The sequence below is a fragment of the Anser cygnoides genome, chromosome W (assembly GCF_040182565.1).
Source record: "Anser cygnoides isolate HZ-2024a breed goose chromosome W, Taihu_goose_T2T_genome, whole genome shotgun sequence".
NCBI lineage: Eukaryota > Metazoa > Chordata > Aves > Anseriformes > Anatidae > Anser > Anser cygnoides.
Window position 1 is genome coordinate 9,304,778 of NC_089911.1, and position 288,358 is coordinate 9,593,135.

General features: G+C 43.9%; 1 protein-coding gene and 2 long non-coding RNA genes across 3 annotated transcripts; all 3 read left to right on the forward strand.

Annotated features, from left to right (window-relative positions):
• The first annotated feature begins 706 nt into the window (after positions 1-706).
• On the forward strand, positions 707-31,318 carry LOC125181362 (transportin-1-like). The gene is made up of 16 exons (XM_066987505.1): positions 707-775; positions 1,535-1,657; positions 10,177-10,295; positions 12,729-12,789; positions 13,999-14,164; positions 18,768-18,920; positions 21,249-21,474; positions 23,020-23,191; positions 24,721-24,807; positions 25,517-25,624; positions 25,836-25,994; positions 26,089-26,176; positions 26,797-26,895; positions 27,089-27,184; positions 30,386-30,461; positions 31,228-31,318. The coding sequence occupies exons 1-13, from the start codon at positions 749-751 to the stop codon at positions 26,877-26,879; spliced, it is 1,572 nt and encodes a 523-aa protein (XP_066843606.1). The 5' UTR covers positions 707-748; the 3' UTR covers positions 26,880-26,895; positions 27,089-27,184; positions 30,386-30,461; positions 31,228-31,318.
• An 18,123-nt stretch (positions 31,319-49,441) lies between these two features.
• Positions 49,442-73,149, forward strand: LOC136788816 (uncharacterized). The gene is made up of 3 exons (XR_010827389.1): positions 49,442-49,759; positions 58,411-58,552; positions 58,640-73,149. It is a non-coding gene; the product is annotated as an uncharacterized lncRNA (long non-coding RNA).
• A 13,161-nt stretch (positions 73,150-86,310) lies between these two features.
• Positions 86,311-216,491, forward strand: LOC136788706 (uncharacterized). Its single transcript, XR_010827340.1, has 2 exons — positions 86,311-88,197; positions 214,995-216,491. It is a non-coding gene; the product is annotated as an uncharacterized lncRNA (long non-coding RNA).
• Positions 216,492-288,358: the final 71,867 nt, after the last annotated feature.

Here is a 288,358-nt window from a genome sequence, read left to right on the forward strand (position 1 = left end):
GAGACTGGAGCTCCCTGGAACTGGGGGTCTGGGCCTCTCTTTCGATCCCCGGGAGGTCTGTTTGGGTGGAGGCATCTGCCCAGGGAGGTTGCGGCCCCCCCATCTGGGTTTCAGCTGCAGACCAGCAGATTTGGCGGGTGGACACCATTTCTTCTGGCCCTTCCCACAACACAGATATGACTGACCCTGCTCGACCTCCCTGCTCGCCCTGCCTCTGTGAACTGCTGCGCAAACTGCCACACCACGCCTGGGTGACTGACACACCAAGCCCTGTTTGCCCACCCTGTTCACCATGCTCCTGGTGAAGGACATACTGAAATTTCACCATGTTGACTTTTATGGAATTTTGACTATTGAAGAAGATCAATAATCATAATGTACTTAGAAAGAACATATCTACATATTGTTTAGAACAAATGTGCCAGGTATTGACATCCTGCTCTGTTTTTTATTTACCTATTACTTTATTTTTACATAATAATAATTATGTATGTATTATGATGTATGAAAGTATAAGTCTGTACTTTAAAATGTTTTCCTTGTTAATACTCTAGATGGGTAGATTTGTTCCCTCCTGGCTCTTGGTGATTTTTTGTCAATGTGATTTGCTTCCTAATTTTTTGATGTCCACATATAGTTCAGAAAAGATTTTTAAGTCATGAAAAATGCATATTTTAACTCTTCCATTTCTAGGTCTCATGCTGTTGCATGCATCAATCAATTTATCATCAGCAGAACTCAAGCTCTTATGTTGCACATAGATTCTTTTATTGAGGTGGGTGTGCATTCTTGGTTGGGGGGTGGGTTAAGTCAAATTGCATATTTGATTTATCAAGAGCTCTGAATAATGTTTTACAGTCACCACTGCCCCCAGACTCCCTATTTCTGTCTTCCCGTTCTTAGGTTTATATCTACCCTATGGATTGAAGTTCATTGTGTATGCTTGTACTCCAAGTTGATTAGTCTATGCACTCTCCCAGCATAAATAAATAGCATTTTAAAAGATGTTTCCTTTTCATAAGTAGAGGAAACTTGTGTTGCATAAAGGTGTACAAGTAATGATAGTAGTCTATCCCATCTTTGTGATGGAGAATTCTGTATGGAGATCATTACATTATTGAGCCTGTCTGGATGATGGGTGTCTTGAATATTACCACTGAACGTGGACTAGAAAATTGTTATTTGGAATTATCTAGAGTATTTGATTTGTTGCTGTTATGTATTGAAGCAGTTTTCTGGCTTCAGAACTTCCTTTATGTTTAGGGAAAAAAAGAAGTCCAGGAAATAATGTTCTTGTGCCAGTGTCTAATGTCAACCAGTATTTTTTGGTCACATGTGCCATACAAATTGAGAATCTGAAAGTGTTATTTGCTAAACCAGATGCTTGTAGGAAATAATATGGTATTCTGAGGTATGGGGGTTGGAAGGTAACAGAAGTACATTTTTGCATACTGTAGTTTGCCAGTAATGTCAATTTAAATACAAATTGAACTAGATGAATTGAGGCTTTTTAACTGGTATTACTTTCCAACAGAATCTTTTTGCACTGGCTGGTGATGAGGAGCCTGAAGTACGCAAAAATGTTTGCCGTGCTCTTGTAATGTTGCTGGAAGTTCGAATGGATCGCCTTCTTCCTCATATGATTAGTATAGTTGAGGTGAGTCTCCTTTCCCATTATTGAAACCTGTTTGTGGTTGCAGAAATAATAACATAAAAAGCATTCATCAGAACAAGTATGTTTACTCTTGCATTTGCCTACTCTTCATTTTCTTTCAAGATTGAGATTGTGAAACTTTATAGCTAATTGTCAACTTGACATTGTGTTTGACAGACCAACACATATGACAGTTGTTTATTCTTAATTAATTTAATTGATCTTGAAATGGCCACGATCAGCTATACCATGGAGCAGACAGGTATTGTCTGACTACAAATGAGAAGATCACATTCTTGAGGTGATGGGCTCCGGGGCAGATGTGTTCTGCAGCGGAGGGGGGGATCGTAGCATGCAAGGGGTTTCCTGCACCGAGGCAGCAGAGGGAGCCACCAGGACTGTCAGTCCTCACGAGAGCAGCTGATGAGGCTTGGGCAGAGCCAGGAACAACGGCAGGACATTTAAACCCCTCGTAACTCTTTAACAGTCACTTTCCAGGGCAGACACATTCTGCAGCTGAGTGGGGGATCATGGAGTGCAAGGGGTTTCCTGCATCGAGGCATTTTGAGGGAGCTGCCAACCCTCTAGAGAGCAGCTGATGAGGCTTGGGCGGAGTCAGGAGCACACCCTCCCCCCCCCCCCCCCCCCCCCCCCCCACCTGCCCCGTACAAAGGCAGCCCCTAGGAAGCACAATGACCAGGACAGGCAGTCAGGGGATGGTACGGCAGTTTGTGTGAGAGAACCCAGAAGCTTGGCCAGCTTTATCAGGGAGCAAATAGGATCCACCTGGCACAAGGCCTCTAGGAGCTTAGCACCCCCCACAAGTGATGCAGCCTCACAGACAGAGCTCCAGGGGGAACATGCTGCTACTCAGGTGTCAGGCTGCAGAATGTGCCCTACTCTTATGCCTGTTCAAGATGGCAGGAGTGAGCACATCTGTAGGAAGTATGCCCAGGTTGAGGTAATTCTCCACCTAGTGACAGAACTCCAGGAAGAGGTGAATAGGCTGAGGAGTATCAGGGTGTCTGAGAGGGAGGTAGACTACTGGAGTTGCTCCCTACCTTCCCTGAGACAAGCCCAGCAGGCAGAAGGGATGCTTGATAGAGGGGTTTCCCTATCTTTTCTCCACCCAGCTGAAAGCACTGACCTAGGGGATAAGGGGCAATGGCAACAAGTCCCTGCCCAGTGTGGCAGGTGCATCCCCTAAGGGAGTTCCCCACCTTCCCAGGTGCTTGTGCACAATAGGTATGAAGCTTTGCAAGTTGACAATTAAGAGAGACTTCATGGCCTTGGGACAACTAGTTAAGGGATCAGGAGCACAGGTGGTGTTTTCCTTTATCCTTCCAGTTGCAGGGAATGATGAGGCAAAGAACAGGAAGAGGCAGCAAATCAATATCTGGCTCTGAGCCTGGTGTCACTGGCAGAACTTTGGGTTTTTTGATCATGGGTCATTTTACAAGACACCAGGCCTGCTGACAATGGATGGGGTTCACCTGTGTCTAAGGGGGAAAGGGATCTTTGCTCAGGACTTAGCAGGGCTCATAGAAAGGGCTTTAAACTAGATTTGAAGGGGGAAAGGGATAAAACCAGGCTTGACAGAGACAAGCCTTGGGGTGATATAGCAATGGTTAAGGGACAGTGTGGTAGCAAGGTCCATTGGTCTGCCGCCCCTGTTGAGGTAGGGGATGGAGAGTCATGTGGTAGCAAAGGCACATGGGACGTTGATGGGTTAGAAATCACAAAAGTGCCCAGAAATGGTCATGCAGGTTTTAAGGCTTCTCCCCCCAAAAAGGTGACAGGATCACTAGCTCAACCTAAATGCATCTACACCAATGCACGCAGTATGGGCAATAAACAGGAGGAGCTGGAAGCCATTGTGCAGCAGGAAAACTATGACAGTTGCTCCCACTGAAAGATGGTGAGACAGCTCGCATGTTTGGAGTGCTGCAGTGGATGGCTACAAACTCTTCATAAGGGATAGGCTAGGAAGGAGAGGCCATGGAGTAGCCCTGTATGTTAGGGAGTGTTTGGATTGTCTTTAGATTAATAATGGCAATGACAGGGTAGAATGTTTATGGGTAAGAATCAGGGGGAAGGCCAGTGAGGCAGATGTCATGGTGGGCATCTGTTATAGACCACCTAACCAGGCTGAAGAGGCAGACAAAATATTCTACAAGCAACTGGGACAAGTCTTGGAATCACTAGCCTTTGTTCTTGTGGGGGACTTCAAATTACTAGATGTCTGCTGGAGATGCAACACAGCAGAGAGGAAACAGTCTAGGAGGTTTCTAGAGTGTGTGCAAGATAACTTCCTGACACAGATGGTGAGTGAGCCAATTAGGGACGGTGCCCTTCTGGACCTTTTCCTCGGAGAAGCAAAAGCTTAGAGAAGGACTTGGTGATGTGAAGGTTGGAGGCTGTCTGGGAATAATGATCATGAATTAATAGAGTTTTTGATTCTTGGAAAAGTAAGGAGGGGGGTTAGCAGAACTGCCACCCTGGGCTTCCAGGGGGCAAACTTTGGCCTGTTAAAGAGACTGGTTGGCAGAGTCCCTTAGAAGGCAGTCCTGAAGGGCAGAGGTGTCCAAGAAGGCTGGACACTCTTTAAGAAGGAAATCCTAAAGGTGCAGGAGCAGGCCATCCCCATGTGCCAGAAGACGAGACAGCATGGAAGAAGAATGGCCTGGCTGAACAGAGAGCTGTGGCTAGAGCTCAGTAAGAAAAAGAGGGTTTATGAGCTTTGAAAGAAGGGACGGGCCACTCAAGAAGACTATACAAAGAGGCTGTGTTGTGAGGCTGTGCAGGGACAAAATTAGAAGGGCCAAAGCCCAACTGGAGCTCAATCTGGCTATTGCTGTTGAAGACAATTAATTTTTAGGTTTTTTTTATAAATACATAAACAAGAAAAGGGGTGGCTAAGTAGAATCTCTATCCTTTATTGGATGTGGGGGGAAACATAGTGGCAAGAGATGAGGAAAAGGCTGAGGTACTTAAGGCCTTCTTTGCCTTAGTCTTTACTAGAAATACCAGATGTTCTCTGGGTAGCCAGCCTGTTGAGCTGGTAGATAGGGATGGGGAGCTGAATGAAGCCCTTATAATCCAAGGGGAAATGGTTAGCGAGCTGCTAAACCACTTAGATGTGCACAAGTCTATGGGGCCAGAAGGGATCCACCTGAGGGTACTGAGGAAGCTGGCAGGAGTACTCACCAAGATGCTTTCCATCATTTATCAGCAGTCCTGGCTATCAGGGGAGGTCCCAGTCGACTGGTGGCTAATAGATGTGATGCCCATCTACAAGAAGGGCTGGAAGGAGGATCCAGGAAACTACAGGTCTGTCAGTCTGACCTCGGTGCTGGGGAAATTCATGGAGCCGATTATCTTGAGCACCATTACGTGGCACTTACAGGACAACCAGGTGATCAGGACCAGTTAGTATGGGTTTATGAAAGGCAGGTCCTGCTTGACGAACCTGATCTTCCACAACAAGGTGACACGCTCATTGGCGAGGGAAAGGCTGTAGATGTGGTCTACCTAGACTTCAGTAAGGCTTCTGACACTGTTTCCCACAGCATTCTCCTGAAGAAACTGGCTGCTCAAGGCCTGGACGGGTGTACGCTTCATTGGATTAAGAACTGGCTGGGTGGCCGGGCCCAAAGAGTCCTGGTGAATGGAGTTAAATCCAGTTGGAGGCCAGTCACTAGTGGTGTCCCCCAAGGCTCAGTATTGGCAACACTTCTCTTCAGTATCTTTATCAATGATCGGGACAAGGGGATTGAGTGCACACTCAGTAAGTTCGCAGATGACACCAAGTTAGGTGCAAGTGTTGATTTGCTCAAGGCTAGGAAGGCTCTGCAGAGGGATCTAGATAGGTTGGACTGATGGGCCAAGGCCAATTGTATGAAGTTCAACAAGGCTAAGTGCTGGGTGCTGCACTTGCATGTGCAAATGTAATACCTCAGAACTGGGACTATTGTTCAGCATTTAAATGAGTCAGTTTTTTGCCACTTGGAAGCTTGAATGGCTGCAGATGTTGGCTGCTCTGAATAAGTGAAGGAAGTCTTAACAAGAGAGAAACTTGTATTCACATGATGTTCCCTATGCTTATAGAGAATCACTTTTAAAAGGAATTAAGAGTATAAATGATCCAGTAGAGATTCTAAGACAGAAGGTCTTAGAGTATAATGCTTTTGAAGCAAAAAGATTTAGCATTAACTTTCATGCCAAGTTCCTGGAGCAGACAGGAATGGCTAAGTTTTCAGTGGGCTTTTTGAGCATGCACTTAGAATCATAGAATGGTTTGGGTTGGAAGGGACCTTAAAGATCATCTAACTCCAACCCCCCTGCCATAGGCAGAGACACCACCCGCTAGATCAGGTTGCCTGGGGCCTCATCTAACCTGGTCTTGGACACCTCCAGGGATGGGGCATCCACACCCTCTCTGGGCAACCTGTTCCAGTGCCTCACCACCCTCCAAGTGAAGAATTTCCTCCTAACCTCTAATCTAAATCTCCCCTCTTTAGTTTAAAACCATTCCCTCTTGTCCTGTCATTATCTGATTGAGCAAAGAGTGGCTCTCCATCTTTTTTAAAAGTCCCCTTTAAGTACTGAAAAGCTGCAACGAGGTCTCCCTGGAGCCTTTTCTTCTTTAGGCTGAACAGCCCCAGCCCTCATATTCTTTCTTCATAGGAGAGGTGCTCCAGCCCCTTGATCATCTTTGTGGTCCTTCTCTGGACCCGCTCTAACAGATCCACATCCTTCTTGTGCTGGGGGCTCCAGACCTGGACCTATATATAATCTATAATCTAAATCTACTCTCTTTTAGTCTAAAGCCATTATCCCTCATCCTATCACTACACTCCCTGATAAAGAGTCCCTCTCGAGCTTTCCTGTAGGCCCCCTTTAGGTACTGGAAGGCCACTATAAGGTCTTCCTGGAGCCTTCTCTTCTCCAGGCTGAACAACCTCAACTCCTTCAATCTGTCTTCGTAGGAGAGGTGCTCAAGCCCTGTGATCATCTTCATGGCCCTCGTCTGGACTTGTTCTAATACTTCCATGTCCTTCTTGTGCTGGGGGTCCCAGAGCTGAGCACAGTAGTTCGTTGGGGTCTCACGAGTGCAGAGTAAAGGGGGACAATCACCTCCCTCGACCTGCTGGCCACGTTTTTTGATGCAGCCCAGGATACAGTTGGCTTTCTGGGCTGCAAGCACACATCGCCAGCTCATGTTGAGCTTCTCGTCAGCCAACACCCCTAGGTCCTTCTTATTAGGGCTGCTCTCAATCCATTCTCTGCCCAGCCTGTATTTGAGCTTGGGATTGCCCTAACCCAGGTGCAGCACCTTTCACTTGGACTTGTTGAACCTCATGAGGTTCGCACAGGCCCACCTCTCAGGCCTGTCAAGGCCCCTCTGGATGGCATGCCTTCCCTCCAGCGTGTCGACTGTACCACACAGCTTGGTGTCGTTAGAAAGCTTACTGAGGGCGCACTCAATTTCTCTGTCCATGTCACCAACAAAGAAGTTAAACAGCACTGGTCCCAATACCAACCCATGAAGAACACCACTTGTCACTGATCTCCACCAGAACACTGAGCTGTTGATTGCAACTCTTTGAGTGCAATCATCCAGCCAATTCCTTACCCACCAAGTGGTCCATCCATCAAATCCATGTCTCTCCAATTTATAGATGAGGATATCATGGGAGACAGTGTCACATGCTTTGCATAATTCCAGGTAGATGATTGTCAGTTGCTCTTCCACTATCCACCAATACTATCCCTATCCACCAATACTATAACCCTGTTGTAGAAGGCCACCAGATTTGTCAGACACAATCTGCCCTGAGTGAAGCCATGTTGGCTGTCACCAATCACTTTTTTTTTTCATGTGACTTAACACAGCTTCCAGGAGGATCTGCTCCATGATCTTGCCAGGCACGGAGGTGAGACTGACTGGCCTGTAGTTCCCCGGGTCTTCCTTTTTTCCCGTTTTAAAAATGGGGGTTATGTTTCCCCTCTTTTAGTCAGTGCGAACTTCACCAGACACAACTTCTTAGATATGATGGATAGTGGCTTAGCAACTTCATCCACCAGTTTCCTTAGGAACCATGGCCTTGCACACCTTCAGGTTCCTTAGATGGTCTTGAACTTGATCTTCTCCTACACTGGGCAGTTCTCCCAGTCCCTGCCTTTGTGTTCTGGGGTCTGGGCTATGTGGCTGGAGCCCTTGTCAGTGAAGACCAAGGCAAAATAGTCATTAAGTACCTCAGCCTTCTCCATATCCTGCATGACCAGGTCTCCTGTTTCCTTCCGGAGAGGGCCCACAATTTCCCTGGTATTCCTTTTATCACCAATGTACCTATAGAAGCCTTTCTTATTGCCGTTGATGTCCCTGGCCAAATTTAATTCTAAAAGAAACGGCTTTGGCTTTCTTAACCTGATGTCAGGCTGCTCGGACAATGTCTCTGTATCCCTCCCAGGCTATCTGTCCTTGCTTCCACTCTCTGTAGGCTGTCTTTTTCTGTTTAAATTTGGTCAAGAGCTCCTTGTTCATCACTTCCAGGTGGGCAGAAGCAGATGGGTGTTTAGTTGTTTTTGTTGTTGTTTGTTTTTTGTCTGAAAACATGATAATAGGATATGTCAGGAGTAGATCTAACAGATTTCAATTATTAGATTGTACTTGTATGTTCACAGACAACATTTATCTAAATGCATGGCTCCTAAGGTCTTTATCAGTAGAAATCCTGTCTTTTTATTATACGATGCATAATGAGATTTCTTGTAATGAATGGTGTATTGATGATATGAAGTTATAACAGAAACTCAGCTTGTTGCTGAAGTCATAAGATTGTGTGCATCCTGTTGCTTTCTTCAGATAAAGATGTCTGTTATTCCATAAAGTATTTGATTTAATGCTTTGTGTATCTTGCCATTCTTTTCCTGATTTTTTGACTTAATAAGACTAACGCAACACTGTTTGTTATAGAGTATACAAAACTGTACTGAATAATCTTCCTATACTATTTTGTAATTTATGGTTACAAAGCAACTATTTCCATTGCCTGAAGTCAGTAGAACTTTATAGCTTACCATTGGAAGTACTTATTAAAATTTGGCATGATAATATTAAAAAAAAACCTTTAAATACCCTTCCCACATTTTGCTTTGTTACTATGTACACTGTTCTTTCTATGATTTCCAGGCTGTGCATATGGTTATCTTATACCACTGGGTTTAAGTAACCTTTTTAATCTATTAATATCTAACTTCATGGAGCATATGCTATTAATACATATAATGCATAATTAAAGAGGAAATAACAACAGTGAGGAGTGCCTTCAGAAATTACTTTTTGTTACTCTGTTTTTGTCTTCCTGACAAATAACTGGATACAAGAAAATAGTGATTTTTTAAGCCCTCTCAGGGAAAATGCCAAATCTCTTAATTTCAGTTGCATTAATGAAGTCTCGTTTGCAATTGGAAGGTCATTAGAGCATTTTTCAATTTTCCAAGCTGTAATCTGCTAACAACTCAGACTAGAACAGTATTTCTGTTACTGTGTGTTCTTAATCACAATAGCAAACCTTTAGGAAAAGCTTGCAATTTAGTGTAATTCTGTAGGAAGGGGTGTGTTCATGGAAAATCCTGCATCCCTGAAATACATAAGGATAAAAAAGGTCACCCCATTCTATTTAGTTTTAAGAGAAAAATAGTATTCTGAAGCAACTGAAGAAGGTTTTCTTTTGTTGTTTTAAATCCATATATGAGGAAAGGTAGCTGCATGGACTTCCATAAGGCTTCTATACTGAGTAGAACCACCAACTCTTTCAGAAATAAGGGCCAGCATGGAAGAATGTAGAAATTACTATTTTGGTTGTTGCAAGCATCTTCCCTAAATTGTTCTGGTAGTTGTGTGTAAGAAAGTGATGTTGCAATGGTATACTTAGACTTTCTGTTTATGCAGGTATTTGATTATTTTTGGTTTAAGGGGGATTCAATTTTAATAGCAAGCTTAAAGATTTTATACTGAATCTCTGAATTACCATTCATGCTAGAAAAATGTGAGACTGCTTCCTCCCACACGTTATAGGTTCTACTTAATTGATTTGGAAGCTTTTTTATGGTACTGGAAATATAAAGTATTTCCATCTTAATTGTATAGTTGCACCTTTTATTCCAAAGTGAAAAGGTAGGCGAGTGGTTTTAAAAACAAAACAAAAACTTATGCACAGGAAACTGCTGTTTGTTTATCTTGGGTCTCTGTCCATAGTTTCTTGGTAATAATGTTCTCACTTAAACAGTGAAGGACTTTAGAATCTGAATCATCTAGGATTAAGAAAGAAGTCTCTTAGCTTATTCTCACCATAGCCTTAAGTAGTCTCTTAAGTCTCTTTCTTCCCCTTTCCCCAAAGAAAAAAAATTATTATGGTGGCATACTCTGTTTTTGCAAACACAGTTTGCAATGTTGGTAGCTTCTGGGTACTTAAAACTTCTATCTTATACAAGTAATTTCTTTCTATATTGTGTAGTACATGCTTCAAAGGACCCAGGACCAAGATGAAAATGTTACTTTGGAGGCTTGTGAGTTTTGGCTTACTTTGGCTGAACAGCCCATTTGTAAAGATGTATTATGTCGGCATCTTACTAAGTAAGTATTAGTAATTACAACTCTTAGTTATTTTTTTGAAATAGTCATCTTTAAACTTCAATTGACTTGTTCCTAGTTACTCTTATAAAGATTGTATCTAGCTTGCAGCATGTTTAGAAGAAATTTCCTGTAGCTAGTTCTACATAGTAAAAATGGTTGTAGCACAGTTCATTGAAAAGACTTTTGAGAATTTCCTACCCAGCTAGCTCCAGAAGCAACCTAACTGTCACTGTGGTGCTTTACCTCAGGCTTAACAGCCTGTTAAGCATCAAATGGATACAAAGATATAATGTGTGTTTAAGCTCAAACATCTCCACGTGACGTTGCCTATAATATCTGGCATAACACAGTACACATGAACATGTCATCTTGATGACTGCCATTTTGGGGATCCCTGTGCAATGCTTCTGGGTGCATAGTCATGCCCATCTTTATAAAGAACATAACAAAATGATATAAGATCACTTTGATCTAGGAATCAATTTTGTATTAATTGTCACTGCAATTTAGACTTGAACAAAGCATGTATAATGTGTTCCTTTATACTTCTTCAGACCAGATTGCCTATAGTGTTTTGTAAGTTCTAAAAAGTTATTATAAGCCTCAAAATGTAGATCCTAGATTGAATGGGAATGAATATCCATGTTTGAGATTTAAACATCTGCATGTCTGCAGCAGTGTTTGTAGCTTGTTTCAGACTAAAGTCTTTTGTAATAATTAATGGATTCTTCAATGTTCCCAGTAAATGGAGACTGTTTTTTTATGTATGCATGGAAGTTTTTTGAAAATACTAGGGCAGTTCTGTCTATGATTCTGTTCTTACTCTCAAGATGTTGAGAGTAAAGATACTTTCTTTTTGACAGAAATGAGAATTTTAGATGAGAATCAATTTTAAAAATCGACAAAATTTCAGTTTTTATAAGCAATCAGAAAGTAGAGAATTGAGATTAAAACATATTTTTAGCACTGAAAGTAGGGGTTGAAAATGGAAAATAATGTTATGAGAAATGATTTTAAAGTTTTAAAATGATTTTACTTAATTCCTACTCCTGTAGCTCAAAAGACAAAAGAATGATAGTATAATTCTTGATTCTACTCACCCCCCTTCCCACTACACATCATATTTACACTGAGAAGGTGAATAGTATGAAATTTTAACCTCTTCTGACCTGTATAAGCATTGACATTGCAAGAGCTTTATGGTTGATTTTTTTTTTAAAGAAGCTTTTAAATTTCTAGGAAAACAGATTAGTAATGTTACATTTCTCTCATGATCTTTCGATGTTATGTTTGTTGCAAGCAACTTGTTTGTTGATGAGTCCAGTTTGAATAGGGCGCTCTGCAAGTCTGTCAATACTTGATGACAACCTCAAAAAATTTTATATTAAATTAAGGGTGGGACAAGATCTTCTAAAAACCTGTTTATGTGGTATCTAATCTCTTGTTCCATTTTGCTCCTGTAGGCTTTCTTACAAAATACATAGCTTCTGCGTACTTCATGAAGTATGTTGCAGAAATGCCAGCGAATTGGTATTAATCTGAATACTTACTATTCTTTCATTAAAAGTTCAGAAAGTAACATACCATTGAAATGTGTGAATGTTATTGCTGGCCTGATTACTCCTTAGTTTCAGAATGTACAGGGATTGAGTCTGTCACAGGTGCTGGGTCAGTCCATGGTGATTTTATTAGATTGATTTGATTTGTAATACATAATTTTTATTTTTATAGATTTTGTTGTGGTGAATGTATTTTTCATGTAAACTATTTGACTTTTTTCCCCCTAGTACTTTTTCAGTTTTTTACAGTTGGAGTCTCATAGCTATTAACAGTTCAATAACTAAGTGAAGTTCTCATATAGATTAGTCAAGATCTCTATGTTGGGGACTTGCCTTAAGGAGTGATACTTCAAAGTAATCACAGAAGGTGAAAACTTCCATCTTTCAGTAGTGAGATAGGGTCCTCAGCCAAAAATAAAGTGACAAGTACTATTGGAGAGAACCAACTTATTTATCAAGAATATTATGAGAGTTTGAATTCTTACTGAAAAGCTTTAGACAATATCTGAAAGGTGTTTCAGAATAAGTTTCATCTTATGGAAAAATATCCTGTTTTTAAAGTGTAAAACTCAGTTGTGCCACCTGTCTGCCTCTAGTTAGAAAGCTTGTAACTTGAAATTAACACTTCTGCAGATTACAAAGTATTGATGAACTTCATGAAGTGAAACTTAGTTTAGGTACTAGCTTTTGTTATCAGGGTGAAGTTGTGGGTTTTTCTTTTCTTTTGTTGTGTTTTTTAGTTTGTGGTTTGTGTGTTTTGTTTTTTTAATTGGGGGGAGGGAGATGATTACAATCAAAATTATGGCCCAGATAACTGAAAATTAGCTTGCCTTATTTATGTATTATTTTGACATGTATCAATATTTCTTTGCAGGCTGATACCTGTGCTGGTAAATGGTATGAGATATTCAGAGATAGATATTATTTTGCTGAAGGTGAGCATTGATTTCTTTTACTCTGTGGGAATATCTGCTTAGCTTCTGACCTGTTGTTGTGGTTTAAACCCAGCAGGCAGCTAAGCACCACACAGCCTCTTGCTCATGCTAGCTGGACGCGGGGAAGAGAATCAGAAAGGCAAAAGTGAGAAAACTTGTGGGGTTGAGATAAAGACAGTTGGGGGGGGAGGGCAAAAAAACAATAACCCCCCCAACCAAAGGGAAAAACAAAACAAGTAATGCACAATGCATTTGCTCACCACCAGCTCACCAATGACCAGCCAGGCCCCAAACAATGGTAACACCCCGGCTAATTCCCTCCAGTTTTATTGTTGAGCATGATATCGTATGGTAAGGAATAGCCCTTTAGACAGTTTAGATCAGCTGTCCTGGTTGTGTCTCCTCCCAGCTTCTTGTGTACCTCCAGCCTCCTTGCTGGCAGGGTAGCATAAGCAGAAGAGTCCTTGACTCTATGTAAGCACTGCTCAGAAACAACTAAAACATTGGTGTGTATCAGCACTATTTTCATCACAAATCCAAAACTTAACACCATACAAGCCTCTATGAAGAAAAATAACTTGATCCCAGTCAAATGAACACACCTGTAAATCAGAATGATTCAGCTGGTAGGCCAGACCTGGTCTTCGATCTGTTCCATGGAGAATTATCTTTGTGGGGCAAGGTGTGCTGTTCCAACTACTGAATGCTAACTGCTACCATGCTTGTTGGAAAATAATCTATGGCCTTTCCTGCTTTGCCCCGACCCTCTCTCACCCAACTTAGGCAGAGCTGGGATACTTTTACCCAAGAACTATTGTAACAATGCAGCCTAAAAAAAATGTTCAGAATTAGTTCTAATGCCCTTCTAGACTGAACTACACTTTTTCCATCACAGTGTTTTAGGATATGCCTCTGTACCAGAATTTCTCTATCACTTCTTTCCAATTCATTCACATCAAGAGTGATTTCTTAACAAGACAGATACTTTGTGCTTTTATGTGAGCTTACCTCTCTTGCTTTTTTTTTTTCCTGTTATTTTCTGGTAAATACTGTAGCAGAATGCAGGAATAATAACATTTTTAGTTAGCTGGGCAGCACAAGTGGGAGGTGAATTTTTCATGTGGTTATGAAATTTTGAACTGAAATTTATACTGCATTCTTAACTTCCTTAAGCAATATAGTTACACTGATGAAATATTTTGATGACAGGGGGATATTGAAGAAGATGAAGCTATTCCAGATAGTGAACAGGACATAAGACCTCGTTTTCATCGTTCACGGACAATGGCTCAGCAAAATGAAGAAGATGGTATTGAAGATGATGACGATGATGATGAACTTGATGATGATGATACTATTTCTGACTGGAATTTAAGTATGTCAAAGTAATATGTAAAATGTTTTAAAATAGAACTAAAAAAAATCCCACAGTAAAAATGGGACTTTGTATAGGAATACAGAAACTTTGCTTTTGAACAGAAAAACAGAAAAAGAATCATCTCCTGATATAATTGGTGGTTTGGGGGGGGTGTTCTTTCAGATGATATTTGAACTATATAACTGCATTGAGAAAAGCTTGCTATCTGTAAGCTTATTTCTTATTGTGAATATGGCAGATGGAGCTGCAAACATACTGGATGTAATTTAACAGATGCTTTGGACTTAGAATTTTAATTCTACAAGATAATACAAATCATAGATCACCTGTTTAGCTTTACCTTTAAAAAAAAAGTTCTTACACATTGTTCATAGCTGGGGGAAGCTTAAATAATGCTTTCTTTTACTTCAGTCTACACTCTGAAACTGGCTACTGATGAGAAATTTGCTTCTAACCAGAAAATAGTACCTCAGTTATGAAGAGTTGGAGATAGCTGTGAGGAAACCACAGTTTTGATGGTCTGTGTATGTGTCATAGGATCTTCAGGATTTTTTTTTTTATTATTATTATTATTTTAAGTTCAGTGATAGAAGACAGCAAGCAGAATTTTGGCAAATCTGATTTAAATATACTTTGCAAGCAGCCTCATTCTGGAACAGGCAAGGATTTGTCTTCTGACTATCTGCTTCCACATGAGATACATCTGTAGCTGTCACACTGTCTTTTTTGTTGGTTCTGGTGCTGACCACCTCAAAAGGTAGAACAGGTTCTCAAGTGGGTTATCATAGAATATCCCAAGTTGGAAGGGACCCACAAGGATCATCGAGTCCAACTCCTGGGTCCCCAAAGGACCACCCAAAATATCAGACCATGTGTCTGAGAGCACTGTCCAAATGCTTCTTAAATTCCGGCATGCTTGGTGCCGTGACCACTTCCCTGGGGAGCCTGTTCTAATGCCTGACCACCCTCTCAGTGAAGAACTTTTTCCCGATATCCAGCCTGAACCGCTCCTGTCACAGCTTCAAGCCATTCCCTCAGGTCCTGTCACTGGTCACCAGAGAAGAGATCAGCATCTGCCCCTCTGCTCCCCCTCATGAGGAAGCTGTAGACTATAATGAGGTCTCCCCTCAGTCTTCTCTTATTTATCTAGGCTGAACAAACCAAGTGACCTCAGCTGCTCCTCGTACGTCTTCCCCTCTAGACCTTTCACCATCTTTGTAGCCCTCCTCTGGACACTCTCTAACAACTTCATGTCTTTCTTATACTGTGGTGCCCAAAACTGCACACAGTCCTCAAGGTGAGTCTGCGCCAGTGCAGAGTAGAGCAGGACAATCACTTCCCTTGACCGGCTAGCAATGTCGTTCTTGATGCACCCCAGGATAGGGTTGGCCCTCTTGGCCGCCAAGGCACACTGCTGGCTCATGTTCAGCTTGCTGTCAACCAGAACCCCCAGATCCCTTTCTGCAGGGCTGCTCTCCAGCATCTCGTCCCCCAGTCTGTATGTATAACCAGGGTTGTGCCTTCCCAGGTGCAGAATATGGCACTTGCTCTTGTTAAACTTCATATTGTTTCTGAAGGGTTATTTCCAGTCCAAGAGCTGACTTCTCAGTTATGATCCTTTAGATAAAGTGAGGAAGTATGACTGCTTGGGACCATTAGAAATTTGTGTTTGATGTGGATTAACTTGAGAAAATATGTATTCTTTTTGAATCTATAAAGTCTATAATTAGATTTACTTATATAAATAGGAAATCATACTGTAGGGGGTTTTTGACAACTTAATAATGTGATTTTGAACTACTTCATTCAGCCCCTGAGAAGCCATAGAAATGAAATGCCTGATCTTGGTGGCTGCCTCAGTTCTGGTTCAGAAGGTTCTCAACCCTTGTACTTCAACTTGTCCTTGCACTATTGTTTTTTTCTTCTCACTGTATAATGAAATACATATTACAGAAAAGTTTCTTCCCTGAAGAACCCTTTTTTCAGTTTTGAAATTTAGATTATTCATCCACATAATTTTTATTTTTTCTTACAGAGCCTTGAGTTTTCACAACAGATGAATGTACCTTGAAGTTTATGGTTCAAACAATTTTGACACATATCTGAATTTTTAAATTATTTGTGGTGGTTTTACCCTGCTGGGCAGTTGAGCTCCACCACAACTGCTCTCTTGCTCCCCCTCCTAAAAGAAAACAGGGGAGAAAATATGATGGAAAGGGCTCAAAGGTTGAGATAGGGACAGGGAGATCACTCACCAATTATTGTCACAGGCAAAACAGACTCAGCGTAGGAAGATTAATATAATTTATTACCTGTCACTAGCAGACTAGAACAGTGAGAAACTAAAAACACCTTCCCTCCCCCCTCCACCCTCTTTGACCTCCTCCCCCTGAGCAGCACAGGGGAATGGGGGTTGCGGTCAGTCTATAGCACTTCGTCTCTGCCACTCCTTCACGGTCACTCTCTTCCCTTGCTCCAACGTGGGGTTAATCCCACGGGATGCAGTCCTTCCCAAACTGATCCTGCCTGGGCTTCCCACAGGCAGCAGCTCTTCAAGAACTGCTCCAAATATGGATCCGTACCATGGGGTCCATCCATCAGGAGCACGCTGCTCCAACCTGGGTCCCCCACAGGCAGCAGCTCCTGCCAGGTCACCTGCTCATGTGTGGGCTCCCCTCCATGGGCTAGAGGTCTGGCCCGGAGTCTGCTCCATCAGGGGCTCACCATGGGCTGCTGCGTCCTTCAGGTCAGATCCACCTGCTCCACCATGGGCTCCTCCATGGGCTGCAGTGTGGAAATCTGCTCCACCGTGGTACACCATGGGCTGCAGGAGGACAGCCTGCTCCACCATGGTCCTCTCCACAGGCCGCAGTGGAACTTCTGCTCTGGCACCTGGAGCACCTCCTCCCCCTCCTTCTTCTATGACCTTGGTGTCTGCAGGGCTGTTTCTCACAGAGGCCATCTCTACAGCCCCCTGCTACCAAACCCTTGCCATGCAAGAACAATACATTATTATTTTTGAAGAAAATATGGGCATAAATATGCTTATTTTTATGAAGTCTCTTATTAGTTAGTTTTTAGATTCATAACACTGTTTTTGTCACTGTTGTGTGTAGAGATTGCAGAAGTAAATACATATTTCCTGAAAATCATAGTTGAAATTGACAGAGAATGCCCTGTGGTCCAGAGTTTTGATTAAGATGGTGAGGAAGCTAAAGCTGACCGTGAGTGGTAGCCTGAAAGAGAAAGAGCAGAACAGTTGGGGAAATCAGTATTGAAATATGTCATCTGGACTTGAGAGATTTTGGATTATCTGAAATTCAGAATTTTGTGCCTTATTTCTTATCCTCTGTTGTATATTTGCTTTCCAATTTGAACAGAGGAAACATCAGTGCAGCCTAACAGTTAACAGCATTGTTTACTAATGACACCTGGTAATTAATTACGGGAGCCCTCCATTTTTTGCCTCTAGTAGAAAGCTGAAACAGCCTTAGCTGATAACAGCACCTATTGGTCTTTGTTGAGAGTTGGTGATGTTTATTATTTTGTAGTTGAGATGTGCTCTGAGTTGAGGGCTTATGTTTTGTTTCATGCAAACCTGTTGGACTGCATCTAGGAGCAGAGCAGAAAGGTTTATATTTATTATCTATTCTAATAATTCCTACCTCCTGGCTGAAACTTACCTGTGTCATATTTGGGTCTACTAGCTGTTCGGGTCCAGTTTAGGATTTCTGCATGTTACATATGCTGCGTATGTTTTGCCTGATACCTGTCTTGTATGTAATTTTGTTCCAGTTGGATTCTTTCTAAGAGATTAATAAGGAGCTGAGATCTTAATAACCAAAAAATGCAGTATAAATTCTGTAATACAAAGTTTCTTTACAAAACAATCTTAGTTTTGTTTTTCTAGACATGACAACATCACAGCAGAAAAATAGTAAGGATTTCTTAATCATATTTTGAAGTTGTTACTGATTTTTCTTTTATGTGTTTTTATTTGGTAAAAACACAAGATTAAAAGTTTTCAAATTAATTTTGAGGTGTTCTTTGTACTGGTGCATCAGAAAAAAGCAATAATGTATAAGAGCTCAGAACAGAGGTTGATGGATTCCTTTCAGTCTGTAGAGATTGATTTTTATTATTATTATTTATATTAATTTATTTTTACTTTATTTTGAGACATGGATCGTGTTTGAACGTTTTTGTTTGAATCAAATGCTAATTTTTTTTAGGTCATTGCTCCTTAGTTTCTCCAGTATGTTACATTCATGTCACAGACCTTACCTCTTCCTTAGTGTTACACCATCCTGAAATTATGTAGTGTATATAATGTTGCAATATGATTGTGTGGTTCCTGTAAGTGAGTGTTTCAACTTCCCCAGTGTATACGTCTTTTTAGTGGTTATTCTAAATGCTGCAAAACTGGTAGCTGTAGCTTTGCATCAGCACACAGTAGATCACTGTGTATTGTAATGAAATTGAAGTATCCTTCTTTCTAATGCCCTGAGACTTCACTGGCGGCTCAAAGTTAAAATAAGAATTATACTAACTACAACTGGTTGTATAATAAGCAGAGATTGATGCTGTTGATTCCCCTCAGGGAAATGTTCTGCTGCTGCTTTAGATGTCCTGGCCAATGTATTTCATGATGAACTTCTGCCATACATCTTGCCTCTTTTGAAGGAACTGCTCTTCCATCCCGAATGGGTAGTTAAAGAATCTGGTATTCTTGTCCTTGGAGCAATTGCTGAAGGTAAGGCAACAGTGCGTATCAGATTGCTGAATTTTTAATTGGCTCTAAAGTAGCTCTGTGATTCATTCTAGGTGCATTTACTTGTGTAAAGAAGTATATGTCCTTAGCTGATTTGGTTTTGGTGATTAATCTCTATTAGTTGGTGATTACAGTTATTTAATTTTTCATTTTCAAAGCTATGCATGTTTGAGGGGCTAAAAAACTTAAATATTTTCTTTTATTCCTCCCTTTCTTAACTCTGCAGTATGTATTTATTGGTCACTCATGGAGTACTACATTGACTTGATACAAGAAGAATATTTAATAAATTTGAGATTTACATTTCATTCACTGTTTTTAGAAATAGAAAAGACCAGTCTTTGAACTTCAGTGCCCTGAGCTGCTTCTTGTGGGCAATTCTCTGATTTAAGTGTCATAATATAAGTGTCAAAAATTGGCTGATGTAATTGCCAAGCCTCTCTCCATCATATTTGAAAAGTCCTGGCAGTCAGGCAAAGTCCCTGGTGACTGGAAAAAGGGAAGCACCACTCCCATTTTTAAAAGGGTAGAAAGGAGGATCTGGGGAACTACAGATAGGTGAGCCTCACCTCTGTGCCTGGCAAGGTCATGGAAAAGATCCTCCTGGAAGCAATGTTGAGGTACATGCAAGACAAAGAGGTGAACCAAGACAGCCAGCATGGCTTCACCAAGGGCAAATCGTGCCTGACCAATCTGGTGGCCTTCTATGATGGAGTGACTGTATCAGTTGACAAAGGAAGACCGATCAATGTCATCTACCAGGACTTCTGCAAGTCCTTTGACACGGTTCCACATGACATCCTGATCTCCAAATTGGAGAGATATGGATTTGATGGGTGGACCATTCAGTGGATAAGGACTTGGCTTGAAGGTCACACCCAGAGAGTGGTAGTCAAGGGCTCTATGTCCAAGTGGAGGCCAGTTACGAGTGGTGAGAGCAGCCCTGTAGAGAAGGACTTGGGGGTTCTGGTGGACGAAAAGCTTGACATGAGCCAGCAGTGTGCGCCTGCAGCCCAGAAGGCCAACTGCATCCTGGGCTGCATCAACAGAGGAGTGGCCAGCAGGTCAAAGGAGGTGATTGTCCCTCTCTACTCTGCCCTTGTGAGGCCTCACCTGGAGTGCTGCATCCAGGTCTGGAGCCCCCAGCACAAGAAGGCTGTTGATCTGTTAGAGCGGGTCCAGAGTAGGGCCACAAAGATGATCAAGGGGCTGGAGCACCTCTCCTATGAAGAAAAACTGACAGAGCTGGGGCTGTTCAACCTAAAGAAGAGAAGGCTCCGGGGAGACCTCATTGCAACCTTTCAGTACATAAAGGGGGCTTATAAAAAAAATGGAGAGCCACTCTTTGCTCGGGCAGAAAATGACAGGACAAGGGGGAATGGTTTTAAACTAAAAGAGGGGAGATTTAGATTAGAGGTTAGGAGGAAATTCTTCGCTCAGAGGGTGGTAAAGCACTGGAACAGGTTGCCCAGAGAGGGTGTGGATGCCCCATCCCTGGAGGTGTCCAAGACCAGGTTGGATGAGGCCCTGGGCACCCTGATCTAGTGGGTGGCATCCCTGCCTATGGCAGGGGAGTTGGAACTAGATGATCTATGAGGTCCCTTCCAACCCGAGCCATTCTATGATAACTTCTATTTCTTTGTTCTTACTCACAAGCTTGGCCTTTTGTCTGTATTTCCAGCATCTATGTCCATTTTGCAAAATGAAGGAATACATTTGGGTTCATTCCTGGATTATCTTTCTTTTTCACAGTGCCTTTTTCTTTGTTGCTAGAAAACTTTTGTTGATTTTGATTTCAAGACAAGCAAGGTAAAAGTTCTTCTAGCAAGTGTATTACTGCCCTTGTTGACTTGAAAGGTGTAGCTTTTATTGCTGCTCAGTATTTGTGTGATGCTAGGAGAAGACAAGAAAATTAGATTTCTCAATGAATCCTTTTAAATGATGTGATTATTTGTTATAAAGGTCAAATTTTTCTCTACTTGTTTTAGTCACTGAGTTGACTGATGTAGGACATGCAAGTTTTATAAACTCATTTTACTTAGATGTACGTGTTGTACTCCATTTAATAAAACAGAATTTCTAGAGATTGGCAAAACACTGAATTAGAAATATGGTTGAAGTTAATATAAATTTGATTGTAGATTTTATTTATTGTTTATGGTAAGGTTTCTTTTTAGGACTTAGGCTTGCTTTGTATATTGTTAAAATGTATTGCTACATGATAAAGAATGAAAATATGTCCCTTCTAGGAAATTAAAAAAAAATGCTGTTGGTTCTGGTACTGCAATAACTATATTTTTTTCCTTATAGGCTGCATGCAGGGTATGATTACATATCTTCCTGAGCTGATCCCTCACCTTATTCAGTGCCTTTCCAACAAAAAGGCTCTCGTGCACTCCATTACATGCTGGACTCTTAGTCGCTATGCACACTGGGTAGTTAGTCAACCCCCAGACACATACTTGAAGCCATTAATGACTGAGTTGCTAAAGCGTATCCTGGATAGCAACAAGAGAGTACAAGAAGCTGCCTGCAGGTAAGCCGAAGCTTCAAAACCAAAAAGTACTGTTCATGACACTGCTTTTTTATGGAAAGCTATTTTAATGCCTTTATCAATGAATGCATGACTTCATTTCTAGTGTTTAGGTTTTTTTTTTTTTTTTTTTTTTTAAACTTGAGTAGGTTCAGCTGTTTCTTGAGTAGTCACAAATTACTCTTGAGTTGTAATACGTCAAGGGTCCTGGCGGCTCCCTCAGCTGCCTCGAGTGGCCTTGATGCAGGAAAAACAGCCCTGCCCACCTTGATCCCCTGCTCCACTGCAGAATGCATCTGCCCCGGAGCCGATCACCTCGGTGAGTGGCTGCAAAATGTCAAGTCAAAACACACTAGCTTTATAAATAGCAATACAATTTATCAATACTTCTTGGAAAGGAGCAAAAACAACCTGCATCCTTACAGTGAATAGCTGCACGAAGCATTAGTCTACTATATTGAAAATTGGTTGTAGGATACTATATGTTTTCATCACTATCTTCTGTATCATCTCAGATGCCTAACTTTCATTTCTGTGCTACTGAGAAACTGCTCCTTTAGTTGGGGATACCCAAAAAGATATTGAAACATGTTTTCCTGCTCATGTTCTATGCCTTTCTGAAAGAATACTTCAAAATAATATAATAAAAGAATAAATAAAATAATGCTAGTCACTCAAAGCATTCACAGTTGCATTGTTAAGAAAAAGGCATTTGTGTACCTGGTAGAGGGCTAAGTAGGAGCTTGTTCATCTCATATGGTGATGCATGCAGTTTTTTTGTATTGGGACACTAATAATAATCTTGTTTACACAAGCTAGGCCAGTATATCTTCAACAGCTCATATTTTTTCCTTTTATTGTTTCTCTGAAGTGGCATGTATTGGGGATTTTTGTTTGCTTTGTTTTTTGTTTTGTTTTGTTTAATGCTTGTTTAACACTTGACAGAGGAGCTGTAAAGTTTCCATGATGTCATGATATGTGCATTAACCAAGGCTGGCTAAAATTGTTTATCACCTGTCTTTGCTTCTAGTTTTCCATGTCTTTGTGTCTGTTTTTCTATGTAGTTAACTACTGAGAATACAGTCTGATATTGGTGCAGTACTGGCACAACAGCACTGGGGCTTCTAGATGCAGCTACAGCAGCAGACATTAAATATAGTGAGCTGTTTTTAGCTGAAATAAACATTTATTGTTATGGTTCCTACTATTTCAATTAATACATTGTAACTTGTGTATAGTAATGCGGGGGGGGGGGGGGGGGGGCATTGGGGGAGGCTTCCTGTGTACACATAACAGGAATATTTTTGAATTTTCTTGATCACAGTTTAAGAGCCGAATCCTTATGTGTTTGTTCAAAATAGATTGAGATTACCTCAGTAATACCATTTTAAAAACATACCTTGGATGAATTTGAGGACTAAATACAATTTTATGTTTAAACAGAAATGGGTAGTGTGGGGTGGTGTTGTTTTTCAAGGTACTGACTGACTTGTGTTTTTGTGGGTTTTGTTTGTTTGTTTTGTTTGTTTGTTTGTTTTGGTCCCTAAGTGCCTTTGCTACTCTAGAAGAAGAGGCTTGTACAGAGCTTGTTCCTTATCTTGCATATATACTTGATACTTTGGTCTTCGCATTTAGTAAATACCAGCATAAAAATCTGCTGATTCTTTATGATGCTATAGGAACTCTAGCAGATTCTGTAGGACATCATCTAAATAAACCAGTGAGTATACCTTATGTTCTGTAAAAGCACTTGTCATATACTGAAAAACTGGCTCAGTGGTTATTGCAATGTGCTTTACACATTACAAAAGAGAAATGCTGATCTTTCTGTGTAGATTTCTAAATACTAAATATATACATGTAAAATACATAGACTGCCTTGCCTATTACACAATTATTCTACTATTATACAAATTATACAAAATTATTCTACTATTATACAAATACTCTCCATTTTTAATAAATGTCTGTGTATGTGGTGGCTTGTGAAATGTGCTTTTCATCATGATTTTTTTTCCTGTTCTCAGAATTTTTCAGCTCAGAGGAGATACGTATATCAATATAAATGTTAAATAGGACTTCATAGAAATTGGTGCAATGTGTGCTAATTTCTAAGGAGTGGTGGTTGTTTTTTTTTTTGGGGGGGGGGGGGGGGTAACCACTTTCAGTATAGCTAAGCTGTTCTGTGTGTCCCTTTTCCAGTGTAGTGGAGCACATCATCGGTAGAAATTGCTTTATCAGAGAGTACAATAGACATGCAAATTTATGTATAAACACAGAATCCTTTGGACAAAGCACAGATAACACACAACATAGGCAAAAAACATATTTTTTGTCTTTTTTTGTTTTGTAGCATACATTTGTTTGTTAATAGCATATGCATATGTGTTGTGTGCATCTTCTTATGACAGCTATTGAAATTTGTTTTATTTCTATGTAGTGCATCACATGGCACAGGTGCGCTAGAATAAAACAATTTGGGTTGTTGCCATGGTATTTTACTTGCTGTCCAAGATCCCATACTATCAAAGGACCTTTTTCTCAATCTCTCTCTGGCCCTGGCCAGCTTAACATTTGACAGCACCTGAAGGAAGGAAGCTACATGCAAGATCCTGGTGATGGTGGGACTTTCTTCAGTCACTTAGAATAGTGTGTCTTTGAACATAGCATTAGCTGACAACATCTGTTGGCTCTTTTGATACCTTCTGAGAGCAACAGTACTATAGGGATGCCTTGCTCAACATCCTTATGACAGAGCAGTGGCAGGTAAGATTCAACAACTTGATACAGAATGAGTAAGTGCATCCTTCTGGAGGGACAGAAAAATTACTTTCTTCATGAATGGTTAGTTGTTTGAGGAAGAAGCTTCAGGAACATGGGGGGGGGTTGTAGCTTCAGAATAATGGGAAGTGGTTGAGAAAAGCAGGAGGCAGACTGTGTTGCTGGTAAAAACATTTTCCATAGGCCCTGAGGCAATCCCATAACTTTGTAACAACTCAAGCAGCTATTAAAAGTTGCTAGACTGAAATCAAACCTGGTACTTATGTGCCTCAGCAAAAAAATCTTAAAACGTAAGTTACAAACTGTAATATTAAACTACTTCTGCCTATTGCAACGATTGGATTACAATGCACCAGTTTTCTTTTGCTGAAAAAATAGAAGCAGTTCTTAATAAATCAATTTTGTAGCTTTAAAGTAAACTAGTATGCAATGAAGTTTCAGCAGCTGATGCATTTTCATCCTAAACAGGAATATATTCAGATGCTAATGCCTCCGTTAATCCAGAAGTGGAATATGTTGAAGGATGAAAATAAAGATCTCTTCGCTTTGCTAGAGGTAAATATTAAAATTTGGATATCATTTATCAACTTATTTTAGGAATTATACTTTCCTACTAGGAAGTGTAACTATGAAAGTTAACAGTGTTTAGGTATTTCCTATTATGGAGAAAATGTTCTGATTGTAGTGAGAAAAACTTATGACTGAAAAACCTAAAAGATTTCTGCTAAATCTAATGACATTTCTGCCATTCTTGAATGTCATCTTTTTTTTCTTTTAATTTCAAAAAAAAAAAATATCCCAAAGTTCCGTTCTCTTCTCGCTCTCCTCTTATCCTTCCATTAAAAGAACTGTTGGACAAATTGAAGGTATGAACCAGACTGTTTAGTCTATTCTCTATACTTTCTGAATGTGAAGCAGGAAAACACTTCTAGAAAAATAGTTTCATAACTTTTAGGTAATGTTAGGGCTTGTACATGATCAAGTGTTGACTGAATTACAGTAGCTGTCTTTGCATGCACTTAGAGGTGGCCAAGAAATAAGATACTGCTTCTGAGAAATTTTCTCAACTGGCATATTTAAGAGAGAGGAACAAATAGTTGACAGTTGCCTTGGATCAGCTAATTGGTACTGCTTTTCTAGGTTACGTTTACTTAATCAGTTACATGTTGCTATACTGAAAATGCCAGTCTTTTAATTTACCTCTCCCAAGTAAAAAGCACTTGGGGGAGGTGAGGAAAGTTGGTCATCTCTCTCTCTTTTCCAGTGCCTGTCATCAGTTGCTACTGCCTTGCAATCTGGCTTTCTTCCATATTGTGAACCTGTGTACCAGCGTTGTGTAAATCTGGTGCAGAAGACCCTTGCACAAGCTGTGGTATTTTTCTATTGCTATTCCAAGGTTTTCAGAATATCTCCTTAAACCAATGTATTAACTATGTAAAATTACGTGTTTGCAGGGAGATTTGCACTATAACTATTAAGCGTCTAAATGAAGCTGCAGTTCTGAAACTAATTGTTCTAACTTTTATGCATACCCCTGAGAGTATCTAATACTTATTCAGAAAATGCATATTTATTTGTTGCAGTTGCACAATGCTCAGCCAGACCAATATGAGGCTCCAGATAAAGACTTCATGATTGTGGCTCTTGATTTACTCAGTGGTTTAGCTGAAGGACTTAGAGGCAACATTGAACAGTTAGTGGCTTGCAGCAATATCCTGACACTAATGTACCAATGCATGCAGGTGAGATGAGTAACCTGTTTGATCCAAGGATTTTCTTTCTTAAGAGAATCGAAAACACTTCTAGAATTGTCGTCTTCTTTCTCCTTTTCTTTAGGATAAAATGCCTGAGGTACGGCAGAGTTCTTTTGCATTGTTAGGTGATCTGACAAAGGCATGTTTTCAGCATGTTAAGCCTTGCATTGGTATGTTTCTTTCATGTGTTAAGCAATTAACTTTTTTTACAAACTGATAAGAGGCTGTTTTAGCCATTGTTAATCTCCCTTCTCTGTGGCTTGCGTTGTCATGATGTAAGTTTTTGTTTTCCTTTATCAGCAAGGGCCTGTAGTCTTTCCTTCTTCAAACTGTGTTTAAAAGACACATTCTTTTGTAGACAGTGCAAAAGCTCATTTTGCTGCCTGATTTTTATAATGTAACAAGTTGCCTGTTGTGCTGTAATACAGAAAAACAGATGTACTTAAACTTTAATTAAAACAATTGCTTTCTTTGATAAGTTCTTGAATACATAGTGCCCCCCAGAAGGGGAGAAATAAAGGTTTTTAGAGTTACACAAAACCTATTAGAAACATTTTTAAAATGATAGTTTGAAAATATTTGCACTGATCTGCTTAGGTTCTAAAATCCAAGTTAATTTGATATATAGCAGAAATATAGCTCTTGTTAACTCGGGTATAACACATTCTGAGCATTTAATAGGTTTACATGACTTAAAAAAACAAAACACTTATTTGTATGTGATGTTAGAGTACTGGGCAAAGTGATTTTATTGTGTAATGAGATTTTTTTGAAATGTTGTTCTTTCTAGCTGACTTCATGCCCATTTTGGGAACCAACCTAAATCCTGAATTCATTTCTGTGGGTAACAATGCCACCTGGGCAATTGGATAAATCTCCATCCAGATGGGTAAGATTTTTTTTTCTTTGAATCTTTGCACATTTAGCATGGTTTGTATTTTTGTGTGTGTGTGTGCATGATACTTTCATGTTGAGATTTAAATTGAGATTCTTGTCCTTGATATGTTCAATGTGCCAAATCTACTTAGATTATATATATTAATTGTGATTTTCTTCTGCATCTTCATTTTTGGCTGTTTCAGGTATAGAGATGCAGCCTTATATTCCAATGGTGTTGCACCAGCTTGTAGAAATAATTAACAGACCCAGCACACCAAAGACATTGTTAGAGAACACAGGTACCTAAAAACTGAACCATTCATTTGAAGGGAATTATAGATATGTAAATATATTTTTTTTATTGCATTGGGTTACCACACCAGAACTGATTTTATTGCTATGTATTTGGCTTTTATAAGAAAACCAACTCTGTTTTGCAGTAGCTCCTAAAATCTGTCTTGCAGCAAACCATCTATCATATATCTAGATTCTTAAAGTTGTTGCTTTCTCACCTTTATAAGACTTATTATATTTGTCATCTATTTAATTTTTAAGCATTCTTCCAATTTTATTTATGTATTCGTGTTGTGGTTTAACCCGGCTGGCAGCTAAACACCACACAGCCGTTCGCTCACCCTCCCCCCTCCCTCTCTGGGATGGGGGAGAGAAACGGGAAAGTGAAGCCGGTGAGTTGAGATAAAGACAGTTTATTAAGACAGGAATATAATAATAACAATAATAATAATAATAGTGATAATGATAATAGTATTAATAATAATAATGTGTAAGAAAACAAGTGATGCACAATGCAATTGCTCACCACCCGCTGACCGATGCCCAGCCTATCCCCGAGCAGCCGGCCCCCCCACCCCGGCCAGCCACCCCTATATATTGTTTAGCATGACGTCAGATGGTATGGAATACCCCTTTGGCCAGTTTGGGTCAGCTGTCCTGGGTCTGTCCCCTCCCAGCTCCTGCTGCACCCCCAGCCTGCTCGCTGGCAGGACAGAGCGAGAAGCTGAAAAGTCCTTGGCCTGGTGTAAACACTGCTCTGCAACAATTAAAACATCAGCATGTTATCAGCGCTCTTCTCATCCTAATCCAAAACATAGCACCCTACCAGCTACTAGGAGGGAAAATTAACTCTGTCCTAACTGGAACCAGGACAATTCGATATGATAAATATATGCAATAACACTTAAACACTTGGTGGCTTTAATTTATGCTGATTTTATTATGTGCATGTCCTTACGTGTGTGTGGATATATAGTGTTTGAAACAAAATCAATTGGCATATATAAAACAAATAACTCTTTAAATTTACAAAGAAAATACACTTTAATATTAATTTGTGGTATCATGCACAAAAACCTAGATCTGTGATAGCAGTTTTACCACAGCATAACAAAAATTATGTATAACTTCTATTACCTGAAACTTGTTTTTGGAAATTTGTTATAAAGTCATAGCAGCGCAATGCATATTTTATGTTCTGGCCAACAGCTTTGCCTTCCAAATTAGGAACAGTCCCCAAATGCCTTATTGAATCTGAATTTCTGAGGCTTGTTTATTTTGCATTTATAGAAGGCATGTTCTGCTATGAAGAGCACCTTCTATACTTTAGCAAAGCTTTATTAATAATTTGTCAGGTTTCTGTTTTACTGTTTTACTCATTGAGAATCTTTTTTTTTTCCTTGAAAACTAATCCTGTAAGAAAATGATAGTTTAGTCATTATTACCTGACATGATTGAAAATGATACAAGTTCAGTGCTACAGTTGATGCTAAGCATGAGGTAAATTGGAGAGAGATTTTTTTTCAGTGCATATTTTTCTTCCAGTATTCTCTAAACATAAAAGCTGCACTTTCTCTACCCTCTTTTACCCACCCCCAATTTAGTATGGAAGGTGAACTTGAAGGAAAAATTACCTTAGTTGTCTAGCATATTATAGGTACTGCTTTTTGAAAAGATAATTTTGAAGCATCTAGTACTTAAAATTTTGCTTCCTTTACTGTTAGAGAATTTCTGGAAGCATCCAAATACTGACATTTTCTTTATTCGCTTAATAGTTACTTTAAATGTGGATGCATAACTGCAAATAAATGTTGTGTGATGTTCTTATTATAAAGGTTTTTTTGTGGGATATTGTTCTGTGTGTCACTGGTATGTGCAAGAATATTATTTTGTTGTCGATTTAGCTTGCTATGTAATGAGCTATGTAAACACTTCTATGGAAACATATGAGACCACGTTAAGTAAAAGTAGTTGCATAGCAAATGAGTACGTCAAAAACTTCTATTACTATCCCTTGTAGAGACTGTAGCTGTAAGAAATTGCAGATAAAACTTAAGAGTACATTTTCATTTGAAAGTAGTACTTCAGCACTATATAATTTTATAAGTTAGATCTGCTGAAAATTTTAGATGCTGCATATTGAAATTGAGTTAATGTCAGGTAAAACAGTACATTACCATTGAGCTGCAGCTTTCGTTGAATGAGTATGTTTCAAACTGCTAGTATGTCCTACACCAAACTTTTATTGGAGAATGCATCATCTGCTTTATTGCATGTTTCATAAAAACTGTTCACAAATGCCTGTTAATTACTGTTGCATAGTATGTCCCTTAAACATAGTTGTTTTTTTTTTCTGCTTCATATAATTCTGCTGGATTTTAGTATTAATGTATTTTGCTTCAAGTAATCCTGATACTTAATTCCCCACCTTTCTCTAAAGATTAATCATTGTGAGTTGAGCAAACACCGTTAAAACACACTTACATGATGATATCTTCTTCAGTTGGGCCCTCAGAACAAATAACCAAATTGCCGAATCATCTCAAGATGTGATTTTGCTTTTCATGTATTCTTATGCCTCTGTATCAGAAGTTATATTCTCACATGACTTTTATGAGGAAGCCTGTTGTGAACAGGAGAAATTGGGATTAAAGAATTAATTTTCTGCAGTTAGTTGCAGTGATATATTCAATGTAAACTTATTTCTAAATGTATTTTTACTGATAAATAGTAGACCTATTAAAATCTTGAATTCTAAATATAGGAAAAAAATTAGAGTACTTAATGCTAAAACTTAAAATGGATAATTCCTTTTTATCAAGAGTATCCGTAATAGTACATCTGAATAAAAACTTTTTAAATTTACCTACATACACTTTTATGTAGTAGAGAAGTCTGAGGAGGGCAAAATGACTGCTTAAATCAGAAAGAAAAACTTTGGATTTTAAATTGTGATTTTGGTGTTCTCTCATTTAATAATTTAATTTTTCTTTTACCCTGGAGAGTATACCATATATGTTGCTGCCCCTTATTTAGGGGGTGGTGATAATGCACTGGTGAAATCTTATGTTTATCATGCACAGATTCTGTTGATTTCTGTTTCTTAGTTATTTGTTGTTTTTTCTTTATTTTTTTCCTCCTCCCCTTCATTTGCTCATGTCTTGGTTGGCGTTTGGTGGTGTATAACCGTGACTGCGTTACCTTAGCAATAACAATTGGTCATCTTGGTTACGTTTGTCCTCAAGAGGTGGCCCCCGTGCTACAGCAGTTTATAAGACCCTGGTGTGTATTATTCAATCTTCTTTTCTTAAAATTCATGTTTCTTCACTCTTTCCTTCTCTCTATCTCACTTTTAGATATATTTTCAGTTGGTTTCAAAATCTCAATCCTTAATCATTGCCAACCATGTGACTAATCTTGTCCTATCAGGTTTGTGAGTTTTCAGTAGCACCACCATGTATTCTTTATGTTGTGGCTAACAACCAATTTATGCATGGGATAAGATTGTCACATGCTTGTTGTGTTAAAGCTTGACTATGAAAGAGCATTTTAAAATCCACCAGAATGCATGTAAATACTGTAAAATTTAAACCGTGCATTACTTAAAATTCAGTCTGAGACTTGAATTGCTGTAAGGAATGTTATAGACTTTTTATGTATAAAATAGCTTGCTTGCTGCTGTAAAAGTTAAACAAATGTTCTGTAAGTCGTATCTAACATAATTCATACTGTGATAATATATGTTCCACTTCTAATGATGATAGTTCCTGTAATATTTTGGATGCATGTTTCTTTTGTATTTAATGGAATACAGGTCACACTTCCTAATTATATGTAGTGCAACAGGAGAACCAGATTCTAGAGGTGATGCATAATGGGAATATAGTAGTAAACACTGTGCAACAAGTGTTTTTCTAAGTGTTCAAAATAATGTCATCTTAGTGTGACTTACTCCATCAAATACTGTAATCTAATTCTGTCCTGACTGAATGAAAAAGTAGTAGAATTAGTAGTAGAATTAGCTAAGATTTGCTTTCCAATTTATTAGGTGTACATCTCTGCGAAACATAAGGGACAACGAGGAAAAGGATTCAGCATTCCGTGGGATATGTACAGTGATTTCAGTCAACCCCAGTGGAGTAGTCCAAGTAAGATGCATGAATAGATCTTTTCTCTCTTCTGTAGTAAAAGCTATATATGAAATATTAAAATTTTTAGCTCAATGTTGATTCCCTGTAGTACCTGATGTAGCTTTATTTTGAGGTCAAGGAGACCAAAATGTTTATATTGCGATGATACGTATCATGATAGTTCAGGAATCCTTCTTCAGTAATTATCACATATGGGAAGGAGGAGATGAGTAGTAGTGTTACAGTCAACTTTTGTCTTTCACTTGCAGTGAATATGTAAATAATGTAAAATATGAATATGTAAATAATAAACTTTATTTAAAATAACTCTTTAAAATAACTTTATTTAAAATAAAATAATTTTGGCATTTGTCAGGGTTGTTTTTTTGTGTTGAGGATCTGTTTTTCAGAGGCATTCCAGGCTTTTCAAAAACAAACAAAACAAAAACAAACAATAATAATAATAACCACCCCTTCATTTTTAAAACTTGGCTAGGGAAGATTCTGTTTCAGCTTTGGATACATTACTTAAATAGTCAGCATGACAAGGAAGACATTTTTAAAATGTTAAATGTCTAGAATAGAATATGACTTTGCTCTTCAGTCTCCACGGCTCTGAAATAAAGCTACACCAATGTAATATTTTGTGAGAGGAAAATTAAGGTGAATTTCTCTCTCCTTTGCCTGGAATCCTTCTCCCTGAAACACAAGAATTGAGCCTCTATCTTTTTTTGAATTTTTCTGTACATTTCACTTATGCATTATTCTGTATTTATAGAATCATAGAATGGTTTGGGTTGAAAGGGACCCTTAAGGATCATCTAGTTCCAACCACCCTGCCATGAGCAGAGACATCTTCCACTAGACCAGGTTGTTCAAAGCCTCATCCCACCTGGCCTTGAACACTTCCAGGGATGGGGCATCCACAACATCTCTGGGCAACCTCTTCCAGTGCCTCACCACCCTCATAGTAAAGAATTTCTTCCTTATATGTAATTTAAATCTACCTTCTTTTAGTCTAAAGCCATTACTCCTTGTCTTATCACTACACTCTCTGACAAAAGTTCTTCTTTAGCTTTCTTGTAGGCCCCCTTTAGGTACTGGAAGGGTACAATAAGGTCTCCCCCCAGAGCTTTCTCTTCTTCAGGCTGAACAACCTCAACTCCCTCAGCCAGTCTTCATAGGAGAGGTGCTTCCAGCCCCTCGATCATCTTCATGGCCCTCGTCTGGACTTGTTCTAATACTTTCGTATCCTTCTTGTATTGGGGGCCCCAGAGCTGAACACAGCAATCCAGGTGGGGTCTTAGGAGAGCAGAGTAGAGGGGGAGAATCACCTCCCTCAACCTACTGGCCATGCTTCTTATGATGCAACCCAATTATTCCAAACTTATTTTCTTCTTTTTTAATAGTGTTGAAAAGTTCATTTGGGATTTTATTTGAAAGTATAATCATCTTCAAAGAGCTTTTCACAATGCCAGCCTGCTATGTTTTGACTGTATTTGGAAGATTTATTTTTTTTTTTTTCATACCACATAAAGACTTTGGTTTTTTTTTTAGAAAATGAGATCTATATGGTTCAAGACTTTTTTTTTTTTTTTTTGGCCACGAAGATGTCTATGTTATTTTTGAGAAATATCTAGAAAATTGCAAATAAAAATATTTCAATGTTATCGTGATCTGTTAATCTTGCTTTTGCTGAAGCCTTCTTAGATGAACAAATCTTCAAGAAACTAATGTACATTGATACCCAAGAATACATCCATAGACAAAGTGTCAATCAAGTTTAAGCCAAAGAGTTATTTACCTTGTGTAAAATAAGCAGGAAAAAAACAAACAACCAAAAAAAAAAAACTAGGAAGTGATAGACTATGTCTTGGCATTAGTGTCTTTTTAACCTAAAACATCCTTATTTTAGTTTCATGAACAAATGCTGTTACTGTTCAGTAGTATGGCTTTCTTCATATGTTGTAAAGTGAGATATCTCTTTTTAGGAAGGGTGTATGTGAAAAGTTAATGATACTTCTTTTAAAGCTAAAATACGGTATATTTCTTACATGGATTATGGGTCAGCATTGGCACTTTAAGTAATGCCAAGTGTGAACATCAGGACAGAAGCTAGAAATTTTGAATCCCATCTTGAGGAGGAAAGAAATCTCACTGTACTAGTTAGGAGACAGGCTAAGAGGCTTTGAAAAGAACATTAGGTTCAGGAAATGCACAGTTAAGTATTCTAGTGTCGGCAGAAGGAAACAACAAATACTTACAAGATTAAAAGAAAGTCCATGATGCTCTCTGTGGTGATTATCCAAAGCAGTTTCAGTGCATGTTTTTGTACTAGTTCTTCAGCACTGAATGCTTGCTTCAATAATTCAGCTTTTTTTTCTTTTCATATTCTTTCCAACATATTCATATGAGATCTAATGCATTCAAGCTAGATGCAATGTTTTATGGTCACTTGGCATAAGGACATACTTGCTTTTTACAGTGTATAATCTTGTGCTTTTCTCCATGCAATATATATATATATTACTATTAATCTGTGTGGATAGCTATATTATTCTACATGCCATGCTTAACTGAAATATTTTTTTCTTTTAAGAAAGGCATTACTAAATTTCCTTTGTTTAACACTTCATTTGAATTCTCCAATTAAATATTTGACAGATGCACAATCCAGGATCTGTGGCCTACTGCATACATTGCTAGAAAATAATGATCATGTATCTACTGTTTAGTAATTCTTTACCTTCCCCCCATTTGTAGATTCTTCATGGATTTAAAAATCAAGTTGGGGATGAGAATTGGAGGCATTTCTCTGACCAATTTCCTCTTCCCTTAAAAGAGCGCCTTGCAGCTTACTATGGAGTTTAACCTCCGTGCACTGTAGCTGCAGTCCCATAATTAAAGGTAGGCACACAAATCTTCCTTGCTAAACAGAGCTGTATAACAGACTTCCTCCCTATATTGGCATTATATGAAACATAATTGGCTAGATTACAATTTTTCAGATGCACTGGGGCAAATATCTTCCCTTCCTATAAGAAGGGGCAGGGGGAAGATAGTGTGCCTAAATGTTGGTAGCATAGCTGTAGCAAAAGCAGTTGTCTGACTCTGTTACATCTACATTACCAATCTTATCTTGCTACGCTACCATGCATATTATACACTCACTCTTTCCATCTTTCCTTCTGTAAAAAAGTGCTTGATCAGGTTTAGTAAGCAAAGTAATTAATATGATCCTCAAGTCATCATACTAAAGACACAGACTCCCTGTGTGTGTTATGAATAAGTAGATGGCAGATGTGGTCTAAGCAGGAATATTTTTTCTAGGATAGGAAAGCAACTTCGTTAAGACATGTTAGCCATGAGAAATCCAATACATTCCTTATCGCACATTAGATGATCTTTGCACTGAATAAAGGATGTTATGCTAATCTGTAACTCTTCTGACTGTAGAGCTTTATGTTTTGGTTAGGTTGATGTGTTCGTTATTGCAGTGTTCCACTTCAGCAATTCTGAATTGGTGCATACAGTTCTGTCACAGGGAATACTTCAACAAAGAACAGTGATTGTCCATTCTAGAATAGTTATTATTATGCCACCGTGCTTTGTATGTTCTCTGTGCACACTGTATAAAGCAAAGTTCTCATGTTGAAAGTAGTCTGATACTGTGAGGAGGTTATTATACTACCCAAAAAAGAGGGAAAATTAAGTTTATTCATTTAATTGTTATATAATTTTAATATTTGATGTAGAATTTTTGTACTGAAATTATTGGAGTGAATCATGCAATTCTGCTTTATTATTGAATGGACAACTGTTTTAAAGTCAGCCTAAAATTTTTTGGAGTTAGCAATATAAGAAATACTGTTTTAATTACATCTTTGATCTGAACAACACATTAAAAATAAAACAACTTCAAACATTTATGTGTTTATCTATGAGGGCATTGTAGTTTTGACATAAGGTTTGTTTGTTTGTTTTTCCTCCTAATGAGGAAGAATGCAAAATGATAAAATTCTCAGTTTGTATTGAGGGAGATGCCTTGTGGTGTTGTTTGTTTGTTTGTTTGTTTGTTTGTTTTTAATCCACCTAAAGATCAAATCATTAGGTTAATAGAAGGTATGTTTAATATTCTTTTTCAATGTCATAACTACCACATAATTTTGTACTAAATGGGCAAAAGCTTGTTAAAATATATAGGACTGCTTAAATCTTAAGCTTAGCCACAGCAGTGGGACTGAAGGTATAGCTTTAAAGCATGCATTGTTATTTCATGGATAATAATCTTACCTGGTATAAATACAAACTTAAAAACAAATTTTTGCCTAGATTTTCCCTTTGAAGGTTGGTACCTACTGCTTTAAAAAAAGGCAAAAAAACTCTTTGTTTATGCACAGGTCTGTCAGTTAAGATGCGAAGTAAGATTTAACTATACCTCTATCTCTTCTTTTTACAGGTCCTTCAGTCTGGGAGTCTATGAGGGAGTCTCTGCACCCAGGGAAATATTACCCTTTACCGGGGGGGAAGGGTAAACCAGTAGGGAATACAGTACAATCCCAACCGTACTGGGAGGGGCGGGAGGGAAGTTGCTGTCACTGTATTAAGTCAATGTTGGGAAATATTTAAACATCTGGAGCCTTTGTAAGTTGAAATCTATCTCCTATTACAACTCTGCAATGGACATGAAGAAGAAGGAAAAAAATATTCACAAAACAGCACTTCCTGGAATATTGTGGGGAATTGTACCAAAACAAGAAACACATAATTGAACTATAGGGATATGTAAAGAGGAAAACTATTTTGCACACAATAAAGGAAACCTAAGAATGGGGGATCACAAACAGTACAAGGCTTTCTTTTTTTCTTTTAATTTTTTTTTAAAGTAAGGTTTTCCTACATTATTTCATCCTGCTTGATGGGATTCCTAGGTATCTGCATGTTAATGAAGAACTACACAAATGAACCTAGTACAGTTAAAATACAGCTTGTGTCTGTATTAGGAACAGGCACTTGCAGTGTACAATATAGAAACTCCATTGTAAACTAATAAAGGTTAATTTGGACAAAATGAAGCACCCTGCAAGCTGCCAAATGAGTCACCCCTTTCGTTTCTACGTTCTTTTTTAAATTTAAAGTAGTAGATATGATTATGATATGAGTAGATTTGATTATTGTACTTATTTAGGTTTAATTTCTAAAGTAAGGCATTATTCTTAGCATGCAGTTTAAGGTTCAGGCATGCATTCTGGCTCATAGTGATCAGAAGTAATTTAAATTAGTGGGGGAAGTAGCATGCTTTTGCATTGCATGAAGTAAAATTGTTATACATTTACCTATTTTTGCACCAGTTCTGTGTTGTGGTTTACCAATTCAATATAGCCCTGCATTTAAAATTCCTTTTCTAAAATTCTGTGGATTTTATTTTTATTGAGAACATAAAGTACTGTAGCTAACAATTAGGCCTTGAAATATCTTTAGGAGCTGTTAACAATAAGATTGTATTGTGTGTAACCTGCACAATATGGAAAGCTGAAATAGCTGTGCAAAATACTTGCCTCTGCTGTCAATGTGATGTGCTTTCTTCATGGTTATATAGTGATTTTTATCAGAATCTCTAAAAATAAGTTACATGGTAAGAACCGTTAAAGGCTGCATAAATGTTGGTTGGCACATGAAGAAAATTGTGAAGTTGATGACGACTGCTCTATTTGTGTTTATTTCCTCTTAACATATTACCTTCTATGCTTTCCTTTTGTTCAAAGCATGATTTTAGAGATGTTTATGTATGTAATGCAGGGTATCTACACTGTATTGACTGATGCATGTTGGTGGCCTTTTGTGATATAGTTAAATGCACAAGTGTGCAAGTTTAAAACTACAGAGTGAAATTGGTTTGGATCCTCTTCATTTCATTTGTTTAGCTTTTTTTGTAGGTTTTTCTTTTTTTGTTTTTTTTTTCTCTACTTACATGTATTCCTGTAAATAAATCCTTGTTAAGTTAACCCTTTACTTTTCCTTCAATGTGTATTTTCTTATGTACTGTGAATGTGAAATCCTAACTGGTACACTTGATCTTGTGTCCATCTCAAGTCTTTATTAACTTAGAGCATAAAGAATATCCCATGATGATAAAGGAAAATGGAGAGATTTTTTAACTCTCTAGCCTCTGCTGGTCAGAGGTGAAGCCGCACCTTTCCATTTTTCAAGTGCTGCATAATTAATCTGCAAAACAAAATTAATCCATAACAGCCTTTTTATAGATTTAGTTTCTTACCTTTACATTGCAGAATGGATACTGAATAAGTTTTTTTGTGTGTGATTTTTTGTTTGTTTGTTTGTTTTTAAGAACTTGCTCTTCTTTGCATGGTTCTGTTCTTTGAGTGTTAAATGACTTAGTCATTGCACTGAAGTTTGAGCTGTGAGTGTGAACATATGCTGTTTAAAGAGGTTTTTTTAATTTTTTAAATGCATGATAGCATGTGTTTTACATGCTTCCCTCCCCCTTTTTGTTGACTTTGCAAGATTGAATAGAGAGTAGTTCAGACGTACTGAATGAAGTATATTCCCTAATACTTGTACATAGTTTTTACTCAATTTGGTCAATGTGCATAACATTGACAATAGCAATGGCATGTGATAACTTGCTTTCAAATTACATTGCTAGTTCAGAAGGAATTTTGTATTTGCTAATAACTCTGAAGTAAATTGGTAATGGTTTTAGTCACCTCTAAATCAAATTCTGAAAGAAGGAAAAAAAAAGTTTTAAGATTTAGCAAAGTGTGATATTATTTTAGCCCCCAACTTGCTTTAATTTTGAGTATGTTTAAGTATTAGAAAAGAGTTTCAGAGAAATGACATTTAAAATGCAATAATCGTAGATTAGAAAACCTGCCTAATTAACACTAGCATTACAGCTAGAATCTGAGTTTAACTAAACTTTTTAAATTTCAGAAAGCCCTGTTAATCAAATAAGACCACTCCACCTCATGTCAAATTAGTTTAGGATGTAACTTTTGTACATATATATTTTAATTGGTATTTGTAGAGATGTGAACTGATTTGGTATAACAACAAGGAAAGTAATTAAAATAAGGCAAAAATAAACAGTACTGACAAAAAGTAGTCTTTTGTATCAGTAAGTCCTCTCATGGTATATCTTAAAGCAAATAAACCATATTCCTAGTGCATAATATAGTGCAGAAATTCGCAGAAGCATTTAGGGTATAATGTGAGGTAAGAGAAGTTCTGAATCAGCATTAACAATTATAATTAAAATATTGCCTCATGGGATATATTAAAGAGCATCTTAATTCTTGTGGTATAGTCTTGACAATTCTTGAATGTTGATTGAATATTTATATTGGTAGAACTGTGAGGTTTTGTTACATTCTAGTGTTTCTGCCTCTCAGCATGCTAAAAGCACTGCTTACTTCATTTGCTACTTAGGCACTGAATAAAGTTCTGTTAGTGTGCTAAACTACAGAAATAGCTACTGCTAAGTAAATGATGTAGATTTGCTACTTAAATATTTTTGTTGTAGGAACCTCAGGAGGTCGGTGTTTACTAGTGTTACAGTTTTTTTATATATGCCTTTTTCCCGTTTTGAGTTTCCCTTTCTGAAGGATTCTGAGAGCACACAAAAGCTGCTGATCAGCTGCTGAACCTAAGTTGGTAACAGAAAATGTATTTAAAATCAGTATAAATGTATCTCTTTGGCGGTTTTAAATTGCTGTTCAATTAGTGTTAGGTGAAGTACAATCCTATTTCTTTGTTTTCATTACACGTTCAGGAAACAGCTCTTTTCATTTAGGAAAACAAAATTAGAATAGTTCGCTATTTTAACCACTGCAAGCAAAAAAATCAGTTTTGTATTTTTTTCCAAAGCTTATTTTCTAAATCAGTGAATATGTATATTTTTGAAATATAAGGTAATTCTTATGCTTTAGTTTATTGCTCCTCAAAGCTTGTACTTAAAATATCACTTTAGAAGGATGGGTTTAAAATTTAATCATTTTAATTTTTAAATGTTATCAAGTAGCATTAATTTTGTAACTAACAATACTGATACACTTTTATTTTATTTTTATTAGGGTTTTTATGTTAGCATCAATCGGTATTACTTAAACTGCATATATTGTATAATAGTAAAATGTATATTCTAAAACTTGAAGTGGATTTCCTCCAGTGAAACTCATTGCTACTTAGAAATATTCAAATACTAACTTTATCTCAGGTGAATACTCTTGTACCTTTTTTGTTCAGAATAAATACTTATAAAAATGTCTTAATTATTATCAGTTTAAGACAGTGCCTAATATGAAATACATAATCTTACTCTAAATTAACCTTCTAATGTGGGACAATAATGACTTGTGCTTCACCCATTTTATTCATATTGAATGTATTAACAGATAAAGGTGCAAAAACATTCTTCCCTTGAAGAGAATGCATCCGTATTCAAACAACTGAAATATTTCTGGAAAAAATGCTTTAAATGCAACACTGTATTGGAAATCTTTTATTTCAGATTTTGTCAAGGAAAGAAGTTGCAACAATGCTAATTTCCTCGATGCTCTTTCATGTGGATGATAGATGCATAAAGCTTCTATATAGGGTCTAAAGAATAACCTTTTATCTTAAAGGTTAAGCTCTACAATGAAGTGACTCCTGTACATTATAAAACATCCTGCAGTTATCTCAAACATTGATGTTTGTATATGTATGTTATATATTACATAAGTATATCGAGTAACTTTGTCTTGAGTAAATAAAGCTCAATCAGTAGCTGTGTATTTCACTCACCTATGTGTTCTCCAGAATTACTTGCATCCATCGGTCTATCAGAAGTATTCTCCAATAGAAATTTTTTGTCTGCCACTGATGCTTTTTGTCTGCCACTGATGCTCTTTTAACTTAATGGTTGGACTAAGCCAGTTTTAGATTAATTTAAATGGGAAAATCTGAGGTGAGTACTCTTGTTGCTTGCCTTATAGATTATATTCTGCTAAAATAATAAGGATATTTACTCACTTGAATATATTTGTAAGGGAAGTTAAAATGGCTCTATAAAAATGTATCCCTGTGTGGTGTTACAGTATACTGTCACTTTTTATAAGCTGGTTCTATTGTGCTACTCCAGCCATAGGTATCTATTTACTTCGGATAAGCAACAAAATTGAGAAGGTCTGGGTGACTTTTGTGGGGACAGTGATTAGAAAAAATAGATTGGTATAAGCAGATTTATTTGGCTGTTGAAATCTCCAGTATAATAGTAAGGTTTGTATTTTTTTGTTTGTTTTTTAAATGGGAAGAGATAGGTAGATATATTGTACATTGTCTGACTTATACTAAACGCTTCTAAAAATTTTAAATCAGATGCAGTATATAAAATAGTTCTAAATGAAAAATGACTGGATCTTTCTGCTGGCAACTTAGGTTATATAAGTTTTGCTTGAAAGCTTTAAATCTGGTGTTTCTGTATCTGCCACACTGTTGGAATATTTACTTCAAACATATCCTCCTGCAACATCTCAAACCACTAAATTGAGTGATATGTCTTGAAGTCTGCCTATGTGCTAACAGAACTTCATTTTAAATAGAATATGGTTTTAATTTTTGATAAGGTGCTGAATTTTAAAGAGTTTTTGGGGCCACCAAATTTTGGATCATGCAGACTATATATATATATTGTACTGTAGTAATTTTGTGTTTACATTTGTATGATGTGACACAATATGAATGTTAATCACTGCTTGAATATGTTAATAAAGTTGTTTAAATATAGATGTTGCATTCCAGTTTTTAATGAAAGATGAAAATTTCATGTTCAGTTTGTTTTGTCTGACTCAGTAGTGCACTCTTCTGTTTCACACATGGAAGTTCTGGAGTCCATCCTTGAATAAGGAAGAATTTCATTTTATCTGAAAGAAAATGATCTTTGGATATGTTACGGTCAGTTCAGTTTAGATGCTTCATGCTGCTTGGGGGCAGATCAGTGTAGACGTGGGAGGTTTACCTGAACTGAAATTAATGTCTGTTGGGTAATGACTGGTAAGTGCTTTGCTCTTTAGCTGTGGCATCTAATTTTGAGTCTGAGGTTAATTACTATTTGTTTACACAAATGAGATGAGTAGAGTAAGTATTAACATCTTGAATAAGTGAAATGAGTGTTATAAATAAGTTCATAGTCAGATTGCAATGGGGCAAAGGATTGTCTTTACAACATATGTCATGCTATTCCTTTTAAAATATATATGTATTACTTTTGCTTTTAATATAAACATGGACTTGAATAAAAATAAAGCATTTCAATAGGAATATTTTGTACATAAAATAATTTCTTACATGTTAAACGTTCAAAAAAATAAATGTTAGTAGCTTTTGTTATCTCAGAATGACTCAATGAAACATACTGCTTATATAAAGTTGTCCTGGGTTTGGCTAGGATAGAGTTAATTTTCCTCTTAGTATCTGGTATGGTGCTGTGTTTTGGATTTAGGATGAGATTAATGCTGATAACACGCTGATGTTTTAGTTGTTGCAGAGCACTGCTTACACTAAGTCGAGGATTTTTCAGCTTCTCATACCACCCTGCCAGCGAGGAGGCTGGGGGTGTACAAGAAGCTGGGAGGGGACAGAGCCAGGACAGCTGACTCGAACTAGCCAAAGGGATATTCCATACCATCTGACGTCATGCTGAACAGCTAATATGGAGTGGTGGGCTGATGTGGGCGGGGGGGGGGGGGGGGGGGGTCAAGTGGGTGGTGGGGTGGTGAGCAATTGCATTCTGTATCGCTTGCTTTGTGTACGTTCTGTTATTATTATTTTATCATATTTTTTCTGTCCCATTAAACTCTATCTCAGCCCCCAAGCTTTTACTACATCCCACTGTAGGAGGGTGATAATGGTGAGCAAATGGCTGTTTGGTGCTTAGCTGCCTACCGCCTTAAAACACAGCAAAAGTATTAAGGGAAAGTGCATTTCTTTCAGAGGCGTTTACCATTGTTTTGCATAAAATGAACAATATATACCATTGAAACCTCTAAAAAGATACCCAAGTACTAATCTGAATAATGGCAGACTTGAAATATTTTTTTCTCCAATGATCTGTCCACTTTAAGGAAAAGAGGTGGAATTATGATGCACATCTTTATGCCATCACTTACACACACATGCTTTAATAAGGAATTACTTTTGAATCATTCAGGTTTTCAATTTTTTTTACCTCAGTTGGTTTTTTTTTTTTGTTTGTTTTGCCAATTTAAACTATAAAAGTGAAAGTTGAGGTACTCTATTTTCCAATTTCAGATATGAAGTTTTTTCATAGAATCATTAAGGTTGGAAAAGACCTCCAAGATCATCTGGTTCAATCATCCCCCTACCACCACTGTCACCCACTAAACTATGTCCCTAAGTACCACGTCCAACCTTTCCTTAAACACACCTGGGGACAGTGACTCTACCACCTCCCTGGGGAACCCCTTCCACTGCCTAACTACTCTTTCTGAGAAGAAATGTCTCCTAATTTCCAACCTCAACCTCCCCTGGTGCAACCTGAGGCCATTCCCTCTAGTCCTGTCACTGTTTATCTGCGAGAAGAGGCTGACTCCCAGCTTCCTTCCTTTCAGGTAGTTGTAGAGAGCAAATAAGGTCTTCCGTGAGCCTCCTCTTCTCCAGACTAAACAACCCCAGCTCCCTCAGCCACTCCACATAAGACGTGTGTTCCAGACCCTTCACCAACTTCATAGCCCTTCTCTGGACATGGTCCAGGGCCTCAATGTCTTTCTTGAAGTGAGGGGCCCAAAAGTGAACACAGTACTCGAGGGGCGGCCTCACCAGAGCAGAGTACAGGGAGATCGCCTCCCTGGTCCTGCTGGTTACACTATTCCTGATACAAGCTAGGATGTCGTTGGCCTTCTTGGCCACCTGGGCACACTGCTGGCTCATGTTCAGGCAAGCACTGACCAACACCCCCAGATCCTTTTCCTCTGCACAGCTTTCCAGCCACTCTGCCCCGAGCCTGTAGCGTTGCATGGGGTTGTTGTGACCTAAGTTCAGGACCCGGCACTTAGCCATGTTGAACCTCATCCCACTGGCCTCTGCCCTTTGATCCAACTTGCCCATGTCCCTCTGCAGGGCCTTCCTACCCTCCAGCAGACTGACACTTCCCCCCCCTCCCCAGCATGGTGTCATCTGCAAACTTCCTGAGGGTGCACTCAATTCCCTAGTCCAAATCATCAATAAAGATATTAAAGAGGATGGGCCCCAACACCGACCCCTGGGGAACACCACTCATGACTGGTCGCCAGCTGGATTTCACTCTGTTCAACACCACTCTCTGGGCCCAGACATCCAGCCAGTTTTTAATCCAGCAAAGAGTATACCTGTCCAAATTTTTGTGAAATCTAATTTTGCATTTAAAATATCGAAATAAAACATGTCAAGATATTACACTGATAATTTTCTTACCTATTTTTCCTTTTACCCCTTGGCAAAATGGATAGTCATGAATTTTCTCTGTTAAGCATACTTAGTCTTCCCCTGTGTTTACAGCATACAGTTTAATTTGGATGCATAACTTTTTACAAAGTTACTATCACTAATATCAATATTTTAATTTGTTCATTATTTTTCTTTGCTCCCCCAATGCTTAACAAAATTATATGTGGCATTTACATTTCTCTTATAAAGTATTGTACAGAATGAGAAGCAATGTAATTTGTTGGTCCTTTTACTTTGAAATGATTGTCAAGGAATGTCACACGTAGAGGTGTGTGAATTGAAAAGGTTCCATAGTCTGAATACTCAAACATAATGAATGAGAGCATAAAAAGAAAAAAAAGATGAAAAAAAAAAAAAAGACTTTGATTTAAATAAATAAAAAGGAGGTGCTTTTATTCCCAGAACTGCATCTTGACACAGGGCATGTTTCATTGCCTTTCTTTAACTTTATAATATTTGAAAAGAAATTTCAGTCATTTTACATATGTGTAGTCATTGGTTTGCATATATAGTTTTTCATTCTGAAATGTGGTTGCTCAAATAAACATTTTGGAGCCATGTCCAAAATAATCCCAGGCCTGTAACTACATGCATCTTTTCCTTCTAGTGTTGGAAATACTAGAAAGAACAGATGAATGGCATGACAAAATAAGAATTCAAGTGGCCGTTTTCTTATTTATATACCTTAGCATAGGAGAGTAAGATAGTTGCATCACTTTCTCCAGTACTCTTCCATAGCAAGATGTAGCTAACTTTAGTTTTCTTTATCCCCATCTTTCTTAATTCCGAAGGCTTTACACCAAAAATTGTCTTACTTGGGCCAAAAATAGATGGAAGCTACCTCTCACTTGTTGCAAGCATTCACTCAGCTGAATGACTGCTTTATCAGTCCATAAAATGTCAGTGTTTAAAAGGGAGCTGTGGATATATGAAGAAGATAGAAGCAACTGATTGCCCACAGGAACAACTCAGAACTTTGTTTGTCTAATTAAGAATCATTTCTTTTAAAAAATGATCACAGACTATGAGAATTGTAGGGGTTGGAAGGGAATTCACGAGATCATCGGGTCCAACCACCCTGCCAAAGCAGGTTCCCTAAAGCAGGTTGCCCAGGTAGGCGTCCAGACGGGCCTTGAATATCTCCAGAGAAGGAGACTCCACAACCTCCCTGGGCAGCCTGTTCCAGTGCTCCGTCACCCTCACTGTGAAGAAGTTCTTTTGCATGTTGGTGCGGAACTTCCTGTGCTCCATTTTTTGGCCATTGCCCCTTGTCCTATCCCAACAAACCACTGAAAAGAGGTTGGCCAAATCCCACTGTCTCCCACACTTAAGATATTTGTAAACATAGATAAGATCCCTGAAGGGATGAAAAACATGGACTCCTGACGGCTCTTGAACGGGAGACCTTAATTGCCCTTTTTTCTCCACTACTTATACTATACCATATGCTGTCCACGCGCCCGAATTTGTCATACAACTGGTTAGAGACCCTCAGACATGCACCTCAAGCCAGCCAGCAACTGGCCACTGCATAAAGCTCATCTTTAACACTGTAGCCAATTTACTTTATCTCAACCTTGCTCAAGTTTTTGTTTCCTCTTGTTTCCTCATTATCTCTAATTCAGGGATGTGTGAAACAGCGCGAAGCCACCTGCAAATTCCTTTCCCATAATTCCCCCTTTTTTATTTTCAACCAACCAAACGCTTTCTATAGATTTTTCTATCAATCACCGCAGACATTGCAATAAGCAAGGTACAATAAGCAACAGGGTGAAAATCACAAGCAGAATTACGATTGTAAAGTAGCATGCCTACTAGAATCTACATCAGTCAACAAGCCACTAAGCGCTAGGGATGTTGCTTCGCAGCGATGCTGCTTCTCACTCGCACAGCACAATCACACAATCACGCAAAGAGGCCTCTTGCACTTCTCATTCATACCACAAGAAAACATCACTTAAAATAATTTGTCCGCGGCTTCAAGAGGTCCTTGTCTACTCCCGCGGTGAGCGGCTGAGAGTGGAGACCCCTCCGAGGAAAATGCTCGGGGTGCACCTAGGGGCATCTGCTCCACAGTCGATCCTGCAGCCGAGCAGAGTGGCTCCTGGCGCAAGGAATGATACTATTATAGTTTTGTATAACTACACCAAAGAGATGCATTGCAATAAAGAGCAAGAGTGGTGTTGACGATTTGTTTCATGGTTTGTTTTTTGCCCGTGTAATTGAACCTTACACATGCTGTTGCTGTTACACTTCCCAGGATATCTAATTCCTGTGGCTCTAGGGGCGCTTGCCATAAGTAGACAGTCCAGTCTTTGTTATCTGCCGGGATCCCCACCAGACATATCGTAAATGGGTCATTAGCACTAGCCAGGGACAGGCACAGTGCTTCTTGTCCTGTCATGTTGGCGAGGGTGACCCAGATGTTGCGGCGTGGTTGGATGGAGACCCAGGGCTGGCAATAACCAATGACAGCGGCGATTGTGAGGAGGAGGCCAACCATGGCCTTACCCCCCTTGCTGGTACCCATCTTGGTCCGTGACCTCTGGAGACACAAGCATACCCTCGACCCCAAGTTATTAGAGGGTGGGGTCCCTCCCAAAGACCTGTATTTAAATTTTTTTACCATTACTAAGGCCTGCTCTGATTGTGGCACCTGTGACAGCGCGGAATTCATACTTTTGTAATGTTTTACTATGGGCGGTACCTCTTTGTAAGGAAAGGGTAATGATAGGTGATTCATTACGTGAAGTGCCTTTCCCAACCTGTTCTGTGGTGTTTCCTGGGTGTCTCCCCCTTTTTGTTTATTTGGCAGTGTTTTCAAGGTGCGATGTGTGCGCTCAACAATGGCTTGGCCCATGGGGGAATGAGGAATGCCTGTGATGTGTCGGATATCCCAAGTTTGAAAAAAGGTTTGAAGGGAGTGACTAGTATAGGCGGGGCCACTGTCGGTTTTTATTTCCTTTGGGATGCCTAGCGCTGCGAAAGCGACACGGAAGTGAGCCTGGACGTGGCGGCTAGTTTCACCCACCGCAGCTGTCACCCAAATAGCATGAGAGAAAGTATCTACCGATAAGTGAACATTTTTCAAGCGACCAAATTCTGGAATATGCGTTACGCCGGTCTGCCATAACTGTAGGGACCGTAGACCTCTATGGTTTACCATTAAAGACGCGGTCGAAACGTTGTTGACAACTAAGACACATTTGGATAATCAATTTGGCATCAGTGATCGATATAGCAAATTGTTTCGCCAAGACTTTGGCGGATTGATGGAAAAAGGCATGGGATAACTGTGCTTGTTCCAGCACCTTAGGCACCAGGGCAGTCAGGGTCATATTAGTTAGCTGGTCAGCGTGTGTGTTACCCTCTGCAAAAATACCGGGTAACATGGTGTGGCTCCGCATGTGAATAACACAATACAGGTGCACTCACTGCTCTACCAAAAATAACAGCTCTTTAAATTTTAGAAACAAGTTTTCCTTTGGGATATGTCTCAAAAGTGCCCTCTCAATGCGCTGAGCAATGCCTACAGCATACTGCAAGTCCAATACAATATTCAAAGGTACTGTTTTTTTTCTTTTTTTTTTTCCTTTTTTTCTCTTTTTTTTTTGTTTCGTTTTGTTTTCTGTCTGCAAGGAGCCCATGCCCTCGATCACTGCACTGATTTGGCGCAAATCATGCAATAATCTCCATTTCCCACACTTCTTCTTGATGACAAACACTGGTGAATTCTATGGGCTGTTTGTCGGAACAATATGTCCTTGTTGGATTTGTTCTTGAACCAACTCCTGCAGACTACTGCTCCGAAAAGAATCAATTGAGCAATTCTCATTCCCTTTGTTATTGACAGTGGTGGAGACGGTATCCAAGCCATAGCTTGGATTTCTCCATTATAGTTGGCATCAATTATTCCCAGCAAAACAAACAATCCGGTCAAAGTTGCACTTGATCGTCCTAGCAGCAATGCACTACAGTCATTCCCAATTGGTCCTTTGACGTTCAATGGAATTTTATGAACGTGAGTACCCCACAAGGTGGCGTCTGTTACTGTGGAGACATCCACTCCGGCACTCCCTCTGGTTCTTCCTGAGAAGGTGTCCACAGTGGTAACCATGGCAGCTGGGCTGTAGCGCGGAACCCTGCTCCACTGTGGTACTCCATGGGCTGCAGGGGGACAGCCTGCTTCACCATGGTCCTCACCACGGGATGCAGGGGACTTCTGCTCCGGCGCCTGGAGCACCTCTCCCCCTCCTTCACTGACCTTGGCACCTGCAAGGCTGTTCCTCACTCCTCCCACTCTCCCAGCTGCTGTGAAGCGCAGTGTGGTTTGTGGTTTTTTTTGTTTTGTTTTGTTTTGTTTTGTTTTCCCCCCTGTCTTAAATATGCTCTCACAGAGGCGCAACCAACATCACTTATTGGCTCGGCTCTGGTCAGCAGTGGGGCCCTTACCTAACATGGGGCAGCTTCTAGATTCTTCTCACAGAAGCCACCCCTATGGCCCCCTGCTACCAAAACCTTGCCACGTAAACCCACTACATTCCACCCCTCGCCTCTGTGAAAAGCATATTTAAGAATAATCACAATATACTCTTACTTTACAGTCATCACAAGCTTCACAAACTTCACTTACATCAAAAAGAAAAAGAATTCCCCACACCAAAATAAACATAACAGCATCACAACACCGACGAGGTGGACAATTTACACACACACCACCCCTCGTCCCTTACCACACTAATATGAAACATATTCCTCACAATTGCTGCTTTCTTAAATTCTTCACAACTATTACATTCATAAAAAAAAACATCCAGTCCATGTTTTGCCCGTTACTTCTCTCAACTATCATCCTTATCTCAAATTCCTTGAGCCCCATGTTGGGTGAGTAAAAAACAATAAGAAGTTATCACGGATTTGGGGTAGGAGGTTTGAAGAAACCAATCTTCCGGCAGTATCGGACAATAAATGGCACAGAAACTATAGTAATGCTGATTTGTACTGGAGCAAACAATTTGTGAATAGCATATGCCAACACAAATGTGCCTGTACCAGCAGCCCTTTTAGATTGCAGCGATGATTCACTGAAACCAAGTTTGAAGAGAACTGCAGTCATATCCACACCACTTGATACAGCCAGGTAGAAGATTCCTAGAGATACTAATGAAATTCCAGCGTGGAATGAAACCCCTACAGCACCATATTCTTTGAAAACTTTTTTCAGCTGCTGGGATTTATTGAGTTTCTTGTTTTCCCTGCTGAGATCTGTGGCTGCCTGTTCAGGGGATCCACCCACATCCTTGGCCGAACTGCCGGCGGCGGCCCGCAGCGCCAGCAGAGGGGCCGGCGGGCTGAGGGGAGGCCGGCCCGGGGGTGGGGGGTGGCGGGGGGCAGCAGCGGCGGCGGCGGGCGGCGGCGAGCGGGGGCCCGCGGGGCGGCGGGCCCGGACGCAGCAGCAGGCGGAACGTGGCAGCGCCCGGTGCGTGCAGGCGGGCGCTTAAACCTGAGAAACGCAGCAGCCGGCGGCGGGGCGGGGCGGCCGGGGGGGTGCCCGGAGGTGACAGCGGGGCTGCAGGTGGCGCTGGACCCTGCGTTAGCCTTACATTTAGAGCCCTCCCTTGTGGGAGGTTCCTCCTTTGACCGGGAGGCGGGGGTGCTTGTGTCGTCGGGCGGCCCCGCCCCGCGCTCCTCCTCCCCTTTCCCTGCCGCGGTGGCAAAGGCTGCCCTTCCGCGTTGTATTTAGAGCGTCATTGGCTCGCCCAGTGGCGTCCCCTTCCACATCTGGGACACAAAGTGGGCGGAACTGCCCGCGGGCCGCCCCCCCGCCTACGCCGGGGGCATGCGAAGACTAGGTGGCTCGGGTCTCCACACCGATAGCATTTTTTCTGACCCTTGGGGTCCTGGCTGATGGTTAGTGCTGTTGCAAAAGCGGACGCCAGCGATTCGGTATGATGTTCGATAGAACCCCTCGGTTACACGCCTCTGTCATCTGAACTATTGTTGCATTCACGGGCAGAGCCTGTAGCACCTTTTTACAGTTGGTATTTGCGTTTTCTACCGCTAGCCTTTGTAGCAAGGCGTCTTTTGCTTCCTGATTGTCGATCTGCTTATCTAATGCATCGCGAAGCCGATCAATAAACTGCATGTATGGTTCAGACACCCCTTGCTGGACCTTTGTAAAGGGCTGCGCGGGCTTCCCGGTCTCTGGAATTCTTAACATTGCCTGGAGGGCTAGGGTCGCAGTCAGCCGGAGGATGCCTGGATCTAGACGCGCCTGAAGGCGCGGATCTGCTATCGGGTCCGTACCCATCAGTTGAGGTATACCGGCTCCGAAAAGCGGATCCCCCGGCTGCCTTTCTAAATTTTGGAGTGCTGCATGTTCGCACAACTCTTTCCATTTCTGTTCCCATAATAATTTTTGTGTCGGAGTTAATATAATCGCTGCCATTTGTCGTATGTCGAAGGGGGTTAAAAGCTGACCCGTCATGACGTTCTCCAGCAGGAACTGCGTAAACGGGGCCGATAACCCATAAGTGGTCACCGTCTTACGCAGTTCTTTAATAAGGTCCCACTGGAAGGGGTTCCAGTCATTTTGCCCACGATCCTGAACTTGGGCTAGAAAAACGAGCCCTACCCCCCCCCCCCCCCCCCCCCCCCATTGCTTCTCTCTGAAGTTGTTTACAACGATCTGGGGGGTCAAAAGGATTCCCCGCGGGCGGATCCGCTGGCCTTGTGGGCGGTGGCAGCGGCGGTGCTGACGGCCGCTGAGACATTGTCTCCGACTCTGTTCCCAAGTCTGTCAGGTTTACTTCCTCTGGCGGTACGCAGTCACCGCTTTTTTTTTTTCACCCACCTGCGTAGCCTGAGCGGCCGCTGTCCGCTCCCTTTTTTCCGCTTGCCATGATCTCAGTGTCTCAGTTACTAAGTGCCAGGTCGTTATCACCTCAGCAGCTGTTGTATCTCCCCGCGAGACAGCGTCCTATATAGTTGTCCCCGCGTTCTCCCAAGTTTTTACATCAAACGCTGCCGGAGCTGTTATCGGGGCCCCGTTCTTTCGTAAGAACTTTAGCAATCGTTTCACTTTATGCGGGTCATATTTCACTCCCCTTTTTACCAGGAGTTGATTCAGTAGCTTAGCTATCACCTCCTCTTCGGCCGATAAATTAGCTCCCATAGTTAATGCCCCAGCCGCTCACCTGCTTCTTGAGGTGATGTCCCAGGATTAAAGCCGCGGTCCTGCCGCCAGCTTGAGTCGTTTGGCTGGGGTCCCTTCAGACGCTTCTCTCAGCGTTGCTCTCTTCCTGATCACATCGGGGTCACCATTTGAAGGGATGAAAGACATGGACTCCTGATGGCTCTTGAACAGGAGACCTTTATTGCCGTTTTTCTCCACTACATATACTTTCCCCGTAACCCCATGCGCTGTCCACGTACCCGAATCAGTCATACAGTTGGTTAGAAACCCTCAGAACGCACCCCAAGCCAACCAGCAATTGGCCACTGCCCAAAGTCTATCTTTATCACTGCAGCCAAGTTATTTATCTCTACCTTGCTCAAGTTTTTGTTTCTACCGCTTATTTCCTCATTATCTCTAGTTCAGGGACGTGTGAAACAGCGCAAAGCCACCTGCGAATTCCTTCCCCACATCTTCCCTTTCTTATAAACATCTGCTGTGTCACCCCACACAATGATGTCATCGATGTACTGCAGGTGTTCAGTAGATTCCCCCTGTTCCAGTGTAGACTGGATCGGTCCATGGCAAATGGTAAGGCTGTGTTCCCACCCTTGGGGAAGTCAATTCCAGGTGTATTGGATACCCCTCCAAGTAAAAGCAAACTGTGGCCTACACTCTGCTTTTAAACGGATGGAGAAAAATGCAGTAGCAATGTCAGTTGTGGCATACCACTTGGCTCCCTTTGATTCCAGTTCATACTGGAGTTCTAGCATGTCCAGCACTGCAGCACTCAGCGGTGGCGTGACTTTGTTCAGGCCACGATAGTCCACTGTTAGTCTCCACTCACCATTAGACTTTCGCACTGGCCATATGGGACTATTAAAGGGTGAGTGAGTCTTGCTGATCACTCCTTGGCTCTCCAGTTGACGAATTAGCTTATGGATGGGAATCAGGGAGTCTCGGTTGGTGCGATATTGCCGCCGGTGCACAGTTGTGGTAGCGATTGGCACCTGCTGTTCTTCGACACTCAGCAACCCCATAACAGAAGGGTCCTCTGAGAGACCGGGCAAGGTAGACAACTGTTTAATGGCCTCTGTCTCTAAGGCAGCTATGCCAAAAGCCCAGCGGAACCCTTTTGGGTCCTTGAAATATCCTCTCCTGAGGTAGTCTATGCCAAGGATGCATGGAGCTTCTGGGCCAGTCACAATAGGGTGCTTTTGCCACTCATTCCCAGTTAGACTCACTTCAGCCTCCAATACAGTTAACTGCTGGGATCCCCCCATCACACCATAAATACAGATGGGTTCTGGCCCTTTATAGCTTGATGGCATTAGAGTACACTGTGCACCGGTGTCTACTAAAGCCTTATACTTCTGTGCGTCTGAAATGCCAGACCATCGAATCTACACAGTCCAATAAACTCGATTGTCCCTTTCCTCCCCTTGGCTGGAGGCAGGGCCCCTCTAAGCCTGGTCAGAATCTTCATTACTGTGTCTGGAGGACTGCTCGCTGGAAGCTGGAGCAGCAAGTTTCTCAGAGAACCCCTTTTTTCCGATTGTTTTTCCTTGCAACTCACGTACCCGTGCCTCTAGGGTCGAGGTAGATTTCCCATCCCATTTTCTCATGTCCTCGCCATGGTCATGTAGGTAAAACCACAGGGTGTCATGGGGTGTGTACCCCCTATATCTTCTTCCTTGGACAGAAGGACGATTGCCCCTGTTAGCTGAGACACTGTTTTTTATAGGTGGGGAGGAAGATAAATTCTCTTTAAGTTGGTGGACCTCTTTAGAAAGTTTCTCCACAGCCGAGACACAGGCCATTAGGGAAGAGGAGAGACTTTCTTCATACTGCCAGAGTTGTTTAGCCAATTCATCCACTGGGGGTTCCTCATGGTCCTTCCAGGTCATTCCTGCCAATGAGCTGGCATATAATGATGGTGCACTCCATACAAACTTCTGCCACATGGGTCTTGTACACTTGACTTCATCTGGATCTGTGGATATTTGTTCGTTGTCTAGGTCATCATAAATCACCTCCCGTACGGCTAATTCCCTCAGGTACTGGATTCCCTTCTCCATAGTGGTCCACTTGCCTGGTAGACATACAAGTTCTTCCTTGAAGGGATACCTTTCCTTCACAGCTGACAGGAGACACCTCCAGAGGCTGAAGCCTGGTGCTCCTTTCCCAATTGCTTTGTCAATGCCTGCATCTCTAGCAAGGGATCCCAGCCACCTGGCTTCCCTGCCCTCTAATTCCAGACAATTGGCTCCAGTGTCCCAGCACTGGAGCGGCCAGGTGACAAGGTGCTCACCTAGATAACGACTGAAATCTTTTTGCACTTCTCGTAGCTCACGCTACGTATAGGTTCCGGGTAGTTATTGTTGTTTTGCGACATCTTCATCTTCATCCTCCTGTTCCTCTGATGGCCCGGCCTTGTCTTCTCCATACCTAGTCTTAGCAGGAGTTTCTCTGCGTTCTAAACGATCTGAGTCTCTAAACCATGTTTTCATCTTGGTTACGGGTGCAACTGACACTGGTACAGTTTGTTTCCCTGGCTCAGCCTTGGGGCCCGTTGTAGGGCTTAGAGTGGCCACTGGGCCTGTCTCAGGGGTTGAAGTGGCCGCAGGGTCTGTCACTGGGGTTATACTGGCATTGAATGCAGCTCGGTAAGGATAGGCCAAGCCCCAGCACGTTGCAGTGATTTGTGTATGTCTGGTGTTGCCAGAGTGATGACACACCTTTTTCAAGCACTCTACCAATTTTTTAGGATTTTGCATTTGTTCAGGGGTGAATTTCCAAAGCACTGGAGGTGCCCACTGCTCTAGATGCCTTCCCATATCCTCCCACTCTCCCTGCCACTCATAACTATCCTGCCTCAGGACAGATCTCTGGATGACATTCTTAAGTATTTGTTTAACCTTAGACAAAACCTGAAGTGCATTCAGGAGACCTAACAACAAGAGCAGGCTGGTCTGAACATCCCAAGGATATTCAAAGTTTTGTCAAGCTACCATAACTTGCCTGGAGGAGAAGAAAGGGGGAGGGAACAATTGGGAAAAAACAACTTCCCCTGACACCTCCATAGACTGGCTCCCTGAAGAAAAAGCATGAAATGTGTAATTATTATTAGTTTCTGAGGTAGGATTTCCAAAGTACGGAGTTGATGGCAATGCTGAGTACAAATATAGTAATGCGTTATATAACTCAGCTCGGAAAGCAGGCACAGCAGACTTGAGATCACAAAAATCGGCATTGTGATTAGAAACTATTAAACTGATATAATGCTTATAAGGATTTTGTTTTAACACGCTCTAGTCAGATCTGTCATTATCTCAACACTTCATGCCCCACGTTGGGCGCCAAAAAGGACTGTTGTGGTTTAACCCAGCTGGCAGCTAAGCTGCACACACCATTCGCTCACCCACGCCCTCCCTCTCTGGGACGGGGGAGAGAATCAGGAAAATGAAGCCTGTTGGTTGAGATAAAGACAGTTTATTAGGACAGAAAAGACAAGAAAAAAAATAATAGTGCTACTAATAATAATGTGTACAAAACAAGTGATGCACTTGTGATGTAATTGTGATGTAATTGCTCACCACCCACTGACCGATGCCCAGCCTATCCCCGAGCAGCCGGTCCCCCCACCACAGCCAGCCCCGCCATATAATTGTGCAGCATGACGTCAGATGGTATGGAATACCCCTTTGGCCAGTTTGACGCAGGATCAGTTCTGAAAGGACTGTATCCCACGGGAGGGACCCCCACGTTGGAGCAGGGGAAGAGAATGACCGTGAAGGAGCAGCGAAGACCAAGTGTTACGGACTGACCACAGCCCCCATTCCCCCATTCCCCTGCGCTGCTCAGGGGGAGGAGTTGGAAGAGGATGGATGGGGGGGAAAGGTGTTTTTAGTTTTTTTGTTTGTTTCTCACTGCTCTAGCTTGTTAGTAAAATGTAATAAATTTTATTAATCTCCCTATGCCGAGTCCGTTTTTCCCGTGATGATAATTGCTGAGTGATCTCCCTGTCCTGATCTCAACCCTTGAGCCCTTTTCCTTGTATTTTCTTCCCTTTTCCCTTTGAGGAGAGTGGTGGTTTTACTCGGGTGGGCAGCCGAGTTACACCACAGCCGCTCTCTCACTCCCCCTCCTCAAAGAGGAAGGGGGAGAAAATACGATGAAAAGGGCTCAAGGGTTGAGATAAGGACAGGGAGATCACTTAACAATTATAGTGACGGGCAAAACAGACTCAGCATAGGGAGATAGTAAGATTTATTGCCTATTACTAACAAGCAAGTGAGAAACAAAGGAAAGAAACCAAAAATGCCTTCCCCCCATCCACCCTCTTCCACCTCCTCCCCCCGAGCGGCACAGGGGAACGGGGGAATGGGGGTTGTGGTCAGTCTATAGTGCTTCGTCTTTAAGTCTATAGTGCTTCGTTTTAAGGCTTTTGACACCGTTCCCCACAACATTCTCCTCGAGAAACTGGCTGCTCGGGGCTTGGACTGGCGTACGCTTCGCTGGGTTAGAAACTGGCTGGATGGCCGGGCCCAGAGAGTTGTGGTGAATGGAGTCAAATCTGGTTGGAGGCCGGTCACTAGTGGAGTCCCCCAGGGCTCGGTACTGGGGCCGGTCCTCTTTAATATCTTTATTGATGATCTGGATGAGGGCGTCCAGTGCACCCTCAGTAAGTTTGCAGACGACACCAAGCTAAGTGCGTGTGTCGATCTGCTCGAGGGCAGGAAGGCTCTGCAGGAGGATCTGGATAGGCTGGAGCGATGGGCTGAGGTCAACTGCATGAAGTTCAACAAGGCCAAGTGCCGGGTCCTGCACCTGGGCTGCAACAACCCCAAGCAGAGCTACAGGCTGGGAGATGAGTGGCTGGAAAGCTGCCTGGCCGAGAAGGACCTGGGAGTATTGGTGGATAGTCGGCTGAATATGAGCCAGCAGTGTGCTCAGGTGGCCAAGAAGGCCAACGGCATCCTGGCCTGTATAAGAAGCAGTGTGGCCAGCAGGTCGAGGGAAGTGATTGTGCCCCTGTACTCGGCTCTGGTGAGGCCGCACCTCGAGTACTGTGTTCAGTTCTGGGCCCCTCGCTACAGGAAGGACATGGACGTGCTCGAGCGAGTCCAGAGAAGGGCGACCAAGCTTGTGAGGGGTCTGGAGAACAAGTCTTACGAGGAGCGGCTGAGGGAGCTGGGCTTGTTCAGCCTGGAGAAGAGGAGGCTCAGGGGCGACCTCATCGCTCTCTACAGTTACCTGAAAGGAGGCTGTAGAGAGGTGGGGGTTGGTCTATTCTCCCACGTGCCTGGTGACAGGACGAGGGGGAATGGGCTAAAGTTGCGACAGGGGAGTTTTAGGTTGGATGTTAGGAAGTACTTCTTTACCGAAAGGGTTATTAAGCATTGGAACGGGCTGCCCAGGGAGGTGGTGGAGTCACCATCCCTGGAGGTCTTTAAAAGACGTTTAGATGTAGAGCTTAGGGATATGGTTTAGTGGAGTACTTAGTGTTAGGTCGGAGGTTGGACTCGATGATCTTGAGGTCTCTTCCAACCTAGAGAAATCTGTGAATCTGTGTGAATCTGTCTCCACCGCTCCTTCTCGGTCACTCTCGTCCCCTGTGCTGTGGGGTCCCTCCCACGGGATGCAGTCCTTGCTGAACTGATCATGCATGGGCTTCCCACAGGCAGCAGCTCTTCGAGAACTGCTCCACATATGGGTCCGTACCACGGGGTCCATCCCTCAGGAGCGAACTGCTCCAACCTGGATCCCCCACGGGCAGCAGCTCCTGCCAGATCACCTGCTCCTGCGTGGTCTCCCCTCCACGGGCTACAGGTCTGGCCCAGGATCTGCTCCGCCAGGGGTCCTCCACAGGCCGCAGCCTCTGTCGGTGCAGGTCCACCTGTTCCACCATGGTCTCCTCCACGGACTGCAGGGTGGAACCCTGCTCCACCGTGGTACTCCATGGGCTGCAGGGGGATAGCCTGCTTCAATATCGTCCTCACCACAGGCCGCAGGGGAACTTCTGCTCTGGCGCCTGGAGCACCTCTCCCCCTCCTTCTTCACTGACCTTGGCTCCTGCAAGGCTGTTCCTCACTCCTCTCACTCTCCCAGCTGCTGTGTAGCAGCATTTTTTTTTTCCCTCTGTCTTAAATATGCTCTCACAGAGGCGCGAAGAACATCACTTATTGGCTCGGCTCTGGTCAGCAGTGGGGCCCTTACCAAACATGGGGCAGCTTCTAGATTCTTCTCACAGAAGCCAGCCCTATGGCCCCCTGCTACCAAAACCTTGCCACGTAAACCCACTACAGAGGGGGAGTGAGAGAGTAGTTGTGGTGGAGCTCAGCTGCTCAGCTGGGTAAGACCACCACAGGTATACATAATAGAAAGTTACATTCTTTATTGTGCTTTCAAGCCTATAGTATTTATTCTGAGGAAGGAACGTGTGGTCTACAAACATGGCAGTAAATTTATTTCTGTTATTTCTATTTTCTCAGGTGTTATCTCTGTCCTCAGAGATGTTAAGAATGATACTTTTCAATAGATTTAGTCTATACTTTCATTAAAATTTTATACATGATCTAAGTTTTTAAAAATTGAGTGATTAATGGATGCTTTTTCATTAGAAAGATTATGCCAGCAGCTCAGACTTGCTAGATGAGGCTAAAGGTTTATTTATAGTAATTGCAGCTATAAATGTGGAGAGCTTTCATAAGTGGATATTTCGATAACCAGTTGTTGCTGCTCTTGAAAGGTTCTGTATCTGCATGTTAGTGCGAACATCAGTGCTTTAAAGCTTAGACGTGGTATTAATTTTTTTCAGCACCATTGATTAGGAAACTGAGGTAAGAGTGTACCTTTAGAACAGCTGAATAAATCCATTCAGTATAGAAATCTAAGTTTGAGGAATGACCCATCACCTGCTTTCCTTTACCATATGGTTAATCTCTGTTAATCAGTAAATCTCTTCTAGTGGCAGACCATCTTTGCCAATATTTTTCCCCGCATCTTGCAGCTATAATGATGTAAGACAACTGGAAACTTGATTAGCTAAGTCTTTTCTTTGTGCTATTCAAGTATGCACATAAAATATTTATACATGTTAAATTTCTTGAGTTGCTCTTGCATCATCTTTAGGAATATCACTTATCATTCTTATGTGTTGCTGATAGAGAAATGAGAAGAAAAATGCACACACTGAAAAGTTAGGATTCCAAGCACATTTGAAATGTATTTAATAAGAACATCATTTATAGCAGTTGGTGGGTTTCTTGTTTGTTTCAGTATTAGGAACACAGTGGAACTTCTGTAAGCATATCAGTTATGATTTAGCACTATGTAAAAAAAAAAAAAAAAAAAAAAACATAGTTGACTGAAAGGAAAAAATCCAGATGAGCATTAAATATTTTTTTTCCTCTCAATCCAGGACATTTGCACCAGTGTGGGATGTTTTCAAAACCTCAACAGAAAAACTAGCAAGCTGCCACTTGGATCTTGTGCGGAGATTACAAGAACTAATAAAAGAAGTTCACAAGTATGGAGATGAACAAATGAAAGCTTATAAAAAGGTTATTTTTTATTGTATGCGTGTCCAATGACTTCTTAACATGAAAATTAAAATGATTTGGTTTTGACAACGATGTTATATTTGGCAGAATAAAGAAGATGATTCTGGAACATTAGAAGCAGTGCAAAACATTCAAAGTATCACTCAGGCCTTACAGAAGTCAAAGGAAAACTACAATGCAAAGTGTATTGAACAAGTACGTTTGAAAAAAGAAGGAGCAACACAGAGGGAAGTCAATAAGGTAGTTCTGTGACACGTTAAATTCATTGTGTTGTCAATCTGTAATGCGTTCACCTTGTATTAGTAATTGAAATGCTCTAAAAGGACTAAAAGTAGGTAAATAGTGGTTATTTTATAACGTACGTACTTTGAATACCTAGTTATATTTTGTTTACGCTTCATCTGTACTCTCTAACTGCACTGCAGTTCTAATTATTTATTTTGTAATTACCTACATCATATGATAATTTTGTTTAGTGGCTTTTACAGAAATTATGTATAATTGATTCAGCATCTATTATGATTTTGGATAAATTTTCTTAGGTAAATAAACACTCAGTGCCCTTGTTTTTTTAAATTAAGGAGTAGGAAGTCTTGTGCTGTCACTTCAACTGAGACAAAATAGCTAATTATAGGACTATTAGAAATCTGTTCCATTGAGAAGAAAAACAAGTTAATGCTACTTTCGATACTAATTTAAGACATCACAATTACTTGGACCAAAAACTCAAGGGATGAGTATTGATGATGTATTTAGTACTATCCTTGGGTCATGGGAGAGTTTGATTCATTTACAGAACGGTTGAGGTTGGAAGGGACCTCTGGAGGTCATCTTGTCCAACCCCCTGCTCAAGCAGGGCTGCCCAGAACCTGGAGGGAGACTCCACAACCTCTCTGGGCAACCTGTTGTTTTTTGTTTTAAGTTTCCTGATGTTCATAGAATCATAGAATGGTTTGGACTGGAAGGGACCTTAAAGATCATCTAATTCCAGCCCCCCTGCCATGGGCAGAGACACCTTACACTAGATCAGGGCTCAAAGCCCCATCCAACCTGGCCCTCTTCTGGACACGTTCTAGCAGATCCACATCCTTCTTGTGCTGGGGGCCCCAGAGCTGGATGCAATACTCCAAGTGGGGTCTCATGAGAGGAGAATCACCTCCCTCGACCTGCTGGACATGCTTCTTTTGATGCAGCCCAGGATACAGTTTGCTTTCTGGGCTGCAAGCACACATTGCTGGCTCATGTCGAGCTTCTCGTCAACCAACGCCCCCAGGTCCTTCTCCTCAGAGCTGTTCTCAATCCATTCTCCACCCAATCTGTATTTATGCTTGGGATTGCCCCAGCCCAGATGCATGACCTTGAGCTGTTGATTGCAACTGGTTGAATGTGACCATCCAGCCAATTCCTTATCCACCGAATGGTCCACCCATCAAATCCATGTCCCTCCAACTTTGAGACAAGGATTATCATGGGGGACAGTGTCAAATGCTTTGCACAAGTCCAAGTAGATGATGTCACTTGCTCTTTCCCTATCCACCAATGCTGTAACCCCGTCATAGAAGGCCAACACATTTGTTGGGAACCATCTGCCCTTAGTGAAGCCATCCTGACTGTTAACAATTACCTCCTAATTTTCCATGTGCCTTAGCATAGTTTCCAGGAGGATCTGCTCCACGATTTTGCTGGGCACAGAGGTGAGACTGACTGGCCTGTAGTTCCTCGGGTCATCCTTTTTTCCCTTTTTAAAAATGGGGGTTATGTTTCTCCTCTTCCAGGGGAGGGGCCCCTCGTCCCTGCCTTTGCCTTCTGGGACTTGGGCTATGTGGCTAGAGCTCTTGATGGTGGAGAGTGAGGCAAAGAAGTCATTAACTACCTCAGCCTTCTCTTCTGTATCCTGGGTAACCAGGTCTCCTGTTTCCTTCTGGAGAGGGCCCACAATTTCCCTAGTCTTCTTTTTTTTTTTTTTTTTACTGGCATGCCTATGCAAGCCTTTCTTGTTGCCCTTGATGTCCTTGGCCAAATTTAATTCTCGTAGGGCTTTAATTTAATTCTCGTAGGGCTTTAATAGGACTTTTTTTTTTAAGGGTTCAGACAGAACCTCCTATGTTTCCATTTGTGCACATTGTCTCTTGTCCTTTTGCTGGGCACCACTGAAAAGAGCCTGGCTCTGGTTTTGTCCTCTTCATGCCCTCCTTTCAGGTATTTATATATATTGATGAGATTCCCCCCAAGTCTTTTCTTCTCTAGGCTGAAGAGTCCCAGCTCTCTCAGTCTTTCCTCATAGGAGAGATGCTTCAGTTCCTTAATCATCTTTGTGGCCCTTTGTTGGACTCTTTCCAGGAATTCCATATGTGTCTCGTACTGGGGGGCCCAGAACTGGACACTGTTCCAGATGTGGCTTCACCAGTGCTGAGTAGAGGGGAAGGATCACCTGTCAACCTGCTAGCAACACTGAAACTTTTTCTGGTTTTCAGGAAACAAAGTAATAGTAGAGGAAAGTGGTTATGTTTCCCTGTATTATCTTTTTTAAATGTTGATACCTCTGCATATTTCCATTTCATTTATCTGATCTGTGTAGGACTGTTCTTGTTAGAAGAAAAGCAATAAGACCATTCTGTCTTAGTGGAGAAGATAGTTGGTTATTGTCTTGTCACTGATGACAAAAGTGATCCTGTTGACCATGTTCTGATTGTTTTATCTTTAATACAAATCCTTTTTTTTTTTTTTCCTGGTTTCTGTCTCAGATGACAATCACTACTGGTTTCTAGACATGAATCAGAAATGTGTGGGATGGCAGATGTCAGCCCGTTCAAAATATTTTTTGTGATCTCTTGTAAATAGATTTAAACTTTTCAGTAGGAGAAGACTTGATGCAAGGCTTGCTTTTAAGATATAACATTGCAATCTCTTGTCCAGTTGGAAACAAAAAGAAAGTTCAGTCAGTATTGGGATTCTCCTGCATTTCTTTGTCTTCCAGGAATATCAAGCCCACAAAAAGAAAATTTTGGTTTATTAACAACAAATAATTTTTTTTGTTATAAAGCCAAAAAGGACTATTATAAACAAGTCTAATCTGCATGAATCTGGCCCTCAGTATGTTCTGCATTAACTTCACTTTCAAATATCTTCTCTTAATCTTAACATTTATGTTGATGTAGCACCTGTACTTTTGAATGTGTTTTTCCTTATTTTTCTTATTTCACTTCAAATAGAGCTGTGCCTTCTTGTTTTTGTTTCTGTTTTTGTTTTTGTTTTTGTTTTTCACCCTTGACTCTTTTAGAATTGCACTAATAGCTGTTTGTTCTGAATTCCAACCCTGCTGTCTTCATGCTTTTCTGTTGCTGATCTGAATATTTTACATATCAGCTAATTAGTTAACTTCAGCAATGCGTGCTTTCAAATATTGATTTCAGAACATATATTACAAGTTAGTCATCCTTGATAAGGGGAAGGGATTTAAATGACATAATTACTTTGTTACCTTTTTATGTGGTTTATGTTTAGCTTTAAACAGAAATCTCTGTTGGCTTGTTAAAGTTATTTGGTGGTAAAATTTTGTTATGACACTTTACTGTTTTGATATGCCTCTGAATATTTTTATAGGTCATCCTAGGCTTTCTCTTAATAGTGACTTTAAAATCCTTGGATCAGATTGGATGCTTGACCATTTGACGCTTTTTTTGTACTGATCTGTAGGCAGCAGTTAAATTGAAAAAAGCTACAAATACCTATAAACTATATGTGGAGAAATATGCTGTGGTTAAATCTGATTTTGAACAGAAAATGACAGAAACTGCACAGGGGAGTGTTATTTTAAAAGGTAACTCAGTATAGGTTAATATGTTCTATTTTATCTTTCTGAAGATATCTGAAGCTTTTGAAAAATTGCTCCGAGATAGAATGATCTCCTTTCGAATTTATATAAAAATATACTGTCAAAAATAATAGGTTTGAAAGGCAGGCTCTCGACCTGTGATGAAAGTGTTCTTGAATGACACGTTGGAATACTAGCACTCTAGAAAGACTTTCTGAAGAAATTTTTAGGAAGAAAACAAAAAATGAACTTCTGGAAGTATTATATATTATATATATTATATAAATTATAATTATTAAGTATTATATATTCTGGAAGCCTTGTGATTGTGCGGAAAATCCTGTGAATTGTTGGTGAGCCAGAATTCATTCATAGGAGTTATAATACTGGGATCTATCATAGTGTTGTAGTGTGGTGTTGTCTTTTTTTTTTTTTTTTTCCCAGTATCTTGACTAGGTTCTGGTTGGAGGAACTATAACCCCCTATGCTTGTCTTACCAGTTGGAGTTAAATTTGCTCAAGTATGTTATTTTTCTCTCTTTAAAAATGTGACTCTTAAGTGCATTTTTTTGTTGTTGTTTTTTAGTGTAAGACTGGGTGATGACTGCAGTTATTCAGTGGTATAAAAACCACTTGCGTTAAAAAATAAAAAATTCACCAAGAAAATTCATGGTCTAGGTTATAAGGCCTGTTGTCCTTCTCTCTCATCTCTGATGTGTGAAGCTGTTTTCAATATATATTTTAAGTTAGCATTGCTGTCAAAAGCAGCAGTTGTCCTCTTTCCATGCTTCTTCCTTTGTTGTGCGTTTGTGTGAGGATCTTTCTTGTGGAACTAATCCAGACAAAAGCTAATGTATTGATGAAGGTTGGCTTTAACCCAGAAGAGGTCTGGGGTCATCTTTGTTATGAGATCACGCGAGCATTTGTGTTGGCACAAAGGAAGAGGCAATGTGGTACAAAGGGTAGAGACTTGGGTCTTTAAGCCAGCTTAAAGTGTGTGAGATGCTGATCTGGATTTAACTGAATGTGTGTCCACCTTATAGATTTGCATCTGTTGCTTTAGGATTGTGTCTCTCTGTAACTAGAATATTTGTGGTTCATCCCTAGGCAGTTTGATTGGGATTGACATTTGCATGTGTGATTACAATCACTTGTGAATTTCGGGACTGGACAACTTCTTTAAACTTGTATTTTAAAATCAGTTCTTGGAAACAAGTATAATAGTAATAAAAGAATCTTTGCCACTGAAGTGTAACATTACTCCTGGAAATGTTCCACAAATAAGAGTAGGTGAAGGAAAACGTAGGGCTTTCAGCAAGCAAACTATCTGGGCTTTTCATAATGTGCTTAAAAAAAAAAAAAGCCATTTAAACAATCCACTACAACAAAAGAAGAAAAGGATCAATTCTTATCTAGTAACAGAATATGAAGATGCTTTTTTTTTTCCTCCTTATTTGTGTTAATAGGTAGGTATTGGTAGATATTGGGTATTTCAACCTGATTGAGGTATCTGGAGAGAGGAAAAAATATTTTTACTATACCAGATATTACATCTGGGAAAGCCTGACCATACTTCTGGGCTTTTTTCTTTTTTTTCTTCTCCAGTGCACAAATAGTACAAATTTATATCTCATTACAAACCATACTTGTCTAAATGTCCTTAGTTCTTCAACTGTAACAACCCTTTTACTCTAAATTTAAATTTTCACTTATGATAATGGTCAACGTAAAATTCTTACTACCTTCCACAGCTATATATTGGAAGTGAAAATTGGAATTCTGCCAGTATAAGTCCGATCTGTTCAATTTTATTTAAATAGAATGGTGTTGCTGCATCTACAGTTTGGTTGCAGGACAGCTCCTTTACATATGATGGGATAGGAAAAATAACAAAATGTATAAATATGTGAAAGTCCCTTACTAAATCACATATACCCTAGATGATCTTAATTTGTAGTATATTTCACATTAAATATACTAGTTCTGAAAAGAAATTAAATGTGTGAACATTCTCAGCTGTTTCAGTGCAAAATCAGTTGGCTTAACTTAAATCTTTCTTGGACTGTTCAAATAAAGAACACTAGCATCTTGAACTGATGTGGTACAGGTTTTATGTATTTTTTTTTATGTATTTGTCATTTACTATCTTACCTGCATTATCAAAGTGACTTGTGATGCATGATTTTGATAGACTGAATTTTGAAACATGATTTTCATAATCTTGAATTACAAGTTAGTTTTTGCTGCAATAAACATGGAAGATTTTATTGTGATTAAAGTATGAAAATATAGTTTACTTTGCTGTTTAGAAATTGGATTTGACAGAAATTGCTCATGTTGAAAGATTGAGTAAAACTATAGTTGTATTATATGCAGTTGCTAAGAAAACATTATTTGCCAGTTATTCCACCTTGTTAAAGTTTGCTGCCTTTTTTTTTTCTGTATGAGTCCAGTGTTTTCCTTTGACCTCCTCTTGCTGTTAACATACTTGAAAAAGTCTTTTTTGTTGTCTGACGCCACAGTGGCGAGCGTCAACTCAAGTTGAGGTTTAGCTTTTCTTTTTTTCTCCCTGCAGATGCGAATTGCAGATCTGTACTCTCCTTGTGAAGCCAGACCTTGCTTCCAGAGGTCACATATCTTCTTTTTCTGCCCTGTTCAGCCAGGCTGGTCTTCTGCCCCATTCGCTTGACTTACAGCACAGTGGGATTGCCTGCTCCTGAGCTTTTAAGAGGCGGTTCTTGAAAAGCGACCAGCTCATGGACCCCAAAACCCTCTAGAGCTGATTCTCAGGGGAGACTTCTAACTAGCTCCCTGAGAAGCTTAAAGTCTGCTCTCTTAAAGTCCAGGGTGGCAACTCTGCTGACCTTTTTTCTCCTTACACCAAAAATTTTGAACTCAACTATTTCATGATCACTGTGGCCAAGACAGCCACCTCCCATCACCTCTCCCACAAGGCCTTCCCTATTCTCAAACAGGTCTAGGAGGGCTTCTTTCCTATTTTTCTCTCAGAACTTCCAGTCTCAAATAATCTTCAACATGCTCTAGGAATTTCCCAGACTTGCTTTTCACAGCAGTATGGTATTCCCAGTTAAGGTTGAAGTTGGTCTCCCATAAGGACAAGGGCAACCAATCCTGAGATTTCCTGTAATTGCCTATAGAATAGCTCATCCATGCTATCGTCCTGCGTGGGCGTTTGATAGTAGACACCCATGGCAACATTTGCTTTGCTATCCATTCCCTTAAATCCTCACCCAGAGGCTCTCTACCACATCATCCCTAATGGCAAGGGCTGTACAGTCTAATCTTTCCCCTACATACAGTACAACACCTCTACCTCGCCTGCTCTGCCTATCCTTCCTGAACAGCCAATACCCCTCCATCCCTCCATCCCAGCACTCCACTTGTGCCACTCATTCTACTGAGTCTCACTAATACCAATGATATCGTAACTCTGGGAAAGGACCAAAGCTTCGAGTTCATCCTGTTTGTTCCTCATGCTGTGTGCATTGGTATACAAGTATTTCAGTTGTGCTCCTGAACTTGCAGTGCTCCCTGGAGCAGCTTAGATGCTCCCATTAGCCTTGCCACCCTCAGAAGGTGCTGTACCATCCCTTGGCTTAACCTCAGTGTTCCTAATGGTATTCCCCCTTCTCCCATCGATCCTAGTTTAAAGCCCTCTCAGTCAGTCTTGACAGGTTACAGGCTATGAAACATTTCCCCCATTGAGACATCTTGAAGATTCTTCCATGATTATAAAACCCAGAATTCTGTCAGAGGCACCAGTCTTGGAGACAGGCATTGATGACCTGAGCTTGCTTGTTTCTTTCCTTTTCTCTCCCCATTACTGGGAGGATTGAGGAAAACACTGTGCTCCTGAGTCCTTCAACCATCTTCCCAGGGCCCTGAAATGTGTTTTCATTGACTTTGGGCTTCCTGTAACTACATCATTGGTACCCACTTGATAGAGGAGGGGTGGTATGGTGGTTTTACCTTGCTAGGCAGCTGAACTCCATCACAGCCGCTCTCTCACTCCCCTCCTCAGAAGAGGAGGGGAAGAAGAAAAGGAAAAAAACAACTCACAGGTTGAGCTAAGGATAATTTAATTAAAGGAAAAATAATTATTAAGGGAAAATTATTATTAATGAAAAAATGTAACTAAAAGGAAAAGGGGGAAAGGGAAAAAAAAAAGAAAAAAAAACACAAGCAAAGGCCATGTGGAAGTGCAGAGGAAAGAAATTACTCTCTACTTCCCACCAACGAGCGATGCTTGACCACGTCCTTGAAGCAGGGCCTCAACGCGCGTAGATGTTGTTCGGGAAGACAGACATTTTCACAATGAGAGCCCACCCCTCCCCTCTCCTTCCTCTTTCCACCTTTTGTTGCTGAGTGTGATGTCATATGGTGTGGAATATCCCTTTGGTTTGTTTAGGTCAGCTACCCTGGTGATGTTCCCTCCCCACCTCTTGCCCACCCCCAGCCTGCTGGCTCTTGGGGGGTTAGAGGGAGTCCTGATGCTGTGCCAGCACTGCTCAGCAGCAGACACAACACTGGTGTGATACCACTGCTGTTTTAGCTACAAGTGCAGAGCACAGCACTGTATGGGCTGCTGCAGGGAAAGTTAACTCCATCCCAGCCAGACCCAGTACAAGTGGGTAATAGTCTGGAGGCTGTATTATGCTTGAAAGCTTCCTGGTAACATCCCTGATCTGAGCCCTGGGGACGCAGCAAATTTCTCTGGGAAGAGGGTTTGGTCTGCAGATGGGAGCCTTTGTTCCCTTCAGAAGGGGAGTCACCTATGACTACAACTTGCCACTGTTTCTTCACGGCACTGGTTTTGATGCCTCTTCTTCCGTCTTCTCACATCCCTCATCTACCATACCAGAGCCTCATATCTATTCAGTAATGGAAGCTGAGTGGATGGACAGGGGATCCTCTTATGACTTACAACTCCCACAGGTGTGCTTGCTGTTGTCCTCCACCTCAGGGAGTAGCCTCAGGCACACCCTACAGCCTGAGAGGTGGGTGGTTGCATGAACTGCCTGGAGCTCTGTCAGGGTGGTTGCGTTAGTTCTACCAGGTGGCAGAGGAACAGAAGCAGAGGGTGTGGCTTTCTGTCAAGTGGTCACCATGTCTGTGCCTCCTTGCTGCCACACACCTGACAGAATGTTGTTTAATACGTTGCTGTTGGTTGAGGAGGCCATCAGGGCTGCAGCCCAAGCCTGCTGGTGAGCAGAGCAGGCAGCAGCCCTCCTACTGTCAGAATGTGCTGCCCTTCTGCACAAACTGTCACGCCCTCTCTGTCCCTGCTTGCAAACACTGCTTGTGACACTCCCAGTCAGTTCTTGGAAAACCTGTCTTAACTAGAATTGAGTACAGTTGACTGTTTGGATGACTTTGGTGTTGAGCAATCTGCATATAAAGTTCAAGAATGAGGAATAATTCTTTACATTTTTAAATTGAAAGGAAAACGTTTATAAAAAGGAATGATGCTTAAACTGTGTATGCTGTGTATGAATTGAACAGCTAAAGATACTGACAAAGATCTTCGTGTTCTATGCTACAATAAGAATAAAAAAAAATGGCTTGTACTTGGGTCATTAACATTACAGAATTGTTTCAGTACATCTTTTCAAAATAGACTGATCTTTTAAAAGTGCAAATAAACTATTTGGTTAATGATTATATCTGTGGTGTGTATTATAGTGCCTAGATTGCTTTAGTCTTTGATCAGAACCTTTGTTTTATGTACTATAAAAAATTTACTACTTCAAACATTTTAAATACTAAGTATAAAACAATAAGCAAGAAATATTGAAGTGGAATGGGTGGGGGGTGGGTGCACTATCCACTGATATAATAAAAAGATTTGGCCATCTGTTTTGATACGCATTATAGAGAAGAGTTTAAAGGAGAATAATATGTGGCCACGATAGTGATTAAGAGCAGATATTATAGACATGGACCATAGATAGCTTTCAAAGCAAAATAATACAGTATATAAACTGTATATATAAAATCAAGCAATCACTAAAAGTAGTAATATTATAAATAAGCTGCAGAGGATGACTGTATCCTCTTTAATCAAGAAGGAAGGCTGCTGGAGGAAAAATCCTATTTTAATCTGCTTGATTCGTGGCTAGAGAGGCATATAAGTATGGCAAAGTAAAGACTGAGAGTTTAGAAGACAGAGAGATTTGATTTGTCTGTATGGAGTTGTACTTGTGTTTGTGAATCAGAGTACGGGGGCATGTGATACGTAAAGAAGCAAAGGAAATAGATTTAACTTGAGAAAGAGAAAGCATGTGTATATTGTAAGCAGGAAGAGAGGGTGCCGATGCAAAACAGATACAGAAATAGGGTTTCTGGGATTAGATGAAAAAGGAGATGAGACTATTCACTAATGCAGAAAGGAGACTTTTTAAATACTCTCTAACCTTATTTTCACTTGGTAGAAATAGGTCAAATGTTTTGAAAAACAATTATAGGTGAAAGTTTAAAAAACTCAGAAGTTGAATAACGGTTCTAGAAGGATCTATTAAATTTTCATAGATTCATAGAACAGCTTGGGTTGGGAGGGACCTTAAAGATCATCTAGTTCCAATCCCCCTGCCATGGGCAGGGATGCCACCCACTAGAACAGGGTGCCCAGGGCCTCGTCCAATCTGGTCTTGAACACCTCCAGGGAAGGGGCATCCACAACCTCTCTGGCCAACCTGTTCCAGTGCTTGACCACCCTCTGAGTGAAGAATTTCCTCCTAACCTCTAGTCTAAATCTCCCCTCTTTTAAACCATTCCTTCTTGTCCTGTAATTATCTGCCCGAGCAAAAAGTTGCTCTCCATCTTTCTTATAAGCCCCCTTTAAGTATTGAAAAGCCGCAATGAGGTCACCCTAGAGCCTACCCTTCTGTAGGCTGAACATCCCCAGCTCTCTCAGCCCCTCTTCATTGGAGAGGTGCTCCAGCCCTCTGATCAACTTTGTGGCCCTCCTCTGGACCCGCTCTAACAGATCAACAGCCTTCTTGTACTGGGGGCCCCAGACCTGGATGCAGTACTCCCAAGTGGGGCCTCACAAGAGCAGAGTAGAGGGGGGACAATCACCTCCCTCGACCTGCTGGCCATTCCTCTTTTAATGCAGCCCAAGATGCAGTTGGCCTTCTGGGCTGCAAGCATGCACTGCTGGCTCATGTCAAGCTTTTCGTCCACCAGAACCCCCAAGTCCTTCTCTGCAGGGCTGGTCTCAATGAGTTCTTCTCCATGCCTGTACTCATGTCCGGGATTGCCCTGACCCAGGTGCAGCACCTTGCACTTGGACTTGTTGAACCTCATTAAGTTCACATGGGCACACTTGAACCTCAAGCTTGTCCAGGTCCCTTTGGATGGCATCCCATCCTTCTGTTGTATGAACTGCACCTCTCAGCTTGGTGTCATCTGCAAATTTGCTGAGGGTGCACTCGATCCCATTGTCTATGTTGGCGATAAAGATATTAAACAGTACCAGACCCAGGACAGACCCCCAAGGGACACCACCCGTCACCGGCCTCCACCCGGACATAGAGCCATTGACCACCACTTTCTGGGTGAGGCCTTCAAGCCAATTCTTTATCCACCGAATGGTCCATCCTTCAAATCCATCTCTCTCCAATTTGGAGATCAGGATGTCATTTTAAAGTACATTATTTTGTAACTGTGAATTATGCAACTTCCTTTCTTAAACAGTGTAATCGCTGATAAATGTCTGAAAAATATTTTTTTTTCTGTTTAGCATATTTAAGTATTAAAAATTAAGATTTAGTAGTTTAAGAATTATTTTCATTATAATTGCTTATATTGGTTTACAGAAATTTCAAGATATTGAAGAAACGCATCTTCATATGAAAGAGATTATAGAATCATTCTCAAACATCATAAAAGAAATTCATTCACAAATAGGAGAAATAATTTTTATATTATCATTTTTTAATTTTTTTTTTTAATTTGGATTATGGTCCATACTAAATGAAGCATTTCTTACTGTGTTTGTGGTAATTACAAGATCACATCTTTCAAATGACAGTAACTTTTAAAACTGGAATGAGAAAGAGGAGATAAATAGAAATGATCCATAAGATTCAAAAGATTTTCAAGCAGATTTGGTTCTTTTTACCACAAATATCAAACGTTATACAGGTACTGAACTTTTTTATCAGATGTTTGAAGGAGATTTGAATGCTTATTAAATTGTCATTTTGACTTTTTGTGATGTTTGTATATATATGTTCCCTTATTCAAGCCTCTCTAAAAATTTTTATTGAGTAGATCATCCTCTAATTTTGTTCATTGTATTACAAATCTTTTTAATATCTAAATTCAATATAAACCAGAAATTTTACTGCTTCTTGGTGCATTTATACATTCAATATCACAAATTTTACAGAATAAGGCTGAATAATGATTACATTTTGTGTTAACAGAAAATATTTTGACAATTTGAAGAATTATTAGTGTATTTCAAAGTTCTGTTCTTTAGATATTAAATTAGCACTAATTTTACACATAATGGGATACTTGTAATTTTATTTTAACTAAAACTTGAAATTATCAGTCTGAAAAGCTTCCAAATTTTTGATACACTTCAGTTTTTATGAGCAAAAGGCCTTTAGTAACAGTGTTAAAAGAAGCTTTTATAGTATCTTTTATTTAGATTCAAGTTGTTTTTTAGATGCAACTCTTATAAGTATTCCTTAATTTTTGATGTGTTGAAATGTAGTTTTATTTGCGTGCGCTTAATTTGAGTCACTTTTCCTTAGTTTTGAGGTTTTCTGCTAATGAATGATGGTCACAAGGGTCGTGCTATTTATTTCTAAAGCATATACATACTTCCTTGTTGGAAAAACATGTGGTTGTTCCTTTGTGAGACCAAAAACATTACAACAGTAGTGCTTTTATTCAAACAGGTGGGAACTGTGATAATACAGTGGGAACTATTCACACCCTTAACTGGTGTTGGCTTAAGAGGCAGAGTGTCTTCCTGACATTGTAGTGGGACATGTTGACAATTTCAGAAAATGATGTATACGAAAGTGGTTTAGATGGAAGAAATTGAAGTAAATCCCAGACCACTCATCAAGCTGTATTCTTTCATCACTCATTTCTATCTGTATTATACACACACTGGCTAATACTAAAGCAATGAAGGGATTTCCTTGATAAAATGTCTACTGATTTCTGGAAACCCTTTAAATATATTTTTGAAGGAAGTATTTTTGAACAGTAGCTCTAGAGTTAAAAGTAAACACTTCTTAAAGTCAATTATATTCTGTTAATTACTGTTTTTTAAATTCCCTTTGTGTGTGGTAATTTTTTTTGAAGGTACACGAAGAGTTTATTAATAACATGACAAATACTACAGTTGAAAGTTTAATACAGAAATTTGCCGAGTCAAAAGGAACTGGCAAGGAAAGACCCAGTAAGAGATTAAGAATAACAGAGTAGGAAATGTTAATTTTAAAAACTGTAGATTTCCACTCCTATAAAAGGTCAAGCCCTATTTGTTAATGTGTTATAGTTGTAATGTACTTACAATTTCAAAATTTTTGGAATTCATTAGCTTTGATATTAAATTATTCATAGAAATTCAACAACACAATGTATTATATATGTGTAGGACTTGTGTTCATAAAGCATAGCAATTTATAACTCTGAGTCCCTCTGTGTAGACCTTTAAGGAAGCTCTTAAACTATACTGTTCCTTGGTACGTCAGTGAAATTTGTCAAGAAACCTAAATTCCCTGCACAAACTTACCTGTGCTATATGCTTCTGCATAAATATTTCCATACTTTAATTAATATAAATTGATGGATATATTCGGAACAGATGTCTGTAAAGCTGCTTATAGAGCTGTTGAAACAGTTCCATTGATTTATTTGGTCATCTTACAAAATTATGCATTTTAATAGATCATATGTAGATTGTTTCTTTACTAAGTAGCAAATTGAACAGTACTTCCTGAAAGTACTGCTTTTTGGGTGTAGTGTATAAGACTTTCCTGGACAGGCATAAAAAGACAATCTCACAGTACTGTGAATCTAACGTTATGGGAAAAATATGGAGTTTGCTTCAATATTTGGGTGTGAGTACGTGGTTACTAGTTGTGTGAGTACAGGTATTTGGTAGTATCATTTTTCTTTGAGTGTTGGGAGTCCTGGCTAGCATCTCTGCCTTCTAGTACAAAAGCACAAAGTTTTGTTTCAGAACAAGGATGTACATGACAGAGTAGATTTGAGCATTTATATTGAATTGTTAAATCTGTTTACTAAATATCTTACGATGCCTCTGTTAGGTGTTTTTAATATAACATTGTTTCATATTCACTCTGTGATCTGCTAATGCTGACACCTGATTGGGCTGAGGTAAGACTGTATATGGAAGAACTGTTGAATGTTTCCTGTATATTTTGCAATTTTTTCAATAAAGAGTAAGAAAGAAAAAGTATGAAATTCAGTAGATTTATGTTCAGTTGGACTGAAGTCAGGACTGTCTTTACGGGTGAAAATTTTTACCTGTCTTTACAGGTGAAAATTCAGTATTCAGACCTCTTTGGCTAGCTATTGCTGAGGTATCATGGTTAGGGATCTGTCTTGCATTGGATGCTGACTCCCTGGAATACAAAGACCATTGCTAATGTATCCTAGAGCACTATGCACTTCAGGTCATCTACTGTATTATTGTGGTTTTTTTGCTACATAGTAACGATAAGAAAAGTAACACTTCACTTTTGAATTTAGTGGAAGAAGTTGCACACACCATATACTTATTTGCTGCTTTATAGAGTTTATCAAATCCCATTTGTATTTCTTTGAGGCCAAATAAAAGCTTTTGCCATGGCAAATTTCATTTCTTCAATCCTACAACTATTTTAACAGCAAAATATTTTAAGGAAAGATTATGTTTTTAATGTGGAAATGCATTCACCTTGAATTTCTATACAGAGTGAAATTATTGTATTTATATCAACTTTGTAAAGTGGTCATGGTGCAGAGGGAAAGCGTAGGCAAATTCAGCAGCAAAAGAATACAATTTTGCAAGAAATTATGAAATGTCAAATATAGGAGACTGGAAACAGACCACTTGTGATGTTAATTACACTTTCTGCTTCTATTATATAAAATCATATAGCTTTGACAATTACAAAGATTTGGAAGGCAAATTGAGGTATCAGTCCTCTAAGAATGAAATGGAAACATCCAGTCTGGGAGGGACTGCTTTTTCTTGATTCAAAACCAAACAAACAAACAAACAAACAAACAAACCCACAACTTTTCCAAAATTCAGAACTGTTCTTAATAGAAAAATATTTAAACTCATGGAGCAAAAGCTAGAAGTCTTTCTGTGAAGTGAACTTAGTAATTACACTGGATAAGGAGATGACTTCTGCGATAAATCTAAGTATTCAATGTATAAAAATTATACCGACTTGCAATATTAAAAAAGTAGGAAATATGTTTTATGGCTGTCACTGTTACTTAAGAATCTAGTCTTGAATCTATTTGAAAGTAATTCTTTAAAAATCCTTTGGACTGTGTAAGCCTTTTCCCTCCCATATTATTTGTGGGCTAATATACTGAATCGGTTGGTGGGTTGCATTCTGAATTACTGCATACTGAATTTTGAGAACAAAATGAACTAAAAGGATAATGCATAACAAAGTATTTTAATTTATTTCAGTATATTTTAGCTATAGTACTTTACAGCGCAGTTCACATTCCCATTTTTACAGTAATAAAAATAGGAATAGAATAAAAATAGGAATCTAAAAGAAAGTACTATAGGAGGGATGTTTTATTGTGTAGAATATAAACAATTTACAATAAAGGTTTCTCGATATAGGCAACTATTTTATTAATCTCTCATCTGCATATCTAATTTCTTTGTACAATGATGTCCCATACACCAGATCATATGGTCTCCCTCTAGTGGCTAATTTCTGTCACCTGAAGTCTTAATATACAGGGGCTTTTAGAGTTTAACACAGTTTTTCTAGTACAAATAAGATTTCTTTCAAGCAGTAATGCTTTGTGAGTTCTTTAACTTCATTTATGGACTTCCTTACAAGGGCTCTTTTTTAACTGCTACCTAAATAACTTATCTAGTCATCTTTATCACCTAATTCTTACTGAATTAGCTTTAAATATTTTTAGATAGTTTTTAAATTTTAGTATTTAGTATACAGTATTTGAAGAAGTTGTATTCATTATTTGTTTTCTTACTTCCATTCAGCATTAAAAAAGGCCACATACATCTAGTTGCAAATCTTTTAATTTTAACTGAAAAAAATCACTTAAATGTTAAAGCATTGAAAAACAGAGGTGGCAGGACCTGCAATAACCAATCAAGTTTCAGGTCAAATTTTAATATGTTATCTGAATAGTTTTCTCAGGTTTATATGTTCCTGCTCTTAGGTCTAACAGCAGGTTTAATACCATCAGTTGGAAGATGCCTCTGTTACCTTATGATCCTGCAGTGTTGATGAAAAATGTTGTTGGGCACTTCAGATGAATCAGTTTTCTGTTTGTGATAGGCTGCTGCTCCATGTTCCTTGTAAAATTCATTTATGGCATGGCAGAAAATGTGAGAAACAATCTGTAGCAAATAACACAAGCTAAGGCGATGATCTCGGTGAAGTAGCATTTTTATTCACAATTGCAATGGTGGGTGTCCAGCAAGCAGCAGCGCACAGCAAAAATATATCATAACCTTATATTCCCTATTACCCGACGCTTGATTCCTCCCGTTTCCTCATTGGCTGAGTACTACAGGTTCACAACCTACTCGACACTTATTACAATACCATATATGTACAATTTAATTTGACCAACCTTTAATATCTCCTTTTCCTTTTTTTTCCTTCTCTCATGACTAGAGGGCCCGTGATTTTTTTTTGTTTGTTTTTACTGATTTCGTAGTGCTCATCCTGTTTTTCTTAGCTATCCTCCTTATTTTGGGACAGTGGGACCTTCCCCTTATCTGCCTAACACATTCCCCAATGTTATGCAACTGTTATGCCTTCACAACCACTTTTGAATATGCAAGCTTAGTGGAATTTTCCACTGCAAAAACACAACTTTAATTCTCACAATTCCCCCCTCTTCTTTTCTCAGTCCTATTGTTGTTTTTGCACCTCTTCACATCCCCCAGTCTTGAGTTTTTCCAACATTAGGGTGCAATATTTTTCTTCGGATGTCACGGGGGATGACAGATACGAATGCCATTATTACTAGAATACTAACAAACAGTTGCTTGAGCCAATCCCATCCAGGCAACCACAAGGTCAATTTTTCCCAAATGTCTCTAAATCCCCAGGAAGTGTCATCTTGGGCAACCTCATGTAAGATCTCGGTTTTCTCCCAAATACTTTTGAGATCAGTCTCAATTCGCCCCGTTTGGTCTACATACATACAGCAACTGTCATTAATTATAGTGTGAAACCCTCCTTGCAAGGCCAGTAATAAATTCAGTACCATTAGATTCTGGAATACTATCTTTGACAGACTTGTTACCTCCTCTTGCAGTGCCCGGATCACATTTAGAGTGTTATTTTCTAATTCTTCAGCCATGGCTGAGATATTCACAATAGCTTTTTCTAATTCACTCACCCCTAACCAAGGGATAAACCACCTTGCCAAACTGTGAAATGCCGTTCCTCTCTCCACTAGAGGATTAATTGAAGTCCTCTTAATTCTGCGTAGGTGGGTACCAAGGAGGCCTATGCTTTGATTTTGCATATCCTCAGTAACGGTTATGTTCAGAATTATTGCCTGCAGGGTGCAAGCTCCCTTCCATCCTAGGGGCAACACTTTCCTGGCCCTATTATCACATAGCCAATATCACCCTTTGCCATTCGGGATGGGCCATCCGGTTACCGAACGATTCTTGCGCTGTGTTTGGTGTGCATTATATATATTAGCACTCCCATAATCCAATTCTTTTTCCCCAGTTACACATGGTATTCATTATTTTTTCCTGAGGAGAAGTTAAAGGTTAGTTTACAACTACGATTCACACCTCCTCCTAATTTTTAATTTTAAAGATTCTCCTATAGGAACAGTCTCCCAGGTCTCAGGGTCAACTGATGCCTTCACCCAGGTGTAGTGAGTCCACCCTTTCTCAGCCGTTCTTACTGCTGTCTCAGTAGTCAGGAGTACCTGGAACGGCCCATCCCGCTCAGGTTGCAGCTTTGATTCCCTCCATGTTCGTATCAGAACCCAATCTCCTGCTCGGAATGGATGGATTGGGGCTTCCAAGGGTGGGGTCTGAGCTAACAGTCCATGGGTCCTGAGAGATGACAAAGAGGACGACAGCCCGAGTATATAGTTTTTAAGGAAAGTATCTTTTGTCTCGAATTGATGTAATTCATCCCCTTTGCCCAGGTACAGCAATCCAAATAATATTTCATATGGTGAAACTCCCACAACTTTTCTTAGCGTCGTTTAAATTTGGAGAAGTGCCAAAGGTAAGCACTTCATTCACATTAGCCCTTGCAATATTTGTGACGTAAAGTGCCTTCCTTGATCAGAGTCAATATTTTCAACAATTCCATACCTGGGAATTGTCTGTTCTAGAATTACCTTTTGTGAGAAAAATCTCAATAATTTTCTTCAGACAGGGCCTTCTGTGAAGCTATTTTATTTGCGATTGCACTGGCGGGCATCCTGCAAGCAGGAGAACACAATAAAAGTTTATCATAACCTTATATTCCCTATTACCCGACGCTTGATTCCTCCCGTTTCCTCATTAGCTGAGTACTACAGGTTCATAACCTACTCGACGCACTTCTATACCATATATGTACAATTTAATTTGACCAACCATTAATTTCTCCTTTTCCTTTTTTTTTTTTTCTTCTCTCGTGACTAGAGGACCTGTGATTTTTGTTTTTACTGATTTCGTAGTGCTCATCCTGTTTTTCTTAGCTATCCTCCTTATTTTGGGACACTGGGACCTTCCCTTTATCTGCTTAACATACTCCCCACTGCTATGCTGCACAATCACTTTTGAATATGCAAGGTCAGTGGAATTTTCCACTGCAAAAACACCTTCTATTGCAAAAACACAACTTTGTTTCTCACAATTCCCCCCTCTTCTTTTCTTACTCCTATTGTTGTTTTTGCACCTCTTCACATACCCCACCCTTGAGTTTTTAAGGCGCAATATTCTTCTTCGGATGTCACGGGGGATGACAGATATAAAATGCCATTATTATTATAATACCAACAAACAGTTGTTTGATCCAATTCCATTCAGGTAACCACGAAGTTAGTTTCTCCCAAATGTTTTTAAATCCCCAGGAAGTGTCATCTTGAGCCACTCTATGTAGGATCTTGTTTTTGTTTTGTTTTGTTTTGGTTTTGGTTTTTTTTTGTTTTTGTTTTTCCCAAATATTTTTGAGATCAGCCAAATTCGTCCCATTTGATCTACATATATACAGCAACTAGCATTAATTACAGTGCATGCTCCTCCTTGTGAGCTCAGTAATAAATCTAATACCATTCGATTCTGGAGTACTATTTTTGCAAATGTATCTCCTTTTTCTTGCATCCAGAGTGTTATTTTCTAGTTCTTCAATTATAGCTGAGATATTTAAAATAGCCTTTTCTAATTCACTCACCCCTAACCAAGGTAAAAACCACCTTGCCAAACTGTGAAATGCCCTGTTTCTTTTTACTAGAGGATTATCTGGAGTCCACTTAATTCTGCATGTGGTCTCAAGGGGGCTTTGGCTTTGTGGGTCTTCAATAATAGTTACATTTGGAATTATTGCCCCCAGGGTCTGAGAGCACCCCATTAATAACACCGTTATTCCAGTCTAACAATTTACTATTTGAATGATCAATTTCATCATCAAATCCCTTCCCAACAAGTTAGTCCCTGCATCGAGTATATACAGTAATTGCCCAGTGATCATTTTATCCCCTAGTCTCAGCTTGGTGTTCCCAAAAAGTAGCACCGTTATCCCAGTCCCTTCTACCCCCGTCACCTTTAGGGTTTCATTAGTTAATTTAAGCCCTGATACTTCACAGGCTAGCAATGACCTAGCTTACCCAGTGTATTGGGTTTACGTCTTTAAGGTTCTGGTAATGGGGGGGCTGCAAGGTTGGCCTCTCTGAGAAGAATCCAGAAGCTGCCCCATGTTAGATAAGGGCCAGTTTCAGCTGGCTTCAAAGGGACCTGCCACTGCCCAGAGCCGAGCCAATAAATGTTGTTTGTGCCTCTGTGAGAGCACACCCAAGAAAAGGGAGAATAATAATAATAATTAAAAAGAAAAAAAACTGCTGCACAACAGTATCTGGGAGAGTGAGGAGTGAGAAACAGCCCTGCAGACACCAAGGTCAGTGCAGAAGGAGGGGGAGGAGGTGCTCCAAGCGCTGGAGCTGCAGTTCCCCTGCAGCCTGTGGAAAGAGGCCCATGGTGGAGCACACTATCCCCCCCCCCCCCCGCCATGCAGCCTATGGTGTTCCACGGCGGAGCAGATCTCCACGCTGCAACCCATGGAGAGGAGCCCACGGTGGAGCAGGTGATCTGGGGGAAGCTGCCGCCCCTGGGGGTCCCAAGCCGGAGCAGCCCGCTCCCAATGGATGGACTCCGTGTCACAGACCCACACCTGGAGCAGCTCCCAAAGAGCCTCTGCCCACACAGAAACCCACACAGGACCAGCCCAGGAAGGATGGCACCCCGCGGGAGGGACCTCATGCCAGAGAAGGGGAGAGTGACCATGAAGGAGCGGTGGAAACGAAGAACCACAGACCGACCGCAGCCCCCACTCCTGGCCTCCCCGCGCCACTCAGGGCAGGGAAGAGGTGGAAGAGAGTGGATGGGGGAAGGTGCCCCCAGCTTGTTTCTTTGTTTCTCACTGCTCCAGCCCATCAGTGATAGGTAATAAATTTTATTAATCTTCCTATGCTACGTCTGTTTTGCCCGCGACAATAATTGTAGAGTGATCTCTCTGTCCTTATTTCAACCCTTGAGCCCTTTTCATTTATCAGGGGCTCTCAGTGGGACTAGCTTTCTGAGAAGCCCTGACTCCCCTATTCTGAATTTATAACAGCAAACCATCTCTCCTCCTTCTTCCACTCTGTATACTCCTATTTGAAGTGGCCGACCCGGCCACACTTAAACATCTTCTCAAAGCCTGTCCCTGCTAGGCTTTAGGTTGCAGCACAGGTAGCTTTCCTTGCCTGCCATTCCTTCATTTCTCTTCCTCTCCCTTCCATCCTGGGCCCGACTCCCTCTGAAAGTTTTCTTCCTCTATCTCCAACACTCTGCCTCACTACCTGGTCCACTGTGGAGACCATTAGTTTCGCTCTCTGCTTTTCCTTCTCATCTCCCCTCCTGACATACACCTTCTAGGCCTCCCGCAGGAGAGTCTCCAGTGACCGTTCACTCCATCCTCCCACCTTCTGGAGCTTTTTTTGTATATCTGGCCAGGCTTTAATCACAAAATGAACTTTCAAGAGCCTTTGGGCTACTGAGTCCTCAGGATTCATCCCCGACTACTTTCTCATTCTGACCCTAAGTCTTTCATATGATTTCTGTGTTGTGGGTTGTTATTATCCTTGTTGGATAAGTGGATATTTCTGCTCAGAATCAGAATTGCTCCCGGTCCAGGGGGGTTGGTTCTTTCCCATTCTTGTATAGCTGCCACTTAATCATTCCCCTCATGAACATTCTTCTCCAGGGAATAACATACTCAAGACTGACATCATCCCCCCCTTCCCCCAGAGTGCAAATTAGGACCTAGAAACTGATCTAACTTAGAAACTGATCTAACTGTTCCACTAGTTCTATAGGTTCCTCAGTTAAAGACTTCATTTCCTTCTTAGAACTCCTAACCTCTCTGCTGGTAAGGGGAGGGAGTTCACATAACCTATTTGTCCTTGCCTCACTGGGACCTCCCTAAGAGGATACATAGGAGTGTTAGTACTGCTAGTATCAGGGAAGGGGAAATTCTCAGTATCTCTTCTACATTGTTCTAATTCTTGCCAGAGCCTAGAGTGCACTCCTCTTGGTACAGCATCAATTGCAGTCCCTGGCTGTCTTCCTGGAGCGGCTGCTGCTGCCACCAGTGCAATATTAGGATTATAGGGAGGGGGGTAAATTATCCAAGGGTTCCCATCGACCCGTCCTTCTCTCTGACTCCTCTTTCTCCTGGTCCTGACCCTTTTTCAGAAAAAAAATGACTTACCCCTGCACCCAGCAAGCAGCATAACTTGACTCCTCCTCTGAAAAAGGAGGCGGAAGAGTATATATTCATATTATATGCATAGTACACAAACTATATGCATATTGTCTGCATATAAATTTAAAGTCTGAATTTTCATCAGACACGTGTTTTGGCCAAAATGCTGCTGTTCCCTCAATTGGCTCCTTTGTCCAGATTAATACGCAGTATTTAATCATTTTCTTTTTATCATTTCCTCTAATTTGGGGATTATTTTTCCAATTTCTTATCATTCTTCCTGAAGGACTATCGGTAGGCACTGCCCCAGGGATATCTCCCTGTCCCCTGGAACCTTTATTTCCCATTTTTCCTAGCCCTTGTCAGTGTACTGCTACAGAAATTTTTCCTCCTGCAGGGTATTGTGAGAAATACTCTGTAGCCAATAACTTAGGCTCAGGCGAGGATCTCAGTGAAGTAGTAATTTATTCGTGATTGCAATGGCGGGTGTCCCACAAGTAGGACCGCACCTTCTAGTCACATAGTACAGGTTATATACTTTCTTTCTCGACGACCGGGACCCTCCCCTGTTTCCCCATTGACTGGGTAATCCAGGTTCACAACCTATCCGATACTTCACAGACAATACATGGCCTTCAGTTGCCGGCCTGTTAAATTTCAGATTTCTTTTGACTTTTTTACTGTTTGAAGTGGTAATGTTTCCTCACTTATCTGATTTGACTTGACACCGTGATTTTCACCTAATTGCTCTAAGGAGTCCGGCTGTCTGCATTTTACAAGGTTTTCTGTTAAGCTTTCTTATCACTGTAAGCATATCTCAATACCACATTCCTTCCTTCTATACAATGTAACACTGCAAAAACAACATTTCCATTCCCACAATTCCCCCCTTTTCTCTTTTTATAATTTGTTGATTTTTGCAAAATTTTTCTCTAAGGTGTAATTTGGTAGATGTCTTCCTCTTCTTCACTTTCTTTGCTTTCCATTTCCTCTAATATCATCATCTTATCTGAGTAGGGTGGTGGATCCATGGTCATTTGTTTCGAAAGTGCAGTTTCAATTAACCACTGTACTAGTCCTCTTACACAGGGGATAATGCAACAACCAATGGCTGTCAAAACTCCTGCTACTACAATCAAGGATGTAAATATGGACACTACCATTCCTTTCCATTTACCAAACCAAGATTCCAACCATCCTGTGATGGAAGTGTCTGTTCCTGAGTTTTCTGCCAATTCATTGGCAAGGGTGGTAAGCCCTTGCAATGCTCTAGTTACTGTGCCATCCGGGGCAGTATTGTTAGGGATAAAAGTACAACAACGGTTGCCCAGCATCACGCACTCAACTCCTTTCTCCGCAAGAATCATATCTAATGCTATTCTGTTTTCCCAAGCCATTTTGCTGGTGGCATCTAGTTGTTCAGCAATTCCTCTTATCGCATCTCTTGTATAATTTATGAATCTCTGCTGATTATAATAGATATAATTAATCCAATCCACATTTTTATTAATTGTTACCCACCAGAACAGTGACTCAAACCCTGCAGCAATTTGATTCCTGGCTTTATGTTCATCAGGAACTCCTCTAGGCACCCCTATAGAATCTATGTACGCTCTATCATCAAATGATATTCCTAAGCCTCTTTTTACTTCTTCTGGGTATTTGTGCTGTTTCTCTTTCAAATGCCAGGGTGAAGGGTATAGCTAATTGAACAAGTGCACAAGTGCCTCCCCAGTTAGATGGTAGGGTGGACCGTAAGATCTTCCCTCCACAGTACCACCAGAGATCTGCCCTGGGGATCTCAAGTCTTGAATAGTTTCCCATCAAGTCCTCGGTAGCATTCAAGGTCCTCGTGCACAAGGCAAATCCTCCCAGATGCCGGGTAGCACTCACACCCTGCCATGAGAGGCAAGCTGTATGGTTACCTATAGCTGTAGAGAATGCAGGGGGAACCCTGATATTGCTATCATGCGAGGAAGGGAATAGCAAAGAGAGAGACTTACAGGCCTCATTTCCCTGGGCAGTCTTTTCTTGGTACAATGCAATCATACATCGCATTCCCTGGGAATCCTTGGTCCACCCCAATGGGCAGGGCACTATCTGGGCAATCAGTCATCCCGAGGCACAAGCATAGCAATTGCTATGGTTGAGACTCTGGACAGTATATTTGACCCATTCTATCCAGGCATTCACATCCCCATACCCTGTTTCAATCTCCAATGGTTGAACTGCCGCATTTCAAAGAGGGCCTCCTGTTTTCTCCCCTGTCTTCTCCTTGAGTTTCTCCCTTTCTCTGATGGCAATAGAGGATCGTTTCCATACAGCTATTCTCAATCTGGCTGTTGGGTCTCTACCAGTTATTTGTTCTCTCTGCTCAATTGTCGTTGGGCATTTAAATCTCCACAAGCTAACACCTCACAAGCATCAAACATGACAGATTGTGGTACATAACCCTCTGTCACATTCACCCATATTTTTATGGGGTATCCCATCTTACTATTATCTGGTCATGCCTTTTCCAAGTTGCCAATTGACCAAGACTTTCTCTGAGGCCTACAATCACTAAAAACAAAATTAATAATTGATTTTTCCCTGTCATTATTTTTAAACCTTAGGTTTCCAAATAATTATCAATACAAAGAATAAGATATACACTACTACCATAACAAACCCCCCTTGGGAACACTTCAATTCACTATAGGCCAGTCCTTTCTCTCAATCACAAGTCATACTCATTAGTTACCTGTGAAAATAAAAGGTTAGTTTACAATTGCAAGCTCTTATCCCGCTCAGAGTCCACTATGAGATTTTTCTCTTCGATTTCAGCTTCCAACAAGTCTTCTGTAGGAACAGCTTCCCAGGTACTAGGGTCGATGGATGCCTTCACTCGAGTATAGTGAGTCCAACCTTTTTCCTCAGTTCCTATGGCTGTTTCAGTGGTTAGTAGTACTTGGAAGTGTCCTTCCCATTCGGGCCGGAGTTGATCCTTTCCAGGTCTGAATCAGGACCCAATTTCCCACGGGTCCTGAGAAATGACAAAGAAGAGGACAACCCCAGAATACAGTTCTTAAGAAAACTCTCTTGTTTCTAATTGCGGTATCTCATCCCTTCTGCCCAGATAGGGTAATCCGAACAGCATCTCATATGGTGAAATTCCTATATCGTTTCTCGGTGCTGTTTGAACCTGGAGGAGTGCTAAAAGTAAACATTTTACCCAAGGAAGTTGGGTTTTTAACACTAATTTAGTTAATTGCTTCTTTAATGTCTGGTTCATTCATTTTACCTTCCCAGAAGAGGAGGGGTGCCAGGGGGTGTGAAAAGCCCACTCAATCTCTAAGGCCTGCATTAACCCTTGCAGTACTTGTGAAGTGAAATGTCTTCCTTGATCTGAATCAATGTTTTCAGCTATCCCATATCTAGGGACTATTTGCTCCGGTGATACCTTAGCCACCATGTTTGCAGTGGCAGATACAGAGGGGAAAGCTTACACCCATCCAGTCACGTGGTCAATTAGGACAAACAAGTACTTAAATCTCCCTCCTTTACGTAACTCAGTAAAGTCTACCTGTATACTTTGTAAAGGTCGAATCCCTGGCTCCCGTCCCCCTCTAGGTTAGTTACAAATGACCTTTTTATTTGCCTTTTGACATATGGTACATCCTCTGCATATTTGCTTCACTGAAGTGTATATTCCTACACAGACATACTTTCTTAGCACAACATCACACATTGCTTGCATCTCCCAATGACTCTCTTGATGTAAAACATCATATTTGCCTCATTGGTGCTTTATTCAGCATTTCTCTCCCATCAGGGAGTATCCATTTTCCCTCAGGCTTCGTGGCTCCTGATTCCTAAAAGAAATCTCTCTTAAAAACATTTTAGTTCTTTCTTAGTTTTCAACAATTCCCTGAATCCTCTCTGGATTTATTCTCAGTTTTCCCTCAGACATTAGATGCCTTAAATACCTGACTTCTCTTTCTACGTATTGTAATTTATTTTTCAATACTCCCAAGCCCTGCTTTCCCAGAAAGTTGAATAGCTTGTTAGTAGCTTCCTTCACAACTGTTTTCTCCTGTCCTGACAATAAACGATCATACACATACTTGTAACAGTAACACCTCCTTGGGAGGTTGGAATTGCTCCAAAATCTGTTCTAGAACTTTGCCCAAATTAATCGGAGGCCCTGTAAACCCCTGAGGTAAAACTGTCCATATGTATTGTTGCTTCCGCCCCCACTTCAGAGTCTTTCCAGTCAGAGGTGAATATATCTTTGCTCTCAGGGCCTGAGAGCACTCCATTAATACCACTGTTATTCCAGTCTAACAATTTACTATTTGAATGCCCAATTTCATCATCAAATCCCTTCCCAACAAGTTAGTCCCTGCCTTGGGTACATACAATAATTGCCCAGAGATCATTTTATCCCCTAGTCTCAGCTTGGTATCCCCCAAAGGTGGCACTGTTATCCCAGCCCCTTCTACCCCCATCACTTGTTAGGGTTTCATTAGTTAATTTAATCCCTGATACTTTACAGGCCAGTAATGACCTAGCTGCCCCTGTGTATTGTGTTTGATGGCAAGGTTCGGGAGGGGGCTGCAGTGGCAGCCCCCACGAGGAGAATCCAGAAACCACCCCGTGGCAGATAAGGGACAATTTCATCCGGCCCCAGAGGGGCCCACCGCTGCCCAGAGCCAAGCCATGAGCAACACAGTCCGTGCCTCTGTGAGAGCACATCCACGAAAACGAACAAACAAAAACCTGCTGCTCAACAGCAGCTGGGAGAGCGAGGAGTGAGAAACCTCCCTGCAGACACCAGAGTCAGCACAGAAGGAGGGGGTGGAGGCGCTCCAGGCGCCGGAGCCGAAGCCCCCTGTGGCCTGTGGAGAGGCCCCTGGTGGAGCAGGCTGCCCCCCCCTGCCCCCCCCTTCTCAATACTTGGGAAACTGACCAAACACCACAGCAAATATACCAAAACTTCTAGACTGTTACTTAGATAATGCCTACATCCTCCTTCCCTGCTCATTCAACTTTCCCAACTCATTCAAAAAAACAGCTCTGTCAAACATTACATACCACACCTTTAACACCATCAATAACCCTTTTTAACATTTCTTCTTATCTTTCTCCAGCCTGTACTTTCACCAAAGTCTCAGTCATTAGCCAACTTAATTCCATACCTTTCTCCCTCATCCCATTTTCCTTCTCTCCTCCTTCTTCCACTCCGGATATTCCTACCTGAAGTGGCCAGCCTGCCCACACTTAAAACATCCCATCAAAGCCTGTCCCTGCTAAGATTCAGGCCGCAACACGGGTAGCTTTCCTTGCCTGCCATTCCTTCATCTCTCTTCCTCTCTTTTCCATCCTGGCCCTGACTCCCCCTGAAGATTTTCTTCCTCTTTCTCCAACCCTCTGCCTCACTACCTGCTACACTGTCAATACCATTAGTTTCACTCTCTGCTTTTCCTTCTCATCTCCCCTCTTGACACACACGTTCAGGGCCTCCCACAGGAGGGCCCCCCAGTGACTGTTCACTACATCCCCCCCACTTTCTGGAGCATCTTCTGTGCATCTTGCCAGGCTTCAATCACAAAATGAACTTTCAAGAGCCCTTGGGATACCGGGTCCTCAGGATTCATCCCCAAGTACTTTCTCATTCTGACCCCAAGTCTCTCATATGATTTCTGTGTTGCACACTATTATTCTTCCAGCCAGGATCGGCAAGCGGTTATTTCTGCCCTGCCGGTATTACCCCTGGTCCTGGAGGATGAGTTCTTTCCCATTTTTGTATAGCAGCTCTCCTCCTGATCATTCCCATTTCTTTCCCTGTAAACGACATATTTATATACATAATTCCCCCTCCCCAAGAGTATAAGTTAGGTCCTAGGAAACTCCTAACCTCTCTGCTGGTAAGGAGGGGGGGAAGTTCACTTAAGAGGATACACAGTTAGTGCTAGTACTGTTAGTATCAGGGAAGGCAAAATTCTCAGTACCTCTTCTACCTTGTTCTAATTCTTGCCAGAGCCTAGAGTACGCTCTTCTCTAGGGACAGTGTTAATTGCAGTCCCTGTCTCCTTTCCTGGAGCGACTGCTGCTGCCACCGGTGCAATATTAGGATTATAGGGAGCATAACTTGGCTCCTCCTCCAAAAAAAAAGGAATCTTATTGTTTACACATAAATTTCAAGCCTGAATTTTCATCAGGCCCGTATTTTGGCTAAAATACTGCTGTTTCCTTAATTGGTTCTTTTGTCCAGACTAATACACAATATTTAACCATATTTATTTATTTATTTATTTTACCATCTCCTCCAATTTTGAGATTATTTTTCCAATTTCTTATAATTCTTCAGGAAGAACTTTCGGTAGGCACTCCCCCAGGGATATCTCCCTGTCCCCTGGAACTCATATTTCCCATTTTTCCTATCCTGGAAAATGGGGGTGTACTGCCAAGCACTTCCCCGTGCAAGGGCTACCGCACACCTATGAGTTTACCAGATTCCCTGGTGTACTTCCGAGCACTACCCCGTGCAAGGATTACCGCACACCAAATTTCCCTGGTGTACTGCCAAGCACTTCCCCGTGCAAGGCTTACCGCACACCAAATTTCCCTGGTGTACTTCCGAGCACTACCCCGTGCAAGGATTACCGTACACCAAATTTCCCTGGTGTATTGCCAAGCACTTCCCTGTGCAAGGGCTTACCATACACCAAATTTCCCGAGACTCTTCCTTTCTCTCCCTTATCTCACGCTTCGTCCATCTCCGGCCGCGCCCCTCGCGGAGTTACGGAACCGTGGATCAGGACTCCACACTCGCTTCGTACAAAAGTACGTCTCAATCACACATCACACATCACACAGAGCCTCACCCGACCCCCAAGGCAATACTTAATATTTCTTACCTTGGTCTGTGCACAGAGTTACCGGATCAATTCTTAAAACCCGGAGTGCCTACCTTCTTCCTTTCCCCACTACTTCACGGATCCTGCCTCTTTAATCAGTCTCGGGCCCTCTGTCAGCTCTCCGCAGAACCGCCACCGTCGATGCACAGGACCGCTGAAATCAGCGGGGCATGCCTTCCTGCTGCTGCGGCGGTGGGGCTCCCCAGTAGGTGACTGGATCCCGGACGAGCCCCCAGATTGTGAGAAACACTCTGTAGCCAATAACTTAGGCTCAGGCGAGGATCTCAGTGAAGTAGTAATTTATTCGCGATTGCAATGGCGGGCGTCCCACAAGCAGGAGCGCACCTTCTAGTCACATAGTACAGGTTATATACTTTCTTTCTCGACGACCGGGACCCTCCCCTGTTTCCCCATTGACTGGGTAATCCAGGTTCACAACCTATCCGATACTTCACAGACAATACATGGCCTTCAGTTGCTGGCCTGTTAAATTTCAAATTTCTTTTGACTTTTTTTACTGTTTGAAGTGGTAATGTTTCCTCACTTATCTGATTTGACTTGACACCGTGATTTTCACCTAATTGCTCTAAGGAGTCCGGCTGTCTGCATTTTACAAGGTTTTCTGTTAAGCTTTCTTATCACTGTAAGCATATCTCAATACCACATTCCTTCCTTCTATACAATGTAACACTGCAAAAACAACATTTCCATTCCCACAGTACCACACACTAACGTTAAAGTTCTAGTAAATGGGGGTGTATTTCCAAGCACTTTACCGTGCATGGGGTACTGTACACCTATGGGTTAAACAGATTCCCTGGCGTACTGCCATGCACTGTACCGTGCAAGGGAGTACCGTACACCAGATTTCCCCAAGACTCTTCCTTTCTCCCTTCTACTTTCACTTTGTCCGTTTCTGGTCGTGCCCCTCGCAGAGCTACGGAACCGCAGATTGGGACTCCACACTCGCTTCGTACAAAAGTACGTCTCAATTACACTTCACACAAGAGTGTTACCTGACCTCCAAGGCAATACTTAATATTTCTTACCTTGGCCCATGCACAGAGTTACCGGGTTAGTTCTCGACTCGCCGAGGTGATCGACTCAGTGGCAGACGCGTTCTGCAGCAGAGCTGGGGATTGAAGCAGTCAGAGGGTTTACTGTGTCAAGGCCACTTGAGGCAGCAAAGGAAGCCCTCCAGGACCCGGCAGCCCTCATGAGAGTGGCTGATGAGGCGTGGGTGGAGCCAGAAGCGCCCCCCTCCCTGCCATACAAAGGCAGCCCTTAGTGAGCTCAAGTGACCAGGAGCTCGGAGAACAGGTTGGGCAAACAGGGCAAGGTGCATCAGTCAGGTGCAGTATGGCAGTTTACATGGCAGTTCGAGCAAGGAGGGTGAGCAGGGTCAGTCATATCTGTGTTCTGGGAAGGACCTTCTACTGAAGAAATGGTGTCCACTCACTGAGCCTGCCAGTCTGAGGCTGAAACCCAGATGGGGGGGACGCAGCCTCCCTGGGCAGATGCCTCTACTCAAATAGACCTCCCGGGGATCAAAAGAGAGGCCCAGACCCCCAGTTCTGGGGAGCTCCAGTCTCTGGAGGTTCCCCTAGGGTCTGAAGGCAGTGTCATGGGTGCAAATGTGCCCAGCTGGATGAGCTCTTCAAACAGGTGGCTCAGTTGCGAGAGGAGCTCACCAGGCAGCATAGCATTCAGGAATCTGAGGAGGAGATTGACAAATGGTATTATATGCTGACATGGGCCGAGCAGCAGCCCTGCCTTAAGTCCAGGCAAGGGGTAAGGAAACAAGCGTGCAGCCCAAAACAAGCACATTTGAAAAACTCACAGGACAAGGGAGAGTGGACCCTTGTCTCTGATCAGAGCTGGAGGAGGAGTCTCTCCCCTGCCCCTGAAGTGCCCCTGCACAATAGATACAAGGTTCTAAGGCAGGAGAGAGGAGACTCCGGGAGAACTGGTAAAGACCTCAGAAAGACCAACCACAGGGAACTCAGAAAGGCCAAGCACACAAAGTTGGCTCAGTCTCCCAACTGCATCAAAACCAGTGCCACAAAGAAGGCACGAAGGGTGTTAGTCATTGGAGATTCCTCTCTGAGAGGCACCGAGGCTCCCATTTGCCGTCCGGACAACCTCTCCAGAGAGGTTTGCTGCCTGCCTGGGGCCCGTATTTGTGATATATTTTATATATATTTGATTCTGTGATAATAATAATAAAAAAGTCGTATTTTCAATGCTCTTAAAGTGAGCACTGCTCTTGAAGCTGCTGGCCATTAAAACATGCTTATTACCCCGGTGAGATGATGGTGTTTTGGGAAGTGAACTGAACAGTTGGCGTGAAGCTCAGGCCCTGGAAAGTCAGCTGTGGCTGGCTGTAATGGGGTCGGTGTCACCTGCAGACCCTTTTTTAAAGGGTTTGGACTCTGTGTGAAGGGGACAGAAGGTGCTTTCCTTCACATAGCTGGAGATACAGGTGTGTGACTGTATGAGTTGCCACTGCCCAGAGGCAGAGACTTGGGGTAATTAAGCAGGAGCACAGACACCTAAAGAGAGAATTAACAATAACTAGACACACAAACTTAAAACAAACTGGTGATTCTAGTTTCGGGTAGTGACTCTACTGGTTTCGCATGGCAGAGGGTGTACGCAGGGAGTGCTATGTTACAGTGCCAGCAATAGCTTTCCAAGCACCACTCAGACAGCCACAATTGATTGATTTTGCTCCTCTAATTTTGACTTCTTTTGATCAGTGGGAAAAAGAGATTCCTCTAGGCCAAGGGACCAAACCCCACTATCTCACAGTCGCGGCTAAAGCCTGCTTCTCCCCAAACTGCATTGCGCACTGTTGTATCATGTGAGACTCATGGCCTAATTAAACAGTCTTAAAGAACATGATCCCGATGGTAGCTGTGTTCTTACGCAGTGTATCCTAGTGTTTTCTGTCTCTTGGAAAGTCAGAGAAGTGGTGTTAAATCATCAGCCTTCCTGACATCAGATTGCCAAAAGCTAAGCGATATCTACCATGAGCGTGCACAAGTGGGCTGTCCTACGAGCGTGCTGGCCAGCTGCTGAGCACGGCCGCCTCGCAAGCGGAGACTTCTCGGCCTTATCAACAAGTACCCAGAGCTAAGTGTTAATTGGGCCCTTGCTGCTTAGATGTGCATGTGTGTGAGAGTCTACGAGGAAAAACATGCACGGAAAGTAAAGCTTTCAATTCTCAGCGCGAGTATAGCAGAGGAAGGAAGCAGCAAAATGTATTTAGTGCAGGAGAATAAAGCACGGAGGCTCAACCCTGCCTTCTCTGTGAACAATTACAAAAAAAAAAACCAACAACAAACTGTACTTGGCTCTGGTGAGGCCGCACCTCGAGTACTGTGTTCAGTTTTGGGCCCCTCACTACAGGAAGGACATTGAGGTGCTCGAGAGAGTCCAGAGAAGGGCAACGAAGCTGGTGAGGGGTCTGGAGAACAAGTCTTACGAGGAGTGGCTGAGGGAGCTGGGGTTGTTTAGCCTGGAGAAGAGGAGGCTCAGGGGAGACCTCATCACTCTCTATAGGTACCTTAAAGGAGGCTGTAGAGAGGTGGGGGTTGGTCTATTCTCCCATGTGCCTGGTGACAGGACGAGGGGGAATGGGCTAAAGTTGCGCCAGGGGAGGTTTAGGTTGGATATTAGGAAGAACTTCTTTACGGAAGGGGTTGTTAGGCATTGGAATGGGCTGCCCAGGGAAGTGGTTGAGTCGCCATCCCTGGAGGTCTTTAAGAGACATTTAGATGTAGCCTTTAGTGATATGGTTTAGTGGAGGTCTTGTTAGTGTTAGGGCTGAGGTTGGACTAGATGATCTTGGAGGTCTCTTCCAACCTAGACAATTCTGTGATTCTGTGATATCATGAAGAGGCTACCAAGTCTGGTGGGTCCCAATGACTACCACCCCTTCCTACTTTTTCAAGTAGGACCAAATGAAGCTGTAACAAGGAAATTCCAAAATATCAAAAAGGATTTTATGTCCCTTGGAAAGATGTTGAAGGGATTAGGAGCGCAAGTAGTGTTCTCCTCTGTCCTCCCAGTTGGTGGCTGGGACCCAGGAAGAAGGAGACGAACGAGCCAAGTGAATGATTGGCTGAGAGGTTAGTGCCGTGCCCAAGGTTTTGGGTTCTATGACCCTGGACGTGCTTTTGAGGGACCGGGCATGCTGACACCGGATGGGGCGCAGCTGTCCAGGTGGGGCAAGAGTGTTCTGGGCAGTAAGCTGGCTGGGTTTATGAGGAGAGCTTTAAAGTAGGTGTGGTGGGAAAAGGGGATGCACCTCTGAGTGAAGTAAGTATACCCGAGAACACTATTACTCTATGTAACGGCAGGGAAATACTTGTGAACTGTCCCAATGCAATCAGGAAGGGCTCTAGAAACGCAATACGACTGATAGCCCAGCTGAAATGCCTCTATACCCACGCACGCAGCATGGGAAACAAGCAAGAGGAATTGGAAACCATGGTGCAATTAGACAAATATGACCTGATTGCTATCACGGAAACGTGGTGGGATGGATCACATAACTGGAATATTGGAATAGAGGGCTACAATCTCTTCAGAAGGGATAGACAGGTGTTGTGGTTTAACCCGGCTGGCAGCTAAACACCACACAGCCGTTCGCTCACCCTCCCCCCTCCCTCTCTGGGATGGGGGAGAGAAACGGGAAAGTGAAGCCGGTGAGTTGAGATAAAGACAGTTTATTAAGACAGGAATATAATAATAACAATAATAATAATAGTGATAATGATAATAGTATTAATAATAATAATGTGTAAGAAACAAGTGATGCACAATGCAATTGCTCACCACCCGCTGACCGATGCACAGCCTATCCCTGAGCAGCCGGTGCCCCCCCCCGACCAGCCACCCCTATATATTGTTTAGCATGACGTCAGATGGTATGGAATACCCTTTGGCCAGTTTGGGTCAGCTGTCCTGGGTCTGTCCCCTCCCAGCTCCTGCTGCACCCCTAGCCTGCTCGCTGGCAGGACAGAGTGAGAAGCTGAAAAGTCCCTGGCTTGGTGTAAGCACTGCTCTGCAACAATTAAAACATCAGCATGTTATCAGCGCTCTTCTCATCCTAATCCAAAACATAGCACCCTACCAGCTACTAGGAGGAAAATTAACTCTGTCGTAACTGAAACCAGGACAACAGGTGTCCTGGTTTCAGCTAGGATAGAGTTAATTTTCCGCCTAGTAGCAGGTAGGGTGCTGTGTTTTGGATTTAGGATGAGAAGAATGTTGCTAACACACTCATGTTTTAGTTGGGCCCATGAGAACCTAATGAGGTTCAACAAGGCCAAGTGAAAGGCATTGCACTTGGGCTGGGGCAATCCCAGGTATTTATATAGACTGGGAGAAGAAGAACTTGAGAGCAGTCTGCGGAGGACTTGGGGGTCCTGATGGACGAGAAGCTGGACATGAGCCAGCAGTGTGCGCTTGCAGCCCGGAAGGCCAACTATGTCCTGGGCTGCATTAAAAAAGGGGTGGCCAGCAGGGAGAGGGAGGTGATTGTCCCCCTCTACTCTGCTCTTGTGAGACCCCACCTGGAATACTGCGTGCAGGCCTGGGGCCCCCAGCACAAGAAGGATGTGGAGCTCTTGGAACGGGTCCAGAGGAGGACCACTAAGATGATCAGAGGGCTGGAGCACCTCTCCTATGCAGAAAGGTTGAGGGAACTGGGCTTGTTTAGCTTGGAGAATAGAAGGCTCCGGGGAGACCTCATTGCGGCCGTCCAGTACTTGAAGGGAGCGTATAAACAGGAGGGGGAACTCCTGTTTACATGTGTTGATAGTGATAGGACAAGGGGGAATGGTTTTAAACTAAGACGGGAGATTTAGGTTAGAGATTAGGAGAAAGGTTTTCACTCAGAGGGTGGTGAGGCACTGGAACAGGTTGCCCAGGGAGGTTGTGGATGCCCCATCCCTGGAGGCATTCAAGGCCAGGCTGGATGTGGCTCTGGGCAGGCTGCTCTAGCGGTTGGCAACCCTGCCCAGAGCAGGGGGGTTGAAACTAGATGATCTTTAAGGTCCCTTTCAACCCAGGCCATTCTATGATTCTATGATTCTATGATTCTATGACTTGAAGCAGACATTTATTTATTTCAGTATTTAAGGGTCCTGTGTTGTAGAGCTCTGTTTTCAGAGAGGAGGTGCAAGCTCAAGAGCTGTACAAATGTACCTTAGTTCCTGACCTAGCTCTCTATTTGATTTTACCTGCAAATATTGGGTCCATTCATAGAAAAAAAACCTGCCAAAGCTGATGTGGACTTTAGGAAGCCTTGTTTGCCAGAAAAGATTTTTAATAATTACATATACCTAAGTTGCAATCTTGTTTTAGTTGAAAGAGAATAAAAGGTTTCTTTATTTTTAATGGTCTGGAGAATTATAACTGTATGGGTTTTGTTCCAAAAGTCTCTTAATGCATGTGGAAGACTGGTAGCATTGCACTGAGTATGCCAAACAACTGGGAATTTAACATTATTTGGCAGGCTGGACTGCAAACGTGATACTCTGAGGAAGCCAATTAAAGTTTTCCTTTTTAGCATGACTGTTTTAAGCATATCATTGTTTAACTCAGTAGACAGCCAAGCACCACACAGCTGCTTGCTCACTCCCCATCAGTGGGAGGGGGGAGAGAGTGAGAGAGTCGGAGAGGTAAAAGTGCAAGAACTCATGGGTTTAAGATAAAGACAAGTTTACTAGGTAAAGCAAAAGCTGCGTGCAAAACAAGTATTTCATCTGCCTGCTGATGGGAAGTAGTGAATGTTCGTCCACTTCAGTAAAGCAGAGCTCATCATGCATAATGTTTTTTTGGGAAGACAAATGCCATCACTCTGAACATATGCCCCTCTTCCTCTTTTCCCCCCAGCTTTTATTGCTGAGCATGATGTCATATGGTATGGAATATCTCTTTGGTCAGTTTGGGTCAGCTGTCCTGGTTGTGTCCATTCCCAAGTCCTTGTGCACCCCCTTAGCCTCCTCATTAGCAGGGCAGCATGAGAAGCCAAAAAGTCCTTCACAGAATCAGAGACTGATTAAGGTTGGAAGCAACCTCTGGAGGTCATCTGGTCCAACTCTCCTGCTCAAGCAGGGACACCTGGAGCAGGTTGCCCAGGACCACATCCAGGTGGCTTTTGGAGACCTCCAAGGAGGGACAGTGCACAACCTCTCTGAGCAACCTATACCAGTGCTCAGTCACCTGCACAGTAGAGAAGGGCTTTCTGATGTTCAGATGGAACCTCTTGTGTTCCAGTTTGTGCCTATTGCCTCTTGCCCTGGTACCGGCCACCAATGAAAAGAGTCTGTCTCCATCTTCACTGCACTTTCCCTTCAGGTATTTATAGACATTGGTAAGATCCCCCCTGAGCCTTCTCCAGGCTGAAGATTCCCAACTCTCTCAGCCTTTCCTCATAGGAGAGATGCTTCAGTCCCTTAACCATCTTGGTGGCCCTCCATTGGACTCTTTCTGGTATTTCCATGTCTCTCTTGTACTGGGGGGGTGGTGGTGGGGTGGAGTGTAGAACTGGACATTAGGACTCCAGGTGCAGCCTCACCAGCTCTGAGTAGAGGGGAAGGATCACCTGCCTCAACCTGCTGGTGATACTTTGCCTAAAGCAGCCAAGAATACTGTTAACCTTCTTAGCGGCAAGGGCACATTGCTGGCTTGTGTTCAACTTGGTGTCCTCCATGACCGTCAGGTCCTTTTCTGCAGAGTTGCTTTCCAGCTAGATAGCCCCTAGCTTGTGAATATGGGGTCATCCTTCCCTAGGTGCAGGATTTTGCACTTCATGTTGAATTTCATGAGGTTCCTGCAAGCCCATTTCTCCAGCCTGTTAAGGTCCCTCTGGATGTCTGCACAGCCCTTTGGTGAGTCAGCCACTCCCCCTGGTTTCATGTTATCTGCGAATTTACTGAGGGTGCACTCTACCCCATTGTCCAGATCCTTAATGAAGATATTGAACAAGACTGGTCCCAGTATTGACCCCTAGAGTATTCTGCTAGTTACTGGCCTCCAACTAGATTTTGCACCACTGACTGCTACCTTCTGGGTCCAGCAATTCAGCCAGTTTTCCATCTACCTCACTGTCTGCTTGTCCAGCTCATACTTGAACAGCTTCTCTATGAGGATCTTATTGGGGACAGTGTCAAAAGCCTTCCTGAAGTCCAGGAAGACAATATCCACTGCTCCCCCTTCATCTATCAGGCTGTTTCATCATAGAAGCTTATCAGGTTGGCCAGGTATGACTTCCCTTTGGTGAACCCATGCTGACTCTGCATGATGATTTTCTTCTCCTTCATGTGCCTGGAAATGGTTCCCAGGATTCACTGTTCTATCACCTTCCCAGGGATCCATCTGAGGCTGACCAGCCTGTAGTTCCCTGGGTCACAGTATCACAGATTTCTAGGTTGGAAGAGACCTCAAGATCATCGAGTCCAACCTCCGACCTAACACTAAGTACTCCACTAAACCATATCCCTAAGCTCTACATCTAAACGTCTTTTAAAGACCTCCAGGGATGGTGACTCCACCACCTCCCTGGGCAGCCCGTTCCAATGCTTAATAACCCTTTCGGTAAAGAAGTACTTCCTAACATCCAACCTAAAACTCCCCTGTCGCAACTTTCGCCCATTCCCCCTCGTCCTGTCACCAGGCACGTAGGAGAACAGACCAACCCCCACCTCTTTACAGCCTCCTTTAAGGTAACTGTAGAGAGCGATAAGGTCGCCCCTGAGCCTCCTCTTCTCCAGGCTGAACAAGCCCAGCTCCCTCAGCCGCTCCTCATAAGACTTGTTCTCCAGACCCCTCACCAGCTTGGTCGCCCTTCTCTGGACTCGCTCGAGCACGTCCATGTCCTTCCTGTAGCGAGGGGCCCAGAACTGAACACAGTACTCGAGGTGCGGCCTCACCAGAGCCGAGTACAGGGGCACAATCACTTCCCTAGACCTGCTGGCCACACTGCTTCTTATGCAGGCCAGGATGCTGTTGGCCTTCTTGGCCACCTGGGCACACTGCTGGCTCATATTCAGCCGACTATCAACCAATACTCCCAGGTCCCTCTCGGCCAGGCAGCTTTCCAGCCACTCATCTCCCAGCCTGTAGCTCTGCTTGGGGTTGTTGCGCCCCAGATGCAGGACCCGGCACTTGGCCTTGTTGAACTTCATGCAGTTGACCTCAGCCCATCGCTCCAGCCTATCCAGATCCTCCTGCAGAGCCTTCCTTCCCTCGAGCAGATCGACACATGCACCTAACTTGGTGTCATCTGCAAACTTGCTGACGGTGCACTCGATCCCCTCATCCAGATCATCGATAAAGATATTAAAGAGAACTGGCCCCAGTACCGAGCCCTGGGGGACACCACTAGTGACCGGCCTCCAACCAGATTTGACTCCATTCACCACAACTCTCTGGGCCCGGCTATCCAGCCAGTTTCTAACCCAGCGAAGCGTACGCCAGTCCAAGCCCCGAGCAGCCAGTTTCTTGAGGAGAATGTTGTGGGGAACTGTGTCAAAAGCCTTACTGAGGTCAAGGTAAACCACATCCACAGCCTTTCCCTCATCCACCAAGCGCGTCACTTGGTCATAGAAGGAGATCAGGTTCGTCAAGCAGGACCTGCCTTTCATAAACCCATGCTGACTGGGCCTGATCGCCTGCTTGCCCTGCAAGTGCCGCGTGATGACCCTCAAGATAATCTGCTCCATGAGCTTTCCTGGCACTGAGGTCAAACTGACAGGCCTATAGTTCCCCGGGTCTGCCCTCCGGCCCTTCTTATAGATGGGCGTCACATTGGCTAGCCGCCAGTCAACTGGGACCTCCCCCGATAGCCAGGACTGCCGATAAATGATGGAAAGCGGCTCGGCCAGCTCCTCCGCCAGTTCTTTCAGTACCCTCGGGTGCATCCCATCCGGCCCCATCGACTTGCGCACATCCAAGCTCCGTAGCAGGTCGCCAACCATTTCCTCATGGATAGCGAAGGCCACATCCTGCTCCCCATCCCCTTCCACCAGCTCAAGGCACTGGGTATCCAGAGAACAACCGGTATTGCCGCTAAAGACTGAGGCAAAGGCGGCATTAAGCACCTCAGCCTTTTCCTCATCCTTAGTAACTAGGTTTCCCCTCGCATCCAGTAAAGGATGGAGATTCTCCTTAGTCCTCCGTTTCGCGTTGATATATTTGTAAAAGGATTTTTTGTTGTCTTTAACGGCAGTAGCCAGGTTGAGCTCCAGATGAGCTTTGGCCTTTCTAATTTTCTCCCTGCACAGCCTCGCTACATCCTTGTAGTCCTCCTCAGTGGCCCGCCCTTTTTTCCAAAGATTATAAACCCTCTTTTTTCTGCTAAGCACAAGCCGCAACTCTCTGTTGAGCCAGGCCGGTCTTCTTCCACGCCGGCTCGTCTTTGGACACGTGGGGACGGACCGCTCCTGTGCCATCACGATTTCCTTCTTGAGGAGCGCCCAGCCTTCCTGGACTCCTCTGCCCTTCAGAACCACCTCCCAAGGGACTCGGCCAACCAGCGTCCTGAGCAGCTCAAAGTCAGCCCTCCGGAAGTCCAATACAGCAGTTTTACTGGTCCCCTTCCTGGCCTCGCCAAGAATAGAGAACTCTACCATTTCGTGGTCACTCTGCCCAAGACAGTTTCCGACCACCACATCTCCCACCAGTCCTTCTCTGTTTGTGAAGAGAAGGTCTAGCGGGGCACCACCCCTGGTAGGTTCGCTGACCAGCTGCGCCAGGAAGCTATCTCCCACGCTCTCCAGAAACCTCCTAGACTGCTTTCTCTGTGCCGTGTTGTGTTTCCAGGATATGTCCGGGAAGTTGAAGTCCCCCACGAGGACAAGCGCCGACGATTTTGCAACTTCTGTCAGTTGCCTATAAAACTCCTCATCCGTCTCCTCATCCTGGTTCGGCGGCCTATAACAGACCCCGACCAGGAAGTTAGCCTTGCCGGCCTTCCCGCGGATCCTAACCCACAGGGATTCAACCTTATCATTCCCAGCCTGGAGTTCCACAACATCAACATCAAAAGATTCTCTAATGTAGAGAGCCACGCCACCACCCCCTCTGTGCTGCCTGTCCCTCCTGAAGAGCCGATAGCCAGGCATTGCAGCACTCCAGTCGTGGGAGCAGTCCCACCACGTCTCCGTGATGGCAACCAAGTCGTAGCCTGCCTGCTGCACAATGGCTTCCAGCTCCTCCTGTTTGTTACCCATGCTGCGTGCATTAGTGTAGATGCACTTCAGCTGGGCCATCGCCTTCTTCCCCGGCCTAGCCATTGTTTCCCCCGGCACAGCTCCAACAAGCCTTGTTTGAGCCCTGTCCCCCTTCTTACCTAGTTTAAAGCGCTCTCTATGAGTCCCGCCAGCTCCTGGCCTAGGATCCGTTTTCCCCTTGGAGATAGGGACCCGTCTGGGGCCATCAGGCCGGGTGCCGAGTAAAGCTCCTCATGGTGAAAAAACCCAAAATTTCTGTGCTGGCACCAGCCTCTGAGCCACCTATTAACCACATGAGCTTTCCATGTCCTCTCCGTGCCTCTCCCTTCCCCCATAGGGATGGACGAAAACACCACCTGCACTCCCGCTCCCTCCACCAATCGTCCCAGCCCCCTATAGTCCTGTTTGATAGCCTTGAGGCTTCTCTTTTCAACATCATCGCTGCCAGCATGGACTATCAAAAGCGGGTAATAGTCAGAGGGGCGAACCAGGTTTGGAAGCTTCCTGGTAACGTCTCTGACCCTGGCCCCAGGGAGGCAGCAGACTTCCCTACGTGTGGGGTCAGGCCGACAAATAGGGCCCTCCGTTCCCCTGAGGAGGGAGTCGCCCACAACAATCACCCTTCTTTCTTTCTTGGTGGAGGCAGTCCTGAGCCGTGGAGTCAACTTCCTCACTTCAGACATCCTCCTGGGTAGGCTTCCTACCTCATCCTCACCCGCCGGTCCCTCCAGCTCCAGGGCCTCAAACCTATTGTTCAAGGGCACCTGGGAAGGCGGCACCAGAAGGGGAGGGCATCTCCTGCGAGGTCGAGCAGGGACCTGTCTCCATTCCTCCTCAACTCACAGGTCCCCTCCCTCTGCCCGATGGCGACAGGGCAGGGGGTCCACCCCCCTTTGGAGCGTCTCACCCTGGTCCCTCTCCCTCCGGTCCTGCAGGGAGTCGCTCCACCAGTCTATCTCCCGCTCGCACTCCCTGATATCCCTCAGCCTCTGCACCTCCTCCTTGAGCTCCGCCACCATGCGGACCAGGTCGTCCACCTGCTCGCACCTCACGCAAGCAGTCTCTCTGCCTCCCGCCGATGGCAGCAAGAGGCTCAGACACTCCCCGCATCCGGAGACCTGAACTGCCGCATGTTTGGACGGGCAGTCGGTCTGGGTGTGTACTGACTTCCTAGAGAAAGCACCGTGCCTGGTGGAGACCATCGCAGCCCAGCTGACGGGAGAGTGCCGTTGGAGGAGTTGTCCCTATGGGCGGGTGTGAGCGCTCCGCCCTTCCTGCCTGCGCTCACTGCCTCGCTAACTGCCGCGTCACTCCCCCCGTGTCACTCCCTGTTTGCCGGCCCTGGTCGCTTGCGCTCCCTAAGGGCTGCCTTTGAACGGCCGGGGGGAGGAGCTGTCGCTGACGCTGCTGACGCTGCTGGCTCCGCCTACGCCTCGTCAGCCTCCCTCACTAGGGCTGCCGGTGCTGGCGGCTCCCTCACGTAGGCTCGATGCCCGAAAAATAGCCCTGCCTGTCCCGATCCCGCGCTCCGTTGCAGCACGCGTCTGCCCCGGAGCCGGTCGCCTCGGCAAGTGGCTCTGAAATGGCGGTGGTGCCCGATTTAAAAGGCCCGCCGCTGACGCTGTCGCTGACGCTGCTGGCTCCGCCTACGCCTCGTCAGCCTCCCTCACGCGTCTGCCCCGGAGCCGGTCGCCTCGGCAAGTGGCGTGGGTCCTCCTTGCCCTTCTTGAAGATAGTAGTGACATTTGCTTTCCTACAATCTTTGGGCACTTCTTTCAGTCACCATGATCGAGCAAATATTAAAGAGAGTGGCTTGTGACTGCTCAGCAACAACTAAAGCATCGGTGTGTTATCAACATTATTCTCATCCTAAATCCAAAACAACACCATACCAGCTACTAGGAAGAAAATTAACTCTATCTCAGCCAAAACCAGGACAATCTCCATCCCCTTTTCCATACCATATGCATCCAACCTAAACCTCCTCTGGCGCAACTTAAGGCCATTTCCTCTTGTCTTATCACTTGGCGTTTGGGAGAAAAGACTGATTCCCCGACTCGCTATAGCCTCCTTTAATTGACCAATACCCCATGAACCGCCACCTGTCGTTTCATACACGAATAGCATTCCCGTAGTCTATGGGCCATGCTTGTGAAATGTCCACTGAACTCTTTTAGTCCATGAGTTAGGTTCCATTTGTTATGGTGGTTGCTAAGGACAGGAGAGGTGATGTGTTGTGTGGAGTTATTGGACTCCAAAGTCAGCTTATGTTTGGGTCACTGCTGCGCTTGCACTGCTTCTTGTGAGGCTCATCCTCTGTCACTTTGAGTGGTTCCTGCTAGAGGACTTCCTATAACATGTTACTCAGATCATGGGTTGCAGCGGTTCAAGGGCATATCAATTACAATTTCCACCCCTTGTTCTTTTGGGCCAGGCCACAGCATTTAACATTGCAGTGAACTCCTCCCCTCACTCCTGCTCCAGCCTGGGCTTGTCCTTTGGCCACAGTCCCTGTCTACCTACTGTGTTGTGGACTTATCCACAGCCACAGATGCTTTGAGGTGTACTTTATGTGGTGTGGCATTTTTAATGGACTGCAGTCTCTTCAGAGGTGTACATGTTGTGGCATGGACTTATCTACAGCCACAGTCACTTCAAGGTGTACCTGTTCTGGTGTGGCCTTATCTATTGGCCACAGTCTATTCATACGTCTCTTCAGACACCTGCTGTGTCTTGGTCTCATCCACAGCCACAGATGCTTCTAGGTATTCTAGCATGGCCTTATCCACAGCCACTGCAATGTGTACCTGCTATGGCACGGACTTCTCCATGGCTACAGACACTTTGGGTTGTATGTGCTACCACATGGAATCATCCACAAGTCACAGTCCCTCTGACTTGAGTTCACTCTGGAGTTCCAGTGTTAGGGGATCCTGTTGTTTCCCCTAGCAGAATGGGTCTCCCCAGGCATCCAGAATTCACTCAGTCGACTCTAAGGAAGAACCCTGCTCAAAACCTGGTAGATTTTCTCCACTCAGTTGCTTTCCTGGTGGTCTGTTCAATTGCTGGGTGGGTGGGGGCTTGGGCACTCCTGCTGCAAATGTCCCATATTCCCGTAGTCGTAGCATTTTCTACTTTCTCCCCTGTCCTGGTTTCAGCTAGGATAGAGTTAATTTTTCTGCTAGTAGCTGGTAGGGTGCTGTGTTTTGGATTTAGGATGAGGATAATGCTGATAACACACTGATGTTTTAATTGTTGCAGAGCAGTGCTTACACCAAGCCAAGGACTTTTCAGCTTCTCGCTCTGTCCTGCCAGTGGGCAGGCTGGGGGTGAAGCAGGAGCTGGGAGGGGACAGACCCAGGACAGCTGACCCAAAGTGGCCAAAGGGGTATTCCATACCATCTGACGTCATGCTGAACAGTTAATATGGGAGGCTGGCCGGGATCGGGGGACCGGCTGCTCAGGGACAGGCTGGGCATCGGTCAGCGGGTGGTGAGCAATTGCATTGTGCATCACTTGTTTTGTACACATTATGAGTAGTAGTACTATTATCATTATTATTATTGTTTTCCTTTCTTTTCTGTCCTAATAAACTGTCTCTATCTCAACCCACAGGCTTCATTTTCCTGATTCTCTCCCCCATCCCAGCGAGGGAGGGGGAAGGGTGAGCAAATGGCTGTGTAGTGCTTAGCTGCTGGCTGGGTTAAACCACAACATCCCCTATTATTACTCTCCCTATATCCAGTCTCCCTTCCTTGACCCAATCCAGGGCCTAACTTTCCCCTTCCTTGGACTGCAAATTCCTCGCGAGCACTGCTGCCAATAAATCACTCTCCCGTTCCTTGGTTCTCTTTTGTTCTTTCATCATTTCCATGTTTTGTTTTTCCTCTCGCCTGTTATAACTAAATATCACTATGCTCAAATTCTTCATCAACATTTCCCCTTGCCAGCCCGGCACGTGTTTCTTAAAATATTTACAAATGTCTGGGGCAGCCTGATCTACAAAAGCAGTTATGGCTAGGGCATCATTAAAATTCTGGGGAGTCATCCCCCCATGTTTGAGCAATGCTTGTTGTAATCACCTCCGGAAATCACTTGGAAGTTCATTTATTCTTTATCTGCGCTCTTGTACCTTGGCCCAATTCACCCTTATTTCTCCATGCTCTTGAACGGCCTCAACCACATTTTTCAGAGTTGTTTGACATGCTGCCCCATCCCCCAGATGATTATAGTCCTAATTGTGGTCATTCAGGGGCCAAGGATTCCTATTTTCCTCCTACTTGTTGCTCTAGTTCCACATCTTTAGCCAAAATTTTATCTTTCTCATCAGACTCTAAACAGCACTCTCAAGAGAATTTGTGTCCTGCCAATTTGGATTATAACCAGTGCAAATATTAGAGAATAGCTGGGCACGTCTTTCAGCGTCCTCTCATAATCTAGGTATCTTACTTCCCCAGAGTGCTCAGTCCCCAGGATTCCATGGTCTACTAGCCCATACCTGTATCCCAGGAGGAATCTGTTGCCCTTCTCCCTTGTCCACCTCCCATTGCTGCAGGGTTTGGGATAGCATGGGGTACCATAGGACACATTCCTACTGGCTCTGGGGAGAGAGCCAGTAGGGTGGAGCCATTGAAGGGGTTAAAGCAGATCCTAATCCTACTGTCCTTTCCTCTTTTACCTTATCACTGTGTCTCCAACCTCCCTCTGGGTAGGGTGTTTTCTCACCCAACTCCTCTCATACATACCAGTAGTCCATTCGATAAGGATGTTGATCTTCCAGGTGATACCAAAGGAAGGTTAATTTCTGATGACTGAAGGTCCCATTCGGTGGCCACTGCAGTTGTGAGTCACCATCCCAAGTGTAGAAAGGCCACTCTTCTTTACATAGGGTCATAGCCTGCTTCTTTGATAGTCCAATGGTCCTATCTATTTATTTTTTTCCCCAATTTTCTAACACTTTTGCTAAAGGGGTCCCTTTCTCTAATCCTGGGACATTCCCGATATTTTCTGAGTACCTGAAGCTCTGTTTGCATGGTACCCTGATCAGGTTGTGCAAGTCTCCCTGCAGATCTTGCTTTCTCTCTTTCTTTTCTCTAACCCCTTTGCTAAAGGAACCGCATTTGCCTCACCAGTCACAGAGTCTCACTCACACTACCCGAGACTTTATCTACTAGGACTTTGCAGCCCCTTTGTGGAGGGCAATTCCAGAAAGCCGACAGGTGCCCCGTTTAGACTCCAATATGCACACATGCACACAGACACAGTTCCTTTCACTCTACATTTCTTGCTGCTGCAGCAAGGGAGGGACTTGAAACTACCTTGACATGAGGGGAGACTTGAACCTGCCCTGGTATGAGGTGGGACTCGAACCTGCCCTGGTTTCTGGATATTATCAATCACAGAATCACAGAATGGACAAGGTTGGAAGCTGTGGGAAAGGAATTTGCAGGTGGCTTCGCGCTGTTTCACACGTCCCTGAATTAGAGATAATGAGGAAACAAGTGGTAGAACCAAAAACTTGAGCAAGGTTGAGATAAAGTAAATTGTCTACAGTGTTAAAGATGAGCTTTGGGCACTGGCCAATTGCTGGCTGGCTCGAGGCGTGTCTGAGGGTCTCTAACCAATTGTATGACAGATTCGGGCGCGTGGACAGCACGTGGGGCTACGGGGAAAGTATATGTAGTGGTGAAAAAAGGCAATAAAGGTCTCCTGTTCAAGAGCCATCAGGAGTCTGTGTCTTGCATTCCTTCAAATGATGACCCCGACGTAATAGGAGCAGCGCTGCATGAGTGTCCGAAGGGAACCCAGCTGAACAAGTCAAGCTCGCAGCTGGACTGCAGCTTCAACCCCAGGACATCACCTGAAGGACAGGTGAACGGCTGGGCATTAATCATAGGAGCTAGCCTTTCGGCAGAGGAAGAGGCTATAGTGAAACTACTAATGCAGCTCCTAATAGAAAGGGGAGTAAAAAATGATCCGTTTAAGATAAAGCTATTATTGAAATTTTTGCAAAAACAAGGGTTCCCCTCAATGGCTTCCACAGTATTTGATGTAAAAACTTGGGACCAAGCAGGGGAAAAAATATGGGAAGCAGCGTCCAGTGGGGATACTAATGCTGCTGAGGTGATGACTACGTGGTGGCTGGTGACAGAGACTTTAAGATCGTGGCAGGCAGAAAAGGAAGTACAGAATGCCGCTGCCCAGGCAATAACAGCAGCTGAACCGAGATCAGAGCCTGCAAGGTCACCAGAGCACTGCAATTTGATAGACCTGGGGGATGACAAGGAAGAGGGCCGCGGACCGCCGCCGCAGAGCCCCTCCCCGCTGCCGCCGCAGAACCCCTCTCCGCTGACCCCCTCGGCTCCCGCCTTGCCTACCCCCGATAATGCCTCCCTGGGGGCCCGAGCTTTCGACCCGCGGGAACGATGGGAGCTGGTGCACCGGGAAGCGCTAAAGGACGGGGACCCGGTAGGAATGGCTTTCCCGGTGCAGGTGCGACCCAACGGTCCAAATGAATATAATGCCTTCCAATGGGACCTAATTAAGGAATTAAGAAAGACTGTGATTATGCTAACGCAGGGTCCAGCGCCAACTGCACCCCCGCTGTCACCTCCAGGCACCCACCCGCCCGCCCCGCCGCCGGCTGCTGCGTTTCTCAGGTTTGAGCGCCCGCCCGCACGGACCGGGCGCTGCCATGTTCCGCCTGCTGCTGCGCCCGGGCCCACTGCCCCGCGGGCCCCCGCTCGCCGCCGCCCGCCGCCGCCGCCGCTGCCTCCCCCGCCGACCGCCCCGGGTCGGCACCCCCTCAGCCCGCCGGCCCCTCTGCTGGCGCTGCGAGCCGCCGGCAGCTCGGCCAAGGATGTGGGTGGATCCCCTGAAAAGGCAGCCACAGATCTCAGCAGTGAACGCAAACTCAATAAATCCCAGCAGCTGAAAAAAGTTTTCAAAGAATATGGTGCTGTAGGGGTTTCATTCTACGCTGGAATTTCATTAGTATCTCTAGGAATCTTCTACCTGGCTGTATCAAGTGGTGTGGATATGACTGCAGTTCTCTTCAAACTTGATTTCCGTGAATCATCGCTGGAATCTAAAAGGGCTGCTGGTACAGGCACATTTCTGTTGGCATATGCTATTCACAAATTGTTTGCTCCAATACGAATAATTTGTGTGCCAGTGATACGGATGGCAATGTTTAACAACAGGAAAACATTGCATTGTTCCTTATCCAGCTAAATTAGACGGCTAAGTACCTAAACATGCATCCTCACAAACCACCATGTCCCCTGCTCACCACCTTTGGGTTTTTCCAACTAAAACAAGAGTTGCTGTTGTAACATCACAATTTGCGTGAATAACAATCTGTGTGGCTCAAAAGATTACACTGTTTCTCTCTCTTGGGATAGAATATTTGCATTGTGCCAAATGCTAGTAGATATTTTCATATATTTTCTATGCTCTGTCATACCTTAATATATGCAGATTTCCAGACTTATGTCCTCTTGTGTTAGAGATAAAAACCATACATGATGGAGAAATTACATTGTAAATGTGTCTTAGGCTGTTAAATATTTGTTGTTCAGATTTTTTTTAAATGTATGTATTTAAGTAAATTTGTTAGCATATTTTTGAAAATTTCTGTTCATAAATGTTTTGAAGTAATTGTTTAAGGGAAAGTATCTGTGCTGTACTCTCAATAAAAATGTGTTAAATAAAAAAAGGGAAAAAAAAGAAAGAAAAAAAGAAAAAAGAAGGAAAAAAAAGAAAAAAGGGAATAAAAAGAAAAACCTAGTACCTTTGAATATTGTATTGCACTCGCAATACGCTGTAAGTGTCGCTCAGTGCATTGAGAGGGCACTTTTGAGACATATCCCAAAGGAAAACTTGTTTCTAAAATTTAAAGAGCTGTTATTTTTGGTAGAGCAGCGAGTGCACCCATATTGTATTATTCATATGCAGAGCCACGCCATGTTACCCGGTATTTTTGCAGAGGGTAACACACACGCTGACCAGCTAACTAATATGACCCTGACTGCCCTGGTGCCTAAGGTGCTGGAGCAAGCACAGTTATCCCATGCCTTTTTCCATCAATCCGCCAAAGTCTTGGCGAAACAATTTGCTATATCGATCACTGATGCCAAATTGATTATCCAAATGTGTCTTGACTGTCAACAACATTTCGACCCCGTCTTTAATGGTAAACCATAGAGGTCTACGGTCCCTACAGTTATGGCAGACCGACGTAACGCATATTCCAGAATTTGGTCGCTTGAAAAATGTTCACTTATCGGTAGATACTTTCTCTCATGCTATTTGGGTGACAGCTGCGGTGGGTGAAACTAGCCGCCACGTCCAGGCTCACTTCCGTGTCGCTTTCGCAGCGCTAGGCATCCCAAAGGAAATAAAAACCGACAGTGGCCCCGCCTATACTAGTCACTCCCTTCAAACCTTTTTTCAAACTTGGGATATCCGACACATCACAGGCATTCCTCATTCCCCCATGGGCCAAGCCATTGTTGAGCGCACACATCGCACCTTGAAAACACTGCCAAATAAACAAAAAGGGGGAGACACCCAGGAAACACCACAGAACAGGTTGGGAAAGGCACTTCACGTAATGAATCACCTATCATTACCCTTTCCTCACGAAGAGGTACCGCCCATAGTAAAACATTACAAAAGTATGAATTCCGCGCTGTCACAGGTGCCACAATCAGAGCAGGCCTTAGTAATGGCAAAAAAAAAATAAATACAGGTCTTTGGGAGGGACCCCACCCTCTAATAACTTGGGGTCGAGGGTATGCTTGTGTCTCCAGAGGTCACGGACCAAGATGGGTACCAGCAAGGGGGGTAAGGCCATGGTTGGCCTCCTCCTCACAATCGCCACTGTCATTGGTTATTGCCAGCCCTGGGTCTCCATCCAACCACGCCGCAACATCTGGGTCACCCTCGCCAACATGACAGGACAAGAAGCACTGTGCCTGTCCCTGGCTAGTGCTAATGACCCATTTACGACATGTCTGGTGGGGATCCCGGCAGATAACAAAGACTGGACTGTCTACTCGCTGCAAGCACCCCTAGAGCCACAGGAATTAGATTGTAACAGCAACAGCATGTGTAAGGTTCAATGCTCGGGCAAAAAATCCAATCATGAAACAAATCGTCAACACCACTCTTGCTCTTTATTGCAATGCATCTCTTTGGTGTAGTTATACAAAACTATAATAGCATCATTCCTTGCGCCAGGAGCCACTCTGCTCGGCTGCAGGATCGACTGTGGAGCAGATGCCCCTAGGTGCACCCCGAGCATTTTCCTCGGAGGGGTCTCCACTCTCAGCCGCTCACCGCGGGAGTAGACAAGGACCTCCTGAAGCCGCGGACAAATTATTTTAAGTGATATTTTCTTGTGGTATGAATGAGAAGTGCAAGAGGCCTCTTTGCATGATTGTGTGATTGTGCTGTGCGAGTGAGAAGCAGCATCGCTGCGAAGCAACATCCCTAGCGCTTAGTGGCTTGTTGACTGATGTAGATTCTAGTAGGCATGCTACTTTACAATCGTAATTCTGCTTGTGATTTTCTCCCTGTTGCTTATTGTACCTTGCTTATTGCAATGTCTGCGGTGATTGATAGAAAAATCTATAGAAAGCGTTTGGTTGGTTGAAAATAAAAAAGGGGGAATTGTGGGAAAGGAATTTGCAGGTGGCTTCGCGCTGTTTCACACATCCCTGAATTAAAGATAATGAGGAAACAAGTGGTAGAACCAAAAACTTGAGCAAGGTCGAGATAAAGTAAATTGGCTACAGTGTTAAAGATGAGCTTTGGGTAGTGGCCAATTGCTGGCTGGCTTGAGGCGCATGTCTGAGGGTCTCTAACCAGTTGTATGACAGATTCGGGTGCATGGACAGTGTGTGGGGCTACAGGGAAAGTATATGTAGTAGTGAAAAATTTCAATAAAGGTCTCCTGTTCAAGAGCCATCAGGAGTCCGTGTCTTGCATCCCTTCAGGAAGGGACCTCTGAAGATCATCTAGTCCAACTCCCTTGCCGAGCAGGATCACCTAGAGCACATTGTGCAGGATGGCATCCAGGTGGGTTTTGAATATCTCCAGAGAAGGAGTTTCCACAACCTCTCTGGGCAACCTGTTCCAGTGCTCTGTTACTCGCACAGTAAAGAAGTGCCCTCTCATATTCAGCCAGAACTCACTGTGCTTCAGTTTGTGCCTGTTGCCTCTTGTCCTGTTGCCAAAAGAGTCTCGCCCCATCCTCTTGACACACCCTCCCTTCAGATATTTGTATATGTTGATAAGATCCCCTCTCAGTCTTCTCTTCTCTAAGCTAAACAGGCCCAGCTCTCTCAGCCTCTTCTCGTATGAGAGATGCTCCACTCCCCTTATCATTTTCGTAGCCCTCCGCTGCACTCACTCCAAGAGCTCCATGCCCCTCTTGTACTGGGGAACCCAGAACTGGACATAGTACTCCAGGTGAGGCCTCACCAGGGCTGAGTAGAGGGGAAGGATCACCTCCCTCAACCTGCTGGCAACACTCTTCCGAATGCACCCAGGATACCATTGGCATTCTTAGACACAAGGGCACATTGTTGGCTCATGGTTAACCTGCTGTCCACCAGGACTCCCAGGTCCTTCTCTGCAGAGCTGCTTTCCAGCAGATGAGCCCCCAGCCTGTACTGGTACATGGGGTTATTCCTCCCCAGGTGCAGGACCCTGCACTTGCCTTTGTTGAACTTCATGAGGTTCCTCACCACCCAGTGCTCCAGCACATCCAGGTGTCTCTGAATGGCAGCACAGCCCTCTGGTGTACATCCACCAATCAGTTCCTCTGTGTTTTGTTAACAGCACCAGGTATGGTCTTTTCCACTTTTCAGCTAGGGGTCTTCCCTCCAGGTTTGCCAGTAAACTTGATCTCCAGGAGGAATCACCCTTAATAGTACATATCTGTGGATAAGACTCAAAGTTTTTGCTAAAGAGAAAAAATAACATGTAAGGGCTTGATTCCCAGTTACATTCGTCTGACTGGATTTTCCAGTTAAATTTACTGCATATGATTTTCCATATAGTATTTCAAACGGGCTTACTTTTTCCCAAGCCCTTGGAGTTATCCAAATTCTTAGCAATGCTATTGGAAATACCTTGGTCCATATTAACTGCGTTTCTTGGCACAATTTTCTTGTAGTCCCAAAGCTGGGAAAAAACAAGAAAACCTTGAAGAAAATAGGGAGGCCTGTAGCTTGTGTAGTCTTTCTATAGCTCGTGTAGCCTTTTAGCTGAGAAAATAAGGGAAGAAAGAGACAGGTAGCCTTGAGCTAGCAGAAGCAAGGAAGATAAGGGATAAAAGGTAAAAAACAAGAAGGAGAAAAACAGCTCCAGGCTGACCTGTAGTAACCTTTTGCTCATTAATGGCCATTAACATATTAAAAATCACACCTATCAAAACGCTAATGTATGCAAATGTGGGATTTGGTCATGTGTCATCCATCCCCCCTGCACACACACTGTTCCTCTGTAATGCGCAAACTCGGTAGAGATAAGTTAGGTGAGCTGTAATAGCCAATCAAAAGTAGCCAAAGAGATAGTTTTCACAAGTTTGCTGTGTATAAGTTATGGTGATTCAAGTCAGAGGTGTGCTTGCTTTGCGAAAGATCGCCAAGCACCTGACTCTGCAGAGTTATATAACTAATTATTTAATTAAAAGACCTTCGTGTGGATTCCAACTCTGTGCGCTTATTGGCGCGGCGCACCGGGCACAAACCTACAGACAACATCCTTATTTGTCCCTTCAGCATTTGGTTCATTCTATCTACGTGGCCACTAGATTGTGGCCTCCATGGGGTGGTATTTAAGTGCCATTTTGTATTCAATATTCTAGCCATTTCTTTAATAACCATTGTCACAAAATGTGGTCCCCTATCAGAAGACATTCCCTCCGGCACTCCAAATCTCTGTGTTGTGGTTTAACCTGGCCGGCAGCCAAACACCACACAGCCGTTCGCTTACCCTCCCCCCTCCCTCTCTGGGATGGGGAAGAGAATCAAGAAAATGAAGCCTGTGGGTTGAGATAAAGACAGTTTATTAGGGCAGAAAAGAAAGGAAAACAATAATAATAATGATAATAGTACTACTAATAGTAATGTGTACAAAACAAGTGATGCACAATGCAATTGCTCACCACCCGCTGACCGATGCCCAGCCTATCCCCGAGCAGCCGGCCCCCCCACCCCGGCTAGCCCCCCCATATTAATTGTTCAGCATGACGTCAGATGGTATGGAATACCCCTTTGGCCACTTTGGGTCAGCTGTCCTGGGTCTGTCCCCTCCCAGCTCCTGCTGCACCCCTAGCCTGCCCGCTGGCAGGACAGAGCGAGAAGCTGAAAAGTCCTTGTCTTGGTGTAAGCACTGCTCTGCAACAATTAAAACATCAGTGTGTCATCAACATTATTCTCATCCTAAATCCCAAACACAGCACCCTACCAGCTACTAGCAGAAAAATTAACTCTATTCTAGCTGAAACTAGGATGCGACACTTGGGATTATTTCTTTCAACAGACATTTCTCTACTTCCCTAGCCTGATTGCTTCAACACAGGGAACCTTCTGACCAACCAGAAAAGGGATCCACAAACACAAGTAAATACTTATATTGATTACACCTAGGTAATTCAGAAAAATTGACTTGCCAGCACTTACGTGGATTGATTCCATTTTTTTTACCTCTCCAGGAGGAGGTTTTACCTTTATTTTAGGATTGTTTTTAAGGCACAGCTCACACTTTTGAGTTATACTTTTTACAGTCAATACCATCTTAGCTCCAATAGAATATCTTTTGACACTCTTTACCAGAGCCTCAGCTCCCATATGGGTTTCTCGATGGACCTGGGTCATCAGTTGTCTTATCATTAATGGTGTAACAATGCATTGTCCATGGGCAGTTATCCACCATCCATTTGAGTCTTTCACACATTTTAATAGCTCAGCCAGCTTTACTTCTTTTCTCTATAGTCAGGAATTGTTATCAGTATTTCTCTAGTTGGTAATAGGAGATTTATAGTTCGCCTGATGTCTGCTTGTTTGGCAACTTCATCTGCCTTTTGGTTTCCCTTAATAATAGCGGAGTTGCCACTTTGATAAGCTTTGTAGTGTATTACCGCCACCTCTTTAGTTTTCTGAACTGTCTCGAGTAGTTTCAGGATTTCACTTCCATGTTTAATTGGAGTACCTTTTGATGGCAGTAGTCCCCTTTCCTTCCATATAGCGCCATGAGCATGTATGTACATCCAAATGCATATTTTGAATGTGTATTCAAACATTATAAACATGTATACATATTAACTCACTTTCCTTCAGCTAGCTCCAGGGCTCTTGTTAGTGCTATTAATTCCGCTTTCTGTGCTGAGGCGTTAGATGGTAATACTCCTACCTGCTTTTCTTTGTTTAATGTCATCTGGGTTTTCAGGAAGCATGTCCTTTAGATCTGGTCGGCTGGCATACACTTGCTCAATAGCCTGTGTGCAGTTATGGTTAATTTCTTCTCCTTGATCAAGGCACTACTCATTTTTAACTGAACATCATCTTGTTCCATTAGCAAGGCATGGTATTGTACCAGGCGGCAGGGTGATAACCAGTGGTGTCCTTTTTGTTCTAATACTGCCGCTGCCACATGCGGTATATATACTGTTATTTTTGTCTCATTGTCAACTTCCAAGATTCCTGTATCAACAAAACCGTTGCAGCTACTGCTCTTAAACATCCAGGCCACCCCGAGCTCACTTTATCCAGCTGTTTTGAGAAATAAGCTACAAGTCTTCTCCAGTCTCCTAAATATTGTGTTAGTACTCCCAATGCTACATGCGCCTTTTCAAGGATAAACAGTTCAAATGGTTTGGTTAGGTTAGGAATTCCCAAGGCAGGGGCTTCCATTAAAGCTCTTTTGATGATATCAAATCCTTGTCTGCATTCCGAGGTCCATTCTAACAGTTCCTCTAGAGCTTTAACAGCTTCATATAGGGGTCTAGCCATCAACCCATAATTCGGAATCCACAACCCAGAATTCCCCCAAACCCCCTTAGTGTCTTGAAAATTGGGATATTATATTCAGACTGGCATTCTTTTAATAATCCATATTGTAAGAAGTTATCGATCACTGGCTCCAATCTTTTTTCCTTCTTACGGGTCTTGTTCCCATTTGGAGTTGTACCTTCACCGGTTCTGCTGATCTCACTTGCCCAGGTTTCTCCGTTGCCCACACAAACAGCACTACCACATACTTGATTTCAGATGGTACTTGACTCAATCCTTCTCCCGGAGCATGTTCGAAATTCCCCTATAACAAATATACTTGTGCCTGACAGGCATTATTTTCAGGAATATGTACTTGGATTTTTCCTTTATGAAGGTTATCTGAGCACAGTTTATTTAATAGGTCTCATTCTAACGGAGGCAAAGGACATTCCGGCAAGTATAAAAATTCATGAGTCGATACTCATTTCCCAATTTCACATTTAATTAGTTGCAAAAAGGGTTCAGTCTCTTGCTTTCCTGTGGCCCCAATCAATGGATAATACATAATGCTAATTCTACATTCTTACAATCCAGATTATGGAACAGTGACTAGACCTAATGATAGTTGCCCTAGTCCCATTTGTGGATTTGTTAGTGCAGCCGCTAGCATCTTAAACTTCTGAGATTACACGGGATGAAGGGCCCTAAAGAAATTTGAATTAAACAAAAAAAGTTAGGATTAAAAAAAAATGCTTTAGAATTTTAAATGTTTCACATAATTTGTTGTAAGATAATGCTGTTTTCATGACTGGTGTTTCCCTTTATTGCAGTAAAGCAAGGGGGGGAGACAGCATGTGGGGAGAAGGGACTTCTATATTAACTGCCCATTTTGGGAAAGCGTAAAATAATCTAGTAGGTGTGATTAAGAAGAAAATATATTTAAAATCTCCAAGTTAACTTCATAGATCTCAGTGAAAAGTGGGACCTGCTTGCTGAAATTTGCTGCACAACTTCCATCTCTTTATTGGCTTGAAGGTCACACTCAAAGAGTGGTGGTCAATGGCTCTATGTCCAGGTGGAGGCTAGTGATGAGTGGTGACCCTCAAGGGTCTGTCCTGGGACTGGTACTGTTTAATATCTTTATCAGCGATATAGACAGTGGGATCAACTGTACCCTCAGCATGTTGGCAGATGACACCAAGCTGAGTGGTTCAGTTAATAGAACAGAAGGATGGGATGCCATCCAAAAGGACCTGGACAAGCTTGAGAAGTGGGCCCACATGAACCTAATGAGGTTCAACAAGTCCAAGTGCAAGGTGCTGCACCTGGGCCGGGGCAACTCCGGACAAGAGTACAGACATGGAGAAGAACTCATTGAGAGCAGCCCTGCAGAGAAGGACTTGGGGGTTCTGGTGGACGAAAAGCTTGACATGAGCCAGCAGTGCATGCTTGCAGCCCAGAAGGCCAACTGCATCTTGGGCTGCATTAAAAGAGGAATGGCCAGCAGGTCGAGGGAGGTGATTGTCCCCCCTCTACTCTGCCCTCGTGAGGCCCCACTTGGGAGTACTGCATCCAGGTCTGGGGCCCCCAGTACAAGAAGGCTGTTGATCTGTTAGAGCGGGTCCAGAGGAGGGCCACAAAGTTGATCAGAGGGCTGGAGCACCTCTCCTATGAAGAAAGGCCGAGAGAGAGGGGGATGTTCAGCCTGAAGAAGGGAAGGCTCTGGGGTGACCTTACTGCAGCCTTTCAAAACTTAAAGGGGTCTTATAAAAAGGATGGAGAAGGACTCTTTACTCAGGTAGAAAATGATAGGATAGGAGCGAATGGTTTTAAACTAAAAGAGGGGAGTTTTAGACTAGAGGTTAGGAGGAAATTCTTCACTCAGAGGGTGGTGAGGAACTGCAACAGGTTGCCCAGAGAAACTGGGGATGCCCCATCCCTGGAGGTGTTCGAGACCAGGTTGGACGAAGCCTTGGCCAACCTGGTATAGTGGGTGGCATCTCTGCCCATGGCAGGGGAGTTGGAACTGGATGATCTTTAAGGTCCCTTCCAACCCAAACTGTTCTATGATGATGATTCTCTCTGGCAATTCTTAAGTAACCTAGAGTTTATCAGACTGTGTTTTACAGTCTTCCCTATCAGAGAAGAACACATTGTTGAAACAGTGAGGTGAATTTTGGGGGCGGGGGGGTAGCTGGCCTCTGTTAAAATGAAAATGTTAATCTGATCTTCATATCGGTGTGCGTTTTGGTACTAAGCATGAGTGTCTCTTGAAATAAATTTCTTTTCCAAAAAAAAACCAAAAAAAAACTTCAAAGACAAATGTTAGGCAAGAGTAATGGACAAAATATAAATACTTTGATGTGTTGTTAAAGAAAAATCTTTGCTTTCTGCTTGTGTTAGAAGTGAAAGTTAAAGATATTGACCTGAAGTAAGTATGAGTTTTACCTGATCCTTGAATATTTATATATTTTAATCATTAATGTAAGTCTTAAAAATCTTTGGATCACTCTTAGTAGCTGGGAAGGATAAAGAAAAAAGATGGAATTCTGAAAAAGCTTTAGTATTGTTTTTCTCTAAAACTACGTTTGTCTGTTTTTTAAAAGTTTTCTTTCCTCTGTTTTTCTTTTGGCGATGAGTGTTTGTGGTTGGTTTGGCTTGTATTTTTTTCCTGGCCAAATGGCAATATGTATAGAAGGAAGAAACAGAAGTAGTTGCTTGAAACCTTAGCAAACTCATGAAAAATGTATTGTCATAAGTGTAGTGTTGAATAAGTAATAGATTTATTCTTCAGCTTCTATGTTTTATGGTATTTTTCTGAATTTCTTGCTCAATATATTTCAACAGTAGCATTTAAATACCTAAAATAAAATGTTAATGAAATCACTGTAGGGATGTGGACATTCTCTGACTCAGTTTTTCTGGGTTTTGGTGGTGGTGTTTTTTGTTCTGTGAGTGTGGTGGTTTAACAACTGATGGGTAGCTAAGCGCCACCATGCCACTCTCTCACTCCTCCCCCTCAGAAGGACGGGGGAGAAAATATGATTAAAAGAAGGAAAAGCTTGTGGGTTGAGATAAGGAGCAGTTTAATGAAAACAAACAAACAAAAAACGCAAAGGCCATGTAGAAGCAAAAGGAGGAAAATTATTCTCTATTTCCTATTAGCAAGTGGTGTTCATCCACTTCTTGCGAAACAGGACCTCAATATGCATAGCTGTTGCTTGGGAAGACAAACACTTTCATAGTGAGAGTCCCCCCCCCATTCTTCTATTGTTGAGCATGACGTCATATGGTATGGAATATCCCTTTGGTCAGTTTATGTCAGCTGATTTGTCCCCTCCCCACCTCTTGCCCACCCCCAACCTACTGGCCTTTGTGGGATGGGCAGGGGAGTTGGAGAGACAGCCTTGATGCTGTGCCAGCACTGCTCTGCAATACCCAAAACATCAGTGCCATATCAACTAGCTACAAGTGCAAAGCACAGCACTATATGGGCTGCTGTGGGGAAAGTTAACTCTATCCTAGTGTGGGAATAGAAATGTTGTTTTTGCAGTGTTACATTGTATAGAAGGAAGGAATGTGGTATTGAGATATGCTTACGGTGATAAGAAAGCTCAGCAGGTGACCTCCTAAAATGCAGACAACCAGACTCCTTAGAGCAATCAGGTGAAAATCACTATGTTAAGTCAAGCCAGATAAGGGGAGAAAACATTACCATCTCAAAAACAGGCCGGCAACTGAAGGCCAGGCATTGTCTGTGAAGCATCAGATAGATTGTGAACCTGGATTACCCACTCCAGTGGGGAAACAGGGGAGGGTCCTGTCATCAAAAAGTATATAAACTGTGTTTTGGAACTAGTAGGTGCGCTCTCCTGCTTGTGGGGCGCCCGCCATTGCAATCGCGAATAAATTACTACTTCACTGAGATCCTCGCCTGAGCCTAAGTTATTGGCTACGGAGTGTTTCTCACACTAGCCAGATCCAGTACAGTGAGATACCTGTATTTTCTGATTTGTGGAGCACACTGAAACAAAACCTGAAGCGCATTCAGGAGACATAACAACAAGAGCAGGCTGGTCTGAGTATCCCAAGGATATTCAACATCTCGGAGAACCACCGTAACTAGCTCGGGGGATAAGAGGGCGGTGAAGGAGAAAGGGAGAGTGAACAGGTAGGGAAACATGTCTTCCCCTGTCCCCTTCACAGATTGGCTCCCTAAAGAAAACAGGCAATAGGTGTAATTGCTAATAGTTTCCGAGATATGGTTTCCAAAGTACAGAGTCGACGTCAGTGCTGAGTACAAATACCAGGTTAGAGTCGTGACCAGATATTTCATCATTTCATAAGCCACTGTTACACCGCACAGTACCATAACAATCTTATACCAGGGCCCGGAAAGGATAAACAGTGCAACAGGGAGCACATACAGAAGGTAACGTGCTATAAAACTCGATTTGGAAAACAGGCACAGCAGACTGGAGATTAAGGCAATCAACATCGTGACTAGCAACTATTAAGCAGGTCCAATACTTATACCAATTTTAGTTGAACACACTCTGGTCAATTTTGTCGATATCTCAACCCTTCGAGCCCCACGTTGGGCGCCAAAAGGACCGTTGTGGTTTAACCCGGCTGGCAGCTAAACACCACACAGCCGTTCGCTCACCCTCCCCCCTCCCTCTCTGGGATGGGGGAGAGAAACGGGAAAGTGAAGCCGGTGAGTTGAGAGAAAGACAGTTTATTAAGACAGGAATATAATAATAACAATAATAATAATAATAGTGATAATGATAATAGTATTAATAATAATAATGTGTAAGAAAACAAGTGATGCACAATGCAATTGCTCACCACCCGCTGACCAATGCCCAGCCTATCCCCGAGCAGCCGGCCCCCCACCCCGGCCAGCCACCCCTATATATTGTTTAGCATGACGTCAGATGGTATGGAATACCCCTTTGGCCAGTTTGGGTCAGCTGTCCTGGGTCTGTCCCCTCCCAGCTCCTGCTGCACCCCCAGCCTGCCCGCTGGCAGGACAGAGCGAGAAGCTGAAAAGTCCTTGGCCTGGTGTAAACACTGCTCTGCAACAATTAAAACATCAGCATGTTATCAGCGCTCTTCTCATCCTAATCCAAAACATAGCACCCTACCAGCTACTATGAGGAAAAATTAACTCTGTCCTAACTGGAACCAGGACACTTTGTTTTATTGCGAATTTAATGGAGAGCAAAGGAGAAGGGATTGAAGAGCAGCTTAAATTGTCCATGTATTTATAATATATTTCAGAATGAGAGTTGTTCAGAATTTGTATTTTGCCTTGTCATATTGAATAATTTGAAGTTATTTAATAATTTAAATTTAAAGGGCAGTTAAGACTGCCATTTGAAATTGGCCTTTTAATATTCTGTTCTGAAAAGCTTCACTTGTGTAAGAAATGGTCCAGCAATTCGTGCCACTAAGGGGTTTTGAAGGGTTAACATTGAGGCCTGGGTTTAGGCGAGAAAAGAACAAAGGGATTTCTTCGGAGAAAAACTGCTGACTTTGCACGGATGTGCAGTAACTTCTGATAGCCGGCCAAGAGACCACTAGATAAGGAGGAAGAATAAGAGCCTCCCTGTCTCCCTGTTCGAGCGGCCCCTGAGAAAGTAACAGAGACTGATAAGCAGGCGACATCGGATTTGGGAAACCAATTATAATAACCCTGCCTCTTCTAGAAGTAGTAATGAATATGTATTAGCCTAGGAGTATAAAAACCAGCTGCCTTACGTAACAGGTGTGCGTCCCGGTGGAGCAGAGACTCCCGGCGCACCCAGCGCTGTTTGCTTGCCTCTATTCGTTTAATAAATTGTAAACTCTGATTGTAATCCTATTTGGGACTCAGTCATTTATAACAATTGGGGGCTCGTCCGGGAGGGTCTTGGTTCCTGAATTCTGACTTGATCTAGGAGGGGCGCCCCCACCATTTGGTGGCTCCTGTTCGAGTCAGGTCGGGGCTAATGCCATCTTGAACCTGAATAAGGGCAAGCAAAGATTTAGATTTTTTTATGAGCTCCCTTTGCCGGCTGCAGCACTATATTTTGCCCGTAATTCTGCGCGAAAGATCCGAACGAAGACGACGGAGTCGTAAGTATTTAATGTGTATACCGTTCGGTTGGGTGGGATTCGGTTGCCTGTGTGTGTGAGAGTGTGATTGAGACGGAACGTAGTTCCGAAGCGATTGTGGAGGTCTTCTAACCGCGGTTCCAATCTCCCGCGAGGGACTTGGCCGGTGAAGGACCGAAGCGATTCCTATAGGATTCGTGGGTGGGTGATAGGTCCTAAACCCCCTGCAAGACACTCTCACTAAGGCAACCAAGGGCTGTAGGAATTGCCACAGTAAAATTCCTAGATGGGTCAGATTAAATCGAAGACCCGGGACCAGAGAAAAGGGAGCAAATTACCAGACATACCACCAGAAAGTCCATTAGGGATAATGATTAGAAATTGGAACGATAGGGGCCCCAGAAAAGGAAAAAGCAAAGTAAAAATGATTCAGTATTGTATGATAGAATGGCCAAAGGAGCCTTTAAGACCACATGTCTTTTGGCCTATTTTCGGATCTTTTGAAGACTGGGTTTGCCAGGCTTTAAATCTACATGTTAACTCAAAGGAACCTTTTAGCCAGGAGGAAAGTGATTATGCAGGATTATGGATCAGGATCTCACGTCCTTTTCCAGCCTCAATATTTACACTAAAAGCAGACGAGAAGTTTGACGAAGAAGAGAACAAAAAAATAAAAAATAAAAAAAAAAAAAGGAAAAAGAAAAAGATGATGAATGGGAGTCATTGGATAACCTACCACCTCTATATCCTAACAATCCACCCCCGGTGGTGCATCTTGTAATCCTGTTTTGTTCTTAAATGTTTTGACTGTGTCAAGGAGGAAGGTGGGAGCATTATCTAAGTAACAGTTTAGAAGTTTGGGTATATTCGCGGTGGTGTTCGGTCAGTTTCCCAAGTATCGGGGGAGGGGGGCTGACTGATTATCAAAGTGGTAGAACGGAGAGTCACTTCTTTGGTGGTTCGGGCCTGAGCCCTGGGAATTTGGTAAAAAGGGGGAGAGCGAATTTATTTAGGCCTCAATACCTTTTTAAACCCCCATCTTGACGGATACACAGGAGTGATTCCTTGTTTTGTGTAGGCTTACTAACAAAGTGCATGAGAAAAATTACCATTTGGCTTGAAATTCGGTCTTATTGAAATGTAAATTTTGTGGAAAAGGTGTTATTGTTTGTCCAGAAGACAGAAGGCTGAGTGCTTCTGGTGTTTTTCCGAAGTCCTGCGGATTTATGATTGGAACGGGGCTCATTAATAATCTGAAATAGTAAAGTTTGTATGTGGAAAGAAGAGTTTAATCCCAGAGGACTGGGACATTTGGGAAGAAGATTAGGAAAAGATAGTAAAAACCTGCAATAAAAAGGTTTGCGTGGAAATTGAAACAAGGGACAGTAACTAATATAAATAAATAAAAGGGAATGGGAAATCAAGGAAAAGGGGAAAATCCAAAAAAAAAAAAAAAGAAGTCCTAAAAAAAAAAAAAAAAAAGCCTCCTTGGGTGCATATTGGCACATTGGAAGGATATTGTTAGAAATGGGGGCACAGAAAGCAAGAGGACTTCCACTAAGTATTGCAATCAATGGTGGCCACTATATAAACTAAATGGCCACTTTATGGATCAATCGACTATAACAGTGTCTTGCAATTAATGTTTTTGAGAAGAGAAGGAAAATAGGATGAAATGTTGTATAGTGATATGTTGTTTCAGCATCTTGGAGGGAAAAGGTTTGGAATTAAGTTGGCCCCTGACTGAGCCTTTGGTGTTGGCATTAGAAAAGTACAGGCTGGAGAAAGATAAAGGAAGTGTTGAAAGGATTGTTGAAGGTGTTAAAGGTTGTGTGGCATGTAGTATTTAACAGAGCTGTTTGAAGTTGAATGAGCAGGGAAAGAGGATGTAGGAATGTTAATAGTTCCGTCTCAACCCGAGGCTGAGGTCTCTAAATCGCGGTGTGAGCCCTCTGGGGCAGGGGGACCGTGATGGGTCCGAGAGAGTTGTCGTGGAAACAGAAAAGCAGCTAACTCTTAAAACAACCTGAGTTCATGTGTGAGCTCAGATTGCCAATGGGACCGCTCAGGGAACTGTCAACGATTGCATTCCCCTGACCGACCCCCTCACTGAGACCCTAATCACCCCGGAAATTATGTAAATACCAAAATCTGGTTAAATTGGCTATTGGGAATTGAGAATCTGTTCCAACAAGGTCCAAAAGAAACCCCTATGGAATTTATGGAATTTTTGAATTTCTGGACCAACTTTGAAATGCAATGAAAAAAAAAAAAAATGGACCTGGCTTAAAAAAAAAAAAAAAAAAAAAAAAAAAAAAAGAAAAAGAGAGAGAGAGAGAGGCAACTGGCTAACCTCTTTCCAGGGCAATCAGCCCCTGATATCAGAAAGAAATTGTCTTAGGCTGCAGGACAAACAACAGTCAGGAATGATGGGGACCTGGGGCATCTACCCTAGCAGGTCCGCTAGTTGAAATAAAGCTAGGAAACGAAGACAGGCTTGAATTTTTTGTTGGTTATGGGAGCTTCTTTCTCTGTGTTAATTAGGCTGTAAATGTAATAGGAGCAACATATTCAGTGTTAAATAGTTTAAAAGGACGATTAGGAACTAAGACAACTACAATAATTGGAGCCACAGGGAAAGAGGAAGAATGGTCATTCTTACGACCCCTTGATTTGCGTTTTGGGGGTGAGGAACTAACCCATAAATTTTAGTATGTACCAGAATGCCCGATGCCACTCTTGGGACGGGATCTATTAGCCAAATTAGATGCAACAATAACCTTTGAGGATGGAGAATTAATAATGAAGGTACCTGAGTCCAAAGTAGGCCAAATCCTAATGATCAAAGATAAACCCTTTGTTAATATTCCAAGAGAAGTAGAAAATGCAGTTATAGCAACAGTACGGGAAACAGATGTACCAGGGAAGTCGAAACTGGCACAACTGGTAAAGGTGGAATTAAAGGAAGGAGCCAAACCTGTTTGAATCAAACAATATCCACTTAAGATAGAAGCTAGGCACGGGAATAGTGAAAATTATTGACAAATTTCTCAAATATCAGATTCTGGAAGAATGTAAATCGGAATACAATACTCCAATTTTTCCAGTAAAGAAGCCGAATGGCGAGTATAGATCTGTACAAGATCTTAGAGCAGTAAATGAAATAACAAAGGATATTCACCCGGTAGTAGCTAATCCTTACACATTGTTAACATCTGTGAAAGAGAAATATAAATGGTTTACCGTGATAGATTTAAAGGATGCCTTCTTTTGCATACCTCTTGATAAAGATAGTAGAAAATTATTTGCCTTCAAATGGGAAAACGTATTGAAGTTTTTGGACCACATATGGTAACAACCGTTTTGGAACAAAGGGGGGGGGCACTGGTTATCACCCAGCCGGATGATGAAATATCAGGCAATCCTAACTGAACAAGATGACATAACCTTGAAAACGACTAACCTGTTATATCCAGCAGTATTTCTAGGAACCGTTCCAGAAGAAGGACCGTTGGAACACAATTGTGTGGAAATAATCGAACATAAGCCAGCCACAAAGATTTGAAGGATGTACCCCTTGAAAGGTATTCAGTGGGAATACCACACTCCGTGGCACCCACAAAGCTCAGGGAAAGTAGAAAGGATGAATCAAACAATAAAACAACAATTGGCTAAGTTAATGATCGAGACACAGCTGCCCTGGACGAAATGCTTACCATTGGCACTTTTAAACATAAGAACTAAACCACACAGTGAGACTGGATTATCATCATATGAAATGTTATATGGTATGCCTTATTCTCAAGGGATGCCCCTAGGGAACAATGTAGTTGAGGATCATAGTATCCAGAAATACATAATTACCATTGGAAGGAGATTACAGGAGATAAGATAAATTGGGATGATGACTCAGACACCACCTTTAGGATTTGCTATTCATAAAATACAACCAGGAGACAAGGTCTTAATAAAAACCTGGAGAGAAGAATCATTGAACCCCCGATGGGAGGGACTGTACCTTGTTTTACTTACTACTGAAACAGCTGTGAGAACAGCAAGAAGGGGTTGGACCCACGCATCCAGAATAAAAGGACCAATAACTACCGAAGCCTGGAGGGTTGAGTCCACTCCTGGGGAACTGAAACTGAGACTAAAGAGGAACTGATATCCCAGCAATGAGGTTCTGCATGAATTAAGGGCACTGGATAAAGAGGACAAGGCTGAAGGAAGGAAAGGGAGAAGGCAAGACCGGGGTAGGACCCTCCACTGCGGCGTGTATGGTCTACCGAGGGAGGCAACCCCTATGGGTATTGACCGCCGAGTGAGAGTGCCTCGACCGGACTTCTCCTACACCAAGATCAGTTTGTCCTGAGAAAAATAACATGAGAACCTTTTAAACCCATAATAAAATTGTGATTAGTTTTTCCAGGAGCTGGATCACCCTGAAGGGCTGAATGGTAACACAAGCTCTGAAAGCGGGCCCAACCCCATGATTGAAGGCGCTTCCCACACTCTCAAGATTGGACGGCGAAAAAGGCTTATAATATGACAGGTCGCCAAAGAGAACTGAATTGTGACTGTAAGTGGAAACCCAACGTGGGAGCTTGGAAGCGTGCATATACGAGTACAAACGGGGCAGACATTGTAACAGGACCACTCGGTAACAAGGACACTCTGTATTATCACGCCCCAAAGGGTAAAGATGGATGGGATGGTCATTTTCCAAACGGGACGTGGGCCCTAAAGGGACATTATTGGGTGTGTGGCAAACATGCTTACAAGAGGCTACCTGAAAATTGGTCGGGAATATGCTATGTGGGGTACATAAGACCCTTGTTCTTTTTATTGTCACAAACACAAGGAGATCATTTAGGAATAAGATTATATGATGACCTGAACAGAGTGAAACGATCTATAGATACTTCCTTAACCGGGGGTAGTGCCCAAAAATGGGGAAAGGATGAATGGCCTCCTGAAAGAATCATACAGCATTATGGGCCAGCCACCTGGAACCCAAATGAGTTGATATCAGGAGCCCGAGAACCTATTTATAATTTGAACCGAATAATTAGGTTGCAAGCTATCCTCGAGGTTGTAACAAATCAAACAGCGACAGCCTTGGATCTTTTGGCTGACCAATCCACTCAAATGAGAAATGCTATATTCCAACATAGAATGGTCTTAGACTATTTACTAGCAGAAGAAGGGGGAGTATGTGGAAAACTGAACGATTCTAATTGTTGTCTACAGATTGATGATAATGGAAAAGTGGTCAAGCAGATAACAAAGGAAATTAGAAAGTTAGCCCACGTCCCAGTACAAACTTGGAAGGGTATGGATTGGGATTTCTTTTCATGGTTGCCTGGTGAACCATGGGTTAAAAGGATGCTGTTTTTATTTTTATGTGGTGTAATGACATTATTGTTTATACCTTGTATGATACCTTGCTTTACGTTGTTGATACGGCGAGTAATAAATAGCACCCAATTTGTGATGACTTCAGTGGAGAGAAAAGGTGACGTGTCGATAATGATGCTTAAGAAGTGGACACCCCGAGAACTGACTGATGAAATCCAATTGTTACTGACAAAGGTTGAAGGAGAGACACGAATTGATGATTAAAAAAAAAAAAAAGGGAGGAATTGTAAGAAATGGTCCAGCAATTCGTGCCACTAAGGGGTTTTGAAGGGTTAACATTGAGGCCTGGGTTTAGGCGAGAAAAGAACAAAGGGATTTCTTCGGAGAAAAACTGCTGACTTTGCACGGATGTGCAGTAACTTCTGATAGCCGGCCAAGAGACCACTAGATAAGGAGGAAGAATAAGAGCCTTCCTGTCTCCCTGTCTCCCTGGACCACTAGATAAGGAGGAAAATATGAGCCTCCCTGTCTCCCTGTTCGAGCGGCCCCTGAGAAAGTAACAGAGACTGATAAGCAGGCGACATCGGATTTGGGAAACCAATTATAATAACCCTGCCTCTTCTAGAAGTAGTAATGAATATGTATTAGCCTAGGAGTATAAAAACCAGCTGCCTTACGTAACAGGTGTGCGTCCCGGTGGAGCAGAGACTCCCGGCGCACCCAGCGCTGTTTGCTTGCCTCTATTCGTTTAATAAATTGTAAACTCTGATTGTAATCCTATTTGGGACTCAGTCATTTATAACACTTGGAAGCCAAATAATTACATTATGATAAATGGGATATTAATGGGTTCTAGACCTAGATTTTCATCCTGCTGTTGGTTTTACAAGCACCCGTTTTGTTTGTTTGTTTGTTTTATTTTACCAGAAGGGAAAATTTTGCAGATGTGGTCTTAATTACAATAAATACAAGTCATTATTTTGAGCAAATCTTTTTAAAAAAACAAAACATTAGAGGCCAGCAAGATTTAAAAAAAATATCTGGTAGATTTTATCTACTATGTCTAAAATAATTCAATTCGCTTGACATCAATTAGTATGGAGTTGCAACATCACTTTCTCAATTGCCTTATTGTTTGATGTAAGCATAACTTTTCATTTGCAGTTTTGAGAAATGCTATCAAAATGTAGTTTATACTGAGTTGAATGCCATTTTACACTGCAAGAGTTAAATATACATTGTAGAGGTTACATTGCACATATAACCATTTGAGGTACTTAACTGCATAAATCAATTACAAATTAATTCCATTTGGGTAATTCACAATGCTAATTCACAGCCGAATTATTTTTTACTTTCATTGTGGCATCTCTAATTGCAGCACAATGATTTGCTATGTTGTACTATATAAAAACAAACTGAAGCTTGTTGTCTCCATGTTTCTTGTATCTAAGTTCTGTTTGTATCAGATACTTACTTTAAGACTATGAGTATGACATTCATTTTGAAAAGAGTACAAGTGAAAACACTGGAAAATGCTTACTTGTACACTTTTTATTTGATGAAAAAACACCCTTGCACAGCTCTTGCTTTTATGGTGGATGTTCAAGAACAAACATAATTTCATAATAAAGATAAATCAGAGTATGTACTAGCACATGTTTTGGGGCAATAGTGGAAGTAGTTTCTGCATTTGAAGTTTCCACAGTCACTTTACTTCCAGTCGTTTAACTGAAATTTTCCAAGATTTCAATCTTTCACTTGAAGTAGTTGCATAACTCCAGTGAGAGGGGAGGGGTGAAAAAGTTTGGCTGTCTTACAGAATTGGGAACAGTTTTTTTTCCCCTCCCCCTATCTTATCTGTAATGTGTGCATGCATGAACTTGTGTGTATTCCCTCAAAATGATTACATAGAGATGAGTGACAGCGTGTGACAGCGTTAACATGCTAAACATGTTTACTTTTGTGGATACAGTTGCAAGCTACTGTTTTAAACATGGGTCAAGTGTTACCGTAAAAGCCGGTCGAAGAAACTCTCCAAGACTCAATTTGGAGTTTCATAAAGCAGGCAGTCTTTATTGCGGCACCGGGCACACAGGGGATCACTCCACCTAGTGTGTATGCCGAATTGGTCAAGCTACAAGGGTTATATGCAATCAAAATATACATATGAATCAGATTTTCAAGAAATAATTAACATATTCATACTATTTCCCGGAGCTCATTAAATATGTAAACGTCACTGACATTTAATGTGTAAATGTCCCTGACATTAAATATGCACATGTCCCTGCGCATTTGTTTCTACTGGTGGTCTTTCCGGGTCTTCTGGTGGTCGTAGATAGTCTTCCTCACTGTGCTTGCTGTTTGAACCCAGTTCTTCCACATGCTCAGACCATCTCATTCTTTCTTCTCTTATTATTTCAGTTTAGGCATGCATACTAAGCTTAGTCGTTTACACATCGAAAGACATGCATACCATGAGTTCCTCACCTAATATCCCCTCCCCCCTCAAACATCTTATCCTCGCTTTGAGATACAAGTCTGTATTTTCTTAAAAATAAGCTGGCTAATTATTAACCTAAGGTAACAAAGGGGCCAATTCTTAGTTGGGGCTGAAAGTAATGGCACCTTTCTGCGTGTTCTCTCTGCTTTCATGGAGTCATAGAATCAGAGAATGGCTTGGGTTGGAAGGGACATTAAAGATCATCTAACTCCAACCCCCCCCGCCATAGGCAGGGATGCCACCCACTAGATCAGGGTGCCCAGGGCCTCATCCAACCTGGTCTTTTACACCTCCAGGGATGGGGCATCCACAACTTCCCTGGGCAAAAGTCCTCACCTAATCTTTCTTTGCACTTGCACAAATGCTGGTGTGATTCTGCCATTTTTAACTCCCTGCACAAGATCTTATGGAAAACCACTGTTTTGGTTTTTTTGTGTTGTTTTTTTTTTTTCCCTGCAAGTTTAGCTCCCTAAAATGGATCATAGTGTGGGGTTAAACAAATTCTAGACCTAGCCAGATTGAAGGAATTAAAGTTAGGACTGCCCTTTGCAATGACAACTGACTGTTACCTTGTGTCAACTATAATAGGAAGCCATAATAATGAATTTATTTACATACTGCACTTAAACAATGCTGTTTGCTTTTTTTGTCTTGTTTAGTCTTAATGAGCTTTTTAAAGTTCTTTTATCTTCTTTGTTGTTCTATGTTCTGCATCTCACTTTTAACTGCCTAGGTTATTGGCTATGAAGAGAAAACAGAGGAACTAACAATACAGTTAGCGAAAGTGTGAAGCTATGCTTTTTTCATTTTAAATTTTTCTTTACATAGCTCTTTCAAGAAAATAAGATAAATCTAAATCTTTGCACTGATGTATGCAATTTTAAATGAGAAGAGGAAACAAAGTAGAAATGCTTCATGTAGTTGTAATGATTTGTGAAAATCAGACTCTATAACGTCGAGATAGTTATAAAGCAGGTATGTTTATTCGGCGCTGCGCACCCACGCCAGGCGCAAGGGGGATAGATCGACCTAACTTGCGCACCAAGGGTTACTGGCAGTGTGCTTATATTAGTGGGACAAATACATATTCATTTCATTTAATTTCCCGTAAGTCTCTTGTATATTCATCAGGTCTCCAAAGAATCATTAACGTAGGTTCCCGTCTCTATTCATATGCGTACTGGAGTCCTTGGGTGGTCACCCAGGGTGCTCTGTTGGTCTTTTGCTGAAGGCCAGAAGTCTTCCCTGCTGCTAATCTTCTGGCCTTTCCTGTCTTGGACAGACTTCAGCAGTCAAGCCAGTTCTTGCTGGTACCATTATCTATGCATAGTCTTTTATTCTCTTATCTTTGGGTCGTTAACAGACAACTGTGCTAGCTAAGACCTAGGAATCAACATCCTTTATCATGTTCCCTGTCTCAGTAATAACAGGCAATTAAATTGTATTTGGAGAGTGTGCACTAGTATTTTACGTTTTCAGTATGAAAGTGAAAATATTTAATGATTTGCTGTACACATGAGTTTGCAATCTGTTTGACCATTGACAGGGCAATCGTTTTCAGTTACCACCAACATTTTAAATTAGATTATCTAGTATTTTCAGGAAATATTAATAGTGGTTAAAATATCTTAGGGTTTGACCTTCATTTGAGATTAAATTTAACATAATATTTAACCTAATAACTTCACTGTCGTTTCTTTAAGGCTTTATTGAATTTGAAGAATGTAAAACATCCAGCGCACTTGAAGGTGAGTTGTTGTAGCATAGTTATTTACAGAACAGCATAGTGGATAGGACCTGAAACTGAGCAGTGAAGTGTATTCAGCATGTAAATTTGTAAAACTTGAAAGTATTCCAATAGACTAAAATGCAGTTGTTCTTTTGAGAAACAAACTTCTACAAAAATAAGACCTACAGTGATTTATAAGCCTAATGCACAACTGCCAGGGAATTTTAATGATTCTTATAATTATACTTTGGCTAAGCCTCTGAATTTGCGATGGTTTGGGTTTGGTTCACTAATGACTGTGTAACTTAAATGACAAATGTCAAAATATGGCTCAGGCTTTTCCCATTTTTGCCATACTACTTAAACCAATTCTAATGCAGTATTGCGGTCACAAAGGCTTCCTATGTTGTTGTAATTTATTTTGTTTAGGGGATTGTTTTAAGTGTTTTTTTTGTTGTTTGTTTGTTTTTGTGAGAAACACTCCGTAGCCAATAACTTAGGCTCAGGCGAGGATCTCAGTGAAGTAGTAATTTATTCGCGATTGCAATGGCGGGCGTCCCACAAGCAGGAGCGCACCTACTGGTTCCAAAACACAGTTTATATACTTTTTGATGACAGGACCCTCCCCTGTTTCCCCACTGAGTGGGTAATCCAGGTTCACAATCTATCTGATGCTTCACAGACAATGCATGGCCTTCAGTTGCCGGCCTGTTAAATTTCAGATTTCTTTTGACTTTTTTACTGTTTGAAGTGGTAATGTTTCTTCACTTATCTGACTTGACTTAACACCGTGATTTTCACCTAATTGTTCTAAGGAGTCTGGTTGTCTGCATTTTACAAGGTCACCTGCTAAGTTTTCTTATCGCTGCAAGCATATCTCAATACCCCATTCCTTACCTTTAAACAATGTAACTCTGCAAAAACATTTTTATTCCCACCATTCCCCCCTTTTCTTTTTTTTTGTTGTCCTGGTTCCAGTTAGGACAGAGTTAAGTAGCTCATAGTAGCTGGTAGGGTGCTATGTTTTGGATTAGGATGAGAAGAGCGCTGATAACATGCTGATGTTTTAATTGTTGCAGAGCAGTGTTTACACCAGGCCAAGGACTTTTCGGCTTCTCGCTCTGTCCTGCCAGCGAGCAGGCTGGGGGTGCAGCAGGAGCTGGGAGGGGACAGACCCAGGACAGCTGACCCAAACTGGCCAAAGGGGTATTCCATACCATCTGACGTCATGCTAAACAATATATAGGGGTGGCTGGCCGGGGTGGGGGGGCCGGCTGCTCGGGAATAGGCTGGGCATCGGTCAGCGGGTGGTGAGCAATTGCATTGTGCATCACTTGTTTTCTTACACATTATTATTGTTAATACTATTACCATTATCACTATTATTATTATTATTGTTATTATTATTTTCCTGTCTTAATAAACTGTCGTTATCTCAACTCACAGGCTTCACTTTCCCGTTTCTCTCCCCCATCCCAGAGAGGGAGGGGGGAGGGTGAGCGAACGGCTGTGTGGTGTTTAGCTGCCAGCCGGGTTAAACCACAACAGTCCTCTTGGCGCCCAACGTGGGGCCCGAAGGGTTGAGATATCGACAAATCTGACCAGAGTGTGTTAAACTAAAATTGGTATAAGTATTGGACCTGCTTAATAGTTGCTAGTCACGATGTTGATTGCCTTAATCTCCAGTCTGCTGTACCTGTATTCCAAATTGAGTTTTATGGTGCGTTACTTTCTGTATGTGCTCCCTGTTGGACTGTTTATCCTTTCCGGGCCCTGGTTTAAGATTGTTATGGTACTGTGCGGTGTAGCAATGGCTTATGAAATGATGAAATATCTGGTCACGACTTTAACCTGGTATTTGTACTCAGCACTGACGTCGACTCTATACTTTGGAACCCATATCTCGGAAACTATTAGCAATTACACCTATTGCCTGTTTTCGTTCGGGAGCCAATCTGTGAAGGGGACAGGGGAAGACATGTTTCCCTACCTGTTCACTCTCCCTTTCTCCTTCACCACCACCCTCTTATCCCCCGAGTTAGTTACGGTGGTTCTCCGAGATGTTGAATATCCTTGGGATACTCAGACCAGCCTGCTCTTGTTGTTATGTCTCCTGAATGCGCTTCAGATTTTGTGGAGGGTTAAACAACTACTTAGGAATCTCATCCGGAGATCTGTCTTGAGGCGGGATAGTTGCGAGTGGCAGGGAGTGTGGGAGGATATGGGCAGGTTTCTAGAGCAGTGGTCACCTCCAGTGTTTTGGACATTCACCCCTGAACAACTGCAAAATCCTAAAAAGCTGGCAGAATGCTTGAAAAAAAGGTGTCATGACTCTGGCAGTTCCAAAGTGACACAAATCACTGTAGCGTGCTGGGGTCTGGCTTGTGCCTATCGAGCTGCAATTGATGCTACTAGCAACCTAGCTCCAGCTCCTGCAGCCGTTCCAGCTCCAGCTCCTGCAGCCACTCCAGCTGCAGCTCCTGCAGCCGCTCCAGCTCCAGCTCCTGCAGCCGCTCCAGCTCCTGCAGCCGCTCCAGTTCCAGCTCCTGCAGCTACTCCAGCTCCAGCTCCTGCAGCCGCTCCAGCTCCTGCAGCCGTTCCGGCTCCTGCAGCCGCTCCAGCTCCAGCCCCTGCAGCCACTCCAGCTCCAGCTCCTGCAGCCGCTCCAGCTCCTGCAGCTACTCCAGCTCCAGCTCCTGCAGCCGTTCCGGCTCCTGCAGCCGTTCCGGCTCCAGCTCCTGCAGCCGCTCCAGCTCCAGCTCCTGCAGCCGTTCCGACTCCTGCAGCCGCTCCAGCTCCAGCTCCTGCAGCCGCTCCAGCTCCAGCCCCTGCAGCTGCTCCAGCTCCTGCAGCTGCCCCAGCTCGTGCAGCTGCTCCCACTCCTGTGGCTGGGTCAGAGAAACGAGCTGTAGCAGTGCAAGTTGACCCCGCAGAGGGTATTCCAACCCCTGTGGCAGACCCTGTGTCTGGGTCAGAGAAACGAGCTGTACCAGTGCAAGTTGACCCTGTAGACAAGGTGAAAAAATGGTATAGAGGCTCAGGTCGTTTAAAACGCAGACAGTCTTCTGCTAAGTCTGGGCGTAGTGAAGACGAGGCTGGGCCATCAAAGGTGCAGGAGACTGAAGATGAGGATGAGGATGGCGAAAAATCAACAGTAACTACCCGGACTCCATACCAGCCATCAAAGGTGCAGGAGACTGAAGATGAGGATGAGGATGTCGGAAAATCAACAGTAACTACCCGGACTCTACACCGGCCATCAAAGGTGCAGAAGACTGAAGATGAGGATGAGGATGTCGAAAAATCAACAGTAATTACCCGGACTCCCGGATTCTGACCAGGACTAGAGGGGCCCTGCCTCCAGCCAGGGGGAGGAAAGGGACAATCGAGTTTATTGGACTGTGTGGATTCGATGGCCTGGCACGTCAGACGCACAGAAGTATAAGGCTTTGGTAGACACCGGTGCACAATGTACTCTAATGCCATCAAGCTATAAAGGGCCAGAGCCCATCTGTATTTATGGTGTGACGGGGGGATCCCAGCAGTTAACTGTATTGGAGGCTGAAGTGAGTCTAACCGGTAATGAGTGGCAAAAGCACCGTATTGTGACTGGCCCAGATGCTCCGTGCATCCTTGGCATAGACTATCTTAGAAGAGGATATTTCAAGGACCCAAAAGGGTTCCGCTGGGCTTTCGGCATAGCTGCTTTGGAGACAGAGGACATTAAACAGTTGTCTACCTTGCCTGGTCTCTCAGAGGACCCTTCTGTTGTGGGGTTGCTGAGGGTTGAAGAACAGCAAGTGCCGATCGCTACCACAACTGTGCACCGGCGGCAATATCGCACCAACCGAGACTCCCTGATTCCCATCCATAAGCTAATTCGTCAACTGGAGAGCCAAGGAGTGATCAGCAAGACTCATTCACCTTTTAATAGTCCCATATGGCCAGTGCGAAAGTCTAATGGTGAGTGGAGACTAACAGTGGACTATCGTGGCCTGAACGAAGCCACGCCACCACTGAGTGCTGCAGTGCCGGACATGCTAGAACTCCAGTATGAACTGGAATCAAAGGCAGCCAAGTGGTATGCCACAATTGATATCGCTAATGCATTTTTCTCCATCCCTCTAGCAGCACAGTGCAGGCCACAGTTTGCTTTCACTTGGAGGGGAGTCCAATATACTTGGAATCGGCTGCCCCAGGGGTGGAAACACAGCCCTACCATTTGCCATGGACTGATCCAGTCTGCGCTGGAGCAGGGGGAAGCTCCTGAACACCTGCAGTACATCGATGACATCATTGTGTGGGGTGACACTGCAGAAGAAGTTTTCGAGAAAGGGAAGAAAATAGTCCAAATCCTTCTGAAGGCCGGTTTTGCCATAAAACAGAATAAAGTTAAAGGACCTGCACGAGAGATCCAGTTTTTAGGAATTAAATGGCAAGATGGACGTCGTCAAATCCCAATGGATGTGATCAACAAGATAACAGCTATGTCTCCACCAACTAGCAAAAAAGAAACACAAACTTTCCTAGGTGTCGTGGGGTTTTGGAGAATGCATATTCCAAATTACAGTCTGATTGTAAACCCGCTCTACCAAGTAAATCGTAAGAAGAATGCTTTTGAATGGGGCCCTGAGCAACGACAAGCCTTTGAACAAATTAAGCAGGAAATAGTTCATGCAGTAGCCCTCGGGCCAGTCCGAACAGGACCAGATGTAAAGAATGTGCTCTACACCGCAGCCGGGGAGAATGGTCCCACCTGGAGCCTCTGGCAGAAAGAACCTGGGGAAACTCGAGGTCGACCCCTGGGGTTTTGGAGTCGGGGATACAGAGGATCTGAAGCCCGCTATACTCCAACTGAAAAGGAGATATTGGCAGCATATGAAGGAGTTCGATCTGCTTCGGAAGTGGTCGGTACTGAAGCGCAGCTCCTCCTGGCACCCCGACTGCCGGTACTAGGCTGGATGTTCAAAGGAAGGGTCCCCTCTACGCATCATGCAACTGATGCTACATGGAGCAAGTGGGTTGCACTGATTACTGAGCGGGCTCGAATAGGAAACCCGAATCGCCCAGGAATCTTGGAAGTGATTATGGACTGGCCAGAAGGCAAATACTTTGGGATATCATCAGAGGAGGAGGTGGTCCGTGCTGAAGAAGCCCCACTGTACAACAAGCTACCAGAAAATGAGAAGAAATATGCCTTGTTCACTGATGGGTCCTGTCGTATTGTGGGAAAGCATCGGAGATGGAAAGCTGTTGTATGGAGTCCTACACGACGAGTTGCAGAAGCTGCTGAGGGAGAAGGTGAATCGAGTCAGTTTGCAGAAGTGAAAGCCATTCAGCTTGCTCTAGATATTGCTGAACGAGAAAAGTGGCCAGTTCTCTATCTCTATACTGATTCATGGATGGTAGCAAATGCCCTGTGGGGGTGGTTACAGCAATGGAAGCAGAACAACTGGCAGCGCAGGGGCAAGCCCATCTGGGCTGCGGCACTGTGGCAAGATATTGCTGCCCGGGTAGAGAACCTGGTTGTAAAGGTACGCCATGTAGATGCTCATGTGCCCAAGAATCGGGCTACTGAAGAACACCAAAACAACCAGCAGGTGGATCAGGCTGCTAAGATTGAAGTGGCTCAGGTGGACCTGGACTGGCAACATAAAGGTGAATTATTTATAGCCCGATGGGCCCATGACACCTCAGGCCATCAAGGTAGAGATGCAACATACAGATGGGCTCGTGATCGAGGGGTGGACCTGACCATGGACACTATAGCACAGGTTATTCATGACTGTGAAACATGTGCTGCAATCAAGCAAGCCAAACGGTCAAAACCTCTTTGGTATGGAGGACGATGGCTGAAATATAAATATGGAGAGGCCTGCCAGATTGATTACATCACACTCCCTCAAACCCGCAACGGCAAGCGCCACGTACTTACAATGGTGGAAGCAACCACCGGATGGCTGGAAACATATCCTGTGCCCCATGCCACCGCCCGGAACACTATCCTGGGCCTTGAAAAGCAAGTCTTATGGCGACATGGCACCCCAGAGAGAATTGAGTCAGACAACGGGACTCATTTCCGAAACAACCTTATAGACACTTGGGCCAAAGAACATGGTATTGAGTGGGTGTATCACATCCCCTATCATGCACCAGCCTCTGGAAAAGTTGAACGATACAATGGACTGTTGAAGACTACACTGAAAGCAATGGGTGCTGGGACATTCAAAAATTGGGATACACATTTGGCAAAGGCCACCTGGTTAGTCAATACCAGGGGATCTGCCAACCGAGCTGGACCTGCCCAATCAAACCTGTTACGCACTGTAGAAGGGGATAAAGTTCCTGTAGTGCACGTAAGAAACATGCTGGGTAAAACAGTCTGGGCTACTCCTGCCTCAGGAAAAGGCAAACCCATTCGTGGAATTGCTTTTGCTCAGGGACCTGGATGCACTTGGTGGGTAATGCAAAAGAATGGGGAGGTCCGGTGTGTACCTCAAGGGGATTTGATACTGGGTGAGAATAGCCCATGAGTTGAATTGTAGTATGTTAATTATTATATAATAATGTATGTCATCACTACCATGATTGCTATATATCATAGATGAAAATGGTGATTAATTAGAATGTATTGGACAGAGTGTAACCTGAGCATGACATAAATGGTATGGAATAAGGGGTGGATATCTGTCCTGGTTCCAGTTAGGACAGAGTTAAGTAGCTCCTAGTAGCTGGTAGGGTGCTATGTTTTGGATTAGGATGAGAAGAGCGCTGATAACATGCTGATGTTTTAATTGTTGCAGAGCAGTGTTTACACCAGGCCAAGGACTTTTCGGCTTCTCGCTCTGTCCTGCCAGCGAGCAGGCTGGGGGTGCAGCAGGAGCTGGGAGGGGACAGACCCAGGACAGCTGACCCAAACTGGCCAAAGGGGTATTCCATACCATCTGACGTCATGCTAAACAATATATAGGGGTGGCTGGCCGGGGTGGGGGGGCCGGCTGCTCGGGAATAGGCTGGGCATCGGTCAGCGGGTGGTGAGCAATTGCATTGTGCATCACTTGTTTTCTTACACATTATTATTGTTAATACTATTACCATTATCACTATTATTATTATTATTGTTATTATTATTTTCCTGTCTTAATAAACTGTCGTTATCTCAACTCACAGGCTTCACTTTCCCGTTTCTCTCCCCCATCCCAGAGAGGGAGGGGGGAGGGTGAGCGAACGGCTGTGTGGTGTTTAGCTGCCAGCCGGGTTAAACCACAACATTTGTAAATTGTTGATTTTTGCAAAACTTTTCTCTAAGGTATAATTTGGTAGATATCTTCCTCTTCTTCACCTTCTTTGCTTTCCATCTCCTCTAATATCATCATCTTATCTGAGTAAGGTGGTGGCTCCATGGTCATTTGTTTCAATAGTTCAGTTTCAATTAACCACTGTACTAGTCCTCTTACACAGGGGATAATGCAACAACCAACGGCTGTCAAAACTCCTGCTACTACGATCAAGAATGTAAATATGCCTGATTTTTCTGCCAATTCACTGGCAAGGGTGGTAAACCCTTGCAATGCTCTAGTTACTATGCCATCCGGGGCAGTATTGTTGGGTATAAAAGTGCAACAATGGTTGCTCAGTATCACACACACACACCTCCTTTCTCCGCAAACATCATATCTAATGCTATTCTGTTTTCCTTAGCCATTTTGCTGGTGGCATCTAGTTGTTCAGCGATTCCTCTTATCGCATCCCTTGTATAATTTATGAATCTCTGCTGATTCTAATAAATATAATTAATCCAATCCACATTCTTATTGATTGTTACCCACCAGAACAGTGACTCAAACCCTGCAGCAATTTGATTCCTGGCTTCCTGTTCATCGGGAACTCCTCTAGGCACCCCTATAGAATCTATGTACGCTCTATCATCAAATGATCCTCCTAAGCTTCTTTTACTTCTTCTGGGTATTTGTGATGTTTCTCTTTCAAATGCCAGGGTGAAGGGTATAGCTAATTGAACAAGTGCACAAGTGCCTCCCCAGTTAGATGGTAGGGTGGACCGTAAGATCCTCCCTCCACAGTACCACCAGAGATCTGCCCTGGGGATCTCAACTCTTGAGCAGTTTCCCATCAAGTGCCTGGTAGCATTCAAGGTCCTCGTGTGCAAGGCAAATTCTCCCAGATGCCGGGTAGCACTCACACCCTGCCGTGAGAGGCAAGCTGTATGGTTACCTATAGCTGTAGAGAATGCAGGGGGAACCCTGGTATTGCTATCATGCAAGGAAGGGAACAGCAAAGAGAGAGACTTATAGGCCTCATTTCCCTGGGCAGTCTTTTCTTGGTACAATGCAATCATACATCGCATCCCCTGGGAATCCTTGGTCCACCCCAATGGGCAGGGCACTATCTGGGCAATCGGTCGTCCCGAGGCACAAGCATAGCAATTGCTATGGTTGACTCTGGACAGTATATTTGACCCATTCTATCCTGGCATTCTCATCCCCATACCCTGTTTCAATCTCCAATGTTTGAACTGCCGCATTTCAAAGAGGGCCTCCTGTTTTCTCTCCTGTTTTCTCCTTGAGTTTCTCCCTTTCTCTGATGGCAATAGAGGATCGTTTCCATTTAGCTATTCTTAATCTGGATGTTGGGTCTCTCCCAGTTATTTGTTCTCTCTGCTCAAGTGTCCTTGGGCATTTAAATCTCCACAAGCTAACACCTCACAAGCATCAAACATGACAGATTGTGGTAAATAACCCTCTGTCACATTCACCCATATTTTGACGGGGCATCCCATCTTACTATTATCTGGTCATGCCTTTTCCAAGTTGCCAATTGACCAAGGCTTTCTCTGAGGCCTACAATCACTAAAAACAAAATTAATAATTGATTTTTCCCTGTCATTATTTTTAAACCTTAGGTTTCCAAATAATTATCAATACAAAGAATAAGATGTACACTACTACTATAAGAAACCCCCCTTGGGAGCACTTCAATTCACTATAGGTCTGTCCTTTCTCTCAATCACAAGTCATACTCATTACCTGTGAAAATAAAAGGTTAGTTTACAATTGTGTCCTGGTTCCAGTTAGGACAGAGTTAATTTTCCTCCTAGTAGCTGGTAGGGTGCTATGTTTTGGATTAGGGTGAGAAGAGCGCTGATAACATGCTGATGTTTTAATTGTTGCAGAGCAGTGTTTACACCAGGCCAAGGACTTTTCGGCTTCTCGCTCTGTCCTGCCAGCGAGCAGGCTGGGGGTGCAGCAGGAGCTGGGAGGGGACAGACCCAGGACAGCTGACCCAAACTGGCCAAAGGGGTATTCCATACCATCTGACGTCATGCTAAACAATATATAGGGGTGATTGGCCGGGGTGGGGGGCCGGCTGCTCGGGGATAGGCTGGGCATCGGTCAGCGGGTGGTGAGCAATTGCATTGTGCATCACTTGTTTCATACACATTATTATTATTAATACTATTATCATTATCACTATTATTATTATTATTATTATTATTTTCCTGTCTTAATAAACTGTCTTTATCTCAACTCGCCGGCTTCACTTTCCCGTTTCTCTCCCCCATCCCAGAGAGGGAGGGGGGAGGGTGAGCGAACGGCTGTGTGGTGTTTAGCTGCCGGACAGGTTAAACCACAACGGTCCTTTTGGCGCCCAACGTGGGGCTCGAAGGGTTGAGATATCGACAAAATTGACCAGAGTGTGTTCAACTAAAATTGGTATAAGTATTGGACCTGCTTAATAGTTGCTAGTCACGATGTTGATTGCCTTAATCTCCAGTCTGCTGTGCCTGTTTTCCAAATTGAGTTTTATAGCGCGTTACTTTCTGTATGTGCTCCCTGTCGCACTGTTAATCCTTTCCGGGCCCTGGTTTAAGATTGTTATGGTACTGTGCGGTGTAACAGTGGCTTATGAAATGATGAGATTTCTGGTCACGACTTTAACCTGGTATTTGTACTCAGCACTGACGTCGACTCTGTACTTTGGAAACCATATCTCGGAAACTATTAGCAATTACACCTATTGCCTTTTTCCATCAGGGAGCCAATCTGTGGAGGGGACAGGGGAAGATATTTTTCCCTACCTGTTCACTCTCCCTTTCTCCTTCACCACCCTCTTATCCCCCGAGCTAGTTACGGTGGTTCTCCGAGATGTTGAATATCCTTGGGATACTCAGACCAGCCTGCTCTTGTTGTTATGTCTCCTGAATGCGCTTCAGGTTTTAAGGTTAAACAACTACTTAGGAATCTCATCCGGAGATCTGTCTTGAGGCGGGATAGTTGCGAGTGGCAGGGAGTGTGGGAGGATATGGGCAGGCATCTAGAGCAATGGGCACCTCCAGTGTTTTGGACATTCACCCCTGAACAACTGCAAAATCCTAAAAAGCTGGCAGAATGCTTGAAAAAAAGGTGTCGTGACTCTGGCAGTTCCAAAGTGACATGAATCACTGTAGCGTGCTGGGGTCTGGCTTGTGCCTATCGAGCTGCAATTGATGCTACTATCAACCTAGTGACAAACCTTGCAGCCGCTCCAGTTCCAGCTCCTGCAGCTGTTCCAGTTCCAGCTCCTGCAGCCACTCCAGCTCCTGCAGCCGTTCCAGTTCCAGCTCCTGCAGCCGCTCCAGCCCCTGCAGCCGCTCCAGCTCCTGCAGCTGCTCCCACTCCTGTGGCTGGGTCAGAGAAACGAGCTGTAGCAGTGCAAGTTGCCCCTGCAGAGGGTATTCCAACCCCTGTGGCAGACCCTGTGGCTGGGTCAGAGAAACGAGCTGTAGCAGTGCAAGTTGACCCCGCAGAGGGTATTCCAACCCCTGTGGCAGACCCTGTGGCTGGGTTAGAGAAACGAGCTGTAGCAGTGCAAGTTGCCCCTGTAGACAAGGTGAAAAAATGGTATAGAGACTCAGGTCATTTAGAACGCAGACAGTCTTCTGCTAGGTCTGGGAATAGAGAAGACGAGGCTGGGCCATCAAAGGTGCAGGAGGATGAAGATGAGGATGAGGATGTCGAAAAATCAACAGTAACTACCCGAACCCTATACCAGCGTGAGCTACGAGATGTGCGAAAAGATTTTGGTCGCTGCATAGGTGAGCAGCTTGTCACCTGGCTGCTCCAGTGCTGGGACACCAGAGCCAATTGTGTGGAATTAGAGGGCAGGGAAGCCAGGCGGCTGGGATCCCTTGCTAGGGACGCATGTATTGACAAAGCAATTGGAGATGGAGCACGATCTCGCAGCCTCTGGAGGTGTCTCCTATCAGCTGTGCAGGAAAGGTATCCCTTCAAGGAAGAACTTGTATGTCTACCAGGCAAGTGGACCACCATGGAGAAGGGAATTCAGTACCTGAGGGAATTGGCCGTACGGGAAGTAATTGATAAGGACCTAGACGACGCACAAACATCCGCAGATCCAGATGCAGTCCGGTGTACACGACCCATGTGGTGGAAGTTTGTACGGAGTGCACCATCATCATATGCCAGCTCATTGGAAATACTAACCTGGAAAGAGGAGGAGAATCCCACTGTGAATGAAGTGACTAAAATACTCCGGCAGTACGAAGGAAATCTCTCCTCTTCCCTACAGGCCTGTGTCTCAGCTGTGGAGAAACTCTCTGAAGAGGTCCACCAACTTAAAGAGAATTTATCTTCCCCTCCACCTGAAGGAACCAGTGTCCACCAGATAAAAGAGAATACTTTGGAGAAACTTTTTGGAGAGGTCCACCAACTTAAAGAGAGTTTATTTTCCTCCCCACCTGTACAAACCAGTGTCTCAGCTATTAGGGGTAAACGTTCATCTGTGCAAGGAAGACAATATGGTGGGCACACACACCGCGCCAACCTGTGGTTTTACCTACGTGACCATGGAGAGGACATGAGAAAATGGGATGGAAAATCTACCTCGACCCTAGAGGCACGGGTACATGAGTTGCAAAAGAAAACAATTGGGAAAAAGGGGTTCTCTGAAAAGTTTGCTGCTCCAACTTCCAGCAGGCAGTCCTTTAAACACAGAAACGAAGATTCTGACCAGGACTAGAGGGGCCCTGCCTCCAGCCAGGGGGAGGAAAGGGACAATCGAGTTTATTGGACTGTGTGGATTCGATGGCCTGGCACGTCAGATGCACAGAAGTATAAGGCTTTGGTAGACACCGGTGCACAATGTACTCTAATGCCATCAAGCTATAAAGGGCCAGAGCCCATCTGTATTTATGGTGTGACGGGGGGATCCCAGCAGTTAACTGTATTGGAGGCTGAAGTGAGTCTAACCGGTAATGAGTGGCAAAAGCACCGTATTGTGACTGGCCCGGATGCTCCGTGCATCCTTGGCATAGACTACCTCAGGAGAGGATATTTCAAGGACCCAAAAGGGTTCCGCTGGGCTTTTGGTATAGCTGCCTTAGAGACAGAGGACATTAAACAGTTGTCTACCTTGCCCGGTCTCTCGGAGGGCCCTTCTGTTGTGGGGTTGCTGAGGGTTGAAGAACAGCAAGTGCCGATCGCTACCACAACTGTGCACCGGCGGCAATATCGCACCAACCGAGACTCCCTGATTCCCATCCATAAGCTAATTCGTCAACTGGAGAGCCAAGGAGTGATCAGCAAGACTCATTCACCTTTTAATAGTCCCATATGGCCAGTGCGAAAGTCTAATGGTGAGTGGAGACTAACAGTGGACTATCGTGGCCTGAACGAAGTCACGCCACCACTGAGTGCTGCAGTGCCGGACATGCTAGAACTCCAGTATGAACTGGAATCAAAGGCAGCCAAGTGGTATGCCACAATTGATATCGCTAACGCATTTTTCTCCATCCCTCTAGCAGCACAGTACAGGCCACAGTTTGCTTTCACTTGGAGGGGAGTCCAATATACTTGGAATCGGCTGCCCCAGGGGTGGAAACAGAGCCCTACCATTTGCCATGGACTGATCCAGTCTGCGCTGGAGCAGGGGGAAGCTCCTGAACACCTGCAGTACATCGATGACATCATTGTGTGGGGTGACACAGCAGAGGACGTTTTCGAGAAAGGGAAGAAAATAGTCCAAATCCTTCTGAAGGCTGGTTTTGCCATAAAACAGAATAAAGTTAAAGGACCTGCACGAGAGATCCAGTTTTTAGGAATAAAATGGCAAGATGGACGTCGTCAAATCCCAATGGATGTGATCAACAAAATAACAGCTATGTCTCCATCAACTAGCAAAAAAGAAACACAAACTTTCCTAGGTGTCGTGGGGTTTTGGAGAATGCATATTCCAAATTACAATCTGATTGTAAACCCGCTCTACCAAGTAAATCGTAAGAAGAATGCTTTTGAATGGGGCCCTGAGCAACGACAAGCCTTTGAACAAATTAAGCAGGAAATAGTTCATGCAGTAGCCCTCGGGCCAGTCCGAACAGGACCAGATGTAAAGAATGTGCTCTACACCGCAGCCGGGGAGAAAGGCCCCACCTGAAGCCTCTGGCAGAAAGAGCCTGGGGAAACTCGAGGTCGACCCCTGGGGTTTTGGAGTCGGGGATACAGAGGATCTGAGGCCCGCTATACTCCAACTGAAAAGGAGATATTGGCAGCATATGAGGGAGTTCGATCTGCTTCGGAAGTAGTCGGTACTGAAGCACAGCTCCTCCTGGCACCCCGACTGCCGGTACTAGGCTGGATGTTCAAAGGAAGGGTCCCCTCTACACATCATGCAACTGATGCTACATGGAGCAAGTGGGTTGCACTGATTACTCAGCGGGCTCGAATAGGAAACCCGAATCGCCCAGGAATCTTGGAAGTGATTATGGACTGGCCAGAAGGCAAATACTTTGGGATATCATCAGAGGAGGAGGTGGTCCGTGCTGAAGAAGCCCCACTGTACAACAAGCTACCAGAAAATGAGAAGAAATATGCCTTGTTCACTGATGGGTCCTGTCGTATTGTGGGAAAGCATCGGAGATGGAAAGCTGTTGTATGGAGTCCTACACGACGAGTTGCAGAAGCTGCTGAGGGAGAAGGTGAATCGAGTCAGTTTGCAGAAGTGAAAGCCATTCAGCTTGCTCTAGATATTGCTGAACGAGAAAAGTGGCCAGTTCTCTATCTCTATACTGATTCATGGATGGTAGCAAATGCCCTGTGGGGGTGGTTACAGCAATGGAAGCAGAACAACTGGCAGCGCAGGGGCAAGCCCATCTGGGCTGCGGCACTGTGGCAAGATATTGCTGCCCGGGTAGAGAACCTGGTTGTAAAGGTACGCCATGTAGATGCTCATGTGCCCAAGAATCGGGCTACTGAAGAACACCAAAACAACCAGCAGGTGGATCAGGCTGCTAAGATTGAAGTGGCTCAGGTGGACCTGGACTGGCAACATAAAGGTGAATTATTTATAGCCCGATGGGCCCATGACACCTCAGGCCATCAAGGTAGAGATGCAACATACAGGTGGGCTCGTGATCGAGGGGTGGACCTGACCATGGACACTATAGCACAGGTTATTCATGATTGTGAAACATGTGCTGCAATCAAGCAAGCCAAACGGTCAAAACCTCTTTGGTATGGAGGACGATGGCTGAAATATAAATATGGGGAGGCCTGCCAGATTGATTACATCACACTCCCTCAAACCCGCAACGGCAAGCACCACGTACTTACAATGGTGGAAGCAACCACCGGATGGCTGGAAACATATCCTGTGCCCCATGCCACTGCCCGGAACACTATCCTGGGCCTTGAAAAGCAAGTCTTGTGACGACATGACACCCCAGAGAGAATTGAGTCAGACAATGGGACTCATTTCCGAAACAACCTTATAGACACTTGGGCCAAAGAACATGGTATTGAGTGGGTGTATCACATCCCCTATCATGCACCAGCCTCTGGAAAAAAACAATACAATGGACTGTTAAAGACTACACTGAAAGCAATGGGTGCTGGGACATTCAAAAATTGGGATACACATTTGGCAAAGGCCACCTGGTTAGTCAGCACTAGGGGATCTGCCAACCGAGCTGGACCTGCCCAATCAAACCTGTTACGCACTGTAGAAGGGGATAAAGTTCCTGTAGTGCACGTAAGAAACATGCTGGGTAAAACAGTCTGGGCTACTCCTGCCTCAGGAAAAGGCAAACCCATTCGTGGAACTGCTTTTGCTCAGGGACCTGGATGCACTTGGTGGGTAATGCAAAAGAATGGGGAGGTCCGGTGTGTACCTCAAGGGGATTTGATACTGGGTGAGAATAGCCCATGAGTTGAATTGTAGTATGTTAATTATTATATAATACTGCATGTCACCACTACCATGATTGGTATGTATCATAGATGAAAATAGTGATTAATTACAAGGTATTGGAAAGAGTGTAACCTGAGCATGACATAAATGGTATGGAATAAGGGGTGGATATCTGTCCTGGTTCCAGTTAGGACAGAGTTAATTTTCCTCCTAGTAGCTGGTAGGGTGCTATGTTTTGGATTAGGATGAGAAAAGGGCTGATAACATGCTGATGTTTTAATTGTTGCAGAGCAGTGTTTACACCAGGCCAAGGACTTTTCGGCTTCTCGCTCTGTCCTGCCAGCGAGCAGGCTGGGGGTGCAGCAGGAGCTGGGAGGGGACAGACCCAGGACAGCTGACCCAAACTGGCCAAAGGGGTATTCCATACCATCTGACGTCATGCTAAACAATATATAGGGGTGGCTGGCCGGGGTGGGGGCGCCGGCTGCTCGGGGATAGGCTGGGCATCGGTCAGCGGGTGGTGAGCAATTGCATTGTGCATCACTTGTTTCATACACATTATTATTATTAATACTATTATCATTATCACTATTATTATTATTGTTATTATTATTTTCCTGTCTTAATAAACTGTCTTTATCTCAACTCACAGGCTTCACTTTCTCTCCCCGATCCCAGAGAGGGAGGGGGGAGGGTGAGCGAACGGCTGTGTGGTGTTTAGTTGCCAGCCGGGTTAAACCACAACAAATTGTAAGCTTTTATCCCGCTCAGCGGCCACTATGAGATTTTTCTCTTCGATTTCAGTTTCCAGCAAGTCTTCTGTAGGAACAGCTTCCCAGGTACTAGGGTCGACAGATGCCTTCACTCGAGTATAGCGAGTCCAACCTTTTTCCGCAGTTCCTATGGCTGTTTCAGTGGTTAGTAGTACTTGGAAGTGTCCTTCCCATTCAGGCCGGAGTTGATCCTTTCCAGGTCTGAATCAGGACCCAATTTCCCACGGGTCCTGAGAGATGACAAAGAAGAGGACAACCCCAGAATAGAGTTCTTAAGAATACTCTCATTTCGAATTGCGGTATCTCATCCCTTCTGCCCAGATAGGGTAATCCAAACAGCATCTCATACGGTGAAATTCCTATATAGTTTCTTGGTGCTGTTTGAACCTGTAGGAGTGCTAAAAGTAAACATTTTACCCAAGGAAGTTGGGTTTTTAACACTAATTTAGTTAATTGCTTCTTTAATGTCTGGTTCATTCATTTTACCTTCCCAGAAGAGGAGGGGTGCCAGGGGGTGTAAAAATCCCACTCAATCTCTAAGGCCTGCATTAACCCTTGCAGTACTTGTGAAGTGAAATGTCTTCCTTGATCTGAATCAATGTTTTCAGCTATCCCATATCTAGGGACTATTTGCTCCGGTGATACCTTAGCCACCATGTTTGCAGTGGCAGATACAGAGGGGAAAGCTTACACCCATCCAGTCACGTGGTCAATTAGGACAAACAAGTACTTAAATCTCCCTCCTTTACGTAACTCAGTAAAGTCTACCTGTATACTTTGTAAAGGTCGAATCCCTGGCTCCCGTCCCCCTCTAGGTTAGTTACAAATGACCTTTTTATTTGCCTTTTGACATATGGTACATCCTCTGCATATTTGCTTCACTGAAGTGTATATTCCTACACAGACATACTTTCTTAGCACAACATCACACATTGCTTGCATCTCCCAATGACTCTCTTGATGTAAAACATCATATTTGCCTCATTGGTGCTTTATTCAGCATTTCTCTCCCATCAGGGAGTATCCATTTTCCCTCAGGCTTCGTGGCTCCTGATTCCTTAAAGAAATCTCTCTTAAAAACTTTTTAGTTCTTTCTTAGTTTTCAACAATTCCCTGAATCCTCTCTGGATTTATTCTCAGTTTTCCCTCAGACATTAGATGCCTTAAATACCTGACTTCTCTTTCTACGTATTGTAATTTATTTTTCAATACTCCCAAGCCCTGCTTTCCCAGAAAGTTGAATAGCTTGTTAGTAGCTTCCTTCACAACTGTTTTCTCCTGTCCTGACAATAAACGATCATACACATTTTGTAACAGAAATTCCTCCTTGGGAGGTTGGAATTGCTCCAAAATCTGTTCTAGAACTTTGCCCAAATTAATCAGAGGCCCTGTAAACCCCTGAGGTAAAACTGTCCATATGTATTGTTGCTTCCGCCCCCACTTCAGAGTCTTTCCAGTCAGAGGTGAATATATCTTTGCTCTCAGGGCCTGAGAGCACTCCATTAATACCACTGTTATTCCAGTCTAACAATTTACTATTTGAATGCCCAATTTCATCATCAAATCCCTTCCCAACAAGTTAGTCCCTGCCTTGGGTACATACAATAATTGCCCAGAGATCATTTTATCCCCTAGTCTCAGCTTGGTATCCCCCAAAGGTGGCACTGTTATCCCAGCCCCTTCTACCCCCATCACTTGTTAGGGTTTCATTAGTTAATTTAATCCCTGATACTTTACAGGCCAGTAATGACCTAGCTGCCCCTGTGTATTGTGTTTGATGGCAAGGTTCGGGAGGGGGCTGCAGTGGCAGCCCCCACGAGGAGAATCCAGAAACCACCCCGTGGCAGATAAGGGACAATTTCATCCGGCCCCAGAGGGGCCCACCGCTGCCCAGAGCCAAGCCATGAGCAACACAGTCCGTGCCTCTGTGAGAGCACATCCACGAAAACAAACAAACGAACAAACAAAAACCTGCTACTCAACAGCAGCTGGGAGAGCGAGGAGTGAGAAACCTCCCCGCAGACACCAAAGTCAGCACAGAAGGAGGGGGTGGAGGCGCTCCAGGCGCCGGAGCCAAAGCCCCCTGTGGCCTGTGGAGAGGCCCCTGGTGGAGCAGGCTGCCCCCCCCTGCCCCCCCCCCTTCTCCATACTTGGGAAACTGACCAAACACCACAGCAAATATACCAAAACTTCTAGACTGTTACTTAGATAATGCCTACATCCTCTTTCCCTGCTCATTCAACTTTCCCAACTCATTCAAAAAAACAGCTCTGTCAAACATTACATACCACACCTTTAACACCTTCAATAACCCTTTTTAACACTTCTTTTTATCTTTCTCCAGCCTGTACTTTCACCAAAGGCTCAGTCATTGGCCAACTTAATTCCATACCTTTCTCCCTCCTGGATGCTGAAACAACATATCAGTATAACATATTTCATTCCATTTTCCTTCTCTCCTCCTTCTTCCACTCTGGATATTCCTACCTGAAGTGGCCAGCCTGGCCACACTTAAAACATCCTATCAAAGCCTGTCCCTGCTAAGATTCAGGCCACAACACGGGTAGCTTTCCTTGCCTGCCATTCCTTCATCTCTCTTCCTCTCCATCCTGGCCCTGACTCCCCCTGAAGATTTTCTTCCTCTTTCTCCAACCCTCTGCCTGACTACCTGCTACACTGTCAATACCATTAGTTTCACTCTCTGCTTTTCCTTCTCATCTCCCCTCCTGACACACGCCTTCAGGGCCTCCCACAGGAGGGCCCCCCAGTGACTGTTCACTACATCCCCCCACCTTCTGGAGCATTTTCTGTGTATTTTGCCAGGCTTTAATCACAAAATGAACTTTCAAGAGCCCTTGGGATACCAGGTCCTCAGGATTCATCCCCAAGTACTTTCTCATTCTGACCCCAAGTCTCTCATATGATTTCTGTGTTGCACACTATTATTCTTCCAGCCAGGATCGGCAAGTGGTTATTTCTGCCCTGCCGGTATTACCCCTGGTCCTGGAGGATGAGCTCTTTCCCATTTTTCTATAGCAGCTCTCCTCCTGATCATTCCCATTTCTTTCCCTGTAAACAGCATATTTATATACATAATTCCCCCCCCCCAAGAGTATAAGTTAAGTCCTAGGAACTGGTCTAATAGTTAAGCTAGCCTGTTGGGGTCCTCAATTAAAGACTTCATCTCCTTAAAACTCCTAACCTCTCTGCTGGTAAGGAGGGGGGGAAGTTCACTTAAGAGGATACACAGTTAGTGTTAGTACTGTTAGTATCAGGGAAGGCAAAATTCTCAGTACCTCTTCTACCTTGTTCTAATTCTTGCCAGAGCCTAGAGTACGCTCTTCTCTAGGGACAGTGTTAATTGCAGTCCCTGTCTCCCTTCCTGGAGCGACTGCTGCTGCCACCGGTGCAATATTAGGATTATAGGGAGCATAACTTGGCTCTTCCTCCGAAAAAAAAAGGAATCTTACTGTTTACACATAAATTTAAAGCCTGAATTTTCATCAGACCCGTATTTTGGCCAAAATACTGCTGTTTCCTTAATTGGTTCTTTTATCCAGACTGATACACAATATTTAACCATTTTTTTTCTTTTATCATCTCCTCTAATTTTGAGATTATTTTTCCAATTTCTTATAATTCTTCAGGAAGAACTTTCGGTAGGCACTCCCCCAGGGATATTTCCCTGTCCCCTGGAACTCATAGTTCCCATTTTTCCTAGCCCTTGTCAGTGTGCTGCTACAGAAATTTCCCTCCTGCAGGGTACCACACACTAATGTTCCGATTCTGGAAAATGGGGGTGTACTACCAAGCACTTCCCCATGCAAGGGCTACCGCAGACCTATGAGTTTACCAGACTCCCTGGTGTACTTCCAAGCACTTCCCCGTGCAAGGATTACTGTACACCAAATTTCCCTGGTGTACTGCCAAGCACTTCCCCGTGCAAGGATTAGTGTACACCAAATTTCCCTGGTGTACTGCCAAGCACTTCCCAGTGCAAGGGCTTACCATGCACCAAATTTCCCGAGACTCTTCCTTTCTCTCCCTTATCTCACGCTTCGTCCGTCTCCGGCCGCGCCCCTCGCGGAGCTACGGAACCGCGGATCAGGACTCCACACTCGCTTCGTACAAATGTATGTCTCAATCACACATCACACAGTCTCACCCGACCCCCAAGGCAATACTTAATATTTCTTACCTTGGTCTGTGCACAGAGTTACCGGATCAATTCTTAAACCCGGAGTGCCTACCTTCTTCCCTTCCCCACTACTTCATGGATCCTGCCTCTTTAATCAGTCTCGGGCCCTCTGTCAGCTCTCCGCAGAACCGCCACCGTCGATGCACAGGACCGCTGAAATCAGCGGGGCATGCCTTCCTGCTGCTGCGGCGGTGGGGCTCCCCGGTAGGCGACTGGATCCCGGACGAGCCCCCAAATTGTGAGAAACACTCCGTAGCCAATAACTTAGGCTCAGGCGAGGATCTCAGTGAAGTAGTAATTTATTCGCGATTGCAATGGCGGGCGCCCCACAAGCAGGAGCGCACCTACTGGTTCCAAAACACAGTTTATATACTTTTTGATGACAGGACCCTCCCCTGTTTCCCCACTGAGTGGGTAATCCAGGTTCACAATCTATCTGATGCTTCACAGACAATGCATGGCCTTCAGTTGCCGGCCTGTTAAATTTCAAATTTCTTTTGACTTTTTTACTGTTTGAAGTGGTAATGTTTCTTCACTTATCTGACTTGACTTGACACCGTGATCTTCACCTAATTGTTCTAAGGAGTCTGGTTGTCTGCATTTTACAAGGTCACCTGCTAAGTTTTCTTATCGCTGCAAGCATATCTCAATACCCCATTCCTTACCTTTAAACAATGTAACTCTGGAAAAACAACATTTTTATTCCCACATATATGCCTGAATGTCCTCTCCCTTTGTTGGGAAGAGATCTGCTGTGCAAACTACATGCACAGGTAACCTTCTCCACAAATGGGATAACAAAATTCCATCTGAGAATTCATGGAAGGCACAAATTTGTTTATTGACAGAACCAAAGGCAGAGGAAAGACAACAGACCCCTGAAGAGGTGTTAAATGCAGTGGCTCCTTTTGTATGGGCAGGAAAACAGCCTGGGAGAGCAAAAAATGCACTTCCAGTTCAGATTGAGCTAAAACCAGGAGCTGTACCTGTACGGGTACCGCAATATCCAATTAGCCTTACAGCAAGGAAGGGGCTGGAGCCTCTGATAAAGAGTTTCCTATCTTATGGACTAATCCATGAATGCCAGTCTAGCTTCAACACCCCAATACTGCCGGAAAAAAAAAAAAAAGAAAAGCAGTGAATATAGATTTGTGCAGGATTTGTGGGACATAAAATAACTGAGGACATCTACCCTGTAGTGACAAACCCATATACCCTTCTAACAACACTATCCAAAAGAGATACTTATTTCACGGTATTGGATCTTAAAGACACCTTCTTTTGTATACCTCTAGAGCCTGATAGCCAGACTATATTTGCTTTTGAATGGGAAAATCCCACGACAGGGAAAAAGACCCAAATGTGATGGACAGTACTGCCACAGGGATTAAGGAATAGCCCCACATTATTCAGGACTGCCTTAGGGGCAGATTTAAACAATTGGCAAAGCAAGAATAAAGGGACCTTATTACAGTACGTTGATTACTTGCTGCTAGGAGCCCCAACCAAAGAAAAATGTTTACAGTTGACTATTAGCTTGTTAAATCACCTGGGAACGGCCGGATACCAAGTATCCCAGAAAAAGACACAGATAGCCCAGCAGAAAGTACGGTACCTGAGATTCAATGTTTCTCAGGGACAGCGAGCATTAGGTCCAGAGCAAAAAGAAGCTATATGCCGAATTGCTGTTCCCAGAACGAAAAAACAATTGCGAGGCTTCCTAGGGATGGCAGGCTTGTGTCGAATCTGCACCCCCGGTTTTGGACTAATAGCAAAGCCTTTGTACGAAGCAACAAAGGGGCCAGAAAATGTGTTGGAGTGGACTGCTGAGTGCCAAAAGGGATTTGATGATATAAAAAGGGCCCTAATGTCAGCACCAGCCCTGGGGCTGCCAAACATGGAAAAAACCTTTCCAATTGTTTGGTTATGAATGAAGGGGGGTGGCAGCTGGTGTAATGACCCAGATGTTAGAGAGCTGGAGAAGGCCTGTGGCCTACTTTTCCAAACAGCTAGATGAAAGAAGTAAAGGATGGCCGTCTTGCTTAAGGGCAGTAGCAGCAACTGCACTCCTAATTCAGGAAGCAAGAACACTGACTTTGGGACAACCTTTGATGGCATTTGTGCCACATGCAGTTCTAGCTGTAATGGAAGCCAAAGGAAACTGCTGGCTATCCCCAAGTCGAATGGCTAAATATCAAGCTGTATTAGTACACCAAGGAGACATAAAGCTGTCCGTGGTCAGCACCTTGAACCCTGCTATGCTCCTTCCAACCAAGGAGGCAGGAGAAATCCATTGTGACTGTGTGAGTACACATATGCCAGTCGAGCTGACCTTAGGGATGAACCAATCACTAATGTAGATCTTGAGTATTTTACAGATGGCAGCAGCTTCATGGAAAAGGGACAGCGTAAAGTGGGATATGCGGTCGTGACCCTCTGGGACACTGTAGAAGCAAAACCACTACCCCACAATACCTCAGCACAAAAAAATGAATTAATTGTCTTGACTAGGGCCTTGGAATTAGCAGAGGGGAAGACCCTCAACATCTATACAGATTCTAAATATGCCTTTGGAGTTTTGCACACCCATGGAGCCATCTGGAAAGAGCGAGGACTATTGACAACATCTGGAGGACCAATCAAGCACGGTCCAGAAATTTTACAGTTGTTGGAGGCAGTGCAAAGGCCCAAAGCTGTAGCAGTAATGCACTGCAAGGCCCACTAAAAGGGTGATTATGATATAATAATAGGGAACAGGAAAGCTTACTTAGCAGCCAAGGAAGCAGCTAGAAGGGCACCAGGAGACTTACAAGGCATGTTAGTCCCTATGCAAAGACTTCACTTAAACCACCACAGTACTCTGCTAAATAGATCCAGTTAGCAGAAAAACTAAAATGTACAAAGTGAAAGGATGGATGGGGGGAGACCCCCAATGAAGAGATCCTAATAACAGAAACTATGACTGAACAGTTAATGAAAGACTTACATGAAGGAACACACTTCGGTGCTGATGTCACGGTAGATAGCCTGAAGCGCTTTTCAATTGGACCAAAAATGCAAACTATCACAAACCAAATAGCGCAAAAATGTCCTGTATGCTGTGCTAACAACCCCAAGATTCAGCCAAAACCACCACCAGCGGAGACAAGAAAAGGAATGAAGCCTGGGGAGTATTGGCAAGTGGACTTTTCCAAATTGCCTAGACAAGGACTATATCGATATCTTCTAGTACTGGTATACACATTCACCGAATGGCCAGAGGCCTTCCCTTTCCGAACTAATAAAGCTGGGGAGGTCGTAAAGGTTTTACTGAAAGAAGTAATTCCTCGTTTTGGAATACCAGAGGGACTTTCCTCAGACAATGGACCTCATTTTATATCACAAGTAGTTCAAGAAATATCGAGGGCATTACAGATTAAGTGGGATTTACAAACCGCTTGGAGACCACAATCGAGTGGGCAGGTAGAAAGAATGAATCAAACACTAAAAAGACAGTTGACTAAAATTTGGAAGCTCAGCTAAAGTGGCTGGAAGCCCTACCAACAGCTTTGATGAGAATTAGGATAGCCCCCAGAGCTAGAGAAAAAGTTAGCCCATTTGAATTATTATTTGGCAAACCATATCCAGTAAATTAATTGGTGATAGAAGGGAGTCAAATGCATGTCGGGGGGGGGGGAGGGTTGGGTCAGACAATATTTGCTGTCTTTGTCTGCCGTGTTGTCCTCTCTCCATAGATATGTACAGGAGTGACTGCCGATTCCATTGGATGTTCCAGTACGCCCATTCCGACCTGGACATCAGGTACTGATTCGAACGTGGAAAGATGAGCCTCTAAAGAAAAGTGGAAAGGACCCTTTACTGTCTTGCTCCACACCTACACTGCAGTCAAGGTGGAAGGGATCAATTGAGTATATACTCAATTAAGAGAAGTAAGGAGAATGTGGCCCAGGGATCATATGTAGGTTCCTGGAATCTAATTGTAAAACAATTGTAAAGAGTGTACAATTGTACAAGTGTACAAGTGTACAAGTGTACAGATTTTACAATTGTAAAACAATTGTAAAACAATTGTAAGACAATGTAAAACAATGATTGTAGTTGAAACTACCAATTATACTGTCACAAAAAAAATATGGAAACAGAAGTGGACCTATCGGCCTCCATTGGTGGATATCCCTGGGAGGAGTATATTGGCTATGTGGTCCACGAGCGCATAAAGCACTTCCTCCTGGATGGTACGGGACTTGTGCCCTGGGAGCTGTAGTTCCAGACGTTAGACTCTATAAACATGCAGACATAAGGGGTTGGCTAAGATCACAGGGCATCTTTATGACACCTCGGGAGAAACGAGGAATTTATAGTCCCCTTTCAAACAGAAATACCTGGTTTCATACTTTGTGGAGGGCATTAATCCCTGCACTGGGAGTAATAGAACTTGAGAGATCAATAGTAAATATTTCTGCAACTTTAGAAATCATAAGCAATGCCACTACCGATGCTCTTGGTCGAATACAAACAGAAATAGAACAAGTATCCCAAATAGCCTTAGAAAACCATCTTGCTTTAGATGGGCTACTTTCAGCCCAGGAAGGTGTTTGTGCTGTGATACACCACAGCTGCTGTGTCTATGTAAATGAGAGGAAGCAAATTCAAAGAGACATTAACCAAATCTGGCAAGCATCTCACTTGTTTCACCAGATATCTCAAGTTGCAACTATTAGTAATGGACCAGATTTTTCCTGTCTGTGAACATGGTTGCCAGATTTTGGATGGTTAAAACAACTGTTTTTAATTATCATAATAGTTGTAGCTATGGTAGTAATATCTAGTTGTGTTCTGCGATGCATGCCTAGTTGTCTAAATTCATATAGTGCTTTATTCAGCAAGCCTCATCAAGTAATGTTAGCAAAATGAGATATAGATAACATAGAGTACTTTTTCAAATTAGCAGAAATGGACAAGAACTATGTAGTGAGAACTACGAAGACTAAAAGTGAGGTTCATAGTCTCAAAGCGGGAAAATTGTAGTCCCAAAGCTGGAAAAAAAAAAAAAAAGGAAACCTTGAAGAAAAAAGGGAAGCTTGTAGCTTGTGTAGTCTTTAGCTGAGAAAATAAGGAAACCTTAAAGAAAACAGGGACACTGGTAGCCCTGAGCTAGCAGAAAAAGGAAGATAAGGGATAATAGGTAAAAAACAAGAAGGAGAAAAACAGCTGCAGGAAGATTCCAGACTGACCTATGGTAACCTTTTGCTCATTAAGGGTCATTAACATATTTAAAATCACACCCATCAAAATACTAATGCCTGCTAATGTGGGATTTGGTGTTCTCCCCCCCAGCTGGTCCTCAGTAGAGATAAGTTAGGGGAGCTGAAACAGCCAATTAAAAGTAGCCAGAGAGATAGTTTTCATAATTTTGCTGTGTATAAATAACAGTAATTCAAGCCAGAGGTGTGCTTGCTTTGCGAAAGATTGCCATGCACCTGACTCTGCAGAGTTATATAATTTAATTACAAGACCTTTGTGTGGATTCTGACTCTGTGTACTTATTGGCGGGGTGTACCGGGCACGATCCTACGGATAACACTTCTATGTCTTCTGCAAGCTCTCAGAGGGATGGGACATCACAGAGCTGTAGCAAGGCAGACTTGCTACATATCAAGCTGAAGCCCAGTTCAAGGTTCCCGTTGTAGGACCTTCAGCAGCACCAGCGAAGTTGTCTTTGATGCCCTTCCACTCACCACAACCCTGATGATGCCCTCACATGGTTAACAGCCCCTCAGCTGTGCTGATCCAAGAGCAAGTGACACAACCATGCAAATAGTTGCATTGACACACTTGAGGAAGTTGCCAAACTGCAGAATAAAAGACTGTACCATTGGTCATAAAAAGGGAAAATACATTTCACCAAATGTTTTTAGTTCAGTTTAGGAACAAAGACTTGGGTAATTTCAATATTGGCTAAACTGTTGTGATGCAAATAAAATTTATTAAAGAAGAATTATTTTTATTATCTGAAAGGGAAACAAGCCACTGATATGTAAGAAATTTGGGTAGCTATTGTTTCACATTAGTAGAGTAAATTTAGTGAAGGGGATAGGCCACAGTATGAAATTCATACTTCATACTGTCCCTTAGGCCACAGTATGAAATAGAGGAAATAATGGGATCCCCTAACATCTGTATCTTCAAAGCTTTGCATTATATGAAAATATAAAAATATTTTTACCTACTTGTCTTATGAGGATAAAGATTGTCACAGTAAAAATAGATTCCTTTTTCTTGAAAGAAAGCAGCGATGAAAAACTCAAGAAGCGAAACCAAGTTTCACCTTGTTGAGGGGGATAGATGGAAGATTGCTGTATAGAAGTGTTTATATCAGGTTTTGGTGATTTCAGAAACATATAACTTGAGCTTTCAAGCTACTTGTATCTGCCAGACACCAGAAATAGTTGGAGAAACTTGTTTTGAAAGAAATACAATTTTATTAGGTTTAGCACATTAGTTTGATTAGTTAACATGTAAATCTGCTTCTAATACAATACCTGGTGGTGCACCACAAAGCTTTTCTATTGTAGGAAGTGTTACAAGCAAAAGATCATTCTCTATTATGTTTAAATGAAACAAAACGTTGCAAGAAAACAAAATATTTCAAGCAAAATTAGATGTTAATCAAATATATATCTAAATACTTTGCAAATGAAAATAAGGCTAAAGCATAAAAGAAACATACAGCTATGCATGCCTACAAGTTTTCTTGGAACAACTCCCCATTATTCAGAACAAATGGAGTAAGGGAAACACTGGATTGTGCAAAAGCCAAAAGAATGCAGACAGTACTGCAGAGTATATCCTCATGCCCCAAAGTAATTCAGCTGTTTGCACTGCCTTTCCCAACTCTCCAGGGCTATTTAATTCATACAGTCAGCACAGACAGAACTGGCCCTATTTATTTTTGCTAGGCCAGGTTAGAAACCATGCCAAAGCTCGGTGGGAGATCACACTTTCTTACTCTTACACCACCCACCCCCCCCACAATGACACACGCACATACAGCTATTTATGCCGCTGCTGCCAACTTCTGTTTCCTTGGCACCATTACTGAGGCTTGAGGAAGTGAGCCTGGATGGACTTGGGCAACCAAAATATCAATTATCTTTCTATGATGCTTCTCAGCATTTGGGAAACTGGTGGACACTGAATTGTGCCAGCACTGCAGCAGCTAAAGCTGGGCTGATCTTACTAGCTTAGGTCCTGCACAGGGTGGAAACAGACGCACTGCTTTCAATGCAGAACTCCCTCTTAGAAGCTGTTCAGATGCTCAGCTGTGCTGAGCCTGGGTGAGAAATCCCCGGCATCAGTAACATTCACAGATAAACTGATGTTAACGCAGAGTTTGATTTAATTTGGGATTAAACTGGCAATAGTGTTCATAAATTAAATATTATACCTCAGTTCTGCTAAAGAAACAAGATAAAATGACAAAAAAAAAGAAAAAGAAAAACCCACAAGTCTTCTTGCTATTTGTTATAAACAAATATCAAAACTAAAGGACTTTAAGCTTTTAAATACATGAGAAAACCTTCTGAAATCAGTGGCAGCACATGAAGACCGATTTGCTTTTCATCTTCAACTTTTTTGATCGGTTGTTTTTTTGCTTTTACTAACCACCTCTATTTAGCTTATATACTTCACTAACTTGAAGAAAAGGATGCATCAGTGTCCTGGTTTCAGTTAGGATAGAGTTAATTTTCCTCCTAGTAGCTGGTAGGGTGCTATGTTTTGGATTTAGGATGAGAAGAGTGCTGATAACATGCTGATGTTTCAATTGTTGCAGAGCAGTGCTTACACCAAGCCAAGGACTTTTCAGCTTCTCGCTCTGTCCTGCCAGCGGGCAGGCTAGGGGTGCAGCAGGAGCTGGGAGGGGACAGACCCAGGACAGCTGACCCAAAGTGGCCAAAGGGGTATTCCATACCATCTGACGTCATGCTGAACAATTAATATGGGGTGGCTAGCCAGGGTGGGGGGCCGGCTGCTCGGGGATAGGCTGGGCATCGGTCAGCGGGTGGTGAGCAATGGCATTGTGCATCACTTGTTTGTGCACATTATTATTATTATTACTATTATTATTATTATTATTATTATTTTCCTGTCTTAATAAACTGTCTTTATCTTAACTCACAGGCTTCACTTTCCCGTTTCTATCCCCCATCCCAGAGAGGGAGGGGGGAGGGTGAGCGAACGGCTGTGTGGTGTTTAGCTGCCGACTGGGTTAAACCACAACAATCAGTTTCATATTTTTTTTTGAAAATGTAATTACAGGATAACAAACAAAATAAAAATAACGCAGTTTTGTGAACATTTATATTCATTCAAATTTATCATATCCCAAAATATTTCTGCACCTATACAATAATATCTTCCAAACAAATACATGATAGCGTGTTGTTCTTGATGAACAGATATACAAGCGCACCAAATATGAATTCATGGAGTTTTTTTAATTTTGAAAAATATTTCACTAAAGAACATGCAATAATTGGATCAATGATCTAATCAAATCATATCCAGTGCCATGTCTCTCAGTGTCATTTAGAAGCAGGTATTTCAAAGGATGCTTGAAGTACCTAGACTGGACTCACTTGTGGAACAACTAACTCCAAGGAATGGTTTTCCTAAGCTATGGAACTTCGTTGTGGAATTGCGCCATTTCTAAAATAAGTTTGAATGGTTAATTTAACTTACCAACTGTAGGGGTGTTTGCTGCACTGAGAGAAGTAGAAGAGGATATTGAGGAGATGCTTTCTGCATGTGCCAAGGGTGTGGCAGGTGGTTTACTTAAGTTAGAGGTCAACGGAGGGCTGAATGGCCTAGGCTGAACACGAGAAATCACGAGTATTAAACAGACAGAAAGTGATTTGAAAAAGATGAAAAAGACTCTCCGTAGAAGAGTTCTTCATTTCATTCCCCAATAAATTTCATAGTGTTTCTTAACATATTTCCTCTAATGCTTTTTCTATCCTAGTTTTTAGTGTAAAACAGAGAACCCACATTTTCCCTGGAAATCAACTCCATTATTGTCTCCATCTGGGCACAATCCTGGGTAATGTGCTCAGGGGACCCTGCTTGAGCAGGGAGGTTGGACTAGATGATCTCCAGAGGTCCCCTCCAACCTCAACCATTTTGTGATTCTGTGATTTCATAAAATGTTGTTAATATATTTGATTGTGTAACAGCCTGTCAATAACTGAGCTATATCACAGCAGAACCTAAGCCTACAGCCCTTTGCACATGTTCAGCAAATGCGGATTTTCACAGTTAAAGGAGAGCTACTAACAAACTGGAAGCAAGTCCAGCAGAGGGCCACTAAAATAGTTGGTGACTGCAGAACATGAGAGAGAGGGAGAGGCTGAAGGACCTGGAGAAAAGAAGCCTCAGGAGGGATCTAATAGGAGTCTTTCACCAGCTAAAGGGGGCTAGAAAGAAGGAGGACTCAGGTTCTTCTCAAAGGTGCAAAAGCTATAGCAAAGGAAATTTCAGTTGAACATGGGGAAAAAAAGTCCTTCTTGTAACCTGGGACAGGTTGCCCAAAGAGGTTGGGAGATCTCCCTCTCTGGAAATTTTCAAAACTCGGTATATCCCTGAGCAATCTGATGCAATTTTGAAGTCAGCCCTTCTTTGAGCAGGTAGTTCTGCAGTCCACCACCTCCCTTCACCACCAAACAGCATCAAGGGCAGGGTGAAGTCACAGCATAGCTACTTGTGTCAACACATGACTGACAATGATCTACCACTCGTTCCCCAAAGTTCTGGTGATAAGCCTGTATCAGTAGAGCTTTGATAATAACTTTGATAGAACTTCACTTTTTGAAAACTTTAATCCCGTATATATGCTATCCTTTCACTTTCAAATTATTTATTTGTTCAATTAAAAACATTCAGCTGATGGAAAATTTAATGTTTTGGACCTTTTTAGTTCAGTTAAGAATTATTTTTGTTATAGCAATATATTTGTCATGAACAACTCCCATGCCTATTTGACAATGGTGAAAATCTGAGTATGTGATTCCTTGAACATTGGCTGGAAAGTAACAGCGGTATATCTGTAACAGATGGTATATCTGAAATTGAGTTACAAGGAAGAATTTTAAAAACTCAAGACATACTATTTCATTAATTCCACTAAGTTTCCTTGTAGACAGCTTTGGTCTTGAAGCAGACGTTGGAGGGGGTACAACGGTGCCTCCAGAAAGAGGAGTTGTCGGCCTTGCTGAAAGAAAGCAAATTTAAGGAAATCAATATTAGAAATGTCAGATTATATCATAATATCATCCACTCTTCAAAATACTGGGTGTTAAAAAGGAACAGTTTGTAACTCAATTTATTTAACTTTATTTAATCTGAAAATATCTATACAAAGGCATTTAAGAATGCAGCTGTTTAAGAATTTAATTGTTTTTGCAAAGTCAGTCATTTAATATCATTGTGCTGACATTCCACAAAAGTACATTCATATTTCTAGAAAAGCAAAGCTCCATATAGTTAAGAAAAAGCAATGCCTTTAATTTAATAAATTGATTTTTTTTTTTCTAGAGGGACCTGGACAGGCCGGAGAAATGGGCTTGCAGGAACCTCATGAAGGTCAACAAGGGGAAGTGCAAAGTCCTGCACCTGGGGAGGGACAACTCCAGGCACCAGTACATGCTGGGAGCCACCAGCTGGCAAGCAGCTTTCAACAAAAGGACATGGAAGTCCTGGTAGCCACCAAGTTGAACATGAGCCAGCAATGTGCCCTTGCCACAAAGAAATTTAACAGTATTCTTGGCTGCGTTAGGCAAAGTATTGGCAGCAGGTCAAGAGAGGTGATCCTTCCCTTCTACTCAGCACTGGTGAGGCCACACCTGTAGTCCTGTTTCCAGTTCTGGGCCCCTAGTACAAGAGAAACATGGAGCTACTGGAGACAGTCCAACAAAGGGCCACCAAGATGATTAAGGGGCTGGAGCATGTTTCCTATGAGGAAAAGCTGAGACAGCTGGGACTATTCGGCCTAGAGAAGGCTCGAGGGGATCTCATCGGTGTCTATAAATACCTGAAGAGTGGATACAAAGAGGGTGGAGCCATGCTCTTTTCATTGGTGTCCAGTGCAAGGACAAGAGGCAATGGGCACAAGAGGTTCCATCTGAACATCAGAAAGCCCTTCTCTACTGTGCAGGTGACTGAGCACTAGCATAGGTTGCCCAGAGAGGTTGTGCAATGTCCCTCCTTGGAGATCTCCAAAAGCTGTCTGAACATTGTCCTGGGAAACCGGTTCTAAGTGTCCCTGCTTGAGCAGGGGGGTTGGACCAGATGACCTCCAGAGGTCCCTTCCAACCTTAACCATTCTGTGATTCTGTGATAGTAACAACTACCAGCACAACAAGCTAAGTGTCCTCTGCCTCCCTCTACAGACTCCAACACCAGAGCAAAGCAATAATACATCTAGCAAAAGAGATTATTTTGAGAAAGCACAACATTTTTGAACATATTCCATTAATATATATATATATTATCCTTAAATATGTTACAAATTTGGATTCACTAGACAATAATATTGGCTGGTTACCTAAATGAAGAAGAAACAATCTAATGATTTCCATAAGCTACATTTGTTAAAAAAACATAAGGAATATGAATTTGTAGTGGAAGAATAAGTTCCAGTTAAAACCATACTAATATTCTCCAAAATCCTGCATCCAAAATTCCCACACAGCATCTGCTCCCCTCTCCACCTCCTGTACTCCTCATTCTACACTCTTCCCCCCAGTGCACCTGCTCTGCGGTGGTGCCAGGAACTTCCCCTTAATTCCAGTCTCAATCCTGACATTTTTCTCCCACTCACCCTGGATTCTGCCCACACATCTCCTAACAGAATCATGGTTTCCTACAGGAAACAAGTTCCTCACAACAAAGATCCACGGTGGCTTTGTACTATGTAGCTCAGCGGGCTTTCCTGGAAAGAAGAAATAGATCCCTATTCAGAGTCCAAGCTCAGCTTGTCTCACAATTGCTGCAACAACCTCTATTTAATCTCCCAACCCTACCAGCTGAAAAAAGTAGGTTATATTCTTCCTCCAGCATAGATGATGATAATTTTTTTGAAAGGGAGAGAAAAAGAGGGAAAAAAGACAAAAATGAGAATTTTCCTAAAGTTTCTAGTGTTCCCTCTCCCTCCACGTTCCCTAGCTTGAAAGCCTGACATATTGCACCCTCAGTTGTGTATTATTCATAACATAGGATACTGCTTTACAAAAGTCTTTCATTTCAATGATCAAAGCACATCCCCTTGCAAAAACTGAAAAAGAAACAACACAACACCCTGAAGAATATGCAGAAAACATTTTTTTCTATCAAATATTTTACCTGAGGAGGATGAGGATGCCAAGAAGGCTGAAGAGGAAGATTCAAGAGAACTGCTCTACAGTTACCTGACTCTCTACAGTTACCTAACTCTCTACAGTTACCTGAAAGGAGGCTGTAGAGAGGTGGGGGTTGGTCTATTCTCCCACGTGCCTAGTGACAGGACGAGGGGGAATGGGCTAAAGTTGCGACAGGTTTTAGGTTGGATGTTAGGAAGTACTTCTTTACCGAAAGGGTTATTAAGCATTGGAACGGGCTGCCCAGGGAGGTGGTGGAGTCACCATCCCTGGAGGTCTTTAAAAGACGTTTAGATGTAGAGCTTAGGGATATGGTTTAGTGGAGTACTTAGTGTTAGGTCGGAGGTTGGACTCGATGATCTTGAGGTCTCTTCCAACCTAGAGAAATCTGTGAATCTGTGAATCTGCTAAAGAGTGGATCCCATGACAGAAGGTCATTGTTCCCTTTTCTATAGTAAAAGATACAATTGGAATATAAATGAAAGATGTATATATATACTCATAAAAATCAAATTGCAACTTTGATAATTCATCTTCTGTATTAATTAGTCTTTGCATCTAAAAATAAAAAGTAATTACAGATTAAAGTTCAAGGAACTGATTTAAACATAAGTAAACTATCTTAGCTTTTATTACCTTGGTGCAAGTTTGTATGTGGCCATACATGTCAGTAACTTATTTTCATCTTCAATAAGACATACATCTACAAATTGATTTGTTTCAGTGTGTATATATATATATATATATATGAGCAATGTATATATACCTGTCCAAATTTTGGGCTTGTGATCTTGAACACTTTAGAATGGAATGCTATACGATGAAAACTAAATGTCTTATTTAAAACCTGAGTTTTCAATTAAAAAAAAAAAAACACAATATTTTGTAATCATGTAATTAAAAATTTCAATCAAGACACGATGAAGCACGTGCATTAGAAGGGGAAAACAAGTGACTAGAAATCTCCATTGTTACATTATTACTCCTTAACTCTTACGATGCATTAGATGCTTAAAATAGCAGTCATCTGATATTTCCAGTGAGTTTCTGGGACTTGGATCAAAATAAGACCAATTTTCCCCCAAACTGCATTTGATATAATTTTAAAGGTTGAACTTACTCATTAGTTGGAGCAGAAAGCTTTGATTTTGTTAACTCTTCATCTAAACAAAAGACACAGTATTATGACCAAAGCTGTGACACTAAAAAATCTCTCAGCTTCATTATAAAAAAATAGTGAATGTTAACAGTTGCAATTCAAAAATAATTATAAATTATTAAAATGGAAAGAAGAAAATGCATTATTTCTCATAATATCAATTCAGATGTTCTTGAAATATCTTCTAAAAGGTGAGGACTATAGAGTAAGTGTCGATCAATTGAAAATTCTTCCTTAAATTATACTGTTTACATCAATTTTATTCTTTAACAAACTTGGCTTAGTTCCCACTGGAAAACAAACAAACAAACAAAAAAAAACCACCCCTAAGGGACTGAGACTAATGCTCTGTCCTCTCTATTCATTGGCACATTTTGTGTGTTTGACTACAAAACAGAGAGTGATTGCTTTGCGGGTTTGTGGATCATACTAAACTTGAGAAGTTGGAAGAGTTTTAAGAACTTACACAGGAGTCATTTCCATGCCCCCCCCCCCCCCCCCCCCCCCTTTGGCTCGGACTTGTTCATCATCACTGTCACATACTGCCTTATCTGTTTCCCAGAGAAGGGAACAGCAGAGTATATAGAAAATGAAGAGATCTTTGGGTGGCTTCCAGCTGCTTTCACATTTTGACCAAATAACTTAATTTTGTCCTTTGAATTTACTGTGAGTAGTTCAAAAGCAAATATCATAGTTACCCAAAACTGACAATAGAAATATTGTTTTCTACTTAAAATACTAATAATTAATAAGTTTATTTCTTCAACAATTAAAAAAATCTATTTTCATGCTAATTAAAAAATTAACATAGACTAAAAGTTAAATATTCACACTTACTGGATGAATTTGGATTCATTTCTGCCTGAAATGGGGAAAAAAAAAAAGTAGGAACATTTTGTTCTTTTTTAACCAACTGTCAAATAAAACGCTTAATAGTCCCAGGGTTCATATTTCCACTGAACTTTCCATGAGATATTTTGCTTTCAATGCCAGGTAGAATGTTCTGGAGCTTGCAGAAGACTAGGACATGAGCCAGCACAGAGCAACCAGTGCACACCCACCACATGGGATAAGAAAAGGCAGGAAAGATGACGGCAGAGCTGACAAAGGGAACAGTATTACTAAATCCCTTTACAGTTTGGGCCAGTTTTAACAGCTTTTATATCGCATGGTATGTCTGACAGGTAAGAATAGAAATATTCCTAAGTTTTTCTCAATAACTCCCTCACATGCAACACTTAGTTTTAATTTAAAAACATGAATAAAAAGCCATTCTGTACTTACAGGATTGTGTCTCTGCTTTCAAAACATGGGGAAAAAGAGATAAATCATCATTAATATTTTTAAATATTATGCATAACATTTTCCTTAAAATCAGAGCCATCCTTATCTTGGTTTGAATATTGTACAAGCATATTTTAAAACTATTTAATTGTAATATCATCCCTTGTAATAAAGGATCATTCTGTGGTTTGGCAGAACATATACAATAAAGCTGCACTGTGAAAGTTATATGCATTCACATTATATGATCTGTTTTATAGGTCTGTGTATTACCAAATAGTAATTAGTAAATTACGTTAAAAGGAATGCTCAGCTAATTCCACGTGTATTCAAAATGTATTGTGGTGGCAACAGCAGAGAGACAAAGACTGAGCACTCCTAAGACTCAAAGCAAAGTTAAAATTTGAGGAGAATTACTTAATGTTACACTGCAATCGAGTGTATCAATGAGGACCTAGTGCACAAGAAAAAAAGAATCATCACACTTAAACCTAGAATAAATTCTGAACAGTAAAATACATGTTTACACTAAAGATTCCTTACCACTTTTCTTCTCTACTCATTAAAAATACAAGGTACAAAATTACTTACAGATATTGCTGGAGAAAGAGCAATGTTGCCTATAGATGCTTTTAATTCATCCAAGGAAGGCATGGTATATTGAGAGATATTATTTGTCTGTAGAGGTTTTATTTCTACATGGAACCTCCTGGGTTCATCATCTTCAGAGTCAGAATCACTGGGTTCTCTTTCAAATGTTTTTCTCAGTTAAGGTAGAAGTATTTAAAATTCATCTGCTTATTCCATTTTGTAATTACTCTCAACAAAATGCTCATTAAATAAACACCACAGATAAACAATGGTAACTAAGCTTTTTCTGCGTTTATGCAAACACTTAAAAATATCTGCTGTCCAAAATTCAAAGAAATTTTAGGCTTTATATCCAATTCATGTACATAATGGCATCCTGTTATGAAACATACTATGTTATATAACTGAACAACTGCGTATTTGAAGGCATCAGGATAAATGAAATGTTCTACAGGAGTAACATTTCTGTACGTTAAATTTATGATGCATTTCTGTACGTTAAATTATGATGCGAATTTAGCCTTGGTTCTTTATGTGCACAGGAATGGCACTGAACAAAAGCTCTGAAAGGTGTATACTAAGTCTTAACAGATGACTTTGTTTTGACAAGAAACAACTTCAAAAATTTCCTCTAATCAAACATAAAAGTTTATCTCCACATAGGGGGAGTACACATATTCTAGACATCAACCAAGGCTGTTTTAGGCATAGCGATCACAAAATAATAGAGTTTTTGATTCTTGGAAAAGTAAGGAGGGGCCTTAGTAGAACTGTGACCTTGGACTTCCAGAGGGCAGACTTTGGCCTGTTTAGGAGACTGGTTGGCAGAGTCCCTTAGGAGGCAGTCCTGAAGGGCAAAGGAGTCCAGGAAGGCTGGATACTCTTCAAGAAGGAAATCTTAAAGGCGCAGGAGCAGTCTGTCCCCATGTGCTGAAAGACAAGATGGTGGGGAAGAAGACTGGCCTGGCTGAACAGAGAACTTTAGCTAGAACTCAGGAAGAAAAAGAGAGTTTATTACCTTTAGAAGAATGGGTGGGCCACTCAGGAGGACTACAAAGATACTGTGAGGCTGTGCAGGGAGAAGATTAGAAAGGCCAAAGCCCAACTGGAGCTCAATCTGGCTACTGCCGTTAAAGACAATAAAAATGCTTCTATAAATACATTAGCAACAAAAAGAGGACTAAGGAGAATCTCCATCCTTTTTTGGATGTGGGGGGAAACATAGTGACAGAAGATTAGGAAAATATTCTTCACTGAGGAGATTGTGAAGCATTGGAACATGCTGCTCAGGGAAGTGGTTGAGTCACCATACCTGGAGGTATTTAAAAGATGTGTAGATGTGGTGCTTAGGGACATGGTTTAGTGTTAGACTTGGCAGCGCTAGGTTAACGGTTGTGTTAGCGTAGCAACCACATAACCACCAAGTGATTATATGAAGGTGCTTTATTCAGCGCTGGAAGCCGGGGCAGGTGCCCAAATCTGGCTTCAAGTCCCGTTACTTCCCAGCCATTATTTATACATTCAACATTACGTAAGGTATACATATTCATTACAGGTTGCAACATCAGCCTCGCATTCCATTCTAATTAGCTCCCCTCCCCTTTGCACATGCGTGGCGCACTCTGGTGGTCGTCCAGGTGGTCGTCCAGATGAAGTAAGGAGTCTTCCTCTCCGCTAAACTTTTCACCTTTCTCACTCGACGCATGCTCCCTCCGCTCCTTGGTTCTGCTTCAACTCATTTCAGCATTTCCAGGCCCTTATCCAAGGTCAGGTTGTACCTGTTCCCTCCCAGGGTTCCCCTTCAACGATTCTTTTGATTGTTCAGTGTACTCCCTAAGTTTCCAGTGTACATAGATTAATTGATAATGTAAGTACATTTGGCAATGCTTAATTATACTGTATGTCCCATTACCTAAGAGACATTAGTAAAACATCCATTCGATTCTCCCCAACACTAACAGTTGGACTAGATGATCTTAGAGGTCTTTTCCAGCCTAAATGATTCTATGGTTCTATGACTCTGTTATTTTCACTTGGAAATATGCCAGCCATCTGAATGAAATCTCTTCACAATATCTCCTGACAATGACAGAAACCCTAAATCCTAAAGGCATTCCAAATCCAACCGAACTGAAAGAATCCTTGAGCTTTGGTGAGGAAAAATTCAAACATCTATATATTACAGACTATCTGTCCCTGAAAATGGATCACATCTGGAAAAGAAAATTTAAAAAACAAGTCATTTTTAATTTTGCAAAAAGATCTCTTGCCTTGAAAGCTATTACAGAGCTTCAAGATTCAACACCTACAAATCAGGCAGCTCTTGTAAAGTGGCACAACCTGACCATTGAGGTCTATTAAATGGTTACAAAGTTCACTTTAGATCTAAATGCCATGAACTGAAAGGTCAGGCAGCAATCTTTAGAATGAGTGTTTTTCCAGCACTTAAGACTAGCCTAACTAAGACCAACTGCCATTATGGTAAAATAATGTCCTCCAAAAAAATCATGTTAAGAGTTCCCATAAGCAGAACAAATATCCACTTTTGGAGGCTAGAGGGAGGAAAAGAGGAATGGACCTGATGACTTCCTGAATCTGGTCGAGATTTTCACAAACACACAAAATCACACAAAATTCTTCAACAGGGGCATCACAGACGTATTCTGCAAAGCTGATGAAAACTGAGGAGCTGTGATGGACTGACCCACCTTAAGCTGCTCTCAACTGGTTAAAAGTTTCCACAATTTATGATAATTGCAAAGTGTAAGTTTATCTTTTATCTTTAGTTCCCCCCCCCCCAAAAAAAAAAACACCAACAAATCAGTGAATACCTTTCCAAAACTAGTTATCTTGCTAACATAGTAGGCTTGCATAGATCTATATCAATTATTCCCAGCTCTTGAGTAGAGCTTCCCTCCATTTCCGGTAGGCAAAAAAAAAAGAAGACAAGAATCTTTTCCTTCAAAGAAAGAGCAGAGAAAATCATGAGCCTCCATACAAAAATACTCATGACAAAAACCTATTCTACATAAAAGCTTTTCATGGAGAAAGATCTGCATGGTCACCTTAAAGCTTTTGTTCAGGCTTTTTGTTGTGTGGTTGTTTTGTTTGTTTGTTTGTTTTATACTGTCAAACAAAAACCATCCTCTTACAGTTCCTAAGACATCTGATCTAACCTGTAAGATTTACACACACAAAATCTAGGCTAGACAAAATTTTGTACATTTTGCAGAAGCTATGAACATAAAAATACAAAGTTGCAACATAAGCATAAATGACATCTTCCTTTATTTAACACTTTAATCGGTACTTCCCCTCTTCAAAGGATTGTAACGACATCAAATAATGTAACACAATATTAGTGAAAAGGATATCCTGTGTTGCTTCTGACTTAATGCTGTATCCTTCATCATCTACATCAGGAATGTTCTAAAAAACAACAACAAAAATTATGGGACTGACAAAGAACCAAAAAAAATGTTGTTCTTACATCAGATTGAATTTTATATCATCAACAGATTGAAATTTGGTTATGACAGCTCATGAAAGTAATTGTTATTCACTACTAATTATTACAGTTATCTCAAGTTATGCTCTATAGTTCAGAAGTAGTGTGACAGATAAAACACCTCAAGAACAGAATGCAACAAAACAACCTCTAAATTTCCTATGAAAACTGGCAAGTTGTATTGGGTTTACATGGCAAGATTTTGGTAGCGGGAGGGGCTGCAGGAGTGGCCTCTGTGAGAAGAGCCCAGAAGCTGCCCCATGTTAGATAAGAGCCAGCTCCAGCTGGCTTGAAAAGGGACCTGCTGATAGCCAAGTTTGAGCCAGAGTGACGCTGGTGGCACTTCTACAATAACATATTTAAGAAAGGCTAAAAAACACTGTGCAGCAGCTGGGAGAGAAAGGAGTGAGAATATGAGAGAAACGACTACTCTGTGGACACCAAGGTCAGTGAAGAAGGAGGGGAAGGCGACGGAACAGAAGTTCTCCTGCAGCCCATCGAGAGAACCATGGTGGAGCAGGCTGTCCCCCCTGTAGCCCACGGTATACCATGTCAGAGAAGATATCCACACTGCAGCCCGTAGATGACCCCACACTGGAACAGGTGGATATGCCCTATAGGAGGCTGCAGCCCGTGGAGATCCCATGCTGGAAGAGGCTCTTGGCAGGAACTGCAGCCTGTGGAGAGGTGCCAACATTGGAGCAGGTTGTCTGGCAGGAACTGTGACCCACACTTGAGCACTTGGTTCCTGAAGGACTGCCCCCCATGGTATGGACCCATACTGGAGCAGTTCTTAAGGAACTGCAGCCCATGGGAAGGACCCACATTGGATCAGTTCATAAAGGACTGTATGCAATGAGAGGGACCCCACGCTGGATCAGGGGAAGAGTGTGAGGAGGAAAGAGTGGCAGAGAGAAGAGAAAGTGTTACGAACTGACTGCAACTCCCATTCCCTATCCTCCTGCACCACTTGGCGAGTAGGGGGGAGGTAGAAGACTTGAGATTCAAGTTGAGCCTGGGAAGAAGTGGGGAGAGAGGGGGAAGATAGTTTTAGTTTGCTTTTAGTTCTTACTATGCTGCTCATATTTATTGGCAATAAGTTAAATTAATCTTCCCCAGCCAATTCTGTTTTGCCTGTGACAGTAATTGGCGAGCGGTCTCCCTGTCTTTGTCTCAACACACAAGTCTTTTCCATGGTATTTTTCTCCCCTTGTCCTGCTGAGGAGAGGGAGTGAAAGAGTAGCTTGGTGGGCACCTGGCAGCCAGCCAAGGTCAACTCACAAGTTTTAATGCATCTGCTTTTACTGGTATTCTATCAAAAGGGTCAGAAGCATTTTAGCTTTACTACTGAGTGTTAATTGAGCCCACAATTCACTTGGCCCCAAATGTTTTCCCAATTTCTACATCTAATACTTTCAGCTAAGTCATTGGAGGCTCTGATGGTGCAGGAGCATAACCTTTATTAAGTACTAGTCAATACTTTAATATGAGAATAAAAGCATTCCAGGTTTTACAGGTTACAGCTTCCTCTCTCTCCCTTGAAAAGGCAACAAGCCTGTACTGTAGCTTTAGCAAAGAATATTGACATTAAATAAAAACCATGGATGAAACTTAAAATACATCCCCAGCACTATCCTGAATTTTCAAAGTTCATAAGCATCCAGGAACTTCAAACTAGTTTGGTTTTTTAGTTCTCGCAGGCAATTAAATGTAAATTGGAGAGAATTATGTTAAAAATAATTTAGAATGCCTAGCTAAGCACTTAGTTTTTATAAAAGTGCTTTGGGACAGAGAGAAACAAGTCTCTAATATGATAATCTAAATTTTAAAATGTGAAGAAAAAAAAAAATACCCCATACTCATGTGCATGCTATATATAAAGGGGTACGCTTGGATACACAGATACTTTCCCCATTCAAAGCAGAACAACAAAAGAAAAGCCCACTAATGACTTTGTATGCATAGTTAATCTATGTGAACTGAGCTGCCACAGTGAGGTTATTAATAAAAACACAACCCAGATATCTTCAAAATGTAGCGATTTCACCAGTTATAAATTTCTTATAAAAAATGACAAGATTCATAGAAAAACAGTTATTTATTCTAATGTATCAATCAGTTTATCCTTACTCTATCAGAAAGCAGGTACTGGGAGGCAGTTTGACTCAAAGAGAAATATACTTTATAGGCAAACATATCTTGCTGATACAAATCATGAGATATAAGGAAATAACTTATACTGGAGACTTCAAGTGGGCTAGCACCTAGAATTTGAACCCAAGTTCAAAGAAATGCTCACCTTAAATATCTTCTGAATTACAGAAGAAAACCATAAAAATATAGTCGTCCCTCTATTCCTTTTATAGGTATCACAAATGGGATGTCTGATATTTTAATAAGAAAAATTTCTCTGTACAGCTCTCTAAATCTAGCACTTCTCAATTCAATGGAATTAATTTAGATATAGATCAAACTTTCTGCTAAAAGGAGTAAGAAATATACCGCATAGATGTAATACAGCACCTAATTAAACAGCACATCAAACTAAGGCCAAAAAAAATATCCTTAAACTCAAACCTCCAAATATGGAACATATAGATGCAATTTCTTGAAAAACTCATAAGGCCTGGCTTTCACCACTATTTAATTAAAAAAAAAAAAAAATCATAGAATCATAGAATATCCCAAGTTGGAAGGGACCCATAAGGATCATCAAGTCCAACTCTTGGCACCGCACAGGTCTACCCAAAGTTTAGACCACATGACTAAGTGCACAGTCAAGCCACTTTTTAAATTCAGACAGGCTTGGTGCAGTGACTACTTCACTGGGGAGCCTGTTCCAGTGTGCGACCACCCTCTTGGTGAAGAACCTCTTCCTGATGTCCAGCCTAAACTTCCCCCGCCTCAGCTTAACACCATTCCCGCGGGTCCTGTCACTGGTATTTACAGTGAATAGGTCACCTGCCTCTCCACTCCCCTTCGCGAGCAAGTTGTAGACTGCGATGAGGTCCCCCCTCAGCCTCCTCTTCTCCAGGCTGAACAGGCCAAGTGACCTCAGCCGCTCCTCATACGTCTTCCCCTCTGGGCCCTTCACCATCTTCGTCGCCCTCCTCTGGACACTCTCCAACAGTTTCACGTCCTTTTTGTACTGTGGTGCCCAGAACTGCACACAGTACTCGAGGTGAGGCCACACCAGCGCAGAGTAGAGCAGGACAATCACCTCCCTGCTGCTCTCCAGCTCTCTACGGGGCTGCTCCCCAGCGTCTCATTGCCCAGTCTGTACGTATAGCCAGGGTTGCCCTGTCCCAGGTGCAGGACCCCGCACTTGTCTTTGTTAAACTTCATGTGGTTGGTGATCGCCCAGCTCTCCAATCTGTCCAGATCTCTCTGCAACGCCTTTCCACCCTCATCCGAGTCCACAACTCCTCCAAGTTTGGTGTCGTCGGCAAATTTGCTCAGAACACCTTCTAGTCCTACATCCAAATCATTTATAAAGACATTGAAGAGGACTGGCCCTAAAATGGAGCCTTGAGGGACCCCACTAGTGACCATCCGCCAGCCTGATGTGGCCCCATTTACCACAACCCTTTGAGCCCTGCCTGTCAGCCAATTGCTCACCCATCATATGATGGTTTTGTTAAGTTGTATGCTGGACATTTTGTCCGGTAGGATCCTATGGGAAACTATGTCAAAAGCCTTGCTGAAGTCCAAAAAGATCATATCAGCTGGTTTCCCTTGATCTACTAGATGGGTGATCTTATCATAAAAGGAAATCTAATTTGTTAGGCAGGACCTACCCCTCATGAACCCATGTTGGCTGGGACCAATGACTGCATTGTCCCCCAGGTGCGCCTCAATAACTTCAAGAATCATCTTCTCCATAATTTTACCAGGCACTGACGTGAGACTGACAGGCCTGTAATTGCTAGGGTCTTCTTTCTTACCCTTCTTGAAAATTGGGACAGCATTTGCCAGCTTCCAATCTACTGGGACCTCTCCAGATTCCCAAGATTGTTGAAAAATAATTGAGAGAGGTCCCGCAATAACATCAGCCAGCTCTTTAAGCACCCTGGGATGGATCTCATCCAGACCCATGGACTTGTATGGATCCAGGTGGAGCAGCAAATCCCGCACACGTTCAGGGTCGGTAGGGAGTTTGTCATTCCCACCATCATGGTCCTCCCGCTCAGGGCACCCTGGGTCCTGAAGCCCATCATCAGCATTGAAGACAGAGGTGAAGAAGGCATTAAACGTCTCTGCTTTGCCTATGTCATTGTCTGTGAGGAGACCTTCCCCGTCCAGTAGCGGACCTATGTTTTCTTTGGTTCTCCTTTTTCTGTTCACATATCTAAAAAAACATTTTTAATTGTCTCTCACAGACACGGCCAGCTTCAACTCTAGTTGGGCTTTGGCCCCACGAATTTTCTCCCTACAAACACGAACAGCATCCCTGTATTCCTTCCTCGTCGCCTGACCCTCCTTCCAGTAGCCTTCCCCTTTTTTTTCCGCCTAAGCTCCAGTAGAAGATCCCTGGTCAGCCAGGCCGGCCTTCTGCCCTGCCTGCCTGCCTTCCGATATTTTGGAATTGTCTGATCCTGTGCTTTTAGGAGGCAGTGCTTAAAGACTGACCAGCACTGATGGATGCCTATGCCTTCAAAAGCAGCTTCCCAGGGGACCTTGCTGACTAGTTCCCTGAGCAGCCTGAAGTCTGCTTTCCCCATATCCAGGGCTGAAGTTTTGGTGGCAGTTTTCCTTCTGTCACCATCAATTCTAAACTCAACCACTTCATGGTCACTATGACCGAGATGGCCGCCAATTGCCACATCCCCCACAAGACCCTCTCTGTTCTCCAGCAACAGATCAAGGAGGGCACCTTTCCTAGTTGGCTCCCTTAGCACCTGCACTAAGAAGTTATCATCTAGGTGCTTTATGAACCTCCTGGACTTGCTCGTGTCAGCCGTGTGGTGATCCCAGTTGACGTCTGGCAAGTTGAAATCCCCCATAAGGACAAGGGGAGTTGATCTCGAGGCATCTCTTAGTTCTGCAAAGAAAAATTCATTGGCGTTGTCGTCCTGGGCAGGTGGTCTGTAATAGACTCCCACAACGACATCCCCTTTATTTGTTCGTCCCTTAATCCTTACCCAGAGGTTCTCAACTTTGCCATCCCCAACTTGAAGTTCCATGCAGTCCAGCCCCTGCTTCACATACATCGCCACCCCCCCCACCTCGCCTACCCTGCCTGTCCCTCCTGAAGAGCCTGTAACCATCTATTGCAACACACCAGCCACAGGACTCATCCCACCAGGTTTCGCTTATGCCAATGATGTCGTAGCTGTGGGACTGGGCCAAGACTTCTAGCTCATCCATTTTATTCCTCATACTGCGTGCGTTTGTGTAGAAGCACTTCAAATGCGCTTCCCTACACACAGCACCTTGTGGAGCCAACCAAAGGACCTCACTGGCACACAGTCCCTCTGATTCTAGCGCACCATCCCTTAGCTCATCACCGGCGTGCCTGGTTTTATCCCCTTCCCCCTTCGACTCTAGTTTAAAGCCCTATCTATTAGCCCTGCCAACTCCTGAGCCAAAATCCTTACCCCTCTCTGAGAGGGGCGCATCCCATCTGGTGCCAGCAGGCCTGGCGTCACGTAGACCTTCCCATGATCGAAAAACCCGAAGTTCTGTCAGTTGCACCAGTCCCAAAGCCACGTGTTAATGTGGTGAGCCCGCTTGTCAGCAGCGATCCCCCCTATCGGAAGGACAGAGGCAAACACAACCTGTGCCCCTGATCCTTTAAGTAGTCGCCCCAAAGCCCTAAAGCCCCTTTTGATTGCTCTCAGACTTCTCGTTGCTACCTTGTCATTACCAGCCTGAAAGACCAGTAGCGGGTAGTAGTCGGTGGGCCGTACCAGGCGCTTAACTTTCTTAGCGAAGTCTCTCACCCGAGCCCCAGGGAGGCAACAGACTTCCCTGTGGGTTGGGTCCAGTCGGCATATTGGGCCCTCTGTCCCTTTCAAAAGGGAGTCCCCCATGGCAATAACTCTTCTGTCTTTCTTGACAGACAATGTAGCAATGCAGGGGGTAGGTTGCCTTGCCTTAGGCACCCTGTCCAACTGAGACGGGCTTTCGTCTACTTCATTGTTCTGACTATGGTGTTCTAGAGCCTCATACCTGTTACATAAGGGTAGATGGGAAGGTGAGGTGGGCAGGGACAGGGCTCGCCTACCACCCCCAAACAGGAACCTGCCTCCATTCCCCCCCGTGGCCTAGGTCCCCTCTTACTGCCTGGTGGGATGAGGGGACTTTTGTCTTCTGAGTAGCAGGAGGCACCTGTGCTGCGGCAGGCTCCTGAGTCTGCCTCAGAGAGGGCAGAGCACACCTCCACCAGTCAATTTCCCTCTCTGACTCCCTGATGCTCCTGAGCCTGCTCACCTCCTCCCGAAGCTCCACTACCTGGCTGAGCAGCTCTTCAACCTGGGCACACCTGCCACAGGCATACCCCTCGCTGCTGCTGTCGGATACCAACAGAAGACTCGGGCACACCCTGCAGCCCAAGACCTGGACGGCGGTGTGTTTCCCCAAGCCCTCTGTCTGAGTAGCCACATCGGTGACCGCGGCTGGAGAAGCCGCAAGAGATGCGGAGGCCATGGTTTTCTGCCTGGTCGATACCATGGCCAGGTTTCTCGCAAGCAGGCTACCAGTACCGAAGGGAAAGACCGCTGTAAGACAGCGGCGAGGGGCCCTCCCTGCGCGAACTGCCGCGCGAACTGCCGCGCCACTCCCTTCTGCCGCGCCACGCCCTGTTTGCCCGCCCTGTTCGCCGGGCTCCCTTGGGGCTGCTTTTGAACGGCCGGGGAGGGGGCGCTGCTGGCTCCGCCTGCGCCTCGTCAGCCTCCCTCGCGAGGGCTGCCGGGTCCTGGCGGCTCCCTCGGCTGCTTCGAGTGGCCTCGATGCCGGAAAAAAAGCCCTGCCTGTCTCGATCCCCCGCTCCGCTGCAGAACGCGTCTGCCCCGGAGCCGATCGCCTCGGCAAGAGAACCAAAAATAACCAAAAAAGGAAAAGAAAAAAAAGTAATAAGGGTAGTGTTATAAATTAGTTTTGGTAGAAATCATTCCCGACATGTCGTGGGTAAGGTAGATTGAATTTCAATTTATTTGAGCAATTCAGCAAGCAGCGATAAGTAAAACAGCTCTGGGCGGCTGGGGAGTCTCCTGCTCCGCCAACGGCGCACACCTAAGACCGCCAGAGTCTTGGTTTATAGCCTAGTAGTTCCGGGTTTAGTAGTACCTCCTGGTGTCTTCTACGACTGCGCGGCCTGTTGCTAGGGGGTCTTTGTCAGTCCTCTGGTGGTCGTGGGGATGAAGATCGTCGTCTTCCTCTGCGTTGGGGTCGTGACTTTGCTGCGGTATCTGTGTTCCCATGCTGGTTTCTATTGCAATTGTTAACTTAACAGGAAGTTCCCATACTTGTTTTTTTCCTTCAACAGGATATTGGGGGGTATAAGCAGTCAACCGTTGAAACCCCCCTATCAGCAACATTTAATGAACAAGCAAGGCTTTACCCATTACAGGTAGGATCACACAGTCTAGTACCTAAGCTCTACTTGCTCAAGTCAGGGCTTTTAGCTCAGGCTGACCTTGCTTATATGTCAAAAAATGCTAGTGAAACTTGACATCAAAATAAACAGTAAAAACATATAGCTAGATGGTAGGTACATGTTCCTACAGTGATAAAACTTTTGAATTCTGAAATGATTTTAGTTGTAATAATAGGCACTTTTCAATAGATCGGGATCATTCATGGTTAAGATGAACTGAAAAACAATAAAAATCTTTAAATATACGACAGTTAGTTTTTCTTCCAGCCAGGCCATATATGTAAATGATATTATTACTATGGAAACACAGCACAAACAACATAGTTGGCAAATCTGCCTATTTTGGTATAAAATCATGAAAAAACTTAGCTTGCAGAAGGTATTTTCATTGCATTATTTTTAATTTACTGAATAATCTCTAGGATAAATCAAATCTATAGAAAGCACCAAAATCTTAAAGTTCTTAAAGTATTAAATTTCTTTATTATATTTTCATCTTAACTATTTCTGATCTTGCAAAGAAATTTGAAACATCTGTTCCTCAGCAATGTCACTTTAGCACATAGCCTACATTCATAATTTCAGACAAAAAGTCAAACTTAATACATATATAACAGAGATAGAAGCTTTACAGATTAAGTTCTGAAAACATGAACTGAAATAATCATTGTTCCTACTTCAGCAGACCTAGATTACTACTTTTTTTCTAACACTTTGCAGAGTACTCGATTTGTACTTCTTTTTTTTTCCATTTTTAAAATTTAAATAAATGCAATTTAAAACTTCAGACCATACACAGTGTATTAGAGCCAGAAATCATCAGCTTTGTATTTCCAGCTTTGTCAATGATTCAGATTTATCTTGTACAAATTTCTGATCATTCTTAAAACACTTTCTGCTTTCCTTAATGAGATACTGAATTTACATTTTTGTATAAACTATTAGAAGAAAAGGGTGGAAGAGATACTTAATGTACCTTTGCATTGAAAAAGACAAAATGTGTCACATACAAGGAAAACGGTACCTCAAAATCTTACTTACGAATTAAGTAGTAATTTCAAAATATTGTTTTCATGGTGAACGCTTCTTACTTTCCGAAACATCAGACTTTTATTTACTCACCTATGTTTTGTAACAGTGGTAGAAGACATAGCCCTTCGGGTGAGAGGCATATTCACAAATGATGTTAATGAAGGCATTTACATTTACTTGACTAACTCTTACTCCCTTCTCCACACTCCTACAAAGACAGAACTCGATGTTATGTGGTGGATCATGATGCGTCTTTTAAGTACCAGGCACAAAATAAAGTCAAGACCTGATTTGCTTACCGTGCTGAACTGAGGAAAAAAACACAACCTCCATGTATACACGTCATCTTTATACTGGAACACAGAGGAAGAAGATCTTTGCAAATGATGTTTTTCCATAAGAACTAGTTATTAATATGATTGGGGATGAAGGTCTAGCCCCCTACCCAACACTTTATTTGCAGTATTTGGAGGAAAAAAATGTTCAATCATGACTTGAACTCTGGGGAAGTCACTGGAAATCTGGACTTCCTTGGAATAAGGCTACATATTTTCACAGGTTCTATTAAGCAATTAAACATACAGATATAAAAAGCAGAGTTTTCCCTATGTTTGCAGATGTAATACAACACATTACTGATTAACGTAAAATATAGTTTTAAATGTACATAAAAAAATTAGGGTTTATAACTCCGTCATTAGCATGTTCTATGAACATTCTGGGCTGAATAAGTGTCCTTGTTTTGGCTGGGATAGAGTTAATTTTATTCATAATAGAATCACAGAATCACAGAATCATCTAGGTTGGAAGAGACATCCAAGATCACCCAGTCCAACCTCTTACCTAATACTAACAAGTCCTCCACTAAACCGTATCACTAAGCTCAACATCTAAACGTCTTTTAAAGACCTCCAGGGATGGTGACTCAACCACTTCCCTGGGCAGCCCATTCCAATGCCTAACAACCCTTTTGGTAAAGAAGTTTTTCCTAATATCCAACCTAAAACTCCCCTGGCGCAACTTTAGCCCATTCCCCCTTGTCCTGTCACCAGGCACATGGGAGAATAGACCAATCCCCACCTCGCTACAGCCTCCTTTAAGGTACCTGTAGAGAGCGATGAGGTCGCCCCCGAGCCTCTCCTCTTCTCCAGGCTAAACAACCCCAGCTCCCTCAGCCGATCCTCGTAAGACTTGTTCTCCAGGCCCCTCACCAGCTTCGTTGCCCTTCTCTGGACTCGCTCGAGCACCTCGATGTCCTTCCTGTAGTGAGGGGCCCAAAAGTGAACACAGTACTCGAGGTGCGGCCTCACCAGAGCCGAGTACAGGGAGACAATCACCTCCCTAGACCTGCTGGCCACACTGCTTCTGATACAAGCCAGGATGCTGTTGGCCTTCTTGGCCACCTGAGCACACTGCTGGCTCATATTCAGCCGACTATCAACCAGTCCTCCCAGGTCCTTCTCTGCCAGGCAGCATCCGGTACACTTGGAATTGACCGTCCCAGGGGTGGAAACACAGCCCTACCATTTGCCATGGACTGATCCAGACTGCACTGGAACAGGGGGGAGCCCCCGAACACCTGCAATACATTGATGACATCATTGTGTGGGGCAACACAGCAGAAGAAGTTTTTGAGAAAGGGAAGAGAATAATCTAAGTTCTTTTGAAAAACGGTTTGCCATAAAACACAGCAAGGTCAAAGGACCTGCGCAAGAGATCCGGTTCCTGGGAGTAAAATGGCAGGATGGACGTCACCACATCCCTATGGAGGTGATCAATAAGATAGCAACTATGTCCCTACCAAGTAAGAAGAAATAAACACAAGCTTTCCTAGGCCTTGTGGGATTCTGGAGAATGCTTGTTCTAGGCTATAGTCAGCTTGTGAGCACTCTATATCGAGTGACTCGAAGAGGAACTATTTCGAGCAGAGTCTTGAGCAACAATAAGTCTTTGAACAGATCAAGCAGGAAACAGCTCACGCGGTTGACCTTGGGCCTGTCCAGAGAGGACCAGCTGTGCAAAATGTGCTTTACACCACAGCTGGGGAGTGTGGCCCCACCTGGAGCCTCTGGCAGAAAACACAAGGAGAAATCTGAGGTCAACCTTTAGGGTCCTGGAGCCAGGGGTATCAAGGATCAGAAGCCCATTACACCCCGACTGAAAAAGAGATACTAGCAGCATATGAGGGGGTTTGATCCACTTCAGAAGTTGTTGGTACAGAAGCACAGCTCCTCTTGGCACCACGACTACCTCTGCTACATTGGATGTTCAAAGGGAGGATCCCCTCTTCATATCATGCAACTGACGCTACATGGAGTAAGTGGGTAGCGTTAATCACGCAGCGGGCTCAAACGGGGAAACCCAACGGCCCAGAAATTCTGGAAGAGATCATGGACTGGTCAGAAGGTAGAGGTTTTGGAGTATCACCTGAAGAGATGACTCAGGCCCAAGAGGCACCACCATATAATGAGTTATCAGAAGATAAAAAGCGTTATTATTACTCCTGGAGAGTCCAGCAGAGATGACTGGGGTCTGGAGCATCTCTCTTATGAGGAAAGGCTGAGAGAGCTGGGCCTATTTAGCTGGAGAAGAGAAGTCAAAGAGGGGATCTTATCAACGTATATAAATATCTTAAGGGAGTGTGTCAAGACAATGGGGCCGGACTCTTTACTAGTGCTCAGCGATAGGACGAAAAGCAACAGGCACAAACTGAAACACAGGATGATCCTTCCATCTGTATATGAGGAAAACCTTCTTTACTGGAAGGGTGAGAGAGCACTGGAACAGCTTGCCCAGAGAGGCTGTGGAGTCGTCTTCTCTGAAGATATTCAAAACCTGCCTCAGACAGGTCAGACAACAGGACTAATTTCCAAAACAACATCGCAGACACTGGGGTCAAAGAGCATGGCATTGAATGGGTTTATCACATCCCCTATCATTCACCAATCTCCAGGAAAATCAAAGAATACAATGGACTGTTAAAGACTACACTGAGAGCCATGGGTGCTGGGACATTCAAGCATTGGGCTACACATTTAGTAAAAGCCACCTGGTTAGTCAACACTGGGGGATCTACCAGTCGAGCTGGCCTTGCCCAATCAAAACTTTAACGCACTTTAAAAGAGGTTAAAGTCCCTGTAGTACACATAAAAAACATGCTGGGGAAGACAGCCTGGGTTATTCCTGCCTCAGGCAGAAGGCAAACCCATTCATGGGATTGCTTTTGTTCAACAATCTGGGTGCAACTGATGGGTAATGGGGAAGGATGGGACAGTCTGAAGTGTACCTGAAGGGGATTTGATTTGGGGTAAGAATAGCACATGATTTGAATTGTATGATGCCAACTATCGTATGATGCTGTAGGTCACCACTGCTATGGCTGCTATATGTCATATCAATGGTATTACAGTAAAAGTCATGCAAACTAAGAATGAATCTTGTAAGGAACTGGACAAATACAGCAGTGATGGAACCAGAGCTGGGTTCAGCATGCAACAGTCCAACACCACACACCATCTCTCCTGTCCAGAAGGACCACTGTGACAGATGGAGCCCAAAGTCATGGACTAAATGAAATCAATGGATATTTTAGAGGGATGGCCCATAGACTAAGGGAATGATATCTGTTTGCGTATATCAGAAGGATGGGAAGGATGGTCGTGATTAATGTGGCTGTATTGGAAAGTGTAGGACCTGAGCATGCTGTAAATGGTATGGAATAAAGGGTGGATATTTTCCTGGTTTTGGCTGGGATCACAGAATTACAGAATGGTTAAGGTTGGAAGGGACCGCTGGAGTTCATCTAGTTCATCCCCCATGCTCAAGCAGGGATGTGTAGAGCAGGTTGTCAAGGAGCAGGTCCAGACAGCTATTGAAGATCTCCAAGGAAGGAGACTTCACTACCTCTCTGGGAAACCCATTCCAGTGCTCCATCACCCATGCAGTAAATAATTGCTTCCTGATAGAGCTTCTGGGGGAAGAGTGGCTGGAAAGCTGCCAGTTGGAAAGGGACCTGGGGGTACTGGTGGATAGTTATCTGAATATGAATCAGCAGTGTACTCAGGTGGCCAAGAAGGCCAACAGCATCCTGGCTTGTATCAGGAATAGTGTGGTGAGCAGGACTAGGGAAGTGATTTTCCCCCTGTACTCGGTCCTGGTGAGGCTACACCTCAAGTACTGCATTCAGCTCTGGGGCCCACAGTATAAGAAGGACACGGACCTATTAGAATGAGTCCAGAAGAGGGCCACGAGGATGATCAAAGGGCTGGAGTATCTCTCCTATGAAGACAGGATGAAGGAGTTGGGGTTGTTCAGCCTGGAGAAGAAAAGGCTCCAGGAAGGCCTTATAGTGGCTTTCCAATACCTAAAGGGGGCCTACAGCAAAGCTGGGAAGAGCCTCTTGATCAGTGTAGTGATAGAACTAGGGGTAATGGTTTTAAACTGAAAGAGGGTAGATTTAGATTAGACATTAGAAAGAAGTTCTCTACTCAGAGAGTGGTGAGGCACTGGAACAGGTTGCCCAGAGAAGTTATGGATGCCCCATCCCTGGAAGTGTTCAAGGCCAGGATGGATGGGACTTTGAGCAACCTGATCTAGTGGGAGGTGTCCCTGACCATGGCAGGGGGATTGGAAATATATGATCTTTAAAGGTCCTTTCCAACCCAAACTACTCTATAATTTTCTTCATGGTAGCTCATATGGTGCTATGTTTTGGATTTAGGATGAAAATAATGTTGATAATACACCAATGCTTTAGTTGTTGCAGAGCAGCCTCCTCTGCTTATCATGCTGTCCTGCTAGCAAGGAGACTGGGAGTGCACAAGAAGCCGGGAGGGGACACAGACAGGACAGCTGACCCAAATGGACCAAAGGGATATTCCTTACCATATGATGTCATGCTCAACAATAAAACTGGAGGGAATTTGCTGGGTTAAACCACAGCAATAAATTTTTAAAGAAATATGCCATAAGGACATAGTAACCAACAAAGTAAAACTGCCTATACAAAAAGCATGCAGACTGAGTATTCTCTTCCCAAAACTGGGAATAACTGGCATTTAAAAGCATTGGAAGAACCCAAAACATTACCACAAGACTGATTCCTCTGAGGTACATACAAAGGATAAGAGAGGAATATTTGGAGTATATTTCAGTCTAGCTATTTCATTTTTCCTTTCCTCAGCAATATTAACACCGTTCACAGATTGGTCACGTGGTCAAGAAGCAAAGACCCTTAACTGCACTTCAGCTTGATTTTTGCCCATTTTCATTTCTCTTGGGATATCTTTTGCTTGCAAATAGAGAAGGACTTGGGGGTGATGTGAAGGTTGGAGGCCATCTTGGGAACAGCGATCACAAAATAACAGAGTTTTCGATTCCTGGAAAAGTAAGGAGGGAGGGTTAGCAGAACTGCCATCCTGGACTTCCGGAGGGCAGACTTTGGCCTGTTCAGGAGACTGGTTGGCAGAGTCCCTTGGGAGGCAGTCCTGAAGGGCAAAGGAGTCCAGGAAGGCTGGGTACTCTTCAAGAAGGAAAGCCTAAAGTCACAGGAGCAGGCTGTTCCCACGTGCCAAAAGACGAGCCAGCACATAAGAAGATCAGCCTGGCTGAACACAGAGCTGTGGCTAGAGCTCAGGAAGAAAAAGAGGGTTTATGAGCTTTGGAAGAAGGGACGGGCCACTCAGGAGGGCTACAAAGATGTTGTGAGGCTGTGTAGGGAGAAGATTAGAAGGGCCGAAGCCCAACTGGAGCTCAATCTGGCTATTGCTAGACAATTGCTAGACAATTAAAAATGTTTTTATAAATACATAAACAAGAAAAGGAGGACTAAGGAGAATCTCCATCCTTTTTTGGATGTGGGGGGAGACAAAATGACAGGAGATGAGGAAGATGCTGAGGTACTTATTGCCTTCTTTGCCTCAGTCTTTAGCAGCAAGACCAGTCGTTCTCTGGGTACTCAGCCCCTGAGCTGGCAGATAGGGACAGGAAGCAGAATGAAGCCCTCAAAATCCAAGGGGAAATGGTTAGTGAGCTGCTACTCCACTTAGATGTGCACAAGTCTATGGGGCCAGACGGGATCCACCTAAGGGGACTGAGGGAGCTGGCGGAAGTGCTCACCAAGATGCTTTCCATCATTTATAAGCAGTTCTGGCTATCAGGGGAGGTCCCAGTCGACTGGCGGCTAGCAAATGTGACGCCCATCTACAAGAAGGGCTGGAAGGAGGATCCAGGAAACTACAGGCCTGTCAGTCTGACCTCGGTGCCAGGGAAGTTCATGGAGCAGATTATCTTGAGTGTCATCACGCGGCACTTACAGGAAAACCAGGCAATCAGGCCCAGTCAGCATGGGTTTATGAAAGGCAGGTCCTGCTTGACTCACCTGATCTCCTTCTATGACAAGGTGACGTGCTTAGTGGACAAAGGAAAGGCTTTGGATGTTGTCTACCTAGACTTCAGTAAGGCTTTTGACACCGTTTCCCACAGCATTCCCCCGAAGAAGCTGGCTGCTCAAGGCCTGGACTGGTGTATGCTTCACTGGATTAAAAACTGGCTGGGCCCAAGGAGTCGTGGTGAATGGAGCTAAATCCAGTTGGAAGCCAGTCACTAGCGGTGTCCTCCAGGGCTCAGTATTGGAGCTAGTTCTCTTCAATATTTTTATCAATGATCTAGATGAGGGGATCGAGTTCACCCTCAGTAAGTTTGCGGACAACACCAAGTTAGGCGCAAGTGTTGATCTGCCAGAGGGTAGGAGGGTTCTGCAGATGGATCTAGATAGGCTGGACCAATGGACCAAGGCCAACTGTATGAAGTTCAACATGGCTAAGTGCTGGGTCCTGCACTTGGGGCACAACAACCCTATGCAGCGCTACAAGCTGGGAGATGAGCGGCTGGAAAGTTGCCTGACAGAAAGAGACCTGGGGGTATTGGTTGATAGTCGGCTGAACAGGAGCCAGAAGTGCACTCAGGTGTCCAAGAAAGCCAACAGCATCCTGGCTTGTATCAGAAGCAGTGTGGCCAGAAGGACTAGGGAAGTGATTGTCCCCCTGTACTCGGCTCTGGTGAGGTCGCACCTCGAGTACTGTGTTCACTTTTGGGCCCCTCACTACAGGAAGGACATGGAGGTGCTCGAGCGTGTCCAAATAAGGGCAATGAAGCTGGTGAAGGGGCTAGAGAACAAGTCTTATGAGGATCGGCTGAGGGAGCTGGGGTTGTTTAGCCTAGAGAACAGGATTCTCAGGGGAGACCTTATCACGCTGTACAATTCCCTTAAAGGAGACTATAGTGAGTTGTGGATTGGGCTCTTCTCCCGAGTGCCAAGTGATAGGACGAGGGGAAATGGCCTCAAGTTGCACCAGAGGAGGTTGAGGTTGCCTATTAGGATAAATTTCTTTGGCGAAAGAGTTGTGCGGCATTTGAATTGTCTGCCCAGGGAAGTGGTTGAGTCACCATCCCTGGAGGTCTTCAAGAAGCATGTAGATTTAGAACTTGGTAGCATAGTTTAGTGGTGGACTTCAGTACTAGGTTAAAGGTTGGACTAGATGATCTTAGAGGACTTTTCCAACCTGAATGATTCTATGATTCTATGACTGGTTATGAGAGCACCTTATCAAGTCTTCCTCAGGGTATTCTTCATGATACTGCTGAGCTGAACAGCTCACTGCTTCTTTTTTTTTCCAGATGAACTTTTTGCCATTTTTTCGAACTGATCTGACTTCCTGTACATCCAGATGAGGACGAAAGCAAAATCAAAGCAAGCAGTTGAAGCTCATTGACTGGAAAAGAGAAAAAGCAGCCTCTATTTCTGACATATTTGAGATGTAAATTTGCCCCAAGTATATCCTTGGGTGAAAACAGAAGTTTTACATATTCTCAGCTTCCTCTCCTGCCCTTTGCCAAAAAGACATGGAAAAAAAGAGCAGCCAGCCACTTTCTTCCACTGCCAGAGATGCAGAAGAAAAACAGGTATTCAAAGTGCTCCCTTTGTGTACTGTGACTACAAAGCCTCTTACCCTGGATCAACAGCAGGTATTCAAAATATGTCAAAACTAAACATTATAAAATGTGAATTAAAACATTTGAATATAATATAATTACCTATATATAATTAAGGTTACACTTCGGTTACACAATTTAAGAGTACGATGGCTACAAATTCAATTGTTCCCTAGCAATAAAAACGGTGTATAATTTTATATAACCTGCTAATGTGATGCCGATCTATAAGAAGGGTCGTAAGGAGGACCCGGGGAACTACAGGCCTGTCAGCCTGACCTCAGTGCCAGGAAAGGTGATGGAACAGGTCATCTTGAATGCAATCACGCAGCATGTGCAAGACAACCAGGGGATTAGGCCCAGCCAGGATGGGTTCATGAAAGGCATGGGTTCGTGACCGGGTGACCCGCCTGGTGGATAAGGGAAAGGCTGTTGACGTAGCCTACCTAGGCTTCAGCAAGGCCTTTGACACAGTCTCCCACAGTATTCTCCTGGAGAAGCTGGCAGCCCATGGCTTGAACAGGTATACTCTTTGCTGGGTAAAAAACTGGCTGGAAGGCCAGGCCCAGAGAGTGGTGGTGAATGGAGTGAAATCCAGCTGGAGACCGGTCACGAGTGGTGTTCCCCCGGGGTCAGTTTCGGGGCCCCTCCTCTTTAATATCTTTATTGATGATTTGGACGAAGGAATTGAGTGCACCCTCAGGAAGTTTGCAGATGACACCAAGTTGGGGGGAAGTGTTGATCAGCCAGAGGGTAGGAAGGCCCTGTGGAGGAAAATGGACAGGTTGGATCAAAGGGCAGAAGCCAGTGGGATGAGGTTCAACATGGCTTAGTGCCAGGTCCTGCACTTTGGTCACAACAACCCCGTATGACACTACAGGCTTGGGGCAGAGTGGCTGGAAAGCTGTGCAGAGGAAAAGGATCTGGGGGTGCTGGTCGATGCTCACCTGAACATGAGTGTGTTCGGGTGGCCAAGAAGGCCAATGGCATCCTGGCTAGTATCAGGAATAGTGTAGCCAGCAGGACCAGGGAGGTGATCGTCCCCCTGTACTCTGCTCTGGTGAGGCCTCACGTCAAGTACTGTGTTCACTTTTGGGCCCCTCACTACAAGGACATCGAGGCCCTGGAACGTGTCCAGAGAAGGGCTACGAAGCTGACGAGGAGTCTGGAACACAAGTCCTATGAGGAGAGGCTGAGGGAGCTGTCTGGAGAAGAGGAGGCTCAGGGGAGACCTTATTGCTCTCTATAACTCTACAACCATTCTATGATTCTATGACACAACTACCTGAAAGGAAGTTGTGGGGAGCTGGGGGTCGGCCTCTTCTCGCAGATAATGAGCGATAGGACAAGAGGGAATGGCCTCAAGTTGTGCCAGGGGAGGTTTAGGTTGGAAATTAGGAGACATTTCTTCTCAGAAAGAGTAGTCAGGCATTGGAAGGGGTTTCCCAGGAGGTGGTGGAGTCACTGTCTCTGGGTGTATTTAAGGAAAGGTTGGATGTGGTGCACAGGGACATGGTTTATTGGGTGATACTGGTGGTAGCAGGGTGGTTGAACCAGATGATCTTGGAGGTCTTTTCCAACCTTAATGATTCTATGATTCTATGAAAATTTAATGATGCTATATATGTGTGGAGAAATATTCAGACTTGTTAGTGTCATTGATAAGTACTAGCCTTGGGCAAAGGGGAACTGAGCAGCTTGTTCTTGCTTATCTCTTATACAAACTTTGTGGATGGAGGTCCACAGACTTGGTATAAGAGGTTGCTGAAGGAGAGAGTCTTGAGGGATGGCAAGATGACCAGGGTGCCCCAGTGAAACCTTTTGCTTCATTATTTTTAAAATGAATATTAAAGTTCACAGCCCTAAATATGTTAATGAGTTTAATGAAGTACATGGTAAACATATATGACTATAGTATTCAACTCTTCACCCAAATCATGCTAAATGTCGCCCCAGGGAGGGAACAGATAATGTTAGGATATAAAAGAGTGCTAGGAGTTAGTAAAAAAAAAAAAAAAAAAAAAAAAAAGAAAGAAGAAAGAAGAAGAAAGAAGAAATTAGTGTTAGGGAAAAAAATTTTTGTGAGGAAAAAAGAAGAGATGGGGGGGGGGGAAGAAGAAATTGGAAACCTAGAAGAGGCAGTTGACGAGTTGTGCTATTTCTCCTCCACCAAGACAGGGACATCTTCTTGATAAGCTCTGTGCCTTCACCCTTTGGTGAGGAATAGCCAGAATAGCATTTTGCTAGCACTATTATCATATATTAGCACTACTGCAGTAAGAGTATTTATCTACGGCAATTCCAAATCTGTTATATCTGTCGCCTTATTAAATATGTTCAACTTTGTTAAACTGTCTCAGTCAAAGTCCTTAACAGGGATCTGAAACAGGCAGACATCGAACTCTGATAAGACCTCTTTAACGCAACAGTATTTAAAGATGTTAATGAAAAGTTTTGGTGCATTTGTGTGCACTCCAGTTTCCTATGAAAAAAGGTACATCATTATGTTATGTACATCCGTGGTTCCCTTCGTAATTACTTCTGTACTTACTGGGCAATTTCAAATGGATTTCATAGAGAGGACAGAGTACTCAAAATAGTTACTTTACTAGAATCTTCATGAAAATAGGCAGCCAAGTAGAAGAGAGAGATCTGCAAATATCCCAACCAAGGGAAGGACTGCAGTCCAAACTCGGATCTTACTGGACACAAGTGGAGCCTTGTAAATACTTTCACAGAATAAAACAGATTTCCATGCTGCAGCCCATGGAGGAGCCCACTGTGGAGCAGGTGGATCTGACCTGAAGGAGGCTGCGGTCTGTGGACAGCCCCCGCCAGAGCAGACTCCGGGCCGGAACTCTAGCCCGTGGAGAGGAGCCCACACAGGAGCATGTGATCTGGCAGGAGCTGCTGCCTATGGGAGACCCATGTTGGAGAAGTTCTTGAAGAGCTGCTGCCTGTGGGAAGTCCACACAAGATCAGTTCGGGAAGGACTGTATCCCGTGGGAGGGACCCCATGTTGGAGCAGGGGAAGAGAGTGACCATGAAGTGGCAGAGACAGTGTTACAGACTGACCGCAACCCCCATCCCCCGTTCCCCTGCGCCACTCATGGGTAGGACGTTTAAGAGGGTGGATGAGGAGGGAAGATGTTTTTAGGTTTTTTTTGTTTGTTTGTTTCTCACTGCTCTAGCTTGTTAGTAAAATGTAATAAATTTTATTAATCTCCCTATGCTGAGTCTGTTTTGCCCATCATGATAACTGTTGAGTGATCTCCCTGTCCTTATCTCAACCCTTGAGCCCATTTCCTTGTATTTACTCCCCTTTTCCCTTTGAGGAGGGGGAGTGAGAGAGTGGTTGTGGTGGAGCTCAGCTGCCCAGCTTAGTAAAATCACCACGCTAGTGCTTATATCTTCCTATAGACCATCCCTAGAGACATGGCAAATCCATGGGAAACAAGACAATTAGCTCTGCCCATAGAACATCTTGCTAGGTAATAAATGCATACAGTTCCAAAGCTCTTTCTACAGTACCCACAGTTAACTTTCTATTTTTCTTAATTATCAAGGCTTAACTTAGTGGAAGTTACATGTGTAGATTGATATATAACAGCACAGGAATTTTAAATCTCATGACATACTGGAATCTACATTTAAACAGAGACTACTTATTGAAGCAGTCAACCTTTTTAACAAATACCAGTTCTCAGTTCACAGCTCTCTTCCTATTTGTGATCACATAAAACCCCCTTATAGAAATTACAAAAAGATCTTGAGAGGAATTAACACTTTATTCATACGCATTATGTTTTCCAATATGTGTATAAACTGGAAGCTATAAAAAAAGGATAAGCGTAATCAGATAGCTTGCCACAGATAAATTTGAGAACTTCCATTTTGGTACAAAAGACATTTCTTAGGACCATCTCATTGTTTTGTTTTCTGAAAACAGAGTATACAAGTTAGAACACACTGGATTATACATTTTGGTCTAGTGATATGACTGTAATGGAATTGTCTACATACTATATTTTCAAAGATCCACAATATTACATAAAACTGGTAGATAAAGTATTCAAGGCAGTTCTTACTGGATCCTTGATTTCTAAAAATTCAATATATTTACCTCAATATTTATAATTACAAATTGCAATAAATAATTGTAGAGAGGTTATCTCCTACCTATATTCCATTCTCACAGAGAACAACAATTCCAATTCTCGACAAATAAACAAAAGCCACCATTTATAAAAAGATCACATTAACATAAAAGCCAGACATTGAGATTTTTCAGTGTGTGACCAAAGTTGACCAAAATCATAATTGGGAAACCTTAATAAGTTGAATTTTCTGAGGACTGGTCCTCAGAATTCTTTTTAGCAAACAGATAAAAATAACAATTACTTTTTCTTTTTGCAGTAATACTTTTCCAAGTTCAATTTCTTGAAATGTGCAATTCATTGCAAAGATGTATACAAAACAATCCTCAGAGATAACAACATGGATGGCAATAAAAATAAAAATCTGAAATAGAACCTTCCAGAGGAGGATGCCAGCCCTAGAACTTAAAACCACTCTAGGGACGAGTTGATTGTAAGGGGTGAAATGAATCTCATCTATGGTATACTGCATCATTTTTCATAAGAATGACAGTAAAGAATTCTCCTATGAAAGCATTCTAGCATTCAGAATAATACTGTTGCTTGTGAAAAGCAAGAAGAAATGATAGACCAGATTTTAAATTACAAATGCATTTATATATGCATTTATATATGCATAAAATGCATAAAACACTGAGCATAAAAGAGAATGTAATGAAAGTATCAGTTTTGTTGTTAGGCAATATGAAAGTTAGAGTGTTTTTGTTGCTGTTGTTTAGAAGTATACAAATTGTATCTACACAGAACAATTAACTTAGATGATCATGTGCTGTGTTTCATGCACCCAGAAAGAATGTCAGACATTTGCAGTTGAATTTGCTTAATTCATTATTTTTTTAAAATGTTGAGGCCAGAATAAGGAAGGAGGAAAATAAACACTGCAAATCAAACTCAGTGACTCAATCTGAGCTGTCAAAAGACATTATTTCCATTAAAAGACTAATAATTATAGGGTTAATTCTAAAGTTACTTTACTTTAAATGTACCTGGGAAAAGAAATCTGCTGTAAATCAAGATGACCTTGTACAGAATAAAATAACCGCCTCGAATGATGCTTACAAGGCTGTTCATACACATATAGTTCTATTATGTGGCAAAAATTACTTTTCCTTATTTAGAAGAATGGATCTACTAGATTTTCTAATCCAAGTTTCTCAAAAAAAAAAGTTTTTATATTAGGTACTAAAACTCACAGATATTAAATGCAAAGAAGAAAAATTCACAACAGGTGAATTTGGAAACTTAAGTTGTTTAATATAATTGGCATCCAAATAAATGAACTGAAAAACAACTCAGTCTACACAATGTCACTTAAACCATTCTGTAAATTATTCTTTAATGTAGCTATAGGGAGCTGCAATCTCTGTTACATATAATTGAAGACAACACACATTTGTAAACAACAAGAAAAGGCTTAATTAAGGAAATAAAAATTAGCATATCAATTTCATTTGCAACTGTCACTTATTTTACTTTATATATTATAATTACTAATACAGAGAATGCTATCAATCCATCTAAGAACTTTTATTCATGCTCACTTTCTGGAGAGTCTTAACTCTTGAGAGACACAAAGCGTGCAATGAATATGACAAAGGGTATAGCTGGGATATTAATTATGAGTTAAAATGATGATCTTTCAGAAATGAGTGTGCACATCATTTACTGAGAAAGCATTCAAAAATCTGTCCTGTACTGTACATAAAAGTTTTCTAAGAATAACATAAGCTTCAATTCTGCAAACACAGACATACAGTATTTTTTCCACATCTACAGCTGTTATTTTGTTAAGAGTACATTTGAGAATCACATTATCTACAATGTTCAAATGTAAAACAAAGGAGAACTACTTACCTACACAAAGGAAATAATGAAACATGAGTAGACTACTATGAATACATTATTACCTTAAAATCCTAAGTTACAAAACTCTTAAATAGCATTGATGTTTTCATATTGTTAGCATTCCTCTAAACTTGTTAAAAAAACATTTTTTATTAAATATCAGCTCATGTTTATCTCCATACTTTTACTAGTTTTCATACAAGGCAAAGCTTCAGTCTGAAACTATACTTACATAGATTCAACATCTTTTTCTTTTTTCATTATTCCTGATAAAACAAAAGTCTTTCTCTTCCAAGGTTTTATCCCTATGGAAAAAAACATTTTTCATTTAAAGATCAGAGATGAGTATATATTTAGCAATGTCAAACACTGGTGCATACCAATATCGATACCTTTTAAATGCTGCCATAATTAATCACACAAAAATTTAACTGTGGAGGCACGTATGAAGGCAAATTAAGGGAACGCAAAATATCTGTAATATTATTTCAGTATGTTGTTAAGTAGCATACCAACAAAAAAATAAAAATAAAATATGGTTAAAGAAACACAATAATAAAATAAATCCTTATAAAAGTGATTTGCACTGTACATGCAACTTTTCATGTTGAATATGCTATACTGCCACTTATTTCATAGAAGAGCTATTGCTCATGGAAGTCCTGAATAACCAATGCACTTGAATCAGAAACTGAACCCTGCCTCTCTCAGCTACTGCAGTTCAACACCCTGTTCTTATTTCCCTGAGTGCTCCCAGTAGCTGCAAGCCCCTGTCTCTTCTAAGTAGTTTTCCTGGTTTCAGCTAGGATAGAGTTAATTTTCCTCCTAGTAGCTGGTAGGGTGCTGTGTTTTGGATTTAGGATGAGAAGAATGTTGATGACACACTGATGATTTAATTGTTGCAGAGCAGTGCTTACACCAAGCCAAGGACTTTTCAGCTTCTCGCTCTGTCCTGCCAGCGGGCAGGCTAGGGGTGCAGCAGGAGCTGGGAGGGGACAGACCCAGGAGGATGAAGAGGAAGATGTCTCAAAAACAACAGTAACTACCCGAAACCTATACCAGCGTGAGCTACGAGATGTGCGAAAAGATTTTGGTCGTTGTATAGGTGAGCAGCTTGTCACCTGGCTGCTCTGGTGCTGGGACACCGGAGCCAATTGTCTGGAATTAGAGGGCAGGGAAGCCAGGCGGCTTGGGATCCCTTGCTAGGGACGCAGGCATTGACAAAGCAATTGGAGATGGAGCAACACCTTATAGCCTCTGGAGGCATCTCCTGTCAGCTGTGAAGGAAAGGTATCCCTTCAAGGAAGAACTTGTATGTCTACCAGGCAAATGGACCACCATGGAGAAGGGAATCCAGTATCCGAGGGAATTAGCCATCCAGAAGGTGATTTATAGGGACCTAGACAACGAACAAATATCCACAGATCCAGATGAAGTCAAGTGTACACGACAAATGTGGCGGAATTTGTACGGAATGCACCATCATCATATGCCAGCTCATTGGCAATAATAACCTGGAAAGAACAGGAGGAACCCACAGCTGATGAACTGGCTAAACAGCTCTGGCAGTACAAAGAAAGTCTCTCCTCTTCCCTACACGAGTGCGTCTCGGCTGTGGAGAAACTTTCTGAAGAGTTCTACCAACTTAAAGACGCACAGAAGTATAAGGCTTTAGTAGACACCGGTGCACAGTGTACTCTAATGCCATCAAGCTATAAAGGGCCAGAACCCATCTGTATTTATGGTGTGATGGGGGGATCCCAGCAGTTAACTGTATTGGAGGCTGAAGTAAGGCTAACTGGGAATGAGTGGCAAAAGCACCGTATTGTGACTGGCCCAGATGCTCCGTGCATCCTTGGCATAGACTATCTTAGAAGAGGATATTTCAAGGACCCAAAAGGGTTCCGCTGGGCTTTTGGCATAGCTGCCTTAGAGACAGAGGACATTAAACAGTTGTCTACCTTGCCCGGTCTCTCGGAGGGCCCTTCTGTTGTGGGGTTGCTGAGGGTTGAAGAACAGCAAGTGCCGATCGCTACCACAACTGTGCACCGGCGGCAATATCGCACCAACCGAGACTCCCTGATTCCCATCCATAAGCTAATTCGTCAACTGGAGAGCCAAGGAGTGATCAGCAAGACTCATTCACCTTTTAATAGCCCCATATGGCCAGTGCGAAAGTCTAATGGTGAGTGGAGACTAACAGTGGACTATCGTGGCCTGAACGAAGTCACGCCACCACTGAGCGTTTTGCCATAAAACAAAGTCAAAGGACCTTCACAAGTGATTCCATTTTTAGGAATAAAATGGCAAGATGGACGTCGTCAAATCCCAATGGATGTGATCAACAAAATAACAGCTATGTCTCCACCAACTAGCAAAAAATAAACACAAACTTTCCTAGGTGTCGTGGGGTTTTGGAGAATTACACATTCCAAATTACAGTATGATTGTAAACCCGCTCTACCAAGTAACCCGTAAGAAGAAAGATTTCACATGGGGCTCTGAGCAACAACAAGCCTTTGAACAAATTAAGCAGAAAATAGTTCATGCAGTAGCCCTCGGGCCAGTCCGAACAGGACCAGATGTAAAGAATGTGCTCTGCACTGCAGCTGGGGAGAATGGCCCCACCTGGAGCCTCTGGCAGGAAGAACCTGGGGAAACTCGAGGTCGACCCCTAGGGTTTTCGAGTTGGGGATACAGAGGATCTGAGGCCCACTACACTCCAACGGAAAAAGAGATCTTGGCAGCATAGGAAGGGGTTCGATCTGCTTCGGAAGTAGTCGGTACTGAAGCACAGCTCCTCCTAGCACCCCGATTGCCGGGGGATACTAGGCTGGATGTTCAAAGGAAGGGTCCCGTCCACACATCATGCAACTGATGCTACATGGAGCAAGTGGGTTGCACTGATTACTCAGCGGGCTCGAATAGGAAACCCCAGTCGCCCAGGAATCTTGGAGGTGATTATGGACTGGCCAGAAGGCAAATACTTTGGGATATCATCAGAGGAGGAGGTGGCCCGTGCTGAAGAAGCCCCACTGTACAACAAGCTACCAGAAAATGAGAAGCAATATACACTGTTCACTGATGGGTCCTGTCGTATTGTGGGAAAGCATCGGAGGTGGAAGGCAGCTGTATGGAGTCCTACACGACGAGTTGCAGAAGCTGCTGAGGGAGAAGGTGAATCGAGCCAATTTGCAGAAGTGAAAGCCATTCAGCTGGCTTTAGATATTGCTGAACGAGAAAAGTGGCCAGTTCTCTATCTCTATACTGATTCATGGATGGTAGCAAATGCCCTGTGGGGGTGGTTACAGCAATGGAAGCAGAACAACTGGCAGCGCAGGGGCAAACCCATCTGGGCTGCTGCATTGTGGCATGATATTGCTGCCCGGGTAGAGAACCTGGTTGCAAAGGTACGCCATGTAGATGCTCATGTGCCCAAGAATCGGGCTACTGAAGAACATCAAAACAACCAGCAGGTGGATCAGGCTGCTAAGATTGAAGTGGCTCAGGTGGACCTGGACTGGCAACATAAAGGTGAGTTATTTATAGCCCGATGGGCCCATGACACCTCAGGCCATCAAGGTAGAGATGCAACATACAGATGGGCTCGTGATCGAGGGGTGGACCTGACCATGGACACTATAGCACAGGTTATTCATGACTGTGAAACATGTGCTGCAATCAAGCAAGCCAAACGGTCAAAGCCTCTTTGGTATGGAGGACGATGGCTGAAATATAAATATGGAGAGGCCTGCCAGATTGATTACATCACACTCCCTCAAACCCGCAACGGCAAGCGCCACGTACTTACAATGGTGGAAGCAACCACCGGATGGCTGGAAACATATCCTGTGCCCCATGCCACCGCCCGGAACACTATCCTGGGCCTTGAAAAGCAAGTCCTATGGCGACATGGCACCCCAGAGAGAATTGAGTCAGACAACGGGACTCATTTCCGAAACAACCTTATAGACACTTGGGCCAAAGAACATGGTATTGAGTGGGTGTATCACATCCCCTATCATGCTCCAGCCTCCGGGAAAGCTGAATGATACAATGGACTGTTAAAGACTACACTGAAAGCAATGGGTGCTGGGACATTCAAAAATTGGGATGCACATTTGGCAAAGGCCACCTGGTTAGTCAATACCAGGGGATCTGCCAACCGAGCTGGACCTGCCCAATCAAACCTGTTACGCACTGTAGAAGGGGATAAAGTTCCTGTAGTGCACGTAAGAAACATGCTGGGTAAAACAGTCTGGGCTACTCCTGCCTCAGGAAAAGGCAAACCCATTCGTGGAACTGCTTTTGCTCAGGGACCTGGATGCACTTGGTGGGGAATGCAAAAGAATGGGGAGGTCCGATGTGTACCTCAAGGGGATTTAATATTGCATGAGAATAGCCCATGAGTTGAATTATATTATGTTAATTATTATATAATGCTGTATGTCATCACTACCATGTTTGCTATATGTCAATGTCCTATTAATGGTATCACAGTAACAGCCACGCAGATAATAATGAACGAATTCTGATAGAAATGGACAAGCACAGAGAGGTGATGGAAGGAGAACGGGCTTCAACGTGTGACAATCCAACATCACACAACATCTCTTCTGCCCTGAAAGACTGCTGTGACAGATGGAGCCCGAAGTCAGTCACGGACTATGCAAACTCAGTGGACATTCTATATACCATAGATGAAAATGGTGATTAATTGGAATGTATTGGAAAGGGTGTGACCTGAGCATGACATGAATGGTATGGAATAAGGGGTGGATATATGTCCTGGTTTCAGCTAGGATAGAGTTAATTTTCCTCCTAGTAGGTGGTAGGGTGCTATGTTTTGGATTTAGGGTGAGAAGAGCGCTGATAACATGCTGATGTTTTAATTGTTGCAGAGCAGTGCTTACACCAAGCCAAGGACTTTTCAGCTTCTCGCTCTGTCCTGCCAGCGGGCAGGCTAGGGGTGCAGCAGGAGCTGGGAGGGGACAGACCCAGGACAGCTGACCCAAACTGGCCAAAGGGGTATTCCATACCATCTGACGTCATGCTAAACAATATATAGGGGTGGCTGGCCGGGGTGGGGGGACGGCTGCTCGGGGATAGGCTGGGCATCAGTCAGCGGGTGGTGAGCAATTGCATTGTGCATCACTTGTTTCATACACATTATGAGTATGTGGGAATGGAAATGTTGTTTTTGCAGTGTTACATTGTATAGAAGGAAGGAATGTGGTATTGAAATATGCTTACAGTGATAAGAAAGCTTAACAGAAAACCTTGTAAAATGCAGACAGCCGGACTCCTTAGAGCAATTAGGTGAAAATCACGGTGTCAAGTCAAATCAGATAAGTGATGAAACATTACCACTTCAAACAGTAAAAAAGTCAAAAGAAGCTTGAAATTTAACAGGCCAGCAACTGAAGGCCAGGCATTGTCTGTGAAGCATCAGATAGATTGTGAACCTGGATTACCCACTCCAGTGGGGAAACAGGGGAGGGTCCTGTCATCAAAAAGTATATAAACTGTGTTTTTGGAACTAGTGGGCGCGCTCTCCTGCTTGTGGGGCGCCCGCCATTGCAATCGCGAATAAATTACTACTTCACTGAGATCCTCGCCTGAGCCTAAGTTATTGGCTACGGAGTGTTTCTCACAATCTGGGGGCTCGTCCGGGATCCAGTCACCTACCGGGGAGCCCCACCGCCGCAGCAGCAGGAAGGCATGCCCCGCTGATTTCAGCGGTCCTGTGCATCGACGGTGGCGGTTCTGCGGAGAGCTGACAGAGGGCCCGAGACTGATTAAAGAGGCAGGATCCATGAAGTAGTGGGGAAAAGGAAGAAGGTAGGCACTCAGGGTTTTAAGAATTGATCCGGTAACTCTGTGCACAGACCAAGGTAAGAAATATTAAGTATTGCTTTGGGGGTCGGGTGAGACTCTGTGTGATGTGTGATGTGTGATTGAGACGTACTTTTGTACGAAGCGAGTGTGGAGTCCTGATCCGCGGTTCCGTAGCTCCGTGAGGGGCGCGGACGGAGACGGACGAAGCGTGAGATAAGGGAGAGAAAGGAAGAGTCTCGGGAAATTTGGTGTATGGTAAGCCCTTGCACTGGGAAGTGCTTGGCAATACACCAGGGAAATTTGGTGTGCGGTAAGCCTTGCACGGGGAAGTGCTTGGCAGTACACCAGGGAAATTTGGTGTGCGGTAAGCCTTGCACGGGGAAGTGCTCGGAAGTACACCAGGGAAATTTGGTGTGCGGTAATCCTTGCACAGGGTAGTGCTCGGAAGTACACCAGGGAATATGGTAAACTCATAGGTGTGCGGTAGCCCTTGCACGGGGAAGTGCTTGGCAGTACACCCCCATTTTCCAGAATAGGAAAAATGGGAAATATGAGTTCCAGGGGACAGGGAGATATCCCTGGGGGAGTGCCTACCAAAAGTTCTTCCTGAAGAATTATAAGAAATTGGAAAAATAATCTCAAAATTGGAGGAGATGGTAAAATAAATAAATAAATAAATATGGTTAAATATTGTGTATTAGTCTGGACAAAAGAACCAATTAAGGAAACAGCAGTATTTTGGCCAAAATACGGGCCTGATGAAAATTCAGGCTTGAAATTTATGTGTAAACAATAAGATTCCTTTTTTTTTTTTGGAGGAGGAGCCAAGTTATGCTCCCTATAATCCTAATATTGCACCGGAGGCAGCAGCAGTCGCTCCAGGAAAGGAGACAGGGACTGCAATTAACACTGTCCCTAGAGAAGAGCGTACTCTAGGCTCTGGCAAGAATTAGAACAAGGTAGAAGAGGTACTGAGAATTTTGCCTTCCCTGATACTAACAGCACTAACACTAACTGTGTATCCTCTTAAGTGAACTTCCCCCCCTCCTTACCAGCAGAGAGGTTAGGAGTTTCCTAGGACCTAACTTATACTCTTGGGGAGGGGGAATTATGTATATAAATATGTTGTTTACAGGGAAAGAAATGGGAATGATCAGGAGGAGAGCTGCTATACAAAAATGGGAAAGAACTCATCCTCCAGGACCAGGGGTAATACCGGCAGGGCAGAAATAACCACTTGCCGATCCTGGCTGGAAGAATAATAGTGTGCAACACAGAAATCATATGAGAGACTTGGGGTCAGAATGAGAAAGTACTTGGGGATGAATCCTGAGGACCCGGTATCCCAAGGGCTCTTGAAAGTTCATTTTGTGATTGAAGCCTGGCAAGATGCACAGAAAATGCTCCAGAAGGTGGGGGGGATGTAGTGAACAGTCACTGGGGGGCCCTCCTGTGGGAGGCCCTGAACGTGTGTGTCAAGAGGGGAGATGAGAAGGAAAAGCAGAGAGTGAAACTAATGGTATTGACAGTGTAGCAGGTAGTCAGGCAGAGGGTTGGAGAAAGAGGAAGAAAATCTTCAGGGGAGTCAGGGCCAGGATGGAAAAGAGAGGAAGAGAGATGAAGGAATGGCAGGCAAGGAAAGCTACCCGTGTTGTGGCCTGAATCTTAGCAGGGACAGGCTTTGATGGGATGTTTTAAGTGTGGGCAGGCTGGCCACTTCAGGTAGGAATATCCGGAGTGGAAGAAGGAGGAGAGAAGGAAAATGGGATGAGGGAGAAAGGTATGGAATTAAGTTGGCTAATGACTGAGACTTTGGTGAAAGTACAGGCTGGAGAAAGATAAGAAGAAGTGTTAAAAAGGGTTATTGAAGGTGTTAAAGGTGTGGTATGTAATGTTTGACAGAGCTGTTTTTTGAATGAGTTGGGAAAGTTGAATGAGCAGGGAAGGAGGATGTAGGCACTATCTAAGTAACAGTCTAGAAGTTTTGGTATATTTGCTGTGGTGTTTGGTCAGTTTCCCAAGTATCAGGGAGGGGCGGGACAGGGGGGGCAGCATGCTCCACCAGGGGCCTCTCCACAGGCCACAGGGGGCTTTGGCTCCGGCGCCTGGAGCGCCTCCACCCCCTCCTTCTGTGCTGACTTTGGTGTCTGCGGGGAGGTTTCTCACTCCTCGCTCTCCCAGCTGCTGTTGAGCAGCAGGTTTTTGTTTGTTCGTTTGTTTGTTTTCGTGGATGTGCTCTCACAGAGGCACGGACTGTGTTGCTCATGGCTTGGCTCTGGGCAGCGGTGGGCCCCTCTGGGGCCGGATGAAATTGTCCCTTATCTGCCACGGGGTGGTTTCTGGATTCTCCTCGTGGGGGCTGCCACTGCAGCCCCCTCCCAAACCTTGCCATCAAACACAATACACAGGGGCAGCTAGGTCATTACTGGCCTGTAAAGTATCAGGGATTAAATTAACTAATGAAACCCTAACAAGTGATGGGGGTAGAAGGGGCTGGGATAACAGTGCCACCTTTGGGGGATACCAAGCTGAGACTAGGGGATAAAATGATCTCTGGGCAATTATTGTATGTGCCCAAGGCAGGGACTAACTTGTTGGGAAGGGATTTGATGATGAAATTGGGCATTCAAATAGTAAATTGTTAGACTGGAATAACAGTGGTATTAATGGAGTGCTCTCAGGCCCTGAGAGCAAAGATATATTCACCTCTGACTGGAAACACTCAGAAGTGGGGGCGGAAGCAACAATACATATGGACAGTTTTACCTCAGGGGTTTACAGGGCCACCAATTTATTTGGGCAAAGTTCTAGAACAGATTTTGGAGCAATTCCAACCTCCCAAGGAGGTGTTACTGTTACAAGTATGTGTATGATCGTTTATTGTCAGGACAGGAGAAAACAGTTGTGAAGGAAGCTACTAACAAGCTATTCAACTTTCTGGGAAAGCAGGGCTTGGGAGTATTGAAAAATAAATTACAATACGTAGAAAGAGAAGTCAGGTATTTAAGGCATCTAATGTCTGAGGGAAAATGGAGAATAAATCCAGAGAGGATTCAGGGAATTGTTGAAAACTAAGAAAGAACTAAAAAGTTTTAAGAGAAAGATTTTTTTAAGGAATCAGGAGCCACGAAGCCTGAGGGAAAATGGATACTCCCTGATGGGAGAGAAATGCTGAATAAAGCACCAATGAGGCAAATATGATGTTTTACATCAAGAGAGTCATTGGGAGATGCAAGCAATGTGTGATGCTGTGCTAAGAAAGTATGTCTGTGTAGGAATATACACTTCAGTGAAGCAAATATGCAGAGGATGTACCATATGTCAAAAGGCAAATAAAAAGGTCATCTGTAACTCACCTAGAGGGGGACGGGAGCCAGGGATTCGACCTTTACAAAGTATACAGGTAGACTTTACTGAGTTACCTAAAGCAGAGAGACTTAAGTACTTGTTTGTCCTAATTGACCACGTGATTGGATGGGTGTAAGCTTTCCCCTCTGTATCTGCCACTGCAAACACGGTGTCTAAGGTATCACCGGAGCAAATAGTCCCTAGATATGGGATAGCTGAAAACATTGATTCAGATCAAGGAAGACATTTCACTTCACAAGTACTGCAAGGGTTAATGCAGGCCTTAGAGATTGAGTGGGATTTTTACACCCCCTGGCACCCCTCCTCTTCTGGGAAGGTAAAATGAATGAACCAGACATTAAAGAAGCAATTAACTAAATTAGTGTTAGAAACTGAACTTCCTTGGGTAAAATGCTTACCTTTAGCACTCCTCCAGGTTCAAACAGCACCAAGAAAGGATATAGGAATTTCACCGTATGAGATGCTGTTTGGATTACCCTATCTGGGCAGAAGGGATGAGATACCGCAATTCGAAATGAGAGTATTCTTAAGAACTGTATTCTGGGGTTGTCCTCTTCTTTGTCATCTCTCAGGACCCGTGGGAAATTGGGTCCTGATTCACACCTGGAAAGGATCAACTCCGGCCTGAATGGGAAGGACACTTCCAAGTACTACTAACCACTGAAAAAGCCATAGGAACTGCGGAAAAAGGTTGGACTCACTATACTCGAGTGAAGGCATCCGTCGACCCTAGTACCTAGGAAGCTGTTCCTACAGAAGACTTGTTGGAAACTGAAATCGAAGAGAAAAATCTCATAGTGGACGCTGAGCGGGATAAAAGTTTACAATTTGTTGTGGTTTAACCCGGCTGGCAACTAAACACCACACAGCCGTTCGCTCACCCTCCCCCCTCCCTCTCTGGGATGGGGGAGAGAAACAGGAAAGTGAAGCCTGTGAGTTGAGATAAAGACAGTTTATTAAGACAGGAATATAATAATAACAATAATAATAATAGTGATAATGATAATAGTATTAATAATAATAATGTGTATGAAACAAGTGGATGTTTGTGCGTCGTCTAGGTCCTTATCAATTACTTCTCGTACTGCTAATTCCCTCAGGTACTGAATTCCCTTCTCCATGGTGGTCCATTTGCCTGGTAGACATACAAGTTCTTCCTTGAAGGGATACCTTTCCTGCACAGCTGATAGGAGACACCTCCAGAGGCTGCGAGATCGTGCTCCATCTCCAATTGCTTTGTCAATACATGCGTCCCTAGCAAGGGATCCCAGCTGCCTGGCTTCCCTGCCCTCTAATTCCACACAATTGGCTCCGGTGTCCCAGCACCAAAGCAGCCAGGTGACAAGCTGCTCACCTATGCAGCGACCAAAATCTTTTCGCAAATCTCGTAGCTCACGCTGGTATAGGGTTCGGGTAGTTACTGTTGATTTTTCGACATCCTCATCCTCATCTTCATCCTCCTGCACCTTTGATGGCCCAGCCTCATCTTCTCTATACCCAGACCTAGCAGAAGACTGTCTGCGTTCTAAACGACCTGAGTCTCTATACCATTTTTTCACCTTGTCTACAGGGGCAACTTGCACTGCTACAGCTCGTTTCTCTAACCCAGACACAGGGTCTGCCACAGGGGTTGGAATACCCTCTGCGGGGTCAACTTGCACTGCTACAGCTCGTTTCTCTGACCCAGCCACAGGAGTGGGAGCAGCTGCACGAGCTGGGGCAGCTGCAGGAGCTGGAGCAGCTGCAGGGGCTGGAGCTGGAGCGGCTGCAGGAGCTGGAGCTGGAGCGGCTGCAGGAGTCGGAACGGCTGCAGGAGCTGGAGCTGGAGCGGCTGCAGGAGCTGGAGCCGGAACGGCTGCAGGAGCCGGAACGGCTGCAGGAGCTGGAGCTGGAGTAGCTGCAGGAGCTGGAGCGGCTGCAGGAGCTGGAGCTGGAGTGGCTGCAGGGGCTGGAGCTGGAGCGGCTGCAGGAGCCGGAACGGCTGCAGGAGCTGGAGCGGCTGCAGGAGCTGGAGCTGGAGTAGCTGCAGGAGCTGGAACTGGAGCGGCTGCAGGAGCTGGAGCGGCTGCAGGAGCTGGAACTGGAACGGCTGCAGGAGCTGGAGCTGGAGCGGCTGCAGGAGCTGGAGCTGGAGCGGCTGCAGGAGCTGGAGCGGCTGCAGGAGCTGCAGCTGGAGCGGCTGCAGGAGCTGCAGCTGGAGTGGCTGCAGGAGCTGGAGCTGGAACGGCTGCAGGAGCTGGAGCTAGGTTGCTAGTAGCATCAATTGCAGCTCGATAGGCACAAGCCAGACCCCAGCACGCTACAGTGATTTGTGTCACTTTGGAACTGCCAGAGTCATGACACCTTTTTTTCAAGCATTCTGCCAGCTTTTTAGGATTTTGCAGTTGTTCAGGGGTGAATGTCCAAAACACTGGAGGTGACCACTGCTCTAGAAACCTGCCCATATCCTCCCACACTCCCTGCCACTCGCAACTATCCCGCCTCAAGACAGATCTCCGGATGAGATTCCTAAGTAGTTGTTTAACCCTCCACAAAATCTGAAGCGCATTCAGGAGACATAACAACAAGAGCAGGCTGGTCTGAGTATCCCAAGGATATTCAACATCTCGGAGAACCACCGTAACTAACTCGGGGGATAAGAGGGTGGTGGTGAAGGAGAAAGGGAGAGTGAACAGGTAGGGAAACATGTCTTCCCCTGTCCCCTTCACAGATTGGCTCCCGAACGAAAACAGGCAATAGGTGTAATTGCTAATAGTTTCCGAGATATGGGTTCCAAAGTATAGAGTCGACGTCAGTGCTGAGTACAAATACCAGGTTAAAGTCGTGACCAGATATTTCATCATTTCATAAGCCATTGCTACACCGCACAGTACCATAACAATCTTAAACCAGGGCCCGGAAAGGATAAACAGTCCAACAGGGAGCACATACAGAAAGTAACGCACCATAAAACTCAATTTGGAATACAGGTACAGCAGACTGGAGATTAAGGCAATCAACATCGTGACTAGCAACTATTAAGCAGGTCCAATACTTATACCAATTTTAGTTTAACACACTCTGGTCAGATTTGTCGATATCTCAACCCTTCGGGCCCCACGTTGGGCGCCAAAAGGACTGTTGTGGTTTAACCCGGCTGGCAGCTAAACACCACACAGCCGTTCGCTCACCCTCCCCCCTCCCTCTCTGGGATGGGGGAGAGAAACGGGAAAGTGAAGCCTGTGAGTTGAGATAACGACAGTTTATTAAGACAGGAAAATAATAATAACAATAATAATAATAATAGTGATAATGGTAATAGTATTAACAATAATAATGTGTAAGAAAACAAGTGATGCACAATGCAATTGCTCACCACCCGCTGACCGATGCCCAGCCTATTCCCGAGCAGCCGGCCCCCCCACCCCGGCCAGCCACCCCTATATATTGTTTAGCATGACGTCAGATGGTATGGAATACCCCTTTGGCCAGTTTGGGTCAGCTGTCCTGGGTCTGTCCCCTCCCAGCTCCTGCTGCACCCCCAGCCTGCTCGCTGGCAGGACAGAGCAAGAAGCCGAAAAGTCCTTGGCCTGGTGTAAACACTGCTCTGCAACAATTAAAACATCAGCATGTTATCAGCGCTCTTCTCATCCTAATCCAAAACATAGCACCCTACCAGCTACTATGAGCTACTTAACTCTGTCCTAACTGGAACCAGGACAACAAAAAAAAAGAAAAGGGGGGAATGGTGGGAATAAAAATGTTTTTGCAGAGTTACATTGTTTAAAGGTAAGGAATAGGGTATTGAGATATGCTTGCAGCGATAAGAAAACTTAGCAGGTGACCTTGTAAAATGCAGACAACCAGACTCCTTAGAACAATTAGGTGAAAATCACGGTGTTAAGTCAAGTCAGATAAGTGAAGAAACATTACCACTTCAAACAGTAAAAAAGTCAAAAGAAATCTGAAATTTAACAGGCCGGCAACTGAAGGCCATGCATTGTCTGTGAAGCATCAGATAGATTGTGAACCTGGATTACCCACTCAGTGGGGAAACAGGGGAGGGTCCTGTCATCAAAAAGTATATAAACTGTGTTTTGGAACCAGTAGGTGCGCTCCTGCTTGTGGGACGCCCGCCATTGCAATCGCGAATAAATTACTACTTCACTGAGATCCTCGCCTGAGCCTAAGTTATTGGCTACGGAGTGTTTCTCACAAAAACAAACAAACAACAAAAAAAACACTTAAAACAATCCCCTAAACAAAATAAATTACAACAACATAGGAAGCCTTTGTGACCGCAATACTGCATTAGAATTGGTTTAAGTAGTATGGCAAAAATGGGAAAAGCCTGAGCCATATTTTGACATTTGTCATTTAAGTTACACAGTCATTAGTGAACCAAACCCAAACCATCGCAAATTCAGAGGCTTAGCCAAAGTATAATTATAAGAATCATTAAAATTCCCTGGCAGTTGTGCATTAGGCTTATAAATCACTGTAGGTCTTATTTTTGTAGAAGTTTGTTTCTCAAAAGAACAACTGCATTTTAGTCTATTGGAATACTTTCAAGTTTTACAAATTTACATGCTGAATACACTTCACTGCTCAGTTTCAGGTCCTATCCACTATGCTGTTCTGTAAATAACTATGCTACAACAACTCACCTTCAAGTGCGCTGGATGTTTTACATTCTTCAAATTCAATAAAGCCTTAAAGAAACGACAGTGAAGTTATTAGGTTAAATATTATGTTAAATTTAATCTCAAATGAAGGTCAAACCCTAAGATATTTTAACCACTATTAATATTTCCTGAAAATACTAGATAATCTAATTTAAAATGTTGGTGGTAACTGAAAACGATTGCCCTGTCAATGGTCAAACAGATTGCAAACTCATGTGTACAGCAAATCATTAAATATTTTCACTTTCATACTGAAAACGTAAAATACTAGTGCACACTCTCCAAATACAATTTAATTGCCTGTTATTACTGAGACAGGGAACATGATAAAGGATGTTGATTCCTAGGTCTTAGCTAGCACAGTTGTCTGTTAACGACCCAAAGATAAGAGAATAAAAGACTATGCATAGATAATGGTACCAGCAAGAACTGGCTTGACTGCTGAAGTCTGTCCAAGACAGGAAAGGCCAGAAGATTAGCAGCAGGGAAGACTTCTGGCCTTCAGCAAAAGACCAACAGAGCACCCTGGGTGACCACCCAAGGACTCCAGTACGCATATGAATAGAGACGGGAACCTACGTTAATGATTCTTTGGAGACCTGATGAATATACAAGAGACTTACGGGAAATTAAATGAAATGAATATGTATTTGTCCCACTAATATAAGCACACTGCCAGTAACCCTTGGTGCGCAAGTTAGGTCGATCTATCCCCCTTGCGCCTGGCGTGGGTGCGCAGCGCCGAATAAACATACCTGCTTTATAACTATCTCGACGTTATAGAGTCTGATTTTCACAAATCATTACAACTACATGAAGCATTTCTACTTTGTTTCCTCTTCTCATTTAAAATTGCATACATCAGTGCAAAGATTTAGATTTATCTTATTTTCTTGAAAGAGCTATGTAAAGAAAAATTTAAAATGAAAAAAGCATAGCTTCACACTTTCGCTAACTGTATTGTTAGTTCCTCTGTTTTCTCTTCATAGCCAATAACCTAGGCAGTTAAAAGTGAGATGCAGAACATAGAACAACAAAGAAGATAAAAGAACTTTAAAAAGCTCATTAAGACTAAACAAGACAAAAAAAGCAAACAGCATTGTTTAAGTGCAGTATGTAAATAAATTCATTATTATGGCTTCCTATTATAGTTGACACAAGGTAACAGTCAGTTGTCATTGCAAAGGGCAGTCCTAACTTTAATTCCTTCAATCTGGCTAGGTCTAGAATTTGTTTAACCCCACACTATGATCCATTTTAGGGAGCTAAACTTGCAGGGAAAAAAAAAAAACAACACAAAAAAACCAAAACAGTGGTTTTCCATAAGATCTTGTGCAGGGAGTTAAAAATGGCAGAATCACACCAGCATTTGTGCAAGTGCAAAGAAAGATTAGGTGAGGACTTTTGCCCAGGGAAGTTGTGGATGCCCCATCCCTGGAGGTGTAAAAGACCAGGTTGGATGAGGCCCTGGGCACCCTGATCTAGTGGGTGGCATCCCTGCCTATGGCGGGGGGGGTTGGAGTTAGATGATCTTTAATGTCCCTTCCAACCCAAGCCATTCTCTGATTCTATGACTCCATGAAAGCAGAGAGAACACGCAGAAAGGTGCCATTACTTTCAGCCCCAACTAAGAATTGGCCCCTTTGTTACCTTAGGTTAATAATTAGCCAGCTTATTTTTAAGAAAATACAGACTTGTATCTCAAAGCGAGGATAAGATGTTTGAGGGGGGAGGGGATATTAGGTGAGGAACTCATGGTATGCATGTCTTTCGATGTGTAAACGACTAAGCTTAGTATGCATGCCTAAACTGAAATAATAAGAGAAGAAAGAATGAGATGGTCTGAGCATGTGGAAGAACTGGGTTCAAACAGCAAGCACAGTGAGGAAGACTATCTACGACCACCAGAAGACCCGGAAAGACCACCAGTAGAAACAAATGCGCAGGGACATGTGCATATTTAATGTCAGGGACATTTACACATTAAATGTCAGTGACGTTTACATATTTAATGAGCTCCGGGAAATAGTATGAATATGTTAATTATTTCTTGAAAATCTGATTCATATGTATATTTTGATTGCATATAACCCTTGTAGCTTGACCAATTCGGCATACACACTAGGTGGAGTGATCCCCTGTGTGCCCGGTGCCGCAATAAAGACTGCCTGCTTTATGAAACTCCAAATTGAGTCTTGGAGAGTTTCTTCGACCGGCTTTTACGGTAACACTTGACCCATGTTTAAAACAGTAGCTTGCAACTGTATCCACAAAAGTAAACATGTTTAGCATGTTAACGCTGTCACACGCTGTCACTCATCTCTATGTAATCATTTTGAGGGAATACACACAAGTTCATGCATGCACACATTACAGATAAGATAGGGGGAGGGGAAAAAAAACTGTTCCCAATTCTGTAAGACAGCCAAACTTTTTCACCCCTCCCCTCTCACTGGAGTTATGCAACTACTTCAAGTGAAAGATTGAAATCTTGGAAAATTTCAGTTAAACGACTGGAAGTAAAGTGACTGTGGAAACTTCAAATGCAGAAACTACTTCCACTATTGCCCCAAAACATGTGCTAGTACATACTCTGATTTATCTTTATTATGAAATTATGTTTGTTCTTGAACATCCACCATAAAAGCAAGAGCTGTGCAAGGGTGTTTTTTCATCAAATAAAAAGTGTACAAGTAAGCATTTTCCAGTGTTTTCACTTGTACTCTTTTCAAAATGAATGTCATACTCATAGTCTTAAAGTAAGTATCTGATACAAACAGAACTTAGATACAAGAAACATGGAGACAACAAGCTTCAGTTTGTTTTTATATAGTACAACATAGCAAATCATTGTGCTGCAATTAGAGATGCCACAATGAAAGTAAAAAATAATTCGGCTGTGAATTAGCATTGTGAATTACCCAAATGGAATTAATTTGTAATTGATTTATGCAGTTAAGTACCTCAAATGGTTATATGTGCAATGTAACCTCTACAATGTATATTTAACTCTTGCAGTGTAAAATGGCATTCAACTCAGTATAAACTACATTTTGATAGCATTTCTCAAAACTGCAAATGAAAAGTTATGCTTACATCAAACAATAAGGCAATTGAGAAAGTGATGTTGCAACTCCATACTAATTGATGTCAAGCGAATTGAATTATTTTAGACATAGTAGATAAAATCTACCAGATATTTTTTTTAAATCTTGCTGGCCTCTAATGTTTTGTTTTTTTAAAAAGATTTGCTCAAAATAATGACTTGTATTTATTGTAATTAAGACCACATCTGCAAAATTTTCCCTTCTGGTAAAATAAAACAAACAAACAAAACGGGTGCTTGTAAAACCAACAGCAGGATGAAAATCTAGGTCTAGAACCCATTAATATCCCATTTATCATAATGTAATTATTTGGCTTCCAAGTGAAGCTTTTCAGAACAGAATATTAAAAGGCCAATTTCAAATGGCAGTCTTAACTGCCCTTTAAATTTAAATTATTAAATAACTTCAAATTATTCAATATGACAAGGCAAAATACAAATTCTGAACAACTCTCATTCTGAAATATATTATAAATACATGGACAATTTAAGCTGCTCTTCAATCCCTTCTCCTTTGCTCTCCATTAAATTCGCAATAAAACAAAGTGTCCTGGTTCCAGTTAGGACAGAGTTAATTTTTCCTCATAGTAGCTGGTAGGGTGCTATGTTTTGGATTAGGATGAGAAGAGCGCTGATAACATGCTGATGTTTTAATTGTTGCAGAGCAGTGTTTACACCAGGCCAAGGACTTTTCGGCTTCTCGCTCTGTCCTGCCAGTGAGCAGGCTGGGGGTGCAGCAGGAGCTGGGAGGGGACAGACCCAGGACAGCTGACCCAAACTGGCCAAAGGGGTATTCCATACCATCTGACGTCATGCTAAACAATATATAGGGGTGGCTGGCCGGGGTGGGGGGCCGGCTGCTCGGGGATAGGCTGGGCATTGGTCAGCGGGTGGTGAGCAATTGCATTGTGCATCACTTGTTTTCTTACACATTATTATTATTAATACTATTATCATTATCACTATTATTATTATTATTGTTATTATTATATTCCTGTCTTAATAAACTGTCTTTCTCTCAACTCACCGGCTTCACTTTCCCGTTTCTCTCCCCCATCCCAGAGAGGGAGGGGGGAGGGTGAGCGAACGGCTGTGTGGTGTTTAGCTGCCAGCCGGGTTAAACCACAACGGTCCTTTTGGCGCCCAACGTGGGGCTCGAAGGGTTGAGATATCGACAAAATTGACCAGAGTGTGTTCAACTAAAATTGGTATAAGTATTGGACCTGCTTAATAGTTGCTAGTCACGATGTTGATTGCCTTAATCTCCAGTCTGCTGTGCCTGTTTTCCAAATCGAGTTTTATAGCACGTTACCTTCTGTATGTGCTCCCTGTTGCACTGTTTATCCTTTCCGGGCCCTGGTATAAGATTGTTATGGTACTGTGCGGTGTAACAGTGGCTTATGAAATGATGAAATATCTGGTCACGACTCTAACCTGGTATTTGTACTCAGCACTGACGTCGACTCTGTACTTTGGAAACCATATCTCGGAAACTATTAGCAATTACACCTATTGCCTGTTTTCTTTAGGGAGCCAATCTGTGAAGGGGACAGGGGAAGACATGTTTCCCTACCTGTTCACTCTCCCTTTCTCCTTCACCGCCCTCTTATCCCCCGAGCTAGTTACGGTGGTTCTCCGAGATGTTGAATATCCTTGGGATACTCAGACCAGCCTGCTCTTGTTGTTATGTCTCCTGAATGCGCTTCAGGTTTTGTTTCAGTGTGCTCCACAAATCAGAAAATACAGGTATCTCACTGTACTGGATCTGGCTAGTGTGAGAAACACTCCGTAGCCAATAACTTAGGCTCAGGCGAGGATCTCAGTGAAGTAGTAATTTATTCGCGATTGCAATGGCGGGCGCCCCACAAGCAGGAGAGCGCACCTACTAGTTCCAAAACACAGTTTATATACTTTTTGATGACAGGACCCTCCCCTGTTTCCCCACTGGAGTGGGTAATCCAGGTTCACAATCTATCTGATGCTTCACAGACAATGCCTGGCCTTCAGTTGCCGGCCTGTTTTTGAGATGGTAATGTTTTCTCCCCTTATCTGGCTTGACTTAACATAGTGATTTTCACCTGATTGCTCTAAGGAGTCTGGTTGTCTGCATTTTAGGAGGTCACCTGCTGAGCTTTCTTATCACCGTAAGCATATCTCAATACCACATTCCTTCCTTCTATACAATGTAACACTGCAAAAACAACATTTCTATTCCCACACTAGGATAGAGTTAACTTTCCCCACAGCAGCCCATATAGTGCTGTGCTTTGCACTTGTAGCTAGTTGATATGGCACTGATGTTTTGGGTATTGCAGAGCAGTGCTGGCACAGCATCAAGGCTGTCTCTCCAACTCCCCTGCCCATCCCACAAAGGCCAGTAGGTTGGGGGTGGGCAAGAGGTGGGGAGGGGACAAATCAGCTGACATAAACTGACCAAAGGGATATTCCATACCATATGACGTCATGCTCAACAATAGAAGAATGGGGGGGGGACTCTCACTATGAAAGTGTTTGTCTTCCCAAGCAACAGCTATGCATATTGAGGTCCTGTTTCGCAAGAAGTGGATGAACACCACTTGCTAATAGGAAATAGAGAATAATTTTCCTCCTTTTGCTTCTACATGGCCTTTGCGTTTTTTGTTTGTTTGTTTTCATTAAACTGCTCCTTATCTCAACCCACAAGCTTTTCCTTCTTTTAATCATATTTTCTCCCCCGTCCTTCTGAGGGGGAGGAGTGAGAGAGTGGCATGGTGGCGCTTAGCTACCCATCAGTTGTTAAACCACCACACTCACAGAACAAAAAACACCACCACCAAAACCCAGAAAAACTGAGTCAGAGAATGTCCACATCCCTACAGTGATTTCATTAACATTTTATTTTAGGTATTTAAATGCTACTGTTGAAATATATTGAGCAAGAAATTCAGAAAAATACCATAAAACATAGAAGCTGAAGAATAAATCTATTACTTATTCAACACTACACTTATGACAATACATTTTTCATGAGTTTGCTAAGGTTTCAAGCAACTACTTCTGTTTCTTCCTTCTATACATATTGCCATTTGGCCAGGAAAAAAATACAAGCCAAACCAACCACAAACACTCATCGCCAAAAGAAAAACAGAGGAAAGAAAACTTTTAAAAAACAGACAAACGTAGTTTTAGAGAAAAACAATACTAAAGCTTTTTCAGAATTCCATCTTTTTTCTTTATCCTTCCCAGCTACTAAGAGTGATCCAAAGATTTTTAAGACTTACATTAATGATTAAAATATATAAATATTCAAGGATCAGGTAAAACTCATACTTACTTCAGGTCAATATCTTTAACTTTCACTTCTAACACAAGCAGAAAGCAAAGATTTTTCTTTAACAACACATCAAAGTATTTATATTTTGTCCATTACTCTTGCCTAACATTTGTCTTTGAAGTTTTTTTTTGTTTTTTTTTTGGAAAAGAAATTTATTTCAAGAGACACTCATGCTTAGTACCAAAACGCACACCGATATGAAGATCAGATTAACATTTTCATTTTAACAGAGGCCAGCTACCCCCCCGCCCCCAAAATTCACCTCACTGTTTCAACAATGTGTTCTTCTCTGATAGGGAAGACTGTAAAACACAGTCTGATAAACTCTAGGTTACTTAAGAATTGCCAGAGAGAATCATCATCATAGAACAGTTTGGGTTGGAAGGGACCTTAAAGATCATCCAGTTCCAACTCCCCTGCCATGGGCAGAGATGCCACCCACTATACCAGGTTGGCCAAGGCTTCGTCCAACCTGGTCTTGAACACCTCCAGGGATGGGGCATCCCCAGTTTCTCTGGGCAACCTGTTGCAGTTCCTCACCACCCTCTGAGTGAAGAATTTCCTCCTAACCTCTAGTCTAAAACTCCCCTCTTTTAGTTTAAAACCATTCGCTCCTATCCTATCATTTTCTACCTGAGTAAAGAGTCCTTCTCCATTGTTATAAATGACTGAGTCCCAAATAGGATTACAATCAGAGTTTACAATTTATTAAACGAATAGAGGCAAGCAAACAGCGCTGGGTGCGCCGGGAGTCTCTGCTCCACCGGGACGCACACCTGTTACGTAAGGCAGCTGGTTTTTATACTCCTAGGCTAATACATATTCATTACTACTTCTAGAAGAGGCAGGGTTATTATAATTGGTTTCCCAAATCCGATGTCGCCTGCTTATCAGTCTCTGTTACTTTCTCAGGGGCCGCTCGAACAGGGAGACAGGGAGGCTCATATTTTCCTCCTTATCTAGTGGTCCAGGGAGACAGGGAGACAGGAAGGCTCTTATTCTTCCTCCTTATCTAGTGGTCTCTTGGCCGGCTATCAGAAGTTACTGCACATCCGTGCAAAGTCAGCAGTTTTTCTCCGAAGAAATCCCTTTGTTCTTTTCTCGCCCAAACCCAGGCCTCAATGTTAACCCTTCAAAACCCCTTAGTGGCACGAATTGCTGGACCATTTCTTACAATTCCTCCCTTTTTTTTTTTTTTTTAATCATCAATTCGTGTCTCTCCTTCAACCTTTGTCAGTAACAATTGGATTTCATCAGTCAGTTCTCGGGGTGTCCACTTCTTAAGCATCATTATCGACACGTCACCTTTTCTCTCCACTGAAGTCATCACAAATTGGGTGCTATTTATTACTCGCCGTATCAACAACGTAAAGCAAGGTATCATACAAGGTATAAACAATAATGTCATTACACCACATAAAAATAAAAACAGCATCCTTTTAACCCATGGTCCACCGGGCAACCATGAAAAGAAATCCCAATCCATACCCTTCCAAGTTTGTACTGGGACGTGGGCTAGCTTTTTAATTTCTTTTGTTATCTGCTTAACCACTTTTCCATTATCATCAATCTGTAGACAACAATTAGAATCGTTCAGTTTTCCACATACTCCCCCTTCTTCTGCTAGTAAATAGTCTAAGACCATTCTATGTTGGAATATAGCATTTCTCATTTGAGTGGATTGGTCAGCCAAAAGATCCAAGGCTGTCGCTGTTTGATTTGTTACAACTTCGAGGATAGCTTGCAACCTAATTATTCGGTTCAAATTATAAATAGGTTCTCGGGCTCCTGATACCAACTCATTCGGGTTCCAGGTAGCTGGCCCATAATGCTGTATGATTCTTTCAGGAGGCCATTCATCCTTTCCCCATTTTTGGGCACTATCCCCGGCTAAGGAAGTATCAATAGATCGTTTTACTCTGTTCAGGTCATCATATAATCTTATTCCTAAATGATTTCCTTGTGTTTGTGACAATAAAAAGAACAAGGGTCTTATGTACCCCCCATAGCATATTCCCGACCAGTTTCCAGGTAGCCTCTTGTAAGCATGTTTGCCACACACCCAATAATGTCTCTTTAGGGCCCACGTCCCGTTTGGAAAATGACCATCCCATCCATCTTTACCCTTTTGGGCGTGATAATACAGAGTGTCCTTGTTACCGAGTGGTCCTGTTACAATGTCTGCCCCGTTTGTACTCGTATATGCACGCTTCCAAGCTCCCACGTTGGGTTTCCACTTACAGTCACAATTCAGTTCTCTTTGGCGACCTGTCATATTATAAGCCTTTTTCGCCGTCCAATCTTGAGAGTGTGGGAAGCGCCTTCAATCATGGGGTTGGGCCCGCTTTCAGAGCTTGTGTTACCATTCAGCCCTTCAGGGTGATCCAGCTCCTGGAAAAACTAATCACAATTTTATTATGGGTTTAAAAGGTTCTCATGTTATTTTTCTCAGGACAAACTGATCTTGGTGTGGGAGAAGTCCGGTCGAGGCACTCTCACTCGGCGGTCAATACCCATAGGGGTTGCCTCCCTCGGTAGACCATACACGCCGCAGTGGAGGGTCCTACCCCGGTCTTGCCTTCTCCCTTTCCTCCCTTCAGCCTTGTCCTCTTTATCCAGTGCCCTTAATTCATGCAGAACCTCATTGCTGGGATATCAGTTCCTCTTTAGTCTCAGTTTCAGTTCCCCAGGAGTGGACTCAACCCTCCAGGCTTCGGTAGTTATTGGTCCTTTTATTCTGGATGCGTGGGTCCAACCCCTTTCTGCTGTTCTCACAGCTGTTTCAGTAGTTAGTAAAACAAGGTACAGTCCCTCCCATCGGGGGTTCAATGATTCTTCTCTCCAGGTTTTTATTAAGACCTTGTCTCCTGGTTGTATTTTATGAATAGCAAATCCTAAAGGTGGTGTCTGAGTCATCATCCCAATTTCTCTTATCTCCTGTAATCTCCTTCCAATGGTAATTATGTATTTCTGGATACTATGATCCTCAACTACATTGTTCCCTAGGGGCATCCCTTGAGAATAAGGCATACCATATAACATTTCATATGATGATAATCCAGTCTCACTGTGTGGTTTAGTTCTTATGTTTAAAAGTGCCAATGGTAAGCATTTTCGTCCAGGGCAGCTGTGTCTCGATCATTAACTTAGCCAATTGTTGTTTTATTGTTTGATTCATCCTTTCTACTTTCCCTGAGCTTTGTGGGTGCCACGGAGTGTGGTATTCCCACTGAATACCTTTCAAGGGGTACATCCTTCAAATCTTTGTGGCTGGCGTATGTTCGATTATTTGCACACAACTGTGTTCCAACGGTCCTTCTTCTGGAACAGTTCCTAGAAATACTGCTGGATATAACAGGTTAGTCGTTTTCAAGGTTGTGTCATCTTGTTCAATTAGGATTGCCTGATATTTCATCATCCAGCTGGGTGATAACCAGTGCCCCCCCCCCCTTTGTTCCAAAACGGTTGTTACCATATGTGGTCCAAAAACTTCAATATGTTTTCCCATTTGAAGGCAAAAAAATTTTCTACTATCTTTATCAAGAGGTATGCAAAAGAAGGCATCCTTTAAATCTATCACGGTAAACCATTTATATTTCCCTTTCACAGATGTTAACAATGTGTAAGGATTAGCTACTACCGGGTGAATATCCTTTGTTATTTCATTTATTGCTCTAAGATCTTGTACAAATCTATACTCGCCATTCGGCTTCTTTACTGGAAAAATTGGAGTATTGTATTCCGATTTACATTCTTCCAGAATCTGATATTTGAGAAATTTGTCAATAATTTTCACCATTCCTGTGCCTAGCTTCTATCTTAAGTGGATATTGTTTGATTCAAACAGGTTTGGCTCCTTCCTTTAATTCCACCTTTACCAGTTGTGCCAGTTTCGACTTCCCTGGTACATCTGTTTCCCGTACTGTTGCTATAACTGCATTTTCTACTTCTCTTGGAATATTAACAAAGGGTTTATCTTTGATCATTAGGATTTGGCCTACTTTGGACTCAGGTACCTTCATTATTAATTCTCCATCCTCAAAGGTTATTGTTGCATCTAATTTGGCTAATAGATCCCGTCCCAAGAGTGGCATCGGGCATTCTGGTACATACTAAAATTCATGGGTTAGTTCCTTACCCCCAAAACGCAAATCAAGGGGTTGTAAGAATGACCATTCCTCCTCTTTCCCTGTGGCTCCAATTATTGTAGTTGTCTTAGTTCCTAATCGTCCTTTTAAACTATTTAACACTGAATATGTTGCTCCTATTACATTTACAGCCTAATTAACACAGAGAAAGAAGCTCCCATAACCAACAAAAAATTCAAGCCTCTGTCTTCGTTTCCTAGCTTTATTTCAACTAGTGGACCTGCTAGGGTAGATGCCCCAGGTCCCCATCATTCCTGACTGTTGTAAGTTTGTCCTGCAGCCTAAGACAATTTCTTTCTGATATCAGGGGCTGATTGCCCTGGAAAGAGGCTAGCCAGTTGCCTCTCTCTCTCTCTTTTTTTTTTTTTTTTTTTTTTTTTAAGCCAGGTCCATTTTTTTTTTTTTCATTGCATTTCAAAGTTGGTCCAGAAATTCAAAAATTCCATAAATTCCATAGGGGTTTCTTTTGGACCTTGTTGGAACAGATTCTCAATTCCCAATAGCCAATTTAACCAGATTTTAGTATTTACATAATTTCCGGGGTGATTAGGGTCTCAGTGAGGGGGTCGGTCAGGGGAATGCAATCGTTGAAAGTTCCCTGAGCGGTCCCATTGGCAACCTGAGCTCACACATGAACTCAGGTTGTTTCAAGAGTTAGCTGCTTTTCTGTTTCCACGACAACTCTCTCGGACCGATCACGGTCCCCCTGCCCCAGAGGGTTCACACCCGCGATTTAGAGATCTCAGCCTCGGGTTGAGGCGGAACTATTAACATTCCTACATCCTCTTTCCCTGCTCATTCAGCATCAAACAGCTCTGTTAAATACTACATGCCACACAGCCTTTAACACCTTCAACAACCCTTTTAACACTTCCTTTATCTTTCTCCAGCCCGTACTTTTCTAATGCCAACACCAAAGGCTCAGTCAGGGGCCAACTTAATTCCAAACCTTTTCCCTCCAACATGCTGAAACAACATATCACTATACAACATTTCATCCTATTTTCCTTCTCTCCTCAAAAACATTAATTGCAAGACACTGTTATAGTCGATTGACCCATAAAGTGGCCATTTAGTTTATATAGTGGCCACCATTGATTGCAATACTTAGTGAAAGTCCTCTTGCTTTCTGTGCCCCCATTTCTAACAATATCCTTCCAATGTGCCACTATGCACCCAAGGAGGCTTTTCTTTTTTTTTTTTTTTTTAGGACGCCTTTTTTTTTGGATTTTCCCCTTTTCCTTGATTTCCCATTCCCTTTTATTTATTTATATTAGTTACTGTCCCTTGTTTCAATTTCCACGCAAACCTTTTTATTGCAGGTTTTTACTATCTTTTCCTAATCTTCTTCCCAAATGTCCCAATTCTCTGGGATTAAACTCTTCTTTCCACATACAAACTTTACTATTTCAGATTATTAATGAGCCCCATTCCAATCATAAATCCGCAGGACTTCGGAAAAACACCTGAAGCACTCAGCCTTCTGTCTTCTAGACAAACAATAACACCTTTTCCACAAAATTTACATTTCAATAAGACCGAATTTCAAGCCAAATGCTAATTTTTCTCATGCACTTTGTTAGTAAGCCTACACAAAACAAGGAATCACTCCTGTGTATCCGTCAAGATGGGGGTTTAAAAAGGTATTGAGGCCTAAATAAATTCGCTCTCCCCCTTCTTACCAAATTCCCAGAGCTCAGGCCCGAACCACCAAAGAAGTGACTCTCCGTTCTACCACTTTGATAATCAGTCAGCCCCGCTCCCCCGATACTTGGGAAACTGACCGAACACCACCGCGAATATACACAAACTTCTAAACTGTTACTTAGATAATGCTCCCACCTTCCTCCTTGACACAGTCAAAACATTTAAGAACAAAACAGGATTACAAGATGCACCACCGGGGGTGGATTGTTAGGATATAGAGGTGGTAGGTTATCCAATGACTCCCATTCATCATCTTTTTCTTTTTCCTTTTTTTTTTCTTTTTTTATTTTTTTGTTCTCTTCGTCGTCAAACTTCTCGTCTGCTTTTAGTGTAAATATTGAGGCTGGAAAAGGACGTGAGATCCTGATCCATAATCCTGCATAATCACTTTCCTCCTGGCTAAAAGGTTCCTTTGAATTAACATGTATATTTAAGGCCTGGCAAACCCAGTCTTCAAAGGATCCGAAAACGGGCCAAAAGACATGTGGTCTTAAAGGCTCCTTTGGCCATTCTGTCATACAATACTGAACCATTTTTAATTTACTTTTTCCCTTTTCTGGGGCCCCTATCGTTCCAATTTCTAATCATTATCCCTAATGGACTTTCTGGTGGTATGTCTGGTAATTTGCTCCCTTTTCTCTGGTCCCGGGTCTTCAATTTTGTCTGACCCATCTAGGAATTTTACTGTGGCAATTCCTACAGCCCTTGGTTGCCTTAGTGAGAGTGTCTTGCAGGGGGTTTAGGACCTATCACCCACCCACGAATCCTATAGGAATCGCTTCGGTCCTTCACCGGCCAAGTCCCTCGCGGGAGATTGGAACCGCGGTTAGAAGACCTCCACAATCGCTTCGGAACTACGTTCCGTCTCAATCACACTCTCACACACACAGGCAACCGAATCCCACCCAACCGAACGGTATACACATTAAATACTTACGACTCCGTCGTCTTCGTTCGGATCTTCGCGCGCAGAATTACGGGCAAAATATAGTGCTGCAGCCGGCAAAGGGAGCTCATAAAAAAATCTAAATCTTTGCTTGCCCTTATTCAGGTTCAGGATGGTGTTAGCCCCGACCTGACTCGAACAGGAGCCACCAAATGGTGGGGGCGCCCCTCCTAGATCAAGTCAGAATTCAGGAACCAAGACCATCCCGGACGAGCCCCCAATTGTTATAAATGACTGAGTCCCAAATAGGATTACAATCAGAGTTTACAATTTATTAAACGAATAGAGGCAAGCAAACAGCGCTGGGTGCGCCGGGAGTCTCTGCTCCACCGGGACGCACACCTGTTACGTAAGGCAGCTGGTTTTTATACTCCTAGGCTAATACATATTCATTACTACTTCTAGAAGAGGCAGGGTTATTATAATTGGTTTCCCAAATCCGATGTCGCCTGCTTATCAGTCTCTGTTACTTTCTCAGGGGCCGCTCGAACAGGGAGACAGGGAGGCTCATATTTTCCTCCTTATCTAGTGGTCCAGGGAGACAGGGAGACAGGAAGGCTCTTATTCTTCCTCCTTATCTAGTGGTCTCTTGGCCGGCTATCAGAAGTTACTGCACATCCGTGCAAAGTCAGCAGTTTTTCTCCGAAGAAATCCCTTTGTTCTTTTCTCGCCCAAACCCAGGCCTCAATGTTAACCCTTCAAAACCCCTTAGTGGCACGAATTGCTGGACCATTTCTTACATCCATCCTTTTTATAAGACCCCTTTAAGTTTTGAAAGGCTGCAGTAAGGTCACCCCAGAGCCTTCCCTTCTTCAGGCTGAACATCCCCCTCTCTCTCGGCCTTTCTTCATAGGAGAGGTGCTCCAGCCCTCTGATCAACTTTGTGGCCCTCCTCTGGACCCGCTCTAACAGATCAACAGCCTTCTTGTACTGGGGGCCCCAGACCTGGATGCAGTACTCCCAAGTGGGGCCTCACGAGGGCAGAGTAGAGGGGGGACAATCACCTCCCTCGACCTGCTGGCCATTCCTCTTTTAATGCAGCCCAAGATGCAGTTGGCCTTCTGGGCTGCAAGCATGCACTGCTGGCTCATGTCAAGCTTTTCGTCCACCAGAACCCCCAAGTCCTTCTCTGCAGGGCTGCTCTCAATGAGTTCTTCTCCATGTCTGTACTCTTGTCCGGAGTTGCCCCGGCCCAGGTGCAGCACCTTGCACTTGGACTTGTTGAACCTCATTAGGTTCATGTGGGCCCACTTCTCAAGCTTGTCCAGGTCCTTTTGGATGGCATCCCATCCTTCTGTTCTATTAACTGAACCACTCAGCTTGGTGTCATCTGCCAACATGCTGAGGGTACAGTTGATCCCACTGTCTATATCGCTGATAAAGATATTAAACAGTACCAGTCCCAGGACAGACCCTTGAGGGTCACCACTCATCACTAGCCTCCACCTGGACATAGAGCCATTGACCACCACTCTTTGAGTGTGACCTTCAAGCCAATAAAGAGATGGAAGTTGTGCAGCAAATTTCAGCAAGCAGGTCCCACTTTTCACTGAGATCTATGAAGTTAACTTGGAGATTTTAAATATATTTTCTTCTTAATCACACCTACTAGATTATTTTACGCTTTCCCAAAATGGGCAGTTAATATAGAAGTCCCTTCTCCCCACATGCTGTCTCCCCCCCTTGCTTTACTGCAATAAAGGGAAACACCAGTCATGAAAACAGCATTATCTTACAACAAATTATGTGAAACATTTAAAATTCTAAAGCATTTTTTTTTAATCCTAACTTTTTTTGTTTAATTCAAATTTCTTTAGGGCCCTTCATCCCGTGTAATCTCAGAAGTTTAAGATGCTAGCGGCTGCACTAACAAATCCACAAATGGGACTAGGGCAACTATCATTAGGTCTAGTCACTGTTCCATAATCTGGATTGTAAGAATGTAGAATTAGCATTATGTATTATCCATTGATTGGGGCCACAGGAAAGCAAGAGACTGAACCCTTTTTGCAACTAATTAAATGTGAAATTGGGAAATGAGTATCGACTCATGAATTTTTATACTTGCCGGAATGTCCTTTGCCTCCGTTAGAATGAGACCTATTAAATAAACTGTGCTCAGATAACCTTCATAAAGGAAAAATCCAAGTACATATTCCTGAAAATAATGCCTGTCAGGCACAAGTATATTTGTTATAGGGGAATTTCGAACATGCTCCGGGAGAAGGATTGAGTCAAGTACCATCTGAAATCAAGTATGTGGTAGTGCTGTTTGTGTGGGCAACGGAGAAACCTGGGCAAGTGAGATCAGCAGAACCGGTGAAGGTACAACTCCAAATGGGAACAAGACCCGTAAGAAGGAAAAAAGATTGGAGCCAGTGATCGATAACTTCTTACAATATGGATTATTAAAAGAATGCCAGTCTGAATATAATATCCCAATTTTCAAGACACTAAGGGGGTTTGGGGGAATTCTGGGTTGTGGATTCCGAATTATGGGTTGATGGCTAGACCCCTATATGAAGCTGTTAAAGCTCTAGAGGAACTGTTAGAATGGACCTCGGAATGCAGACAAGGATTTGATATCATCAAAAGAGCTTTAATGGAAGCCCCTGCCTTGGGAATTCCTAACCTAACCAAACCATTTGAACTGTTTATCCTTGAAAAGGCGCATGTAGCATTGGGAGTACTAACACAATATTTAGGAGACTGGAGAAGACTTGTAGCTTATTTCTCAAAACAGCTGGATAAAGTGAGCTCGGGGTGGCCTGGATGTTTAAGAGCAGTAGCTGCAACGGTTTTGTTGATACAGGAATCTTGGAAGTTGACAATGAGACAAAAATAACAGTATATATACCGCATGTGGCAGCGGCAGTATTAGAACAAAAAGGACACCACTGGTTATCACCCTGCCGCCTGGTACAATACCATGCCTTGCTAATGGAACAAGATGATGTTCAGTTAAAAATGAGTAGTGCCTTGATCAAGGAGAAGAAATTAACCATAACTGCACACAGGCTATTGAGCAAGTGTATGCCAGCCGACCAGATCTAAAGGACATGCTTCCTGAAAACCCAGATGACATTAAACAAAGAAAAGCAGGTAGGAGTATTACCATCTAACGCCTCAGCACAGAAAGCGGAATTAATAGCACTAACAAGAGCCCTGGAGCTAGCTGAAGGAAAGTGAGTTAATATGTATACATGTTTATAATGTTTGAATACACATTCAAAATATGCATTTGGATGTACATACATGCTCATGGCGCTATATGGAAGGAAAGGGGACTACTGCCATCAAAAGGTACTCCAATTAAACATGGAAGTGAAATCCTGAAACTACTCGAGACAGTTCAGAAAACTAAAGAGGTGGCGGTAATACACTACAAAGCTTATCAAAGTGGCAACTCCGCTATTATTAAGGGAAACCAAAAGGCAGATGAAGTTGCCAAACAAGCAGACATCAGGCGAACTATAAATCTCCTATTACCAACTAGAGAAATACTGATAACAATTCCTGACTATAGAGAAAAGAAGTAAAGCTGGCTGAGCTATTAAAATGTGTGAAAGACTCAAATGGATGGTGGATAACTGCCCATGGACAATGCATTGTTACACCATTAATGATAAGACAACTGATGACCCAGGTCCATCGAGAAACCCATATGGGAGCTGAGGCTCTGGTAAAGAGTGTCAAAAGATATTCTATTGGAGCTAAGATGGTATTGACTGTAAAAAGTATAACTCAAAAGTGTGAGCTGTGCCTTAAAAACAATCCTAAAATAAAGGTAAAACCTCCTCCTGGAGAGGTAAAAAAAATGGAATCAATCCACGTAAGTGCTGGCAAGTCAATTTTTCTGAATTACCTAGGTGTAATCAATATAAGTATTTACTTGTGTTTGTGGATCCCTTTTCTGGTTGGTCAGAAGGTTCCCTGTGTTGAAGCAATCAGGCTAGGGAAGTAGAGAAATGTCTGTTGAAAGAAATAATCCCAAGTGTCGCATCCTAGTTTCAGCTAGAATAGAGTTAATTTTTCTGCTAGTAGCTGGTAGGGTGCTGTGTTTGGGATTTAGGATGAGAATAATGTTGATGACACACTGATGTTTTAATTGTTGCAGAGCAGTGCTTACACCAAGACAAGGACTTTTCAGCTTCTCGCTCTGTCCTGCCAGCGGGCAGGCTAGGGGTGCAGCAGGAGCTGGGAGGGGACAGACCCAGGACAGCTGACCCAAAGTGGCCAAAGGGGTATTCCATACCATCTGACGTCATGCTGAACAATTAATATGGGGGGGCTAGCCGGGGTGGGGGGGCCGGCTGCTCGGGGATAGGCTGGGCATCGGTCAGCGGGTGGTGAGCAATTGCATTGTGCATCACTTGTTTTGTACACATTACTATTAGTAGTACTATTATCATTATTATTATTGTTTTCCTTTCTTTTCTGCCCTAATAAACTGTCTTTATCTCAACCCACAGGCTTCATTTTCTTGATTCTCTTCCCCATCCCAGAGAGGGAGGGGGGAGGGTAAGCGAACGGCTGTGTGGTGTTTGGCTGCCGGCCAGGTTAAACCACAACACAGAGATTTGGAGTGCCGGAGGGAATGTCTTCTGATAGGGGACCACATTTTGTGACAATGGTTATTAAAGAAATGGCTAGAATATTGAATACAAAATGGCACTTAAATACCACCCCATGGAGGCCACAATCTAGTGGCCACGTAGATAGAATGAACCAAATGCTGAAGGGACAAATAAGGATGTTGTCTGTAGGTTTGTGCCCGGTGCGCCGCGCCAATAAGCGCACAGAGTTGGAATCCACACGAAGGTCTTTTAATTAAATAATTAGTTATATAACTCTGCAGAGTCAGGTGCTTGGCGATCTTTCGCAAAGCAAGCACACCTCTGACTTGAATCACCATAACTTATACACAGCAAACTTGTGAAAACTATCTCTTTGGCTACTTTTGATTGGCTATTACAGCTCACCTAACTTATCTCTACCGAGTTTGCGCATTACAGAGGAACAGTGTGTGTGCAGGGGGGATGGATGACACATGACCAAATCCCACATTTGCATACATTAGCGTTTTGATAGGTGTGATTTTTAATATGTTAATGGCCATTAATGAGCAAAAGGTTACTACAGGTCAGCCTGGAGCTGTTTTTCTCCTTCTTGTTTTTTACCTTTTATCCCTTATCTTCCTTGCTTCTGCTAGCTCAAGGCTACCTGTCTCTTTCTTCCCTTATTTTCTCAGCTAAAAGGCTACACGAGCTATAGAAAGACTACACAAGCTACAGGCCTCCCTATTTTCTTCAAGGTTTTCTTGTTTTTTCCCAGCTTTGGGACTACAAGAAAATTGTGCCAAGAAACGCAGTTAATATGGACCAAGGTATTTCCAATAGCATTGCTAAGAATTTGGATAACTCCAAGGGCTTGGGAAAAAGTAAGCCCGTTTGAAATACTATATGGAAAATCATATGCAGTAAATTTAACTGGAAAATCCAGTCAGACGAATGTAACTGGGAATCAAGCCCTTACATGTTATTTTTTCTCTTTAGCAAAAACTTTGAGTCTTATCCACAGATATGTACTATTAAGGGTGATTCCTCCTGGAGATCAAGTTTACTGGCAAACCTGGAGGGAAGACCCCTAGCTGAAAAGTGGAAAAGACCATACCTGGTGCTGTTAACAAAACACAGAGGAACTGATTGGTGGATGTACACCAGAGGGCTGTGCTGCCATTCAGAGACACCTGGATGTGCTGGAGCACTGGGTGGTGAGGAACCTCATGAAGTTCAACAAAGGCAAGTGCAGGGTCCTGCACCTGGGGAGGAATAACCCCATGTACCAGTACAGGCTGGGGGCTCATCTGCTGGAAAGCAGCTCTGCAGAGAAGGACCTGGGAGTCCTGGTGGACAGCAGGTTAACCATGAGCCAACAATGTGCCCTTGTGTCTAAGAATGCCAATGGTATCCTGGGTGCATTCGGAAGAGTGTTGCCAGCAGGTTGAGGGAGGTGATCCTTCCCCTCTACTCAGCCCTGGTGAGGCCTCACCTGGAGTACTATGTCCAGTTCTGGGTTCCCCAGTACAAGAGGGGCATGGAGCTCTTGGAGTGAGTGCAGCGGAGGGCTACGAAAATGATAAGGGGAGTGGAGCATCTCTCATACGAGAAGAGGCTGAGAGAGCTGGGCCTGTTTAGCTTAGAGAAGAGAAGACTGAGAGGGGATCTTATCAACATATACAAATATCTGAAGGGAGGGTGTGTCAAGAGGATGGGGCGAGACTCTTTTGGCAACAGGACAAGAGGCAACAGGCACAAACTGAAGCACAGTGAGTTCTGGCTGAATATGAGAGGGCACTTCTTTACTGTGCGAGTAACAGAGCACTGGAACAGGTTGCCCAGAGAGGTTGTGGAAACTCCTTCTCTGGAGATATTCAAAACCCACCTGGATGCCATCCTGCACAATGTGCTCTAGGTGATCCTGCTCGGCAAGGGAGTTGGACTAGATGATCTTCAGAGGTCCCTTCCTGAAGGGATGCAAGACACGGACTCCTGATGGCTCTTGAACAGGAGACCTTTATTGAAATTTTTCACTACTACATATACTTTCCCTGTAGCCCCACACACTGTCCATGCACCCGAATCTGTCATACAACTGGTTAGAGACCCTCAGACATGCGCCTCAAGCCAGCCAGCAATTGGCCACTACCCAAAGCTCATCTTTAACACTGTAGCCAATTTACTTTATCTCGACCTTGCTCAAGTTTTTGGTTCTACCACTTGTTTCCTCATTATCTTTAATTCAGGGATGTGTGAAACAGCGCGAAGCCACCTGCAAATTCCTTTCCCACAATTCCCCCTTTTTTATTTTCAACCAACCAAACGCTTTCTATAGATTTTTCTATCAATCACCGCAGACATTGCAATAAGCAAGGTACAATAAGCAACAGGGAGAAAATCACAAGCAGAATTACGATTGTAAAGTAGCATGCCTACTAGAATCTACATCAGTCAACAAGCCACTAAGCGCTAGGGATGTTGCTTCGCAGCGATGCTGCTTCTCACTCGCACAGCACAATCACACAATCATGCAAAGAGGCCTCTTGCACTTCTCATTCATACCACAAGAAAATATCACTTAAAATAATTTGTCCGCGGCTTCAGGAGGTCCTTGTCTACTCCCGCGGTGAGCGGCTGAGAGTGGAGACCCCTCCGAGGAAAATGCTCGGGGTGCACCTAGGGGCGTCTGCTCCACAGTCGATCCTGTCTCTTTCTTCCCTTATTTTCTCAGCTAAAAGGCTACACGAGCTATAGAAAGACTACACAAGCTACAGGCCTCCCTATTTTCTTCAAGGTCTTCTTGTTTTTTCCCAGCTTTGGGACTACAGTTTCCCCCCTTTAAGACTATGAACCTCACTTTTAGGCTTCATAGTTCTCACTGCATAGTTCTTGTCCATTTCTATGAATTTGAAGAAATACTGTATATTATCTGAAGAAATACTGTATATTATCTATATCTTGTTTCACTAACATCACTTGGTGGTGGGGTCTCCCACCACCCATCCTTTCGCTTCATGTATTGTAGCTTTTCTGCTAACTGCATCTATTTAGCAGAGTGTTGTGGCGGATTAAGTAAAGTCTTTGCACAGGGGACTAACATGCCTTGTAGGTCTTCTGGTGCCCTTCTAGCTGCTTCTTTGTCTGCTAAATCAGCTTTCCTGTTCCCTATTATTATATCATGATCACCCTTTTGGTGGGCCTTTGTGGTGGTTTTTACCATGCTAGGCAGCTGAACAGCACAACCTCTCTCTCACTCCCCCTCCTTAGATGAGGAGGGGAAGAAGTAAAGGAAAGAACAACTCACAGGTTGAGATAAGGATGATTTAATTAAAGGAAAAAAAAAGAATTATTAAGGAAAGATTATTATTAATTAAACAATTTAACTAAACAATTAACAATTTAACTAAAGGGGAAAAAAAGGAAAGGGGAAAAGGGAGGGGGAAAAGGGAAAACTAAACAAAACAAGTAAAGGCTATGTGGAAGTGCAGAGGAAAGAAATTACTCTCTACTTCCCACAAATGAGCGATGCTTGACCACGTTCTTGAAGCAGGGCCTCAACGCACGTAGCCGGTGTTCGGGAGGAGGACAGACGTTTTCACAACGAGAGCCCACCCCTCCTCTCTTCCTCCTTTTTCCACCTTTTATTGCTGAGTGTGACATCATATGGTATGGAATATCCCTTTGGTTGGTTTAGGTCAGCTGCCCTGGTGATGTTTCTTTTCTCACATTTTTGCCTACCCCTAGGAGGGTTAGAGAGAGTCCTGATGCTGTGCCAGCACTGCTCAGCAGCAGACACAACACTGGTGTGATATGAGTGCTGTTCTAGCTACAAGTGCAGAGCACAGCACTGTATGGGCTGCTGCAGGGAAAGTTAACATCCCAGTCCGACCCAGTACAGACTACATTCACCTATTCCAACTGTATAATAATACAAGCCTTTATGAAATTTACTTTTGCTTTCTTTTAGACAATAGACAGTATAGAAATTTTAAATAATTTTTAATAAATTTTTAATAATGTGATTTGAAACCAAAATCTCTTAACGGTTAAAAAACGTGTATGTGTGTATAAATACATATGGATTATATAAAGAGAATCACAGAATCACAGAATCACAGAATCGTCTAGGTTGGAAGAGACCTCCAAGATCATCTAGTCCAACCTCAGCCCTAACACTAACAAGTCCTACGCTAAACCATATCACTAAGGGCTACATCTAAACATCTTTTAACGACCTCCAGGGATGGTGACTCAACCACCTCCCTGGGCAGTCCATTCCAATGCCTAACAACCCTTTCAGTAAAGAATTTCTTCCTAACATCCAACCTAAACCTCCCCTGTCGCAACTTTAGCCCATTCCCCCTTGTCCTGTCACCAGGCACGTGGGAGAATAGACCAACCCCCACCTCTCTACAGCCTCCTTTAAGGTACCTATAGAGAGCGATGAGGTCTCCCCTGAGCCTCCTATTCTCGAGGCTAAACAAGCCCAGCTCCCTCAGCCGCTCCTCGTAAGACTTGTTCTCCAGACCCCTCACAAGCTTGGTCGCCCTTCTCTGGACTCGCTCGAGCACGTCCATGTCCTTCCTGTAGCGAGGGGCCCAAAACTGAACACAGTACTCGAGGTGCGGCCTCACCAGAGCCGAGTACAGGGGGACAATCAGCTCCTTAGACCTGCTGGCCACACTGCTTCTGATACAAGCCAGGATGCTGTTGGCCTTCTTGGCCACCTGAGCACACTGCTGGCTCATATTCAGCCAACTATCAACCAGTCCTCCCAGGTCCTTCTCTGCCAGGCAGCTTTCCAGCCACTCATCTCCCAGCCTGTAGCTCTGCTTGGGGTTGTTGTGCCCCAGGTGCAGGACCCGGCACTTGGCCTTGTTGAACTTGATGCAGTTGACCTCAGCCCATCGGTCCAGCCTATCCAGATCCTCCTGCAGAGCCTTCCTTCCCTCGAGCAGATCGACACATGCACCTAACTTGGTGTCATCTGCAAACTTACTGAGGGTGCACTCGATCCCCTCATCCAGATCATCAATAAAGATATTAAAGAGGACCGGCCCTAGTACTGAGCCCTGGGGGACTCCACTAGTGACCGGCCTCCAACTGGACTTAACTCCATTCACCAGGACTCTTTGGGTTCGGCCATCCAGACAGTTTTTAACCCAACAAAGCATACGCCAGTCCAAGCCATGAGCAGCCAGTTTCTTGAGGAGAATGTTGTGGGGAATGGTGTCAAAAGCCTTACTGAAGTCAAGGTAGACCACATCCACAGACTTTTCTTTGTCCACTAAGCGTGTCACTTTGTCATAGAAGGAGATCAGGTGAGTCAAGCAGGACCTGCCTTTCATAAACCCATGCTGACTGGGCCTGATCGCCTGCTTGCCCTGCAAGTGCCGCGTGATGACCCTCAAGATAATCTGCTCCATGAGCTTCCCTGGCACTGAGGTCAGACTGACAGGCCTATAGTTTCCTGGATCCTCCTTCCAGCCCTTCTTGTAGATGGGCGTCACGTTTGCTAGCTGCCAGTCGACTGGGACCTCCCCTGATAGCCAGGACTGCCGATAAATAATGGAAAGCGGCTTGGCCGGCTCCTCCGCCAGTTCTCTCAGTACCCTCGGGTGGATCCCATCCGGCCCCATCGACTTGCGTACATCCAAGTGTTGTAGCAGGTCGCCAACCATTTCCTCATGGATAGCGAGGGCCACATCCTGCTTCCCATCCCCTTCCACCAGCTCAGGGTACCAGGTATCCAGAGAACAACCGGTCTTGCCGCTAAAGCCTGAGGCAAAGAAAGCATTGAGCACCTCAGCCTTTTCCTCATCTTTTGTAACTAAGTTTCCACCCGCATCCAGTAAAGGATGGAGATTCTCCTTAGTCCTCCTTTTTGTGTTGATGTATTTGTAAAAACGTTTTTTGTTATCTTTAACGGCAGTAGCCAGATTGAGCTCCAGATGAGCTTTGAGAAGAGAGCAGGATAAATGCAGTTCTTAAAAAGATGATTATTCTAACTTAAAAATTAGATTCTAATTGAAATTCTTTTAAAAAAAACTCAGTAGATGAGGAGCTCTTTATAAGCCGGGTAGCACTATCCTGCAATTCAAGCATTGTGCTGGTTATTATGTGACTTGCAACTACCTGCCACTACCTTGGCCTTCAGGCCATTTACAGCAGTACTTGGAAGTGATTCTCAGATAACTATGTTTGTACAAGTTTGTGAAAACAAGCAGAAAGTACTGGGAATAGGCAGAGCAGTGCCTATTCTTCCAGCTTTTTAAAGACCTAGCGGATGGGATCACCTGGAACACTGTCCTCAGGAACAAAGGAGCTGAACAGAGCTGGCAACTCTTTAAGGATGTTTTCCTTAGACCACAAGAACTCTCCATCCCCCTGTGTAAGAAAGAGGGCAGGGAGGGCAGAAAACTGGCATGGCTTAGCAAGGACCTGTTGGTCAAATTGAGGTGCAAGAAGGAAATACACAGGCAGTAGAAGCAGGGACATGTGGCCTGGGAAGAGTAGAATCATAGAATCATAGAATCATAGAATATCCTGAGTTGGAAGGGATCCATAAGGATCATCGAGTCCAACTCCTGGCACCACACAAGTCTACCCAAAAATTCAGACCATATGACTAAGGCCAAGGAGAGTGTACCCCCTCCGATAAACGAGAAGGGAGAACTGGTAACAGCAGACATGGAAAAGGCTGAGGTACTCAACAACTTCTTTGCATCAGTCTTCACTGCCTGTCAGGTTTCCCACATCTCTCATTTCCCTGACCCTGTACATGAGGGCTGGGGGAGCAAAGTCCCTCCCAGTGTAAGCAAAGAGCAGGTTTGAGACCACCTGATTAAAGTGAACAGGTACAAGTCTATGGGGCTTGATGAAATGCATCCCAGGGTCCTGAGGGAACTGGCTGATGAACTGGCCAAGCCTCTCTCCATCATATTTGAAAAGTCCTGGCAGTCAGGCAAAGCGCCTGGTGACTGGAAAAAGGGAAACATAACTCCCATTTTAAAAAAGGTAGAAAGGAGGACCTACAGAACTACAGACCGGTGAGCCTCACATCTGTGCCTGGCAAGGTCATAGAAAAGATCCTCCTGGAAGCAATACTGAGGCACATGCAAGACAAAGAGGTGATCCAAGACAGACAACATGACTTCACCAAGGGCAAATCGTGCCTGACCAATCTGGTGGCCTTCTATGATGGAGTGACTGCATCAGTCAACAAAGACTGACCGATGTCATCTACCAGGACTTCTGCAAGGCCTTTGACATGGTCCCACCTGACATCCCGATCTCCAAATTGGAGAGAGATGGAATTTGAAGGGTGGACCATTCAGTGGATAAGGACTTGGCATCCAGAGAGTGGTGGTCAAGGGCTCTATGTTCAGGCGGAGGCAGGTGACGATTGGTGCACCTCAGGGGTCTGTCCTGGGACCGGTACTGTTATTAATCTTTATCAGTGACATAGACAATGGGATCAAGTGCACCCTCATCAAGTTTGCAGATGACACCAAGCTGAGTGGTGCAGCTGATACAAGAGAAGGAAGGGATGCCATCCAAAGGGACTTGGACAACCTAGAAAAGTAAGCCCACGTGAATCTAAAGAGGTTAGCTGGAAGCCACTGTGCAGCAGGAAGACTGACATAGATGCCATCACAAAAAACCGGTGGGATGGCTTGCATGACTGGAGCGCTGCAATGGAATCATGAAGTTGCAATCCCCCTGCCATGGTCAGGGACACCTCCCACTAGATCAGGTTGCTCAAAGCCCCAACCAACCTGGCCTTAAACACTTCCAGGGATGGGGTATCCACAAGTTCTCCAGGCAACCTGCTCCAGTGCCTTACCACCCTCACAGTAAAAAATTTCTTCTGAATATCTAATCTAAATATACCCTCTTTCAGCTTAAAAACATTACCCTTATCCTATCTCTAAAGTTCCTGATAAAGAGTCCCTCTCCAACTTTCTTATAAACCCCCTTCAGGTACTGGAAGGCAACTATAAGGTCTCCCCGGAGGCTTCTCTTCTTCAGGCTGAACAACCCCAACTCCCTCAGCCTGTTCTAATAGGAGAGCTGTTCCAGCCCTTCGATCGTCCTCGTGGCCCTTCTAATACTTCCATGTCCTTCTTGTACTGGGGGCCCCAGAGCTGAATGTAGTACTCTGGGTGGGGTCTCACAAGAGCAGAGTAAAAGGAGAATTGCCTCCCTTGACCTGCTGGTCACCCACACTTCTTTTGATGCAGCTCAGAATACAGTTGGTTGGCTTTCTGGGCTGCAAGCACACAGGCTTCTCGTCAACCAACACCCCCAAGTCTATTTCTTCTGGGGGCTGCTCTCAATTCATTCTCCACCCAATCTGTATTTGTGCTTGGGATTGCCCCGAGCCAGGTGCAGGACCTTCCACTTGGCCTTGTTGAACTTCATGAGGTTTGTGGTGGTTTTACCATGCTAGGCAGCTGAACTCCACCACAACTGCTCTCTCTCTCACTCCCCCTCCTCAGAAGAGGAGGGAAAGAAGAAAAGGGAAGAAACTCACGGGATGAGATAAGGATAATTTAATTAAAGGAAAAATAATTATTAAGGGAATATTATTATTAATTAAATAATTTAACTAAAGGCAAAAGGGAAAGGGGAAAAGGGAAAATACAAACAAACAAAAAAGCAAAGACCACGTGGAAGCTCAGAGGAAACAAATTACTCTCTGCTTCTCACCTAGTGATGCTTGACTACGTCCTTGAAGCAGGGCCTCAACGCACGTAGCCGTTGTTCGGGAAGTTCTCTATTCTTGGCGAAGTCAAGAAGGGGAACATTAAAACTGCTGTCTTGGACTTGCAGAGGGCAGACTTTGAGCTGTTCAGGACACTGGTTGGCAGAGTCCCTTGGGAGGTAGTTCTGAAAGGCAGAGGAGTCCAGGAAGGCTGGGCACTCTTCAAGGAGGAAATCTTAAAGGCTCAGAAGCGGTCTGTCCCCCCCCACGTGCCCAAAGATGAGCTGACGCAGAAGAAGACCGACCTGGCTCAACAGAGAGCTGTGGCTAGAGCATAGGAAAAAAAAGAGGGTTTATGATCTTTGGAAAAGAGGGTGGGCCACTCAGGAGGACTATAAAGATGTTGTAAGGGTTTGCAGGGACAAAATTAGAAAGGCCAAAGCTCATCTGGAGCTCAATCTGGCTACTTCTGTTAAAGATAAAAGAAAATGGTTTTATAAATACATAAACACGAAAAGGAAGACTAAGGAGAATCTCCATCCTTTACTGGATGCGAGGGGAAACCTAGTTACTAAGGATGAGGAAAAGGCTGAGGTGCTTAATGCCGCCTTTGCCTCAGTCTTTAGCGGCAATACCGGTTGTTCTCTGGATACCCAGTGCCTTGAGCTGGTGGAAGGGGATGGGGAGCAGCATGTGGCCCTCATAATCCACGAGGAAGTGGTTGGCGACCTGCTACGGAGCTTGGATGTACGCAAGTTGATGGGGCCGGACGGGATCCACCTAAAGGGACTGAGAGAACTGGTGGAGGAGCCGACCAAGCCGCTTTCCATCATTTATCAGCAGTCCTGGCTATCAGGGGAGGTCCCAGTCAACTGGTGGCTAGCAAACGTGACGCCCATCTACAAGAAGGGCTGGAAGGAGGATCCAGGAAACTATAGGCCTGTCAGTCTGACCTAGGTGCCAGGGAAGCTCATGGAGCAGATTATCTTGACTGTCATCATGCGGCACTTGCAGGGCAAGCAGGCGATCAGGTCCAGTCAGCATGGGTTTATGAAAGGCAGGTCCTGCTTGACTCACCTGATCTCCTTCTATGACAAAGTGACACGCTTAGTGGACAAAGAAAAGTCTGTGGATGTGGTCTACCTTGATTTCAGTACGGCTTTTGACACCTTTTCCCTCAGCATTCTCCTGAAGAAACTGGCTGCTCATGGCTTGGACTGGCGTACGCTTTGTTGGGTTAAAAACTGTCTGGATGGCCGAACCCAAAGAGTCCTGGTGAATGGAGTTAAGTCCAGTTGGAGGCCGGTCACTAGTGGAGTCCCCCAGGGCTCAGTACTAGGGCCAGTTCTCTTTAATATCTTTATCGATGATCTGGATGAGGGGACTGAGTGCACCCTCAGTAAGTTTGCAGACGACACCAAGTTAGGTGTGTGTGTCGATCTGCTCGAGGGTAGGAAGGCTCTGCAGGAGGATCTGGATAGGCTGGACCGATGGGCTGAGGTCAACTGCATGAAGTTCAACAAGGCCAAGTGCCGGGTCCTGCACCTGGGGCACAACAACCCCAAGCAGAGCTACAGGCTGGGAGATGAGTGGCTGGAAAGCTGCCTGGCAGAGAAGGACCTGGGAGTATTGGTTGATAGTCGGCTGAATATGAGCCAGCAGTGTGCCCAGGTGGCCAAGAAGGCCAATAGCATCCTGGCTTGTATCAGAAACAGTGTGGCCAGCAGGACTAGGGAAGAGATTGTCCCCCTATACTTGGCTCTGGTGAGGCCGCACCTCGAGTACTGTGTTCACTTTTGGGCCCCTCACTACAGGAAGGACATCGAGGTGCTCGAGCAAGTCCAGAGAAGGGCAATGAGGCTGGTGAGGGAGAACAAGTTGGAGCTGGTGAGGATAAGTCTTACGAGGATCGGCTGAGGGAGCTGGGGTTGTTTAGCCTGGAGAAGAGGAGAGGCTCGGGGGCGACCTTATCGCTCTCTACAGTTACCTTAAAGGAGGCTGTAGCGAGGTGGGGATTGGTCTATTCTCCCACGTGCCTGGTGACAGGATGAGGGGGAATGGGCTAAAGTTGCGCCAGGGGAGGTTTAGGTTGGATATTAGGAAAAACTTCTTTACCAAAAGGGTTGTTAGGCATTGGAATGGGCTGCCCAGGGAAGTGGTTGAGTCACCATCCCTGGAGGTCTTTAAAAGACGTTTAGATGTAGCCCTTAGTGATATGGTTTAGTGTAGGACTTGTTAGTGTTAGGGCTGAGGTTGGACTAGATGATCTTGGAGGTCTCTTCCAACCTAGACGATTCTGTGATTCTGTGATTCTGTGAAGACAGACATTTCCTTAACGAGAGCCTACCTCTCCCCTCTCCTTCCTTTTTCCAGCTTTTATTGCTGAGTGTGACATCAGGTGTTATGGAATATCCCTTTGGTTGGTTTAGGTCAGCTGCCCTAGTGATGTTCCTTCCTCACCTCTTGCCCACCCCCATCCTGCTGGCTCTTCGGGGGTTGGAGGGAGTCCTGATGCTGTGCCAGTATTGCTCAGCAATAGACACAGCACTGGTGTGATATGAGTGCTGTTCTAGCTACAAGTGCAGAGCACGGCACTGAATGGGCTGCTGCAGGCAAAGTTAACTCCCTCCCAGACAGACCCATTACAACCTCCACCCCTTATTCCATAACATTTGTGTCATACTCAGGTTCCATAGTCTTCAGTATATAAGTATTCTCATCACCATTGTTCATTATCCTTTAACAGATTGATAGGTAGGTACTTCTAATCATTTTATAGGCCTTTCTCAAAAAATGTTCATAAGAAGTGGTTATGATTTAAGCTTCATCTTCTAACGTGGTCACTCAGGACAGGCGGAGTTGGATTTCTGGGCATCAGCACCAGCTTAGCTCGAGTAGTTGCTGCACTTGCCCGGTTCCTTGGAAAGCTGACCTGTCGTTGATCCTGCAGCGTCTTCCTACAACATATAACTTAGATTACAGATTAGTTTTCGCTCAAGGTTAAATCTCCTTGAGGCATGCACTTGATATCCCCATTCTTTTGCATTACCCACCAGGTATACCCCGGTCCTTGGGCGAAGACAATCCCAGGAGTGGGTTTGCCTTTTCCCGAGGCAGGAGCAACCCACACTGCCTTCACCATCCACTTCCCTACATGCACTACGGGGACTTTAGCTCCTTTCACCGTGTGTAGGGGTTTTGTTTCGACAGGAATGGTTGTCGGACTCCCTGTTGTTAACTAGCCAAGTGGCTTCTGGTAGATTTATGTCCCAGTGTTTCCACTTCACAGCACCCAATGCACATAACATGGTCTTTAACAGTCCTTTCTACCTCTCAACCTTTCCAGAGGATTGTGGGTGATAGGGGATGTGATACAGCCACTCAATGCCATGCCTCTTGGCCCAGGAGGTGACAAGATTTTTTCAGAAATGACACCCATTGTCGGAGTCAATTCTTTCTGGTATACCATGATGCCATAGCACTTGCCTTTTGCAGGCTGAAGCTAGTGTTTCGGGCCGTGGCATGGTTTACGGGGTATGTTTCCAGCCACCCAGTAGTTGCTTCTACCATGGTGAGTATGTACCGTTTGCCTTAGCGGGTTTGTGGGAGTGGTCCGATATAGTCAATTTGCCAGGCCTCACCATATTGAAACCCTAGCCACCTCCCCCTGTTCCAGGGAGATTTTACTTTCATGGCTCTCTTAATTGCAGCACAGGTCGCACACTCATGGGTAACCTGTGTGATGGTCTCAATGGTCAGGTCCATCCCTCGATCACGAGCCCATCTGTATGTGGTATCCCTCCCCTGATGTCCTGATGTTTCATGGGCCCATTGAGCTACAGACAGGTCACCCATACATCCCCAGTCCAGGTCCACCTGATCCACTTCAGTTTTCAAATCTTGGTCCACCTCTGCGTTATTCTGATTTTCTTCGGTGGCGCGACTCTTGGTCATGTGAGCATCTATGTAACGTACTTTTACATCCAGGTTTTCTACCCAGGCAGCAATATCCTGCCACCGTATAGGAGCCCAGACAGGTTTACATCTGCGCTACCAGTTGCTCTGTTTCCCTTGCTCTAACCACCCCCACAGAAGATTTGCCACCATCCATGAATCAGTGTAGAGATACAGTACTGGCCATTTTTCTCTTTCGGCAATCTCTAGGGCCAGTTGGATGGCTTTCACTTCTGCATACTGACTCAACTCACCCTCCCCTTTCATGGCAGCCACAGCACGTTGTGTGGAACTCCACACAGCAGCTTTCCATTTCTGACAGCTCCCTACCATGCAATAGAATCCACCAGTGAACAACACATACTGCTTTCTGTCTTCTCTTGTGTTGCCCACACAATATCATCCATGTACTGCAAGTGTTCAGGAGCTCCCCCCTGTTCCAGTGCAGTCTGGATCAGTCCATGGCAAATGGTAGGGCTGTGTTTCCACCCCTGGGTGGAACAGCTAACAGCAGTTAGCTGTTGGGATCCCCCTGTCACTCCAGAGATACAGATGAGTTCTGTCCCTTGGTAGCCTGATGGCATTAAGGTACACTGTGCACCAGTGTCCTCTAGAGCTTTGTATTCCTGTGGTTCCAATGTGCCAGGCCATCGGATCCACACAGTCCTATAAATCCGGTTATCCCTCTCCTCTACCTGGCCAGAGGCAGGGCCCCTCTAGTCCTGGTTGGAATATCTGTCACTTAATTCTTGCAAATGAGAAGCAGATGTCCCTTCATCAGGGTCAAGAATAACATCAGCCCTTCTACTGCCTCTGGGGAACTGCCCAACAGAAACCGGAGAAACATTTTTTTCCAGGAGACTCTCTTCTTGCTGCTGTATTTCCTTGCAGTTCACATACTCGAGCAGCTAGGGTCGAGGTAGGTTCACCATCCCACTTCCTCATATCTTCCCTGTAGTCACGCAGATAAAACCACAAGGTGCCACGTGGTGTGCGTCCCGGGTACTGTCTCCCTCGAGCAGGAAAATACTGATTCATAATGACTGAAATATCACTCCATCTGGGTGAGGAGGGATATGCTCGTTCTATGAGGTGGTGGAGCGTTTGGGACAGTTTCTCCACAGACGAGATGCAGGCCCATAGTGGAACAGAGAGATTTCTTCATATTTTTGACGCTGGCTGGACAGAGCATCCACTGTTGGTCCCATCCCTTCATCCCAATTAATTGCTACCAGCATACTGGCATGTGATGATGGTGCACCCCACACAAACTTACACCATATGGACTTCATTGGGATCATTAGGTGTCTGGTCACTGTCCAAATCACTATAAAAAATCTCAAGCACAGTTAATTCCCTTAGGTGCTGGAGACCTTTATCCATGGTGGTCCACTTGCCTAGCTGGTATACAATATACAATATCTTCCTTGTGGGGATGCCTTTCTTTCACAGCTGCCAGGAGTTGCCTCCTGAGGCTGAGAGCCTGTGTGTCTCTCCCAATTACTCTGTCAATGACCCTTTCTCTAGAGAGGGATCCCAGCTGCTTGGATTCCTTGCATTCTAATTGTTGGGTATTGGCCCCAGTGTTCCAGCATCAAAGCAGCCAGGTGAGGATGTGTTCACCTGGGTGTTGACTGAAATCCTTTCATATTTCTCGCAACTCACTCAAGGATAGGGATCGGGTGGTTTCTGATTCGTTTATGATTTCCATATCTTCTTCCTGATGTTTCTGTGATGGCTCTGCTTTAGAGCTGTCTGCCTTTTCTCCTTCTCCCTTCTTCTTAGGAGAGGCTTCTTCCCTTACTAAGCGAGCTGACTTCTGTTTCCATTGTTTTGCCCATTGACTGTGGGGGTGACTGATACCATAGTCAGTTGGTCCTCTGGGTCAGCCACAGCATGTGTTATCTGGTCATCAGATTCAGAGACTTCCTCCCTCCCTTGAGGGTGCTGGGTAGTGTTAATTACTGTTTGATATGCGTAAGCCAGGACCCAGCACAGTGCAGCAAGCTGTCGTTCTCTGGCATTGTCAGGGTCAGGGCATACGACTCTCAAATATTCTATCAGGTTTTTCGGATTTTGCACTTGTTCAGGGGTGAAGTTCAAAACTATCGTAGGAGTCAACTGTGACAGATCCATATCCTCCCACACATCTTGGCACCCGCCACCACACTGTCTCGGGGCAAATTCCTGGGTGAGATTTCTAACTGATTGATTAACCTTAGAGAGAAGAGGAAACACATTATGCAGACTTAGCAATAGGAGTATATTGGTTACACATGGATATTCAAAGTACTCAAAAACTGTTGTAATTATCCCACTGTGAAAGAAGGAGGAGGTACCATTCCTGATATTATTCACAAACTGACTTCCAGATGAGGAAAGGAAGGCAGTGTAATTCTGAATATTCTCTAAAAGATAGTTTCCATGAGAGCCAAATGATAACAGTGCAGAGCCTGAACTCTTAGCACCGATAAGCACTTAGCATTCTAGCACCGATAGGAAAACACCAGTGAGATATACCACAAAATGCTGGTTCAAATCAGCACCATTTTTGTAAAATTGCTAGTATAAAGCAAATCAAAACTTGTAAACAGCAGTTGAAATTACTTACCAGATTTCTGGACCACCTAGATCCACATCTGTACTGACAGTGCTTTTCTGAAAGTTCAGGGATTTTTTAAAACGTGATCAGAATACCGATGTTGCATTATAGGAGCGCAGATTATGTGTAAGACAGTTAATATACCACTGTGGTGCATACAAAAAAAGGAAACAAAAAATGCATTCGGAGTATTTCTTACACAATAAGGATTTTACCTGGCTACATCCTAGGAAAATCAAATAATATCTCAATGACACTAACACCTCCAAACATGGTACTGCCATTGTCTTTCTCACAATCCACTCATTTCTTACCTGGTTAATGGAAAATACCCAGAAACAACTGTTTATCCTTTAATTCCACCTCCCCAAAACATCTCTCTGAGTGTTACAACTCAGAGAAGTTTGGGGGAACTACAGCAGCACACTTTCCATGTAGTTGCCAATCCATTATGTATTTATGAATGTGCATTTGTTTACACAAATAGATAAAGCCTTCATCTAACAAAATACTATACAAGAAATCACAGTATCAATGTGCATAGATATTTTGTATAAACGTAGTTACACTACAGATTGGTGTCACATATATGAAACACAGTGTTCAAGGCACTGGCATGCCCTCACAGTAGATGGTATTTGCAGCTGTCTAATGAGCTACCTTTGCTCCTGCATCCATTAAGACAGCTGTAAAAGTCATGCATTGCTATCTCTTGTGCTGCACCACTTAAACAGTTCTTTATGGCTTTCACGTGAAAAAACAGGGTTTTACTGTGAGGGAAAATAAAGGAAAACCCATAATGGAAGGCAGCACTGAGCTGCTGCATGATCTTAGGGAGATCTGTTCACCTCTCTGTGCTCTGGTGTCCCATCTTACTCACCATCTACCTTCTCTATTTAAATTGCAGAGATTGTCTTACTACACACATCTGACAGTCAACACCATCTACCTTTTATAATGCATTACTTCACCTTTGCCACCATATTTTCCATATATCTCATAGTTTTCAGAACCGAAAAGCTGCTTAACAAATATTTGAGCATTAACATTACAGATGTTCAGCACTAAAACATTCACTAGAAATAATATACTGATGAAGTTGTGGTCAAGGGTCCAGGTGGAGGCCAGTGACAAGTGGTGGCCCTCAGGGGTTTGTCCTGGGAGCAGTACCGTTTAATATCTTTATCAGCGACATAGACAGTGGGATTGAGTGCACCCTCAGCAAGTTTGCAGATGACACCAAGCTGAGTGGTGCGGTTGATACAACAGAAGGAAAGGATGCCATCCAAAGGGACCTGAACAAGCTTGAGAAGTGGGCCAATGTGATCCTAATGAGGTTCAACAAGTCTAAGTGCAAGGTGCTGCACCTGGGTCAGGGCAATCCCAGACAGGAGTACAGACTGGGAAGAACACATTGAGAGCAGCCCTGCAGAGAAGGACTTGGGGGTTCTGGTGGACAAAAGGCTCAACATGAGCCAGCAGTGCACGCTTGCAGCCCAGAAGGCCAACTGCGTCCTGGGCTGCATCAACAGAGGAGAGGCCAGCAGGTCGAGGGAGGTGATTGTCCCCCTCTCCTCTGCCCTTGTGAAGCCCCACTTGGAGTACTGTGTATTAATTGTTCATCCTGACGTTGTATGGTACGGAATACCCCTTTGGCCAGTTTGGGTCAGCTGTCCTCGTTCTGTTCCCTCCCAGCTTCTTGTGCACTCCCAGCCTCCTTGCTGGCAGGGCAGTATGAGAAGCTGTAAAGTCCTTGTCTTAGTGTAAGCGCTGCTCAGTAACAACTAAAACTTCAGTGTGTTATCAGCATTATTCTCATCCTATATCCAAAACGGAACACCATACCAGCTACTAGGAGGAAAATTAACTCTATCCTAGCCGAAACCAGGACAATACGTCAGTCCTTGTGGTAGATTTATAAGCAGCAAGCAGATTGTCTCTCAACCTTTGTTTTGCTGGGCTAAGCATGCTGAGCAATTCTAGTTTTCTCTTGTGAGATCAGTTCTCTGTTCCTCTAAATACATTCCCAAGCAGCCCTTCTTTGTCTCTGTTCCCATTCGAATTCTTCCTGAAACACAGGTGCACAGAACTGTACATTTTTTTCAGGGGCTTCACCGGCACCTGAGAGATCGGCATCAGTCCCTTTTTATCTACTGTAAATGCCTCTTCTGATATATACTATAATCACACTTTAATTATTCTTTACTATATTATGGCTATATCTTTTCTCTGTTCCTGTTATTTTCAATTGACAAGCTTAAAGTTTATTATGAAATCCCTGTTATTTACCATGGTCTTGCAATTTCTACTAATGACTCTTATCCTATTTCTATTGCTTCAATCCTAAACTAATTCTTTTTTTCTTGTCATATATTCTGGCTCTCCACCATTTTGAGAATACCCCCTTCTTCCGTGTTGATAACAAGTGTCATTAGCACATTCCCATGCTTCATACCAAGTCATTATTATTGTCATTAATGAAATGCTTAAAGAAGTGTAGTGCAAGATCAGCCCTTGAAGAGCTCTCTCGGTAACCTCCTTCCAGCCAGACATTTCCCCTTTCACTATAACTCCTTTGGCTGTCTTGTTGATCTTATGCTAGTTTCTGTATCTTCTCCACATAAACTGATAATTTCTCATGTAATACCACGTGACAAGCTTCACTGAAGTTGAGCTACAAAAGATCCTTGACATGAGCCGGCAGTGCGCGCTTGCAGCCCAGAAGGCCAGAAGGCCAACTGCATCCCAGGCTGCATCAAAAGAAGAGTGGCCAGCAGGTCGAGGGAGGTGATTGTCCCCCTCTACTCTGCCCTCGTGAGGCCCCACTTGGAGTACTGCGTCCAGGTCTGGGCCCCAGGCACAAGAAGGAGCTGTTAGAGCAGATGTTAGAGGAAAGCCACAAATATGATCAAGGGGCTCGAGCTCCTCTCCTACAAAGAAAGGCTGAGAGAGCTGAGGCTGTTCAGCCTACAAAAGAGAAGACTCCGGGGTGACCTCATTGCAACCTTTCAGTACTTCAAGGGGACTTATAAAACAGATGGAGAGTGACTCTTTGTTCAGTCAGATAATGACAGGACAAGAAGGAACGGTTTTAAACTAAAAGAACAGAGAGTTAGATTAGAGGTTAGGAGGAAATTCTTCACTCAGAAGGTGGTGAGGCACTGGAAGAGGTTGCCCAGAGAGGTTGTGGATGCCCCATCCCTGGAGGTGTTCAAGACCAGGTTAGATGAGGCCCTGAGCAACCTGTTCTAGTAGGTGGCATCCCTGCCCATGGCAGGGGGGGTTGGAACTAGATGATCTTTGAGGTCCCTTCCAACCCAAGCCATTCTACGATCCCTGGAGAAAAAGGTGAGCAGAATTCCACCACCTATAGTTTGGAGGTATGTATGTGCTTACCCAGCTGTAACTTAATTTCTGGACCTTTTTTTTTTTTTTCCTAAGTGGATCAGGAGGGTCTTTTTAGCTGAGGAGGACATGAAGGTTAAGAGAGCCAAGAATACCAAGCCAAGGGAAGTCAGATTTTGTTAACCTTCTCATTTATACATCAGTTTACCTTATAAAGCAAGGTTCAGAAGAAAAATAAACCTGATGCATTTATTAGGTAGGTTCTGATGTTTCTGGAGGCAATCCACTTAAATGTTCATTGTTCATTGGACAAGGTGGTAATACAGTATCTTTTTAAGTGGACAAGAGACTGAATCTTTCTTGACCTGGTATTTCAAGGAAGAAATACATTTAACCAGATCATCTTAATCTTATTCCACTGCAGAAAGGGCAGATTCACCATCCCACCTATACAACATGACCAGAACTTTTGGTGAAACCAGTCTCCCCTCTCCCTCTTCTACAAACCTTTCAGTAATGAAACCTGAGTGAAAGCAGGAACATCCTCTCAAGAACACCTAGTGTTAGCTAGGAAAACTCAAAACTTAGTGACAGTTTCATTGTGGAGTCATTGGAGTAAGGGATTCAAGCCTGGGTATTCTGCCTTTCACCTAGACAACCACCAAAGGCTAGAATTTTGAGCCTTAAAGGTGACCAAAAAAATACAGTCGTGTCCCAGGCAGCTCTAGTATTTGTGCTGTGCTACATGTTTGGTCTAGTGGGTTGCGTGGTGGGTTTTTGTTTTAAGAATTTGTTTTTTTTATAATTCTACCTTATGCAAGTGACCACTATCATCTGTGTTGCTTGTGTGACCATTTCGCTCCTGCTACACCAATGCCAAAGACAGTTTCAGGCCTATCAGCACTTCATGCCACTAACAGCTTTAAGTTGCTCACTTTCCTTTGACGGAACAGCTGCAAAGTGCTCGAAGAGTTAAAATGCCCTATCACAGAGCTTCTGGTTCTTGGTGCCTTTTTATTTTCTGCTCCTTTGCAGAGTCAGAAGTTAAACTGTGTGTCACTTATGTCAACTAGCTCTACTAGAATGGAAATGGAATAAAATTCATACAGCCAGGAGTCTCACATAGGTGAGAGCAATCAGCATTGCTTCCCCTCACACCATCATCACGAAGCATAAAGACCCAGCTTTCAAACTGTTTCCAGTGCTGCCTGTCCAGTGCTGCCTTTGAGACCACAAAGGTTTTCGAAGTGGAGCCATAACCTGGGCATAGGACAGTGTTAATTATATAAAAAGGCGGTGTGTACCTCTGAGCTCTGATGAAGGATCAGATGCACTGAACCTGTTTGCTTTGTATAGTTTTCCACACAATTAAGTTTTAATGATAATTTTAATGACCAAGATTTTCTATAAACTTCCATTTAGAGATGTAGGTTATACATACATGGTCTGTAAGGTACCAGTGTAAATTTAGGGAAATAATACTCTAAAAATTGGTGCTTGTAACTATAAACTACCTTTCTTTTACAGGAATGCAGAACAGATGAATGCTTATTGGAAAATATCTAGCATTTCAGAGAACTCTGATAATGGAGGCAAGTTGAACTGTTTTGTTTTGTTTTCTTTGACATAAATATGGTAAGAGTAAAATGTGATCATTTCGACCTCTACATCCTCATGCCTGTTTACATTTCTTCTCATGCTGTATCGTTTACCAGTTCACCTTCTCAGTGAAATTCCTCTTGAGAGATTCTGTTAACAGTGAGATGTCAAAATATAAATTTATTAATGAATTATAAAAGGAAAAATAGTGAAAACCTTTGAAAGCAATTAGTAGCGCTAAAATGGAGCTTAGACTCGGTAAGGAAATTATTACATCAATGCTATTTGAAAATGAGCAGTTATTCAAATAAAAATACATTTAATATGTGTTCTGTTTTTCCACACACTGAAAATTGAGATAAAGTAGGAAGAGGTAAGTGGAAGAACTGGAAAAAAAATCCTGTACTGAGATAGGCTCAACTATAGATAACATTTAACTTAACCAACATTTTGAAGGTCTTTGTTTTGACCATATGTGACTCCAGGAAAAAAAATGAATCTCTGCATATCTGCTCAGAGTGTTAATTTATATAGCATATGGTAGGGTGCCAATAGTTATTCTCAGCCCAGCTGCCTTTCCCTGAGGTCCTTTTGTTGTCACAGCCCTTGCAGCTTTTACAGATGCAATGTTTTTTCTGAAGTAGAAAAGCAGGGGCCAAAGGGAAGCATCTCATCCACAAAGCCACCGTAGAGAAATAGAATTGTGGTGTAATGGAAAGGCCATTATGAAAGCACAAATTTCATGGATCATGGTGGAGCAGGTTGTCCCCCTGAAGCCACGTGTACCACGGCAGAGCAGATTTCCACGCTGCAGCCCGTGGAGGAGCCCACGGTGGAGCAGGTGGATCTGACTTGAAGAAGGCTGCAGCCCATGGAGAGCTCCAGCAGGAGCAGACTCTGGGCCAGACCTCTAGCCAGTGGAGAGGAGCCCACCCCAGAGCAGGTGGGCTGGCAGGACCTTCCATCCATGGGGGATCCATGTTGGAGCATTTTGCTCCTGATGGATGGACCCCGTGGTACAGACCCATATTAGAGCAGTTCTTGAAGAGCTGTCTGTGGGAAGTCCATGTAGAATCAGTTTGGGAAGGACAGCATCCTGTGGGAGGGACCCCATGTCAGAGCAGGGGAAGAGAGTGACCGTGAAGGAGCAGTGGAGACAAAGTGTTATGGACTGACTGCAGCCCCCATTCCCTGTTCCCATGTGCTGCTCAAGGGGGAGGAGGTAGAAGAAGGAGAGAAGGTGTTTTTAGTTTGATTTTAGTTTCTCACTGTTCTAGTCTGTTAGTAATAGCTAGTAAATTACATTGATTTCCCTAGGCCGACTCTGTGTTGCCCATGACAATAACTGTTGAGTGATCTCCCTGTCCTTATCTCAACCCCTGAACCCTTTCCAACGTATTTTCTCCCCCTTTCCCTTTGAAGAGGGGGAGTGAGAGAGTGGTTGTGGCAGAGCTCAGCTGCCCAGCTGGATAAAACCCCCACAGGTATACAAATTCTTCTGAATATAATCTCATACAAATGCATGTTACTTATCTCTAAATCATTCACTAGTCATCTTCTTAAACAGATTATTGCAAAAACAGATTTGTACTCTCATCTCTTATAAAAATTTATATAGGACAGCCTCTAGGAATAGATCTTAAAGAGCGTCATGTTATTTTTACTTCTTACTACTAAAACATTTGGGAGATTGTCTTGTTCTTGCAAAACAACCAGCCTTTCAGTTCTGTTATTTTTAGGTTCTGGAGCTCTCACGGCAAAATTTGAACTTTCAGAAGGACCCAGTAAACCATCAATACTTGCAGTGCAATTCATTGGTGAAGGAAGCACCCTTTCAAGTGTAGATGTAGAGCTAGTAGGCACTGGTTATTGTCTTTCCCTTCTTAAGAAGAAATTTGCCACTGGTAAGACACTGATATCCTTACATATTCAAATTAATATGATATATATTCTGTAGTGCTAAATTATAAAATTATGAAATGATTAATGATGCATAAATAGTTACCTTTATTTAAAATATGGCTAAAATATTTCACATTTTTTTGTTTTTCCATAGTTAGTCAAACTGTTCCCAGGAAAACAGTGACAGAATCTGTTTTGTCTACTGACTGCAAAAACTACCTTTATTTTTCAGGACTGTATATGGCAGACTGCTGATGAACCCATAAAAGTCATTGGATCAAAGAAGTGCAAGAAGCTCACTCAGCCTTCTCTACTTTTCAAACACTATTTTAACATGCTTTCTTTTTTTTTTAAATGTTAACCTACTTTGAGGCTGAACTACAGAACAGAAAATGCACTTTTAAAAGTAATTTTGCAAACTTTTTATTATTTCACAGTAGCACTGAAGTTAACTTCAACACTGTCTGTAAATGATCAACTGCAATATTTGGGAAAATGTATTAAAATTTTAGTAAATTTATATAGATAAAGTCAAAATAGTAATCAGTAATGAAAATATGAAATTATATGTTATACCATTATATTAAACCTGAACAAGTAGAAAAGCAAGTAAGAAATATTTGAGCTTTCTGTAATTAATATTCATTTTTCAGCTTCTTTAATTGCTAGTTTGTAAAGAAAACAGAGGCAAAGTCTCATGTAGTTCTTCCATCCACTCATGCCATAAAAACAGTTGAGTTAGAGATGCATAAAAAATGTAATTTGATGCCCATTTATCATATATTATTAACATGTAAGTTGTTATATATAGTTTTTTATTTTCCTAAGTGCAATGTGTTACAAAATTGCAAAAGACAGAAGAGTTTACTTCTGCAGTTAGTAAATTTTATGGGCATTGTGATTGTTTGAATTAATGCTGTAGATTTAATTTATTTTTATATGAATTGCATAACATTTGTGCCTTTAAAAAGAGCTGTGCTTATCCAATTTGTTAGTGAAGTGCCTCACTTCCTTTTTCAGTGTTTTGTTCTTCATAAAGAAAGCATGGCATTGGTATAATACATACAACTTTATAAAAATTCCTTTAACTGAGATTTAGAAGGGAGATTTGCAAAAACTAGAGATTGTTTTAAAAGAGGTTTAAAATAACGTATTAATTCTTCATGGGGTAATTACAATAAATGCAACCATGGTAAAGGGAGATGCATCATGCAGGACTTTGAAACTTTGATATGGTAACTTTAATGTCACCAAAGATGCAAATCCTAAAAAAAAATCACTGAAGACAGTAAAAGCAAACTTCTAAATCAAGGAGCATTTCCTTTCACTTTGACTGCAAGTCTTCTGGAATTATGTGATATGGATGTAAACATAGTACTTTGGGAGGAATAGAATTTTAGAAGGGCATTTTATAAGAGCAGGATGACAATTACTGCCATTTTTATTAGTTTAAATTTTATCCATAACCACCACTTTTAATAGTCATCATCTAGTCTGTTTGCCACAGCCTAAGCACAGGGAAGTAACACGTTAGTAACAATGTGTCAAAGTAAGTCAATAATTTAGAAAATCTTTTATGTGTTTGCATTATCAAGTGTTTTTTCAACGCAGCAACCAAAAGTGTTAGAGCAAAATTATTTAGTAACATGCAGGTGGGAATTTTATATGACCATTATGAATAACAATATATAGTTCAAATTCTCTGTTAAAACGATAAAACATGCTTGAACTAATTTGTGTAAAATCAGTAATGAATTTGACTGCTAAAGCTTTATAATAAATTAAGCTTTGTAGATACTGTATAAATACTAATTAGCACTAAGTACATCCTGTACTGTAGATTTGATTAGAAGATTATATTTGGCTCTTAATTTGCTAATCTTACTGAATGGTGAATTTCTAACTCAAGAAATGGTACAGTCTTTTTTACTGGAATCTTAATTGTAATCTGCTTTGCAACCAAACTATTTAACATTACAATATTTTATTAATGAAAACCCCAAACTGTATTACATTTTTTAATCGGCCACTACTTTCGTTTCTAAGCTAAATGAAGTAGCTATGTTTCAGCACTTTTAAACTAGCCTTCATTCAGGTGATTATATGTACATTTGCATTGGGTGCAGGTTACAATTTTGAAGCCATATTATCCTGGTTTCAGCTAGTACAGAGTTAATTTTCCTCCTAGTAGCTGGTAGGGTGCTATGTTTTGGATTTAGGGTGAGAAGAGCGCTGATAACATGCTGATGTTTTAATTGTTGCAGAGCAGTGTTTACACCAGGCCAAGGACTTTTCGGCTTCTCGCTCTGTCCTGCCAGCGGGCAGGCTAGGGGTGCAGCAGGAGCTGGGAGGGGACAGACCCAGGACAGCTGACCCAAACTGGCCAAAGGGGTATTCCATACCATCTGACGTCATGCTAAACAATATATAGGGGTGGCTGGCCGGGGTGGGGGGCCGGCTGCTCGGGGATAGGCTGGGCATCGGTCATCAGGTGGTGACCAATTGCATTGTGCATCACTTGTTTGTACACATTATTATTAGTAGTACTATTATCATTATTATTATTATTTTCCTTTTCTTTTCTGTCCTAATAAACTGTCTCTATCTCAACCCACAGGCTTCATTTTCCTGATTCTCTCCCCCATCCCAGAGAGGGAGGGGGGACGGTGAGCGAACAGCTGTGTGGTGCTTAGCTGCCGGCAGGATTAAACCACAACACATATAAATTTCTATATAAACTTTTTAAAAAAAACAAAACTCTGAAACAACATAAAAAGTGCATTTAGCTATCTGATGAAAAAAAAATGTAGCAAGCTGGTTCTTGTTTGTGTAAACAGCAATATCCTTTGTAGCTGCTTCCTAAGAAAATTAATTTGCAAACACAACTCTAAAGGACCTGAACTTTTATGGATTATTACTACATCAAACTGTAAATTAGAGCACACAATTTATCTTACAAAAATTTTAAATACATCTGATTTTTCATAATATGAAAATTTAAAAAAATACACCCATAATAAACATGTAATATGTAATTTAAATACTGCTTTATATTGATGATACTTTTGCAATTATTCCCACAGCACTTCCAAGCTGTGATAATAGAACAAAACCATGCTTGTATCAAATATTTTAAAATCTTAATTGATTTGTATGTGATAAGTGGTAGAAATATTTATGAACTTTTTTCTATATTTAAAAGACACCACAGAGTAGGTGGGTAGAAAGATGGCTTCTGCAAAGAGCTGCACCTTTACTAAACTGGAATGCTTGGGAAGGTGTTTACAATTACTTGTGCCTTTACTAAATTGGTATGCTTAACTAATATCAGATTAGGCAAAACTGCAGATATCTTTCCTCCTCTGGAGATATTCAAGGCCCGTCTGGATGCCTACCTGGGCAGCCTGCTCTAAGGAACCTGCTTTGCCAGGGGGGTTGGACCCGATGATCTTTCGAGGTCCCTTCCAACCCCTACAATTCTGTGATTCTGTGATTCTGTGACATTTATCAGAAAAATCTTGCCGTTGTAGACATGAACCAACTTTTAGCTGCTTTCCCTAAACAGTGCTATCAAATGCTATACATCCCCTAACTTCCTTAATAAGCATATATTTTGTTGAATGCACAGGAAGAAAAAAAAAACAGTGGAAAGATTAAAGTAATTATTTCTGATTTTTTTTATGTTCCACCAGTCCAAAACAATAGGTGATTTAAATACTACTTCTCCAGTCTGAGAACAGTCCTTTCAAGCTGCTAGCATAGAAACAAAAGTTGAAGCTGAACAAATATATTTGAATTTGTTTCTTTTCCACTAATTCCAGTCTCTATAATTTAATAAGTAATGACTTATTGACTTTCTCATCTGGATGGATAGCTTTTCAATAAGTACCATTCTTGTCATGATGGAAAGTAGAAGTCCAAGTGTTTGATTCTTATCTTATGCTATAAGGCAGAAATGAAGAATGCAAGTAGAATGAAGAATGTAGTATTGGGGCCAGTTTTGTTTAAAATTTTATCAGCAATCTTGATGAGGGGATCAAATGCACCCTCAGTAAGTTTGCAGTAAGTTGGGCAGGAGTGTTGATCTCCTTGAGGGTAGAAAGTCTCTGCAGAAGGATCTAGATAGTCTAGAATGATGGGCCATGTCCAATTGTATGGCATTCAAGAAGGCTAAGTGCCACATGCTGCTGCACTTTGGTCATAACAACCCAATGCAGTGGTATAGACTTGGGGAAGAGTATCTGGAAAGTTGCCCAGCAGAAAAGGACCTGAGGGTGCTGGTCAACAGCTGGCTGAACATGAGCCCGCAGTGTGCCTAGGTGGCCAAGAAAGCCAATACCATCCTGGCTTGTATCAGAAATAGTGGGGCCAACAGGACTAGGGAAGTGATTGTCCCTCTGTACTTGGCTTTGGTGAGCCCGCACCTCAAGTACTGTGTTCGGTTTTGGACCCCTCACTACAAGAAAGATACTGAGTTGCTGGAACATGTTCAGAGAAGAGAAATAAAGCTGGTGAAGGGACTAGAAAAGAAAACATATGAGGAGCGGCTGAGGGAACTGGGGCTGTTTAATCTGGAGAAAAGGAAGCTGAGGGGAGACCTCATCACTCTCTACAACTACCTGAAAAGAGGCTGTAGCGAGGTGGGTGTTGGTCTCTTTTCTCAGGTGACAAATGATAGGATGCAAAAAGCCTCAAGTTGTGCCAGGTGATGTTTAGATTGGATATTAGGAAGAATTTCTTCATGGAGACAGTGGTTAAGCATTGGAATGGGCTGCTTGGGGCGGGGGGTGGGGGGTGGGGGTGGAGTTGCCATCCCTGGAGGTATTTAAGAGACGTGTAGATGTGGTGCTTAGGGACATGCTTTAGTGGCTGACTTCGTAGTGTTAGGATGTTGCTTGGACTTGATGATTATATGGGTCTTTTCCAACCTAAATGATTCTATGATTCTAAGTACCCTATGGCCAAACCAAATGGACCATATATCCCAGAACTTCAGCTTCAGCAGTGTCAGAAGAACAGATGGTGGAAGGAGAGCTCACAAGCCATTTTCTTTCTACTCACCCAGGACCCTCAGTTATTGGTTAGGGATGTAAAAGGGTACAACTCTGCTCAGTCCTTCTAGTATTCATTTGTTGTGATTTAACCCAGCCGGCAGCTCACCCTGCCCCCACAGTGGGATGGGGGAGAAAATCAGAAAAAAAAGTAAAAGCTCTTGTGTTGAGAAAAGACAGTTAATTAGGACAGAAAAGAAAGAAAGAAAAATAATAATTATTATAATAGTAATAATAATAATGTGTACAAAACAACTGATGCATAACACAATTGCTCACCACCCACTGACCGATGCCCAACCCATCCCTGAGCAGCAGTCCCCCTACCCCAGCCAGCCAACCCATATTAATTGTTCAGCATGACGTCAGATGGTATGGAATATCCCTTTGGCCAGTTTGGGTCAGCTGTCCTGGTTCTATTCCCTCCCAGCTTTTCGTGCACCCTCAGCCTCCTCACTGGCAGGTGTAAGCACTGCTCTCTAACAATTAAAACATCAGCGTATTATCAACATTATTCTCATCCTATATCCAAAACAGAGCACCATACCAGGTACTAGGAGGAAAATTATCTCTATCCTAACTGAAACCAGGACAATATCCACCCCTTATTCCATACCATTTATGTCCCTTATTCCATGCTATTTATGTCATGCTCAGGTCCCACCTTTTCCAATACATTCCAATTAATCACTGCTTTTCATACATCTATATAAAATGTCCACTGATTTTGTTTAGAGTGTGACTGACTTTGGTCTCCATCTGTCACAACTGCCTTTCAGGGCAGAAGAAATGGTGTGTGGTGTTGGATCGTCACATGCTGAAGCCCATTCTGGTTCCATCACACCACTGTGCTTGTCCAGTTCTATCAAGATTAATTCATAATTATCTGGGTGACTATCACTGTGATACTGTAGGACATACAGGAACCATAGTAATGGTGACATACAGTATTATATAGCAACTAGCATAATACAATTCAACTCATGGGCTATTCCCACGGAATATTAAACCCCCTTGAGGTACACATCGGACCTCCCCATTCTTCTGCAATACTCACCAAGTCTACCCATGTCCCTGAGCAAAAGCAATCCCATGGATGGGTTTGCCTTTTCCCTGGGCAGGAATAAACCAAAATGTCTTCCCCATCACGTTTTTTATGTGCACTATGGGGACTCTATCCCCTTCTACAGTACGTAACAGGTTTGATTGGGCAGGTCCAGCTCAGTTGGCAGATCCCCTAGTGTTGACTAACCAGGTGGCCTTTACTAAATGTGTATCCCAAAGTTTGAATGTCCTAGCACCCATTGCTTTCAGTGTAGTCCTTAACAATCCCTTGTATCGTTCTATTTTCCCAGAGACTGGTGCATGCCCGGGTGCCCTGAGCTGGAGGACCATGACGGCGGGAATTATAAACTTCCAACCGACTCTGAATGTGTGCAGGATTTGCTGCTTCACCTCGATCCATACAAGTCCATGGGTCTGGATGGGATTCATCCCAGGGTGCTTAAAGAGCTGGCTAATGTCACTGTGGGACCTCTCTCAATTATTTTTCAATGGTCTTGGGAATCTGGAGAGGTCCCAGTAGACTGGAAGCTGGCAAATGTTGTACCAATTTTCAAGAAGGGCAGGAAAGAGAACCCTGGAAACTACAGGCCTGTCAGTCTCATGTCAGTGACTGGTAAAATTATGGAGAAGATTTTCCTTGAAGTTATTGAAGTGCACCTTGGTGGACAATGCAGTCATTGGTCCCAGACAACATAGGTTCACGAGGGGTAGGTCCTGTTTGACTAACTTGATTTCCTTTTATGATAAGATCACCCACCTGGTCGATCAAGGGAAACCAGCTGATGTGATCTTTTGGGATTTCAGTAAAGCTTTTGACATAGTTTCCCATAGGATCCTACTGGACAAAATTTCCAGCATACAGCTAGATAAAAACATCATGCAATGGGTGAATAGTTGGATGACAGGCAGGGCTCCAAGGGTTGTGGTAAATGGGTCTGCATCAGGCTGGTGGCTGACCAATAGTGGGGTCCCCCAAGGCTCCATTTTAGGGCCAGTTCTCTTCAATGTTTTTATAAAAGATTTGGATGTAGGACTAGAAGGTGTTTTGAGCAAAGTTGCTTATGATATTAAACTTGGAGGAGTTGTGGACTCTGATGAGGGTGGAAAGGCCTTGCAGAGAGATCTGGACAGATTGGAGAGCTGGGCAGTCACCAACCGCATGAAGTTTAACAAGAGCAAGTGCCAGGTCCTGCACCTGGGACGGGGCAACCCTGGCTATATGTACAGACTGGGGGATGAGACGCTGGAGAGCAGCCCTGCAGAGACGGTTCTAGGGGTTTTGGTTGATAGCAAGCTGAATATGAGCCATCAGTGTGCCCTGGCAGCCAAGAGGGCCAACTGTATCCTGGGGTGCATCAAGTACAGCATTGCTAGTCGGTCGAGGGAAGTGATCGTCCCACTCTACTCTGCGCTGGTGCGGCCTTACCTCAAGTACTGTGTGCAGTTCTGGGCACCACAGTACAAAAAGGATGTGAAACTATTGGAGAGTGTCCAGAGAAGGGCAACAAGGATTGTGTCACGCTAAGGAGTGTAGCCGATTAACCAGTATGGGTCCGGTCAGATTCAGGGTACTGAACTATCACAGTCACGGATTCATCAACAACGTAACACGCCCTCACTCTAGTCGCGTTCAATGAGAACTATCATGGCTAGGAACAATGCAATTAAGTGCAATTTATTACAGCAACAGGTACACAGGTTCTTTGGATTGCCGGCGATAATTTACTGTCTGCAAAAGCAAGCTAGCATGCATGAAATACACAGGTGCACAGCCTGGCTATTAACGTGTTAAAAGGCACAAAGACTCTAGAGATTTCTAAGTTTCTGCGGAGGCACCCAGTATAACCAAGTGTTCAAATCTGACCCAAAGGAGGCCCAGTGTGGGGGGGAAGAGATGCTGAGCCTGTCGACTGATCCCAGAAGTCAGGAGATCCTCGTGATGGTATATTCCCTCATGATGGTATCTCCCCTGACGATGGTATCTTCCCTAACATCCCCTCTCTCTTAAGCCAATTTATATTATTTTCTATCTTTTAGGTGGAACTTGAGTGACTCTAGTCAAGCATATCTTAGTTATGATTGGTGAAAAGTTTTCTTGCCTTCGTTTAAAGGTATAGGCTCCGAGAAATTCAGAGCGCGTGCTCAGTGAGCACTAGACAAAACACTGGTGTGATATCAATGCTGTTCTACCTACAAGTGAAAAGCACAACACTGTTTGGGCTCTTGCAGGGAAGATTAACTCCCTCCCAGACAGACCCAGTACAACCTCCACCACTTATTCCATAACATTTGTGTCACACTCAGATCCCACATACTTTAGTATATAGGTATTCTCATCACCACTGTTCCCTGTCTTTTCACAGCTTGATAGATAGGTACTTCTTTTCATTCTATAGACCTATCCCCAAAATGTTCATAAGAATTGTTGATGATTTAGTCTTCATCTGACAAAGTAGTCACTCAGGACAAGCAGAGTTGGATTTCTGGATGCCAGCACCGGCTTAGCTTGAGTCATTGATGCACTTGCCCGCTTCCTTGCAAAGTTGACCTGTCATTGATCCTGCAGTGACTTCCTACAACACATAACTTAGATTACAGATTAGTTTTCTCCCAAGGTTAAATCTCCTTTTATCACACACCTGATATCCCCATTCTTTTGCATGATCCATCAGGTATACCCCGGTCCTTGGGCGAAAATCCCACAAGTGGGTTTGCCTTTTCCCGAGGCAGGAGCAACCCACACCACCTTCACCATCCACTTCCCTACATGCACTACAAGGACTTTAGCTCCTCCCACTTTAGCTCCAAGATTGTTTCAGAAGTGACTCCCATTGTCGGACTCGATTGCTTCTGGTGTACCATGATGCCACAACACTTGCCTTTCCAGGCCCAAGATGGTGTTTCAGGCTGTGGCATGGTTTACGGGGTATGTTTCCAGCCACCCAGTAGTGACTAGGGAGATTTAGATTAGAGGCTAGGAGGAAGTTCTTCGCTCAGAGGGTGGTGAGGCACTGGAACAGGTTAGGTTGCCCAGAGAGGTTGTGGATGCCCCATCCCTCGAGGTGTTCAAGACCAGGTTAGATGAGGCCCTGAGCAACCTGATCTAGTGAGTGGTGCCCTTGCCTATGGCAGGGGGGGTTGGAACTAGATGATCTTTGAGGTCCTTTCCAACTCAGGCCATTCTATGATTCTATGATCACTCTTATTTCCCTTGTTTAGTAATGTTTAGTAAAATTGTTTTCCCCACAAAAACAATTTTATGGAAGAGGAAGAAAATTATTAGCTTTTCAGACCACATTCAGACTATTTGGCAGTTACCCTTTCTCTTCAGCAGTACATGGCCTTCTTTTTTTTTTTTTTCCTTGGTCTCCTTCTTGCCTCCACTTCCACTTCCTTTGCATGGGCTCAGCTTTGACCTCGGCAGTTTTCACTCCACTGCATATTTCTGGTGCTAGTACCTGTGTCTCCCTTGGTCTTGCACAGGGCCTCATCTCAATGAGCTATCTCCACTCAACAAAATGTGCCTTGACACCTGTGCCCAGGTCCTGTCTCCTCATCTCTGCACAGCAACTCTGAAGATACCCAAATTAGTTCCTTAGGACCTAGAGTGTTGTGGTCAATTGGCTTGGCAACTACAGGCATTCAAAAATAACCTGCGCAGCTAGAGCTGCTTTAATCCCATAACAAATAGACAGGAATATAAATATGCCAGATTAACATCTGAGGAAAACTAGCTCTGCATTCACTGGATTCAGTGATGCTGTACTGACTGAATCCATAGAAGTGTTTGGCCTCAATATGTCCTAGAGAAACAGTCTTTCAGAAATATAAACAATGCAAAACAATGTTGTCACTGGAAGCCTGGAACTGCTGCAAGTTAGAATTAATCATTTTTTTTTAGTGTGATGATTAAGCAGCAGTGCTTGAATGCCAGGGAACTGGAAGCCAAAGAAAATATTCCAAGTTGGATTTGTTAAGCATGTGGTTTTATTTTAAAGCACATTAGTCAGGCAAGTTCAGTCAAAAGTCATATGTAAAATTATTAGATCTTGTGCAGGGGGTTTCTCATTTCTGTCAGCTCTTCTGACGCTGTGGAAACCATACTGAGTAAAATACTGAACAGCTGAAGATGGTTGTGCTGGAGGCAGGTTATTTTTTTCCATGCCTTTCTTACTGTGCACATGCTTGCTATTAGAATCCCACAAGAAACAACTTCCACTCTTAAAATCATAGTTTTGGGAAAGCAGTTCAGAAAAAGGAAGGGGAAAATATTATGATGAAGCCTCCTTTTTCCAACTTTCTTAGTATTACAGACAATGGATTCCATGGTGTCTCATACAGTAAATAAGAGAAAGGACCCAGTGTTAATGAATAGCGTAGTCATGCTAGAATGTAGTCATGTTTCTAACCCTAGGACTCCCAATTGCAAAATGTGCACACAACCTTAACACTGCCCCTTGAATGTATTATGATAAAGCCCTTAACTGCCTGATTGCTTATTAACTTTTTCACTGAACCGCATTCATTAAACGAATTAAAACATGATTGAAACTGGAAATAGTAGTGTGTGAAACCCAACCGGTGGTCCTTAGAATACTGGGAGTTTGGGCTCACATTAATATGGGCAACCTGAAGAGGCCAGGCAGCTCAGGGACCATGCAGAGGCTCCTGAACAGCATGGCTGAGGCTCCCAGTGACCAAGGGACCCACAGCAGTGGAGAAAGGAAAGGTCTAAAGCAACTACAAAACTTGTGACTAATTGTAAAGACCGTAGAGACAGGCTCCTTTGAACATAGGGTGAGCTGTGGTCATACCTGAATGTAGTCTGGCAGGTGAGCTACCTAGCTGAGTGTCTCACAGAGCAGTTTGGCTCCCATTAGGTCCTCCACAAATATCCAATGGCAGGTGTTTCACACAGAAGTATTGCCTTGTTCTCCTATCCTTGACACCTGTTAAAAGATATGAAACTATATAGACTTTGATCTGACTAGGTAAAGCTTGTATTTTATTTTCTCATGGGCTGGGGCTTTACCCAATTTAAGTGTAGCAGATACGCTAGGAAAGACAAGCTATTGCAGTTCCCTCCTCCTAGGAAGTGAAAGCAAAACAGACAAATGCATCTTTCTGCCCCTAACACCACGGTACCTCTTTTCATGTGACTTTCATACCTCATATCCCAAGTAACTTCTGAAATCGAGTTCACATTCAAATCTGATTCAGTTACCTTTTAATTAACTTTTTTCTAGATTGACCCTAGATTGCCGCTATTTATAAGCAACTCTGTCAGCACTCCTATGGAAGGAAAGATGGAACAAACACTTCTCAGTTCAGGTTCCTTCCCTCTCCTGCAAAGACAATCTCAGCTTTCAGGTGCACAGGCCTCCTGAACTGACTTTCACATGCACTGTTTTGTCTTGCATATAGGGGCGACTGATACCGGCACAGGTTGGTTCTCTGGCGGAGCCATGGGGCCCATCGCAGGGGTTGGGGTTGCTGCAGGGACTGTCACAGGGGTTGGAGTGGCCACAGGGCCCATCGCAGGGGTTGGAGTGGCTGCAGGGTCCGTCACAAGGTTTGGAGTTGTGTTGGTTGTTGCCCTTCCTCCAAGCTCAAGATTGGTGCATCCCTATGAGCAAGAAGGCAAGCAAAGGGGCAGGAGACCTTCCCCTTCACTTCCAAAAAAACGAAAAGAAAAAAAAAAAACAAAACAAACAAAAAAAAACACATTTAGATGTAGTACTTTCGTCATGTTTATGTTCCTGTATCCATGTTTTTTCTTCTTTCGACCCTGCCTCCCCCCCCTTTTTTTTTTCTTTCAGTGATCCATCTGGGGCAATGCTGCACTAAACAGCTGCTGCAATGTGGCCTTCCAGGCACAAAGCCAGTCCTTCATCACCAAAATCAAACCACGTAGACTTTTTTTCAAGGCTGTGTGTAACCACAGCCTATATGGTGATTCATTTCCTTTTACAATTCTTCCATCCTAGTTCTTTTGCTTTGACTCTGCATCCTCTTTTATGTTATCAATCACCTGTAAGGAATGCTCCAGCAATTCGTGCCACTAGGGGATTTGAAGGGTTAACATTGAGGCCTGGGTTTAGGTGAGAAGAGAACAAAGGGATTTCTTCAGAGAAAAACTGCTGACTCTGCACGGACGTGCAGTAACTTCTGACAGCCGACCAAGAGACCACTAGATAAGGAAGAAGAATATGAGCCTCCCTGTCCGAGCGGCCCCCGAGAGACTAACAGAGACTGATAAGCAGGCGCACCTGGGAGGACTTTGGATTCGGGAAACCAATTATAATAACCCTGCCTCTTCTAGAAGTAGTAATGAATATGTATTAGCCTAGGAGCATAAAAACCAGCCGCCTTACGTAACAGGTGTGCGTCCTGGTGGAGCAGAGACTCCTGGCGCACCCAGCGCTGTTTGCTTGCCTCTATTCGTTTAATAAATTGTAAACTTTGATTGTAAACCTATTTGGGACTCAGTCATTTATAACACACCCATATGCAACTGTTCTCTTCTTGTTGAACACGCTGTTTGCACTCTCTTTGGTTCTCAGAACTTTTCTTCTGTAGTGATGTTTTGCATCACTGAGGTCTGAACATGCTCTTTTTCTATACCATCTGAATATATATATGAATATTTTTCTGTATTATCTGAATCCTGTTCTGAGAATTAAGTGCACACCTCCAAGGCTCTAACTCAAGCAGTTGCTGCTACATTTGAACATTTGTAAACCCATTTCCTTGGCCTGTGTTCCTCATCATTCATAGTCTGAAATTTCAGTTCTTCAGAGGTTTACTACTGTGTTTCATTTTGCCCACTCTGAGGAGTCTGTTGGGTCTAATCTCACAATTATCGGGAACTCATATATCAGGCTCCAGTGACGATTATCACCATGCAGAAAGCTGAGCAGTCTTTGTGGGCTTTGGGCCTGTGTTGCATAAAAGGGTGCAGGAGATTTATGGAGGAGGCAGGCTGGTGATCCCATCAGTGCTGCACATGCTCACCATGTGACATGAGAGAGAAGCTGTGTTGCTCTGCAATCTTGCCCCCATCATCACCACAACCGAATCTGATGGGCCTTCTGGCATCATTAGAAATATTACTGACCTTGTCATCTCAACCTGTATGTTAATGCCTTTTAAATCATTTTTTGTCTGGAATATCCTCAATAAACGATTCCTTTCGTTCCTATATCTATAAGACTATGCTCATACTTAATTTATCCTTCTGTATTGATTAATGTAGTAATTCCCAGAGCCAAGGCTTTGTCAAGGCTGTGCTGAGAGAGAGAGAGAATATGTGTGTATACTTGATTTGCTCTGATATCTCTACAGCAGAGCTGATTGCTAATTTGTAAGCGGATTGCCTGACACGGAAAATTTTGTTCATTGTAAAAAAAGAGTGAGCTAATGACTTTTCTAATTTCCTTCTCTTCAGGGCTGCTCTCAATCCATTCATCCCCCAGTCTGTACTGATGTTTGGGATTGCCCCAGCCCAGATTTAAGACCTTGCCCTTGGCCTTGCTGAATTTCACGAGGTTCACATGAGCCCACTTCTCAAGACTGTCCAGGTCCTTCTGGATGTCATCTCTTCCCTCTGAAGTATCAGCTGCATCACTCAGCTTGGTGTCATCTTGTAGTGGATTTATGTGGCAAGGTTTTGGTAGTGGGGGACTGCAGGGGGTGGCCTCTGCGAGAAGACTCCAGAAGCTGCCCCATGTTAGATAAAGGCCAGTTTCAGCCAAATCCAAAGGGACCTGCCGCTGCCCAGAGCCGAGCCAATAAGCGATGTTTGTGCCTCTATGAGAGCATATTTAAGAAAGGGAAAAACATTGCTGCGCAACAGCAGCTGGGTGAGGTGTGAGGAACAGCCCAGCAGACACCAAGGTCAGTGAAGAAGGAGGGGGAGGAGGTGCTCCAGGCGCTGGACCTGAAGTTCCCCTGCGGCCTGTGGAAAGGACCGTGGTGGACCAGGTTGTCCCCCTGCAGCCCATGGTGTACCATGGCAGAGCAGATTTCCACGCTGCAACCCGTGGAGGAACCCACAGTGGAGCAGGTGGATCTGACCTAAAGGAGGCTGTGGCCTGTGGAGAACACCTGCCGGAGCAGACTCTGGGCCAGATCTGTAGCCTGTGGAGAGGAGCGCATGCAAGAGCAGGTGACCTGAAAGGAGCTGCTGCCCGTGGGGGACCCATATTGGAGCAGTTTGCTCCTGATGGATGGACCCCGTGATACGGACCCATATTTGGAGCAGTTCTTGAGGAGCTGCTGCCTGTGGGAAGCCCATGTAGGATCAGTTTGGGAAGGACTGTATCCCATGGGAGGGACCCCACATTGGAGCGGGGGAAGAGAGTGACTGTGAAGGAGCGGCAGAGACAACGTGCTATAGGCTGACTGCAACCCCCATTCCCCAATTCCACTGCGCCACTTGGGGGGAGGAGGTAGAAGAGGGCGGATGGGGGGAAGATGTGTTTAGTTTGTTTTTCTTTCTTTCTGACTGCTCTAGTTTGTTAGTAATAGGCAATAAATGACATGAATCTCCCTATGCTGAGTCTGTTTTTCCCATGACGATAATTGTTAAGTGATCTCCCTGTCCTTATCTCAACCCTTGAGCCCTCTTCATCGTATTTTCTCCCCCTTTCCCTCTGAGGAGGGGGAGTGAGAGAGCAGTTGTGGTGGAGCTCTGCTGCCCATCTGAATAAAACCACCACAGTCATTTTTGGCACCCAATGTGGGGCGCAAAGAGTTGAGATAACAGTAGAACTGATTAAAACGCTTACGACTAACACACTTACTTACTAGTCACCATGTTCAGCTTGCTGTTATTATTTTAATGTGATCCTGTCTTATATAATCTGTGCCATGTTCTCCCTTCTCCTCTATATCCGTTCGGAGAATGTGCTAAAATCTGTGTTCGTTTTTGTTTGTTTTCTTTTTTAATTTGCTGTGTTGTAAAGCACTGGCCTTGAGTATAATCTGGTATTCAGGCCCTGCATTGTTATCATTTTGGTCTCCTGGAAATTATCTTTTTGGGAATATTCAAAATTACACTGTCTTCCTTTCCTGATCTGGAAGTCAGTTTATGAATAATATCAGGAATGGTACCTCCTCCTTCTTTCCCCATGGACTACTTGCAGCAGCTTTTGAGTACTTTGAATACCCATGGGTAACCAACATACTCCTATTGCTAGGTCTGCACAATGTGTTTCTCTTTCTCCCTAAGGTTAAGCAATTAGTTAAGAATACCACCCAGGAATCTGCCCCAAGACAGTGTGGTTGTGGGTGGCAAGGTATGTGGGAGGATATGGGCAGGTACCTGTCACAGTTGTCTCCTCCGATGGTTTTGAACTTCACCCCTGAACAAGTGCAAAATCCTAAAAAACTGATAGAATGTTTGGAAGACGTATGCCCTGACCTTCACAGTGCTGGAGAATTCCAGCTTGCTGCACTGCAGGAGACCTGCATGGATGAACAGGGAGCTCCTGGTGAAGCTCAGACAGAAGAAGGAAGTTTACAGCATGTGGAAAAAGGGACAGACCACTTGGGAGGAATATAGGGACACTGTCAGCGTATGCAGAGATGCGACAAGGAAGGCTAAGGCCCATTTGGAATTAAATCTAGCAAGGGATGTCAAGGACAACAAGAAGGGCTTCTTTAAATACATCAGTAGAAAAAGGAAGACTGGGGAAAATGTTGGCCTGCTGCTGAATGGGGCGGGTGCCCTGGTGACAAAGGATATAGAGAAGGCAGAGTTGCTGAATGGCTTTTTTGCGTCAGTCTTTACTGCTAAGATAAGCCCTCAGGAATCTCAGACTCTGGAGACAAGAGAGGAAGTCCAGAGAAAGGAGGATTTCCCTCGGTCGAAGAGGATCATCTAAGCAAACTTGACATCCGCAAATCCACAGGCCCCAATGGAACGCACCCATGGGTGCTGAGGGAGCTGGCCAATGTTATTGCTAGGCCACTCTCCATCATCTTTGAAAGGTCATGGAGAACAGGGGAGGTGCCTGAGGACTGGAAGAGAGTCAATATCACGCCAGTCTTCAAAAAGGGCAAGAAGGAGGACCCAGGCAACTACAGGCCAGTCAGCCTCACGTCCATCCCTGGAAAGGCGATGCTCATCCTGGAGATCATCTCCAAGCATGTGGAGGATAAGGTGATCAGGAGTAGTCAGCATGGAGTCACCAAGGGGAAATCATGCTTAACCAATTTGATAGCTTTCTATGATGAGATGACTAGCTGGGTAGATGAGGGGAGAGAAGTGGATGTGGTCTACCTTGACTTCAGCAAGGCTTTTGACACTGTCTCCCATAACATCCTCATAGACAAGCTCAGGAAGTGTGGGATGGATGAGTGGACAGTGAGGTGGATGGATAATTGGCTGGATGGCAGAGCTCAGAGGGTTGTGCTCAGTGGTGCTGAGTCTAGTTGGAGGCCTGTAGCTAGCGGTGTCCCCCAGGGGTCAGTACTGGGTCCAGTCTTGTTCAACTTATTCAACAACGACATGGATGATGGAACGGGAGTGCACCCTCAGCAAGTTTGCTGACAACACAAAGGTCGGAAGAGTGGCTGATACTCCAGAGGGCTGTGCTGCCATTCAGAGGGACCTTGACAGGCTGGAGGGTTGGGCCGAGAGGAACCTCATGAAGTTCAACAAGGGCAAGTGCAGGGTCCTGCACCTAGGGAGGAATAACCCCAAGCACTAGTACAGGCTGAGGGCTGACCTGCTGGAGAGCAGCTCTGCAGAGGAGCCTGGGAGTCCTGGTGGACAGCAGGCTGACCACGAGTCAGCAATGCGCCCTTGTGGCCCAGAAGGCCAACGGTATCCCGGGGTGCATTAGGAAGAGTGTTGCCAGTAGGTCAAGGGAGGTGATCCTGTCCCTCTACTCAGCCCTGGTGAGGCCTCACCTAGAGTATTGTGTCCAGTTCTGGGCTCCCCAGTACAAGAGGGACGTGGAACTACTGAAGCGAGTCCAGAAGAGGGCTACGAAGATGGTTAGGGGACTGGAGCACCTGTTGTACGAGGACAGGCTGAGAGCTGGGCCTGTTTATCCTGGAAAAGAGAAGACTGAGGGGAGACCTCATCAATGTGTATAAATATCTGAGAGGAGGGTGTCAAGAGGGTGGAGGCAGTCTCTTTTCAGTTGTGCCCAGCGACAGGACGAGAGGTGACAGGCACAAACTGAATCACAGGAAGTTCTGGCTGAATATGAGAGGGCACTTCTTTACTGTGAGGGTGAAAGAGCACTGGAACAGGTTGCCCAGAGAGGTTGTGGAGTCTCCTTCTTTGGAGATATTCAAAATCCACCTGGATGCCATCCTGTGCAACGTGCTCTAGGTGATCCTGCTCGGCAGGGGGGTTGGACTAGATGGTCTTCAGAGGTCCCTTCCAACCTCATCCGTTCTGTGATTCTGTGATTTTTTCTGACGGATGAAAAGCTCGATGTGAGTTGGCAGTGCGTGCTTGCAGCCCAGAAGGCCAACTGCATCCTGGGCTGCATTAAAAGAGGAGTGGCCAGCAGGTCGAGGGAGGTGATTGTCCCCTTCTACTCAGCCCTTGTGAGGCCCCACTTGGAGTACTGCGTCCAAGTCTGGAGCTCCCAGCACAAGAAGGATGTGGAGCTGTTAGAGCAGATCCAGAGGAGGGCCACAAAGATGATCAAGGGGCTGGAGCACCTCTCCTATGAAGAAAGGCTGAGAGAGCTGGGGCTGTTCAGCCTACAAAAGAGAAGGCTCTGGGGTGACCTCACTGCAACCTTTCAGTACTTCAAGGGGACTTATAAAAAAGATGGAGAGTGACTCTTTGTTCAATCAGATAATGACAGGACAAGGGGGAATGGTTTTAAACTAAAAGAGGGGAGATTTAGATTAGAGGCTGGGAGGAAGTTCTTCGCTCAGAGGGTGGTGAGGCACTGGAACAGGTTGCACAGAGAGGTTGTGGATGCCCCATCCCTCGAGGTGTTCAAGACCAGGTTAGATGAGGCCCTGAGCAACCTGATCTAGTGGATGGTGTCCCTGCCTATGGCAGGGTGGTTGGAACTAGATGATCTTTGTGGTCCTTTCCAACTCAGGCCATTCTATGATTCTATGATCTTTAGAGGTCCCTTCCAACCTCGGCCATTCTGTGATTCTGTGATTGTACTATGTGATCCTGTTTTATGTGGTTCATGCAATAGAATAGAATAGTTCAGTTGGAAGAGACGTCCAAAGATCATCTAGTCCAACTGCCTGACCACTTCAGGGCTAACCAAAATTTAAAGCATATTAAGAGACAGGTACACCCTTTGCTGGGTTAAAAACTGTATGGACAGATGGCCCCAGAGAGCAGTAGTGGATGGAGTGAACAATTAGTGAAGAATACCACCCAGGATTCTACCCCGAGGCAGCATGGTGGTGGGTGGCAAGGTGGGTGGGAGGATATGGGCAGGTACCTGTCACAGTTGTCTCCTCCGATGGTTTTGAACTTCACCCCTGAACAAGTGCGAAATCCTAAAAAAATGATAGAATGATTGAAAGATGTATGCCCTGACCCTCACAATGCTGGAGAATTCCAGCTTGCTGCACTGTGCTGGGACCTGGCCTGCACCTATCAAACGGCAGTTAACACTACCCAGCACCCTCAAATGGAGGAGGAGGTCTCTGAATCCGATGACCAGATAACACACACTTTGGCTAACCCAGAGGGCCAACTGTCAATGGTAACATTCGCCCCCATAGTCAAGACAAAACAATGGAAGGGGAAGTGAGCTCGTTCAGTAAGGGAAGAAGCTCCTTCTAAAAAGTGCAAGGAGGGAAAAGTGGAAGAGGCAGGCAACTCTAAAGCAGAGCCATCACAAAAACAGCAGGAAGAGTCAGAAATCATAAACGAGTCAGAAACCACCCAATCCCTATCCCTGAGTGAGTTGTGAGATATACAAAGGGATTTCACTCTTCACTCTTCACCCAGGCGAGCACATCCTCACCTGGCTGCTTCGATGCTGGGACACTGGGGCCAATAGCCAGGAATTAGAAGGCAAGGAAGCCAAGCAGCTGGAATCCCTCTCTAGGGAAAGGGTCATTGACAGAGAGATTGGGACAGAGGCGCAGGTTCTCAGCCTCTGGAGGCGACTCCTGTCAGGTGTGAAGGAAAGGTATCCCTTCAAGGAAGACATTGTATATCAACTAGGCAAGTGGACCACCACGGAGAAATGTTTCCAGCACCTTAGGGAATTAGTCGTGCTGGAGATGGTTTATACTGATTTGGACAGTGACCAGACACCCAAAGATTCTGATGAAGTCCAGTGCACACTGTCCATGTGGCAGAAGTTTATACAGAGTGCACCATCATCACACGATAGCATGCTGGCAGAGATGAATTGGAGAGATAGGATGGGACCAACAGTGGATGTCATGTCCAGCCAGCTTCAGCAATATGAAGAAAAACTCTCTGTCTCACTACGGGCCTGCATTTTGGCTGTGGAGAAATTGTCCCAACAGGTTCACCACCTTGAAGAACATATATCTTCCTACTCACCCAGATGAAGCAGTATCTCAGCCATTAAGTGTCGGCATTTTCCTGCTCGAGGGAGAGAGCACCATGGACACACAGCACATGGCACGCTATGGTTTTATCTCCATGATCACGGGGAAGACATGAGGAACCTACCTTGACACTAGTAGCTCGGGTACGTGAAATGCAAGGAAATACAGCAGCCAAAATGGTGTCTCCAAGGAAAATTACTGCTCTGGTTCCTGTTGGGCAGTCCCCCAGAGGGAGTAGAAGGGCTGATCAGCTGGTTTTGCCATAAAACAAAATAAAATCAAAGGACCTGTACAAGAGATCCAGTTTTTAGGAATAAAATGGCAAGATGGACGTCATCAAATCCCAATGGATGTGATCAACAAAATAACAGTTATGTCTCTACCAACTAGCAAAAAAGAAACACAAATTTTCCTAGGTGTCGTGGGGTTTTGGAGAATTACACATTCCAAATTACAGTCTGATTGTAAGCCCGCTCTACCAAGTAACCCGTAAGAAGAATGCTTTTGAATGGGGCCCTGAGCAACAACAAGCCTTTGAACAAATTAAGCAGGAAATAGTTCATGCAGTAGCCCTTGGGCCAGTCTGAACGGGACCAGATGTAAAGAATGTGCTCTACACCGCAGCCGGGGAGAATGGCCCCACCTGGAGCCTCTGGCAGAAAGAGCCTGGGGAAACTCGAAGTCAACCCCTAGGGTTTTGGAGTCGGGGATACAGAGGATCTGAGGCCCACTACACTCCAACCGAAAGGAGATATTGGCAGCATATGAGGGAGTTCGATCTGCTTCGGAAGTGGTCGGTACTGAAGCACAGCTCCTCCTGGCACCCCGACTGCCGGTACTAGGCTGGATGTTCAAAGGAAGGGCCCCCTCTACACATCATGCAACTGATGCTACATGGAGCAAGTGGGTTGCACTGATTACTCAGCGGGCTCAGATAGGAAACCCCAGTCGCCCAGGAATCCTGGAAGTGATTATGGACTGGCCAGAAGGCAAATACTTTGGGATATCATCAGAGGAGGAGGTGGTCCGTGCTGAAGAAGCCCCACTGTACAACAAGCTACCGGAAAATGAGAAGAAATATGCCTTGTTCACTGACGGGTCCTGTCGAATTGTGGGAAAGCATCGGAGGTGGAAGGCAGCTGTATGGAGTCCTACACGACGAGTTGCAGAAGCTGCTGAGGGAGAAGGTGAATCGAGTCAGTTTGCAGAAGTGAAAGCCATTCAGCTGGCTTTAGATATTGCTGAACGAGAAAAGTGGCCAGTTCTCTATCTCTATACTGATTCATGGATGGTAGCAAATGCCCTGTGGGGGTGGTTGCAGCAATGGAAGCAGAACAACTGGCAGCGCAGAGGAAAACCCATCTGGGCTGCTGCATTGTGGCAAGATATTGCTGCCCGGGTAGAGAACCTGGTTGTAAAGGTACGCCATGTAGATGCTCATGTGCCCAAGAATCGGGCTACTGAAGAACATCAAAACAACCAGCAGGTGGATCAGGCTGCTAAGATTGAAGTGGCTCAGGTGGACCTGGACTGGCAACATAAAGGTGAATTATTTATAGCCCGATGGGTCCATGACACCTCAGGCGATCAAGGCAGAGATGCAACATACAGGTGGGCTCGTGATCGAGGGGTGGACCTGGCCATGGACACTATAGCACAGGTTATTCATGATTGTGAAACATGTGCTGCAATCAAGCAAGCCAAATGGTCAAAGCCTCTTTGGTATGGAGGACGATGGCTGAAATATAAATATGGAGAGGCCTGGCAGATTGATTACATCACACTCCCTCAAACCCGCAGCGGCAAGCGCCATGTACTTACAATGGTGGAAGCAACCACCGGATGGCTGGAAACATATCCTGTGCCCCATGCCACCGCCCGGAACACTCTCCTGGGCCTTGAAAAGCAAGTCCTGTGACGACATGGCACCCCAGAAAGAATTGAGTCAGACAATGGGACTCATTTCCGAAACAACCTTATAGACACTTGGGCCAAAGAGCATGGTACTGAGTGGGTGTATCACATCCCCTATCATGCACCAGCCTCCGGGAAAGTTGAACAATACAAAGGACTGTTAAAGACTACACTGAAAGCAATGGGTGCTGGGACATTCAAAAACTGGGATGCACATTTGGCAAAGGCCACCTGGTTAGTCAACACCAGGGGATCTGCCAACCGAGCTGGACCTGCCCAATCAAAACTGTTACGCACTGTAGAAGGGGATAAAGTTCCTGTAGTGCACGTAAGAAACATGCTGGGTAAGACAGTCTGGGCTACTCCTGCCTCAGGAAAAGGCAAACCCATTCGTGGAATTGCTTTTGCTCAGGGAATTGGATGCACTTGGTGGGTAATGCAAAAGAATGGGGAGGTCCGGTGTGTACCTCAAGGGGATTTAATATTGCATGAGAATAGCCCATGAGTTGAATTATATTAATTATTATATAATACTGTATGTCATCACTACCATGTTTGCTATATGTCAATGTCCTATTAATGGTATCACAGTAACAGCCACGCAGATAATAATGAATGAATTTTGATAGAAATGGGCAAGCACAGAGAGGTGATGGAAGGAGAACGGGCTTCAACGTGTGACAATCCAACATCACACAACATCTCTTCTGCCCTGAAAGACTGCTGTGACAGATGGAGCCCGAAGTCAGTCACGGACTATGCAAACTCAGTGGACATTCTGTATACCATAAATGAAGGTGGTGACTAATTGGAATGTATTGGAAAAGGTGTAACCTGAGCATGACATAAATGGTGTGGAATAAGGGGTGGATATATGTCCTGGTTTCAGCTAGGACAGAGTTAATTTTCCTCCTAGTAGCTGGTAGGGTGCTATGTTTTGGATTAGGATGAGAAGAGCGCTGATAACATGCTGATGTTTTAATTGTTGCAGAGCAGTGTTTACACCAGGCCAAGGACTTTTCGGCTTCTCGCTCTGTCCTGCCAGCGAGCAGGCTAGGGGTGCAGCAGGAGCTGGGAGGGGACAGACCCAGGACAGCTGACCCAAACTGGCCAAAGGGGTATTCCATACCATCTGACGTCATGCTGAACAATTAATATGGGGGGGCTGGCCAGGGTCGGGGGACAGGCTGCTCAGGGATAGCCTGGGCATCGGTCAGTGGGTGGTGAGCAATTGCATTGTGCATCACTTGTTTTGTACATATTATTAGTAGTAGTACTATTATTATTATTATTTCGCTTTCTTTTCTGTCCTAATAAACTGTCTCTATCTCAACCCACAGCCTTCAATTTCCTGATTCTCTCCCTCATCCCAGAGAGGGAGGGGGGAGGGTGAGCGAATGGCTGTGTAGTGCTTATCTGCCGGCCGGGTTAAACCACAACATCGGGGTACTCCTGAACCTGATGAAGAGACCTATTCTTCGCATTTTCAGTTATTAAGTGATGTTTACTGAAAGCAGGACTGGAGGGTCCCTGCCTCTGGTCAGGCAGATTAAGGAGACAACCAGATTTACTGGACAGTGTGGATCCGATGGCCTGGCACATTGGACCTGCAGGTGTACAAGGCTATAGTGGACACCAGCATGCAGTGTACCCTAATACCATCAGGCTACGGAGGGGCAGAACCCATCTGTATTTATGGATGGACGGGGGATCCCAACAGTTAACTGTATTGGAGGCTGAAGTGAGCCTCTCTGGGAATGAGCGGTAAAAGCGCCCCACTGTGACTGGCACAGAGGCTCTGTGCATCCTTGGCATAGACTACTTCAGGAGAGGGTACTTCAAGGACCCAAAATGGCACCGGTGGACTTTTCATAGAATCATAGAATCATTAAGGTTGGAAAAGGCATTCAAGATCATCTGGTCCAGCCATACAACTACCACCAATATCACCCACTAGACTGTGTCTCTAAGCACCACATCCAACCTTTCCTTAAACACCCTCAGGGATGGTGACTCCACCACCTCCCTGGGCAACCCATTCCAATGCCCAAACACTCTTTCTGAGAAGAAAGGTCTCCTAATTTTTAACCTAAACCTCCCCTGGCGCAACTTGAGGCCATTCCCTCTACTCCTATCGCTAGTTATCTGCAAGGAGAGGCTGACCCCCAGCTCCCCACGACTTTCTTTCAGGTAGTTGTAGAGAGCAATAAGGTCTCCCCTGAGCCTCCTCTTCACCAGACAAAACAGCCCCAGTTCCCTCAGACGCTCCTCATAGGACTTGTGTTCCAGACCCTTCACCAGCTTCGTAGCCCTTCTCTGGACGCATTCCAGGGCCTCCATGTCCTTCTTGTAGTGAGGGGCCCAAAAATGAACACAGTACTGGAGGTGTGGTCTCAACAGAGCAGAATACAAGGGAACAATCCCCTCCCTGGTCCTGCTGGCTACACTATTCCTGATACTAGCCAGGATGCCGCTGGCCTTCCTGGCCACCTGGGCACACTGCCAGCTCATGTTCAGGTGAGCATCAATCAGTATCCCCAGGTCCTTTTCCTCTGCACAGCTTTCCAGCCACTCTGCCCCAAGCTTGTAGCGCTGCATGGAGTTGTGACCAAAGTGCAGGACACGGCACTTAGCCATGTTGAACCTCATCCCATTGGCCTCTGTTCATTGATCCAACTTGTCCAGGTCCTTCTGCAGGGCCTTCCTACCCTCCGGCAGATCGACACTTCCCCCCAACTTGGTGTCATCTGCAAACTTCCTGAGGGTGCACTCAATTCCCTCGTCCAAATCATCAATAAAGGTATTAAAGAGGATGGGCCCCGAAACTGATCCCGGGGGAACACCACTCGTGACTGGTCGCTAGCTGGATTTAATTCCATTCACCACCACTCTCTGGGCCCAGCCGTCCATCCAGTTTTTAACCCAGCAAAGAGTGTACCTGTTCAAGCCATGGGCCTCCAGCTTTTCCAGGAGAATACTGTGGGAGACCATGTCAAAGGCCTTGCTGAAGTCTAGGTAGACTACGTGAACAGCCTTTCCCTCATCGACTAGGTGGGTCACATGGTCATAGAAGGAGAGATGTTGATCAGACCAGAGAGGGAGGTGGTGAGCTAACAAACTTCAGATGAAGACTTCTGTCTGCAGGATGGCTTTCGAAATATCTTTACCCCCTCCTTCCTCTTCCCCTTCCTGAGTTTAATTAATTTAAGAAGGAAATCAAATATCTCTAAGAGTCGACCTTGCAAGCTCTTGAAGAACTGCTTCTAAAGCACACCACTAATCTCACAGTGTAGTTGTAAGGCTATTGTTTTTAACTGAAGAGAAGTAGCACACTCCATCATGGAAAAGACTAACAGGAAATGAGTTTTTAACTCTTTCTTATGCAATGTTAAACAATCCACTGGCCGTTAAAATGCCAATTCTGTTTTGATTGCAGGAGCAACAACCCAAAGAAAGCAACACAAAGGACTGATTCGTAAGTAAGTCCCCACTGGTCCTCCGTTTCAGGTGATACTTGATGTGAGGATAGCAAAAGAGCAGAGACCACCTTTATGCGGGGGCTCACAGCGGGAAAAAAAAAATACATTGGACATAAATGCAATCACTGGGGTCTTAAAAAGAAACGTCTTGAAAATTCACCAGTCCCACAACTGGAATCCAATTAGAGCTGGAGCAGCACATTTTTTTTGTGCTCAAAAAGAAATCGTCGGACTGGTGTCTAGCATCCTCACTTCTCAAATCTCAGTTTTCAAAAAACTGAAGCACACTATTTTATTGAAATATAGGTTGTCTTCATTCAAAGTTTCAAGGCATCCTGTTTCAAACCCAGTTTCATGGATTTACAACACAATCCTTTCTACTATTTCCAAATATTCCTATGTACATTTTGTTCAATACTAAGACGCATGCAGGAGAATACCACAAAAAGTTACATAAGAGAAACAAACAAACAAGCAAACAACACCCAATACCAGTAATGAAGTATTGACTACTATTTCTACTGTGGAAAGATTGATAACGTTATTTGATATTTGCAGATAATAAGAAGTAAATTGACATTTTAATTAGTTTTTGGGGTTAGTAAAAAGAATGCAGAAAGAAAATTTTCATCTCTGAGAGGTTTTTCCTCTTTACAAAAACTTAGCATTTTCCCTTTTGCTCTCATTTTGTTCCTTTTATTCTTGCTTTTCTCCTGGTACTTGCTGATGCTTCTGGATGTTTAAAACCATCTTAAGCAAACAAACAGACAAACAAAAAACTACATGCATGTGCACACACACACACAACACAAAAAAAAAACCACCAACAACAAACCAAACCAAAACAAAACCACAACCAAAACAAAACCACCAGGCTCTAAATAGGAAGAATTGAGTTTAAAATGTATAGGGAAGGACCGCTGTAGTAAGACAGCAGAAGCAAAAGAGTCGGATCTGCCTGTGATCTCTTGCTATAACCTTCACATTGCGCACCGGTGTCACTGAGCATGTGACACAGGCAGCTCTTTGAGAGCACCGGTTACCTGGCAGCACAAACGAGCCCGCCGTGCCGGCAGGGCCTCGGCTCCTCCTGGATGTGGCCGGCAGGGGTGGGTGGCGGGTCCCTCGCGGGGGGGGGGGGGGCGGGGGGTTGGGGACCCCCCTTGTAGATTTGGACAATACTTTCAGCCATCGCCCGTCGCAGAGGAGGAAGACGAGGGACTTGCCGTCTAGAGGACAGCTGAGTCAGCCCTCAGGGCGGACAATTAAGACCTGGTGTTATTGCAGTCCCTGCATGTCCCTGGAGATCACGACTTGTCATTCTGCCAGGATAGCTTCTCCCACTTGTTCCCTTCCCAACCTTGCATACGCCTTCTTAAAAAGGAAAGGAAGGAGAGAAGAAAGGCGAACAGCGGCGTCACAGCGAGGGGCGGAGGTAAACGCATTTCCCCACGCAGGGCACCGGCGCTCGATGTCCGCTGACCCCGGGACCCCAACTATGGGGTTTCCCTGTCCCCAGGACGCGTGGGAGCGCAGCGGTCCCCGTACCGCGGCACCGCTCTTCTGCGCTGAAGGCGGTGCTCTCCGCGGACGGGGATGCCACCTACCGTCAGAGAGCGCCGGGCAGAGAGCGCCGACCCAAAGAAGACTCCGGGAAGGGCAGGGCAGGATCCCCTCCTCGCCTGGGGACCGGCAAGACCCTAAGGAACAGCAGCATTTTGGGAGGACTTGAGAAAACCCCCTCCAGGGGAAGCAGCTTTCAGACTTCTTTCTGAGACTGGCTCCCTCAAAGGCCAAAAATGCCCTGACCTCCATACCCCTCTGGGGCTCAGCCGCCAGGGGAACGTGGTTGCCCCCCTTGTGGGCCACACACCTCTGCTGGATTTCTGTGGCAAGGTTTTGGTAGCAGGGGCTGCAGGGGTGGCCTCTGTGAGAGGAGTTCAGAAGCTGCCCCATGTTAGATAAGGGCCAGTTTCAGACAGCTCCAAAGGGACCTGCCGGTGGCCAGAGCCAAGCCAATAAACAATGTTGTTTCCACCTCTGTGAGAACATATTTAAAAAAGGGGAAAAAAACAAACAAAACTGCTGCACAACAGCAGCTGGGAGAGTGAGGAGTGAGAAACAGCCCAGCAGACACCAAGGTCAGTGAAGGAGGGGAGAGGTGCTCCAGGCGCCGGAGCAGAAGTTCCACTGCGGCCTATGGAGAGGCCCATGGTGGACCAGGTTGTTCCCCTGCAGCCCATGGTGTACCACAGTGGAGCAGGTTTCCACACTGCAGCCTGTGGAGGAGCCCATGGTGGAGCAGGTGGATCTAGCCTGAAGTAGGCTGTGGCCTGTGGAGAACACCTGCCGGAGCAGATTCTGGGCCAGACCTGTAGCCAGTGGAGAGGAGCCCATGCAGGAGCAGGTGACCTGGCAGGAGCTGCTGCCTGTGGGGGAACCCATATTGGAGCAGTTTGCTCCTGGTGGATGGACCCCATGGTACAGACCCATATTTGGAGCAGTTCTTGAGGAGCTGCTGCCTGTGGGAAGTCCACGCAAGATCAGTTTGGGAAGGACTGTATCCCATGGGAGGGACCCCATGTTGGAGCAGGGGAAGAGAGTGACCATGAAGGAGTGGCGGAGATGAAGCATTGCAGACTGACCGCAGCCCCCCCTTCCTCGTTCTCCTGTGCCACTCGGGGGGAGGAGGTAGAAGAGGGCAGATGAGGGGAAGGTATCACAGTATCACAGATTTCTGGGTTGGAAGAGACCTCAAGATCATCGAGTCCAACCTCCGAACTAACACTAAGTACTCCACTAAACCATATCGCTAAGCTCTACATCTAAACGTCTTTTAAAGACCTCCAGGGATGGTGACTCCACCACCTCCCTGGGCAGCCCGTTCCAATGCTTAATAACCCTTTCGGTAAAGAAGTACTTCCTAACATCCAACCTAAAACTCCCCTGTCGCAACTTTCGCCCATTCCCCCTCGTCCTGTCACCAGGCACGTAGGAGAACAGACCAACCCCCACCTCTCTACAGCCTCCTTTAAGGTAACTGTAGAGAGCGATAAGGTCGCCCCTGAGCCTCCTCTTCTCCAGGCTGAACAAGCCCAGCTCCCTCAGCCGCTCCTCATAAGACTTGTTCTCCAGACCCCTCACCAGCTTGGTCGCCCTTCTCTGGACTCGCTCGAGCACGTCCATGTCCTTCCTGTAGCGAGGGGCCCAAAACTGAACACAGTACTCAAGGTGCGGCCTCACCAGAGCCGAGTACAGGGGCACAATCACTTCCCTAGACCTGCTGGCCACACTGCTTCTTATACAGGCCAGGATGCTGTTGGCCTTCTTGGCCACCTGGGCACACTGCTGGCTCATATTCAGCCGACTATCAACCAATACTCCCAGGTCCTTCTCTGCCAGGCAGCTTTCCAGCCACTCATCTCCCAGCCTGTAGCTCTGCTTGGGGTTGTTGTGCCCCAGGTGCAGGACCCGGCACTTGGCCTTGTTGAACTTCATACAGTTGACCTCAGCCCATCGGTCCAGCCTATCCAGATCCTCCTGCAGAGCCTTCCTGCCCTCGAGCAGATCGACACACGCACTTAACTTGGTGTCATCTGCAAACTTACTGAGGGTGCACTGGACGCCCTCATCCAGATCATCGATAAAGATATTAAAGAGGACCGGCCCCAGTACTGAGCCCTGGGGGACTCCACTAGTAACTGGCCTCCAACCAGATTTGACTCCATTCACCACAACTCTCTGGGCCCGGCTATCCAGCCAGTTTCTAACCCAGCGAAGCGTACGCCAGTCCAAGCCCCGAGCAGCCAGTTTCTTGAGGAGAATGTTGTGGGGAATGGTGTCAAAAGCCTTACTGAGGTCAAGGTAGACCACATCCACAGCCTTTCCCTCATCCACCAAGCGCGTCACTTGGTCATAGAAGGAGATCAGGTTCGTCAAGCAGGACCTGCCTTTCATAAACCCATGCTGACTGGGCCTGATCGCCTGCTTGCCCTGCAAGTGCCGCGTGATGACCCTCAAGATAATCTGCTCCATGAGCTTTCCTGGCACTGAGGTCAAACTGACAGGCCTATAGTTCCCCGGGTCTGCCCTGCGGCCCTTCTTATAGATGGGCGTCACATTGGCTAGCCGCCAGTCAACTGGGACCCCCCCGATAGCCAGGACTGCCGATAAATGATGGAAAGCGGCTCGGCCAGCTCCTCCGCCAGTTCTTTCAGTACCCTCGGGTGCATCCCATCCGGCCCCATCGACTTGCGCACATCCAAGCTCCGTAGCAGGTCGCCAACCATTTCCTCATGGATAGCGAAGGCCACATCCTGCTCCCCATCCCCTTCCACCAGCTCAAGGCACTGGGTATCCAGAGAACAACCGGTATTGCCGCTAAAGACTGAGGCAAAGGCGGCATTAAGCACCTCAGCCTTTTCCTCATCCTTAGTAACTAGGTTTCCCCTCGCATCCAGTAAAGGATGGAGATTCTCCTTAGTCCTCCGTTTCGCGTTGATATATTTGTAAAAGGATTTTTTTGTTGTCTTTAACGGCAGTAGCCAGGTTGAGCTCCAGATGAGCTTTGGCCTTTCTAATTTTCTCCCTGCACAGCCTCGCTACATCCTTGTAGTCCTCCTCAGTGGCTGGACCTTTTTTCCTAAGATTATAAACCCTCTTTTTTCTGCTAAGCACAAGCCGCAACTCTCTGTTGAGCCAGGCCGGTCTTCTTTCACGCCGGCTCGTCTTTGGGCACGTGGGGACGGACCGCTCCTGTGCCATCACGATTTCCTTCTTGAGGAGCGCCCAGCCTTCCTGGACTCCTCTGCCCTTCAGAACCGCCTCCCAAGGGACTCGGCCAACCAGCATCCTGAGCAGCTCAAAGTCAGCCCTCCGGAAGTCCAATACAGCAGTTTTACTGGTCCCCTTCCTGGCCTCACCAAGAATAGAGAACTCTACCATTTCGTGGTCACTCTGCCCAAGACAGTTTCCGACCACCACATCTCCCACCAGTCCTTCTCTGTTTGTGAAGAGAAGGTCTAGCGGGGCACCACCCCTGGTAGGTTCACTGACCAGCTGCGTCAGGAAGCTATCTCCCACGCTCTCCAGAAACCTCCTAGACTGCTTTCTCTGTGCCGTGTTGTGCTTCCAGGATATGTCCGGGAAGTTGAAGTCCCCCACGAGGACAAGCGCCGACGATTTTGCAACTTCTGTCAGTTGCCTATAAAACTCCTCATCCGTCTCCTCATCCTGGTTCGTGTTTTTAGTTTGTTTTAGGTGTTTTTAGTTTGTTTTTCTTTCTTTCTGACTGCTCTAGTTTGTTAGTAATAGGCAACAAATTATATTAATCTCCCTGTGCTGAGTCTGTTTTTCCCATGACAATTGTTGAGTGATCTCCCTGTCCTTATCTCAACCCTTGAGCCCTCTTCATCATATTTTCTTCTTTCACTTTGAGGAGGGGGAGTGAGAGAACGGTTGTGGTGGAGCTTGGCTGCCCAGTTGAGGAAAACCACTACAACATATAATCCTCAGACATAAACCATTGACCAAGTCTGCGACTAGGAGTGGATTCTGCTGTACCTAGGCTCCTTACCTCCTTGGTTCAGGTAGTTTAGAAAGCAAGGGGTCCACTCTGAACCTCATGACTCAATAGGAGGGTCTCCCTGACCCATCTGACTTACCCCGTCCTCTATGAAGTAAGTAATCAAGTGTACCTTGCCATCTCAAATCTTCGTAAGTCACTGTCTGATTTACAACTAAGCTCTGTTGGATCACTACATGATATCAATAAATATATTGCTGCTTCCCTCTTATGAGTGAAGTATATAATTTCATTAGAGACAGTCCTCCATACCAGAGAGGCTTTAACCACTTGATTGTTTGATTGCAGCACGTTTCACAATCACGGATAACCTGTGCAATGCTGTCCACGGTCAGGTCCACCCCTTGATCACAAGGCCATCTATATGTTCCATCTCTTCTTTGATGGCTTGAGGTGTCATGGGCCCACCAAGCTATGAATAACTCACCCTTATGTTGCCGGTCCAGATCCACCTCAGTCACTTCAATTCTAGCAGCCCAATCCACCTGCTGGTTGTTTTGATGTTCTTCATTGGCACCACTCCTGGGTACCTGAGCATCTACGTGATGTACTTTTACAACCAGATTCTCTATCCAGGCAGCAATACATTGCCTTAAGTATATGCACACACATAATAAAATATATAGTTTCACCAATTATTTTAATTGCTTTTCTATTAGAAGAAAGTAATTTTAAACAAGAGCAGATCCCTTAAAGCATAAGCTTAACAATTATAAAGATATTTCTAAAAATCTGTTGCAAAATTGATGAAAAAATTCATTAGTGCCCACTACTGCATTGGAATCAAGATGTTACGAAGCTTAATGTGACAGAACCAGAATGTTCCCTTAGCTTTTTCAAAATAAAAATTCAAACAGACCTGTGTTTCAATAGAAATGTAGGTGTTTGTTTTCAGTTCTCCATTGTCCAATATATTTGGAACAGAGATATGAAGCCACTTTTTTTGAGCAAGTGGATCCTTTGACCTTTGTGGGTCCCTAATGGCATAATTACAGTATGGTTAAATGGAAGTTCAAGCTACCGAGAAACACTAACCCAACTATTTTCAGTTTCTGACAGCTAATGACAAACTAGGACTGTAATCAAACTCCTTACTGAGAGGAAATCATGACAATGTTGAGTCCAGGACTGAGTATTCCTGACTGGGAGTATTCTTAGCATGTAGACTTCCATAGACGTCCCATGGTTGCTTTTCATGGGTTTAACATTATTTTGCATTGCAAAGGTGTTGTTTCAGCAAGGACCTTATTTTTTTAAAACCAAGTATATATACTAGGAAGTAGAGAAAAGATCCAGCTCTGGCGACACACACTGGCTAATGCAAAGATTGCAACAGACACTGTGGCTGAACCAGAGAGCCAACCCGTGCCGGTATCAGTCGGCCCTATATTCAAGAAGAAACAGTGGAAGCAGAAACTAACATGTTTAGTAAGAGAAGGAACTTATCCTAGGAGGGGGAAGGAGAAAGACTCAGAAGAGGCAGGCAGCTCCAAACTAGGGCCATCATGAGAACAGGAGGACAAAGACGAAGAAAGTCATAAACGAGACAGTAGCTGCCCAATCCCTGTCCCTGAGTGAGCTATGAGATATGCAAAAAGATTTCAGCCACCGTCCAGGTGAGCACATTGTCAAATGGCTGCTCTGATTTTGGGATAAGGGGGCCAGAAGCCAGGAATTAGAAGGCAAGGAAGCCCAGCAGCTGATATCCCTCTCTAGGGAAGGAGGCATTGACAAAGTGATTGGGAAAGGGGCACAAGTCCTCAGCCTCTGGAGGCAACTCCTGTTGGGTGTGAAGGAAAGGTATCCTGAAGGGAAGATGTTGTATGTCACCTGGGCAAGTGGACCACCGTGGAGAGAGGTATCCAGTACCTGAGGGAATTAGTCATGCTGGAGGTGGTTTATAGTGACCTGGACAATGACCAGATATCCAAAGATGAAGTCTAGTGCACGTGGCCCAAATGGTGGAAGTTGGTGCAGAGCACACCACCAGCGTACGCCAGCTCGCTGGCAGTAATGACCTGGAAAGATGGAGAGGAACTCATGGTGGATGAATTGCCAAGGCGATCGGCTCCAGGGCAGGCGCGTTCTGCAGCAGAGCAGGGGATCACAGTGTGCAGGGGGGTTCCTGCATCAAGGCAACCCCAGGGAGTGGAGGGAGCCACCAGCATCCAGCAGCCCTTGTGCAGTGGTTTAGCCCGGCTGGCAGCTAAACACCACACAGCTGTTCGCTCACCCTCCCCCCTCCCTCTCTGGGATGGGGGAGAGAACCGGGAAAGTGAAGCCGGTGAGTTGAGATAAAGACAGTTTATTAAGACAGGAAAATAATAATAACAATAATAATAATAATGTGTCTGAAACAAGTGATGCACAATGCAATTGCTCACCACCTGTTGACCGATGCAAAGCCTATCCCCAAGCAACCGGCCCCCCCACCCCAGCTAGCCACTCCTATATATTGTTCAGCATGACGTCAGATGGTATGGAATACCCCTTTGGCCAGTTGGGGTCAGCTGTCCTGGGTCTGTCCCCTCCCAGCTCCTGCTGCACCCTCAGCCTGCCCGCTGGCAGGACAGAGCGAGAAGCTGAAAAGTCCTTGGCTTGGTGTAAGCACTGCTCTGCAACAATTAAAACATCAGCATGTTATCAGCGCTCTTCTCATCCTAATCCAAAACATAGCACCCTACCAGCTACTAGGAGGAAAATTAACTCTGTCCTAAATGGAACCAGGACAGATATCCACCCCTTATTCCATACCATTTATGTCATGCTCAGGTTACACTCTTTCCAATACATTCTAATTAATCACCATTTTCATCTATGATTTATAGCAATCATGGTAGTGATGACATACAGTATTATATAATAATTAACATACTACAATTCAACTCATGGGCTATTCTCACCCAGTATCAAATCTCCTTGAGGTACACACCGGACCTCCCCATTCTTTTGCATTACCCACCAAGTGCATCCAGGTCCCTGAGCAAAAGCAATTCCACGAATGGGTTTGCCTTTTCCTGAGGCAGGAGTAGCCCAGACTGTTTTACCCAGCATGTTTCTTACGTGCACTACAGGAACTTTATCCCCTTCTACAGTGCGTAACAGGTTTGATTGGGCAGGTCCAGCTCGGTTGGCAGATCCCCTGGTATTGACTAACCAGGTGGCCTTTGCCAAATGTGCATCCCAGTTTTTGAATGTCCCAGCACCCATTGCTTTCAGTGTAGTCTTTAACAGTCCTTTGTATCATTCAACTTTCCCGGAGGCTGGTGCATGATAGGGGATGTGATACACCCACTCAGTACCATGTTCTTTGGCCCAAGTGTCTATAAGGTTGTTTCGGAAATGAGTCCCATTGTCTGACTCAATTCTTTCTGGGGTGCCATGTCATCACAGGACTTGCTTTTCAAGGCCCAGGATAGTGTTCCGGTCGGTGGCATGGGGCACAGGATATGTTTCCAGCCATCCGGTGGTTGCTTCCATCATTGTAAGTACGTGGCGCTTGCCGTTGCGGGTTTGAGGGAGTGTGATGTAATCAATCTGCCAGGCCTCCCCATATTTATATTTCAGCCATCGTCCTCCATACCAAAGAGGCTTTGACCGTTTGGCTTGCTTGATTGCAGCACGTTTCACAATCATGAATAACCTGTGCTATAGTGTCCATGGTCAGGTCCACCCCTCGATCTTCATCACAACAGTGAATCTCTCATTCACTTTTCTCGTTCAGCAATATCTAAAGCCAGCTGAATGGCTTTCACTTCTGCAAACTGACTCGATTCACCTTCTCCCTCAGCAGCTTCTGCAACTCGTCGTGTAGGACTCCATACAGCAGCTTTCCATCTCCGATGCTTTCCCACAATACGACAGGACCCATCAGTGAACAGGGCATATTTCTTCTCATTTTCTGGTAGCTTGTTGTACAGTGGGGCTTCTTCAGCACGGACCACCTCCTCCTCTGATGATATCCCAAAGTATTTGCCTTCTGGCCAGTCCATAATCACCTCCAAGATTCCTGGGCGACTGGGGTTTCCTATTCGAGCCCGCTGAGTAATCAGTGCAACCCACTTGCTCCATGTAGCATCAGTTGCATGATGTGTGGACGGGACCCTTCCTTTGAACATCCAGCCTAGTACCGGCAGTCGGGGTGCCAGGAGGAGCTGCGCTTCAGTGCCGACCACTTCCGAAGCAGATCAAACTCCTTCATATGCTGCCAATATCTCCTTTTCAGTTGGAGTATAGCGGGCCTCAGATCCTCTGTATCCCCGACTCCAAAACCCCAGGGGTCGACCTCGAGTTTCCCCAGGTTCCTTCTTCCAGAGGCTCCAGGTGGGACCATTCTCCCCGGCTGCGGTGTAGAGCACATTCTTTACATCTGGTCCTGTTCGGACTGGCCCGAGGGCTACTGCATGAACTATTTCCTGTTTAATTTGTTCAAAGGCTTGTCGTTGCTCAGGGCCCCATTCAAAAGCATTCTTCTTACGGGTTACTTGGTAGAGCGGATTTACAATCAGACTGTAATTTGGAATATGCATTCTCCAAAACCCCACGACACCTAGGAAAGTTTGTGTTTCTTTTTTGCTAGTTGGTGGAGACATAGCTGTTATTTTGTTGATCACATCCATTGGGATTTGGCGACGTCCATCTTGCCATTTTATTCCTAAAAACTGGATCTCTCGTGCAGGTCCTTTAACTTTATTCTGTTTTATGGCAAAACCGGCCTTCAGAAAGATTTGGACTATTTTCTTCCCTTTCTCGAAAAGTTCTTCTGCAGTGTCACCCCACACAATGATGTCATCGATGTACTGCAGGTGTTCAGGAGCTTCCCCCTGCTCCAGCGCAGACTGGATCAGTCCATGGCAAATGGTAGGGCTGTGTTTCCACCCCTGGGGCAGCCGATTCCAAGTATATTGGACTCCCCTCCAAGTGAAAGCAAACTGTGGCCTGTACTGTGCTGCTAGAGGGATGGAGAAAAATGCATTAGCGATATCAATTGTGGCATACCACTTGGCTGCCTTTGATTCCAGTTCATACTGGAGTTCTAGCATGTCCGGCACTGCAGCACTCAGTGGTGGCGTGACTTCGTTCAGGCCACGATAGTCCACTGTTAGTCTCCACTCACCATTAGACTTTCGCACTGGCCATATGGGACTATTAAAAGGTGAATGAGTCTTGCTGATCACTCCTTGGCTCTCCAGTTGACGAATTAGCTTATGGATGGGAATCAGGGCGTCTCGGTTGGTGCGATATTGCTGCCGGTGCACAGTTGTGGTAGCGATCGGCACTTGCTGTTCTTCAACCCTCAGCAACCCCACAACAGAAGGGTCCTCTGAGAGACCGGGCAAGGTAGACAACTGCTTAATGTCCTCTGTCTCTAAGGCAGCTATGCCAAAAGCCCAGCGGAACCCTTTTGGGTCCTTGAAATATCCTCTTCTAAGATATGCCAAGATATTCTAAGATATGCTCTTCTCATCCTAATCCAAAACATAGCACCCTACCAGCTACTAGAAGGAAAATTAACTCTGTCCTAACTGAAACCAGGACACCTTGCAAGAGCGGTTGATGAGGCTTGGGTGGGGCCGGCAGCAGCAGCCACTCCCATGTACAAAAGCTGCCCCTAGGGAGCGTGAGTGACCAGGGCGGGCAAACAGTGTGTGGCGCATCAGCCAGGGAGCGGCACAGCAGTTTACACGGGAGAGTGCACAGGGAGGGCGGAAGGTGGGTCACTTTCTATTCTGGGAGCAACAGAGAAGGGAGCCTTCTACTGAAACAAAAATGGTGTCTACCCGCCACGCCTGCCGGGCTGAGGATGAAAACCCAGATGGAGGGGCTGCAATCTTCCCAGGCAGGTGCCTACACCCAAACAGACCTCTCGAGGACCCAAAGAGCTGCCCAGACCCTCAATTTCAGGCCACTCCAGAATCTGGAAGTCCCCCTAGGTCCTGAAGGCAGAGGTGGGTGTCATGGGTGCAGGTGTGCCCAGATGGATGAACTTTTTAAACGGGTGGCTCTGTTACAAGAGGAGCTCACCAGGCAACATAGCATCCAGGAATCTGAGTGGGAGATTGATAAATGGTATTATGTGCTGACACAGGCCGAGCAACAGCCCTGCTTTAAGTCCTGGCAAGGGGAAGGCAAACAAGCTTCCAGGCCTAAACCAACAAACTTCAACAACTCAAGACAAGGGAGATTGGATCCTCATCTCTGCTAGGAGCAGGGGGAGGAGTCTCCCCCTTGCCACTGAAGTATCCCTACGCAACAGCTATGATGCTATATGTCTGGAAAGAAAAGACTGTGTGAGTAATGGCAAAGACCTCGAAAAGGGCAACCATATAAAGTTGTCTCCGTCAACCACCTGTATCAGAACCAGTGCCACAAAAAAGGCACGAAGGGTGTTAGTAATTGGAAACTCCTATCTGAGAGGCATTGAGGCACCCATTTGCCATCCAAATAATCTCTCCAGAGAGGTTTACTGGCTGCCTTGGGCCCACATTCCTGATATTATGAAGAGGCTACCAAGCCTGGTAGAGCCTGAAAACTACCACCCATTCCGATTCTTTCATGGAGGATCAAATGAGGCTGCAACAAAGAGACTCTGAAATATCAAAAGGGACTTCATGTCCCTCGGAGAGATGTTGAAGGAATCGGGAGTGCAAGTAGTGTTCTCCTCCATCATCCCAGTTGGTGTCTGGGACACAAGGAGATGAACAGACCGAGTGAATGATTAAGCTGAGTGACTAATGCCATGCTCAAGGTTTTGGGTTCTACAATCTCAGACATACTTTTGAGAGACCAGGCATGCTGACACCAGATGGGGTGCACCTGACTAGGTGGGGCAAGAGTGTTCTGGGTGGTAAGCTGGCTGGCCTTATTAGCAAGGCTTCAAACTAGATGAGGTGGGGGTAGGGGATGTACCTCTGAATGATAGAAACGAACCTGGGAACACTGTCACTTTAGGAAACTACAGGGAAATACTTGTGAACTGTCCCAAAGCAATTAGGAAGGGTTCCTCTGAAAAGGCAATGTGACTGGTAGCCCAGCTGAAGTGCCTCTACACCAGTGCATGCAGCATGGGAAACAAGCAGGAGGAGTTGGAAACGATGATGCAATTAGAAAAATATGACCTGATTGCTATCACAGAAATGTGGTGGGACAGATCACATAACTGGGAAGGACAGGCAGGGGTGCTGCCCTCTATGTTAGGGAATGGATTGATTGTGAAGAGATGCCTTTGAGAAACAGCCACGGACAAGCTGAGAGCTTGTGGGTAAAAGTTAAGGACCACACCAATAAAGGACACCCTGTGGCTGGGGTCTACTACAGGCCACCTGCAATAGATCACAAGAAGCCTGTTGATAAGGCCTTGCTTCAACTACAAGAAGCATCATGGTTGCACACTCCCATCCTGATGGGAGACTTTACCCGGATGTCTGCTAGAAAATCTACACAGCAGGCTGTAAGCAATCCAGGAGATTCCTAGAGTGCGCTGAGGATAACTTCCTGGTTCAGGTATTACACAAACCAACCAGAGGAGAAGCATTACTGGACCTGGTGCTTACCAATGCTCATTAAATGAGCTCATTAAAGAGGTTAAGATTGGAGGCTGTCTGGACTGCAGTTACCTTGCCCTGGTTGAATTTGTGATCTTGAGGAATATGGGCCTGGCGAAGAGCAGAGTCAAGTTCTATTCAAGCTATTCTGTTCTAGTTCAAGCTATTTAAAGACCAAGTGGATGAGATCCCCTGAAACACTGTCCTTAGGGACAAAGGAGCTGATCAGAGCTGGCAACTCTTCAAGGATGTTTTCCTTAGAGCTCAAGAACTCTCCATCCCCCTGCGTAAGAAAGCGGGCAGGGAGGGCAGAAAACTGGCATGGCTGTGCAAGGACCTGCTGGTCAGACCAAGGTGCACGAAGGAAATGCACAGGCAGTGGAAGCAGGGACATGGCACCTGGGAAGAGTACAGGAATGCGGTCCGGATGTGCAGGGATGGGATCAGGAAAACCAAGGCACAGATAGAACTGAGCTTGGCAAGGATCGCAAAGAATAACAGGAAGAGATTCTATAGGTGTATTGCTTAGAAAAAGAAGGCCAAGGAGAATGTACCCCCTCTGATAAACGAGAAGGGAGAACTGGTAATGACAGACATGGAGAAGGTGAGGTACTCAACAACTTCTTTGTCTCACTCTTCACTGTGTGGTGGTTTTACTCGGGTGGGCAGCCGAGCTCCACCGCAACCGCTCTCTCACTCCCCCCCCCTCCTCAAAGAGGAAGGGGAAGAAAATACAACACAAAGACCTCGAGGTTTGAGATGAGAATGATTTAATTAAAGGGAAAGGGAATGGGGAGAAAAAGAAACAAAAGAAACAATAAGGCCGCGCGGAAGCACAGAGAGAAAGAAAAAAAAATTATTCCCTACTTCCCATCAACGAGCAATGTTCAGCCACGTACTGGGAAGCAGGGCCTCAAAACGCGTAGCGGTTGTTCAGGACAGCCCCCTCCCCCACGAGAGCCCCCCCTTTTTATTGCTGGGTGTGACATCAGGTGTTATGGAATATCCCTTTGGTTGGTTTAGGTCAGCTGCCCTGGCAATGTCCCCTCCCCATCACTTGCTCACCCCCAGCCTGCTGGCTCTTGGGGGCTTGGAGGGAGTCCTGATGCGGTGCCAGCACTATGCAGCAATAGACACAACACTGGAGTGACACCAGTGCTGTTCCAGCTACGAGTGCAGAGCACAGCACTGTGTGGGCTGCTGCAGGGAAAGGTGACTCCATCCTAGACAGACCCAACACAACCTCCACCCCTTATTCCATAACATTTGTGTCACACTCAGGTCCCACATAGTTTAATATATAGATATTCTCATCACCATTGTTCTCTGTCCATTAAAGTATTTATAAGTCTGTACTTCTTTTCATTCCATAGGTCTTTCCCCAAAATGTTCATAAAAACTGTTGATGGTTTCAGCTTCATCTGACAAAGTGGTCACTCAGGGCAGGCGAAGTTGGTTTTCTTGACACCAGCATCAGCTTAGCTCACGTCACTGTTGCACTTGCCCGGTTCCTTGCGAAGCTGACCTGTCGTTGGTTCTGCAGTGTCCTCCTACAACACATAACTTGGATTACAGATTAATTTTCTCCCAAGGTTAAATCTCCTTGAGGCACACACCTGATATCCCCATCCTTCTGCATTACCCACCAGGTATACCCTGGTCCTTGGGCAAAGACAATCCCACGAGTGGGTTTGCCTTTTCCCATGGCAGGAGCAACCCACACCACCTTCCCCATCCACTTCCCTACATAAAGGGATGCAAGACATGGACTCCTGATAGCTCTTGAACAGGAGGACTTTTATTGCCCTTTTTCACTACTACATATACTTTCCCTGTAGCCCCACACGCTGTCCATGCGCCCGAATCTGTCTTACAATTGGTTAGAGACCCTAAGACACGTGCCTCGAGCCAGCCAGCAATTGGCCACTGCCCAAAGCTCATCTTTAACACTGTAGCCAATTTACTTTATCTCGACCTTGCTCAAGTTTTTGGTTCTACCGCTGTTTTCCTCATTATCTCTAACTCAGGGACGTGTGAAACAGCACAAAGCTCCCTGTGAATTCCTTTCCCACAATGCCCTCTTTTTTATTTTCAATCAACCAAACGCTTTCTATAGATTTTTCTATCTATCACCGCAGACACTGCAATAAGCACGGTACAATAAGCAACAGGGTGAAAATCACATGCAGAATTACGATTGTAAAGTAGCGTGCCTACTAGAATCTACATCAGTCAACAAGCCACTAAGCGCTAGGGATGTTGCTTCGCAGCGATGCTGCTTCTCACTCGCACAGCACAATCACACAATCACGCAAAGAGGCCTCTTGCATTTCTCATTCATACCACAAGAAAACATCACTTAAAATAATTTGTCCACAGCTTCAGGAGGTCCTTGTCTACTCCTGTGGTGAGCGGCTGAGAGTGGAGACCCCTCTGAGGAAAATGCTCGGGGTGCACCTAGGGGCGTCCGTTCCACAGTCGATCCCACAGCCGAGCAGAGTGGCTCCTGGCGCAAGGAAGGATGCTATTATAGTTTTGTATAATTACACCAAAGAGATGCATTGCAATAAGGAGCAAGAGTGGCATTGACCATTTGTTTCATGATTGGATTTTTTGCCTGAGCAATTAAACCTTACACATGCTGTTGCTGTTTCACATCCCAGGATATCTAATTCCTGTGGCTCTAGGGGCGCTTGCCATAAGTAGACAGTCCAGTCTTTGTTATCTGCCGGGATCCCCACCAGACATGTCGTAAACGGGTCGCTAGCACTAGCCAGGGACAGGCACATCGCTTCTTGTCCTGTCACGTTGGCGAGGGTGACCCAGATGTTGCGGCGTGGTTGGATGGAGACCCAGGGCTGGCAATAACCAATGACAGTGGCGATTGTGAGGAGGAGGCCAACCATGGCCTTAATCCCCTTGCTGGTACCCATCTTGGTCCGTGACCTGTGGAGACACAAGCATACCCTCGACCCCAAGTTATTAGAGGCTGGGGTCCCTCCCAAAGACCTGTATTTAAATTTTTTACCATTACTAAGGCCTGCTCTGATTGTGGCACCTGTGACAGTGCAGAATTCATATTTTTGTAATGTTTTATTATGGGCGGTACCTCTTCGTGAGGAAAGGGTAATGATAGGTGATTCATTACGTGAAGTGCCTTTCCCAACCTGTTCTGTGGTGTTTCCTGGGTGTCTCCCCCTTTTTGTTTATTTGGCAGTGTTTTCAAGGTGCGATGTGTGCGCTTTACAATGGCTTGGCCCATGGGGGAATGAGGAATGCCTGTGATGTGTCAGATACCCCAAGTTTGAAAAAAGGTTTGAAGCAGCTATGCAGCAATAGACACAACACTGGAATGATAACAGTGCTGTTCCAGCTACGAGTGCAGAGCACAGCACTGTGTGGGCTGCTGCAGGGAAAGGTGACTCCATCCTTGACAGACCTAACACACACTGCCAGTCAGGCTTCACATGTCTCTCATTTCCCTGAACCTGTAGGTGAGGGCTGGGGGAGCAAAGTCCCTCCCACTGTAAGCAAAGAGCAGGTTTGAGACCACCTGATGAAACTCAACAGGTATAACTCCTGATGACATGCTGTTGTGGTTTAACCCAGTCAGCAGCTAAGCACCACACAGCCATTCGCTCACCCTCTCCTCTCCCTCTCTGGGATGGGGGAGAGAATTAGAAAGAAATGAAAGCCTGTGGGTTGAGATAAAGACAGTTTATTAGGACAGAAAAGAAAAAAAAATGATGATGATAATAGTAATACTAATAATAATGTGTACAAAACAAGTGATGCACAGTGCAATTGCTCACCACCCGCTGACCGATGGCCAGCCTATCCCTGAGCAGCTGGTCCCTCCACCCCAGCCAGCCACCCCTATATATTGTTCAGCATGACGTCAGATGGTATGGAATACCCCTTTGGCCACTTTGGGTCAGCTGTCCTGGGTCTGTCCCCTCCCAGCTCCCGCATGTGTTTGCCTTTGCCCAAGGCAGGAATAGCCCAGACTGTCTTCCCCAGCATGTTTTTTTAACGTGCGCTGCAGGGACTTTATCCCCTTCTACAGCACATAATAGTTTTGATTGGGCTCAGGTGGTAGATCCCCTAGTGTCGACTAACCAGGTGGCCCTATCTAAATGCATAGCCCAATGTTTGAATATCCCAGCACCCATGGCTCTCAGTGTAGTCCTTAACAGTACATTGTATCATTCTATTTTCCCAGCGGCTGGTGCACAAAAGCAGATGTGATACACCCATTCAATGCCATGCTCTTTGGCCCACACATCTATGAAGTTGTTTTGTTTGTTGTCTGATTCAATTCTTTCTTGGGTGCCTTATCACCATAAGACTTGTTTTTGAAGGCCTTGGATAGTGTTCCGGGCAGCGTCATGGGGCACAGAATATGTTTCCAGCCATCCAGTGGTTACTTCCACCATTGTAAGCCCATGGCACTTGTTGTGACTGATTTGCAAGAGTGTGATGTTATCAATCTGCCAGCCTCCCCCCCCTCCCCCCCCCATTGATATTTCAGACCTCTTCCTCCTTACCAGAGAGGCTTTAACTGCTTGGTTTGCTTGATTGCAGCACATATTTCACAATCATGGATAACCTGTGCAATCGTGTCCATGGTCAGGTCCACCACTTGATCATGAGGCCATCTCTACGTTGCATCTCTTCTTTGATGGCTTTGTGAGAAACAAGCTGCAGCCAATAACACAGGCTCAGACGAGGATCTCAGTGAGTGAAGTAACATTTTTATTCGCGATTGCAATGGCAAGCATCCTGCAAGCAGGAACACCTAGCAGAAGTGTATCATAACCTTATATCCCCTATTACCCGATGCTTGATTCCTCCTGTTTCCTCATTGGCTGAGTACTACAGGTTCACAACCTACTCAGCACTTGTTACTGTACCATATATGTACAGTTTTATTTGACCAACCTTTAATTTCTCCTTTTCCCCCTTTTTCCTTTTTTTTTTTCCTCCTCTTCTTCTCTCGTGATTGAAGAGGCCTGTGATTTTTTGTTTTTGCTGATTCCACAACTGTCTTGTTTTTCTTAGCCATCCTCCTTGTTTTGGGACAGTGGGACCTTCCATTGTCCCTTTATCTGCTTAACATACCCCCCACTGTTATGCCTGCACAATCACTTTTGAATATGCAAGGTTAGTGGAATTTTCCACTGCAAAAGCACAACTTTAATTCTTACAGCTTGAGGTGTCACAGATCCATCGAGCTACAAATAGGCTCAATGGGCTCCCCTGAGCCTCAGTTTATTTTGCATTTTAGCTTTTCCACCTTATTGCCACAATTCCATGAATGCACTTATTTAATTCAAAACAAAAAGTGTAATTTAATGATAAAGTACTTGTGAACTGAGACAAGTAAACAAATTGTTCTCGCACCTGACCTCAGTCATGTCATGCTCACATCCAACTGCTGTCTTACCTCATACCACAGGAGCTGCGTGGCTTGAACAAGTTCCTCCACTCTTTCCCAATACAATGACAAACATTCTTGGCAAGTCATTGCTATAATAAGTCAGAAAGAGCCCCACCCTGTACCAGGCACAATGCAAACTTTATGTTATGGCTATATCTATTAAGCAAAGTTCTACCTCGAATTTTATCCTGCACAAGACAGGATACGTTTCCACTTCCAGAAGTATTTGCTCTGAAGAGACAACCTTAGAAGGCTGGTTGTCAAGCCCTCTTCTAGCTTAGCTAGAATCATTATGGAAATGATTAACAGCAAAGGCTCCAAAATGTAAAGTTTAGCCATCACCCCCCAGGGAGCTTCAGCTACACAAAGGTCAGAGCACAGTTTAAGAACTCTTGTGCCCAAGAACATTCTCTGGAACACGTAAAAGCAACAGAAAGAACATATTCCTGAAACATCAGTATGTCTGAAGATGTTAAACATTTCATTAAGAACCATAACCAATTCTATTTAGTCTTTTCTCTCCCTTCCTATGTACTTTATTCCTGCACATAACTGACTTTTTCAGATAAGTAAAAATAAAATACGGGGACAGTATTATTTGATTCTAATTAGGTACACCCTGAAAAGATCTATTAAACACTCCCTGAAGACAAAAATGTAACATTAGCATTGAGTTATCCCAGGATGTCAACAGCCTGCAATTATTCTTCAAGGCCAAGCAAAGTTCTCTCTCAACCTGCATGTTTTATAGAATAGAATAGTTCAGCTGGAAAGGACCTAACAAAGATCACCAAATCCAACTTTCTGACCTCTACAGGG

Excerpts from the sequence above, each read along its gene's own strand:
- LOC125181362 (XM_066987505.1), top strand. The coding sequence starts at position 749 with ATGTTGCACATAGATTCTTTTATTGAG. Across the intron at positions 10,296-12,728 it reads TTATGTCGGCATCTTACTAA|GCTGATACCTGTGCTGGTAA; the intron begins GTAAGTATTAGT and ends ATTTCTTTGCAG. Across the intron at positions 23,192-24,720 it reads GACATCATCTAAATAAACCA|GAATATATTCAGATGCTAAT; the intron begins GTGAGTATACCT and ends CATCCTAAACAG.